The sequence below is a fragment of the Trematomus bernacchii genome, unplaced genomic scaffold, assembly GCF_902827165.1.
Source record: "Trematomus bernacchii unplaced genomic scaffold, fTreBer1.1, whole genome shotgun sequence".
Classification (NCBI taxonomy): Eukaryota; Metazoa; Chordata; class Actinopteri; order Perciformes; family Nototheniidae; genus Trematomus; species Trematomus bernacchii.
The window spans coordinates 7262892-7551249 of record NW_022987477.1 but is presented as its reverse complement, the minus strand read 5'-3'; the positions used below and the strand labels follow the sequence as shown (position 1 = coordinate 7551249).

Sequence of the window (288358 nt, the reverse complement as noted above, 5' to 3'; positions counted from 1 at the left end):
ACTCCTTTGGTAGTTTAATAAGTTATTGATTTCCATCAAGTTTCCAGCTGTAGGTGTTAGTAATGAGTAAATAGACTGTGGTGCAGATGACCTGCAGTGGTCTGCTCTAAAGTGAAGGAAGTAATATCGGAACAATTTTCAAGAGGTACCAAAATATATTTTTTCTACATTAAAATGGCGACAGTGAGAGATATTATTAAACATGAGATGATTATATTCCGTAAAAATTAAGTAGAAATACCTTAAAATCCCAAAGTACCTTAAAATGTATATCTCTGGGGTATACATTATTAATTATACATTAATAAGGCAATACGTTGAAATTAGAAGCTATTTTGGGAGAAAGTTGCACCAAAATAATTAATTAAAGTTAAATATTATAATACTCATTATCTAAAAAGGGCCGTTCTGCAAAGAAATGTAAATGTACTTTAAGCACATTTTGAGCACTTTGGTAGAATTTTGAATGCAGGACTTTCCCTTGTAACAGTATTTCTACACTTGATGCCACTTACTATCTCAAGACTTCTCCCACACACTTGAAATCTGAACATAAGAAGGTCAAATTCAGACTTGATAACGAGAATATTAATACACCAACATGTCATGATTGCAGAATAAATCAAAACAGGTTACCTAACTGGCGAGTACAAGCCTGAACTTGAGGAAACCTCCTTTCCCGAGCATTTGCCTGAGGTTTTTCTCAGTGAAGAATGTGTCTCTGCATGTAAGGATTAGGACTGAGGACCCTGCCAACAGCAGAGTGTTACAGGAGGGATCAAGAACAAATGAGTAATGAAATGACTGACTCATTGAGACTGGTCTGAGATGCGAGACATGGCATGTGCTCTTTCTAAGGCTGCTCTTGTTAAAGTCTCATCTCAGTCAGAGCGTGACAAAATCATTTCCTGACATGTTTTTAATTGTTGGCTCCTCCTTGTCAAGCACGTCACCCAAGCAATTAGGCTTCTGTCATCCATGTCTAATAAAATGGAGATTTCACTGCTGCATAATTGTGGCAGCAGCACAGAGACGTCTGCACACGTTTTACAAGTGGCTTTGCAGTAACCAACGGGAAAGAGACTATTAAAATGTATGCTGTCTTTTGCAGTGATAGATAATAGAGGTTAAACATGAGTATAATAACCCTACATGCAGCTAATGAGGATTTATGTCACATAATCACATGGTACAGTCTGTTTTCAAAGCACAAGATGATTCAATGTACCAAACAAAAGGAGTGGTTGCTGATATATTTATGAATTTATTGTCTTCATTACATCTCCTCCTCTTGCTCCGGAGCCCCACAGAAAAACCGTTATAAAGAAAATGATTGTAATTCAAGGCCACATAAGCAAGGAACCATATCCCCACGAGCAAATACAAAACAGAGTTGGTAACAGGATTGCAACACCAAAGTGAAAGCATGTCTGCCAAGTCTACACATTCAAAGACCACAAACATCAAAGGGATTTTTTTACAGGCAGTCAAGGGTTTCAGTGTTCGTAGAGAAAAAAACAAACAGGACTGTTGAGGAAAGATGGATTTTTCCAAATGAGCACAGTATGGTTTTGTGTGTTCAGAAAGCAATGGGAAAGCTTATCATTGTGATTACATGTGATCCATTCACAGTACAGAAATGTTGAAGCTTTGAAGGTTACTGAGAAAAAAAAGTTTGGCAAGGCCAAAGAGCATAACATCACAGAGTAATGGTCTCTGACTTTTTTTTCTGTAGCATTACTTAATATTCATCCCATGTTTAGTCCCTGCTCAATTCACTGCTCGCTGAACTCTCTCAAGACAAAGGCCTAGAAAGATTATGGATATCTGATTGACCACGACAGGAAATGGAAACTGTTTGCATTTCCTCCAGGCCTTTTAGACAGACAGCACAACAATAGCACACCGGCCAAGCCTCCGTTATGGCATTTTGCAGATTATTATGAGTAGCTGATGGGGGTGTTTTGGAAATTGCTTTGACTAGAAATGTGTCAAGGCTGACAGGTTTTCTTTTTTTTCCAGTTTGATCCCTGTTAAGCACTTTCCTCTGATCTAATTCAATAAATGCTAAAGGGAGTTATAATAATCTTATTCATACCCGATCCTTTGGGATATGTGTCTTTGGAATCCATAAATACTTCTAACTTTCTTCCTTATACATATTATATCTTCTGAGGTTCACATATCTTCAGACGTTGTATATATCCGAAGCTAATTGTGTAAAGTTAAGTTAGCTTTGGAAATGCACTGTATCCCACATACAATCAAAAGAGTCCCTGCGCAAGTGCTAAACCACAAAGCTATCATGACATCTTTGAGCTTCAAATAAAATCCCTCTAGTGATGAAAATACAATCCATGTCATTCATAAATATATATTAAAGCAATACTGTATTTTTCTCTGCCTAGTAAAAGAGTTTATACATTGCAACATTTTGTAGTTTTAAAGGGAAACGGCACACAAAGATCAGATATTAAATTCCTGACAGCCAAATGAGTCTTTGGAAATGATCTCCCAAAGCCACAAATAAGAAGACTGTCAATAAATATGAATCTTACTTCTTAATGAGCTTCATAATGAATTTGTTCCAAACCAGCAAAAATCTTTTGATCCACGCCCAAAATAAATGTAATCACAGATATGGATTATGTGCAAACATCTCTGACATCACAGATTAGGGAATCTCATCTCTTACTAAAACAAACATTAAATAATATTTACTGTGAAACTGAGCTGTTGTAAAATAAAAAGGTATGCTAAAATCCAACTCTGCGTGTAAGACAGCAAAGGTCTTAAGTCTCACTCAATAAAAGAGTGCTACGTGAGTGTGAAGGGCTCCTAAGGGTAAAATAAAAACACAAGCTCCCTTCCACTTATTTTAATGTAAAATATTCCTCCCTCGCAAAAATGTGTTGCCATGGTCTGAACAATACCCAAACAAACACAACAAACTGAAAAAAAGACAGAAATGCTACGCAGTTTCTCCTCAACTTGTAACAGCTTTTTCAAATGTAAAGTCAGTGCAAAAAGATGTTTTTTTACAGAACTCAATAGCAGCTACAGTAAACAAGACAGCTCAATATCAGCTAACCAGCAGCAGCAAGTTAATTTGCAAACCTGGTGTAACCCAGCCTCCTCATCACAGTCCCACACACATCTTCTATGAGTCTCATGTCCTTCCGAGGCATATTCTGTCTCCACATGTTTATGTTGGCTGGTGAAATGTCCCCCTCATAAATGAGATTGTAAAGGTTCGTGGAGGTGGTGAAGATAAGCTGGTTGAGGGCTGCGGGTGACACGGGCACCCCCAGAAATGTGTGTATGCTCTCCGCCGTCTCCTGCGGGAAGTTGACCACGTCCTCAAACCTCACTTGGAGGAAGGACTCCTCGGGGAGGCTCTCGCTGACTCTCAGCAGCGCTGCGGTGTGAGCCAGCCACAGATGAGCCAGTATCAGGATGGGGTTTGTCTCAGAACGGGACAGGAGCCTCTGGATTATTTTAAACTCTGGCGCAGAAGATGGGCACCTGTCACTCACAGCATCCTCCTTGAATATCAAGGAAAGGTGCTGAGGGATGTTTTTAAGAGAGTAAAGGCTGGGTTTGCTGTTATAAACCATGAGATAAATCCATGCTCGAGGGTCTCTCACCAAGTAGATTGTCCTCAAGGAAGGTCCCACCACCTCTTGAATGAAAGGCAGTTTAAGCGCCCAGCTCCCGCTCCGCATGTTGAGGACCACTCGGGCGTTAGGGTACTCCGCAACATGGCGTCTCATCTCCCTAACATACTCTGCATCTCTGTCCAGACTTGCTCTCAGCTTGCCCTTTAGCTCAGACGCTGGCTCTCTCCTCCTAAATCTTTTCTTTCTGTCCATTGAGGGGCCACCTCTCTGGGGCTGTTTGACCCTATTGCCCTCTACCAGCTGTATATTCTGCAAGTGCAGCTTAGTGTTGTGGACCAGCGAATGCAGCCAGCCCTGAATAATCTTGAACCGTCCGTGCGTAGCGTCTGACCTTGACCACTCACAGGCGTCGACTAAAGAGTCAAACTCAAACTCTGTCTCAGGAATATCCAGGTGCTCGGTGGGAACTCTTATGTAAACAAAGTCTGAGCTGTTGTAGAAAAGGTGCTTGAGTATTTCTGACCCCGATCCGGGAAGGGTTGTTATGACAACGGTGGGTAGGGGGAGCCGGTGCAGCTCGTACAGTGCGATTTGTTTGTTTACTTCACTTTTGGCGCCCGCACCTTTCCATTTAACCCCACAGAGAAGCTGATCGCAGCTGTTAGACACAAACAGCAGCTCGGCTATCCACAGAATGAGCACAGAGAGGAGGGCGTAACGCATCAGCCTGCTGAAGCAGACATAAAACTTTCTCTGTATAGTCAAAAATCCTATGGCCACACAGAGAACAACCCCTGCTATTACATTGACTGTGAACCCAAAGTCAAATAGCTGATTATCAGTGCTGATTTGTTTAGGTATAAGTTGAGTCCCAAGGCCATATCGAGTGATTTGATTTATATCCTCAACTTTACAGTGACCTCCAAATCCTAGATAAGTCTTCCTAGCCCCTATGTCTTTGTAGTTTGTAGCAATGGACACTATCGTCTCTGTGTTATTTAAGGTTAAAGAAAGTCTCACGCCATTGTTGCTATTATCCACAAATTTACAGCTAGACACTTTGACATATGGCCCGTGTAACACGTAAGCTACTCTGCTGACAGTGCCTGTCATTGGAAAAGTGACATTGACATACTGAGTCCACCTTTTTTTAAACTCAGCTGCCTGCTCTGCCTCTTGTATCCTGGTTTCAGGGCTGTGACCCTGGCTGTCGAACCAGAACATTTTATAATGAGCGTCCCACACATCCATCATGGCGCCATTATATCTGTCCATGAATTTGAAAGGAACGTATTTAAAGTCAATGTCAAGATTGTGGAAAAAAGCACTGAGGGACTTTACAGGTGAATCACTCCACTTTTCTACGTGATCAAGCACCAGCAGAGTCTGAGAGTTTAGCAAAACTAAAGCTCTGTACACACTCTTCAGTCTCATAGCAGGGGAATAAGCCAACGCCGCTTCCCCACTTACAAACATGGTGTCTCTGTGTGAGGACGCGACAATCACCTCTCCTCTGGCATCACCCACCCCCTCATCAGTCCAGCGCAGCCACTTGGCGCACTCCCCCAACTGACCCTCCCACGGACTGTTACATTGGCTGGTAGGAGATGGACTGAACACCAAAACATTGTTAAGGTAGCTGTACTTTGGACCATAAAGTGCTTCCGAAACAAATACTTGTCCATTAGGAGCAAAAGTGAAAGAGTTCTGATCAGGGTGCTCGTGACCTGGGTTAAAGCTGTTCCAGCCCTCTACCCAAGAGTAAGGCTTGTCATGGACAATGTCATAGACTGCACGGCCACCCAGCTTGCTAGACTTAAAGGAGACAAAAGTGTTACCCTGGCCATTTGGTAGCCCTGCTCCGTAGGTAACCACGCCCCAGTTTGAGAAAATATGCATCTTAGCTTTTCCAAAGTCATGTGGAGGCTGTGGAGTGAGGTGGGAGTTGTACCAGATGTATTCTGTGTGAAGTGTAGCCCAGCGCTGGGCAGACGACTGCCCCATGGGACCATCCTTGGGTCGGTGCTTTCTAATCTGCTGAGCCAGCCAGTTACCCGTCCCGTTCTTCATGACAAATGAGTCGAGGAAAACAAGCTGGCTCTCCGGCCCATAAAACCAGTTGTAGTTGGAGTCTGCGATGCCAACTGTTCTCTGAAACCCCGGCAGGAGAGTGGCGTAATAAAACCAAAAGTGTTCCCGCAGCCAGTTGTTCTGCATGTTGTCAATGTCGAAATGTTTCTGAGCTAAGAAGACATACTGTGTGATGGACTTGGCTGTGTAGCTCCCATAGGCTACTCCCTCATCCAGAGACCCATCAACAACATGGTTAAGGAGAAACATAGTTTTCTCCATGTAGTTCACTGCAACTTGTTTCCAGATCATTGACTCTGGGTAGTCATGTGATCCAACCACTATTGCACCAATCAGGACAGCCAATATGTTTGTGGTTTGATGATTTTGGAGGTACTGTTTCCCCCACCCCCTGTGCTTTGACACCTCAAGCAGTTCCTCTGTCTCTGATCGAATTTTCTTAAGGTAAACATCCCTCCGCCGCTCATCCAGGTAAGAGTAAACAAAGTCATAAGCAGTAGCAAACCCAGTGAGAGAGTGCGCAGTGGGGACCTCATCGTTGGGGGCACTGGTTACCTTCCAGTCCGGGTATTCAGCCATCCTGTCCATAAACTTGATAAGAAACTGCAGGGCAGCAGAGTCCTCCGGGCACAGCAGGCAGTAGAGAGCCAGGGGAGGCAGGTTGTTCCCATAAATCTCATTCCACTTGCTTGTAAACTCCGCATGTTTCGCAGGGGGCATGTAATAGGGGACATTAGACAACATTGTGAGCGCAGCCGCTCGGATGACTTTAAATATTTGACTGTGGGTGGTGGAGGACCTTTGCCTCAAGTGCAACACATCCACTTGGTTAAAATATAGGTTGGGATGGGAATCAGACGACTTGAGTTTCCACTGCTCAGTCGCTCTGGCTTCTGTGAGCTTGACCTGCAGCAAGTGATCTGTAAAAATGTCTCTGTCTGTGGCATTGAAGACCCCCGAGAAAGCTGTCCCCACTGTGAACAGTGGAAGTAAAAAAACGGAGTATACAACCCAGTTCACTGCCATGTTGCCAGGCATGTTTGAATACATTTTACTGCATTTAAAACTAAGGGAATTTATTTAATTTTTCTTGATAAAAGCATTGTTAAAATTACCCATAACTCTAGTCGTTTTTTTTTGTATAAGTCCAGGATTTGTTGGAGGAAAAAGAGTTTGAAGAATATATATTTTAAAAGTCAAATGGTGCAATATCGTAGTCCAATGAATAATATTCAAAAAGAAAAGAGGAAAAAAACTTCAGTGCAAAAAGAAACACTAACCACATCCACTTGCAACAATCTTCCAACAGTTTGCAAGGCAAACAAAAACATCAGATTGATTGTACAGAAATATCTGTCGATAATAAGCTATTTGTGGTCTGTTTTGAATTTAAATCCAAGAGAAAAAGTCCTGCAGGTTTGCCTCCGTCTTCATAGTAATAAGTGTGCTCGTAAAGATCTCTCCTTCTCGCGTGCGCCAGAAGCTCATATTGATCTCCTCCCCAAAACATTTCCTCTCTGACAAACATCAGTCAGCCCCAGTCTGTGTCCGGTCCAATCACAGACACCCAAAGGCTCCGTGTGCAGCCCGACCGAGCCGCAACATCCACGGACAGGAACCTCAGGAAACCACGCATCTCCGCGGATATCATGGCTTGGTGTCCCCCCGCTGCGGAGACTCCAACCTGGCTGCTGCTTAAAATTGCAAATCCTGATCGGGAAACTGATCCGTTTGCATTGTCAAATCCGTCACTGTCCTCTTTTTCTTTTAAAGCTCCACGTTTCCTATATTGGCCGATTAGTATAGTGAAGTCCGAGGAGAGGAAAGTTGTCGTCACTCCTCAAGTATTCAAAGAATGAGGCATTTTTTGGGTTGTCCGCAGGAAACAGTAAATCAGCCTCCCGAATGATGAGCGATCCAGATGTAAATGTGTTTGTCGGGTTGTGCATGTATCCGATGCCGATTGAGACACACATCTCACGTGTGGAGCTGTGTATGTGTGTGAGATCTCCGGACGCGTCTCCGTTGTGTGTCTCCCCCGACTGTTCAACACAGTCAGTTTAATTGTTTTTTCCTGCACTGGATGGAAAATTACCACTGTACAAACTGTAGAGGGAGCCGTGGCTTCAGAAGCCCAGCCTCATCGCTCATGAGAGAGAGAGAGAGAGAGAGAGAGAGAGAGAGAGAGAGAGAGAGAGAGAGAGAGAGAGAGAGAGAGGGAGAGAGGAGAAGAGAAGATATTAGAGTAGGCTAGAGAATGAGAGAGAGAGAGAGAGAGAGAGAGAGAGAGTGGGAAGGCTGAATATCCATTTCATCAAGTCTCACTCTCTCTCTCTCTGACTCAGTATAATGTGATGTTACTAATTATGTTAAATCCATGCTAAAAGCAGGAGGTTAGAGAAGCCAAATCACACAAGAGGGGATAAAACACTCTTTTTGGATTTATAATAAAAGATATGCATTGCACTTAATAGACACACGTTTGTTTTTGACTTTTTGATAAATAGGCTACAATGAAGAGAAGTAGCTTGAGATCATGGGAAATACACTCAAATGTAAATGAGAGAATATATTTAACTCTATATGTTGATGATGGAAGGATTGGTTTCAAGAATTGTCAAACTATTTATTTAATTGTACTTGAATTTGGCTGTTTCCCTATGCTTCAGGTCTTTATGCTGAACTAGCCGGCTGCTAGTTTTAGCTTGATGGCTGAATATTAAGTCATATTTATTTAAATTGACTCTCAGTGAGAAAGCAAAAGTTTGAATCCCAAACTGTTGAACAAGTCCATTATTCTGATATTTTTTCTTAATTGGAATCATTTAACATTTTGATAAGCTTAGGCTAGTTGTTTCCTCCCTGCTTGCAGCCTTTATGCTAAGCTAACTAGCTGCTGGCCTTATAATAAACAGAACAAATAAGCAGGGTATAAGAAACTGGTACTTAAAAATAAAACTCATTATAACTTTCGCTAAGAGTGACTATGATTAGCCTTGACATTTACACCAGCCTTTGTGTGGAAATAACATGAACTTATATTATAAAGATAATAACCATTACAGTCTAGATCCCCTTTTTAAATTTAAAATGACTTTATTTGCATAAAATGTTTCTTTACACAGTTTTATCTTCAGTCTCAGTTGCATGTCTTTGTACCAGATTTCCTGAGGCAACCGAAGAGGCATTCAATAACCTCAAAAGCATCTCCCCTTAGAGAAATGTGTGACATTTGACTGTCCTAACACTAGGCACTGCGCTCTCATTGATCACCTCATTCTGTGTGTGTTAGGTTTCTGCGCGGCATCTTCATTTAATGATGGATCATGTTCTCTATACCCGGTTCACATGTGTCTTCTGCAGCATGCCATCCCTCAGGCAACACTGTTGCATGATGGTTTTTTTTACTTCCCTCAGCTCAAAAGCAAACCCTAGAGGCACACAGTTGGCCTTATCAGGATGGCTGCAGAAAACACGAACAGTAATCTCTCTTAGGACAAACAGTCCATATGGAGAGGAGATGCACTGCTAAACAGCTGTCTTGATTTAAACAGTGAGGATAATCTTGAGCTCACATCAGTCAAATAACTTCATAATCATAAAGATTCTACTTTGTGAATCAAAAGGATGCTTAAAACTCTGTAAACAACCAACAGATTTTAATGACATACTATCATAAAAAAGAACTGATTAGACTTCTCAACAGATTTTGTTTTTAATGTGGCTTCCCTGCATCAACTGTCCACCCTGCAGAGGAACACATCAGGACCAACATGCCAATTATAAATACTTATAATTATCTCATCTGATTCATAAATAATGTCTGCTAAGGTTATCATATACTTTACTTAACTTATTAAAAAGAGTTGAGTTTCACTGTACTAGCCATCATGAGTAGTGGTCATCCCGCCTCATCTACACGCAGACTCCTAAGAGTGCCCAAATTATGATGATGTGATAGCAGCAAGATGTAAACCTAAATCCATGCTTGAATTTCCTTTATGACAGCTAGTGATAAGTGATGCAGTGTCTTATGCTATGTCCACATAAAGCTTAGCCACGTAAAATGTCGCTCAGTTGTTGTTGAAATGTTCCTCACATGCTCGTTTAAGAAGTTGTTTTTAAAAAGCACTGAAAACTGGCATATATTTTTTAGACGTAACCTAAAAAGGGTGAAATAAAAACCTATGATTGGTCATGAGAGTGCTGAAAAAAGCTAAGGCAGCTGAGTGCATTACTTTTGTATATTTTATCTGAAAACTGAGCCACTATCATCGTTGGAGATAAAATGACTGTTAGGATTCTGCGGCCTATGAGTTTTAACCACATTGTGCTTTCAGGCCAGAACTTACTCAGTTACACTGAGGCTGGGAATTCTTTGGCAGCAGCAGCTTGAGAACCTAAAACTATTGCCTCGTCCAAACGTGTGAACTTAGAAAAATATATCCCTATTTAATGTCTTTCTGCCATCTTTTCATGTGTTTGACTTCAGCTACTTCAACACTTAGAGATCGTGTTACATATTGCCAGGAATCAGAGCAATCCTCTGATGTAAATGTAATGTAAGTAAGTGCATGGATTTGTTTACAGCGATTTCAACCCTTACTGGCAAGAACTGTTTACCCCAAAGTCCTTATAGAACTTCTGCTGTTTCATTTATACAGGAATTTATAAAATATGTTTTTTTTAGGAAACGCAATCAAGTGCATTAGGATTTATTAAATAGAAACTGGTTTATTTTCAAGCATTTTCTGATTTAGGTCATCAACCTTGCCTTATAAGATATTATCTGATATGAAGGAAACAGTGTAACTATCTCTTTTGCTAAAAGTCTGATTATTTCAAAGAATTAATCTTGTTTAAAACCTCAAAATAGGAACTTTTTATTCGTTTGAGTGCGCTCCCCTCTGCTCTCAGCTCTACCAGACTTGCACTTCCATTAACTGCCCATCTGTTCCACCTCCATGTTTCTCAGCAGAGTACTTCTGACTAATTTGATCTTCATTTTGTTGCCTCCACTTGCGTTATGTCCTGTCGTCACTCGAAAATTGCTTCTCCAAATGGGCTCTGAGCGAGAGGAATGTTTTCCTGTTGCTCACCCGACATCCTTTGAAGTTTTACTCCAAAACTAACAGGAATAACTCCTTATCGCCACAATGCTGCATGTCGATTCCACCCTGTCAGACTTCCATTGCGGAGAAGGAGTTCAACAGAGCGTCCTAATTAGAGGAGGCCTCTGTTGGTGGTGGAAGTGATGGAATGATGTCAACCCGAGTAAACCGACACTCTAATCACTCTCACCCGCAGCTGTTAGGGTCTCGGGTCGGGCGGGAGGTCCTCGAGTTGTTCCTTGTCGCTGGTTGCCTAGCGCTATTCCAAGCACATCTGATCAGAGGAGATAAACAGTAGATTGCCAAGAACGTGTCCAACATGGATCCTGAATGCACCACTGATTGACAGGTGGCACCTAGTGTCTCTGCGCCTTGTGTAGCAGCTCTCCTGCTGTTTACACTGTCTGTTTGAAGCTTTGCAAATCTCGGCTTTGCTTGTTGAGAAAAAACAGAATCTCCAGGCATACATATTGAAAGGAGAGTCGTGTGCTGACAGCGAATGCCCTTATCAAAAAATAAGCCATGCTGGGAGCAAAGGGTGGTGCGATCCAGGCCCCTTGAAAGACTCCCCTTTTTCTTTCCCTGCAGAGAATTTCAATTCCCCCCCCCCCCCAAAAGGGTCTCAGGTTGCTCGGCAGGCCTGTGTCCTGCATCCGGCCCTCTGGGTAAAGGCACAGGGAAAATTGGCTCCAACTGTTCAGGTTTCAAAGATGGTTTCTGTGAAGCCGTCTGTCAATCACAGCAGTCTCCTCCAAACAGAGCATGCGGCTCCAGTATTCTCAAGGTACCTTCAGTAGTCCCTTAAAACCATTACATTGTCTATAGAACAGGAAATACTATACCTGATGAGAATGGTAATACTTCATAATGTTCACACACAAAGATGGAAAACATTCCTACAATAAAAACAATCGTGTAAGCTCTGTTTATCACACCATGATATCAGACCTCTGCAAGCAGTTCTCAGTTCTTCAGCGCCTCATTTACAGTGTTTTTGATCACAACTGAAGATGATCACATTCCAAGGCTATTAATGCGAGTAGCCTGAAAGCATAACAGTATTAAACTCAATGTTGTTGTTTTTTCCTTCATTGTAAAAAAAGGCTGTGCCAGAATACTGTTTTTTCTTAAGATTTTAAAGCATACTGCAAGAAAATGTTTCTGCATTGTTCATTGAATTGTTATTTGGCATGTGTTGTGAACAACTGCACTGCGTTACCTTTCAGTGGCGTTTGCATCTGTCTGATGTCCCTAATACCTGCTGCTTAATGTGGACTGACATCTGTTGTCGTTTCCGTTTGCTGAAGTGTTCGAATCATCGCTCACCCCGTTCATTTCAGTTTGCGTGTTTTTTTTGGTGCGCACACTGTTCTGTCTTTGCAGCTTGTACATCACCTGTGACATTTGCATTTTGTTTCTCCATAGCATCTGTAGAATGGAAAGAACACACAGCAGCTGACATTGAGCGGCAGCTGAGGACATCAGACGGATGCAAATAGTAGGTACTCATGTTTTTTCAACCTCACATTCATCTGCTATAGCACAAAGGATGTTTTATATTTCCAGTTTCCTTTAACTCATCCTCAGAGTTCTTTAGTTGACCTTGTAGTACAGTGAAGTGCTTGGATTTTTTTATAAAAAAACAGACAAAAACTCAAACAAATTTACAAAGCTCATAGTGGGGATCATGACCTGTGCAGACTACCACACAGTTTCTGAAAACTCAGCAAAAAAATACATTTCATCACAAAAAGGAAATATCCAGTTTAAATTACTTAAATACTTTTAGAGTTTTGGCCGTTGTTCATATAGGTAATACAAAATGTTGTAAGCATATTAACAAATGCAGTAGGCCTATATGTATGTCCTTCATTGGAATGTATCATTATTACCACCTAATACTCCATATTTTCAAACACTGCTTTACATTTGCATGATGTCACTGCCAACGAGTAACCAAACAGGAAACAGGAAACAGGAAATTAGGCTGACCTTTGTCAAGAGGGTCAAGAAAAGGGTGTCAATGATTGTCAGTAGCATCCATGTTTGTTTTACTTCCCTATAATGTCACTGACCAAAGCTCAAATCCTCAGATTGTTTTGGTTTGGTTTTGTGATTAGCATTTAATCTTTCTGTCTTGTTCTATTTTTGGTGTTTGTATTTGTTGAACTGGGTGTTGAGCTTGACATTTTGAAGGTAAAATGAATTTGAAATGTGTTAAATGAATAACACAGCAGCCAGACAATGAGACAGTCGGTAGGTTAAAGGGTCATTAGGGCCATTAGTAATCATACACTACATTTTATATTTCATTTACGTGCACTTGCTCTGTTGTAGGAGAACAAGTAATAAGGTATAACTGGTTTAGAACTGTTCTCTCACCGCTAATGTTTCTTGCCCCATGTAATTCTATTGAAAATAGGTTACACGTAGGTTGTTATAAACCAGAATAAGCATTTAAACATAGACGGTATTCAGATTTAGGACACTGAGCAATGGTTCTTAAGGATAATAATATGATTTTAATAAAAAATCAGTTGCAAGCGAAAGATTTAATGTCTCTGTGAGTAACATTGAGGACCAACTGATCTTAGTTCTGCTGCACAGCGCCCATGAAACATTTACAAACACAAGCCTTGTTGATACAGTACCTGTTCAAGTCCTTGGAGGTGTACAATACAAGTTCTGAAACATGTCATGAATATTTCAGGATGCTAATTCCAGCCTCCCAAAAGGATCATTTGAATTTAAAAAAGGCACGCTTTTATGAGAGGTGACAGGAAGATTGTAAAATCTATTTAAAAAACAGCGTGAACCACACATAGAGCCAATTGAAGCTCACAATAGTGCCTGGCAGCGCTGCGGTCACAACACAATGCCTCCTCTGCTGGAATTGATTTGGTCCTGTTTCCCCACTTGCTGATACAGCTATGCAGATATTGGTTTGTGTAACACGACACGGTTACTCTGTACAGAAGCGAATAAACAGCTCTCAAAACTAATTCCGATCCCAAAGAGTGACATATGGTTTTCTCAGAGGGTGCCAAAGTCAACATCACACTGTGGCTGATACACCGTTTACTGCCATTGCTGTGGTTAAGCTCTATGCATGGTGAGAACTCAAAGGGTATAAGGACCCCACCCCCAACTCGTTTTTTCGCAACTTCCATAGAGTCTGCGGTTTAATCTGAACCTGAAAGTCGTCGTTTCGCAGTGAACATATCAAAGAGTCTGGGAGAGGATGTGTATTCTCAAAGGTGCACATTATTCAAATGTGCAGAACTTGCCTCTCATAGTTTTAAACCTCTTCAGCTTGTGCGGCTGACTTGTTGACGTGAGGCAGGGGAAAAGGAGATGAGTTTCTCGTGTCACTCACACCAGTATCCAGTGGGAAACTGCAGTGTCTCTGAAAAGGGACTAAAAGATGAGACATAGAGAGAGCAGAGCAAACTGCGCCTGCTTCACTTCATGCAATGTTTTGGCAGGAGAAAACAGACCTCTTCCACAGCCTGCAACCCTAGCCCCATTCCCCCAGCTCTGTCTGTGATGTACGCAGACTAGTGTATGAGGGTTTTACATAAATTCATGAGACTATTTGGCCCTAATTAAAATCCATAAACAAGCGCAAGAGCAAGTTCATCTGCAGTTCAGAGCAAAATGTCTCATTGATTTCCTGTGTTCTTGTAATAGCCAAGGAATTCTGAATGGTGGCCTTTCGGGCCAAATTCATTGGCTTGCAAATAATCTTCCCCTGAGGAAAATCCTTCACTAAATGGAAAGTCATGGTACAAAGGTTTCATCTCTCAAACTGTCTTTCTTGTGTCTTACCTTTTTGCTGTTATTGTGTTTAGAGAAATAACTTTACTTAGGGCTATTGCATATTTTCTCCTTTTGGCCAGCACGACTATGGATAGCGATTGGTCCAGATTGAAATATCTCAACTATTGGATTGATTGCCATGACATTTTCCATCATAATGGCTTTGCTGGTTGTATGACATTTATTCTAGCTATACCACAAGTTTGATATTTCTGGATTTTAGTGACATTTCATCAACTATTATATGGATTGCCATAACATTTAGCAGAGATAGACATGATCCCCTGAGGAATAAACCGCAACTTTTGTGATCCCGACTGTTGATCTAATGCCACAATAAGGTCATAGTTTTCATTGCCCAAGGGATGTATTTTGATGAATTAGCAATTAATTTTGTACAGACATTTATTGTGTCCAAAATTCATTTCAAGCTACTGAATGGATTTGTATGACATTTGTTTCAGACATTCATGGTCCCCTCAGAATGTTACGTAGTAAATCTGGCGATTCATTAACTCTAATGGCAAGTTTACTTTTGTAGTATAATTAAACTTTATATCACCAATTGGGTCTCTGGTTGGTAAGAGAAAACGCATTAAAATCCATCGACCAGTCTCCATCTGTCCTTTGAGGTTTGCAGCATGTCCTTATTGTTGGACTGCCATCATTTCCTCCCTGGCAAACCGAATGGAGCTCGGAGGCCTGGCCTGAAGAAGCAGCTCTGCAGACCGCAGACATTCTGACTTCAAAGGGAGTCTGCATTAGGAGTGACCATATTCCCCTGCATAACTCTCTGGTTTCCTGCTTTGTTTAGGTTGCAAGTTTGACTCACAGGCAACGTGAAGTTCTTCTTCAAGTGATACTCCTGACTTACTTTAAATGCATTGGATTCAGTCGATGGGAGTCACTTCTACAGCCAAATCATGAAATTATGAAAACCTGAAATGTAATTACGCACAGTAAGCAGTCCTGTCTTGCAATTTGTAGGAGAAAATCTAAACTTTTCTAAAGTTTAAAATGGCTTAGGCAAGACCAGTAGGGAATACAATAAATGATAAGGACAGTGGATTCCCTGTTAAGATGTGTCTGCAGCTTACTGAGGATGTTGAGATTAAAACACACTTTGATGAAAAATGGAATTATGAACACAGGCTGTCCTCACTGAAGGATGCCTCACCAGAAAAAGGGCTGCCTTGCTGAGCCTTGAAGTAAATCCCTTGACATCTCCTGATGTGATTTCTAATTAATTCTGAAGTTTCTAACAAAAACTAAGAAACTTTTCCCTCACAGGGAACATACTTTGACTTTTAAGGGCATGTCTTCATTCAGTAGCAATGTCACATAATCAATTTAATAGCATCAGGGTTTACACACCTAAGACAAGTTTATGTCATTTCCTGTAAACGGCTAAACATCAGATAAAATGCCGGTTTGCCAAAACGGTGTATGATCAAGTAATCTGATTACAAAAATGTGTCAACAAACCAGTGATTTGTAATGCCAATGCCTTCAGTAGCTTGTCTTGCCAATGCCTTCTCTTGCAGCAGAGCCAGTATAACAAATCATTTCTGTAATATTTTGGAGAGGTAATCAAAGAATGATGGCATATGCTGAAAAATGCTTCCTCAAATCATACTCAGACAAATGTAAAAATGTTCAATATTTGTCAGTTTTGGTCCTAAAAAGATACGGCCAAATCCTGATTTATTGACTAAATAACTGATTAAAGCAGTGGTTCTCAAACTTTTTCTGTCAGGCCCTTTGGAGAAAAAAAAAAAGTTGCCCCCCCCAACACAAATAGTCACGTAATGGGCCAAGTCTGTGTGGTCAAAAAAATAAATACATAATACAATTGTGCAATCCCTTTGCTAGAACAATAAGTTATAATACTTTGCCACTTTGCAATCTGTGCAAAAAAATGAAAAGAAAGAAAATGCTGATATTTGGCAAAAATGTGTTTCTTCACAGCATTAGTGGCTGCAATGAGCCTGTTTTGCACTGCACATTTCTTCAAAACGGGGTTGCAGGCTCAGTGGCGGCGCCAGAGATTTATTTTGGGGGTGCTGTGGGGTAGCTTGACGTTTCATAGAGGGTGCTCAAACATGTAGGGTTTCCCATTAATGTACCGGGCGCTACAGTGGAATTTTCTACTGCAACAATGAAATACACAGTACACCCGCGACAGTTATAATGAAGGCTCGATAATCAGCTCACGGCATATAGGTGTAAGCAGGGGTAAAGTGCTATTTTTATAGGTGGTGTGTGGACCTCACATCCTCTAGGGCAGTGCTTCTCAAACTTTTTTCAGTAATGTACCCCCTTTGAAATATTTTCTCAGCCAAGTACCCCCTGACCGACCCCAAACATTTTTGATAGAAAAAGCCTATATAAATAATTACAATATAGTGATGTTCCATCAGTGTGTGATTTATTAACTTCATGCATGAATTACAACAAACTAAGGATATTTTCATCTTTATGCATGAAAAAAAAGAATACAAGGAGTTTTTCAATTGAAGTAATATATGTTTAACAAACCAGTGAACAAAATGATATATTATGAAAAACTACATTTGACATGTTTATATGAGGACCCCCTTGGTGGTTCTAGGAATATTTTCCTCTAACCATTTTGTTTTGTTTATCTCACGTACCCCCTGCAGTACCCCAACATACCCCTAGGGGTCCGCGTACCCCCATTTGAGAATCACTGCTCTAGGGGTGTCCGGGGGCATCTCTCAACACCCATTTGAAACAGAACTGTAAACAGATTTACTATTTCTTTATGGATATTTTACAAATCACTCCCCTTTTAAACTTTATTATTTTTTTACTGTCATATAGTATTTTTCATACCTGTTTTTCATTTATTCTCTTATTTTTTTATAACTACTGTATAATGATCATAATGAAGGTGTGCCTCGGAAATAATTGTTTACATTAATCGTGAGCAAACCGTTTGAGGCCCACTGAGATAACTTAGACTAAAGTTAACTATCTAAACCAGGGGTCGGCAACCCCTGGCACACGTGCCAGCATTGGCACGTAGCACCGTAACCAGTGGCACACTAGGAATAAGTGGAATAAGTGTGCAAAATATTTAAATTGTATTTTCGGATCCTGAACGAGACCGCCGCCAGAGCGCGTCTCCCCGTTACCTGCAGAAGGAAGCCATGCACGCAGCGCAGCCCCGCTCTCTTTAACTCCAGGTGACTTTCTGCCGCTTTCCTCCGTGCAGGGCTGATCGTTTCACCACAGAGGAAAGCACTTCACAATTTGCAGTACCCATAAGGAGCTTTACAAATGCCGCAGTTTTTGCGTGGCTGTGTCTTTAGTTGAAAGCCCAGTGGCGATCTGCTCATTGAAATAATATGCTACAAAGGGGCGGACTGGCCTTATTATTATGCCGTTTAAACCAATTATTTAAATGTGTTTGTTAAATTCGGTATCATGTAAGTTGCGCTGACAGGTCCACACACTGCTTCCCCGCAGCGAGGCCCCGCCGCCCTCCTGTTGATAGTTCACGAGCGTCAAGCTCCTCAAACCCCCCCCCCCGTTGATAATTCTCGATCGTTGGCACGCTGATCACAATTTTTTTTTTTATTGGCACATCATATCAAAAAGGTTGCCGACCCCTGATCTAAACACTCAGAGAGTCCTTTAGTTCACTGAGCCTCTCTGTCTGACAGGTGGAGGAGAGGACTCTCCTCCACCTTGTTGTGGAAAAAGTTCCTTATATCCGTTAGCGTAGCTCGCTAGCACCAGAAGCTAACAACAACGATCTCCGGTACCAGTGCGCTCTCTCTCTCTCGCTCACACACAAAATGGCTCGTTCCACACACACACAGAGCCGGGCTTGAATGAAACACAGAGACCCAGTACTTGTACTGTATCATATTATTTTTGAATCAATAATTTTCCAAATTATGATTCTTTTTTTCATAACCATTTTTCCTCCTGGTCTCTCCCTGTCATGCCTCTGCACCCCCCACTTTGAGAAACACTGGATTAAAGGAACATTTCATTGGGAACCTCAAGTATTGCCTTTTTGACAACAAAATTGTCATTCCCCAAGATATTTCCTACCATAGTACTATCGAGTCAAAAGTGACATTTCTAATTTGTTGAATTTGTAAGTGGTGAGGAGTGAGGAGTGTCCACTCCATTGCCTCTTGTGAATAACCTCAATGCAGCAAGGTAAGGAGACAGCCTCTAGCTGATTGGCTTAGCTAAGCCGTAAGACTGGAAACAATAGTCTGAATCCATCCGAAGCATCATAACAACAAGAACAGTGACTTCCTGCACTCTTAACTTGTAACGTATGCACTTCACGCCAAACTAACCTTCTCATCTCATTCTTGCCAATAGGCAAATAAGCGTACTTCCCACAATCTCTTTACTATTCCTCCAATCATATGCCAACCAGAGAACATATCTTACCAGCATCATTATTAAAGTCATATAATGCAAACTCAAAGTCAAGAGCAGGATAAGACTGGTGGACACTTTTAAAAAGACTAATTTCTTCCAAAAGGAAGAAAATGGGGGAAATAAAAGGTAAGCACATTCAGTACAGATTAGCAAAGGACTTTTCCCTTTAGTCATCTTAATTATTGTTCATTTGCATGAGCAACCCTCCATGTAATTAGAGAATGATGTTACCATTTTTGCACACTTGTATCTCTCTCTAGACAAATAAACAGTGGTGTCTAATTGGGTTCTGCATAAAAAAGCATAGCAATGTGATTAAAATGTCCCACCAAGCAAACAGTCCCTGGTCCCATTTCAAACAGAGAGTGTTGTTGTTAGGTTAATATCAGCCAGTGCTTATCACTTACTTATCATTTTATGTAAATGTGGCAGCAGCATTGCGACAGCCTTTTTAACAGGGCGTGCAAGAGACATTTACATGTGTTATAATAGCTGTGTGATTCAGGCAGGCTGCAGGAGGTGAGCGAATCCAACCGTCCTACAGGCTGTCAGGCTGCTCAACTCTCCACAAGGAAGAAATCACATCATGGCCTGCTTGGATTGATTAGCTTCAGGCTCCTGCCTCATGATTGGCAGCTTCAATTCTGCACCACTCAGCAGAGCAACATAGTATCGTGTCAAAGTGCTCCAATGATTTGAGTTCTACAGACCACAGTGAGGACAGGGAAAGTTGGAAAACATTTTTAAAGATATGTCTTCTCGTTGGTAGATTACTATTGGTCAAAACTGTGGCTACAGCGCTGATGACAATGTTAAGTAAGGTAGAACTACACTTCTAAGACAAAACATTGCAGGATATTGCTAATAAAACATACAATATGAAATACAAAATGTTGTTCTGCTTTGTGCGGCTGGGCCATGCAGAAATGCAGTTGGTTGCATTAACATGGAAATTCCAAGCATTGCAGACAATTTAAATACTTGCATCGCTGCATTTCATGATCTGAAAGTGTCACATAGGTTTCATGAATGACTTCTTAAATGATTCTGCATCCATAAACTGTATTCAAAAGACTTGAGAAAAAGTTTCTTTAAAAATATGCAGGAGTTATTCAATAAACAGACACATGTCACTCAGTTCAAACTGACTCACCGTTTGTATTTCTCCAGGGTCATGTTACCTGCATTACAATATTGTGTAACCAAATGATGGTTACCACATTCTGTTTGGATCTATCCACTAATGTGTATTCATTATGATCAAGTCGTTCTTGCTCCTGAAAAAGACCTTGCCCTCTTTGTATGCTCAGAGAACTCTTCAATTCATTCTGCACACATTCCAACAGCTCTAAATGTACATGGTTCTTGCTCAAAGAAATCTGGTGTGTTTGTGTTTTTGCAAGCTCATGGGGCGTTTAGGTTAAGGTCAGGTCTTGACTATTGATTGATAACCAAATAATATTGGTGTATATGTTTTTATCATGTCTTAACAATGTCTATAAAAAACATAGGGAACTTATGTCAGTTTCTGGCTCATTTCAGATCCACAGAATACAGGTGAGTTAAATAGTTTAATTGATAACCAAGGCTAAAACAATGTCCACTGAACGATTGTCAGGAGGATTTCCCATGACAGTGAGGATTAACTTCTCATCGACTGGAAATACAAGTTTTTGGCATATTGTTAGCCGAATGCTAATGTTGGCATGCTTACATGCTCAAATTGGTAACGCCAATATATTGATGTTTTGCAAGTATATTGTTAAGGATGTTCTCATCTTAGTTAGCATGCTATTAATTTAGCATTAGACACAAAGTAGGGCTGATGGAAATGTCATTAGTTTTTCCAAAGGTAGTTAGTACGTCTAAACTAAATTATTTAACAAATAAAAATGTGGCCCGATTTATTTATTTAATCGTTTATTTAGCAGGGACAATGCACATCAATGAACACTTCGAACAATCAAATGTGTCAAGCGTAAATATGCCAGATTTAGCTTTGAGCTAATTTCCCTCCGTAGTCCCTCACATAAAACATTTAAGAAAATGACATTTTACAAACATAGCAAAATCAAATACATGATATGCAAAAAGTGCAAAAGAGCAAGAGCAGCATATACAAGTATTTATCACATGGTAATACAATATAGCAGCAACGACATAAAGTGCAAAAGAGGATACAAGAGATGCATAAAGTGCGAGAGAAGATACCCCTGTATTTAAAGTGCAGTTAGCGGTGATTGCGCAGATGTTTGTTTCTGAACCATTCTCTATTGAGAGTGGGACAATCCCGTATCTTACTCTGATGATGGATCTAGAGTAAAGGTTAAGCGATTATAATTGTTACAATTTATGTATGAGGGGAGGATGTTTATATCAATTTGTTGCAATCCATTGAGGCTCATAAGTGATCATTGTGGGAACATTAATGTCAAAATACTAAATGTTCTGCAGCCAACATTGCCATCCTTATACAGAGCCTCACTGCTAAAAGGGATTAACAAATTAGTTTAATTAAAAATATCAATACTGTCTTAAAAACTGCAGAGTGAGAGTAATTTCCATTGCCATATGTATTGATTGCATTTAACATCAATTAACACTATTTGTTGTGTTTGGCAGTTCAACTCACTTAGCATTTATAGAATGCTTGGCCCAGCATATCTGTTGGCTTTGTTTATTCATTAGGCTGCTCTATAGCATAGAGGTCACACCTCCTGCTTGATCAGGCTGTCCTTCTGCCCTCTTTACAGCTGATTTGGTTAATCAACATCAATTAGCGCAGCTTAGAGCGGCCTGCAGGGAGAGCCCAGTAAATGCTCTCTTCACTATATATCTGGATGACTAGGCGCTAATATATACGAGGATAAAAGCACTTTCCTGTTCTGCCTCAAATCCCCCATTACCAAATCGGATGTCACGGGGACATGGCCGCTCATACATTAAGGATATCTGGGTAGTTCTGTAACGATGGCATTTGTCTGAAGGCAGTGTCATTTATCCCAGCAAAAACGACTTCTAGCCAAAGATCAGTTGAAGAAAAAGCATGCTTTTCTCATTTCTGCATTTTCACATTCTTGGATAAATGGCACCAGCGGTAAGCATTTGCATGGTTAGACAGAGAAGGCCCATTCATCTTAATCAGGACTAATATCGCCATCAGGGAGATAGAGGGGCAGAGCTATCTATCACATTCTTCCCTGGTTTTCTTGGGGCCAAAAATTACTTTCGATCAATCTCCAGAAGCAGATAAGTCTACCGCAGAGACCCCGGGCTTCATCACTTCAAAGGAGGGCATTTTTGGGGGGGAGCTGCCAGGTCAAATTCCATCTGGGATGAGCTATTAGCTACTCGGGACCACACATTCCGCACTGAATGAAAATGATTGCTGTTGGTAATGTTTCCCAAAACATCAGAATTGCTATTTTCTCCTATTTATTCTGCAGATTGCTCTCCTAACCTTACACTATTGATTTCAAATACCCTGAGATTCTGCACTGCTGGGTCTAACCCGACATTGATGTAAGCATTTTAACACATCAAAGTATAATGATGTAAAGAAAAGTCCATTGCCTATACTTCAGGCATCAGAATAAGTGGTTGAGTGCTGGAGCCAACACATCTACGTTCGAGCTGTTCATATTTCCCCTTTCAATCACAGCACTTTCATTTAGCTGGTAACTTAATAGCACTCCGAAAGCAATTAATTTGACAGTGATTTGAAACTTCTATGGTGTCAAATTGTTCCCTCATTATTAATCATCATTTGGATGCAAATTCATTTTATAACTAAATTAAAACCCACCCATGTTGTGAGTGACAATCTTTTTGAGAGTGCCTAAAAAGCATTTCATTACGGAGGATGTGAATGTGCTGTCAACTGCTGTCGGATGTGAGTGCTATGCCTCACAGGATATGACAGATTTTATGGTTTCATAAATGTATATTTTCAGAGAAGAGGTACAAGCAAACCGGCAAACACATTTCCCAATCAATCGGTGCGGGGAGCGCAGCAGAGCAGATGGCATATGTCAACAAAGCGACGCTCCACTGTCCAGGAAAAGTGGCAGAGACCAAGACAGGAGATCAAGCGTTGCGCTTGACACAGCAGAGTGGCTCAGCAAACCCCGGGCCACAGCACCCAGCTCTCCGGAGCCTCTCATCCCTCGTCACAATCAATCCACCGCAGACCAACCGTAATCCTATTTGTTCAAATAAATAATGAAATAGTTGCAGCCCCACACGGAGGCACGCAGGGGGTGGTAATTGCTGCGTTTCAGGCTGGATCAGATGGGCTCTGTGGGAGGCTGACGTGGCTCCACTGTGACCTTGTGTGTGTTTGTAATTTTCCACAAGCTTAGTGGATATGCAGGAGCCCCTCAGTGTGCACAGGAATCCAAGCACCTAGGGACTCTGCCAAGGCCATCTCAGGCAATGCTTTGGTAAGATGGAGCCTTTCTCATGATAAAAAAAAAAGAAGGAACACTATATGACAGGAAAGATGACATGTCAGCCATTAGGCAGGTGCAAGACTGTAGAGTGAGTGACTGTTATGTCCTTTGCTGTGCACTGACGCACTGCAATGTGTCTTGTTCAATTTGGTTACGTGTGCTGCCTCAGTGCATTACAAGGGCTTGTGAGGGGGCTCAAAACAAAGGATTTTTAAAGCTCTATCCTCCAATTGAACTTGGGCTTCACACTTAGGCAGATTAACCTGTAATTCCAGACCTCTGAGTTTTACAATTAATGTTTATCCTACCCTGACAGGCTGTGTTTGCCCTCATAATCCCATTATCCCTGAAAAATATTCTACTATCTGGCATGTTTCCAAAGTCGTCCACACCAGTAAAGCTTTGGGTCACGCTTTGTTCATCCCAACAGCAATCTGTGCTGTTCAGCATCGGCGATACATCCAGTTGCAAGGTGAAATGTTGCAGTGAGGTAGCTTTTCCCTATTGGGCCAAATGGCTGGTCATTTGCTGAAGTTATGGCCCGTTGTTGTCAGTAAGGTGTGATTGCAGTGACTCTTATGGCCCATCTCTCTATATTGTTCAGACGTTAGGCAGAGTCAGCAAAGGGTCAAGTCACCAAATGTTGCTAGAGAATGAATGAGACTGATCTTTTGCCATAGCTTTCATTTAATGAACATATCAGCCTCCCAGTTCTTTATAGCAAGACGAGTCTACAGCTGCATGAGAACAGTGTGTGAACAGATAGTGTCTATTTACTGTGTGCCCACATTAATATAAATATAAAATATAATTATTTAACATTGAGAAATACAGACTTATTTGTTTTCTCTGACAGTTAGAAAGATCAATAGCACCCATATATCCATGCAGACAATATGAAGCTAGTGCCAGCAGAGGGTTAGCATAGCTTAGCAAAGAAACTGGATACTGGGTGGAGACTGCTACCCTGGCCATGCTGCAGATCACCAAATGTAACCATCCCCACACCACAAAGTGTAAAATAATGTGCTGTACTATCTCTTGGACAGGTAGTGACTTCCAACAGTCTTCTCTAGACTTTGAGGCTGCCAGGAAACCAATACAGACCCAAGCAAGTATAACTTGATACACTTCGGTTTGTGTTCCAGGAAAAAAACAAGAAAAACATGCTAATTACAAAGCTTAAAAGTTCCTAGTAGGCAGATTTAGTTCAATTTGGACAGATCCAGGCTAACCCTGTCCATGTTTTATGCTAAGGTGAGATACAATATTCTTGCTATATATTTACTCGCATGAAGTATCTATATTGTTTTTATTTATGAGTCCTCCTGAGACCCAACCAATTGACCAATGTCTTCTGTAATGGACATTTTGTTCACAAGCATCTCCTTTTAATCTTTTGAGCTGCTCTATCAATCCCTGCTGCACTGTGCAGAAGACATCATGGGCTGTCGAGTGGTATGTCATTGGTTAAAATTGCATTCTGGGAAGTTGCCCTTTTCCTCCATAATGGCCAACATACCAACAGCACCATTTTATATAATGAGGAGGGGTATGTCAAATATTGCTGATCTATTGTTATTTTGACTATGAAAATCATACATGATCTTGTTTATTAACATGTTAAGAATTATATAATTAGTAGATTGGACATCAGGACCATCTTCACTGACTTAAGGGACTTAAGCTCTGAATGGGATGAATATTAAGATGTAAAGAAACTGAAATCTAACTGCCATTCATCAGAACAAAGTCGGTGTCAGAAACACAACAGGTAGTGCTAACCAAATATAAATGAGCAATATGAGAATACAGGGTCGAACATTTTCAGAAAACTAAATACTGAAGCTAAATGATCGAGCCAAGAGAGCCTCTGTTCAAGGTGAAGCTTGCACCCAAACAAATTTCACCAAGTACAGTTATCGTTTGTGGGAAAAATAATTTCATGAAATTGCCTTTTGTTATGTTTTAGCTTGAGGCACTCTACTCTTGAGAGAACACGATACAGAGGAGCAATTTCTTGTCATGGTTTTATTGGACTTCTAATTCCATCATTCAGGCAGGAAAGTGCATTGCAATTGGAAGATAAAAGAGAAACTTGGGCAAAGATAAAACTGCAATTTTGGTACAATTCAAGCCACTCTTTGAGCTGTTGACTTGAGAATCAATAAACCACCAGCGGTTTTGATGTCTTGTCATAAAGTAGAACCTTGGATCGACAATTCAAGAGTTCTCAAATCCTTGCCGTTCTAAACCTGTAATTGTGGATTAATTTCTGCCATTTACTTCACATTCGGTGTCAAAGCTTGGTTCTCCACTATAATCAATCTTTCATTGCTTTACCAATGTTTCGCTGGTTTTCAAGGCCCCACATCTCCACCAGCCCGGCAGCTAAAATAGCAAAGCTCAATGCAAGTCGATCCGACAGAGAAACTAAATGTAAGCTGTCACATACTGTAGAATAATGGTGGTTTTACTGCAAGAACTTTTTCTACACAATTGGTCTAAAGCATTTGTTTGGTGCCAGCTACAAGTAATTGTTGTTTGAAAAGAAGTTTTCTCATAACAGCTGTGAAAGAAATTTCATCCACTGTCATCATCCCATGCCATTAGTGAGGCTATTTGATCAGTTCTGAAGCAGACTGCCGACATGGATGCCAGCCAAGCTGCAAATCACACTCACACCACTGAGTGAAGGAAAATGATGTGCAGACACATGTACAACAAAGTGTCCAAGGCTACACCGCAGCACAGAAAGGACTGTGTGGTTTATTTAACCATGCAGTGCTTGAAGAGCTTCACGGTTCAGTCACTGGCAATGACCTATGGGGTGCAGTGGCAGCTCAATGTGCAGAGCTGTGTGCACGCTGCAAGGCACAAGATAAGATCCAGGCTAAGGCCTTTTGGAAGGAAATGGTCAAAAGCTAAGAAAAGCCCTGGATTTTACAATTTGTGGTCACTGTGCAATTTCATTGACCCGGTCTTCTGTACATTTTTTAACAACAATCTGAAAACCATCTCATTGAAGAATTGCTATGAGCACTTCGGCATGAGCTGTTACTGTTTGCATTTCATGTGACCAAAGTTTTAGGTGCCAAAATACATTTTGCGTCTACACAGAAACTCCTCTCCAAACTGTTGTCAATCCAGCTGCGCGAGAGTGCCCTCAGAGAGTCGTGCTCATTTCAATATTTATTGAAACGTTATCAAAACCACTCAGAGCGACTCACAGCAATCAATGCTGTTTAGGCTCCGTGCTGCAGGGGCAGGTCCCCCCGCTCTCGCTACTATTGTTTGTCTTCATGCCATTCACGCTCATCGCTCTAAAGGGAAGATGGAGTCACACCTCCGTAATTCCTGCCCCAAAGGAATGGCTCAGCTTAGATTGCAATGCTGGCTGAGAACAATGCATTTAATTGACAGAGCGTATATTTTGCACATGAGAAGCGCAGGAGCATGTTAAAGGGCAGGGAACACTATGATGCACAGAAGGCCTCCTCTGCAGGGTTCCTTTATTTCTACAATGTAAGAATTTGCTAAATCTTTCAATTTTCAAAGCTGTAACTACTTGCTATGAAACAGTTGGCCTGAAGAAGATCCTCTGGCAAATCTAATGATAACTGTTCCTGTTCTGAAGCTTACAACGTACCTGACAGGTACCAACAAACGGTTACTCTGTGAGCAATAAAGAGAAACAAGGGCTAATAAATGATAAATGAAACAGTAATCCACTGGGTGACAGTATTCATGTGAAGAGGAAACAAAAAACACTTAGTCCCTGTTTGGCACCGTCAGCACTGAGACTTAAATTGAAGTTTGTCACGATGAACAGTGCTTTATGCTCCCAGCTAAAGATGTGCTCTCGCTGCACTCAGGGCAACAAGAGGGAATGGATTTGGCTTTTGGGCTAAGTGGTTTGAAAGGGGGTGTATTAAAGAATCATGAGATAAACAACTTACAAACTCAAAACCTGTAGTCAAATCTCAATTATCCTCCCTTTGCATCATGCTGACTGGTTTTGTTACATTTTTAGCTTACATCGATATATATATATATATATATATATATATATATACACCAATGTAAATCTTTTTAGCTATTAAACATGTATTACTAAGGTCGCTGAAGAAGTTAAACGCATATAGCACAAAATACGGCTAAGCCTTTTGGAAAAAATCATATATATCAACTTTTTTTACAAAATACATCAATATTGATTTTGCGACAATGTTGTAGGATTGACTATACGTGCATCCAGAAATATTTACAAAATCATATCAATTAAAAAAAATAAGATAGGAATGATTGGTTATTGGTTAGCTAGACAGCTCTGTTGTGATTGATTAACCACTTAGAAATGTCCCGCCCCTAAGACAATCACGTGCAATGTGTTGAAGCGCTAAACATTGGCGTGAGTGCTACGTGGTGATATCACTATGTTACGGAAGTAAACAACGTCGTCCAATCGAGGCATTCAAGGCAAGGGGGGAGTGTGTGGGAGAGAAACTCCCTCAAGAGGGAACTTTATTTGAGCCTTTGCGGAACATTTACATGCACAAAAACTATATAACGCACTACTGGGAAGGAAAAAACGCAAAGAGCATAAAAGGCTGCCTATGACAATATCTCGCCTCATCACACTGATATAAGATATCCACAGTAATGTTATCTATATTTTGCCAAACCCTAAAAAAAATTAATATATTTTTCCACAGAACCCATTTTTGCTGAAGGAACTTGCTAGCTTTTGTTCTCTGTATTGACAAACTCAAGGTTTTGTGTTGTGACGCTTTCAATGTGTGTTCGCATTTGCATGTTAGACAGAGATCGGCTGTTTTGAAATATTTTATATAGCGACACTAGTCAATATATTCAAGGTCACAAATAATTTTTTGGTAGGGATCTTTAAGGATTACAACCTGGAAGGATGAATGTTGGAACTTAAGGTTTTTTAAAGAGAAAATCTAGCCTTAGATATGTACAGTCTATCTAAAACAGTAAGGAAGCATCTGTGAGCCTAAAGAGAAGATTGTTCTCTCTTTTGTAGCTTTAACTTAAAAGACTGGCTATATTGTATTGTGTTCTATTGGCACTGCTGTTGGTGATGAAATGTGTATGTCTGTCCCTGTTCTCCGACAGATTCCTCAGTATGATTGTTGAATATACTGTGGGTTCAGAATTGTGAGAATACTCACATATCTTTCTCTTTGTAAAAGATACGAAGAGAAAGGAGATTTTTCACTGAGTTTAAAAAGGCATTTAATACAAAATTCCCCTTTAATTGTTTTGGAAATAAATAAATGGTGTGTAGAAAAAGAGGGTTCTTTATATTTAAAGGACAAATGCAGTGTATCCATCTGGTTCTTCACCTGTTCTCTCATCTTCCTGCCAAAATACAGATTCTTCTGGATGTGAGCCAAGCATAATGGGTGACCTAGCATAGCAGTATCTCAGCAGTACATCAAGTGAAGGTTTTTTCATTATCTGTCCTTCATATTTCTTAACACTTACAGATTTTTTTCCCCCAGCACAGTGTATAATACATGTACTGCAGAGGTCAGGCTAGAAGTATATCACAGCATCCCACATATTCACCACGGAAAGACAGCCGATGTATGAGCAAGCCGGGGATCTCTCAGGACACTGAGCAGATGGCGAAACCACAGTGTCAGCACTTTCCCCCCGGCAACCTGAGAAACTCACTATGGCCAAATGAAACAGGAGACAGAGCAGACACCTTCAAACTCTATTTATATAGCTTTCTGCAGAAATGCTTCTGCTTCACGAGGAGAGTTTGAAACAAAAACGCATCCGAAGTAGATTCCCCCAAAAACATTAGGCTATCCAAAATAAATTCTAACATTGTAAAGCAAGAACAAAAACATCCAGACAACATACAACAGCCAGTTAGCTTAGCACATATTCAATTATTTGTTTGAAATCTGCACGAAAAATCGAGTAAAAAAGTGAAGTTGACGTGTTATAACTAGGGCTGTCAAGTTAACGCGTTAATAACAATGTTTTTTTAACGCCACTAATTATTTTAACGTGCGATTAACGCATGTGTATTTGTCCTCGGCCCGCCCCGTAGTTTCAGAGCCCAAAGGCTTGACGTTGTTGTTGTTGTTGTTAGTTGGATGGTGGGAGATTATAGCGAGAGATATGGATACAAAAAAAGGTGTTTTAAACAGCAAGCCAAGCACACAGCTGATGCCGACAGCCCCGCTCCTGCCGCTCGCTTGCGGCAGACCACGCTTGAAAGTTTGCCGGGGAGAGGCCTGGACAACAACAGCGATAGCTAAATGGGTGGCTACAGCTTAACATTGTGGAGGACGAGGGGCTGCGTTAGATAATTTGGATCCCATCCAACGTGTCGACTGCACATCCAACCCAGTCTCACGGCATTTCGTGTTATAGTCACGAAATTAATCTATTGATTCGTGTTCACCAACACGATTTTCCCATTTTTTAAAAGCAATGTAAATAATAACAAATTAGAAGGAAAATCAGATAAAAAAAAATACAGATTTCAGTATTCTGACACAGAACGATTTTAGAAGCAATGTATTTCTATTGGTAGTATGTTTCGTGCCTGCACCAAATAATAACAAATTAGAAGGAAAAAGAGATGACAAAAAATACAGATGTCAGTATTCTGAGGCTCTGAGCCACATTTCTTTTCCTCGCGGACGGCAAAAAAACTCAGACATTATACAATTTAAAATAAAAGGGATAGGGTTAGGCTTAGGGTAAGATATTGAGTAAGAAAATGTGTTTATGAACCACACAGCTTCCGGTCTTCCAAGACAAAACCGGACAAAAAGACGTGGTGCAGGCACGAAACATACTACCAATAGAAATACATTGCTTTTAAAATCGTTCTGTGTGACACGAAAAAAATGCGAAAATCGTGTTGGTGAACACGAATCAATAGATTAAATTAATTTCGTGACTATAACACGAAATGGCGTGAGACTGGGTTGGCACATCACAGCACATTATTTTTACCCTAGGTGGGAACTTCAGTCTCATGTTTTGACTGTTATGAAGACAGAGGAGCGGCATTTCGCCGACAACTGTAAACAGGCTTGTCTGTTTGAGCAACTGGCTCAGTGCAAAGAAGTAGACAGGGTTGGGAGAGAGTGTAATGGCGCATTTCCATTGCAGGGCCTCGCTCGGCTTAGTACGGTATAGTTAGGCCTTGTTAGGCCTTGTTAGGACTGGCTCACTTTATGCTGCGTTTCCATTACAGTTTAGTAGCTGGTGCAGTAACTATAGTAACGCAGTGTAGGCGGAGCCGTGATGTCATCTTCAATGCGAACCACAGAAAAACAACATCAGCCGTTAGCTGTTAGCACTCAAGCTCACAGCTCCTCATATCTGTTCAGAAACTAGACAAAAGTTAAACAAGTACAAACCACAGACTGTCTGTGTCATGGCGAATACAGTCGCTGGTTTATTTATGTCTGTATAGGCCGTTGTGAGTGTGGACGGTCGGAGCATATACTGCGTTAGCTTAGCCGATCTCCATTTAGAAAACACGCATTTTAAAACGTTTTTCGTCTGCCGTCTGTCTGCAGACTTGTCAAAGCATTAATTCATGGTTTTTACTAACAGGTATCAGTATGTTGTTACTTCGGCATCATTTTGAAACGTGTATTACAATTAAATCACGGTAAAATATGTTTATTTTGTTGTAGTTGTAGCCAGGGCCGTATCCAGGATTTCCTAAATACCGAGGTCCAAACATGCTAGGGGGGTTCGGGGGTATAGATTTTGGGGATTGTCATGATCTAGTTAGGTGCTTTTTAAGTCCTGTGGGGGGTCACAAATTGGATAATATATTGATTTCAAACCATGTCAGTGGGCTGCAGCATATATTATTTTTGAAAGTGTAATGCATAAGAATCAGTTGTTACTATTAATGATCTGGACATCCAGAAGAGGCAAAAATGATCACACAACATTGTCAACATTCATTTTTCATGTCTCTCTCCTTTCCATAACCTGCACCCTCTCTTCCATCTTCTTTAGTCTCTCTATCTTCTTCCTGTTCATTACTCTCTCTGTCCTCTACTCTTTCTCTTTGTTCAATCTCTCCCTCGTTGTTAACTTTTTGCTCCTCCTCACTTGTCTCTCCTGCCAGTGTAAGTCAGCAATTTAGTTCATTTCACTTGTTTGTTTGCATTTTTTTTTTAATTTAAATCTGTTTTGTTTGATTCTCAAAAGAGAACAAAGATGTAAGCAAATTGTGTTTTATACAATTGTATGTTATGACATAACTGCAATAGATGTATGTTGTTTTAAAATGATGCCTATTGTCTATATTGTAAATTAAGACTATTGTTATAGATAAATAGATAGATAGATAGATGGATAGATGAATAGATGATAGATGGATAGATGGATGGGGTTATTAAGCCTACATTTTTTTTGTGTGACTGTACCTCCAGTTCCTCCCTGACTTCCATCACTTTCTCTCTTTCTCTTTCTCTCTGCCTGTCCTGTCTCTTCCTTACCAAAGCTGAGCTTCGACTGACATAGTCTTTTCATTATATCTGAGTCAGTGTAAAAATAAAACAATATAATGTTATATCTTCAATGTTTTACTCAAATTGAAATGAAAGAAAAGCATTACAACATTTGTTAAAAGGTAATCCTTCTGACATTGGATGAATGTAATTAACTTTAGCTCTCTAGCTAGTTTATTCACGCAATTTAAACCAAAGTATATCCTATAGCTGCAATATAAGTTAGTGTGCATGTTGTCGGACGTCCACTGACTAACGTAGAGCGTTCACACAGGATCTGCTGGTCCTATGATGTCCTGTGAGGAACAGAAACACAAGCAGCCGCTGTACTCAGATCTCTAGATACCTCATCACTCCTCCGCTGCTCCGATACAAGTCCGGGCTGCGGTGGTTTGTTGATACGATACATGTCGCCTTCTTCCGTTTGCTTTGATCGAGGCTACGTAGTTATGCAACGCCCCCATCGTCAGTAAATGGAAGTACTACAAATAACCCCGTTTAGTGCAATTATTTCAAAAGTTTTGTTATATACAGTACACAGCTCGAAAAAAATTACCGAGGTCCGGACCTCGGTGACCTCAATGGTGGATACGGCCCTGGTTGTAGCCCCCTTGCCAGTGATTCTCTCTCTAGTTTAGCATACTCAGCCCGACTCAGCCTGGTTGTTGGCCCGCCAAGAACCTCGATTTTATGGGGCCAGAAAAACTGTGAAATAGTACCCGCTAGCCGGTACTACGCCAAGTGGAAACGCAACCGCGCTGTAGTGGAAATGCGCCATTAGAGAGAGAGAGGTTCCAGGTTGTGGTATTGAAAATATTCAGGAGAATATATTTTGTCATTGTTCAGAGGTTGTTGTGTTGAGAATATTCAGGAGAATATTTGTCATTGTTCCAATGATAATAAAAAAACATTTGCATAAAGCATATTTGTCCACTCATATGTTGATAAGAGTATTCAAAACTTGAAAAATATTCCTCTAAGGTACATTTAGAACAGATACAAAATGTGCGATTAATTTGCGATTAAAGGTGGGGTATGTAATTTATTTCAGAAACACTTTTTGTTATATTCCATGGAACGCTCTTAACATCCCGATAGCAATGAATATATTAAATGCTTTGACAATAAATACATTAAAAAAAAAAATCTGTGGAAGCTGGAGCGCTGTAAAAAGCATGACCAATCATTTTAGCCGGCCCAGCTAAAATAACTGGATGGCCTACCTGCCTGTCAGCCTTCCATCTGTGCACAAACTTATCTCGTGCCCTCATTGGTCATGTGCGTGTTTGTGTGTGTTGGAGGAGGGGCTCTGTAAGGAAGTGGCAGATTTCTTCCGGTTGTGTATTTTCAAATTCTAGCGCACTCGAGCTGGTTTCTCCAAAATTACCTACCCCACCTTTAACTATGGACATCATGCGATTAATCGCGATTAAATATTTTAATCGACTGACAGCCCTAGTTATAACCAAGGTAAAATGTAACACTGTTAACTTCACACTTTATTTGTTTGCACGGATTACCAAAAATGTGAATTAGTGAGCTTTAGATGTGCTATTAAAGGTCCCATGTCATGGCCATTTCTACTGATCATAATTCCATTGTTGAGGTATACTAAAATACATTTATATTGTGCAATTTTCCAAACTCACATTGGTTTCTCATACAGCATCTCTGTATAGTATGTGTATTCACTCTCTGTCCTAAATGGCTTGCTGGAGCTCCTGCCCCCCCCCTCCCTGTGAGCCCAGTGGCCGTCTGCGAGACAGCGAGACACCGCGGAACTCAGCCTGGGCACACACACACACCCGCAGCCTGGCTGGGGGTTTGTGTGTGTGCCCAGGCTGAGTTCCGCGGTGTCTCGCTGTCTCGCCGACCCCACACCAGTGAGCCAGCTCACAGTATCCCGCTCCTCGCAGCAGCGAGCTTCGCAACGTCCCGCCGAGTGTGTGTGTGTGAGGAAGTCCGCGGATTGGTCCAAATGTAACGGCTCCGCGGACGTAACGGCTCCGATTTGGACCAATCTGCGGAGCCGTTACGTCACTATACCCGAAATACGTCACTATTCCCAAGAAGTAAACAATGGAAAAAGAAATCTCCAACGAGGCGTTCTGGGGCAGCATATTCAATTCAATCTTTATTTCAGACTCAAGGTCCATATCACATACAAAATGACAAGACACAAATCAATAAATAAGATTAAAAAGCTAAACTAAAAACTAAAAAACAAACGGATGAAAAACATCAAATCAGTCCAATTACAGCTAGCCACACATATATGCTCACTGTCTGTGGAGGCTATAGCGCCAATGTCTCCAAATCATGGAAGAGAACCGAGTAGAACTCTTCACAGGGTTAATTAAAATCGAGATAACATGATTGTCAGATTCTTCTAGGCGACACATGAATTTGTACATTACATGTCTACCTCTTAAGCCCTGAGCCTGTTTTTCAGGTCTCAGGCTCGAAAATGACATTCCCAGAACAAATGACCATATCTTCCCTTCTAAAAGGGTTAAATTAATAATCTTTATTCTCAAAGTAATGATAAACCTGTGAGTTGGATGTAGAAAAGACAGAATCAATCTAGATATTTTTTATTTTAAAGAAAATTCAGATTTTACATAGTAAAAAACTGTAAATTATAGTGTCCGTCCAAAGATTCTTTTTTACTTAGTGAAAACTACCCTTGGATGATGGGTTAGTAGACTAAAAGCTTTAGGAATCCAAAGTACAACATATAATAAGTACCCTGTATCAAGATTGATGCAAAACAAGTGAAATTTGACCTTTTTAGAGAGATTTAGCCAAAAAACCCCACTTCTGAGGTCATTTGGGTGGATTTGACCTATCTCTGGCCCCCCTTGCTCGATTTTGATGAATGAAATCTCTTTATAACCGCTAGAGCCAATGGAATCGAGGGAAAGTTATATACACACCAAAACGTTAACAAATAAGGAGTGAGAGTGACGAGTTGCCAAAACCGGAAGCTGCATACACTCTGGTGGCTACCATTAGCAGCTAACTTTTCCGCTCCGATTTTTACATAAAAAATGGAATTATGGATTATAAATAATTTCTTCAAAGGCACAGGTACATTATCAACCTATGGATCAACAGTTGTAGCATTTTTTTTTTCGTTTTTAATGCCATTGAACACGTCTTTTGACCTAATTGACAGCTACGGTGAGACGATCTGCCGTAAAAGCTCCGTAAAGGTACGTGTTGTGATGTCTGTGTTTGCTTCCCCTGTCGCAAGTTCGGATCGCTCAGTGATGATACTATACCTAAATAATCAGTGGAGTCTCAGCTTTAATCGGCTATATTGTATGTGCAGCTACGATAAGTAATAAGGGTATCTTTATCTTGAATTGTGTGCCACAGTGCGTTAGAATTTTTTCGCTCAGGGGTCATTTAGACGCTTCTTATGAGACTTGTGTTTTGTTTTGGTTCATATCTTCAGTTAGCTGAGATTCTTCCCGTTAATCTGGTGCTACACATTAATAGTTTCATAAATGTTAAGAAGCCCTGAGACATTATCTCGAAAAAAAAACGGTGGTAGGGGTCCAATGGGGGGACCGCCGTGCTTAAGAGGTTAAAAGGGCTTGACGGGCTACCCCCAAGTTAACAAACAGCTGGCTGGCACTGTGCCATCTTGGTACCCTCACCAGCAACCGTAAAGCATCATTGTATGTAACTTTTAGTTTTTGCATGCTTCTAGCCTTGTAGTTACTCCACAGGTGAGCCGTGTACAATGGTGTGCAGAAAGCTTTAAAAAGTGATACCTTGACATCTACAGAGCACTTGTTTAATTTCCGCATTAATATGTTTGCCTGGGCATACAGTTTGCAGCGTTGTCTATGGAAGTCTTTGTCATCTGTGAGATCATCAGAGATATAATGACCAAGGTACTTAATCTCACTGCACAAAAGAAGAATGTTGCTACTGAGAATAAAATTAGGAAATACAGCCTTTTTATCCTCTTTACTTCGCACAATCAGCATAGAGAGGTATTTTCTGTGTTAGAGTTTTACTCGCTACAGGGTGTACTTTGAGGGTTTGTGACTGCAGACCGTTTACATGCATAAAAGGCTACATAACACACAAGGGGACGGGTAATAACCAGAAAAGCATGACATGGGACCTTTAAGTAAATTGTGTTGCTTTTGGACAAAGCCAGGCTGGCTGTGTAGTTTTTGTATGCTAAACTAAGCTAACCGGTGCTCGATCCGGCTACAGAAATAGATCAATATTTCCACCTAAATTGCGACAATGAAGCAAAATAAAATCATGTAAAAAAATAAAATACTGCATTTCCCAAAATGTAAACTGCAATATCAGGTATAATTTATTTTTTAGTCAAAGGTTTTACTACACCACACATTTAAAAAAAAATAAATAAAAAGTACCATTACATGTAATCGCAGCTTCTACACGAAACGCTGTTATCTATAAACCCATAATGTATGAGGGATGGAGTTACAATGCATGATATGTGGCGGACCAGTCAATGGTAGAACAGCGTTTAGGGAGGGATTGTCCTCTCGCCAGTGCATCGATTGTCTCCCATTCTAATTCCATCCTGTCTCCAGTGTCCCGGAGAAAGGTGGCCAGGCTGTCCAGATCCATCACATGCAGTAAATGTATTGTTGGACGTGAAACAATTGTTTATTGTTTTTCAGCTCAACTTGCCTTCTGATGAAGTTCATTGATCTCTAAAGCAATCCATGGTCCCTGGATCCACATCATTTGTTCCTCTGTTGAAATGATTAGTTTGATCTTAAGGCTGGCCATCAGCTGTAATTACTGAGATGGGATTTCAACTGTCAGCATGATAAATGGCCGTTTGACTTTATTTGTCTTGGTCTGCCATTGGCTTGCAGAGCTACCAGTCACTGAGGTATTCTATTTCCTTTACTCAGCGTCACATAAACAGAAACATATTGAATACCTCTTCCATCACTTTAAACAGAAAATCTTTCGATAATAACAGAGATAATTGTCAGAGCAAAAAGACCCTCGGTGGGGGAAATGGCTGGACGAGTCAACCTCTTGTTATTCCGAGAAGACCTTTTTATTTGTTTTTGTGCCGCTGTCAGAAACTTAGTTTACCTAACTTTCCCTCTCTTGTCCCCCACAAACAACACCTGAGACACACTTTTTTTAATTTTGCTACAAATCATCAGTCTGGGTTGCAGTGGGAATTCACAAGGGGCCAGATGCTTGCAGGTGCATATCTCTGGAGGTGTTTTTGTGAATCGATAAATACTGCCTGGCCCTGGGTGGCCTTAGCCCTCAGCCTGAGAAAGAATAAATTGTGTTTCCAGACTCCCCATGTTGCCTGCTAGAATAAGAAGGAACACAATGCTTACAATAACCGTCAATCCCATAAACAAGAACTGAATACATTTATTTTTTTGTAATGTAGATATTGTCTAAATTAAAAGGACTGCAGTGAGTGAGATTTCACTGATGGGGATGTTTTCTTAACAGCACACAAACCCTCGTATGCACCTTTAAAAGAAACCTACCCATTAGCTGGTAAATAAGATGTGGAACATTGTGTCTTTCTGAATGCAGCTACACTTTAAAATGCATTTCCTCCCCAACAAATCCCAAATTCTTGTTTAACATTCATTTGCCGGTGCAGAGCCAGACAGTGGCGAACAAAAAAGCCTCAGAATCTCAAGTTGTCAAAACCATAATAGAAGCTTTTTTTCTGCCCAGCTCCTCAGAGCCTTTCATATCTCCGTGGCAGTGCTCTTTCCAGATCAATTATTCCCACTAAAATAAGTAAGAGGAGGCTATGAAATATTAAAGCAGAGGCTGAGCAGAGGTTGAAAGCCTCCCTAACGCGGGGGTGTTGTATCTGTTTTATTTTTCATGACGATGGAGGGACTGTGGCGAGGAGGAGGCGCGGCAGTCGCTTGGGGCCGCTTCAGTTGTAGCTAATTTTGTCAGCGGGCCGCGGTCCAACCAGAAGAAGATCCAGAGTTTAAAGTGGTCACATCTAACAGCCGGGCTCTTCGTACCGTTACCTATTAACCACAGAACGACTGTTTATTATTTAATGCTGCTGCAGCCTCAAACTGGGTCCTCCAACATACAAAATGAGATGTGAGACAGTCACATGTTTACTCTGCGTGCCTCACAACATTGTTAGTGTTTTCTCGCCTTTCATCTTCGTACTTGAGCTAAGCGCCAGAAGGCAGGAGCGCAGCGTCTCACTAAATAGAGAGCTTTGTTTGCCTGATTGAAATTCAGATCTAACTTCCAAAGCAGTCTGGCACTGAGCTTGACAAATATATCATTTTAAAACATTTTATTTGGCAGGCCACCATGTTAAATGAAGACAGATTTAACCTGCAACGTATTTTAAAACTTATATTTCTGCCTCAAGCCCACGCACGGTGACATAACGCCTGTGGCACTAAGTTCAGCCTGTTTATAACATTGTTTTAAGTGTTGCATGAAATAATCATGAGCCTATTTTCTGTTACTGTTTGAATGTACAATGCCTCCACAGGTCATCGTTTTCCCAGCTTCCATGTTTTAACATCCTTTTTATTCTCCTCTGTTCCCATCCCCTCTGCATTATGGAAATGTGGTATCAGCTCTAACTGACAAAGACTCACATGCTTAGTACAATGTGTGAGTGTGAGTGTGAGTGTGAGTGTCTGTGCGTGCGTGAAAGGGGGCCGCAGTGACTAGGCACATCTCAGTGATGCAGCTTCAAAGCGTATTGTTATCACTGTATGCAAACTGAGCATCAGTCTGTTGGAGATCAAACAGTTCATTTGTCACTCTGAAGCTGACGTTGAGCGCACGGGATTTTTATTCATCAAATCCACGGAGCACTTTTCAAACGGCGCGGTTCACCGACTCCCTGGAAATGCTTTTATTGTAATTCAACAATGATGTAAATTCAACTCCTTTGTCTTTATTATAAATAATACATGTTTCAAAGTAGTGGCTAGAATCATATGCCCCGAGGTGAGATAAGGTTGTGCGGTACACAGGTGGAAAGCTAATGCCGGTATTGGGTCAGGCCTCATTTTTCATGGGGTTTAATATGTTGATCGTGTCTAAGATGTAGCTAGACATAATAAAAAAAAAGCCAGCTCACTCAAGAATATTTCCTCCCTTACCTTTTATCCTTTTTAGCCATGCTGATGGTTTGGGGGATTCTTGCTCTGGTTTTCAGATGTCCATCTTGACTTCTGCAGGACACAAATACAAAAGAAGTGAATGCTTACATTTGAAATATTACTCCTAAGAAGAAAATAGTCCCTCTGAGAATGGACGATAGCAAAGTATGTGGAAAATCCAAAGTAATGGGAACACATTTGCTGTTGGATGTATTACATGTAAAACAGTAGAAGGAACTATATGTTTCTGTTTGGTCGCATTGACTGTGTAAAAATACTTAGCGTGTGTATAATGCAGAATGAAATGTGCTTATTCCTTCCCCCATAAACCAGATTACCATATAGCATCTCAGCAAGGATCTGGAATACATTTCAACATGGATTTCATGTGCTTATGCTCCAATGATCTGCCACTATGATCAGATTACCCAAGACACATTTATGCACATGTACTGATACTCAGGCCCGTACCCAAGATTTCGTAAATAAGCTCGGGGGCAGGCAGCCCAAAAGATGTTGTGCACACAAAAGCATTTTACTCTGGGCTCAGCAGGTGAAAAACTAAAGAGGGGCTTCCACAGGTGGCAGACCAGGTGTTGGTGCTGCCGGATTTGGCAACCCCACTATAACTTTGTCCAGGGTGGTCGTACTCCCACCAAAATCACACTGGTGTTTGCTGTTCACCTGTAGTTTGTGCACACAAAAGCATTTTACTCTGGGCTCGGCATATATCCATATATATATTTTTTTAATTATTATTTGCCTTTATATAACATAACATCATTACTTGCATAACACGAAATGAACTTAATGTAAAGTATTTATTTCACCTTCCCTTATTAATATACATCCATGGGTACAAGTCCGGACTGCGGCTGTTTGTTGATAATTTTATGTTGTCTTCTTCCGTTTGCTTTAATGTAGGCTACTTAGTTGTGCAGCGCCCCCACTGCCAGTAAATGGAAGTACTACAAAGAACCCTGTTAATTATGTGCAGTTATTTCACGAGTTTTATTATATACACCTCGAATGAATTACCGAGGTCCGGAACTCGGTGACCTCAATGGTGGGTACGGCCATGCTGGTACTTGCTTTGCCCATTTCACCAAACAAAACATTAGCAGTTTATATTAAAATGACTTATAAAATAAAACCTAGCATTTGTAGACAAACAAGTGCCTCACAGATTGTGGCCTGTTTTAAACCCAAGTTCAACGCTGCAAATCTTAGTTCTCTCAGCTTTATTGAAAAATTAATTTGCTGTTATTTCCAGCGCAGTGACTGTAGCAGCGAGCTGTAAACAAACACCCCAGAGAAAGCTTGGAGTAGTATGACATGCAGATCCAGAGCTGGAGTCAGCCCCATGAAGGAAACAAGGCAATAGCTGTTGCAGTGTGTGAATTACACCGGCAGCACATGAATATTTAAAGTGTGATCAGGAGAGACCTCCATTATGTGAGCTACTGAGCTGTAATGTCACGGCTGATTATGAACACAGGAACGGTTCACGTGCTGCATTTGAGCCGACAAAATAAATAAATCGCCTTGTGCTGTGAACGCAAACAGGTAGCTGTCAATTCATGCACGACTGCTCGTGTTCAGCTCTCTCCAAACATAAACATGCCCATACGGGGGAGAAAAAAAACTGGGTTTGTAAAGCATGTTGGAAAATGGTTTCTGAAAACCCCAAAATGTGATTTGCTCTTTTCTCCAATCCACAATAACAGTATCCATAGTCAAGCCTTGTGTCACAGAGTGCAGTGTGTCAGAAGCCGTGCCACTTCCTTTATATCTCTGCTAATCTCAGGGGATCTGCTGCAAATTAGAATTTAAAATTGATGAATTATGGTTTCCATCTACACCCTGAGTTCCTCTGCCCCCAAATCAATTTCACTGACGTTTCCCCCACAGTGAGAAAGGACTTTTTGTCAAATGACTTCATGAGAAAAATGATAGCCATAAATTTAAAGTCAACTCCAGCTGTTATGATTTATCGCCGTCCTTTTGTTAATATACCACCGAGCCCCGTCATATCAAAGGCCACTGTAGGTCAGCCAATAGGAACGCTCGTTATTCTGGTTGTTTCCTAAGTCCAGTATGAAATTAGTTTGACATTATAATGGTCAAGAAAAGTCAACAGCTTCCGTGATAATTACAAGTTGTGAGGATACGTCCTTGGTGAACCTGGTTGTTAAAAAATGATATTCACCACACACATATATTCAGAATTTTCATAATAGCGGTCTTGACTCCGGGGTTTGTGAAAACCCACAATTATATCATCTGTTTGTCCGTTTCCTAGGAGTAAAACACTGAGGTTCACAGTGAAAAATATTTTCAAGACAATTGCGGAGCATGCCAAGCTTTGGTCCTAAAAATGGCTTTTTATATTAATTTGTATTCTTAAGTTAACGGATAATTTCATTATGACACATTCAGCTATGTTCAGTCAATATCTCATGCAGGAATAGTGTCCATGGGCTAACTAGCATTATACGAGGGCAGGTAGAAATATGGTAAGTCCTAAGTGGTATCTTTATTATCCTTTTTTTATATTATTAGAAGTTTGTCATGTGACTGAAGAATAAACTGATAGCCACTTTAAAATGTTGGTAAAAACCTTACATTTCCTTTGTTACATCATGGACAACTTAAACTGCATTGTAACTGCAATATGACTGGATTTTCAGCCTTTGCCATATGTATGTTAGTATTGTATTTCATTTAAAAAAATTGCTTTTTATTATATCTTACTTTATTATATTCTAGTTGTTAGTGCTTGCCGTTAGGAAATGTCATTCTCATGCTTTTCTTAGCTCAATCCAAGCACATTATTACATTTGTGTTTGAATTGTGCTGTACAGTATAAATAAAGCTGCCTGTCAATTTAATTGACGTAGTAAGACTTTAAAGATTGTTATGCTTCCTTTGCAACCACTTGCAGAGAAAGCGTTTGGTAATAAATCACAATTTATTGAAAGCAATATGCATCTGCACCAGAAAGACCCATTACATATATTACTACACAATTCTAGTAACTTTTTCGACCGTCTGACAATTCTTCTCATAAATTTAAACCTGAACTGCCTACATTAAGAGAAGAGAAGCCTACCTAAAAGATCAAGTGGTTCACAGATTATGTATGACTAAATTGGGGGCCATATTGTGCTCATTTTAAGGTTAATATTTGCATTTTGTGCTTCTATTGTGATATCTTTACATGCTTTAATATTCAAAATGGTCTTTATTTTGTCGTAAACCAGAGCCCAGTCTGATCTGATTGGTTAGCTGGCTGGCTGGCTCTGTTTTTATTGGTCAATCCCTTTGAGATGTGTTGGAAACGACCCTTAGCATATTGAGTACACTGTATGGGAGTGCTAGCCAATAGAAGTGCGAGTGTAACATAGTGACCCCAAAAGTATAATAATGCCTCTTTTAGTTACATTTTGACATCAAAGGTGTCCATTAGATTTGAGATAAAAAAGACTGTGGAATGTGTGTTGACCCACAGAAATCATGTGTTTTGGGGGGTGAACTTGAGGTTGTTCCCAACACAGATAAGACCCACAGACGGTCACACCGTGGCAAAGACGTTCTGAGGTAACTCAAAAATGCGTAATCAGGAAAAAGGTGGTAATTCTGTGTCTGCATGGGAAGAGTAGGTTCTGCCGTGTTTATTTATAGCCTCAGAGACCTGAGGCGATTGGGAGAGAGTGCACTCACGGCAAAATACGGTCTTCATCTTAAAAATGTAAATCTTCACCACTGATGTAGAAAAGAATAGAACAGAGAAGAACGGACAAGAAAAATGTTTAAGCTGCTGCAGTGTTTATTTGTTCTATTTCCATGTTTTATGAGATGTGATATTCAAAACAAAGTATTATTATTATCGTCCATAGCTTTGTAAGAGGATGACACATATCGAGGGTTATACTGAATTCTGTTTGAGTCACCAACAGAACACACAAAGGATATACAGGAACATCATTACGGAAAACATCCAACACATGAGGCCAATATCGGTTTCACTAATGCAATTTGTAAGCACTGCTTTCATGAATATGGTTTGGCATGTTTGGCAAATGATTGTCATTCCGCAGCTGCAGATACATTTGCAATTCCTACAGGACTCTTCCACACTCATTCAAGCAAGAGGAAATTAACTCGTGATTGTAATCATAGTGTTGGGAATTTGGTGAAACATTCCCTCCATACTCAGGTTGCAGGCATGACAATCTATCCTATTGTGTCTGTATCACAAATACGGGCAATATGAATAAAGATAATAACCAATATGAATTCTCAGGTCATTACCCTGCTTTATTAACTTTGTTTATAGACTTAAAGAGCACATGCTTCAGCCTAGAACTCGCACATTAAGAACTCAGCAGCTGCAATAGTTACTTAATATATGTATGCTTATTGATTTAAATGCCACCTCCAAGGAAACTCAATGACATTTAAGTAAATAACTGAAATTGATTAACTGTTTATTTCATAGTATTAAAACTTGGTTGCAGCTTGACGCCCACCTGACCACAAGCTGCGTTGGATGGATGCTTGAGGGTCAATAAAGATTGTCCCAAACAAATGTAATGTTTTTCATTTCTTCTCTTCAGTGCTCTGAGTTTAGTGCACTGGAGTGATGATGCTTATCAGTGCTGTCTGTTACACATGATGGAGTTTAAAATGTATGTTTGTGTACGTGCAGCCGATGGTGATGTGACTTACATTTATCTTACAATCTTTGTTTCCTGGACTGACCTGAGAGAGAGAAGATAAAATATTGTTAAAGTGGTATACTCCTTACATTGGTTAGTTTAGCCCTGAACGTCTAAAAGATGAATGAATTCCAATGACAAATTCCAACCAGGATAAAATGAGGGGTTTTGCTACACATCTTGGGGCTATAACAACATTTATTTTTGTTATTTCCCATTTTGTGTAGCCCTTAATCAGAAAACTCATATACGCCCAAATTAAGAGAAAAAATGGAAACAACAAACGATAACGACACCCCCTACCTTCGACCCTCACTGAGAAAAAGTTTTTTTAAAAACTCATTAAGGAGTTCAAATCAGCAAAAACAAAGTGAAAACAATTAGCAAGCTATTCCATGGTGGGCTTTTATTTCAGCAGTTAAGCCGCATGCTCCTCTTATTGCTTACAAGGCTATGAGGGGATATCATCGAGATTGGGTTTAACATGGGGGTTCCAATTGTGCTCTTGTCATTAGAAACACTCAAGACGCTTCATCCTGGCACACGCTGCAGTCAGACTGAGCCAGAAGCAACGGCGAGAAGCCTAATTGAACTCTATGTGATTCCCTCTCAAGGGCTATTCTCAGTGCTCATTATCTTACCCTTGTCCCCGTAAAGATCAGATGACTTCGCGTTGACTTTGAACCTCCCTCTCCAAACAGGTCACTCGAGCTGCCTTTGTCCTTTCATCTTCCCTTCGGCTTTTATAAATAAGCTGTTCTGTGTTTCTCTCCGGAGGCGTAGTTGCATCACCTCAGACAGCTGCCAGCAGTGGCTCTACTTAGAACCGAGTGGATCCAGACAACTCGCCGCTAATCACTTTTGTCGTGTGCAGTCTATGCAAACAGACAGAAAACATATACATAACAATGTGAAAGACTTTTCAGCATACTATTATTTTCCCCATCCTAACCACCATTTTTACTAGCTGTGTTCAACTTCCTGTCACTGAAAATCACCTCAACTCCTGTGCCAAGAAAGCTGACTCTTTACGTTGAAGCCACTGAAAAAACATTCTTTTTTTAACACAAACACCCAACAGCCATGATCAAACAATCTGTTGCGGCTGGAATCATCATTTACTACGCCTTCAGCGTTACTTGCTCATCTCTGTTTACTGAACATCAGCAAGGGATCTCAGTGGTTGACGTTGACCTCCCTGTAGATGGCTATATCCATGCAATACAAAGCCTCATTCAAACACCGTCTGAGCTGGTGAGATTGATAGAGCATCATTTCGTTGCACTGATACAGTCATTCTTCAATATACATTTTCAGGCATAAATTGTCATGGACCAAAATAAAAGCTCCACATCAGGGCTTTGAGTGGTTCCATATCCAAATGGCATTTGAAACGAAATGCTGTGATCATTAAGCTGCAAAAAAAGTGGCATTTAGAGAGAACAAAGGGCAATGGCTACTTCAGTGCAGGGACTTTGAATCCATGTTCTCCCGGTGTCTTTTGCCAGACAAGCATCACCACAAGTGACTGCTTGCAGAAGTACAAATATTATTTGTAGATATACTGTTATTGTTATCACTGCGTATCAAAAGCAAAGGCAGAATCATGCAATGACTTGATGGCCAAGTGCATGTCCCTTGTGCATTACAATAAAACAAGGAATTAATAAAAGTGCTTGTGTGTGCGCAACGCTGTACATTTATCAACACTACACAACTTTACAGCTTATTTACTCTCTGTAACTATCGGCAACAGTCTCTCTCTGACACTTAACCACACTCTTGTTACGGCCACACATGTTGTTAGTGTCATACCAATTAAATAAACTCATATTTGCATTGCTGCAGAATAAGCAGATGGATACTAATGTTTTAAAGGTGAATAAAGCTGCCTCAGTCTGCTTCTCTGCTGCAGATTTGTTTTCTCAAGTTCAAGTTTTGCAAACATGAAAGGAGGTATGCTGTTTTTTGTTATTTAAGACATTTCATTTCATCCCAAGTCCATGGCAAGATAATTGGAACCAGTCACAGGTGGTTGCAAACCCCTTTTATGGTTGTTTGATTTAGAAAAAAAACGTTGCAATCAGAGTAACTTTGAAAACCTTTGGTTGCTTCATGTGGTAGACCAAAGAAATACTCGCATGAATCATTTTTGGAAGACAGAGACAACCTTCCCCGACTGAGTGTGTGTACTACTATGAGTGTGCCTCACTGCCTGTGCCAAGCGGGATACTGTAGACTGCAGCATCCTGTGACCTTGAACATAAATAAGGCCAGTTATTTTTCACTTATTGAAGAACATGGGTTATTTGTTAAAAGTCTATATTCCTTTTAACACCGTGATCGTGGTTGCCCTTTAGTAGCGTCTACGGCTCCACAGTGAAAGGCTTCATATCTTCTGCTACACCCTTCTCGTCCTGTGTAAGACATCAGTGCAAACCCAGCACTGGTCCCTGAGCTTTGAAGTTCGTTTGAAAAGGTACTTCAAAGGCAGCTGGAGTACGGATTCATGGATGACACACCACGATTAGTAACGCAGCGTTGCATACACTTTCACTTTAATTGTTGTGATGGATAAATAACAGTAATTAGACTATACTACTAACAGCATCTATACAGTAGAGGTTCAGTGTTACACAGACGTCAGAAAGTAATTTCACATTCTGAGGATACACGACTGAATTGAACGCCAATTTTCTTTAAATGTTCCCACTCACGATATAGAAGAGGCCTCACACCATCTGCTGCAAACTCCAACAACATGTCACTCACCTGTCAGCTCTGTCAGCTATGTCAACACACACACACAGATAAAAGAAGGTAATTAACTGCTCAGCTTCACAATCGTCTGACAGGCAATTACACAGTTTAAACATATATGAACACGCACTCCAAAGCGGACCGTGTATCTTTGATTATAAAATCAAAGAATTAGTTTTTAATGGATCAGGATGGATTTTGACGCTGCGTTTGTCTGCTGGGAAAGTGAGTCTAATTATGGATGTTTCTGGATTTATATTTGAGTTTATAGAAATGGGAGAGATTTTTGCAGCTGACCTTTCCCCGCTGCAGATACTGGCCTCAAGACGTCACAGTAATAAACACTTAAGAATTAAAGAAAACGGCTATAATCAACACCTAATGTTATCGCAGTGACAAACTTGTAGAAAATATTCGCCCAAATCTGCAGCACCACTGGGCTTTATATTAAGAAGTATTTCTGCAGTTTCCTGGGTGTAGCAGAAAATCAACTTGAGAAAAATATATATATATAATAATTGTGAAAATATCGTAGTTAAAGAGATAAATAAGAGGCCAAATTGGTGTCATATTGATATTTAATCAGTAAGCTGCCCATCAACCTAGCTTGTAAAACTTCTTGCAATTGAGAGTGAAGCAAGCAGAACGGTTAGAAAGTGTGGCAAAAACAATAAATAAACCATTGTCATAAATAGTTCACTGACTCACTTTTGAGTTACTTCATGTCTATGTAATAAACTGTTAGATTGGTCAATAATTATAATTAGTTAGGGTTAGGGGGGAGTAAGCTACGTTTAATGGTTAAACGATTACAAATAGTCAGCTTAAAGTTTTTGAACAAATGTGGAACGATTGAAACGTTCAGCTCTTGCCACTCAAACAATGATAAATAATATTGGTATATACTGTAAAACAACATCCAGATTATAATCCACACATACAATAATATGACATTTTGGTGTCAATGAAGGGAACCTGAGATCAGCAGATAGGAGTTTAAACCTAAGAAGGTTGGGAACCACTAGTCATCCCATTGATACCAAATTTAAAACCTGAATGGCAAATAGGATTAGGTGAGAGTTTTCAATGAGTTTTATTCATCTGAGATTCATTTCAAATTGCTTTTTGCAGTGAAGTCTAAACTGAATGACATTGTTCAGGGGATGAAAAATAGTAGAGTGGCAGATGTGAACATCATGAATGCACCTTTGAAATCTGACACAGATTGAAAGGGAATTTATGGTTATTTTTCATTTTAATACCAGTCTTAATCCAGTATATTTCTTAAAGCCCATCAGATACAGATTTGTCCTGGTTACTGAGATCATCATCTACCAGCTGGCACCTACCAACCGCAGTGATTCATTAAAAATAAAATAAAAACTACATGCACTTCACTTTAAGGTTATCCAACACTCTCCACTTCTTTTGAAAGCCTCTCTTTCAAGGTGTACTTTGCATTTTAAAGTGAGGCTTAAGGAGAGATAAAGAAAATGACTCACTGTGTGGGTTCCCAAAACTTCTATGTTGACTTTTGTGGAAAATCTAAATAAACCAAACAAAAGAAAATACATGGATGCTACATCTCCAAAGGCTACAAACTGTACTTTGATCCGATTTAAATAAAGGCTACCCTCAACAAAACGGCCTCTAATTAGTGAGTGTTTGAATCTGAAATGAGAAGACTCGTGGGACTCTGGTGGAGGTCTGACAGAGATGCAGCTGAAAGTCATTTTCTTCATTTCCTAGTGCTCCCCGAAAACTCAGACAAACCAGAATCGAGCGAATTTGACGCTGGATTAAATCATGCATTTAAAGTTTGGGAACACAGAAAGGCCTCGAGTCAATGTGTTATTTCTAAGAGTTTATCTGCAGCAGTTCCAAATGGCAGACACTTATTAAAACGTATAATCTGCTTTCATCAAAAACACTTCGCCAATGTGTTATAGGCGAAAATTTAAAATACCTGGCACAGTCTTTCATCAACACTTCGCTCTCAGATAAAAACACCCTGGCAGACTGCCATGTCTCTGTTGAATCATCACAGTTATAGCTAGGAAGTGCATGGAGGGGGGGGGGGGGGTGAGCACACAGATATGTCTTGCAGTCTTTTTTCTCTAGAGGCCAACACCAGCCCTGCAATTCTCACCTCTCAGATGTTCGGCTTACCTTGACATTTCCAACTAATGACACTGACAGGGCTTTGGAATTTTTTCAGGGCTTTGTACGTGTGCGTGCCATTTCCATGATTGAACTAATAACGGATTCTTGGATGTAATCGTGCAGGTCGCCTCGCTGTTTCTGTGCAAGTATTCTCAGCAGAATGACTTTGTGTCTCCAGTGTTTTCAACAAGGACTTTTTTATTTTCAATTATTTGTATTTCTTGAACCATCTGCAGCGTATTTTCATTCAGTTATTACATTTCTATACAGTAGTTTGTTTTTAATTGCCACTGGTGGAGTCCGTCATTACTAATTACATATAGATGCATGAGGGATTCACATGAAACTACGCATGCATCTACTTTGATTTGACTATTCGTAGGTTATTGATGGACATCTCCCTGTGTATTGATTCCTCTCTACAGTGGAAATACAATTAAGTTCCTGCTAATGCAACCTGCTGCGCCTTTACGTTAGAAAACCATCAAAAAGAAACAGAGGTTAATCCATGCTTGTGTTCATTAAATAAGTCTAAAATATAAGACAATTTTCATTTTCTCCACTTAACGTGAGCAGATCTTTATTTCAGAAGAGTCACAGTGAGATGTTAAATTAAGAGCTGCTGGTGATATTTTTTTCTATTCATTTTCGCAACATCATCAGGGTAAAAATCTCATTTTACTACCATGTTGTTGTGTGGACGAAATCTCAAATGAGTTTGACAAATACTATATTTCCTTTTTCCTGACATGATTTAGAACATCAGGGCTCTTCCATCATCTATATTGTAAACGTGTTGCTTTAGCCAGCAGGTGGTTAGCTTAGCTTAGCATTAAGGAGATGCTGGGTCTGTCCAAAGGTAAATTTATAAGGCAGTCCTACACATATAATGTGGTAATAAGGATTTAGTGGATCTGGTATTATTTTACATTACAACAGAGCAAGACTAGCTGTTTCAGTCCATTTCCAGTCATAATGCTAAGCTCAGCTAACTTTGTTATGGCTTCAAAGAAAGACAAGATGTTTAAGACTCTAAGACTATTCCTTAAAAGTATTATTACTTAATGTCTTCAATACTTTGCAAATTCAAAATTGAGACAGTTCAATCACTTATTCTGCAATTCAGACCATTTATAGGCCATTTTGCTAAAATGAAACGAGTCATTTATGACGTTATTCGATGATGTAGTCATCATATCCAGCTGCATTCAGTGCTTTCATCTCAATACATGTGTAATGTAAAACACAGTAGCTATAAAAGTTGTGATCCAAGCAGCGTGGTGAAGTGTTTTCTCATTTGCACTCTCTCCTGTGGTTATTCTCCATAGAGAACATGACGCCTGTAAATGTGTCATCTGAACAGCGGGAGATAACTGCTGTGCTTTCTTGGTTTTCAAGCTTCTGAAGCCCTACCTTTGATTTTCCTCTGCTCTCAGCTTTGCATTGATACCATCTGGCAGGAATAGAGAGCCAGTGAGCTGGGGGAGAGCGGAGGGGAGGGGAATTGTGGAGTGCCTCCGCTGTCTGATTAATCTTGCTAATCAGTGATGAGGGGTTAGAAGTCCATTAACCTGTTCCGAAACGCCATAGACTGCCACACAGAGCACGAGGTACAGATGGGGGGAAAGTAAAAAAAACTGGAGGCAAAGTGGAGAGCTAAACACCTGACTCGGAGAGCTGCCAAAATATGGATGCTGCACACATTCCTCCCTCCCACCATCCCTAGATGTTAGGAAATCTGCCTCAGAGGGGTCAGCTGTGTCCACAAAGCAGGGAAACAAGGATAATCACGTGTTTGGCTGACATGTGGGCTAACATTAGCATCTGAGGTGGTTGGTGTTTCTATTTAAATCATAATGAGCTGAGAGACTACAGAGGCAGCACAATGATAGTGGTGTCTAGGTTTTCTCTCGTCAGACGCTGTAATAGCCGCAGGCTTGAACACTATTGAACCAACAATTCCAATGTACAGGCATCCTCATTATTTCCAGTAAATATGCTCAAATGAATTGAATTGTCTGCCCATTCTTTATTTGTCTCTCTTTGTTTACTCCGTGATTACAGTTGAGGTCAAGGCAATGATTTAGCCAAAGGCCATTTGCAGCTGATTCAAGTATAATGAGGAAAAGTATTCTAGAAAGCATTTAAAAACCAATGTGTCTTTCTTTTTATACAATTTTAGTGTGAAGGAAAATGCATGGTGATCAAGCGCCCTTGTGTTTTCATTTTCAATCGTTTTCTCTTTAACACGTCTCTTTTTTGTTAGCGCTACAGCCTGAAAAACCCCAAAATGGAAGCAGCTCTTTGTTTATACCCTAAAAACAACACTGCTGAGCGTATAGAGAACAAGGGAGGTTGCCTTTAGATGGCCATAGATTTCTTTCGTGGGGAATATTAGATTTTTTGTGTGGCGATTTAAGGAAAAGGTAGACTGGCAGTCGGTATCTAATGCAACTTTAAATCAGACATCTCATGTCACTAAATGTGGATTATGACACATCAAAAAATAGTCCCCTAAAGCAGAAATCCATCTTCAAACCCAGTGGTATCGTTGAAATATGAAAGTGCTCAATATTTGTGAACAATTCGTCCCACAGCAAGGAATCAGTTTACCACGGTTTCTTACAGCCTTCAAGCAATAAAACTCATCCAGAGAAAACGAAGTGGAGATTCTTCTGCAGCAAGGTTCACCAAGTGACTCTGCCCTCAGCTCTGTAGTTTCCCCCTTGGGGAGAATTGATTTGTTTGTGTTCACAAATCCAAATTGGGGACAGGAAGGTTACATACTGTAAAGGCACTAGCATCCTGACTAATAGTCTCAGTCTGTTTGTCTTTATGCTCCATTCAAATATACAGACTGCACAACGATTATTCAGCAAGCCTGTTACAATAAAGTGAAAAGTGACTGGGCTTCAAAGATATTGCAAACATATTCTATCTTGATATGTCATTTTATATCTTGATGACACATATCACAGTATAGAATGTTTCAAGTAATTCATTATATAAATACTCAATATGAAATAACAACATGGCAAATACTAGCATTATATACACGTCTGAACTTCATACTTAAATTAATACTCAGATACTCATTTAATTAGTTTAAATGTGTTTTGAGTAATATTATAAAAAAGGTACATTTAATTAATGTGAAGATATACACTTATACAGTATGCATGCACACAACTACAGAGTTCTCAGAAATAAAACAATAGTTTGATTTATTTTAGACATATTTAGGCTAGCATTTGTTTGTTATCATCACTTTATTCCAACTCTAACTATACTGTCCACTGCTAAAGGGCGCTCCCTTGAGACACAAGGCCTGTAACCAAGCAACTGTGGTCTGATCATGGCCTTGCCAACGACACGCCACAAAGAGAAGCATAAGCAGAAAAAAAATAGAACTGGCGAGAGAACCACGTCTCCCATGCAAGATAGTAAACATTCCCTTTTGTTTTCGGTGTTTAGAGGCAAACAAAGTGTTTGGTGTGCCAGAAATATCAGCCATTAAAGATGTTATGATGGGTTGCCACTACAACATCCCACTAACAGAAGAAATGAAATGTGCAGAGCTATATCAGCGTAATCATTGACCTTAAAGAAGAAATACAACATGGGGAGAGTCTATTAAACAAAATTAGGACTTAACATGAGTCCTCATATCTTACGTTATTCACTTTAGTTAAAGCAAAGGAGAGCTTGTCTGGAAAGCAGTGAAGCAATCTTCAGTGGAAATGGTTTTTGGAGATGAACAAACGGTGACGCAAATCATTTTTGACATTCAAAATCGCCTTTCGACGAAGCAAAAACACTGCAAATTACACAAGAGCCATTAACAGTTCATTCCAAGAGCACAAGGAGTTATTGAAATTGGTGTCTTTGCATAACACTACAAAGGGCAACCATGTGTTTAACACTGTTGGAAGTGTTGGAACAGAGCAGGAAAGGGTCAACGAGCTGTTCAGTTGTCGTCAACGGCGCACTTCAATGCCAGAGAGTTGAAGTGATAATCTAGCATAAAAAAACTTTGTTCTAGAAGCCATCCCTAAAATGAGCATGTTGTAGCCATATTGCATTGATGCCATGGAAGTAATGCCAAATTCATTCACCTATTCTACAACAGAGTGTGTTGCAATGTGCTTTACCGCAAACCAAACATATCTACAAGTACAAATAAAGTAACCTGAACCAGGACAAGATTACCATCTCTTTTAAACAGGGGAATAGGTCTCTTACTCGCAGAAAGTTTGATATGAGCTGCAGTAAGATCTTGGAGAGGTTTTTTTTGCTGTGCACTGAAATTCCAGTATTCGTTGAGGGCAGCAGTTGATGCGATGCAAGTTACAGCACTAAGAAGATTTTCATTTTGGAGACAACTACGAGAGTCTCGCTTTTCACTTTCAATGGCAAGCATGTTTAGGAGCACTTACATCTGCGAGAGCAGCTTCTCAATAATGGAGCACATCAAGTCAAAGGCTGACAGATGAAACTCGGTTCCAGCTCGATTGGAGGAACAGAAATTGACACAAGTTTGACGCCAACAGGAGAGGCCACAAGTACCTCATTAGGAAACACTTTTACTGTGGGAGAGAGTCAATGGCATTTGAGAAAAATGAATGAGACATGAATAAAATGCAATTTGTTGTGGATTTTTGATAAAAATGTAAAAGTATGTTTTCCTGGTAAATGTTCATCACGCTGGAATATGGTTTTGTGTTAACTTAATATAATGAAAATCGTATTGCAATACAACGTTCCTTTAATTTTGTAAAAAACTGAAATGTTGGTTTAATAAAACTTAGATTACCTGTATATAAAGTAGAAGCTATAATTGGCTAATTAAGGGATGGGGTTACATGGTATCTTGCTATAGAAATAAATAGGTCATCAAAGCTACCTATCTTTCTGCATTTAGACAATAACATTATGTTGTGCATTTGTTTGGTACATTGCCCTTATTACACAAAGTAAATGGAAGAATCTGTGTGGAAGATGCAAAAGAGGACATTAGTCTAGTTGAAAATGTTTTTAACTTGACCATAAATGTGTGCTTATCTTAGAAAATGATGGGAGCAATGTGTCATTAACAGCACTGACATCAGAAACAAGGTCTAAAGGAACATGACTAGAAGAAACCGTGTTCCTGGCAGGTGTTCAGCCTTGTTAGCCAGCACAACAAAAGCTATAAGCATCTGTACAATCAGCTAATATTTGTAGCGAATGCAATAGGATTCTAGGCTCTTTCGGGACAGTCCCAACCACATGGGAGGGAGCAGCAGATGCTTCCTTAGAAAAGTTACGGGAAGCAGCTTCCTAAACCAAAACAGCCAGTCAATCATCATCTTGTAAAGTACAGTTTGAAAACACTTAAGATAAAGCATAGCTCAAACCTTTGTGTCTTTTATGAGTCTCCAACCGTAAGCATACCGTAACTATAGTTTATTTGCCACATCTACAATTAGCAAGATAGCGAACAAGCTAGCTGTTGTTTCGAGAAGGACAAGCAACAAGTACCAGGTTAATTGCTTTTCTGCTAGTCAAATTCCACCGGGAAAAAAAGTATTTTCTATTGTTCTGTCTCAGTGACAAAATCACTCCAGAGTTCAAATTTGTGCACATAAACAAATACAAATAACATGATCAATGATAATAAACCTAGTATATTAAGGTATTTTTGGATCTGTGTCAAATGTTTACTGGTAGTAATAAGTGAATAATACAGTAAATGCTCTGATCTAACTGGCTTGCTTAATTCATTAAAATGATAACTGCAATAGCTGGCCTTGTAATTTGGAGTAACTTCATTGTTTAGGGTTACAGGAACAGCTGGGGTTAATGGCCTAGTTATTGTTTATTCATCCCTGTGGGGGAGTTTGTCCTCTTCCATTTAACCCATCCAAAGGGGCAATGTGTGGCCGCAGCGCAGCGCCACGGGACACACTCCACTTCTGAGCAAAGTGCTTCGTTCAAGGGCAACTTTGGTAGCATTTATAATAGCTACAGCAGCATCTTTTAATTCAAAAATAAATAGAAAACAGAGGCATGCAATCTCAACACAGCGTTGGATTTAGATTTCAATTCAGATTTTTTTTTCATTCACTCAAGTACAGCGGAACCTAATTTAATTTAATACCCAGATTTCAGTGTGCTTTGCTTTGTGTTTGTATGGAGTGTGCTCTGGTTCTGTGAATCCAGAGTTTTCCCATAGCTGTGAAAGTGAGATGCTATCAGGCGGCTCTGTAAGCAAACTCTTTTTCTGTTCTTTTGATAAGAAACAAAACATCCTACAACACAAACAGGCTTTATATCGGTGCAGATGAAGAGAGGCTTTCCAGTGACTCATTTGTACATACTGCTATGAATAGAATACCCTGGCTGTGAACTTCCCAATCTTTCTCCATGTAACAAAGGACTCACTGTGCAAAGATATATATATTAATTAAAGGGCATAAAGATCTTACTTCTGGTCGGGGGTTCTGTTTAGACTAATCACTTAGTGCAGCAGAACACGTTGGTTATAAATGCCAAGGCTGTTTTAAAAAGAGGTTTTTATCTTTCCCCTGCAGATCTGAGGAGTCCCAGATTACTGTATTTGTCCAGACAGTGGCTGTACAGGATACTTTGATCTGAAATGGCTAACTTTAATTCTAATGCAACTGGGATTTCGTTTTATCATATTTCCAATGTTTTAATGACCTTTTAATCCATTTGTTCTAACCACATGCTTTGATCACTCCCTGAGTTTTTTACCTTTCATATTGTCCCTTTTATCAATCCGCTAATCATGGCCCAAAAAGCACAAAGTAAACTTGAAAAAGCCCACAGTGGGAGTGCCTAAAGGCAGCCCAACAGCACTAACATAACAAAAACCTGTCACAAACCCAACATGGTCAATATATCACTCAATGCACTGTGTTTCTGCTCCAACCCCGATAGGATGCAGGCCAGGAAATCTGGGCTGTGACGAAGGGGACTGAACATTGGATCTGTTATTTATCACTATACCCGTAAAACATGGAGGCAGACCAGGGAGGATAGGGAGGGTAGGGAGGACGGAGGGTGGGAGTAGTCATGTTAGGAAGAAGCCCATATCTCCATTGGAGTGATTGATGGGGATGAGGAATCGGTTCTGTCATGGTGCAATTACAGCAGTCGGACAGGATGTGTTTGAAGGACGGAGCAGGAGAGTACACACTGGGAGGATGAAGTGATTCATCCTGGAGGAAAAACTCAGCAAAACAAATGATGTTACCGTCTTGACCTTGTAACGGTGACACAATATCATCTCTCTTGTTAATTTTAAATGATTCCCTGCCTGAGGGTGTTTTTTTTTCCATGCGGCAGATTTCTTCATTCAAATTTGTCAAAATGGTCATGGCCTCACTGCAGGATGGGGTTAGGTCTGATAGCTTGGCCATTTTTGCTACGGTTAGATCCTCCATGGCAGGTTATAAGCTGGGCGTGTAGCACTAATTAACAGGAGGTGCAGCTCTAATATCTAAGCATTGTGGGTAGCATGAGTGGGGACCAAGAGCAGGACAGAGCAGTTATTAACCGCAATCAGCAAAAGCACTGCAGAAGACCTCTAGCAACTAAACATTACAAAGAAAAATGCATTTTAAATGTTTATCATCTTGACAAATGTGTTATGAGTAGAGTTAAATGCTAACATGAGCATACTAACATCTTAAATGACAGTGTTAGCATGCCAATATTTGAAAGGGAATGTTCGCCATGTTAACCATGTTAGTTAAGCGTGTTAGCATGCTAACATCTGCTACGAATTACTACTTAACATAAAGCACAAAGGAAAAAATCTACATCTCCCTACAATCTCTTCTCATCTTGGAAGGCTTTCATTCTGAGACAATGCCAATGTATATAATACTTTTGGCTCAGGGGTTTAGAAGAAAAAAATGTAGCTTTCATGAAATGTAATGTAAAAGCTTTCCTAATTTGATTAGGTCATATTGAGTTATATTTTCTACATGAGTTGGCAAAAATGTAGCATTAAATAGGATTTGCTACTTTCATTACTAAGCCTGAAGTTTCCAACTGTCCTAATACTTTATAGACTCGCTGCTGATGGGATCAGCGGTGGCCAAAGGGACAGCTGACCTGCCGGATGGAAGAGTCCACTCAGCAGTTCTGAATGGATAACACAGCCCCCCGAGTGATTTGGGCAACTTGTGGTGGATTTACAACATCCTGCCTTGCCTTCAAATCCACTCAATACCTGCCATTTCTTTATTTTTTTCTTATCTTTCTTCCCTCCATCCTGTATCCTCCATGTGCCACAAATAAATCCCTCTATCCAGTACTTCTTCTCTGCTGGAAGTTTGTTGTCTAAATATGAGGATCAACATCTCTTTTACTGCCTCAGCATGGACTAGATAAACAATCTTTGTCTGTGGAAACATGACGAATGATAAATGAATGAATATCGATCTTAATAAAGATCCACACCCCTGCTTCAATTAGCTCTGAAAGCTTGTGATATTTCACAGCATATTAGCATCTGTCACTAGTGTCACATCAGTGACATTTTAGAGGATTATCTAAATTGGCCAACACACGAGGGAAGCATTCATTTCATCAAGCACTGAATTTATTATATGACGGATGTATTGCCTTCTTTGGTGAAAACATCAGCCATATCATCAGACACACACACATGCTTTGTGCGGCCTGATATGCTAAGTTGTAATCAAATTGAGTAAATCTGGATAAGACACGCTGAAGCACTTTGTGTTATCTTGAGTGGAACAACCTTCAGTGACCTCTTGTCAGGGAAAGCTCTTTAAATGTGCATTAGTTAGAATATTAAGACAGATAATGATCTTTCAGATAGCTCCAGGGAGCACAATCTTTAGGACAAATGTAACACTGATGTTTATTGTTTCTAAAAATCATGAAAATATCCGTTGCATAGTTTTACATTTGTAATTATTTAAGAAAGGGTATTTTAAAAAGGAGCAAGATGATAAGAATGCAAACATAAAACTAATGATTTGGATATTGCTTTCTCATTGTTGTGCAGGTTAGTTGTACACGCTAACATTTGGAAGTGTTGCTGGTATTTAAAGCCCGTTTGCTTACCTGTGTGACTTATGGTAAAAAGGACTAATACGTTTAATTGGTAGTTGGATTAAAGGTTATTTTGGTTGAAAAACAGATTAATTTGAGTCCCTCAAAAACACAGACGACAGCCTACTTGTATCCACATCTCTTGTTAATGTCATCTTAGCTCACCTTTGTATATTTTATTTTGTTAATAATGGTGTGCTCAGCTGCCAGTCTTCATTATTTGCCTGTGTTGTTTTACTGTTGCTTATTGGCCAATTGTCAGTAAGAGTACACAGTTATAGTAATTGCGAGAAGACAATGTATGATTTTATATATTTTTTTAAAGTTATGACATATTAGTTTCTCCAATTTAGCAATAGTTTTAGTCTAAGAAATGAACACTGTTACAGACTCATACTATCGTTATCTTGTCCATAAGGCAGACATTGTTTATGCAGAAACCGTACACTTGTCAAACTCTCAGGAGGAACAGTCATTTGCATGAGTAATGCTTTTGACAGCTCCTTGAACAAGACACACAATAGCGTGTTACTGAACACCTGCACATATCACGCAGTATATTACTGTCAATTATGATTTACAGCGAGAAATATTGGTTAAATGAGGATTGATTTGAAAATCCTTAGGTTAGAATGGAATAAATTGGGTTTTTGTAACACAGCTAAATTAAACAAAGCATTCATTTTGGAAATAATGTCTTTTTACGTTATCACCGATACCTATAAATCTAAACGAGAGAAGCCCTGAATTGTGATTCCGGCCAAGCATGGAATAAGCCAACATGTTCTGTATTCATTCTTTTTAGACAGCAATCTTCTTTCTGTTTGAAAGACAGTTATTTCTCAGCCGTGTGGCTCAATAGACTTGGGCATTAATATGCAATGCTCTTTTAACTTTCATTATTAACCTCTGAGCACAACCAGTATGTGGATGACACACAACAAAGAAAAGAAACCCCATCGCCCATGTTGAGCTTGGGCGACAAAATTCAATAGTGAGCTTAGGAAATGAAAAGAGGAGTTTGATAAGAGAAATGACTGGGAATGATTCTTTCCCTTATTGTGAGCCGTCTCTATGAAAGGCCACGAGAGTCTGTCACGAGTGATTCTGTTTTCATAGAGTGGTCTAATCCAGGCTCTCCATGCTGTCGGCTCTGATGCCTCTCATTGTGTCCCTTGCCTATCTTATTATCTACAGCATTACAAGTGGCCAGAACCACATCACCTCATTGTTACGGCCATAATACATTTTGGCCATGATCTGAGCTTTTCAGAACCATGACTATGAACTACTTTGAATGAGTTCACCACAAAGTCCACAGAGGGCTGTAATGACATTCATAACCTTCCATGTCCCCTACAGCAGCCACTGATGGTGTATTTCCCTTCTGGTCGCAGTATTAAAAGAACTCGGCTCAGTTAGAAACTGTGTGTGGTACACTTTGATTTATGCTGCTGAATGGAAAGACGCTTGCTCATCACTTACAGTACATTGATTGTGATTGAATTACCGCAAGAGCTAGGCTATCTTCCTTTTCAGTTAAACTTAAACTAAAGTGGACCTATCATGCTATATTTGAATAATATATTGTAGGGTCATACCTAGGGATGGGTATCGTTAAGGTTTTAACGGTACTACTACTTTTATCGATACCGCTTATCGGTCCGGTCTTTTAACGGTACTCTTATCGGTTCTTTTAGAGAAAAATTAGGTAAACTAACTATATGTTGTATGTCAAGGAACAACGGATGGAAATTAGCTCAAAGCTAAAATCCGGCATATTTCCACTTGAAGCATTATTTGTCTAAAGTATTCATTAATGTGCATTGTCCCTATTCAAATAAACAATTAAATGAAAATTAACAAATTGTGAACAAAACTAACATCGCTTTTTATTTAAATGAAATACATAATATTTCACATCAACAGAAACAACAACGTTTTAACAAATCATATTAAATAATCTGATGACAGAACTGTGAACAGAATGGCTGAAACTTTAACAAACTAAATAACTCAGTTCCCTCTAATCATTAACCCATGTTTGAATCATTGAGTTAGCTCCGTGTGTTGCTGCTAGCATACATAATATACCTGACGTGGAAACGTTACTCGTGGATGGGGCTACAGAGCTACTAGAGAGACAGTCGAACCCGGTGCATTTCTCCGTCTGAACGTGGTGCACTTTTGCAAGATGTTTAGACAAATTGCTCGCGTTACCGCCCTGACATGCTAAACTCTTATTGCACTTTAGGCAACGAGCGAGACAGGTAAAGTTTAACCACACCTCGGAGCGCGTTCTCTCCGCCATCTCCTCCGTGTGTGTGTGTGTGTGTTGCTGCATGTAGCAGCTGCATGTGTGTAAACTGCCCCGCCCCCTCGCACACAGGCGGGGGAGAGAGATCTCTCGTCTGGATTGGAGAGATCGAAAATACTAAAAATGATGCATTTTGCAGTCTTTTTGCGTATTAGAAACGGAGTTGGCGACACTAAAACTGCAATATAATGTTTGTGTAGCAATAATACACATGACATATTTTTTAGATGTCTCCAGTACCGATAAAAAGGCCGATAACGTCGGAGCTTAACGGTACCACGGTCTTTAATAATTCAGCCCCGGGGCCCGTTTAATACCGGGGCTCGGTACCCATCCCTAGTCATACCTATATAAAACATGTCTGTGAAGTTTTTTTTTCAAAATACCAAACAGATCATGCATTTTAGCCATGCCTCATTTCGCTCTATTTGCTCTTTTCCAGCCCTGTTTTTGCAAGGGCTGATTCTGTGAGAAGTCTTCTTCGCTGCTTTTGTGGCAGACTACAGCGCCACTTACAGGCCTGGCATATGTACTACAGCGTCTCCAGCGCTTTCGAGCGGCAATGGCCGTGGCCGTGGCCCAACCCCCCATTGCCCTGATAGGTGGAGAGTTGCCCATATAGGCGGAGCTCCGCGTTTCTGACGTCAGAACAATTTCAAATCTGTATCAGCTCCGTTGCAGCCCGTTTTTAGAGATTTGGGTATGGAGGAAAAGAGAGAGGGTTGTGTTTTCTGACACTTGGTGAGTTCCCTGACACACCGGGGACACATATTCATGTATAAAAGACGTACAAAAGTGCATTTTGCATGATAGGAGCCCTTAAAATGAAGACTCCACTTTTTTGTCTAAGGAAATAAAAGACTTTAAGGACGCTGTGATTATTGGGTAGATTTAACAGGATAATAACATTTTTGGACATATATTTCTGGAAACAGCATCTAGCAGCAAGCCTTCATGTGCGCATTAATGGCAATAGTTGACTTGAGTTGGCATTGCCAGGAGACGCCGTGTCCAGTTTTTTCTCGTTTGTGCGTAATTTAAGCTGTGCGTTTCTTTATACCACTTAACTTGTGGGAGGACACTTTGTGATGCTGTTTTCCACTAGGAGTGGAAGCTAGCAAACTAAACTGGTTACAACTAAGACACTTTTTATGTTAATTAAACACCTGGTGAGTGTTGTGTTCCGCTCATATTATAGAAGAGAACTAATGATGTAAGTGGGACTGGGATGAGGCTTAATGTCACCCCCCTTGCTGGCTGCCTGTGTGTTGCCGTTATAGTGTGATAACAGTACAGTCATCGTCAGGTGGAACCAAATGTCCTTGCCCTTTGGAGGAGTCTAATGTGTCGCTGTCACCGGTGAAAAAATAAATATGAACCTAAATGATATGTTTACTTTCTATGCTGTGGGTAAAAGCATTGATGCCTCTGTACATCTATATGCAGATGATACTGTTGTGTACTGTTGTGCTAGCACTGTTGCCCATGCATTTGAACGTCTGCAGTCTGCTTTTGACACTTTTCAGTCACATCTGTTCCACCTTAGGTTGGTGTTAAACTCAGATAAGACAAAAGTCATGTTGTTTTCCAATAAGAAAAGGTTACCAACTGTTCTTCCCTGCATCATGTCTGCACAGCATAACCCCATTGAAGCTGTTAACACCTACAGATACTTAGGCATCACTATAGATGAAAATCTCTGCTTCAAACAGCATATTGACAATCTCTTAAGGAAATTGAAATTAAAACTGGGATTCTTTTTTAGAAATAAGGCCTGCTTCTCCACAAGTGCGAGGAAACGGCTTGTAGCTGCCACATTTTTGCCGCTCTTGGACTACGGGGATGTTGTGTACATGAACGCCTCAGCTCACTCACTTCATCTGCTGGACGCTGTCTACCATGGGGCTCTGAGGTTCATAACAAACTGTAAACCCCTCACACACCATTGCACGCTGTACTCTTTAGTCAACTGGACATCATTATCAATGCGCAGATCACTGCACTGGTACAAATTCATCTATACCGCTATGCTTGGACTGCTGCCCCTCTACATATCCACTTACATATCACACAAACAGTACAGCTATAGCCTACGATCTCAACATTACATCACTCTGTCCGTCCCCTCAGTTCGCACGGTGCTTGGAAAAAAAGCCATATCATACTCTGCCCCCTCGACCTGGAACACACTTCAGCAGGAACTTAAGCTGACCAGTTTGATACCCATCACGGATTTTAAACTAATTTTAAAAAAACTGGAGAAATCATCTGTGGGTGTTTGCACCTGCTTTAACTGACTGCTGTGTGGATTTCGGTGACTGTTGTATTTTGTTGTTGCCTCTGTGTTTGGTGTCCTGTCTGTCTGTAACTTTGTGTGGTAGTGTTACCACTGACAGGTCTCTCTTGGAAATGAGACCTTGTGTCTCAATGAGATTTTAAACCTGTATAAATAAAGGCTAAATAAATAAAATGCTTATTTCTGGCAATAAAAAAAGAGGAACACTTTATATGCTGATTTCTAATCAAACATACATTTAACTTTCAGTCCAACTTTAAATAAAGAGTGACAGACTGAGTAATGACAGGTGAGAAACATGAGGCGAGAAGCTTGTTAATTGTTGTAAAATAGCAAAAGAAAACCAACTGTGTCAATCATTATTTCGAAAAATTCCAAAATCCTATCCTTCTCACGTCTTATTCCTCACACACCCTAGTTCGGAGTCGGTCTCGTTGTCATAACAACCTTGTTATTCAGGCTGATGAGCGCTGAGCGCACAATAGGCTCTGCATCAGTGGCAGCTAAAACATCACTCTGCAATCAGCCTGATCGCAGTATGAGCCTCTTATCAGGCTGCGTGCACCGACAGGGCCCGAAGCGCAATCAGATCCAACTCATGAAGGAACGAGTCCCGACGCTGACTGCCACTTTTAATTTGATTGGGCAAACAGTGAATTAATGGAGGCTCGCTGGGAATTCGACCAGTTTGGGACGGCGAGCATGAGAAAACCTCAAGCAATTGCATTATTAATGATGCCTTTGCCCCTTAAAGGCAGTCATTAGAGCACTTAATCATAAAATATTGGTCCTTGGATACCCAGTAAGTCCTGCTGCGTTACAACAAAATGTGCTTCCTCGTGCACTTCATTGTAGCGCATGCATCTTTCATAGTATCGGACCTACAATGTTGCCATTTTTGTCTGCATAGCTTTTAATTATTGAAATGTCAAGTATTTATTTAGTACCAATTTTATATTTAGGCTGTATGACAGACATCTCAATGTGTCATTTCATTTCCAAGTGCAATGAAGCTCTACTGTGTGCAATACAACATCTGAAAAAAAGAGGAAAGTATGATGCTGCAACATTTTAAGGAAATCAAAGTTATTTCAAACTGCCTTTTTATCAAAAGACCTAAACGCTCAGTTGTCCTTTAAAGTTTCACAGCACAGAGCTCAGATGTTGTCAAGAGCTACAGAACCTTTGAATTTAAACTATTTTTCTCCTCGGGGTAAAAAACATAATCTCTTTTAAATGGATGTAGAATATCTCCTAGCTTCTGTGAAGGGAAGAGATGTTTGAGGCATCTATTTCATTAAAGTTTGGAGAACTTTTGAAACAGCAATTGTTCCTACCAATTAACGGGCCCATCACAGAAGTTGCACTTAGTTGTGAGGATGTGATACGGCTGTGAAATCATTTGTGAAGATACCTTTGGCTGTCAGATTCAACTGTAATGGGAATTCAGTTCATTATGCATATCGACAAAATATATGACCATTTTACACATCCAATGTGATAATTGTTTCGACTTCCTGCTTCCTGTTACTGCTGTGACTTTATGGTTGGATTCAGACTCTGAATCTTAATTAAACCCTTCCCTCTTGTGAGAGGAGCACCATGTTTAGCTGCATATTCATCATGCAGTGCATTGTGGTTGATTGATCATATCAAAAGGAACTTCCTTTGCAATCTTCTCCAGAACTTCCTGATTGGTAAAACAGCTCCGAGAGTCATGGATGAGTTTGTCTTTGTTGCCTTGCAGCTGCTCTCAGAGGAAGATTTTAGTTTGCATTCTGTACACTATTGACACATTCATGTTCACATTTCAGCCTCAGGAAAATGTTTAGATATAAAATCCAGGCTGTATTCTAAAATAAGAATATAGTTGTCTTATCAGTGGCAAACCTACACTCAAGCTATGATGACATGATAACATCACATTTTCAGTTTATTCATTTGAAAGTCAAAATAAAAATGTCTACACCCATGAGAAGTGGGAAAAAATAACATCATAAATGAAAATTGTCCCATTAAAGCAAACCAGTCAAACTCCCATTTACAGACATGTGTTGCTCTACTACCGCCTCATCCTTGTATTTCTGCGTCCTTTGATCACAACTCACTATTTTGTGTGCAGTTCATTAAATAGTGACTTTCCCGTCAACAGTAACTGACATGTTTCAAGGAAATACCAGCCCAAAATCCCCATCAAATGCAGCTGTGGCTTCTCGCCACCCACACATGTGGGGTAACATTGTGATTGACATCTCCAATTAGTTTGAAGCGCTGAGTTCAGCTAGTTTGCAAAGTACCAACAGTTGTTACAATCAGCTTTAATGTGCTTACAGTTTGAACACATGACCAATGTATCAGAATTATAGCAGTTTTGTGGTCATTAGAATGACCAAACTTTTACCAAATGCTTTCGTTGGCTACACTGTGTATTCGGTGATAGAGTGCCTTTGAATTTACCATACTTGTTTTTCCTAAATATTTTCACAAGTTATTAAATCAAATAAAGAGAGTAGAGTTTGGTTCATGACATGCCACCTTTGGAACTAGACTTCCAGTTTTATGCAAAATCCTGGATTTATGTTTAAGGAAAATAGGGCAGCTGATATATATCAAGGATATTAATGCAGGAAAGATATTTTTAGTGGAAACAGGGTGAATGAATCAGCAGCCTCCAGCCTGGCAGGAATCCAAAATCGGAGGATTAATTGCTGCAGTGTGTGATTCAGCACCTGCAGGTAACTCATCTACAATTTTAGCACGCACCTGTAGTATGCAAGTGTCTGCTATTAGGCAAAAGAAACGGTGCTAACCTGGTTTCATGTGTGCTACATTAATGACAAATTAACCGGCTTGGTTTCTGACATTTCTGCTAGTATCAACTATTTTCTTTGTAGAATTTAAAGTAGTGGTGTATCAAAGAAAGAGCTATTGATCACAAGGTTGGCAGCTGTAAATGTGAATACTGTCTTCTGTGAGGCTATACAATTCAAATTGCAATTCCTTTAAACTGATGCAACAGAATATAATGAAATATTTGTGGTGTGATTTTTTTGCAAAGATCTGTACCACACAGAGATGTTTTCTTAAATCTGGAGAATGCTCATTTGTAGACCAATACGTATGAGCATAACCTTCATTTCAATATTCAATTCAATTCAAGTTTCAAAGGCTTATTGTCATAACAGATACACAACTAGTATAGTATGTAATGTAGGAAAAAACTTAGATCGCAGGTTCCTCAACAGTGCAACTTACAAGACATAAAAAACTAAATATAAAAACAACAATAAAAAAAGGTGTTAAATAGTCTTATGGCCTGTGGGATGAAACTGTCCCTGAGTCTGGTGTTTTTTTTCCTGATGCTGCGTTACCGCCTGCCAGACGGCATAATACTTATTTAATTCATAATGGTTTTTGCCTTTAACAAATAGTGTGCCTCGTGCCATTGGATATTACAATAGAACAAAAAAAAGCTAAATATCTTCATTCAGCCTTTGATTTTCTTTTTTAGTGCAACATGGTAAAAATCTAAATCTGTTTACCATTCTTTTGCTTTGGGGCCCACCCACTAAGAGGACCCAGCGCCCACACACAAAGAACCAAACAAAAACACGCTATTTACCTAATTAATGTGCACTTGTTTCATTGCAGTTGTCATTCTTCTTGTGCTCGTTTCCCTGGTCTCCTTTTTTTCATCCCTTCTGTGTTTCACCAATGGGTGGGCTTTGAACAAACACAGCGAAGCAGAGAAACAGCATTCGCTACAGTCCGCTTCCCCCCCCCTTATCCCTAAAGCAGTCAACCCAAGGGAAGCCCTGCACATGGTGACTCAAGATAATAGATTGTGTTATGGCTAGATGCACGCGCTGTAACTAATAATTTGCCCACCAAAAAGTAACATCCTCGAGGCAGGCTCTAATGCAGCATAATGCTACACCAACATACCCCAATATGACACACTCTGAAGGATGTTTTTAGCACAGAAATCATTAAAATTAGACACACAAGTATGTGTAGTGTAAAAAAGAAATGCATCTCATTTCTTTCTGCTGACTGGCTGCTTTTAAAAGCTATACAGGGCAATATATCCTTGTCGTTCAGTGTTTGTACGACATGTCTAAATATAACAACTCCCTTGCTTCATGGGCTCCAAGCAAGCATTAGACCAAACCTCTGAGGTAAGTAACAATCAAGGAGATAGTTTCCACCAAATTGCATGGCACTATAGTAACGCAGCCAACTTCTGTGGCCCTCTTTTCACATAGTTCGCAGTGTGACACCGAAAAACACAACGGGTAAGAAAAATAGCCTGGGTGCAGTGGATGAAAATGCCACTTAAGTAGCACAAAAGCCCCAATATTCTCAGTGCAATGTCAAAAGAATAGAGACCTCGGTGAGATGTTTTGAGACAGGAAAAATAAAAGCTGTAGATGGTATGTTCGAGAAGAAAAATAGGAAAGAAGGCACCTTTTCTCGGAACCACGGAAATCACAAACAACTTTCAACAATCTATTTGCAAGAGGATTTGTCTTTTTGACATTCAAAAACAGCTTAATTGCAACACAATGCATGTACCTTCTGTATTGTTTTACTTCTTCAGTACATGGATTACACCTGAAGGCACAAACAGAGGTTCCTGCCCCCTTGCCTTCCCTTTTAGCCTTGGCTCTGCCGACAATGTTTCAATCGTGAGTAATGCTTTCACTGGGTCACTCACTGAAGGCCACTCAATCACTCCTTCAATCTCCGTGTTGTCCATGACAAATACATGTGTTCCTGCCAAGCCTTTTCTTAAACAAATTAATGTGTTTTCTGCAGTACACCAGCACACCGGACTTGTTTTGTTTTTTGCTGAACAAAGCAAACCACCTTACTGTTTGTCACTTCAGGGGTGTACTGTATATCTCACTCCTCTGGCAATAGGTATTTTTCAGGAAGACGGATTGATACATCAGTTGCCTACTCTCTGCTCGCTGCACTACAAATAACCTGCTTCCATCTATTCATTGTCTGCCTTGTGCACTTGTACCAAGAACTGTTTCTGTTAAATGTGTTATCTGGCATTTTTCTTCTTAATATTACACTGACAAAAGCACACTAATGTTGGTAGTCATAAGCATGCCAAAGATGCACAAGCAGTATTTCAATTTCAGCTAACTACAACTACTTCACTGAAGACTTTAATTACATATTTTTGGAAACTCTTATTGCTTTTTGCAGTAAGTAAAATTGTGAAAGACAATGAATGGAACCAGGGGGAAACAGATTACCTGGTTCTGTCCAAAGGGAACATGATCACATCCCATTTTAAGACTGTTCATGGCAGTTTAAGAACTATTTGCTAATTGCTTTGTTACTGGATCTCTAGTGTCCAATAAGTCATTTGAAGCTATTGTCAGGGTTCGTACGGTCATTGAAAACCTGGAAAAGTCATGGAAATTCAAACTGCAAATTCCAGGCCCTGGAAAAGTTATGGAAAACAATATTTTTCCCAAAGTTTTGGAAATGTAACTAAAGTTGCGTCAAATATAATTTACATTTGATCTAATCGCCGAAATAATCTGCGGCCGCGAGCTGTTATGTGCCATCATGACGCACATGGTGTTATTTTTTAATATATGAAGCCCGAGCTGTGTGCTCGAGTCTTCCTGCCTGTCGGCTGAACTCTGCTGCTCCGCGATGAGGGTCTAACTACAGCAGCTACATTACCTACGGTGCGTTCGTTAACAGTAACTGTGCGGTCCGGAGTCACTGTGGCACAGACTGGACCACTGGTAAACAGCTGTTAGAGTGGGCCGTTCAGGTGTTCAGAGCAGAGCTCCCTGTCGGAGCGGCAGAGCGTGATGTGAACTGAAACGTTTTTCTGTCGCAATATTATTTAAGGAATCGTTGAGCTAGCTAACTAGCATACATTGTCACTATCTGCTAACGTTAGCTTTAGCCTTCATTTTCTAATAGTTTTTTTCATAGGCTATAAACAGAGGTTGTATAAGTATAGATATTGTACTAGAGAAAAAGTAGAAGTACTCAGATCTTGTACTTGAGTAAAAGTAGAAGTACTCAGATCTTGTACTTGAGTAAAAGTAGAAGTACTCAGATATTGTACTAGAGAAAAAGTAGAAGTACTCAGATATTGTACTGGAGTAAAATTAGAAGTACCAGAGTGTAGGAATACTCCGTTACAGTAAAAGTCCTGCATTCAAAATGTTCCTCAAGTAAAAGTAGAAAAGTATTATCATCAAAATATAGTTAAAGTAGCGACAGTAAAAGTTGTGATTGTGCGGATTGGTCCATTTCAGAATAACATATATATGATATGTTTTATAATGATTGATCATTAAAGTGTTATCAAAGCTGGTAAAGGTGCAGCTAGTTTGAATGACTTTGTATACTGCAGGGTCGCTTGTGAATTTACTCCAGGTGGAACTAAAGTCTTGATTATATTTCTCAACAAAGTAGCAAAACATTGAAATACTTAAGTAAAGTCAAAAGTATGTTAACATTTTACCCAAGTATAGTAAGGCAAGGCAAGGCAAAGCAAGTTTATTTATATAGCACCTTTCAACACAAGGCAATTCAAAGTGCTTTACAAAAATGGAAGACATTATGAAAATGGCATTTAAAATCAGTCATTAAAAAGAAAAGATAATAAAAGAAACATTAAAAGAAAAAATACATGGATAAAAGTTAAAAGTTACAGTGCAGTTTAAGATGTGAATAGTTCAATTAAAAGCAGCAGCAAAAAGAAAAGTCTTCAGCCTGGATTTAAAAGTAGTAAGAGTTGCAGCGGACCTGCAGGTTTCTGGGAGTTTGTTCCAGATATTTGGAGCATAATAACTGAATGCTGCTTTACCATGTTTAGTTCTGACTCTGGGGACAGAAAGCTGACCAGTCCCTGAAGACCTGAGAGTTCTGGATGGTTCATAATTTAGCAGTAGGTCAGACGTGTATTTTGGGCCTAAACCATTCAAAGCTTTATAAACCAGCAACAATATTTTTGAAATCTATTCTTTGACACACAGGAAGCCAGTGTAAGGACTTCAGAACAGGAGTGATGTGATCCACTTTCTTAGTGTTAGTGAGGACTCGAGCAGCGGCGTTCTGAATTAGCTGCAGCTTTCTAATCGATTTTGTAGTGAGACCTGTAAAGACACCATTGCAGTAGTCGAGTCTACTGAAGATGAAAGCATGGACAAGTTTTTCCAAATCCTGCTGTGACATTAGTCTTTTAATCCTAGATATGTTCTTTAGGTGATAGTAGGCTGATTTAGTAACTGTTTTAATGCGACTGTTGAAACTCAGGTCAGAGTCCATGACTACACCTAGATTTCTGTCTTTATCTGTTGTTTTGAACATTGCAGACTGAAGCTCAGCGCTAACTTTTATACGTTCTGCCGTGGCTCCAAAAACCATTACCTCAGTTTTATCTTTGTTTAATTGGAGAAAGTTCTGACACATCCAGTCATTGATTTGTTCAATGCACTTACTCAGTGTTTGAATTGGAGCATAATCTCCTGGTGAAATTGTTACGTAAATTTGTGTGTCATCCGCATAGCTATGGTAACTTATTTTGTTGTTTTTCATTATCTGAGCCAGTGGTAGCATGTAGATGTTAAAGAGAAGAGGCCCCAAGATGGAGCCTTGAGGTACCCCACATGTCATATTTGTCAACTCAGATGTGTATTTACCTATAGAAACAAAGTTTTTTCTGTCCTTTAAGTAGGACTCAAACCAATTTAGAACTGTTGCCGAAAGTCCCACCCAGTTTTCTAGTCGGTCTAGTAATATGTTGTGGTCAACAGTGTCAAACGCAGCACTGAGATCTAATAATACTAACACTGAAGTTCTGCCACTGTCTGTGTTTAAGTGGATGTCATTGAAGACCTTTACAAGAGCAGTCTCAGTGCTGTGGTTTGGACGAAATCCTGACTGGAACACATCCAAACAGTTATTTAAATGCAAGAAGTTACTCAACTGTTGAAATACAACTTTGTCAATGATTTTACCTAGAAATGGCAGGTTTGATATTGGCCTGTAATTGTTCATTACTGAAGCATCTAGATTATTCTTTTTTAAGAGCGGTTTAATGACTGCAGTTTTCAGGGCCTCTGGAAAAATACCTGAGTGAAGAGATGTGTTTACTATATGAAGTAGATCTGAGGCCATGCAAGGAAAAACATCTTTGAAAAATCCTGTTGGAATAATATCAAGGCAGCAGGAGGAGGATTTCAGAAGTTGAATAATGTCCTCTAAGTTTTTACCATTAATCTGATGGAATTGTGTCATGGTGTTTGAATTGATATTAGGTGGACATAGGGACAACACATTTGCTGTACCTGATGCAGAGGCACTGACTGCTTGTCTAATTTTCTGAATTTTGTCAGTGAAGAAGGAGGCAAAATCATTGAAATTCAGAGGCTACTGACACTGGGGGGTTAGTAAGTCTGTCGACTGTAGCAAACAAGGCACGTGCGTTGTTTTTGTTTTTGGTAATGATGTCAGAGAAGAAAGACTGTCGTGCGTTTTTCAATTCCAAATTATAAAGGCCAAGTCTCTCTTTATAGATAGTACTTGAGTTTATGAACTTGGTTACTTTACACCGCTGGCTATAAAGATAGAAAGACTAAGCTTTGCACAGAGGCATGAAAATATATTTTCAGTGCTGCCAAAATTATAAACTGACTGCTACACAATTAAAATAAATGCTTTTATATATTTATATTAGATGTGACTCTTTAGCGTTTCTGTTATTATTAACACTGCTGCTTTAGTTGTTCTGATTGCTAAAATCCTCTGTTATTCCGAATTTTAAAGCCGATATTCCGTGGAGTGGGGGGGGGGGGTCACCTTTTTCATACCTGATGAGTTTGCATCCCTGACTACAGTTGCTTTAGCGTGTAGAAGCTAGTAAGCCTACTATTTGATTTGTTTTAGATAGGCACAACATGTTTCATATGCTTGCTGACCTTATTTTCCTGTTCCATGTTAAAATAAACCATTTTCAGTTTTTCGGTCATGGAAAGTTAGGTAAAGATCATGGAGAAGTCATTGAAAAGTAATTGAAAATCATTGGTGAAAAAGTGTATGAACCCTGTATTGTAATAAACGAACCGTCTCGTGCATTTCTACAGCAAATATGATTTTGATACACTACAGTATAAGACGAGAATGTATTTATTAAATGTTAATAAACCATGGAGATTGTGAGAAGGACACCATTTCTAACAGGAAGTGGTGTGTTGAAGTAGTTTACCAACATTAGGCTCTATTCTGTTTTCCACTGCACCTGAATTATCAAAGACTTCTCTTTAAAAGCTATAAAAAATGGCATAGTGGAATTTATAAATTAGATGCACCATTGCCTTTTCATATATCAAATAGACCTTGAAATTGTATTTCCAGTGAGAGATGTTATTGATAATATAGAGCCTTTGATTGTGTTTAGGTGGGAAAGGAGGATTGCGGCTTAATGTAGTAAAAACAATCTCCATCACTGTGTCCTCTCAAGCTGTTCCTAAAAGGCCCATCTGTGTTGCAGCACTTCAAAGGTTCTGCAGGTTTATTCTCATAGAGAGGTAGAAGGTTTTATTTGTGAAATGCGTACAGAAGTGCAGTTTCACTCAAGACAAAAACATTAAGCTCCCGGTTTCAGTTTGAGGAATTCACACAGATTTAATAAGGTGGTTTATGTTGTTTCTGCTATGGCATAATGACGGTGTTGCGATAGGGTTAAAATTTGAAAAAAAGCTTCAATGCATGAAGGAACAATGAATCAGTGACGTCAATGTGTTTTGTTTCCAATAAGTGTATAATCCAAACCCCAGCTTTGACACTTTAGTATCTCTATACTTTGTATTCCCGTGAAATGTATACATACATTTATTGTCCCCTAAGATGAATACAACTTTGGTGATACACAAACTTTTTCTGTAGCACCACCATGAGGTTTTTTCGTCATGAGTTGAAATACCTTCAACAAATGGAGTGCTGGGATATTCGCAAGAGATGTAATTCAGCTTCAAACACTGTCGTCTGGCGTAATCTTTTATTTTTCCCAAATGTATGGTTCATGACTAATGGTCCGGCTAGCAACCAAGATAAGATCACAAGCTAATGTGTTAGCTCATTAGCTGGGAAAGGTTAATTTTCCCTCTTCAATAACTTTACATTGAACAATATGGTTTGCAATTGTGAACAAAATGCCAGGGGCAAGTACACAGAACAGTAGAGAGAAAACAAAGAGAAACGCCGGGAGCCATTGTGATTTATAACTAGTGAGTTAGAGCACTAGCTAAATCAGAACAACAACGTGTAGCCCTGCCAGAAGTCCTTACATTACCAGGTTGGTGTGTGCTTCTACTCCTTTTATAATTTCTAGCAGTTAACAAAGAGCATCTGCATATAGCTGCCATCATGCCACCAGTCTAAAGAAAGACAAATAAAAATGGCATCAAAGGCATCATTGTTAGAATGCCCTGATGTAGGCTACTACTGATTACAGGGGAGTTACACGCACTCTAGTTTGTAGTTGAAGGAGAAACATGGCATTGTTCTATTTTCATCCAGTTTTATCCTTTATTGCCAATTATCTTTTTATGTCAGAAGGAAGAAATATGATATAGGCAGAGCCGTGCCAACTACAAACCAAACACTTGATAAATGACTATGTTGATACCTTATGTCTAAGTATGCCAGGGTATTACAATTATTATTGTCAAGCTTATCTGTACTGCCTGTAATTTAAAGCTCCATGTCCACTCCAGTTTTCACGTTTTAATAGAAACCTCTTGGCGTAAAAAAGGCCAAGGCACAGGTAATAAATTGAAGTGTCAAAGAGAGCAGCATTACGAGAAATAGGTGAGTGTTTTGTTGATGCCTGGCAGCTTCAAGTAAAATAGCCATCGTTTAATAAATGACTTGTTCCCTTTTTCTTTTCTTTTTTAACTGGCAGCAATCTGTCTGGCTCTTGGCGTCTTCCTCTCCATCCGATAATGAGGTGCCTCCAAACTCGCCCAGGGGCTTTTTTGTAGCTGCTCTGCCAAATTAGCACTTCTGAACAACTTTTAATTATACTCTCTGGTATGGAAATACACCAGTGGTTGTCTAACAGCATTGGCAGGGCAGGAAACAGTTGGAAAAATAGCTATGTTATGAGATATACAATGGGTTAATTATAGCAAAGTGCTTATGTGGACATTTCCTCATTTATCTTTCAGGTGTATTATTGTTTAAAAGGTGCATGATTTACATTTCTAAACAAGTGGATGCTTGTGTTTTCCCCTGCCAATCTAGCTCTCGATATTGGATGGTTATTAACAGAACATTAGTGGAGTCAATGATAAATAGCATATCAATAGATAAAGAATGACTGATGATAGTCATTAAAGGTTCTTGACAAGGCTTTGTCATTAGGAGATCTCTCCTATTGATTTTAGAGAGGTCGCTGAATATTAATTATGCCAACGATGATTAACACATACTGCCAAGCATAATAAAATTGGAATTATAAGTATGTTAGGGAGATTAAATGAAATGGCAGCAACTGGTAAGGAACACCCAGTGTCAAGGTTTAGGGTGTATAGAAATTAATGATTACCTTTAAGGTTGATGGAGATATTGCATACTGAAATACGTTTTTTATGCCTTTACAGAAAAGATTTTCCGCCTCAGCCCACACCTGAAAATGATCATGTCTGTCAGTCACATGCGTTTGGCTGTTAAGAGTGCACTGCCCATATGGTGCATTATAGACATTTGAGCGTGAACACTGCGGTCATAAACCCATGGATCATAAAACTTAAGATTCCCCTTAAATTGAGGCTGTGATTTAATTAAGACGCAAAACCGCAGTACGCGTTAGAACAAAGGAAATTGCTGCTGACTCCAGCGATTCCAGACACTTTTACCGCAGTTGCACTACATTGCCGTTTGTTGTTAAAGTCTGTAATTATATTTAACATTCGGGGAAATGTTAGGCTGAGTGGGTGTTGTTAAGCAACAGTGGGAGGAACAGGGCACGCTTTGAGAGCAGCTTGAGTTGCAGGAATTTCACCTTATTTGCCGTTTCCTTGGCGAGAAAACACATGCTAAAATTAGCATTCCATTGCCACTGGAATGCATGTATCCAGACTCTGGATTCTTTATAAGAATAAAAAGGTCATACAGCTATTTAAATGTGATTGTTGTTTTGTAAAGAAAGTACTATGACCTGTTTTAAATTCTACAATTTTGAATAAACCATTATTTCACTGATATATCATCACCAATGTGTGATTAAGAAAAACCTCTTGTGCAACGACATGTTTTTCTCTTCTCATTCATTCATTTCAGTCCTAATGTGATTTAAAGCTTAGTATAAACCCCTCGTATACCCAGTTTACTTCAAAACTGTATTGGTGGGATGGGTCAGTCTGCTTAGAGGAGCTACTAACTAGGGATGGGAATTTGAAAGCAAATGTATATTCGACCCCCCAAAAAACGGTTAACCGGTTAACCGAAATGTACATATCTTATAAAAAAAAAATTGGGTCAAAAAAATATTTCTAACATTTTTTTTCCCACATTTTTTTTTCAATAACTTTTGGAAATAAATAAATACATGTTCAAATAAGTAAAGAAACCAAGTCGAATTTGTCAAATGTATTGAACTGGTGATCACAGTTTGACAGCTATAGGCCTACAGCTTTCATGTGCGGAGGCGATTCACAATCAGGCCAGCTGTAGAGAAGACCCTCTCAGCTGGAACGGAGGTTGCGGGTATAGCAAGGTATAGTATGTATATAAGTTTAATTTGGCATAGTTTGCACTCTACACTGCACCTGGTCAAAATATTTCCACACATTACTCCTTTTTGACCCCATGTCTGTTGTGTAGGACTCTTCTTAGAGTGTAAATAATTACCGGACTATGACTGGTAAAATATGTTGAATACCGGCAAAACTAAATCTCTCCTGTCAAAATGTCTATGTACTTTGCTGCCACACACGGTTGCCAAGCAGCGCTTATTTTGTTTAGGCTGGCCACTCATGTGTCGCGAGTGTTGACAGGGGGCGGGGGAGCACGCTCATGAACTAGCGCCGGAACCTCGCAACGGCTGCGGAGCGCATTTGCGCCGCATTTGGGCATAAGATGAGGTTTGAGTCTGCGTGATCTGCGTGTAGGCAGGGACAGCAGGCATATCATTAGCTAGAACTAGCTAGATCTGATGGATTTGGACAAACGCGAGTGAAGTACCTGACGCGAGAGAGATCAGCACCTGCAGCTCAGCCCGCTGTGAGGGACCGGTGAGCGGAGCAAAACACACCTTTAGACGTCACCTAACACATTTAGCTATGGCACTGTTGTATACATTGAATTATTAAATTTGATAATATGTAATCAACTTAGGCATCCCTCCCAAAAAAATATATATATATATATATATTCATAAAAATATTCATAACTCATATTCGAATACCTGAATATTTATTCGAATACCTGAATAATTTCGAATATTCGATTAATCGTTCCCATCCCTACTACTAACCCATCCATGACAACTATATCCAAAATAAATAATGAAGTCACCTATTATGCAAAATCCACTTGTTCATGTCTTTTATGCATAAATATGTGTCCCCTCTGTGTAAAGAGATTCTGAAAGTTTCAGGAAAAAATATTAGCTCACTTTTTGTCCTGATGCATTTATATAAAAACATGTCTGAAAATGAGCTGAACAGATTTTGGCCACTTTATGATGTCATAACGATTTTTTGGCTTGTGTAACCATTAGCCAATCACCAACCAAGGTATAAAAAAAGGCATCACCTGAACGTGAATATCACCGGTACCAAAAGAAAAATGACTGAAGTGCAAACCCAACTCCCACTAGCATTTAAGCCTCCACCACTCGCAAAAAGTTCAGTGCCATGTTAGCAAAGCGCTACCTGGCTGTATCTGACTGCTACCTCTGTCCCTAGCGAGAAGGTGTTCTCCACAGCATGAGACATTGTTAGTGCCAGCAGATCTGTTAAGTAAATTTTTCTTAAAGCTCCCATGTCATGCTTTTCCGGTTATTACCCGTCCCCTTGTGTGTTATGAAGGTTTTTATGCATGTAAACGGTGTGCAGAGTCAAAACCCTCAAAGTACACCCTGTAGCGAGTAAAACTCTAACACAGAAAATACCTCCCCAAAACGCCTCGTTGGAGATACGTCACTGCCCATTTGATTCTTCCGGGTACCGCCTGATGTCATGCGGTACCCGGAACGAAATGGACCAATCCCGAAGAGCTATGGCCACACCAGCAGCGGCGTGTTCCTCCTCCAGAGGTTCGAAGAACCGGCATTTCACAGACGAAAGCTTCCAAAACATTGCCCAGTTTGAGGCCGGATATGCACAGCTTGTTTGGACCGTTTGGAGCAGGGGAAGATCCGGGTATACAACCTGTAAGTTTGCATTGTTATTTGTGTATTTATCAAACAAGACTGTTTAAATGTGTAAACTGTGTTGGACTGCTAAGCCATTGACACAGTGCTAACTGTGCTAACTAAGTTGCTAGAGTTTCCATATATCAACTCTAATATCAGCAGATGGCCTTGCATACATGTATCTCATAGCAGGAGAATGTCTGCATTCACACACAAAATACCTATTGACAGTATACTGCCGTGCGGTCAGTCGCGAAACGTAATTCCATTATAGCTGGCGTAGCGTGTGTGCAACCGATCTAACACACGGAGCTAGAGCTAGATTTAATCGGAAAAACATTTTTGTGATGCTACGTTGCTAGCGTTTAAATATATCAACTACAATGTCAGCAGATGGCCTTACATGTTTGTCATGGCAGGAGAATGTCTGCAGTCACACACACGGAATACTCATACAGTATACTCCGGTTTACCGTACATTGTGACCGTACATATACTGCATGTAGCTAACGAGGCTAGCTGTATGCTAGCGCAAAACAATGTATTCATGCAAGTTACATTGTATGGTAGCAGAATACCCGTATACGATTGCAATTATAAACACGTTATTGCTAGCCTAATATGAACCACTAGCTTTTGTTCATAGTAGTTTTATTACACTGCATTATAGTTGCCTTTCCTCCAAGCTAACGTTCATATCGTGTTAGCTACCAAGGTAAACAAAGCTAGGTTAGCATATTAGCAGGCAAGCTGTTCATTACACAACTACTACTAACTAATCTAAAACAACTAAGTTTCTCTAATATTTTGTGATTTGCATTTGATTTCGTCCAGCCAGATCCTGGCGGACAATCCATGACGGGGACGGGACGTGCTAAAAGGCACCGCACCGCACCGGCTGTGCGCAGGCAAGAGGAGGAGGAATGGATGATATACCGTGTGTATATATGTATATTTATGTTCATTTTGTACATTTCTAAAAATAAAGTTTAATGGAAATACTTAGTAGGCCTATCCTTTCTTCCCTGAATTCATATATTAGCAAACCATGATTTGATTTCTCATCAAACAGTAGTAGTTTATTACAGGTAAAAATAACTTACTCTTTGTTATGTTGGCTCGTAGGCCACAACGGAAAGGCAAGGAGACATACACGAGTTTACAAAACCACGGCACATTTATTGTGGTAAATGCAGAGATAGGTGGTCGAGGGGAGAGGGTCGCTCAGTTCGTCCTTCTGCAGCCGCTTTGGAGAGAGACTCCGGGCCGCTGGGATTAATAGCACCGGCTACGGAAGTGTCCGTGATCGCGCTGATTACCCTCTTCAGCTCCACCCCACCGTAAGCCCTGCAACACACCTGCACAAAGGCCCTGGGGCCGTCACACTCTTCTATAACAACAGTTGTAGGTTCAGTTCGGTTAGTTAGTATAAAATATCAGCTGTACCGACGCCTGGAACACTGATGTTCCCCGAAAAAAGCGGGCGGAGCCTCTCTGGTGGTTGACTAATCAGAACAGAGTGGCCGAGCTGACCAATCGGAGCACACTAGGCTCACAGGGAGGGGGGGGGCAAGAGCTCCAACGAGTCGTTTAGTGGAGAAAGTGAATACTGCTGAATACACATGCTTGACAGAGATGCTGTATGCGAAACCAATGTGAGTTTGGAAAATTGCACAGTATAAATCTATTTTAGTATACCTCAACAATGTAATTATGATCAGTGGAAATGGCCATGACATGGGCCCTTTAAAAGAAACATAAAAATACAATGACAAGCAAGCAAGTCCTAATGTCAAACTAGTACAGTACAGTTCAAGTACAGATTATTTCAGTTCATCGAAATGCTGCACCTTAATGTTTATTTTATTATATTTTGTATTTATGAGTGAATATTCACAGTTTAACAATAATTAAAAACCAAAAGTGTTATGTTTTGTGAGTACTAGTACAGTAAAGTTCAAATACAGATTATTTCAGTTCATCGAAATGCTGCACCTTAAAGGTAGGGTAGGTAAGTTTGAGAATACACTTGTTATATTCCATGGAATGCTCTTAACATCCCGATAGCAATGAATATCTTAAGTGCTTTGACAAAAAATCCATAAAAAAAAATGTCATCTGTGGAAGCCGTAGTACTGTAAAAAGTACGACCAATCATTTTAGCCGGCCCGGCTAAAATAACTGGATGGCCTACCTGCCTGTCAGCCTTCCATCTGTGCACAAACTTATCTCGTGCCCTCATTGGTCATGTGCGCGTTCGTGTGTGTTGGAGGAGGGGCTCTATAAGGAAGTGGCAGATTTTCTCCGGTTGTGTATTTTCAAATTCTAGCGATCTCGAGCCGGTTTCTCAAACTTACCTACCCCACCTTTAATGTTTATTTTATTATGTATTTATTTGAGTGAATACATTATTCACAGTTTAATAATAATTAAAACCCCAAAAAAATATTTTATGTTTTGTGATCGTTTTTTCTGCTGTACCGAAAGCGTACCGAACCGTGACCTAAAAACCGAGGTACGTACCGAACCGAAATGTTTGTGAACCGTTACACCCCTACCTCCTAGAGCACCATTGTGTTCTTTTTAACCAAATATCTCTCAGAGGGGCGTGGGGAGTGGCTCCTTATTTTCATCTAAAGTAACAGACAGAGAATCAGCACTTTTGAAACAGGGTTGAAACAGAGGGGATTATGGGATGCCACAATGCATGATCTGTTTGGTATTTTGAGCCAAACACTTCAGAGACATGTGTGTATATATCCGAGACCTATAATATATTGATGAAAAAAAGTATAATAGGGGACCTTTAAGTTTAATATTGTAACAGTAAATGGAACTTTCAGAAAAAGTATTGAGTAGCTGAAACTTTACAGAATCAAAATGGAAACTGTCTCTCTTTCTACCTTTATGGAAAGTTACACTATTCTCTTATCGGCCTCAGTATGCAGAACTATATCTAACAGTGGGAAGCATCCTCCCTCCTCAAAGATCAAACAGGATGCTTCCATTCCTCTATTCTTCCTTCTGTCAGAAGGGCAGAGCCTGCCTCTACGCCTCTTTATCTCCCCCCGCAGCCACCCAGACGAGGCGATGGGCTGTGTCTGTTGACAAATGCTTCACTTGTTACAGATAACAGAAACATGTAAACAGGAAATGGCCAGTGGGCACGCCATTCAAATATTTGAACACTTCGATTCCTTCACTGTGATATATTAGCGTTATCCAGTCAACAAGGAATAAAACAAAAAATTCAACTTTAAAAATCAATTACTAATTAAGTGTTTTATCTAGTAAAATACTTCAATAATATATCCTTGGGGTTTTGAACTGTTGGTCATTCAAAACAGGAAAGTTGAAAATGAGCTTTTGAAAGTGTGATGAACATCTGTCATTATCTTCTGAATTTAAACAATTATGTAATTTAAAGAAAATAAGGAACAAAAAGAAAAAGCAACCATACTGTATGTCAGCGCAGTCATTGTATCTAGATTGTTTTTTTCATTTTGTATTAATCGGGATAAATATAAATAAACAATATTCCAATATGCTAGTTTCAAATGCATCCAGGAAGCATTCGAGACAGAATAAAAGAGTGTGGTGAGAAGACGCACACTAGTCAGGCAGATGTTGAAAAAGTGTAACTGCTTCCATTTCTCCCAGACACATATGTAATCTTTACTCCACCCCCCCACCCCCCAAGTGTAATTACATCTGATGGCGGTCTACACAGAGTTTCTCCCATCTGTCCCCTGTGGTGTCTGCAGCTGAAGTTACTATGAAAGGAAGCTTATAGTGTGTTCCAAGCTACATGGATTACAGGAAAATAAGGTTGCTTCAGCAATTTCAACACATACAATCATGCAGGAGGTAGTTGTTATGAATAAGGTGAATAAAATGATGACAATGTTTTATAAAACAACTTTAAATACATATGTTTTGCTTTTAACCCATGAATGCAATATGTGCATTTGTTTCTTGATAGCTGTAGGTTTGCAAGCTATATTTCTTAACTGCATTATTTTTTATTATCACAAACCTCTGGACAGGAGTATTACAATGAGTTGCAGGTAGCCCAGAAACATTAAGACGGATTACAGTGATCTGGTACATAAAAACACGGCCATACAAACAGGGCAGACTTACATTACGTCTCATACACCTTCAAAGTGGGGTAAATCTATATTAACTTGTCCCCATGAGTCGCACACTAGGATTAATTCAGGGATTTCAGTCATGAGTGAAATGTAAATAAGCTCTTTGCTATTCCATTAGAAAATCCCCTGGGTAGCCTTTACATTTCAAACAGATATGTTGCTTTGTGTGTTAGTCACGGGCAATACTATGTCATGTGATTATAGGAAAGGTGGCCGCAGCACCGTCTGCCATTTATTGATGCATTACATGAGAAACAAATTAATGGCATTGTTCCAGTAAAAAGCTCGGGAGCACATTGGGTTGTTAATGGAGATTATGATTGTAGGATGAATGCAAGCATAAGAATGACGGCAGCAAAGCATATTAAAGGGCCCATGTCATGCTTTTCCGGTTACCCATCCCCTTGTGTGTTATGAAGGTTTTTATGCATGTAAACGGTCTGCAGAGTCAAAAACCCTCAAAGTACACCCTGTAGAGAGTACAACTCTAACACAGTCTATGCTGCGCCAAAACGCCTCGTTGGAGATTTCTCATTTTCCATTGTTTACTTCCTGGGTACTGTGACGTGTGAACACCCAGAGGCCACACCCTCTGCCAGCATTTCACGAAACAAAGCTTCACAAACCTTTCAGCGATTCATGCCGGATATGTACAGCGTAGGGCACTGAAGAACGATGCTGTTCCTACTTTGTTTGGACCAGCGGGAGATTCGGGTACACAACCTGTAAGTATTCATTGTTGTTTGTGTATTTATGATGTTTAAAACAAACAAGGTATCTACCACGACTGTTTAAATGGGTAAACGTTTTTCGGGCTGCTAAGCCATTGACACAGTGCTAACTGGGCTAACTAAGTTGCTAGCGTTTCCATATATCAACTCCAATGTCAGCAGATGGCCTTACATGTATCTCATAGCAGGAGAATGTCTGCATTCACACACAAAATACTCAGACAGTATACTCCGGGTGATTTACCGTACGGTCAGTCGCGAAACTTAATTGCATTATAGTTGGCGTTCCTAGCGTGTATGCTACCGAGCTAAAAAAGAAGGCTACCAAGAGCTAGACATGAGTTTGCTAGGGAAAACATAGTTTTCATGCCAGCTACAATGAATGACCGAACGTAGCAGACTACCCGTATAAGATTGCAATTGTAAACATGTTCTTGCTAGCCTAATATGAACCACTAGCTGTTGTTCATAGTAGGTTGGCATATTACACTGAACAACTAGCAAACGTAGATTAGCATATTAATCTAGCTGGTAAGCTAACGAACCTAAAACAACTAAGTTTCTCTAATATTTTTGTCATTTGCATTTGATTTCGTGCAGCCAGATCAGGAAACTCCTGGCGAATCCGGCGGACAACACATGACGGGATGACCACTCTGATGCCTCGTCCTAAAAAGCCCCAGCACCAGCTTACAAAGCTGCGATAGGCAAGATGCCGAAAACGCCTATAAGGGGAGGAATGGATGATATACCGTGTATATATGTATATTTACACATGTTCATTTTGTACATTTCTAAAAATAAAGTTTGATGGAAATACTTACAGTAGTAGCCTTTCTTCCCTGAATTATTTGCTCCTATAACATATCATTCATATATAGCAAACCATGATTTGATTTTTCATCAAACACAGTAGTAGTTTATTACAGGTAACAATAACTTACTCTTCTTCCGTTCTACGCCTCAAAGGTCCATAATCGAATCTGTACATGTTATGGAGGTTCTGCAGGGTGTATGGGTTGAGACAGTTTGGCTCTAGTCCTGGGTGGTGTACCATGCACATAATAGGTGCTGGGACTTGGTTCATTCGTGTTACAACCTATAGGAAGGTAAGATATTTGTAACATAACACGTTTAGCAATTAAACCAACTATGGCAAGGTTTACAAAATAAACATTCAATTACTGAGGAAGAAATAAAAGGGCATATAATAGTCTATTGACTTGACAAATATGTATGGTGTATATCTTGGCATATAATGTTGTGTGCTACTGTTGGTGTTTTCAGCTAGCTGGCTACATAATGTTGTAACTGTCAGCTAGGCTATCTTTCTAATTTCTTTGCAACAGACGTTTTCCACTTCGGTAGGCATCATGGCGCAGTTTCCACAAGTGCACCTAAATAACAACAGTTGTAGGTACAGTTCGGTTAGTTAGCGGACAAATTTGTTACTGTGATGTAGATAAATGATGCATTTCTAACATCTGAAATGTAAGAGCGATACTAAATAAAAACTTTCCACTGTGAAACCGTCTGCTCTAGTCTAGTTTGGGACGGTGGATCAGGTCTATCACGTTGGTCTGTCTCACTTTCAGGATTGGACTCCGGTTCAAGCATATACGGCTGTACCGACGCCATTGTAAAACTGATGTTCCGCTCAGAGCCGAAAAAAGCACTGTGTTAGACATGGGCGGAGCCTCTCTGGTGATTGACTAATCAGAACAGAGTGGCCGAGCTGACCAATCGGAGCACACTGGGCTCACAGGGAGGGGGGGGGGGCAGGAGCTCCAACAAGCCGTTTAGGACAGAGTGAATACCGGTGAATACACATACTTTACAGAGATGCTGTATGAGAAACCAATGTGAGTTTGGAAAATTGCACAGTATAAATCTATTTTAGTATACCTCAACAATGGAATTATGATAAGTAGAAATGGCCATGACATGGGCCTTCATTTAACCTTCATTAGTGGGTTTACGAGGGCTGGTCATTCCAAAAGCAGTAATTACTGAGGACATAGCAATGATTAATGGCTTCGGCGGAAGCGTCAGCCAATCGAGTCATATGCCAGTACAAGCTCTAGCCAATCAAACCGCGTGCTTGTGTGTCCGGGGCGGGAGATTCATGTGATTGGTTGTTGGTCGAGTTTCAGCCACCCCCGCCGGCAAGCTTCAACGCACGCCGCTGTGTGGACGGGCCGTAACAGAGATACAAGAAAAGTGAATATTGGAGTTGCTTACATTAGGTGGACAAAACGCAACTTAAATTAATACAATTGTAGCGGTATACACAATAAATCTATCCCTATCTATAGTAGGTTAAATTGCATATATATATATATATATATATATATATATATATATATATATATATATATATATATATATATATATATATATATATATATATATATATATATATATATATATATATATATATATATATATATATATATATATATATATATATATGCAATTTAACCTACTATAGATAGGGATAGATTTATTGTGTATATATATGTATATATATATATATATATATATATATATATATATATATATATATATATATATATATATATAACATACATACATACATACATACATATATATATATATAGAGATAGAGATAGAGATAGAGATAGCTGTCTAAGGTTTGGTGCTTATGCTAACCTTTCACCCTTACCATTTACCTTCGACTTAGTAAAATATGAAGACAGAGTTGGTATCTGTTGACGTACAGTAAGCAGATCATTGTGTTTTTTGCCCTCTTGTTGTCTCTGCACATACATTTCATTCATTCCCAACACAGGAAAGTGAGTGATGTAAATCTGAATAAATGCACCCACTGCAGAAAGAATGAAGCTTAATGTCACATCGCATTCAGATATGCGGGCAAAATGCTTGTGAATGTAATTTCCCTGTGATGCAATAGCGATGAAACATCGCCAGTCGTGGCAGTGGTGGGTGGTTGACAGTTATGTCCATATTGACGTATGGCGCCATTAAGAACAAAAGCTCCACTCTGCGAGAAGAGGCACGACAACAGTATCGCCACAGATCTGACAGGAGCACACATCTTTCTAGTGTCATCTCCGACCTTTATATCTCTTAGCTCAAGATAGATGCATTTGTATGCCTGGCTTCAGGCTCTAATAGTCCATTGATTCATTTGCAATATGGCCCACAGTCAGCCAGGTCTCTGATTATTTATTTTCCTCTCCCAAACACTCTCCCCTCTCTCTCTCTCATCTGTCTTATTAAAATGCAATGGCAAACAAAACCCCAGTCTCCTTCTATCTGATGGCAAACAGAAAAACAATTTTAAGGGATTCGCGACGGTTTATAACCCATGGCTCCAAGAGGAGAAAACACTCAGAGGTCTAAGATGAGATAGACCTCCAAATCAATCACTACCGCCAGAGGATTCCTCACATTGATGCTGGTGCTGATTGACAGAACTCAATTCTTTTTCAGTGACTGTCAAATAGAGCTAAACTTGACCACCTGCTTAGGTAGTCGAGCATTTATACCACACTGAGGTGAAGTTTAAGGCTGTCTACAATACAAATGTGAGGGGGAAGAACATCGTTTCCATATAGAAGTCTGTGCATACAAACTTCTGCGGAATATGTGCCCATTTAAGTGTTTTAATTCCAGTAATAACATACCAGCATCCTCTTTATTTGTCATATGGAATCATTTTCAACCAAGGTCATTTTTGCTTTTTCGTGGAATTTAACTTATTTATATACGCCTGGCATGTAATCAGAAATTCTTAAACATAGATGGCTTTTCCAGACTGTACTCCTGCAGCTGGTGGTAAAGTTTGGCCTCCTTACATTTTAAGGGGGATATAGCTGACCACAATGTTTGGGGCACGCCCTGGCAGTCCTGAAATGACAGAGGAGGGATACGTGTGTTCCTAATGCCCATCTATCAGTGAGGGAGCTCACTGGAGGGAGCTAAAGTCAACTTAATTGAAACCTTTAATTCTGCAGACAGGAAGAGTTAGAATGGATGTGGCAGCACTGGCTTGAAAGTCTGCCCTTTATATAAAGTCAGGAGAGATGTAAGGAGGAGAGGAACTTCATCATGTAGCTTCGGGGACACTAGCTGTAAAGAAGAACAAAGTCAATATTTGGAATAATTCAGGCAGAAAAATTAAGTCCAAGTTGATTAGGACTTTTCATTAATCGAGTGTTTGTTGAAGTTTTTTATTTTCTACCAAACAATTTAAAGCCTAAATACACGGGTGCTTGGCAAAACGTTCCAAAATCCCTTTAATAAACCTGTGGCTTATTTAACACAGCTTAACTTACAAATGTAAATCATATTAACTTTTTAAAACATTGCATAAGAACAAATAACTCACTTAAAGCATATTATATTCCACAAACATTTTATAAATTGGTAAGAAGAAGTTTCTGTTCTGATTTTATGTAAAGCGTCTTTGAGCATTAAGGAGAGCGCTACAAATTATTATTATAATTATTAGAAGTACATTTCTCTTGCAGGTTTAGGGTTCATAATTTGAAGATGATTGAAAAGGGCAGTATTTGACAAAATAACAATTTGACCTTATAATGGCACTTAAGGAAATGTCATTAGATCAAATGTATTACAATTCATCCTCTGGGGACCACGAATATTTATACCTAATTTTACAACAATCTGTTGAATAATATTTAAGATATTGTAATAACAGCAAACTACAAATTTAATTTCAGAGTGGCGCAAAACTCAGGAGATCATCACAGACCTTTTAATTCATCCTCTGGGTAGCATGGAAGTGCTGGATGAACGTCAGACAATGCTATCCATACCGCCATTATGGTTAAAAATAGGTTGTTTGAGGAATAGCAGGGTCGCAAGGGGCCCACGGTTTAATACGGATGGGTCTCTTAATGTGTATTCATATGTGTATTATTGTTAAAGCCCTCCCTTCCACTGAGAATATCCCTTTTTTGTTGTTTATGTGCAAAACCAGAAGTGCTGGAACTATATTGTTTGTATTTCCACATTTAATTAAGGACAATTTCACTTAAGCTTTAAACAGTAACGACTACTGCAACATTATCACCACAACAGTGCATGTTGTGTTGATAACGCTGCTTTGTAATATGTTCCCAAATGTATTGCAACCAGCAGAATTGCTTTGCAAAAGTAGGTTTTATGGGGGGGGAGGGGGAGGGGGTTGCATGCCAGGCATTTCATCCACATGTAATACTTCCAGGCTGCGCATCAACAAAATAATAAACTAAAATAGATCACCATTTCTACAAAGAAGCATCTGATGTTTTGAAATGCAGATGGTTGCTGTTGGCAACAAAGCAATAGATACTGCAGAAAAGCTTTTTGAAGGTGGTTTACTTCTCTGTTAGGAGTATTATGTATAATTGTTAAGCATAGCAAATGAAATGCTGGTTTTTGCATTACATTCTTTTGTCTTTTGATTAATATTGAAATATGTTGATAAAACTAATACAATACATCCTTTGAAACACTTCACTGCACTCATCCCACAATTTAACTGTTAGCATAATCTGCTCATACTCACTGACTAGTAATAACCCTGTCAAATAAACCTGACATGATGCTTTACTGGATGATATTCTGCAGTGTGTAAAGGACAGGGGCAAAGTAATACATGTATTCCAATAGGCCATGCATAGGATTTGTGTGTGTGTGTTGTCTATGACCCCTGTGAGAGAATCGGTTAATTGCCGTCCCTATGAACACGTCAGAGATGGTTAAGTTGGCCGAACACGCCCACAGCAGAATCTTCCCCTGAGGCTAGCAGTGAATTACAAGAGAAAAAACAACAATAACAAGCTGTGGGTGAGACCGGAGAACTTGTATGCTGCACATGCGTTTAATTACTTATTCCAAGGCTGCCAACATGTCTCCTTTCATAAACAAGGTCAATAGGGTCAAAGCATACAGAGATAAGCCTTTTGTCACACTGAATTTATGCAATTATACAGTATGTTTACTGCATGAGTTGAAGGTTCCCCCCCATGGGTTAACAGCTCACCACTATGGGGAAGACATTATTTACATACGTTATATCATTAAAATGGTGTCTGTCTGTATTGTAACTAATTAACTGTTTATACACCAGCCTTTACTTATGGGTCAACTTGAGGTATAGTTGACGACAACCAGTTAGTAAATGTTTATATATTGTTTATGTATGTTAAATAGTGGGGTTAAATTAAAGTGGTATTTACATGTGTTAACACGGTAAAGAACCTACAATAAGTACTCCATATTACCAAATACACACACACATTAAAATAAATATACCATTTGACCATGTCCTTCCTTTTATCTGAACCGACGCCCCAAACATCATAAACAAATGTCGAAATATCACTGAACGTAACTGTTGGAAATCTATGTTAAAGATTAAATATGTTTAATAATGGTTGGTTAAGGTTTAAATTGGTTAACAATAACGGCTTGGTGAAGGTTATGGAAATATAGTGATATGGGTTCAAACTTAAATCGTCCTAGATACGATAATGAACATGGTAACGGTTCGGGCAGCTAACCATTCTCTGTCTGTCGGAAATGTAAAAGTTACACTCATCTCTTGTGTTAAAGGAGCATATCTTTACCATTCATCAATCCATCCAAGGTTATTACCTGTATGAACTTTGTCACTCTAAAAACGATATATCTTCCTCTTATGTAGTCATCATAATCACTACTATCACTGGAGAGTTTTGTAGGCTTGTACTATTGCAGTATACCAGGTTATTAAGAAATCCAGAAGTATGATTTACATTATTGTCATAATACAGTATCAATACCACACCTCTTTCTGTGATGTGGTATTGATGTGATGTACTGCAAAAAGAAAAGGCTCACTTAAGGTGGACTAGCGTTCAAGGTTAAGCAGCTTCACTTACTGACAAGCTGGAGAGGTTCAAAGGCCTGCAACCCAGTACTGAAACGACTAAGAACAGCAAATCAACAGCGCCATAGTTATCCAAGTTAGTTAAGTATGGGTTTTCAGAGCAGAAATTATATACAATACGTACAGAATATATACCATTCTTCGCATACCACCGTTTCAGTAAGAGGCCCTACTGTGTATCACAGGAACCATAAACTGGTACCAAATTCAAGGCGTGGTTAGCTTAAATTGTATTTCTGAATGTTCAGTGGTTCGGTCTACAGGTAATAAAAAGCATGGACACAAACTAAATGAAAAAAAGAAATCCTGAAATATAAAATCACCTGCAGTCCAAAGCTGAAAGTAGCTGTAGCATTTTGTTATCAGTCTGGTTGCCAGACTGAATTACCGCTCCCCCTCAGAGGCATGCCGCCTCAGGCAAATTAGGTCTCCAGGACGGTGTTATGGAACACAATAGACACAATACATCCATCACTGTAGGCGCCTACTCCATATCCAAATTGCAATAGTGCAGCCACAGCAAGAGACACCTGTTGCTAAGGCCACTGTCCTACCTTGCAGAGAGCTTACATGAAAGTATTTGAGAAACAAAGTAAAAGTACCAACAGGAAGAACCACATCCAACTGGGGCTTACTGGGACATCCGGCTCCCAACGGATTCTTCACCGCCACCGGCATATTATCTCTTAATAAATTCTCTCGTGTCCAACAACAGGGGTTAAGACTCCTCAGGCTTTTCTGAGCGTGTGTCTGCACACGTAAAAGGAGGCTTTAACACTGTGGATAATTTATTGTGAACAGTTTAAAAAAAGAGAGGGCAGTACATTTAGAGGACAGTATAGTCTATAGCCATTTATCAAAAGCTACACCTGACTGCTCTGCCAGACCTTCCATTAACATTAGCCTCTAGCGCAATCCTGTCAAGCATCTTGTTGGATTTTAAGCCTTACAATTGTTTAGGTTGTGGAGCCCTGCTGAGGGTTATAATTACTTAGGCATCATCTCCACACGAGGTAAATGGGAAATAACTGAAGGTTAAATGTGGTTTCACATGTCTGTGCTTCAGCTAAAAAGTAGGAGATAATAGTATGCCAATATGAAGATTGTTTAGAAATAAATTATTCAACATCCTCAATTACTAATCACTTTCCAACAAGGCTGAGTGAATTCCAGTCACTCTACAGTATGTAACAAAAGACACTCTGGCCCTTTCATATGGAAATACCAGTGCCTTTCTCTGGGGATCATTTTGCTCTGCACCTCTGTTTTACATTATACACATATTTTGTGTGTATTTTAAGCTGTCCCCTACACTCAAATGACACCGCTTACTGTAATGACATCATGTGCAAACATAATCTAAAACACAGAGCCCTGCACATCCCTAATATAAACAATCTGGATGGAATCAAACCTATCAAACTGTTATCAGCTGCAACAAACACTATGTTGTTCCCAGCATTCATTAAAATGTTCCATATCAAGGAACTTACTGTCACAGATATCAAATTCATCCCCTGAAAAATGAAAGCTTTTGCTCACAGAATTAATTCGCTTCCAGTGGTGGATTATAACTTTGGATGGCTAAACTTTTCAGCAGTGAATTCCAACAAAATACTCAAATGAAACAATGTAGGGGATCTCAAAATATCGTTGTTTTATTGACATGATGCCCATGCTGTTGTAGAGACACAAGTCGCGGGGAAAGCTAGTTATTACATATCTGTGGTGTATGTCATTAAGTCTGATCATTTATATTTATTATTTATATTATATTCTGTGGGTTTATTTTGTGAAAGTCATGTAATAAACATGAAGTGAACTGAGTGAGTCTGACCTGCACGGCATATAGATCTGTGAAGTCAATTTAAAATAATGAGTTTCTGCATTTTCAAAAAGGCACCATATTTCTTCTGCAATTTTTAAATGTAGTTAATAAAAACTCTGTCCATCTGTCCTTGCAATACCAGTCTGTCTTGCAGCAGCTGTTGCAAAGCAATAACTCACACCCACACTGTATTAATTACAAAAAAGTGTATTAATAAGTTATTCAATTCCAAAACTTTTCTAAAGGCAACATGGAATGGGGTTAAAATAAATGTTAACAATACTGCAAAACACAACATCAATACTGGGAGAAAGCAATGTGCCCGTTATTCAGTCATGACACTATTTTGTTGTAACATAGGGTAATCAAACACAGTTGTATTTGGCTGTAATTTTCTTCGCAGTGTGTGCAAACATGATAGACGGGCTCCGAGCACACAAACCAGACGTATGAATCACATGTTGAAAAATGCATATTACCTTATTATAATGACTATATAGCTGAAACAGGCGTAATGTTTGTTATATTGCACATTTCAAAATAGTACGACTTCATGAATACTAATGCATGTGGAGGCTCAAGTGTGGGGAGAGATTTACAGCAGAGGAGGTGGAACATGCAGTGGTGTTGGCAGCAATATTTTATAAGTAGGTTTATGGACCAGCTATAATATCTAGATTGCCAGAAATACTGCAAGGATATATTTCACCCACCATGACATGCATAAATAAATAAATATGTTGAGAAATGTATTTACAAAAAACTCAAAATCAAATTGGTACATAAGAGAAATGTTCTCTGTGCACCGAAAAAAACACAAAAACACAACTCTCAGCAATCGCTCTGACATGCCCCTCTGTTAAAATGAGTTCCAATCATTGTCCTGCAAATACACTGCCTTGAGAATAACGCGTCTTAGTGAGAGTCTTTGACACTGACGTGAATTGAAAAGAGACCTTCCTTCCCTTCAGTCACATGACAGTGAAGATTAAAGTGCAATTAGAAGGAATTTAACTAGCAGCTTCCTATCCACACTATAGCTAGTCTAGAGTTGTGTTATTTTATCCAAAATAAATGTAACAATAAGTCCAGTCACTAACTCTGCCTTTTTTACTTGTGCCTTAAATTTGATAACACTTTTTATTTGACCACCACTTTGATTTATTCGCAAATACCTGCACTATAACACGCCTGTCAGCCTCAATAGCGCATTCAGTTTGGTGGCAATTTAAGAAATATTAATACGCAGAAAATTGGGGTTGTAAACATGGTCATCAAATTGATGCCTGTCAGCATGAGCACCAAAATCGATACTACTTTATATATACAGTCCAGGGTTTTGTCTAAACCAGGTAACGGGGGCGTTGGCGTGTGCCCTCATGCCAAAATGCCAATTTCCCCCGTAACATTTTAAAGTGATGCCAGAAAAAAATATTTCTGTTCGGCAAAAACTGTATAATTACTCCCAAAATAGGAAAATCGTGTCAAATAGACCTTCAGACGGCATAGACAGCTTTGTTTTTACAGAGCTCAAACGCCGCGTTGTTTACGTCTGCAGTTCTCGCGAGAATAGATCAAAGTCAAAGTCAACTTTATTGTCAATCTTCCAGTTTGTGTGTACAGACAGAGAGATCGAAATACCGTGGGATTGAAAAGATACATCTTATATTCTAGATCAACGCCCTCATACTATATTGTACCAACCAACTTAGCCCAATGCTACTAACCTATTCATGCTAAATCTATCAATGCAAAATGTCTCTTACTGAGAGCACATCTGGGTTAGCGAGTATAGACTTATTTATCACAACTGATATAAAATAAAGGTTTTTGAATACAGTTACAGTAAGTACCAGAATGTTGGGTATGAATGTATACAGTACACAACTCTTTAACTGTGTTTTTAGCATGGCTGTTACTTACACAGTACTGTACATGTTATGCCAATATTGGGTTAAAATGTAAGTGCTCTGTATATTTGTGAAACCTTCCTCTAAAAATACTTATTTTATCTAATTGCTCCTCACTCCATATTCCTTGGCACACGAAGTAACTCTTACTAAGTTTTACCATCATGAAAAGTATTCAGGTTTTCCCTCTGGTATTCTAGTATTGTGAATATATCACAAACTAACCGTGGGAATAAATATCAAATATTCTAAAGATGATAGTGGCACTGCTTCAGTAGAACTTTAAATTATAGCCACTTCCTGTCAGCTCCTGTTTGACAAGCACTTTGAAGTGTCACTTTTTCTTTCTAAAAGTCTGGTTTGCAGCACATGTCAGTTCAGACTTAATTGCAAGGGCCCGCAGGAAACCACAACACATTTCTGAGTCCTTTTTATGTGCGAGCTAGTGTTTCCGGTGAACCAAATAGGATAAAAATAATGTGTTTGGTACATTTGTTTACTAATGAATCTTTGATGGGAATTATATTTGCTGCACATAACTGTACACAGACACACTTTTCGCTGCAAAACACAGAGCTGGGGGGGGTTTCAGAGTGAGCATAAGAAAGGCCATTACAGACACATCACTGGGTCCCTCTCCTCTAATGCACAGTGATTCATCACATTGAGTAATATGATACTCATTTGCATATATGATGCTAATGTGGTGTTTGTTTATGGTAATGAGCCCTTGTAATTGGATTTGAATTCATTATACAAGAAACGGCCTATTGGTGGGAAAGATTGTTGCTGTATTTATGTCAGTGAAGGCATCAATCTTAATGTCATAGTATTTCTTGTGCAGAAAGGTGTCTCTTGTTTCCAGCGGGGCCCCGAACTAATCCGATTTCAGCAAATGCAATTCCTCTTTAAAGAGCTGTTTAGGGTTGTCAGTGACTCAGTTCAATCAAATTAAATTGTTCGGCTCTCACTTTAACCATCTCCCACTTTGTGTTGAAATGCATGCATCATTTGTATGTTCGTGAATCCTCCTGTGCTGCTCAATCGATGCAGCCACACAGCTTCCAGCAGCTGTTAGATGAATATCTCCCCCCCCCCCCCCTCGACACCACCGCTGAGAGTTTCAGGAACATAAATGCAAGACCACCAGTAGAGCCACATTGTGCCAAATAAAGGAAATCACTCTGTGTGCAGCTGCATAGTCACAAAAGAAAATTATATTTTGACATACTGGGAGAATCTTAATTGAGACGAGTTGCCAGTGATGGAGAGACAACATGGTGCAGTTTCATTTGAGAGTTTGAACAAGTGGATTCTCATTTGATTTCAAATACGTGATTCACATTTTTATTTGCAAACATATAATTAACAACTGTTTGAGAGTGCAGCTACTTTATTCCTTTATGTATTTAGAATAGAGCAATGAAAGTTTTAAAAGAAAGAGTTTGACGTATTGGAAATACTCTTATTTGATTTCCTGTTGAGCGCTATATGAGAAGATCATAACAATAGGAATGTTTTTTGATGCAGCACGAGTACAAAAGTAATTACATTTTGTATGGTATGCCCTGAAAGCCTTTCTGGAATTAACATCCTTTTGTGATCATTACTAGACATTTTTGAAAAAATATTTTGAAAGTGAAACCCAAAAATAGTACCGAAGTAATCTGCTTCATAATTCACAAACACCATTTGCCAGCCGTTTGCCAATTGTGACTTAAACTTAAAAAACCAACATGACCAGAAGTCGATTTCTAATAACTACACATTGCTGCAGTCATTGACTCTCGGGTTTGACAGCTACAGCGGACACAATCATTTGATTGTTAGTACATGTCTACTGAATGCTAACTGTATGCTCATAATCTCTGTTTCAGGTTTTTTAGAGAAAAATCCCTATAATTGTGGTTTTGGGATCTGATTTGTGACTCAAAAGCAGACAATCCTCTATTATGATGCCATCACCTTCCAATGTGTTATCATCCTTCCTTATCTGTTTATTTCAGTTTCATTATGTAAAAGTATCAGAAACATATCAGAAAGTCTATTTTCCGATATAGGGAGAATTTTCTCGCAACACATGTCAAGACTAAATTACAGCTGTATACCTGTTTGAAACAACTCAACATATGTTGTTTCAATGTGGGAATTAGCTCCTTTTTAAAAACCTTGTCACCTTACATGGTTTAGATTAGATCTCCTGAAGGCTTGCACACAAAAAGAGGCAAAGCTTTTATGCCCCTATTTCCCAGAGAACACAATGGTCTGAACTCCCATCCTCTTAAGAGTGAGCTGCAGCTTCAAGTGCAATATCAAACCAGCAGCTTTTGCTCCCAGCTCATGTTGCCATGGAGATAATGGTAGAATCCATAGTCTCTCCTTTGCCATGATGGTAATTCGGTTATTTAAGTGCGAGACCATATCAGTGATACAGCCGAGCCGCAGAGGCCGCGGAGAAACGGGTATTACATTGGAATGATAAATGTGTTCACTCACTACAGTCAGCGTGATTGAAAGACACAAAAAGAGTGAGGAAGTGCAAATGGAGGGACTTAAAAATAACAAATAAAAAACTCCATAAATCACGGTCATATCTTCTCATTTTTCGAAACCCATGCTACATTCATTGCAAGCACGAAACTGGCACTTCTTTCCCTCGAACATTAACGCTAGCTCCTGAAAGTATTGGAAATTGTGTGAAATTACGTTCTATGCTGTGAATCATTCATCATGTTAGAAGTGCCTGTGTTTCACTATATACATCCTTACCTTGAGCAAAGACCATGGAAATACATTAGTGAAGGGGCCATATGTTTATTATCTGGGGAGTTCCATTTTTTATATCAAACTCAAACGCATATCAGGAACAAATTACATGTTGTCCTAATGAGTATACAAAACAATCTAATTTTAGCCCAATTATAGCAAATTAACTATCTGCATGTAATTATAGTATCTTAATGAGAGCCATTATGATAAACACCAGCACAAACACATGCATAATACTCCCATAAAATCTGCATTCATTTTCAAATGTTTATTTTCAAATTCTCCATATCAGAGGCTACTGATAAGCGATGCTGTTAAAAATTCACACAATCAATGATATAACCTAATTCTAAAAAGAAATGTAAAAACTAAGCAATGAGAAGGAAGCAGTAAATGAAATGTATAAAACAGTCAATAACATAGGTTTCTCAAAACTTGTTAAAAACTGCAACCACGAGAGGTTCTAGAGCATACAGTCATAAATGAGCACAGACACCATTAGACTGATGGGTCCAGTTGAATGTGAGATGAGCAGCAGACAAAGCTGTGCATGCACACACACGACAGAGAAAGATGTGTTCTCATCAAATCCTAATGATTATAAAACTAAGTCAAATAAAGTGGGGTTAACAGAATAATTAAAAGATCTATTTTTATAACATTTATCAAATACAATTGACTTAAAATTCATTTTAACTTCTGTCTCACTGTGAGTCTGATGTGCATTGTTCTTATTATAATGAACTGTTCTGGCTGTGCATTCAGGCATAGCATGAGCTTGACGTAGTGATGTTCCATCCCCCATAAGAGCCCAGGGATGTTAACAGTTAAACTGCGTGTTCTCCTGGGCACTGTGCAGTATGGTATGTAGAGCCCCTGCGGAGCACCGTACAGTATGCTCAGAAAACAAGGAATGCTCATAAATGTTGCATCTGTGAACACAATTGTTCAATTTAAAATAAAGCTGCATCCCAAGTGTAAGAGCTTCTCCGCCATGTCTTTCTAACTTTACATTTGTACATACATGCTGTTTGAGGGAAGGCTCTGCTGTCTGTAAATCAAAAGCAGATTCCGAAAAGTATATTAATTATATTTATTCAAGTTATGAAGAACTGTTCATATTTTCAGTATTTTACAAGAATGAACTTGCTTATCATATATATAATAATGTAATAAACAAAATGTGTAAGTATAGAGCTTGAGTTAATGCACTACGTTGATTACACCAATGAGATTTACCTAATTCTACATAACTATTACAACGTAAACAGAATATATTGTTTCTTTAAATCAAACTGATACACAGTAAGCAATCCAAAGTATTCCACTAATAAATTCTTCACATTTCATATTCTTAATTAATCAAAACAAGCGTTCTAAGCCAACAACCACCCCTGCACAGCTCTTGCCAATGAGGCCATTTCATCTTCCTTCCCAAAAACCTTCTGGAGGATTCAACTATAAACTGTCTGCAAATCTTCCAGTCAATACTCAGACATTTAGCTGTTAAATCTCATTTTAGCTGTACAGTATTGTGGCTAGCGGCCAGATGGGCATTTCATATCCTTAAATTGAATTATAATAAATCAAGATATGACAGTAAATGGACTTAGATGTTATCATTAAGGAACGCTGCAACATATTCTGAGAAATAATTCCATTAAAGTGTAAGAGTCCTTGAGAAAGCCTGCCATGATATTTTCCATGACTGATATTATGGATCCAAATCTACAGTATGAATGACTGATTTCATTATGACCTCAATCTTTGGAGTGCGCTCTCTCACAAAGGCCAGTGAGGAGGCCTAAGGATGAAGCACACATGAGACTGTAGCAGCTCTGTAAAGGAAGCAGTGGTGGAAGTCTCCTGCTCCCATGGTGCACTTCAATCATACAGCCTGATAAAGAAAGCACTGGATGGAGCCTTATTGGAATTTTAAAACTGCAAGCTCCACAACCATAAACAAGGAGTATGCTACTTTTAGAGGTGGCATTGGAGACATATTGAGAGCCATTACTCCAGGGCCCACCGCTAACTGGCCGGCAGTCCGGTTTCTCCTCAATTATGCTCCACCCCTGGGAAATGTCGAAGAGCATTAAATTCCATGAAGCTTTAAAATATTCTTCTCGCATACATTATCACAGCATTCTTCCTTCAAAAGTTGAATGCGAGCATGTAGAATACAAATGCTTCACAGAAAACTTCCGCACTTTTCATACAAGGTGTAACATTGTGATAGCAAAGAGAAGTGAACAAAACGTGACAATCTCCATACGCAGCTGCCACCTCGACTGCGTGGGATTAATGAGAATTAAATAAATATAGTCGCTGTGTCGCTTGCAACCTCACCCCAAGGGACGTTATCAGTGTGACAGGCCTGGCTTCATGTTGCTCTGAAATGTCACACACACAGGCACCAGTGCTGTGGTCCATTCTTAATGATTCGAGACACCAATCAGGCTAGCTCAGTACCTGTCATCTTCATATTCTTCCTCTGGAAACACGCAATGGGCAGATGAGCGGATGGTTGCTCACAGAGGATAAAAGGAGAGAGTGGTAGTTTGAGAGCTGACATGAAACATCTAGGAAATCGCTGCCATCTCCGAGACACTCAGAGCAAGGAGGTGCGGATGCAAAGGCTGGCGCTGTCACGTTTATGGTCTGCTTCTTCCCTGTCAGGGTATACTTTAACAGCCCAATCTGTGCGGTTTTTAATGTATAAACAGGCAGCAAGATGTAGGACTGCTAATTTGGGAAGTGTGTGCCACGTCTGGGACAACACACCATCGTCTGTAATGAGAGCGGTCATAAATTGACTGAAACTAGGGGATGGAACGTGGGTTTCCGAGAGCTTTAAATCATTCCATTTTGTCAGGATTGAGGTGCATCCTGCCTCTCTTCCTCCTGCTCGTCTCTAATTCAGGCCCATTGAAGGAAGTGCTCTTGGTTGCTATTTCAGACACAGTGAGCAGAGAGACCGCGACAAGCCACTCTGGTTGAGTACCAGCTGGGGGGAATTATGTCATGTGAGTTTCGTCAAAGAGGAGAAATGACCAAATTGGAGCCTTAAATCTCCAAGCTTTCAGAGGCCATGTTCTTCACTCACACCCACATGATAACGTATGCTCCCAGAGGATGTGTAGAGTGGTGAGAGTGGTTGGAAATGAGATGGGCGAAACAGGGTGGCAGGATGACCTAGTGATTAGAGGCGCAATCAGAAACCCAAAAAAAGGGGCGCCCCACAGGGAGAAATTCAAGATTGCTGCCTGCCTTGACTCCTAATTGTTTACAGGTATTTTAATACAGGGAGTAACACTGGTCATTAAAGTTGTTAAAGGGTAAATCCAGCAATTGACTATCACACCATAACTATTAAGGGTTGTCAAGAGGTAGATTTAAAGACAAATGTTTAAAACTGATACAGAGGCTGATGTCGATGTTTTTGACAAATGACATAGAATAGGAAGCTACTGCCAGCATATGGTTAGCCTAGCTTAGCACAAAGATTGGAAGCATGGGGAAACAGCTTTCATGTCCCTATTCCAGAAGATTTAAAGTTTATTACATTTTTCCTTTTCAATATTTGTTTTTTTTTCTGTACAGAAACCAGAGGGTAAAAAGATAAATAGTGTTCTTTCAACAGGTAGTGCCTGGATACGGTTCCAGGTTCCTGCTGTGTGGACTGAGGCTGGAAAAAGGTGTCTTTGTATTATGGTCCTTGTTCTTGGAATGACCTTCAATCAAGCCTCAAACTGAGGCCACTAGCATGTTTTAAATTGAAGTTGTCTTTAGTCCTTACCACCAGCTGCTCTTGCAGTAATAAGTAGTGTACCTTTCTTACGGTCCTAATGTGCACAATGTAGTGACTGCTTTTTCGTCTTGTTTTCTTAGTTATGTTCTCTGTATTTTATATGTTTGTGTTATGTGTAACGTGCCTTCTTGGCCAGGTCAGCATTGTAAATGAGATTTTATCACAATGCTTTTGTATCTGGTTAAATAAAGGTTAAATTAAATAAAAAATAAAAAGTTGTGTGCGATTATATGTCTACATATCTACAAATGTTACATTTTATGATAGGATATGATAATACTTTTGTCTGCAATTTCGCTTGCATGGCAGCAGCTCCATTTGCAACATTAACAAGGACACATGTTTAAGACAAGAAACAAGGAAAAATCACTTTACAATCACTGGGGACAACATGTTCAAAACTCTTTAGCATGAACTTGACCTGGGATTGTAAAAAAACAGGCCCTTTTAAATCATATGTTTTAAACTGTAATAATTTCAGCAACAAACAAAAAGGAAGATTACCATACTTCAATTACTTCATGTATGTTGATGTCTAAAAGAAAGTACAGAATGGTGCTTTACAAAAAAGCCTCACAATGCCAGATCCAGGTACTGTCATGTAGCTGACCCTGATCTCTGCTCTCCCTGGAAGACAAAATGTCTGACTTTTCCTACAACAAGGAGTTCATCTGACAAGGCATATTTAGCTCAACTGATTCAGCTGTTTTTTAAACTTTAAGGAATACTAGAGCTTTACCTATAAGGACATTTATCCTAACTGATGTCATGATGCTATATGTGTCAGATTGACATTCAGATATTCCAATATTTCCCTGTTATTATCAGTGACAACGCCACATTTGTTTTCAAACTAAGCGCTCAGGAGAAATATATATATATATTTAGATAAAGCGAGCAATATCAGAAGCTTTGAACGTACGATATAAATATGCAGGATATTTTTGGAATCCTTCTGCCTCACATTCTCCTTTCAGGTGCCCTCAAACAAGAATGACTTGTGAAAGTCAAAGGTATTCTTTGACAGAAGTACAAGGTGCAATGTTCAATGTGCAAGATGGCAAATGTCAGACGTTTGTTTCTGAGAAAGGTAGCAGAATATCAGCGCTCATTTGCTGCTTTTCAGCTGCAGTATTTTTGGGCTGGTACTGAGGGAGCACCATGGCGCTGTTGGGATCGAATGAAGTCCCTTTTTAACGTGTATCGTGAAAAGCGCATTAGGCGACATTTTGTGATCACACACACCTGAGATGCAAAACACATGAGAGGCCTTGACAATCTTGACAACTTTCTTTCCTCAAGTTTAATTTCTACAACCATTTCAAATGTTTATCCCCTAAAAAAACACAACGTTTCTATGGTTGGTTGTCTAGAATAAATGCATAATGCATGAGTCTGCTCCAACAGTTCTGTAGTCTGCCTTTAGCAATGATATTCTCATCTGCAGTACCTGGCCACTAAAGCTGTAATCATAGGCAAGTATCACATTTTAAATTGTCACTATATTGTTAAGGCCTTTAAACTGCATTCATAAACAGTAATTAGTGTTCTTTGTTACACTATGTAAAGGTTTAATACTGACATGCTTGTTTACATACCACCAATTAGAGGCTGAGAATAAGAATGCATGAATTCTCTCCGTTACCGTGGACTTCTCACTAATCACACGGATCAAAGAACAAGACAGACATTTGTTCAAATTAGCAGTGAAGCTGCAGCACTGGGACAGCAGGGGAAACGGGGGAGTGTTTCTCTCTTATGCATTAATCACCGGCAAACTGTACACTGCAGATAACGTTTACCTTCTGGAAAATATGTTAAAGTGTTCTTTTACACACAAAAAAACAACCAGAGATTTTACATTTCATCTGCCTAAGGTGCGCGCATCAAATCTTTCTCCTTGCTGTACGTCTACCAGCAGAGGAACACAGGGGGAAATCTTCCTCTTGCAGTATACAAGCCTGGAAAGAGTTGACATTATACCTTTTTGTGTGAATGTGACGACTGCAATAAACATGCGAATGTAAAATACTTTCCGAGCGCAGAGAGAAAACTATTTTTTTCCGGTTACAGCTCGTTATTATTTCCATAGCTGCCTGAATGCTGTTGTCATCATGTCCTCGGGCACCGAAACCACAATTCAGCCTCTAATATACACTACAGTCGACCAGCTGGCCTCAAGATTGTTAAACTCACTTTTTCAGCCAAACAAGTCTGTGCCTTACTCTAATCCTCCTGGCCCCTTGTGTGTGCTCCTTGGCCTGAAAACTGGATATGTTATCATTTCTCTTCAGACCGCTGACTAGCTCTGGCGTCCAATTGGAGCTGGATCCCTGGGCCCTGCAGTGCTCCCAGTAATGCCACTAATGAGCATGAGGAGGCTTGGTAGCAGGGATCAATGTTCTCAGCTGTGAGTCAGAGGAGCGGCTGGCCTGTCTGACCGGCAGGTTGCTGCCCTGCATGCACCGCAGCCTGCTGACACCAGCACTGCCGAGGCTGTCTGGGTGATTGTGGGCCCATGGGTGTAGATGTTTCTATAATCACCTGTTATCTCTCTCAAAGCAGCACCTGAGCCACTGATACTGTGAACCACTGTACAAGAACTACAGCAGATTTCACATACAGCCTTCTGCAACAAGGAAACGATACTCTAGAACATATTCTGTCGCATTTGCTGCAGGCTAACTAAGGCTGTTTGTGAAGGAAAGTTTATAATGGATTATTGCAACTGCAACATATGTCCAGTACACACTTTACTTAAGCCACCTGTTGCTGTCACACCGGTCACCTGAAAGCTACAGTCATTTGCAGCTACTGCTGTTCATAAAGCACTACATAAGCCTGATCCAGGGATAGGGGAAATGGAGTAAATTAAATATTATAGATTTGGAAAGGCTCAGCTGTTTCAGGGAGCGCTCCAAGTGTCCGTGTAGCAACAGAGAGTATGCTGAGAGAACGAGTCCCCCAAAATATCTTAACATGAACTTGAATAGGTCACCAATATGACAGAAATGTCAATAAAACATTTGGCTATGTAACAAATGACATGCATCTTCCAAAAATATTTTCACAAACAAAAGTGTAAGTTTTGTTAAAGCCAGGATGTTCCCAACCTTTTTGGCTTGTAAAAGCAAACCTGCATCCAAGGATTCATTTTTCTTATGACATGTCATTTGAATACATTTGCTAGGCCTGTGGCAAAAAAGCAATAAAGAACTGCTAAGAGAAATATCCAAAAGAATAAATAAACATAATTAATTCTACAGCTGAAATGTTTTTGTACATTAACTGTGTGCTCTGTCTGACATGCTGCAATAGAGAAAATATGTTGTGTAACATTAGCTTGACAGCATCCAGCTGCTCCTCATATTCGTTTGCAAATCATTTCTTCAAACATCCATAAAGCATTAAATATGAAATCTTCATCAGTTGAGTTCTACTGACATTTTGACATTGAATCTAATAACCTTTATATGAAAAAGAAACATGGTTGATACAGCTTCCCCCATAGTTGCATCACTTGCTTTCCAGACAAAACAAATATCTCACTTTGAACACAGTTGGAAACCGTACATAAACAATTTGTCTCACCACAATGTAAAAACCGCCACTTGCATCAGGGCCAATTTGAGAATGGATTAAGGATTTTTAAGTGCCTCTCAAAAACAGATTGTGATTTCGCTGTGTAAAGCTGCTGAGTCATCGAGCGGTTCAAGCAGCTCACATAAGTGGGTGGATGTACGCTTCACGAGTGGATCCTCACGCGGAATAGAGAGCGCCGCAGAGTACAGCTTGAAACAGTGCGGAGCGATAATTGTGCTGTCAGGTCACCTTTGTTCACAACGTTTGTTTAATTGTGTAACATGTTGTGCTTTAACATTTCATGACTGTGTTGGTCAGATTGGTTACTCATCACCGCACAAAGATCATTAGGGGAATTACAAGAGTAGATACCAGATCTGAATACGCTCAAGCTGCTCCACTACAAAATGCCAAAAAAAAGCTGATTTTCAGACCCATAATTACTCATTAGTCATGTTATAGATAGAAAGCAGTACTCAAATATTTTACTCAAGTAAAAGATTTGCAACTTAAAACACAAAAGTAAAACTATTTAAAAAGTGTTCTCTTATAAATGAGAGTGTGGGTTAATTAAAATTAACCGAACCCTTATGTACAAAGCAGCAATTACATTCCTTTTCTATAGAGAGACATTTGCAGTCTGTGCAAACCATTATCAATTATAAAAATACAACAACCTTCCTTTGTGTAGTCTGACAAGAATAATTCAGAAACCTAGACAAACTCAAACAAAAGAGCAGAAACACCACGATGGATGCAACAAGCGTTATTAAACCAAATAAATGTAATATCTGCCAGTTTAAAAGCAGCATAAAGCATCACCATGGGAGACAACACAGAGATGCATAAACAACAAAACCCAGCAGAGGCTACGCCCCCAAACCATATTAAAGCAAAAAGAGAGCCTACACAGTGGTTACACACCACGTATTGTAACACACACAACTCTACATTTCAAGGTCACACGGTTGTTGACATTTCCTCTGTGCAGTGAGTTACAAAAATAAAAAAGGTACGAATGGTATACAAAACAGAACAGGGCTAATTTCAGTATCTCTGCAACATTACATAGACTTATTGACAGTCAACACAGTAACCTCTTCATATTCTGCTGTTAATGTAAAAAAATTAAATGTTTTAAACTATACCTTTTCTTACACATTGCACATGAACGCAACATCCTGAGTTTGTTTGACTTCGGTTACTTAGGGTGAACATGTGAGGGTTGTAATAAATCAGTGATAAAAGGTATATGCATCCTTTTTTTTTCCACCTTTGTTGACATATACAAATTATAATCTTAGCAATAAATCATAATGACCTTCTCCTTCTATTAATTGCACTGTGATGCATTTAAGTTGTTCACAAACTGCTAGCATGGCGCGACCGCATCCCTCACACACCCTTAAAACCTTGCCAGAGTAAACGTACAAAACAAAATGAAAAATTGTTCCCATGAGCTTGATAAATATGTGTGATGTTTCACTAGTTCACTATATAAAACCAAGACGACACTCCTATCTAAATGGGTTTAAAATGTCACAGCTATTCACTTCCTTTAGCCAGCTTTCCTAGACTTCTATCTAGCAGAAGTTTAAAAGGGCTGTAAAATATGGAACACCCTGGAAGCTCAACTTGGTTCTCCCCCATTTCCTTTCCATCCTCGCCTGTACCATCCGATAAAAGCAAAAAGAGAAGATGAAAACTATAGATGAGGTATAGACCAGTCCACATGAAACAATATGTATCTAGAAAGTTTCCTCCATGGTGGTAAACAGCCATGTTAGATGACCTTTCCCCATCCATTGATTCCCATCATTGGTTCAACCTTTGCAAGTGCTTTGGCCTGACCTACGCAGGCTCCGCAGGGAGGCACAACGCCACTGAGCCTCATGAAGCGGCCTGCTATCGATCAGCCCTCGCCTAAAAATAAAGCAAAAGCCTGTCTATGACAGAGACACAAGCAAAAAGCCCTTGTCTGCTAATCAATGGCAACCTACAATTTAGTGTCTTGAATCAATAAATCGTGCTTTCTTCCCATGATCTAATGATCTTTAGGATGTGTCCTTCTGTGACACTCTTGAGAAGTGTCGGGACATCATGTCAGGTGGGAAATTAGGTTTGTTTTTGCTGTATATGGAGGGAAAATGTCTTGTTGTTTTTAGCCCAAATATAAAGTGCTCATAGGCTGTGTAACTCTTTCTGCGCTTTATAACCCATTTTTAGACACATGCGACCTTTCCACGGAGGGTAACATTTAATAGGCACAGATAGATTTACAGTCGTGAGGTGTCAAGTGCCTACTGGTCATTCTTTCTTCATCTGCTCTTCACTACATTTCTTATTACATTACTTCTAGCTCTCCATTATTCCCTATCTTCCTATATCTCTTTCCTTCTCTCTGCATCTCACACAGCAGGAGTCAGGCTTGCTCAAGGCTATGCGCTATCTCCCCATATCTCTCTCTGGTGAATATTTTATCTTGCCTTTCAAGTATCATTTTCATACCAAAAGAGGCCTGTGTCCTGCAGTGGTTTTACCCGCACCCTTTACAGAGGAATATCTCTGTTTCAGACAGGCTGACAATCTGTTTGGACATTTCAGGAGAGCTTTACATCAGAGAATGCAGATCATGATTTTGAATTGTTATCAACAGGGGGCTCATGAAAAAGGCATGAAGCCAAACTGTGGTCATCTGGCATAGAGCCACAGATGACAAGCTTGAATTTAAATGCTCTTCATATTTGCTGCCGCCCTTTGTGGCCCTACAGATAAACTGCTACAGAGAAACTCATTATTTATTTCTCTGTTCCTTCTTTTCTCTGTCCATCTCTCTCTGAGCCATTGCCCAGAGTGACAGTGATTTAAGCTGTCAGACATTTCAAGGCCTAAATGTCCCGACTTAGTGACTCAGGATCAGTGGATCCCACTTGTTTGCATTTGACCAATTTATATCCCCAGGCTGCGCTTCCTGAATGCAGGATGGTAATAGTCCAATTCATTTTTTGCTGATAGCAAAAGGGTGAAATGGAAAAAGGGAGATTGAGAAATATGCCAACGTCAGTGATTATGGAATAATGGGTAAAGGGAAAGGAGAGGGACAAAATCTCAAGAGCAATCTATAGTGTATTCATGGAGTTATATTTAAATCAATATATGTGTTTATTCGCAAATGTTTTATTCATCGGGCACATTTTCTACGGAAGAGAGAATAAGCAATAACTTGCATTTCGCAATGCTCCAGTGTGAGCATTAATTCAGTTTGACACTATCCTGTGCATGTGTATTTGTGTAAGTGCTTGTTCCTGTTCATCCCACCATGAACACATGCTGGGATTGACTTGTGTCAGTATTGTATGGGAGGAAACGTCACATACCTGTGGCTTCTGATCAGTCAGAAGAGCTCATTGAGATCACAGAAGGATTCCCGGAACTTCAGCACGTATTCGGATTATCCATCAAACTTTAAATTGCATCTCCCCGGCATGACCTCTAAAGAGGAAGAGACAGAAAGCAAAAGAGACAAGAAGAGGGAAAGAGAAAGAAGAAAAGTCAGAAAGTGAGACGGCTGCAGTGACGGTGACAGAAGCAGTGACATAAATAAGATTTGGGTAGAAAAAAAAAGAGCTCAGCCATAAATCATTTAGTTTCCCACCACTCCAAGAACTGATAAATCACCCATTCAGTGATCTGTGCTATGTGCCTAGCCAAGACACGAGATCTGGGTTGGAATTCAGTAGAGACCAAATCTGGGTTAGCAACTGATTTAAAAATGCTGAGACCACTGGAAATGGGCCTTTGATAGAATCACATGTTCAGTATTAATGTCTGGCAAACTGGGGTACACACACTGTGTCCTAAAATTGGTCTTTGAGATTTTTATTCACTCAGTACAGCAGCAGGATACTCTGTGAAGGTGTGTCTCCTTATTAACAATTTGTAAAAGTGATAAGAATTTCAGAAAATTAACCAATTTCCTCCCTGTTTTATGACCTTATTAACACAAACAAAAGTTTTAAACTACATATTGTATATATTGGTGTGAATGAGACTATGCACAAATACATGTATTCATGGTGTTTGCAAAAGGCCATTCACAAGCAGATACATGATTAAACAGTCTAAAAAATGTTATATAAAACTCCAATAACAAGAAATGAAACTAGAGTTATTTGGGTTTAAGGAGGCTTATTCTGTCTGCCCCATAGACTGTTTAACAATCCATTGTACCAGTTTGTTCAGCAATTGGCATAACATTTGAAGAGTTATGAGATTACAAGGAAATACAATTGTGTTTTTGTCAGCATGCATTTGACTCAACCGAAATAAGAAAAAGACCTTAGACTTAACTTCTTGGGGGGGATAAAAATGATGGGCCTTAGCAACAACAACTAAGCATACAGACAAAACATTGACATACTACGACTATTTCCCAATACCGACAGATAAACACAGGTGGTCAGACTTGACATTTAACTGGTCACATACCTTCTCTCCTCGACTTGCTGTTATGCTGCTCCATTCCTCGTTTATGTTTGTTTTGGAAAAATGTACGTCATGTCATGCTGTTTATATATTTCGAAATTCTCTCAGAAAGATGCTTGACATCCTGAAAGCCTTTTCTTAACCGGGTAACGCTCCCTCAGAGTAACACACACCGTCAAACAGGCTTCTTCTCTGGCCATAGAATGTTGCTAACTAGCTAGCTAGCTAGCAATTACAGTTAGCCTTTTTTACCATTGAGAAATTACACCGCGGGGCAGGTGGGCACTGTGCACTTATGTGTTTAACGTATAATTCTTCTTTCCAATGTTTGTAGTAGAAATAATTACCCGTCATGGTGACTGCAGTTAGTCTTCTCTCTCAAAGAAACATAAACGCCGGTCAACTACGACACAATGACGCTAACAGTAGGCTAACTGGCTGACAGGTAATCAAATTTCAGCTGGGCTAATTGGCTTTACGCACGCGCGTTGTTGTTATGCCACGCACGAGGCACTTGACAACACAAGCAAGGTAAAGCGTAGTTGATTATACAGAACTATTGTATGAGCCTTGATAAATGACAGTAGCCACCAGTAAAGGTGTATGACAAGCATTAATCAAGATATATATTCATTTCTAAATTACTCAAAAAAACACTTAATCTGCACTTTTCCTGCTGGTGTCCATCTTGCACCAAAGTTGCCTTTTAAAGTACTTCCATCAAATGTAGCAAAAAGATGAAGCTTACTTATATCAAAATTAGCAGCAATACAGGTTACGCGGATAGTCCCCTTAGATAGTCTAATTAACTATTGCAAGTTATTGAATTATTTTAATTATTGATCGTGTTACATTCATTCCCCTTGTTTATTATTATTTGCAACTAATAATGTATTCAAAAAGCTGGTCATGTGTTGTTGTATTTAGCATTAAGTAACTATATAATGCCAACAAATATGAACATGGATGGTACAAATTACAATATTCACCTCTGAACAGGAGCCTAGTTGAATAAAGTAGCCAATATTTGAAAGAATGTACAAATCTTCAAAGTTGTTTTAAAGTAATCTTCATAAATGCTTAATAGCTCATAAAATATATACAAGGAACGACTTTAGTGATTTGGCCTACTTGCATGTCCTTTTTTAGAATCAAAGTCACATTTTTGATTTATTAAAAGCTTTAATTACTATAATATAAACTACAAAAATAAATCAGCGATAAGAAATAATGTTGCCAGGGTAATCTTTATAATGAACATCCCTAATAATTCCTGATTTATTGTCCATGCGCTGTACTGTAGTCATGGAGCCATCATCTTTAGTTTTGTCATGTGAATGGAGGTCTTCAGTCTCACCCTATCATGCAGTACGTGATAACTGCTGAGGCTGTGAAACCGTCAACAGTGGCTCCACATAGACACACAAATCTGCTAAAACCTGCTGCTTAACTTGACATAAATCCAATCCCTGGGCGGTTGTGTAACTATGAGCATACACTGAACTCATCAAGGCACCGGCGGGGATGCCAGCCCACGCCTGATGTTCCCTGGACACAGTGTGTGGAACCGGGCTGGACCTCTGATGACAGATGGGCGGTGAGATACCAGAGCCCTGCGTGGCAGACACTTTCCCCCACAGACATTGTGTGCTGACAGCGATGAGCCACCTATAAAGCACGGGGGAGGAGAAGAGGGAGGGACATGTGGAAAGAGTGATGGGTACAGTGCTAGGCAGTAGGCAGCGTGGCTTATGAATCACCCAAGGGTATCAGTCACATAAGTCAGAGACAGAAGCTCCGGATGAGAGAAACTGCCAGAGGAGAGGCGTATGATAATATCCAAATTGGTGCCATTTGCAATTTTGACCCCCATCTTATTATTCTAATCAAGTCTGACGCAATGTTGACGAATGTTACACTGTAATGCAACTTTGGTAAGGGATTGCATTGCTCAAAAAATCACAGGTGGAAAGAATATCCATCCAAATCTACTCAAAGCCTTAGGTGCCTGAGCTCCAGAGCACAGGGAAATCGTACTGAAGAGTGAAAGAATTTGAAAATGTATTATGCTGTTTAATAAAGATAAATACAGGGATAAACACAATGTCAAAGCTGAGGGCTTTTTTTTTAGGAACACTTTCTTTAATGTTGATTGTACACATTCGGTGACAGTACATATGTTCAATCAACTGGAGGAAGACATTTTAAAAAGGTAGAACAAATCAGACATATTAAAAAGATGTGCAAAAATAATCATGTTTGTAAGCTTCAGAATTGAGGATGTGGAGTACACAACGGGTGATATTGGTTTTGTTCCTTTTCTATTTTCTCTGTAATAAGAGGTTGAACATGTGTTTTGTTGTGGGGGAAATGTTGGCACAGAGGGTTGGTTCATGTGACTTATTGATGGATTAGTATTGAATAGGGTTGGGACTAGAGAAGCATGTTGCTGAATACTCTATTTGGGACATTACATGTTAATGTATGTTGCTTAATCAATGTCTGTTTCATTGTTATTTATAGCTTGTTTTGGTTTTCTTTATTTTTTAAAGCATTGAGGGTTATTCTGAATTTAAAAACACTATAGTGTTCTAGCATTAGGTGTGTGGTAATGTGTTTTACATTGAAGAAAATAAAGATAAAATACTCAAAGCTCCATTTTCTCAATGCTTTCATTAGTTGTTTTGTTATATTTCAACCATCTTGCTATCTTAGACTAATCTGCAAAATCAGTCAACCCCAAAGACTCCGAAGCTGCTTATTTTTAATGACTTGCCGCAACTTGCTGGTAATAATCTATATTGGAAAATAATTCAAAATACATAATGCTTTGTGATCACTTTCCCTGTAGCTGGCTGTCTGCCACAAATACACCATATAAATATAGAAAGGGCCAGGTATACATTTAATTTGTTTTTGTTATTTTCTATTCATTACAGCATGAGCATGGGCATCCTTTGAGATGTGTAATAAAAGTGTCCACTTGTCTCCAAACAATATACTTTAAGATGAAGAAGGAAAAAAGAGGAAGTGCAGTGCGCCCTAACTTTGCTTTTGTACCTAACACATTCCAAAGTGTCAGCATATTCGCAGTGTTAACTCTATCAGTGTGCTTTATTGCCACAATAGTCAGAACAGACATGCGATCGCCTCTCATTACACCCCTTGAATGATTTCACAGCTCATAGATTCATTTGGTCCAGTGAATAATGCCACAGTATGTGCAGTGGTGCCAGTAATATTCCTGCTGAGGCACACAATCCAACATTAGTGAAGTGGAGACAGAAGTCACTCCATTGCAATCCCCCGGATGAGTGTGTTTGTGAGATATGAACCGAGAATAAAGGGAGAGAGTGCTATCCTGCTATGATCACAGAAGTGTCAAGGCCACGACGTTGCCAATGATTCATTATTCACATAACAAGCCAACATGGAGGCCTCCTGATCATGGGCTGTTAAGGATTTTAGTGAGAGAGCCGGCGGTTAGAGAGCACTTGTTAGCCAAGACAACAACACTTCATTATCACAGGCAGAGACCACAGCCCAGACACTTGAGTATTTGACATCGGGAAAGCAGTCATCATCGTGTTTATCTCTCACAGGCAAAGTGTGATGTCTGCATTTCAGAATTCAGAGCAGCAGACATATTGGGGAGGATGTTTGACGAAGTGCCGGGCAGTTTACCACAGCTGCTGCTTCAAGTCTTTCCATCTTCAACATTTCCTCAGTTTTTGACAGGACGATGTCTAAAAAACAGACAACAGCTTCACGAGCTGTTCATCTTTGTCATCTGAGTTATGAGAAGCAGAATCTCAGCTCCGGAGCTGTGCAGAGAATATGAATATTCCCACTTCACTCTGAATGAAATCAGAGGCTTTCTAGGTTTCCATTCAAAATATTAAATAGGTAAGCTTCAATGAAAACTGTCACAATACATTCAATGTATGTTTCGGTACAATTCAAGATATGGGTTCACAACATGATTTTCTTGTAATTTTATTTTCAACAAAATGAGATTCAAGACAAATCATGGAAATCATATTTTTAAAGAAAATCTACAAAATGTCTTTTCTCTTATCTTAACATTATCAAATAGTCTTTTTTCTGAGGGTAATGTATGCAAAACAATACATATTTCCATATCTTTGTAAAAAATCTAGTTCAAGGTGAATGTACACTCAAATTAAAACAGAGTTATGAATAGAAATGTCATTTCTAATAATAGATTCACCTAAAAAGTACACACTGTCCCTTTCACAGTTTAAAGGAATTGTACAGTAATAATTTGGTAGACTTCAGAGATTTGGATACCACCTTATAAGTTTGCTAAATGTATATATAGTTGAACTGCTTTCACATCCATTACACTTTGATATTTTTTGCATCTTATTATCATCCCTCTTAATGTAGTTTTATCTGAATTTACTCAATTTCTACTGCTCATTCTGCTTCAGCTGCTCATTTATCTACTGTTTAAGCAAACTGCATCTTCTTCAGAAAATAGTCTAGTTTGTGTATTCATATCATCATTCTTTATAAATGTAGATTCATTATTTATAAATGCTTTAAAACTAACTAAATGCATTTATAAAACATGCCATCATTAAGTGAAGAGTGTCTGGTGGGTGAGTGCACACTGTTAATTTAACTTGCTTTGCCTTTTTAGCCAGTAATGAGGATTAATCCATCTGAGTTTGACTGCAGAGCATCAGGTCCGCACGGAAATTATTGATGAACATCAGAAATAGCAATAAGGAAGAAACAAGGTTAGTTCAAAGAGGCTATAGACAAACTTGTAATGTGGCAAATTTATCATCCACAGATTATAACTGATTCATAAAGCAGAACTGCCTGGTATGCGAGTGAATTGTTGATGTTACACTCGTTAGAATGGGATGATTGAAAGTTAAAAAAATCAAATCCACCTGATCAATTTCTAAAAATGTATAAACTACAAACAGTATAGTTCTCATGGAATCATAACCTGTTTTGCTTGTGCTGCTTTTCATTCTTAAATATACTATATATATAAAACATCCATAATGCAGCACCAGAACTGGTGTTTGCCAACAACATGAATAGTTTAACCCAGGTCATTGATTTTAACGTTACTTAAATACTGGGTTATTCACATGTCTGCCATTTAAAATGTAATTAGAAAGTGTTGATCAGTGTGGCTGTCCAATCTCTGATCCTCTCGAGATTCAGATTGTTTTCTAATCATTGTTTATTCACATCCAGAAATATGGTTTTCTGCCAGCATGCTAATAGGCAAAGGAAAGCAACTATTGAGATTCACTCTGATATCAGACACTGTTGACAGAAGCTACAAAAAACGAGGAGGGATGAATTAAAATGAAATAGAGCTGGTTTCTATCTGAGCATCATAATAAGCAGTGCTGGAGTTAAAAAAGAAACATGTTGTTTTCAAGCTGTGTGTGTGCTGTTGCCAGTCACAGGGGATAGTATGTTTTTTTAGAAAAATGGGGGTTGTACACAGTGCAAAGTGGACATGTCACTACAAACCAAAAAGAAGTCTCAGTTGCTCGCATCGGTTGGACCCATGTGAATAAAGAGGTTAAGGTGCCTTGTGATACCTGCGCAGACCATGAAAATTGACAATTTTGTTTGTGCCACAATCATTTTAGGAAGTCATAAATCATCTTTACAGTTATAGGTTCCTCTGCAACCTTCCATTTTCCATCCACACTGACTACATCAAACCATAAAACATGCCAGATATATTTAGATATTTTTAACAACAGCAAAACCTGAAACTGCTTAATCCCCACCTCCATGATTTAGGCGGCAAGCCACCTTTCTCCAACTTTCATGTACTTTATGTGAAGTTAAGCCTCTTTATTTTGCTCTACAATTTAGTATGTAATGTGTTGAATGTATGAATAATATGGAATCTAATTATGTTCACATGTCACTGAAATATCCAGGGGTGTGCAGTACTTATGTTCTGTAAGGATGAAGTGTGTTCACAAATTACTTCTTTTTTTTTTACCTCAATGATAATTTCAAGGGCTCCGTACATCAATTTTGAGTTTTGAATTAGAGTTCCAGGAGCTGATAAAATATGCGAGCCACTTTTGTAATTTCAGCTGGCAATGATGGAACACAGCATTACAACAAAAGCAGCTTCTCATTTCCAAAAGCTTTTGTTCAATTCTGTGTAAACTCAAAGACTGCAGTCTTTCAAAAAATGTTTGCAAATGTGGAGTGGTTAATTTACTGCAGTTGTCATGGTGAACCAAATACTGTGCTGTGCTATAATGGATCCGAGAATCTAACCAGCTGATTTTTATCAGCAGTAGCCCAGTAGTAAGGCTCAACCTCAAATACAATGAGAAAAATAGTATGAATAACCCCTGTGTCCTCTATTGCATTTGATGGAGAGGGGTAAGAATATCAAAGCAGAAAAATGTGTAATTTACAAAGAAAGATAAATGGACAAAGCAATAGAGCAGCGGCATCGGCATTCATCATTTCGGGAAAATTGTCATCTTAATTGTATTATGGTTTATTCCACGTATTCAACACAGAGATGTGCAACTAAGCAGTGACATGCTCAGAATTGTAGTTGTGTCTTTGTCTGAGAGATGAATAAAACATCAGTATAAAGCAGATTCCAAGAACATATAACTTGTTTAAGATGTAAAAGGTTTGCTTTATGGCTCTGTAAAATAGCAAATGGGTAGGCACCATGCTCTAACAAAAGGCACTGATTACTGCTATTAAAGGAAGTGTGGTTACTGTGGAGGTATGAGACAATGTGAGGCTTTTATTTAAGGTCACATGAGTGCATCTTTTCATCTGATTCTAAAGAATTTAATGTATAAAAAAAATTCTGAGACACATATTTGATGACGGCTGATATTACAGTTTACTTTTTATGTTGGCATCTGTTTCTCTTCCTGTCTCGTGCTGCTGTCAGGATAGGCTGATTGATACAAACTGGTGCAGCGGAGGACTCTCTAAAGCAGGGGTCTCCAACCTTTCTTCATCTGAGAGCTACTTTCAAAAAATGAAAGTGGCCAAGAGCTACTTGCATCACATCGCTTACATTTATTCACATAGCCCTCATCAGTTGAATTAAGCTATACTTTTGTACACGTGTGAAATTGCAATACCTAAAGCTTATCAAAAATAAGGTCCAAGAAAACGAAGATTTCTCACATATTATTATGGCCCACATAATAAGTACATCACTGAACATTCACATAAGTGTCCTTAATCACCACCTTACAAGCATTTCACTCTTTTGTTAGTGAGATGAATGGCACTGCATGCAGTCCACCATAGAGGTGTATGCTGGAGTCATAGATTAGAGTCATTTAAATGTTCATCAGTTGGTCTTGTTCTGTATTTAGATTTCATTCATGTCAGAAAAAGCTGCTTCACAAAGGTATGTACAGAACCAAATAAAGCAGACATTTTCAGTGCTGCTTGGTGAATGTTCTTATAGTTTTCTGGGTCTACAAGGCTCCAGAAATGTTGTGAGTTTTGCTGAGACTTAAGCTGAACATTATTTTGGAGATCTCCACAGGATTGACACTGAACAGTTGTTCAGCCATCTTTTTCTTCTTCTTCTTCGTCTTGACATTAAATTATAAACCATAATAAATTAATTGTATAGGTCTAGCCTCCCTATATCTGTGTGTGAAAATGGTTCCATCCTCAAAAACAAAAAACTAATACTTCTGCAGTCTAGCTGCAGCTTCTAGCTACAGTCTTCTGTTAAAAAAAGACACTGAATGTCTTGAATGCATCACACACAGGACTTGAGTCTGAAAACAGCAGGAGTATTTACAATAGCATTATAAAAACAAAAATAGTGCATGTGGGTGCACACTTACATTCTCTGTCTTACTGTTACATAAATCCCATGAATGTATGAGATTAAGTTAGCTTCATCATATCTCAATCAGTGATTAAGTGAATAATAAAGTTTCTATCGGGTCACTATCAGCCTGTCACTCATTATTTTCAGGGAGGGGGCGGGGTTTGGAGGAACGGAGAGGAGACGGTGATCGCGGAAGCTTTCCTCCTGCCTTCACAAACTTTACACAAGTATTTATCAACTGAAAATAGCAAGAGGACATTCATACTCTGCAATCCAAGACTTGATTAAATCCACCAAAAACCTGACATGACGATAACGAGTGTTTTTCAAAAAACACAAATCCCTCCCTGTGTGTCTCTGACGCGCAGCGACAGGGCCTGATTCAGAGCGGGTCATTCTGCTGTTAGTTCTGGACTGGTGTTGGTGGAGAAAGCAGACTGCTCCGTGTGTGTTGTCGCTGTGCTGCTGTCACGTCTGTTCCTTGATCTCTGCGTCACCGACCATTTGATATTCGTGTGACAGAAAAAATTCTAAAATAAAAAAACGTTATTGTCCAGCCGCGGCCGAAAAATCAATAAGCAACCTTACTACGCTATAATCAATAATCGAGCGGCGAGCTACTGAAAAGCTGCCCGCGAGCTACCGGTAGCTCGCGATCGACGTGTTGGAGAGCCCTGCTCTAAAGGCTACGCTAGCTGCCTTGCCGTGTTCTTGGCTCATGACAAATGCAGGCTCTAAGTGGCTGTGGCAGGCTGTGATCCTGCAGGACCTTTCATGTTGCGTATGAGCTTTACATTTTTTTCATTAACTCCAGGTGCGCCTCCCCATCTTTTCCCCTTCTGTCATCATTGGCAAGAGTTGCACTGCACGGCCCACTCTGAGCGGCGCGTTCACTTTCCGCTCTGTTTAAACCAAGTCCAGATAGGCGGAAATGCATGACAGACAATCTCTGCCCTACTTGCAGGCAGCTACACCACAGAGGCACGCACATCATACGGAAAGAAGACACATACTGTAGAAGGGGAAGACACAGAAGACAACCCTCTTTGGGAAAAACAGGGCTGAGGGCCAGTTCGGAATCTGTCCTTGATTAACCTCCGGGCCAGATCCTCCAGGGTGGTCTGAGGCAGCGTGGTGCTCTGAGAAGATTTATCTGGATGGTTGGTTGACAACTTCTGCACTGCTCATCCAGGCTGCCCGTGTCCCCATAGAGAGCACATGTCACTGTATTCACTTTCTGTTTGCAGCAGTTCTTCTGAGGAAGTTTGGAGGAGGTTCAGTTTGAGTTTGTTTGACATGTCACGTATTTTCATATTTAAACTATGCAAGTTATTGTTTGTTTATTTGGATAATTAGCTGCTCTGTCACTTTGAAAACAGAATGGCACTCCAAAATGCAATGGATTCTTCATTGGCCCATGCTAAACTAATTCAACGAGTATCATGGAAATCAGGCCACTAGTTTTTCCGTAATCCTATTGACAGACCAACCCAACTAAAGACATAATGGCGGATGTAAATCTACATAATAGCATAACAAACGCCACAAATCCCTGTTAAATAATGACAATACAACAATGGCTTCACTTCCACTGCTATTGACTTGACAAATCAGTATTACGTGATAGCCATATGATACACATTACACTTTCATGCCATAATTTAGCAGAATGAAAAAAAGTTAGAGGCAAATTTGTTTCACTTCATCACTATCAATTATCCTAAAACCACACAAAATAGTCATGTGTATCAAAACTAAAAAGCCAATATTGTGTTTAAAAAAAAACAGTGTTTGTTAGTTTGATAATTCTAATGAAAGGACAGTCATTAAGACACAGTTTATCTTTTGAATTTTATCTGGGCCATTTTGTCTTAATAAAATTTAATTAGCATCACTAGATCTGTAACAGATACATTCTGGATGCAACTTCTAAGGGTAAAAAGGTAGTATGGAAGGCAGAAAAAACCTAATAATTAGCGTGGACCAGTACATTATTGGCAAAACTCAACTAATCTAGTTCATTTTTCAGGACAAATGCTCTATTAGGAACAAGTTGTGGATAAACTAGATTCCCTGATACATTTTTGACTGAACGTGTGCCTAATTTGAAGTGGAGCATGTCAATTATATATAGCTGTCTCAGTGAATGCCTTATTGATTTCATAGAATTCCCCAAAAACTAAAGACTGTAGATTATTCTATTGTTGAGTGAAGCCTGACAGCATCAATATGTATTGTGTTGTATTTTGTTTTCTAATATTTACCCCACCGTTATCAGATAATAAAGACACTTTTTCAGTGTAGCCTCGTGCAGTGACAATATTTTCAGTGCAACAAGCCAAAAAAAGAACCTGTGTATTATTACAGCCCAGAAGGTTTCTATCAGATGAATTAACAGAAAGCCCAGAGGAGGCTCACTTGGTTCCTACAAACAGAAAAAGGCCTCAAGCCTCATTATTGCTTGTTATTAAATGTGTTCCTGGGCCATCTACTATCAACAAGAATGTATTTTAAGAGATTAATTTGAACCTCTGGGTCATTCTAAACCAACTAACTGCTCACAATGATGTTTTCCTAATTATGATTATTTCATGATTACATTACCGTGCTCCCTTGCCATAGCAAACACAACATGGTCTCCAGGCTATTGAGAAAGAGAGGTGACAGTGTCACTGAAAGCAATTAAAAAGCTATCAGAGGGAGCTGAAAAGAAAACATTTCCTATTAGATTGCAAAGTTAACCACTGGCCTGAGTCAAATGTGGCCAAAGGAGCACTAAGATGTTATTACTCTCTACAGGCGCTGTGCTGTTATTCCTCTGTGGTGCTGGATGCTAAAGTAGGCTCAGTAATGACCACAAACAGCACTTTGCACTGCTGTTGCGAAGAGTGGCTGTCTCTACTCGACTTGTCATTGTTCACATGGACCCTCAAACGCATCGGAGAAGTTTTAAATGCATTAACTTTCTTTAGTGGGGTGAAGGGTCGTGTCCAGAAAGGGTCAAGGGTGTGATTGTCCCTGCCTGGAGGCTGTTTGATCAAGGGTAAGTCCCTTCAAAATAAAGTCTTCACTGTACTTGTCTCTATAAAGTTTCTACTAATTAATAAATCATGCACCTGCCACACGTGCAGTCACTATAATCATTCGTCAGGCTAATTAATTGTTCCTATCAGAGGTGTGAAATGAATAGTTTGACATTTTGGGAAACAAGCTCATTTACATCCTTTCCAAGAGTTCCCTGAGAAGAGAAATAACATTCTCTGACTATTAGGTAGAAAACTGGAGCCAAGAGAGAATTAGCTTAGCTTTGTGTAAAGACTGCAAACAAAAGGTAATAATGAACCTGGCTCCGCTTAGCACCTATATTTAACATGTTGTAGGCTATTTTTGTTGAATGTACAAAGAATTTATTATTTTATGGTGGATTACTTCTGGAAATCACTGCTCCTGGCTAAGCACCACCTTCGGACCGAGTCAGGCGAACCAGGGGGGTATACTACGAATCTAGTTCAACATATCCTGGATATGTTTTGAGTTATCCGGTTGACTAAATCCAAAAAGAAACCGCTCTCGCTAAACGGTCCTACGACGCTGGCTATCAACTCGATCGCTCAAGCCAGCCGTGTCCTATCTAGTTACGTGCGCGTTCACATAAAAGGGGTGGTATTTGGAGTGTTCGACCAATCACAAACATGGACAAGCCGTGTACTGACAGCGCAGCGCGTCATATATTTCCTGAATGAAAAGTCAACTAATATTAGACAAATATGAAGACGTTAAACTTTAAACATCCATGACTTAAACACTTTATCCAGGATAAAAGCCACATAGTTGCAGCTACAAGGTGAATAGGCTACAGCTGGTAAAAGAAAAAGTGTTTGAATGCGTACATCAACAGGTTTATGATATGCCCCGTCTAAGACACGAGTGGATCTGACTTTAATTACATTTGACTCGAGTGTTTCGTCAACTTAATGTGTTGCTTAAAATAATACTTCTGCATACAGTATGTGACACTGTGAGTGTTGCACGCCAGATACGGCTCAAGTAGCTGACTCAGATAAGGAAATATATTATACATTATGATGATGTGATATAATGTGATATGAATGATAATGAGACACATCGACGTCTGCACTCACAGTGCCGCGGACTGTACTTAATGTTACTTTGATCCGGTTACTTATGTTGTGGCAGATATTTAAGTAAGCTTTCTTAACGCTAATGTTATAATAGTCAGATTGCTCTGAAGATGGGAGGGGATATTCTATTAATTTTCACATTCACACAGTCGGTGATTTTGGCCGGTCGTCTTTCCTGCAACGGCAGTTTAAACTGTATTTCCTTTCTCCTCCTGTCATATGAATTGATCGCTTTAAACTCCGCACACTGAGCTCTGATTGGTCAGCAGGCAGTGCTTTTATCCTGGAATCTATCCTGCTCCGGAGGATAGCCGTTCAGAATAAGTTATCTAGCCCGCTAAAAAGTGAACCAGCTTCGTAGGACCGGAAACCACTGAAGTTAGCTTGCTAAACGAAGATCTTGATTCGTAGTATACCCCCCAGGCTTAAAGCTAAGCTAAGTCAATCCTGGCTTTAGCTTTATGTTTAGCTAGCAGACATGAGACTGGCTGGTCTGCGAGACTGCGACAAATGTGATTATTTTTCAAAATGCTAAACCTTTTTCTCTAACTCTCTCCTTTTTCCTCTGTATTCACAGTAATAAGTATTACATCTTTCTTATTTCTTTCTTATTTGTTTAGATTTCTTTTTTTGGGAATATTTGGTCGACCGTGTAATGTGTGTGTTTAGCACAGAATCAATCTAGAACAAATCATGTACAAACAAGATAAGAAGACTGACGCTTAAACGCTGCAATTTATATAAAAGATCAACCGTATGGAGGATAATATCCAAAGCTAAACGGGCAATGAATAATTTAATACACCAGTGTGGGTCCAGCTCTAATTAAAACTAAAACAGAAGTCACGTATACCCTTTTAGCTACATGTTTATTAGATATAGTAGTCCATTAATATTTAAAGACCACCAATAAATTGAAATCATATCTCTCTCTCCACAACAAGCCACATTTGATTCTTGTCTCTATTGCAGTGATGTAAAGATGGTTTTATGATCAGGTAGTATATATATTCCATATAAACACGGCCCTCTCTTCTGAGCTTGTGACCCCGACCCATCAAAATGTTCTAGACATGCCCTGAAGGGATTAATGTGCAAAAGCTCTTAACTTAAATAAATCCCACTTTATTCACACAATCTCATGCTCAGCTCCTCATGCTCCAGTAGTATTCCCTGAGTTATCCCGTTTTCAGGGGTTAAAGGGATTCAGAGACCACAAGTTCTCCCTTTTCAAATGTGCTGCTTGAGCTGCAAAACAGTGTGTGTGCAATATAAGTATCGTTGAGTGTGGATAAGTGTTGTTACTGTCCGATCATTAAAACCCAGCTGGGAGTAGCCTAAGCTCTGGACCCAGCAGGCCAGTCACGTAACATCCCTAGATATCTGAGTGGAAGGACTAAGGATCAGATTAAACTCATGCTATGAAGGTTGTGACACACACCCTCATGTGTCGATGAACCCGTGGTTTACCTTGACTCTGAAAGCTGATTTTAAGCTCTTTGGGTAATAAGGTTGGAGAAGGGATCTAGCCCCTGGCAAGTGACGGCAACAGCAGCTGCGCTCAGGCTCATATCACCTCCTCCATAACAGTTACATCTGCAGGTACTGTAAGTCACCCTGACCCCCCCCGAGGAGACAGGTCCCTTCAGTAAATGATCACGACCCGGGCGACATCATTAGGCAGCAGCTGTGTGACAGCAGATTGATAAGCAGAAACACTCAACGGGGAAATGCTTACAGTGCTTTTAGAGGTGACAAGGATAATATGAGCCATGCACTTGTTATTCTCTGCGGAGCGTTGCATCATTTGTACGCTTCAGCTAAAAATCAAGATTTGTCACAAACCAAGATATGGAGTTTGGATGCGGCGCTGAGCTGCACTCGTCTTGAATTTGTATCATTTCTAATAGACCATTTACCATGCTTCACACTTGAACAGTGAGCAAAGTTTAGCATAGTTTATCAAGTGCAACTACGCATAGCAAATAATCAAAAATATTTAGGTTGAGTTTATACTCAGTAATGTTGTGAGTAATGTGAGCAACAGTTCATAATTCACATTTTTTAATAACATATATTGAAAGAATATTGTCATACTTACAGTAAAGGGCTTTAGCACATTTAATACCAATGGACCACTTACAATGGTTTAGCTTATTTGAAGCTAATTTACCAGCATCTTGCTAATTGGAATTTGTATCTTCATGGTTTATTGCACTTATTGTAAGTCGCTTTGGGTAAAAGCGTCAGCTAAATTAAATGTACTGTAGTGTTAAAGTACATTTTGTAATATCAGTGACTTTGAAACAGTGGCCATATTCTTCTGAGTCTAACTCTATGGATTTCCTATATTTAAGCCTAAGGCCTCCTTTGTCCTGATTGATTAGTTTAGTCACATGTGATTAAGAAACAAGGAAGTGTTATTGTTGTGTATTGACGAAGTGGGGATAACAGTGAAGTCCTGCTTGTGAAAGTTATCTGCTTACATCAAGCTGTTTCTTCTAAATATAAGTGATACAACCATATTGCATCTTCAAAGCCTGTTTTTAAAAGGACCATGAATTTGGACTAAAGATTTGTATATGCTGAGAAAAAGAATCAGAGTATACAAACACTTTAACGTGGTCATTACAAACGTTTTTTAAAGTTGTTTAGCACTGAAGTGCAGGTATTGACCATATGCTATGAAATGCCTGCTTCAATTATCACAGTTCTTTAGAATGTCAACAGAAGGATACACATAAAAATGTCCACTGCTTTGAATGGGAATGTCATTGTACTCTCTCTATTTCTGTAACTATGTTCCAGGAGAGAAAGGAAAGCAGTGTACAGTAGGGGGCTGCCATCAATAGATGTGATTGTATGCAGTGTGGCCATTTTGTGGTGACCTTTATCACCAGGGAGCACTAATGGAGAGTTTAGGTTTTCATAGGACAGTGTCAAAACTGAAATCATGATTGAAATTGTAATAAAAACTGTTTCCAAAATGTATGTTTTTTCTATTGAAAGAGTCAATATGTAATGTAGATTATCAGTGTGTAAATTGGACTCTGAATGTGTTGTTCTTATCTTCTTTTCAGCTGACAGTTACTATCCTCCTCTGTGTATATTTAAAATGTTTACACAGAAGTTGTGACAGCTTTGATGGGCTTCTTCCCACAGTCGATTTCACACAATCCAAAGGAAAAGTGTTGCAAAATGTCAGGTCATAACAACAGCTAGAACAACCATCAATCGCCTGACAAGCGGCTATTAAACCCGGTTGAACTGTTGATGTGAAGTCACATCACCAAAAATAGTCTGATGGAGCTATGAAATATTATAAATAACCGCTGAAGGGGAAAAAAAACACACACATAAAATATAGGCGTTTACTGTGGGGAGGTGACATCTGAAAAGGTCCAATTTACCGACATTGTTTGTGTAATTAGGCATTGAGGTATTTGTGGCAGCATACGGACTTTAGCAGCTGCAGTCATCTATCAGCCGTAATGCAAAAAATACTGCTTTTCTAACTGGATCAGCAAAGCCTTACAGAGGAAAAAGTGTGGGTTGGTTTCCATGGTGAGCAAAGCTAATAAGCCATTGTTGAGTGACACAAACGGAGCTCAGAATTCCCCTGAAAAACTCATGCTCCATCTCTCATTTTGCCTTGACCCTCCGCGCGACCCTCCACTATTAAACACCTGTATGATTACTATCTTGCCTTTATACATTTCGACATGAGACAGACGTCAGAACGAGAAGCGAGGTGTAATTGCCCTTGTCTAGTGCATGAGCTTGTTGCTTCTCCGATAGAAAAGAGACAGCAGGCCTCCTTCATTTGCCACGCAATGAAACTCATTCGCAGAATATATAGCGAGGTAATTGAGCGGTGAATTACTTTTTGCATCAGCACCACTCAATGACACTGATTCTGATGTAGTAATATATTATCTGCCCCTTTGCGGTAATTTATCCATTAAATGACATACAATGGAAAATGAACATTCTCCTGCTTTATCAGACCTGAAAAACAACCTATCAAATTTCACAAAAGCAACATTTTCTTTCCTCTCTCTCTCAAATTGTGTAAGGGTCAGGCCTTTTAGAAAGTACGCCGGGACTTGGTGATTTTCCATTATGTAAAGTCACGTATCTAAGTTTGACTTTTGAACGCTGTCATTCCCTAAAGAGAAGAAATAAATGAGTTTCACATCAAGTAAAGCAATCAGGCGCGGTTTAACCGGGATCTCCAAAAATGTGATTATATCTGCTATAATTGAGACACCTCTACCTAGGATTATACTGTCGATGGAGGGAAAACACATTTATATGTGTGATAATTGGAGATAGATGGAGAAATAGATCGTCTAAATGGAAGACGGGCAAAGAATATGTACATGAGATGGACAAAAGATAACAGTCGACCAGAAAAAAGAGGACAATCTTTATTTCAATCTTTCAAACCTGTAATAAAGTGTGACAATCTCAATTCCAACCCAAAGAGGAAGTTTGGCAGAGAATGGTAGGCAACTACAAAGACCAGAAGGCAAGGTGTGGGCATGGTTTCCTTTAGTGCAGTTTCACAGTAACAATACAGATAACTTCTGTATATTTAAAACAGGTGTGCTTAGGTTGAGGTTCCTAAGTTGATCAAGTTACAATATTTACTGAACTATAAAAGCACAATGAAATGAATAACAAATCGTGAAGTGTATTACTCAGCTACACTTTTTTTTTAAAGTGTAGCTGAGAATTGAAGATTACCTTTACACGATATTGATTTAAACAGCTTAAAACATGTATAACTAACCGCAAAAGATCATCTTAATTCAAAGTCTATTTAGGAGTTCAGTTGTGACTATAGGAGAAGCGATTGAAAGCTCAAGCTAAAGTTAAGATGTGGACTAAGAGTTAAGAATTATTTAGTCACACCACTGTTCCCAAGGTCAGTGATGAAGCTAATGCTCATTCATCACCATGTGTTAAAGTTCCCTTGAGGGAAAGCCTGTTGTATAAGCTGTCATTGCACATTTCAAACTTCTAATTACTCTGCTGCACTGTATGTTAAATATAATGAATTAATGTTTCATATGAATAATGTAAAACAAATGCAGAGCGAATAATAATCTGTCAAACCACTCTGGAGGAATAGTTTGACATTTTAGGAAGAACCCTTACTTGCCGATAACAATTTAATGTCTGTCTGATGGATATGCAAACAGAGCTAGCAGCTGATTAGCTTAGCCTAGCTTAGCAAAGAGACTGGAAACGGGGTGAAACAAATCTTTGACTGTGATTAAATATTTGAAAGAAAAAAAACTGCCAACCAGCTCACTAATGGACCTACTATATTGTTTGTTTAATCTGTATAATAACACTATTGTATAAAAATATTGTGGCTTTACTGGAGGTTAGCCAAGTTAAATTTGCAGGTGCAGTGACTTCCTGATAGGCTATTCCCTGTCAGTATCCAGGCAACAAGAAAACACACACCAATTTTACACAATAAACAAAAGAAATGTAATTTTAAAAAGTGAGTGATATTATCTTTTGAGAGAATCAAGGTAGCTGTTTTCCCTTAGTCATAGTGTTTGTGCTCAGCTACGCTATGCTAACCAGCTGCTAAAACTAGGTTCATATGTTTCCCTTCAGACACACGAGTGGCTTCAATTTTCCTATATAAAGCTTGGCAAAAAGTGAATAAGCAGAAATATTTTTAAAGCATTTTTATTTTTGCTAATGCACTAATCACAAGTGAGCTTTTAACAATTGATGAAAACGTGCTTTTGTCTCCATGGAAACCACTGTAAATCAAATCTTAAGATTGCAACCTGAGTTTCGTGTTAACTTAAGGTTTACCTTTAATATAGAATATAATGAAAGGTGTTCTCAGGTGCCCCAAAATCCAACTGGATGCACTCAACTGTGCATTTTTCAAAAAAATTGTATTACGCTGGGTGCACTTTTCATGAAATAAGCTTTCTACTAGAATCCAAGAGCAAGCTCTAACCTCTTCTTGATTCAAGCTACAACATACACTTTAGTCATGAGGGAACTAAAATAGGATTGAGATTGATTTCTGAGCCTTGAGAAAACTAACAATAGTGGGTTATGACTGACAAAAAGCAATGAAACTAAGAAGGAAGACAGGCTTAATATTTTGTACGCTCAGTGTACATCTCAGTGCATGAGGATTTAAACTTCAACCTGCCTACTGAATTCAATATAGCAGCCAGTGATGGAGGACAGATTGAAATAAGGAAACAGAGAGAGCCAGTCTATCTGAGCAATAGGAGTTGTTAAAAGCTGCAGGAACTACTGATGCATGTTATGACTGTCTGATGTACAGGTACAGACCTTCTACGCAAGGAATTCTGAGCAGGTTTCACGTTGAAAAAAATATCCATATGCCATATTCTAGTATAAGACAGACTGATAGCCATTACCACTCAAGGTTTTTTCATCAATTATTTTCATAAATAGACAGTAACAGGTAGCTGGCGTTTGAAATAAAGTGAATTGTTTGACTATCTCGGCACTTAGCACCCCTAGAAGTAGAAGAAGCAGAATAATTATTTTCAGGCAGTAACATACAAAAGAAAAAAGCACAGACTTATGGCAAATGTTCCTTCTTGGGCACTTTCTTTTTCTACACACTTTAATCTATCACTTTGGGTAGAAGGTAGGAAGCAAACAAAATCATTCTGTGTATTCAGTTTCAAGATGTATTCAAGAAATGGATTCTGAAAGAAAAAAACGTGAAAAAGGGACATAATAGGGGCATTTAAGTGGTAACAAAACAACATGGGAAAGGGTCAAACATCAAAGGATAAACCACCCTTTGGTCGATCGTAATAAATAAGTGGTTTGTTTGATTCACAGTCATTCCTTCTCTTGAACATTATGTTTTAAACTCCATCATTAAAAAGGCTTTTATTTTGAAACATGGCTTCTCTCAGCAGCTGGCCTTAAACACAGAACTGGAAGATGGGAGAACAGTCTGTGCTAGAGGGGCTTCGAGGGGAAGTGATATGAAAGACAAAGAAGCAGAACAGTAATACATCGATATGTCTTTGAGTTTCATGTCACCGCATTTGCCTAGGCCTCTCATCCTCTCTCCGGTGGGAGCCCCTGTGTTAATCGGTTTTCTTCTCTTCGGGATCCTTCTCCCCTGCATCGTCTTCTTCGTTCTCTTCGTCTTCGGGGCCCTCCAGCTCAGCGGTGCGTTGCCTCTCCTCGTCCTCCTCCTCCTCCTCCTCGTCCTCCTCCTCTTCATCAGTCAGGCCCTCCCTCTTGAGCGCATCCATGTCATCTGAGCCATCATCCGACTCGGCTGTGCAGATGCCGTAGCACATCAGGCTAATTACACCCAGCGGTAGGCCAAACAGGAAGCAGCCCAGCATCGGAGAGCTGCGGAACACCGACTGATGTAGGAGAGCAGGAGACAAAACATGAAAGGAAGACAATGAAAAGGGACGTGTGAGGGAGAATATGGAGACAAAAGGGAAAATAAATGGGGATGGGTTGAGGGAAATAATGGAGTAAATGAGGAAAGCACAGAAGAGAGAAAATATTAAAATGTTGCTGCACGATTAAATATATTTCAGAAGAAAAAACATCCAAGCTTGTTTACTTAAACCACTATGAGAATGGACTCTGCAATTTTCTTGAAACCCTTTACATTGCTTTGCTCCTGGAGGAAGTATTCAGATATTTTGAAAGTGAAAGGCTGCATGAAAAATGTTAGTTAACTAAAAGTATGCAAGTATAATCAAGCAAATTCACTACATTATATACTATATTAATGAGGCCTTATTATGCTTTTTGGCGTTTTCCCTTTCCTGTTGTGTGTTCTATATGTTTTGGTGCATGTAAATGGTCTGCAAAGGCTAAAATCCGCAACTCCCTCCAGAGGGAGTTTCTCTCCCACACACTCTGCCTGAAATGCATGGTGGAAATCCTTTGTTTAATCCTGTAATTATATAATAATAATAATCATAATTGTGACGTCTGTAACACACACACTTCTTTTGGCTTGCACTCTAACACATTGTATGTGAGGGAGGGGCATATCTAAGAGGTTGACCAATCACAACAGAGCAGGCCAGCTAACCAATCAGAGCACACTCGGCTCTGGTTTCAGACAGAGGGTGAAAGGAGTAGAGGCACAAAATATGTACCTGAAATGGAGTATAATTTTTCCTCTTTAAAAGTACTCAGACATTTTTCACTTAAAAGATCCAAATAGTTGCCAATACATTTTCTGACAATTGTGTCTCTTTCACAGTGCGTCTTCAGCATAAACGTGAAGTGAGTTATCAGGCTGTTTAATAAAAGGGTTACATGTCTCTAAACAGCCAGTGTTTACAAGAGTAAAGAGCCTAAGCTATTAGGGTAGAGTGAATTCAAAATCCTATTTAGAGATCCAAAAGTGTTTGTGAGAAAAATTGCAGGCAGCCTTTTATTGTTTCAGTGGAGACTGTGCATTTTTTATTCATTCATTTATTCATTCATTTGCATTCCGCCATTAAGCTTCGTGAGAGTGTTTAGAAGGCAGGTCACAAATAATTTGCAGAAACTCGGGCAGGCTTTAATATTTAAGCATTAATTATATTTCTGTCATGTATTTTCGCGATGTCTGTATTATGTTATACTGTTGTGTTCCGTCTTGTAATGTGCTGTCTTGTTTGCTTTTATTTTGTTTTACACTGATGACCATACTGAAGTGTGTTAACCTTTTATCTGTAATCCTTTGGTGTATTGTACAACACAAACATCTGTAGCTTTGTGTATATATGAGCTGCATATGTTGTGAATGACTGTTTTTCCTTCAGTAAGATAAAGTATTCTATATTTTTCCTCTTCACTTATAACCTGTAGACTCAATATCATTTAGTTTCTGGTAAATGAAAGTGTCACTGCATTAATCCCCAAGGATCAGATAGATGAAAATACAGTAAATGCTCCAAGAGCTCAATCACATCCATGTCTCCCTGAACCTGCATAGAAAATTTAACATTTCTGGCACACTCCACTACCGCGAAACACGATCCCCGCGGGCACAACAATGTCCGAGTCACTGAAGGACAACTTCCTCTTTAAATGATCTCGGTGACAAATGAGTCATTTGGCTTTAGTACAGCAGGATACATCAGAGACAATGTACCTAGAAGGGAGTATTCGGTCACAACTTCTGTCAGGCACCGAGCTGAGAAGAAGAGAAATATTCATGTTGCCTGCAGTCATTGCCACAGGAAGAGGGATGGTAATTGCCGGTGCCGTGTGATGCTAGATGAGGTAGAGATGGGTATGCTATGCTAACACAGCTGGCAATGAGTCATAGCGGCTAATGTGGCTGCTTCCTCATGCTCCTGTCAGACGTGCATTCAGATAGGCTCTCCGGGGACAAGGTGATAGCTGCTGCCTTTCTGCTTCGTATCATATCGAGACACTGTTAGCAAGGCTAGCCGTGCTGATGCATGCAGCTCATCACATTTAAGAAAGGAAGAAGAAAATAAACTCTTGTAGGTTTAAGACAAGCCCTCCGAATGTAGGTTACTTACTCTTGTGGAGCTGCTAATGAGAAACAAATAAAACCCTGAACACTTTGTTCTTATACAGCTCAGAATACATTTTTTTGTATAAAAACGTTCCACTGATATGAACTATGAAACCGGATCTGACAACTTAAAAGTTAAAACATTCAATAAAAACATTCTTCTCACTTCAAGGTCAACTTCTAGAAGTCGCTATACCTTCAATTTTCCACCTCTTCCGGAATAACATCTATAATTTTCCTTTAAGAGTTCTCCACATCCCTTTAAGGACAGCTTTATCTGTGGTTACAGTACAACACAGCTGTATTTACATTCCCATCACACCCGTGGTAGAAAGAAAAAAACACCAGTTGCCTTAAAAGAACCAAGTACTTAGAGTAAAAGTGGGAGGAGAAGCACGTTCAGCCTCCTGACCCTGTCTACTTGTCTTCACTCCACCTCATCTGTGTTTCCTGATTCTCTTTTTCCGTAATGTGTTTTCTGCCTACATTGCATATTCTGGGCCGTTCTCCCCGTCTTGTCCTCTGAATGTTGTTTTTCTTGGACGGGGAAAGAGCAGGGCTCCTGGGCATTTGCAATATACAGTATTTTACCTAAATTGGCAAACACTGACAAGGTGAGGCATGGTATGAAGCATATAAACAAGTACAAGGTGTTCAGTAGCATCGTAAAAATGAATGGTGTTTGGGTTGGGCAGCAGGTTACCGTAGTAAATCAAGATGGGAACAATAATATTAGGCTGATACTCATAGGAATACTTTTTTTTGGAATCAACAGTGGACCAATGACAATGTGTAATGTGAATTGTCATACAGACAAACCCTTAAAAAGATATCTCACCTGAATGTGTGGTTTGTCTTTAGTTTATGAGTGTTTTAGCATCTTTCAGCTCATTGTTTTGGCCACAAATTTCATTTCTTTGTTCACTATTATTGCTTTTTCTTCAGAACCTCAACTCCATATTTATGCAAATGTTGTTACGTCAAACAAATTGCCTTATTAGCTTCGTCTTAAACTTGATTTTTAGGCTTTATTGCACTGCTTCCAAGTGGCCTTAAAATGCAATTAATGGCAGTTTACCTATATGTATACCTTCTCTAATATCTACAGAAAATAAACTCGTAAAATAAAACTAAATATATCTGAAATATGTGAGTTTTAAAGATTTAATCGAGTCAAAAAAGGTCAACCTGAATTTGTGAAACTCATGATGCGGTATTCTGATGAGGAACATGTTTTTACCTATTTCGCAATTAGATAGATATATAGATATATACTTTATTCATCCAAAAATTAGGAAATGATTTTGTTCCAGCAGCATTGTAAAGGGTTACCCAAGTTAAAAAGATACAATAAGATAAATTGAGTACTCCGTAGTCTCACTAGGCTACAGGAATATATAGAAATATACTATCGTCACATAATGGCATTGGATTGAATATACATTATAATTGTGCAAAAGAATTATTGTGCAAATTGTTCTGGGTTGGTTTGGTTTAAATGAACCTAACCTAAATAACCAAATAATAATAGAAATATGATATGACACATTATTGTATTTCAGTGACATTGTGCTAGGGAAATGTTCTTCGTGTACTGTAGCTACTTAAAAGAAACTCAACAACTTACCATAATGGTGGATCTGGCATCGAAGGCCACACGTTTGATCCTCTGAATGAAGCCGTCACCTCCATTCGCCTGCAGGGAGACACACCATTTAATACAGACGGATGACGTACATTTCCCCTCTGTAGGACGAATAAAGGTATTCTGATTCTGATGAGTTACGGTGTATTATATGTTAAACAATTTGATAGAAGGAGTTAGGGACAATCCCTAATTAACAGAACAATTATCAATTTGTCAATTAAAACTTCTCAAAACTACTCGTGCAGTATGCTCCCAGTTATCCAGGACTTAATGGTCAGTAGTACATCCCAGACATTTAAAATATTGTTTAATTAGCCGCTTCTCTGCACAAATGACCAGCTTCTAGTTTACTCAGTCCAGCAGTTCTCTGTCTGAGCTCATTTGTGAGCAACAGCACCTGGGCAGCCAATGGGTGATCTGTCCCGGCGCTAATTCATCAAGATGGCCAATTAGTGAGCTCTGACTGAGCAGGACTGCTGTGAGCGCGTTGAAATGGGATGTTTTTTTTTCTTTCTCGTGGAAGCAGCTGTTGCACAGACCTATGTTTATGCCGTGCGAGGACTGCATAAGTAGTTTGAGAAGTTTTATCAAACATTTTTATGGCATTGTAGATGCTTTCTTATCGCAAAGGATAGAGAGCGGGAAACTGAAGCTTGCCTATGTACCACAAGAGCAGAAATCTGGGAAAAGGAGATGCTTTTTTTTTAGGAATTCCCTTAGAATCCCCATGGGAGATTTATGCAAATGTTCGGGACTCAACAGAAAGAAAATAAATCAACTTTTCGTGTTTCCCCAAGAAAGGATAAGACACCCATGAAATCTAGCTTTTACAATTTTTCTGTCCAGTGTCCATTACTTTGTGTATTTCTACATGAAGCACCAACAAGCCTCATGGTAGATTTTACAAGCATGACAGGAAGACACTGAAACTGTCCTTGGTTTCAACCGGACTGCAGAAACATGGAGGTTTCTGTGGCTGCTTTTTTCGGTGGGAGGAGGTTTGTTTTACCAAGCAAAAAATAGCCGGGGCAAACAGCTAGAGGTCCTGTCTATTTTTTCCAAGAAAGAATAGGACAAGACCTCTGGCTGTTTGGCTTATGGTTTAATGCATGTGGTGACTTCAGAGGAAAGAGATGACATTTTATTTCCAGATTAAAGAGTTATGGTGTAATCTCAGTGTTTGAAACAATTATTATAGATAATCCATTCAGGAAGGGCAGCAGTATGAAATATAAACATGGAAAAGGAGATTACAAAAAAATACCTCATCTGCTAGGACAATGGACTTAAAATGCAAGACAACATGCCTGATTAATGGAGACCACTGGTGTGATTACAATGGTACAACATGCAGGGAAGGGAGGGCAAGGGGCTACTCTGAGCTGAATGCATAAACAGAAAGCAGCGGAGGGGGGGGAGGGAAGAGGAGAAGATCTGGACCTGTGCAGAACCGTTCAAAACGCCGTTGATGAACTGGACCAGCTGCTCCATGGTCTCGATGGGCTCGCCGGGCAGGAAGTACTGCTCGTTGGATGTGTTGAGGATGATAACGGAGGGCACCGTCACCTCGCTGAGGAAAAACAGGAAACACAGCTTTTAATCTTCCTAACCCCGGCACCTTGGACTGCCATTATCAAAGTGCATCGTTGGATGGGAACAAATTGTGATTCCTTTCAAGAGGAAATTGCAACAGAGAGAATGAAATAGCAAGACAAACAAACCCTTTGTACTCAGAGCAACCTAACTTTTCCCATGAGCATTATTTCTAAGAGAGGAGGGGTTTTTTTCTGTCTGAGGAAAAAGGCGATGGCCTATTTTAGAGTGGCATTTCTTCTATCTTTTATGCATACAGTGCGCCACTCAGGGGCTTTATGGGTCTGTAACGGTCACAGTTAAAGAGACCTTTACAAATTGCTGCTGACAAGTGAATCGCTGGGAGTCCAGAGGAAAGCATCCATACTGAGACACATACAAGGCGTATACAGAGACACTGCACACTCCCCAGCCCACTTATTTCCACAAATCAGCAGAGGAATTACAAAACACAGTGCGATAGCGAACAAGGTCATATAAACAGGCAATCCCTCTTCCGGCGTCTCGCACAGCACCAAACCCTTGGCTTAGATAAGGTATCCCAATGCTTCGAACACACACATATACACACATACACGGTCCATCACGACACTGCCACCTCACACCCCTGCAGTGTTACTCAACCCGGCAACAAATTGCACACACACGCATTCATCACTGTCCCCATGCTGCGATCAGGAGTGCAAACACACGCCAATGCGGAAGAGTCATCAACGCCTCACTACCCTGTCCAGCTGAGAACTGCAATCTCATGTGCACACACACACACGTTATGAGGGCGCAGTACATCTGACATCCAGCCCACTCCAACAGATGGCACCCATTTAAAGTAAATATGGATTAGCCTATTCACCTAGGTGGAGACTGCTGGGGGTTTGCCACCCATAATGAAGGCTCATATACTGTACTGTATAGAATTATAGCTAGCAGTAAACACATATTTAAGTCATTTCCCTCGCCGCTGCCAAAACCAGCTGCCATACTGTATAATTAGGGGGATTTTTTTTTTCCATTATTATTATCGTTATAGAATTATAGGGATTTAATGCATGTTTGTTTTGATATTAAAAGAACAATTTTAAGGCAGTCACAATATCAGATTTTATTAACAACATTATTGTACTATGAATATATACATTTTTAGTGGTGTAGAGGGATTGTAACCATATTTGCACACTTTATTATTATTTATTTATATTTATTATACACTGGATTATTAACACAATATTATCATGCGTGTATAACTAACATGATATCATTTTTGGGTTATTTTCTTATCTATGTAGATAAGAAGCATAAACACTAAACATAGGAACACAAAACACAAACAATTGAAAGCTAATCCTGCTGAACAATATTAAAATCTGAATTCCAAACTATTTGTAGTCCAATCCTTTTGGGGTATTTTAATGTTGTTGTTTTTGAGACTCTGGCTCATTATCAGCAATTAATTAATGTTGTCTTCTCCACGTTTTTGTTTCTCTTTTTGTTACTGCAGGCATTTTCTGGGCTTTAATTATTGCAAGAGGACTTAATTAAAAAGCTCACCGTAAACAGAGATAATGATTATCACAGTGTGTCCAGAAAACATATATTTTGGATGCACTGAGACATACAATCTGGACCATCAATCTGCCACCTAAAAAAAAGAACAACTTTTTGATGAAATACTGCATATTTAAATCTGTAGACTAAATGTATTTATACTGCTGTTTGTGAGCTGAAACGTGCAATTGTCACACATTGCCAGTTGGTATTACAGTGGTCTTTGTATTCATTCACATTCTATGATTACAACTCTCCCCTTCACACAGACTTTTCAGTCACCTCACATCTCTTCAGGTTTTTTTTACAGCCCACAACGCATTCCATATAAGGGGTTAGTGATAATCCAACGTTTAGACAGATGCAGAGGCAGCCCTGGGCTTAGAGTGGTGCTCATGTTGTATATGTGTGGATTCATGAGTGTTTCCATGTGCCTCTGGTGAAAGCAGGGGCAGCCTCACGCCAGAAAGAGGGCTGCCAGAACACAGTAATCGCTGTGATGACAGAAAGAGGGATAAAAAGCCATCAGATTTATTTCCCTGGCCCTCCTAAGGGAGAGAATTAGTGGCCATCGACAGGCCAGGATTTTATTCCTCAAAGGAGGGCAATTAATCCCGCGCTACAGCAGCCAAATCCAGTCCTGGAGAGCCCGGCAAATACATATTGCATCAACTAATACAAAATTAGGAAAGCTAATCACCTCTTTTATTCTTACAATACAAAACGGTGCCTGTCTCATGTCAGCCGTGCACCAGGAGTCTGTTGTTGTAATATTTCCAACATGTCTCCTACTGTACTTACCGCCACTTTTAATTACACAGGACTTAAACAACCATGTCTGCTGTAATCTCCCTTATACAAACAATAAAATACTCAAATTAAAATAACATCCTGCAGCGGTCCATTACGCTCAGAGATTCTCACACACACACAACACACATAATTAGACACTGTACTTTAGTGGGTACAAAACAGACACGCTGACTACTACAGCCCTGTAACACTAGCGGAGTTCCGTCTAATTAAAAGTGTGTGATGTCAGCAGCAGCAGGCCCCCCCCCCCCCTCCTAGCCCGACACACCAACAGGCGGCTTGGCTCTGTATCATTAGTGCTGCCCTTTGACAAGTTATTAAGACACATGGCCGCTATAGATCTAATCCATGCATAGCCTTATCCGTAAATTCCTCATATATTCCTCCCACTATAATGTACTCGCACAGGCAGATTTGTGGGAAGCTTTTTTTCATATCATATGCGAGTGTGATGGTGGGGGGGGTGGGTTTATATTTCCAAGAGCACTAAAAAAAGAAATGACAGTTTGTGTAATTGACTTCTCCACAAGAGAGCATCTTTAATGGCAGAGGCTGGCATTACAAGTCAGTCCCGCGCTGCATAAGTAGCTGACAGAAGGTAATATGAGGTAGAGAAAAAGAGCAGGATAACATGAAAAGAGAGAGGTGGGCTGGATTTGAAACACTCACCCCATAATGAGGCTGTTAATGTAGTCGTTCCCATCCATGTGGCCAAACTGGAAGTCTCTGTAGAGGGAAGACAAAGCAGTGGAATGAGCAAATAGCAAAAACAACATACTGTACAACATACATATTTTCTCCTTCCTTTTTTTAAAGTATTTATTTTGATGTCATTTCTTTTTTATGTATTTTTTGCTTTTGGTACCCATTGTCATAAATGATAATACATATTGATATAACACAGCACAATTCCCAAAGCATTTTTCCCTTCCTTAGCGGACTCCATAAAAATAGGAACCTACACCCACAAATTTGACAGCACCTTGAATACAATCGCATGTTTCTGCTATGAAAATTTTTTCATATCCCCAAAGCTCCGTCCTGTGCTGTCTCCCGTTTCTCCTCATCTTTTCCCACCACAGAAAAGACTCAGGTGATTTATCTAAATGATAAGGCGGTAGGAGGAATTCAATTTGTATCTCATTGTGCTGCAGTATGTCTGAGCAGAGTGTATTGTGGGAAGACTAGGAAAGTGTGGGGGAGGGGGTTGCACAAGTCCAGGAAAAAGCCAGTGACTTCCACTGAATGACTGATTATAGGGTCTATATATATATATATATATATATATATATATATATATATATATATATATATATTATATTCGTATTGAATCATAGCTACATCTCGCGCTTTTGTCCCCCAGGGTGCTTCACAATGCCGCCTGCCCTTATATCAATGACACCATTATGAAGACTATATCATAACTCCAGTGAAAAGCAATATTACATCACTCTTTGTTAGGTTTAATATTGCTGACAATAGTGACTGGGAATAAAGCTCATCAAAAATATTCAACTTCTGGGACACACAAAATGTGAATTCCTCTATATTATCAATTCGAACAATATTTACAGATCCGTTTCCCATGAATGTCCATTTTCCCACTCCCACTCACATTTCTTGGCAAGGCTGTTGAGCAAACCAGCCAAGAAGGGTGAGTCAAATTACTGAGAAACGTTCATGTGAGAGGCGGCACGGAGCAAGAATGCACCAGAGTTGGAGATTTGTGCTAAATGTTCCCAATGGTAAATGCTTAAGTGTCTGCTACTCATTTTAACTCGATGGATTTTTACAACTGAATGTAATTTTTATTGACGTTATCGGACACGCCATGTGGTTCTCATGAAAAGAAGAGTGTTTTCTAAAGCCAGATTTACAGAATTTATATTCCAGGGAAAGTGGGTGTCATGGTAAACAGCATTATATTGCCAACATAGAGAAGGTTGTTTATAATACACAATGATGGTCTTCAAGGAAAACCATGTCATTTATCACCATGAAGTTCTAAGCTCTCAACACTATGTGTGAAAACTGTATCTTTTGAAAAACTATAATAAACACAAGGGTACAGGAAGAGAAATCAATCACATATACACAGATCACAACATACAATATTAAATATATTAAAGCAACTTTCTGTAATATATTTAGAAATCTTTCAAATGACTCAGATGGCCAGAGAGCACACTTTGCTGTTTAAAAAAAAAAAGCCTGGATAGGGTATTGGCTTGCATTGCTGGGTATTATTCATAATACTACCATGTGGGTAGTAGCTTTAAAATATTCTTATACCAATATATTTATTTATTTTGGCCAATCACAGCACAACAAAATGTGAATGCAACGTTGACCTTGTAAAGTTGATGAGAAACGTGTTAACGAAATGTTTAACAGCATAAACATTCCTTTAGCTTTTCTTTTGGCCTTCAAAGATATCAGGCTGTTTACTTGCAGGTAACATACTCTGGGTTTAGGGAGTTTGTATTGAATACAGCACAAAAACAGTAAAGTTGCCAAGCAGAAAGCCAAAACAAAATGCTGAAAGACACGTTGAAGCTCTGTAGCGTTGAGGAGAACTACAGAATGGAGTCCTGTGGATTCCATAAATATAACCTTTTAAAACATAAAAGGTAACGTGTGCTTTAAGATGTTCCAACTGCCTTGAACAGGTAAAAGCATGTGGAAAGGTTATGGACAGGAAGTCAAAGGTTAGCGTTTGTGAGAAACTCTCTGTTAACAAGGCTTCATCTTGTCCAGTCTTGTTGCATCAAATGTCACAAGTAAATGCCAACACAATAAGGAATGGTGCAGAATTCAAGAGCAACACACCCACTAACTGACTTTCCCACGAGTGTGATGTAGTCAAGTGCCTTTCCACACACACACTAGTTCTTGATTTGAATATATTGTTCTGTCAAAATGTTACCACGACATATGACTGCATCAAATGACGTCGACGCATTTAAACGTCAGTCAGCACCTGTGATCTGTTGACTTTATGATTTGCCGCCGCCCACCACCGGGGGCGTCGCTGAAGAACTTGTAATTACAAGTACCGTTTAGGTGTGTCAGAGCACTGCAGGCATCTCTGATCTCAGTAGGGATTCCGAAACTCAAAAGTCTTCCAAAAAAAAAACAGCACAGAGCTGCGTGGCGGATTCAATAGATGATAGGGAGCTGTGTAATTCAATCGGTCCTAATGGGAATGCCTGGAGAGAGAGAAACGCTTTGATCATGGCGGTTTGAGATATACCTCTTCAATGAAACGCAACAAAAACTCTCTGATGAAGCAATGACGGGGCACAGTGAGGAACTTAAACACAACATAATGATGAAGATGTGATACTTTTTCTTCTATTAATCCTTTAAAAGATGTCGCCTTTTGCCCCGCAGGGAGTGATAGGTATTTTAAAGAACATCGACTTTAGCCGATTCAAATTCAACATGTTTTCTTTACCAGCTGCCGACACTGAATCACAGCAGTTATTTCAGGAGCCTAAAGTTAAACATTTAAGTGTCTGTGCTTTTGCATCATCTCCATTTTCTACCGTCTGCCTTAGCAACCTTTACAGTCCACTAACAGCGAAAATGAGTAATACAGTTGCGAAATGACACATTTAAAGTGTATTTCTTCATTGTATTCAAAGCCTTGTTTAATTGGTTCCTCTCCGGTGAATGTACAGGTTGAACAAGGCGGAACTGTAACACAAAGGCTCATATCCAATTGTTATTGCACGATTGGAGACGGAGAAAACTGAAAATTATGCAGTTATACCAAGCGAGCTGAGTTTTTGACTGACAGCTGAAAAGAACACCTATATTTGGAAGCTGACATTTTGCATAATTACCTTTCTACTGAGACTCGAAGATAACAGGCATGCCCTAGCAAAGGCGTAAAGTTGCTTGTGAAAAGACAGGCGGTGCTCCCCAGTGAGTGCACCATCCGCGAATAAATGTAAGAATCTTATATTCATCTTTGACCTCATGGCGTATCCGTGCCTTACCTATTAAAATGTTCTCGGTATTCCTTCGCCACCCTCTGAATCAAGGTCTTTAATCTAAAAGCAAATGAGAAGAGAGAGAGAAAACACCGCATGAGTCGAGGTCTAACCTTTATTCTTCCTTCTTCAGACGGATGCCTGTAATTTGTGGAAAGATCCAAACAATAAACAGCAAGTCTTATCTTATACTTGAAGGAACTTGAACTAAAATGTTAACAGTGGAAGCAATTCATCTTGAGCCAAGCTTTTTAAAATGTCACTGTTCTTTGTACCTGCCACTATCCTCTGTGGGGTCCTTCTCATCGATGATTGCAATCGCCACCAATTTGCCTGTGGTGGAAGACAGGGATTACTAATCACACACACAAAAAGAAGGTGAGAAGACAATGGCAGGCAGATAAGAGGCTCTGGAGGAGAAAAATCTCCTCTACACCGAAGAGGAGAAAGACAGAGATCGCTTTATTCAATCACCACTTTAAGCTAGCTTAGGCTTTCTACTTGGTCGAACAAGTGGTCCATTTCTGGTGGAAGAGCTATTTCTGTGCCATTCAAAAATAAAAACGGACAAATAGGTTTACTATTATACAACTCAAAGGTGTGTTGACTCGTTTGACTTGGTTGTAAGCTAGATAACCCCTTGTTTCTCGGATGAGAGTACCAGCCTGCCCCCTGGTGGCCAGTAATGGGTGCCAGGCCTGAGGTTATGTAAAGGCATTGGACAACCTTGTATCATGACAACAAATAAAAAAACGTCACCTTGCAGATACTGATTGTGGTATGCATTGTGAAAAAGGAAGAGAAGCTAAAGCCACAGAAACAAACATTTAAACGTATAATGTGTTAGAGAGCTAAAGTAGGAGAATACTCTATGGGAAATATTCAAATCATCATATCATTCCTATAAAACTCGATTGCATTGCTCTGTGGCTATGAATACAGTAAAAAATTGTTTATATATGGTGTTTTTCTTTCAAGAGAATACAACCTGCAAAAATATGCATAATTTACTCTTTGTAGTGCTAGGTGCACAAAATGTTCTGTTGTTGTGGCTGCATCCTTTAAAAAATAGATCCCTTCTGCTATGCTGCTTAACTACAGAACCCAATGAGCCACATTCATTCCAACTGAATACATTGCCAACATCTAAGGTTTAAAATAAGGGCACTACTTTCTCATAATTTGATTGGCTTTCCTGGCTTTTTTTTAGTGATAAAACCATTTATAACACCCATAGGTTTTCAGTTTCTAAGACCTCTAGTGTATGAAGAATCATTTAAAACAGTTATTTTTAAAAGTTATTCCTGTAAAAGCTTGAAGAAATAGCCAATAGCACTCACACCCTTCACTGTGAAGTGTTGTAATCAAATTCACAAGACATCCCTCTAACAACTCGCCTGATCATATTTCTTTAAATGTGTTTAAAGTGTATTTATAGACCGGACCAGCAAATGTTCTAATTCATAGGTTTATGGAACGTGTTGTTTATCCAGCTAACTGAGTCGATTTGACTGTTGTGTGTTGTAATTCAGTGATGTTATGCAGAACATTTGATGATTTCGATACAAATCTTAAGAAGAATTGACACCAAAAGTCAAACTTTTATTCGTTTTTGGGGTAATCGTGACCCTCTTTCACTGTGGTTGTGTACATTACTTTAACAATGCTGTTAAATGGATGCTGTGTAGTGTCTTTTCCAAAGGGGTGGTTTGTTATCAGAGAAACTTTCCACTCTCTGCCCCTGAAAATCAGCCTTCTAATCTGCCTATACATCACAAAGAAAACAAAACGGTTGAATCTGTCAAATAGATTTCCAATAAGCCACTTATCCACGCCTGCCTTTTGTCCCTTAAATTCTGACTCATAAATAGATCTAAATGACAGCTTGAGAGTATTCATTGATTTCAGTCACACTGCCATTTAAACATAAGGACACAGACTTGTGTGGGACGATGCTTTAAAATGTCTCTCCTGCACGGCTAAATGAGCCCAAGGACATGAAACTTAACACTTGATTGAAAAGACTGGAACATCCTGCTCTGTTTTCACAAAGTCACTTTAATCTAAATGTTATTGAGGCTGAAGATACGGACTGTGTCATCTTTAATAAGCCACATCAGCAACAAATGTTCGAAAAATACAACCGCCCATACCGTGTCATTGCTCTCAGTCAACTGCACATAAAGAAGTAATATGCTGCAGCTAATATTAGAAAGCACCGCTTTTCTGTGCGCTGAGCATCAATTTACTGCCGTTTAAGAGACAGTTTGTATTTCACTCAAGCTTATATTTCCTGTGGGAGAGAAAGTGTATGCACATTTGAGCATTAGAGCAACACGGTCTAAACCTCAAAGTGATAGACTTTGCTATCATAGCCCCGGCACACAGTTAATGGTGATATTTTGTACAAAGAGCTTTTTACAGGAGCAAGTCAAGGGGGCTTTCACATCTAACCTGTTCAGATTGATTCATTTTGGGCTGTCGATCAAACTCTGGTGCTAACCAAACAACCAAAAGGTTATTCCTCCATCCGCATTCAAGTAATCTGTGGTGCGTAGTTTTTTGGAAAGCAAACTAATTTTTGTGATTTGATGATACCAGAAATTTGTTTTTGTCATGATTTTCAAATCTTAACTACTTTTGCTGATCATGAAACCTGTTGAATAGTGACATTATACATGATTGCATAAGTCCATGTATCATTTGGTAAATATGGTAACATGAATGCACGTAACCCGTTATTCTTACTGTTTATTCAAAGTCAAAAGAGGTTAAAACGGCTGTCTCTGTGTACTTTGTCAGTTCATCAAGTCCATTAAATAACATGTGACAGGGATCCCACTGTTACAAGACCAGAATCATTCATCTCTCTAACTGTCATTATTCCCGGCATGCAGTCTATTTGCAGTCTAATAACAATGATTTTTGTCACTTATAAAGTCATCATTGAGGGAAGGAAGCTTAATACTTGGGATTTTAGCCTTAAATAGCATTAAAGAGGCAGCGTGAGCAAAGCTGTGTGCTGATGGAGGACTATTGACTTTTGTTCAATAATTGTTGAGAGTAAAAAAGGGCAAAATAAAATGAATGAAGTTTCAAAATACAATAGAGCTGAAACCATCAGTTGCTTAAAAGGCGAAAGAAAAATCATTTACATTTTAGGAAAAAACATTTTCTAGCTTCTAAAATGAGAGCATTTCTTACATGTATTTGGGTTTTGAAGACATCGAATGAATTGATGAACAGTTTGTTTAACCCCTTACATTAAACTACACCTGTGTACATGACTAATATATGAATGTGTTACTTGAAGTCATAATAAGATTAAAGAAATGTGTGGAGTGAAGAACATATTATTGAGATTTGACGCATACCTGTTTCCCCGAGCTCATACAATGTAAAGCCGTCGATCTGAAGGTATCCTTGGAAGCGCTCCTTGTTAACCCAGGATGACAAACTAGCATCTTCGTACTCTGCAAAACAAAGAGGCGGAATCTTTCAGAAGCACAAAATTGACATTCAACACACAGCCTGTCAATATTAAAAGCACAGCACAGCAGCGTATTGATGCCATGGATTGTAAGAAGATCACAGTGTTTACCACCTGTACGCTCTCTGGGGAATAAAGAGTGGGACTCAAGGTCAGTTAAACAACAATCAGATGTTGTTTTGACAGGGAGCTGCTTCTGGGTTAAACAGGCTTTTTTGGTTCTGAAACAACCTATGGATTATGGATCAGATCCAGCTTATAGGGAATCAATCCAGACGTAAAGAACTAAATGTATCACTATGGATGTCAAGCCATATATGAAGGTACATTTAGTTCAGTAAGGATTCACAATATGCATTCATGTCCTATTTATCAAATAACCGGTCACAAAAATAGTCATTTTCATTCACACTAGCTGCCGTTTTTTTCTGCGACACTGGCTCACCTAACCTCATTTTTACAGCTATTAAGCCTTTCTATTTAATAAAAACAACACATTTGGTTTGTAAAGGATTCTCAAAGCGTAGGTACATTCATTTTGTGGATGCAGTTTTCGGCAGATTTTACACATGTGGTGTGAATGCATAATTCAACAGATGCATTAGGCAAATAGAAGAATAAAATAAAAAGGATCGTCTCCTGACTGTTAACCACATGTTTTTGCTAGCCTAACATCTGGAGGCAACATGCAAACAGGACCCTTCTGGCCCTCCTGGGTATAAATAGGGTGCAGCGAGGCCGTTTAAACCCTTTTTTCTTCGACTGAAAGAGGCTACAGGATGATTATAATTGATGTCAAACAAGGCAGGGACCTCATTATGACATGTTAATAAGTTATCATGACCTTTCTGCTACTATTACAGTAATTACAACAACAGGGATGACTTTAACACGGTTTCTTAAGCTGCAGGATAGGAGCACGAAGCCGAACATGACAACCCAAAACCTGAACACGCTTTTAAACCCCCCCGAGGTCGTAGCTTATACTAGAATCAAAATTTTAATGCATTGCAATCTATTCCTCAGTGCTGCTGCTGCTGTGCAAAGGCAGATTTATTGTAAAGCTGCTGAGTCAGTCAATCCGGTAGACATTCCAGAGAGTTCTTTCCACAGATGTTCTGGCTTTGTAGACAGCATGCAGCTGCAGCATTCCGAGGAGCGAGAGAGAGTGAGCTGAAGGCCCCATACTGGGATGGTACAGCCTGATGAAGCTCTACATCGACTGAATCTACTTCACCTTGAGGCAAATTAGAGCGGCTCTCGTCCTGGGTGCCAACCTCGCAATCACCATAGCGCTCTACAGGAGCCTGTCAGCCCAGAGTTCACACAGCGGGAGACTGGAGAGGAAGATGAGGGGCAGGAGGGGGAATAGCAACAGACAGTGGGTGGAGCGAGGATGATCCAGTGTCAGAGTTTTGAGCACGGGGGAAGAGGCAGCTCTGACACGTCTCGAGGATGGAGGTTAATGGCGCAGACGACCTCCAAGACAATGCAAATAGCGCAGAAACAAAAGCAGAGAAACGTGAAAGAGAGAGAGAGGAGGGAGGAAAATATCAAAGATAATTCAAACACGGGAGGGGACAGAGGATGAAAAGATTGATCAAAGAAAGCTTGGTGCTATTGTTGGACCACATGTCTCACTTTCCTACAATATACAAAAAGGATACCCGTAAAGACAAACAATGACAATTCTTTAACTCATTTCCCAAAAATGTAATATAATCACAACAAATAGCGACAGTGAGGGATGGGAACCATGTCTGGAAGAAGTGTCACTACGTACATCATTTCTTGATATGGAAGAAAGCTGGTTGTTTATCACATTCTCCAGCCTAGCGTGTCAGCATGCTAATTAACACAAAGTGCGGATGAGGCTGATAAGAATGTCATTAGTTTCGTGGGTATTGGGCCAGAAACTTAATTATTGGGCAGATTACAATTCTGACCAGATGATGGCGCAAAATGTAAATCAGGGGATCCACAAACTTACAGTTCATCCTCTGGGGACAATGAATGATTGTTAGGTTATGGAAATCCATCACATTTTTGTTGATAAATGTCACTGAAATTCAACAACAACATTTCAACCTCATGGTGAGTTAAGTCATTGCGATTCATCCTCTGGGGACCATGAATATTTGTAGAAAATGATGGACTAATAAACACACTGACCTGATAATGCAGTTAGAAAAATCAGTGGATCCACAAAGTTATTAGAGTTAATCATTTGGGACAATGAATGCTTGTACAACTTGCAATCCATCATGTGTTAGGATATTTCACCAACAACCAAAAGTGTCCGAATCTCAACCTCATTGGGAACTAAAGTATCAGTAAAGCCAATAAGATGTATCCTCTGGGGACCATTAATGTGTGTAGGCAGCCCCCCCCCCCTATATCTGCTTAGATATTTCACGAAAAGAACATTAAAAGATTGGATTAGTGGGGATGTGTGGAATATATGGTCGCACTTCAATTTGTCATCCACACCAACCTTGTTGACTTTGCCAATTCAAATAACCGCCCCATGTCATTGGTGTGTTATCACTTTTTTAAGTGTGATTTCATCTTGTCATCACAATTACAGACTGTTAATCCGCCTGTCATTTAAGTGCTATCAATAAATACATGCAAAGTAGTGCTACCACACAGCTGGCTGCGTGATGTGCCCATCCATATCAGGCGAGTCGAGGACAAACCATAACCCACTGAAACAGCTTAAGCCTGATGCTCAGCTTATGAGTATTAACTAATGTGTATCACACTCAGAAATGTTTGAAAAAAAACAACATTCCAGCTGTTTAGACTTAACATACATCCTAATTATATTTTCCTGTCTTCTCACAGCTCTAGCCCTGAAGGTATCACTGCACACACACACACACACACGATGATCAAAACACTTTTGGCCCTTGAAGCACAATAACAGCGCAGACCTGTACAGCAGTCTGAAACTGAGGACAGAGTTATTAAATATGTATGAGCTTCTGCGCTGTACTATATTTTAACTGCGCTCTTCAAAAAGGGATACTGCTGTTTGTGATGTGTACTAAACCAATCAAAGCTCAATGAAATGTCAAATATCCTTTTACACAAAGCGAGGGGCCGTGTTTGGACAGTGCCGTCTGCTCGGGCGGTGTCTCGTGCTTGAATAAACACAACAAGCCAGACCTGCACGATGAGAAGAGTAAATGTGCTCGGAATTTCTAATAAGTGTTTGGAATCTGAATCACAAAATGAATACAAAAACAAAGAGTATGGTATATTCTAAAGCATATGCAGGCATCTGTAGCTTGTAGATAAACAACACAGCTAGTGTGCAGCCTCACACTTCAATAAACATTACATCTGCCATTAAACAGTGAATGCCTATGCAAATGTTTAGCCAAATAGCATCCGATAAAAACAGCCTGACAGAACATCATGCAAACTGAGGGACATAAAACCCACATAAGGCGCCTCAGCCTCATTTATACCTTAATTTAACATCCAGTCAGGGCTTTCAGTGAAAGATCCTCTGACAAACACAGCTGGAGAGAAACCAAATGCCGAGGACTACTGCTGGAAAAAAAGAAGAGAAGAAGTAGACTACTTTCTCTACTGCAGAGTGGGGACATTTCTTTGTGTCATTGTAGGTAAGTGCTTAATGAGCTGTACTCATTATTTTCCATTCATTCTCACCTACAATAGCCAATAATCATTTGAAACTTTGTTCCTTCAACGGTTTCCCGAGGCTAAGAGGGGGAAGTAGAAATCTGCGGTGTGAGGAAGGACACGACCATGTCATCCTGCCACGCTGCTGGCCTTCTCAGTGCTTGATAAGCTTAATATGCCGTCGCCATGGCAATGCTAGACATTCGCCACATCCTCCGTATCAAGGTCCTGGAGGACTCAGCGGAGTGTGGAGTTTTTGTCATCAACGTCTACTGTGGCGAGCCTCTACTGCTGCGATTCTGGTGCCGGAAGCCCCCCTTCCGTAACGGTCAAGTGGAGCAGACGGAAGTGAACTCGCAGACGATGGAGGAGTTGAATTTTGTTCTGCGGGCGATGCACCGTGGACCGAATCTCCCCAACAGTCACTACTGGGGCCCATTTGTGCTGTCACTGTGTCTTGATGCTGTTACCTTCCGTTTCCAGCTCCCAGCCAGGGCCCACAGAAGCAGCAAAATACAAGACATCATGGAGGAATGTGGGGAAGTTACGTTGTTGCGCTGAGAAATTGGGCAAAGCCGCTCGTCTAAACCTCTCGTCACATATGATTTCTTGTAAAGACTTGATGGCTGCTTCAGTGATTCAGTCCCTGGATTTAAAAATGACTGTATATACACAATACCAGCTGATTTATTTGGGCTTAACTGCGGTCTCTCACGCCCCCATCCACCCCGGCGTGCTATGCATGTCCGCCCAAAGTCAAACCACCACAACACGACTGGCCTCACCGCACACACAATAGTGGGCAGTGCCCTGGGTGCTTTAAAATGGGCCAGGCACACCATAACTCAATGTGGTGAGGAAGATGAAAGACCAGCGGAAGAGTCTGGAAAACTAGAGGAACACAGCTAGAGAAAACAAGACTAGGACACACAGTATTCCCCACTAGCCCTTTAAACATTTTCTTGTACCTTTTTTCGTCTAATTAAACAAAACTGCAGCAGTGGATGAAGACAAGGTAACAAAATACTCACCATCATAGGAGAAGTAGGCTCCATCCTTGAATACTACAACCGCAGGAAGCTCTGGCAAAGTTACTGACTGAAAACACAAAAAGATATTCAAGTCAAAACCAAGTCCCATATATCATTTTTACTCTAGGAATGTATGTGCACCTGCAAAATGCTGAACAAGACCGTTTTGAAGCAAACGGTGAAACTTGTACTGTTTTGCATATTGCAGAGACCGCAAGGCTGGTATCCAAATGCAGTTGTGGGAGGATGACTAAAAGAGTTTGAATGATTTACTTTCATCTCTAAAAAGTAGCCATAACGTGTCAACTCAGAGTTTCAGTAACATATGATGGACAAAATATACAAGGGATTTCAGTTTTCTAAGTTAATTTAATAAAGGAATGCAAATTAAAAAGCGTTACCTCTGGGAAGACTTCCTCTGAAGCCGAGAAGAAGTAAGTGTAGACGATGAGCTCGGAGGCTACGTCGTTGTACTTCTCCTGCAACAGCAAACAAGGCTTTAAGCACAAAGCTTTGGATAAATTAGTGTTTAACAGTTGTACATGCCGTGTCCCTACAAGGAACAACACAAAAGCTATTGTTTGTTACAACAGCAGTTCTTCTTTCGTTCAATCAATACACAGTTTTAGCATTGAAGCTGGGTGCTTGGATGTAAATGGCACTTACTTTGAGGGGAGAGTCTCCACCGACATACACAAAGAGCACATCATGTCGTTTCATCATGTGCTCGAACATCTGCTTGCTGGGAAGTGCCCTCACGGCCGGGCTGTGGAGGGAAAAAGAACAAACGCAGATTAGTTCAGGACAAAAATGGCACACTGATGCGTTAACTCAAGCTAAAACTCCCAACAACTCTGTTCTTGATCCAAACTGCATTCAAACTGTAACTCTGCCCAGAGGAGACATCAATTGGAAACAAATGTGGTTAATTGGTAAATGAATGTCAAATTAAATGTTACAAACAATATATCCAGCAAAAAAGACACTGCAACGATTTGGACTTGATATTGAATATTCCTTTACATTTTGTAATCTACAAGAAGAAACTATTGGCCATGTTATTGTATGAGTGCGTGTGTTGTAGAATATTGTGGTATGATGTAGAATGTTTTATTATCAGAAAGACGTGACAAAAGGTTCAACTCTCAAACTTCAAGACATTCTTATGTACTTCAGGGCTAATAGAATGGATGCAGATGTTGTTTTTATTGTGCAGTTAAATTTATATTTAGGGAAATTTCATATCCATTCAAATAAATGGGCTGACTCCAAACCAAATTTTGTACATTTCTATCAAGAATTTTAAACATTAGGAATAAGAAGGCAATCAAAACTAATTTAAAAAATATTAAAAATTAATTAATGAATTAAAAAAACTCTGTTCTTGATCTCTGTGCTGGTGGCACCACCCAGTGGATATCTAGCAACTTGCAGCCCTGAAGTCAGAGCCAAGCTGGGGGGGGAAATATGTCAGGAACAGTCACAATAGCACAAACTGGGGCTTCAGAGTGGGAAACCCATTGAGCTATGAAGGAAATATGGCCTGCGTTGATAAGCTTGCTTGGATTGGTTCTTATTAGTGCAGCTTGGAAATAAAGACAGTTGTACTTATTTTACTTTGTATTTTGAATGTGAAAATTGAAGGCTTACCCTGCCACTCTGTTGGCAAACTCTACGATATCGTCTTTTGTCCTTGGCCCCTTGTAATTATAGGCCAGATCCCCCTTTAACCTTGAACAGAGACAGAAACAAAACACGAGTGAAAGGCTGAGCATTTCAATGAAAAAACATTCATTATTTTGGGCTGTCAAATTGCTGCTGGGTGAAGACACTGATCGAAACATTCATGTGAAATAGAATTAATTGGAAATCATTTGTATGAAATTGAATTTTGCATGGGATATTGGTTTGTCAGAAAAAACTCATTTAGTGTACAAGAGATAGAATGTTGCAAAAGAGGCAAACTAAATAATTTCATTCGTGAATGGAGAGAACATTTTGCGGCAACTATTTTGATGTTTGATGAAATAAATGTGTTGTTTGAATCAAGCAGAAATGACAAATATTAGCTAGTTCCAGCTCTAGTTTCTGTGCTTTACACACTCATGGCAACTTTTTTGGTACACCTTTCTAAAACTGGGTAGGAATGAAGCTGCTCTTTGCACCCAGAACAGCATTTCAACAAATTCAACACTGCAGATTGGCTGGCTGCACATTCATGCGGCAAAGTCTCCCTCTCCATCACATCCCAAAGGTGCTTTCTGTCCGATTGACTCCTAACAAATGAGGAACTAATGAGCTAATGAGGTGGCCACTGAGTGCATCGCTGTAAACAGAATATCTTTAGGTATTGGGCACCTGGTCCTTTTAAACCTTGTTTGTGGCATTTCCCCCCCCCCCCCCCCCCCCCCCCCCCCCCGATTATTTACTAAACAATTGATAAACAGAACAAAAATGTATCGATAGCTTAATCAATAATGAACAATCATGAGTGGCAGCTCTACTTCAGCCCATTAAAGACAGCACCTGTCTTCGGCTCAATTAAAGCCGAGCATTGCAATGCCAACCTGTCTCTTACAAGGTGCTCTAATGAAACAGCAAATCTTTAAAGAACAGCTTATTCATCACAAAAGGTCGAATTAATCTAAAGCCTCTCACCTCCCCTGAAAAACAACAACAAATGACTCCCTAATTGAGTTCCATCCAGAGAAACTGCTGGAGTAGAGCTCCTACAAAAAGCAGAATGCATTAAGGATTGCTAAGGTTGCATCAGCCCACAGGGCTTAATGAACTCAGGGGGTGGGGGGGGGGGGGACAGAACTCTAAATCAAGTCACCGAGGGAGGTATCGTGTTCTTCGACGGGTGTTTCATCACTTGCTTGGTTTAATGTTACGAACCCTGCCGTGATCCTGTGGCAGTTTCCCAAATGAGCTTGATTATATGAGCCCATTATGGCATGAGGATAAATGACTCGGTTTCAAATACATGGAGGAAATTCTTCATATGGGATGATCATTTCTCTCAAGTCAACATGAGTTCTGATGCTGAACAGCTGGCGTCTACCAAAATTCATTCATTTGAACATTTGAAAAATGACATTTCAGAAAACAAGTGGAAGGAAAATCAGTTGATATAGTGGAGTGGAAATAGTATCAAGCACTCCTGATTTCTTAATTAATACAAGATACACCTTAGTGATTTTAGAAAGACCTGAACAAGTTAGATAAAGGAGGCTCATTTCAATTTCAATTTGAACAATTTATCGCCCAAGAAAAATACAATCAACGCATTCAGGAGAGCCGTATCTAATGCAATTGAGCTCAAAAGGTGTGAACAGAGTCTGTCACTAGTAATGCCTTAAGGAAGCGGCAACAACACCTTGTTCCCGCCTGAATTAGACATCTAACGGCATCTCAAAAGGCCAAACCTCAAGGGAAAAAAAGACAACAAGCAAGTAAAACAATCCTTATAATAACACAATACAAACTTAAGCCACTTGTACAATATAGTATAATACAACAACAAATTGCACCCTCAAAAAATGCCCATGGATCAATGCCTCTATGACACAGGATTAACAAATACTAAACACTAGAGGCTCTACAGAGTAATCTGCATATTGTTTTAGACTTATAATCATACTGTGTCCAGAGCCTGCAGGTCTGTGCAAAATTCAATAAGCTCTTTAATCTTATATGGATTTATTTAAGCCTATTGAAAGCTGGGGTTAAGAAAATTAAGCTAATTGAAACAAAAAAAGGCTAAGTAAGCTTGGCTGTATGTTATTGTATATATGATTACACTAAACTTAGCTTTGAATCCATCTAAATAGTCAACTATGGCTTTGTTCAAAAAAAAGTTTAATTTAAATCAATGTTCTGATGCACAAAGCTTAGAGAGTCACTTACAGTTTTATCGTGGGGTAACCTCGAACACCGAACTCTGACGCCATTCCTGCAAAATAGAAAAAATATATAGCATCTCAAACGAAAATATATTATTATACTGAGAACCATCTTTCTCTTCAAAAGGTTTGGAAGTTATCCTGTTTTCATCTTCTCACGGGGTTGAAATAACTTCTCTAATTAAGATTCAGCGACTGAGTTGGATCAGGAAGTGGATGGAAAATTTGAATCTTCGGGATTTGAGCCCATTTGTTTGCCAATAACAAGATGAGTCAATTTATAGCACTCTCACGTAGCTACAGAAATGTTGGAGCCAAGCTAAACTAAGCTAATGGCTAAGTTAAAATGACATAAATAAATGAGGATTATATCAATGTCTCATAAGCATATTTCCCCAAAAACTGAACTATTCTTTTTAAAAGCCCCATAGATTATACAATTTCTTTTTCCATTTTTAATTTATTCTAGTCCTGTTTCAAATGTTAGTCTTTTGTCATATATAGTCAACCTTATCCTGTGTTTATTAGGCACTTAATGATACTGTTCGCTAGTGCTGCTCAATTAATCGTATTTTAATCTCAATTACGATTTTGGCTTGCAATGGTTATGAAAACAACATAATCGAAATAAAACGATTATTTATTTTATTTTTAAAAACATTATTGGTTTTTCAGTTGAATTATACTTAGAGTTCAGGGTAATCAACTGTTAAAAACATACTGTTCACATTTTCTTTCCCAATAAATGGATATTTTCAAAGTAAATGGATAATCGTTTTTAATAATCGTGATATCAATTATTGACCCAAATAATCGAGATTATGATATTTGCCATAATCGAGCAGCCCTACTGTTCACTTATTGACAGGTAATTAACACGAGTATCTATGGATTATTCCAGTCAGCACATTTTGATGCAATTTATCTTAAAGTGTACTCACAACATTAATATTTTCCTGCATGGGTTAGGGTTAACAATAATATTGACATATCATGGTAATGTCACTATGAAATGAAATCTTCTTTATGTTGGTTTAAAATAAGACCTGACCTGAGCTTTTAACATTCATCATCATGTTGTTGAACAACACTGTCAATTAGTTTGATCTATATCTGTCTCCAGCACATGAAATATTCACCTGGGGACTAACAGTCTCCTAGGGAAGACCTTGAGGTGCTTTATCGTCTACTCACCAGAGTAAGCCGTAGCATCCATCTTTCCCACGCGGACCGGCGATCCGGAGCTCTTCAGTTCTGCTCCCACATCGTACCACACCGGCTCCAGCTTTTTACAGTATCCACACCATGGGGCATAGAACTGAAAATAACAAATAGGAAGACAACTTTAAAATAATGTAAACATGTTATGTTATATCATGCAAACTATAACATCATCTATGTGGTAAATAACCAAATCTGCATTATATTCACATATGTATTTGTGTGCCTTATTGTGCCACTTAATTTTGATCCTGTGCGCTAGGCCAGCCAAGGTCTTTTTGAACAAACCCGCTTCCAATTAATCTAACACAAGGGATAATTCACATTGACCTTACTTTGTTTTTGTTTTGCTTTATATGACCTCGCAGTGATTTAAGAGCTTCCTAAGTGCTGTGTTGTTGCCCCTATTGTACTTTTAAAAACAATGATATTGAGTATGACCTCAAGAATAGATTAAATGGAATAAACGACAACACTGCAAACTTAAATAATGGTCACACTACTGCTAATAGAGACCAAATGAAGGGCTACCTAAGACCCGCAACAAATCATTTATTGGTGATAAGTTGTGCACATCATTTACTTATTGTCGTGGCAAATTATCATATAATCATTTAAAACATTATCAGTTTCTCTTAAGAATTTCCTCCACACTTATCATATCCTTAGAATTGTATAGTGCAAACTTGTCAACAGTTACTTATTTTACATATCCGGAACTTATTGAGTAACATTTTATTCATTTAGAGTGATGTTTATTTCCTCCTGGTAAATACAAGTCCAAATCTCTACTCTATGTTTAGCTCAGTTTTGGTCTACACCACCTCCTAGTAGTGTATCATTTGTTTATTTAGAATTTATTCTGATCTGTGGAGTCTGCTAATAAAAATGATAAGTATAATTTTGAGTTAATCACTGAAAACGACATAGTGGAGCTTTCAAAATATACATACAGTAAGTAACTTTCAGTAATTCAGGTTATATATTATATAACATTTGATCAGTTCAATGGAATGTCTTAATTCCCCAAAAAATATTTGAGTTGAATATATTCCATGACTGCTCAGTTCTGAACACAGTGTATGAGAAACAGTAACCATTTCACACAGTATTCAAAGGCATAAGGACTCACTCCTGCAACTCAAACTAGTAGTGAAGGCAGCTTTGAGTGCTCAAACTTGATTTGCTTGAATGGTAACATACACAAACTCTGATATAAAGCCCTCCGAGCCCCCTGGCTTTGCCCGGCATGCATGACTTCTCATTCTCTAATCACAAATCCAGAGGACAGTCTGCACCCCCCCTCCGGCCCCCGCCCGCCTACCCCGACTGCTGCCACTTCCGCAAGGGATGATCCCGGCAGCGTTGTGCTGGATATGAAGTAAAGCATAGCTGAATGGACCCAGACTGTCTGTCTGTGTGTGTGTGTGTGTGTGTGTGTGTGTGTGTGTGTGTGTGTGTGTGTGTGTGTGTGTGTGTGTGTGTGTGTCAGACTCACATCTACCAGCCAGACATCGCTCACTCTGGTGTCCTTAAATCTGTCCAAAAAGAAGAATAAATCAAAGTGACATAAAGTGAACTACATGCTATTTTCTGTAAACTCATATTATAAGGTGTGTGCTACATGTCAAACATACACATAATAAAGACCCAGTGGAAGAATTGATATTCAAACATGTGAATATGAGGGTCATTGTTCGTTAAAAGTAAAAGAAGACCCTTCAACTTCATAAAAGAGATTAAAAAAACACAAATACACAAGGGACAAAATCTCTACAGACATCCACAAGCATCCAATTAAAATGCAACTGGAAACCTGAGATGAAATCAAGATTACCCCCTTTAAATTGTAATTATGTAGCCCTTTGTTAACCCCTTCAAATATGGGTAAAATTGCATACAATCAAAAATGCACAAACTCCTCTAATAGAGAAGAAGTAAGCATCAAACGTAACTGTGATTTGCACCCACATGATGGCTATAGCACGTTATCATGTCACAGTAGCAGGAAGGTGAAATATAGGCAGAGGAGTGCATCACTTACGTGTCATCTAGATCTTCAACAAATGCAATCACCGCTGAAGCCAGAAAAGCCGCGATAACTGCAACATTGAGACATACATTAAATCACACAAACGACATGTCATATTAACGTAACAACATCTTTACAGTCTCTATTGTCCAGCCCACCAGCCTGAAACCTCATGACTGAAGCATCACCAGCTAAAGCTCGTCCCAGCTAACTGAGCATCATTTCCCCTTCGTTTCGACAACTGGAGCTTTAGAGGTTCTATTAACAGATGCAGTGGTTACATGTTTAATTTAGCGTTGAATGTAAATGAATAAAAAAGTGAACGTACCGCCACAAATTAGGGAAGCTTTCACTTCTGCCATTGCTTCGAGTGGAAACAGCAGCAAGCAGGAAATACAGCTGCTAAATGTAGCCGGACTGCGCATGTGCGGGGTTACGCAGGCTCACAACAGCTTCAGGACCTAACGGCTGCTTTTTATTTATTGTTTATTTAAAAATGATACACATAAAACTGGATCCGTGTATTTTGTTTACCATTGTTTTCCTGTTAGATGTTGTCAGAATCCGCACTCAACATGAAAGCCAAATAAAAATATCGTAATGTGCAAATAATAGTTGCTTCTTTTTTAAATTCACGTTATATTTATCAGGCAATTAAACTGCATTTAACTAAGGTTATGATACTGCCGGTAATAGCGAATACTCACCACAAGGTGGCGATCTAATAAAATGAATACAGGCAACAGTCCAACACTTCCTGTAGGCCAAAGTATCATAAAGTACTGCATTCAAAGTTATAATTGAAGTATTATCAGTAATGTGCTATTTATGTAGTATTACTCCTATATCCTTAATTTACAATACCTGGCCCCAGGTTTAGGAATTTGCAGCATGTAATTATAATAGGAAATAATAAATTACCAAATTTGATCAAATGAAAAGATAATATTTTCCAAGACTCATTGACATATTGTTGTGTATTATACTTCATAAGTTGATCATATGTTTTGAATATAAAATATGTATCTGTAACGTTACTGTCAGGTAGATTTTGTGAAATAATTCCCTCTAAAGTAGAAAATAAGCAAAAAATGGTGATACAGGTGCCTTGAAATGTAATAAAACACAGTATATCGAAAAATGGATTATCATCAAGATTGTTTGTGCAAAGTATCACATGAACTTTGATTTTATTGGAAACATATTTATTTTGACACATTTTGAGAATAATATTTTTTGAATTACTTTAAAGTTATAAACAATGTTACTACATAATCTTCATATTCCAAAGGATAGTTTTATCTTTATTGTATTCTTATATGCACGAACATATCTCACATCACACGAGCACATAAAAAAGAAATGACAAGGCATTGAATGGTTAGCTTCACAGAGTGTACTGGATTTTACAAAATAAATAAACATCTTGGTGTAATATTATTGGTATGATGGCCATGTTGATATGCTTCATAAATCGGCCGAGTACCGTAAGTCATAACATCACAGAGACTTCAGCAGAATTAGAAAGCATTAGTTCAGCCTGCAAAGGGTTTTAAGATAGACAGAGGTCTTGATAGATATTTTAACTTTAATATGAAATAATGCATCATTGAATAAACATCAAGCAGTTCTTGAAAAGAGAGAACATTGGTAACATTTATATCGGAGATTCCGGTTTATTTTTATTGTATCATATTAATCTACACCATTATGTGTGGTGGAACTTTTCAACAGACATTTTATATATCTAAAGAACATCCGCCAACTCAAAATGTCATTCTTGGGAAAAAGAGAGAACCAAAAAGAAGCGTGAAATAGTTTCCCCCCCGTGAGAAAGAGCTGTACTTTCTCATGGGGGGAATGGTGGTCATGACTGTGTTACTAAATAGACTCATGTGGAGGACCGTCCTGTTGAAGCCCTGTGTGCCAAGTTTGTGAGGGTTGAATGCTTTTTGTATTTAGAGGGGCAAGAGGGTGGACCCAAGCTGTTAGCCCACATTGTTAAGCCACAATGACTTCTGCACTGACAAAACAATGAATATAGATGGGCTTCCTTACAGCTAACCCTACACAAATATACACACTAATTTGCATTAAACACAAATAAAGCTCCACAGTTAAATAAAACATACAAAAAACATGATTTTGTATCAAGTGTTTGATCACTTGACACAACTTTTCTATCCAAAGCCTTAGTACAGCAAGGTTGTTTGTGTTCTTAAGATAAAGAAAGGACTTGTTCCTCCATTGCAGACCGAGCTGTAAACTCCCACATTCAGAAAGACTGCAGTCAGCTTTCCGACTGAACCCACACACGTCATCTTACAGAACGGTGCATATGACCACAAGTGACCTATGAAACAAAGCTTTCTTTGCCCCATGTCATCACTCATCACATGGCAACACCAGCAGTGACATGATTGAGTTGTCCACATAATGGCAACACTCATTCACCGCTCTGATACATATAATTATTTATTTATTAACATAAAATCAGCAACGTGACAAAACAATTTACAAACACACATTACAACTTATTATTCAGATAAACCTTCATAAAATAACCTCACAGAAATCCAAAAAGGCAGCCTTAAGTTGTCACTTTGGAAAGTTGTAACAAAAATATGACAATTAATATTATTTTATATTCCTTAATTTACCAGCACGTTTTTTTAATTAACAGAAATGCTTTAGTTAGACGAAATATGCACCTATGAATTATATTATTTTATCCTCTCAGGCCAAAGAACTCCATATAACAGCATCTGAACAGAAATCACATAATTCATTTTAAACTGGTATTTAATAAACGAAAAAAGTCCCTAAACGCTGTTGGCATAAACACATATCATACACAAAGCTTACTCCCACAAGAAAAACAAAACTGGTTAAAACTGAGAAAACACATCCGGGAGCAATTTAAATAAGACAATAGTCTCTGAAGATCAGTCACATATATCCTGGCAAAAAGATAAAACAACTGAGATAGAAAAACAAACTGCTGGTTGATTCAGCTACATTTTTAAGTAACAGCAAAGGGTCCAATACTGTACTTTTTTCTAAATGTGGTTGCTGTGTGGCGATGTCTGCTCAGGTTTCAGTCACACATTCCAAACCCCATACAATGATGTATTTGGGGAATCCTTTTGAAGTCGTCCAGCTGCACATTTTGAAACCTCTCCAGCTGTTAGCATCTGCCTCGGGACTGAAGGACCACCATTGTTGCTGCCACAGGTTGTGTTACAACACCTGAAGCCAGAATAAAGACAATCCTGTCATGTTTCTTCTTGACACACTGAATGAGGCACACTGGTGATGCTTAAAGCGGACAAAGTGGCATTTCTTCCAATATTTTTTCTGCCGACTCAAAAATCCGCTACGAGAAAGTCTACCGTTTGAAAGGATAAGCAGCATTCACTTGGAGCAGCTATGTGCAGCGTTGCATAGCCCAGGTTCCATTTAAGAGTACATATTCCTCAATGATCAGATGTCTATCAACAGGTAGTTCATTCCAGGATGTCTGTTTCAAATGGAACCAGATGGTAGTAGGAAAGGTTGGTGACATATGCTTCTGTGTCCTCATCACACAAATCTGCTTCCATCGACAAAAACTCTGTTCCATCCTCATACCTGGCAAAAAAATAAAAAGATGCGTTACTCCAATGATAAGAAACACTTCTAGGTTTATAAATAGGAATCAAAAGTGTGATGTATTGCCATTTTCTATTGCTGACATCAACCCTTAAAGATTTTATTTGCTAGTCAAGTAGGAATTTCAGATATTTAAGAGTTATGTAAGGCATTGTTTTTCATTGTGCACCAAGAGCAATCAGTTCCTCTTTTGCTTCCTACACACACACCCAGGGAAGGAAGAGGTGCACAGACACACTTCCTGTTGAGGCGGAGGGTCAGAGGTTGGGTCATATCCGAAGACTTCTACATTCACACTTACTAAACACTCAAGAGCCAACATGGAAACCTTTTTTTGTAAAAAACAAGCAGCTTGATTGATAGATTTAATGAATGTTTGAAATTAATGGAGCCAATATTAGAGAGTATTCTATGAAAAAGCCAATATGATAGGGACTGGACTGAGACACTGACAGAATATTAAAATATCTTAACACTCACGTATGTTCCACTGAGTCTGTGGATGAGGGTCTCTCTTTTTCTTCAGGGAGACTGTGATCAAACACAATGGTTTCTGTATTGGCCAGACAGAATCCATTGGACTGCATGATTTCTAAAAAGGCACAGAGTGTTGTTTGAGTTACATTAGGAATGTCAACAGGCGCTCCATCTTTTTTCCTAGAAGAAATACAAGATACCTGATATTGTGATTGGACTCTGAAAGCATGGCTGGATTCTGTGGACTTTGTCGTTCCTCAGCACCTGGTCCAGCGGCGATCGCTCAAAGAAAGTCAACATCACCTCTGACCTTGCATACTAGGGAGCCAGGATATTAGCATTTTAGCATACAGTTCACATCATTGAAAAAATGTAATACCATTGTTTTACATGTTGCAGTCAGTCAGAATGTATTATTCACCAAGACCAACCTTGCATGGCATGTTGATGGCATTCTTCAGTAGTCTTTCGACCTCATTCAATTTCTCCTCAATGTCGTTGGCCTCTTTGATTTTCACCAGCCCTAAAACAAATAAATAATATATTTAAAGTCTCCATTTTGAGGATTTCAAAACCAGTTTTCTCCATCCACCAGGGCATTTATATAATTCAACACAACAAATCTAGAATTAATCCAATCTTTGTGAAACTAAAAACCTTCAGAATTTGGTGTTATAATGTCAGTGTTCAGTATCAAAAGTATGGTCTTTTTGTGTCATGTTTTTTCCGACCCCCAAACATATTTCACTGCAGCATAAATAGATACAAAAAAATACTGTTTCGCTATCAAAATGTTAAGTGTTACTTTTTTCTGTGTGATGAAATACAGTAGGGCAGCTGCTTTGACCTTTATTGCCACCAGACGGTTCTCTTACCACTCAAAAAGCCAGACCAATGTCCAATGTTATCCCTAGTCTTGAAAAAGGTTGCCTCAAATGTGAGTGAAAAGGCAGTAGCCTGTTTAATGCAATAACTTGTAACAATGCCCCATGATATTTACCCATGAGGGTAAAAATAGACTTTTCATCATTGTCTTTTCAACATGGAAACAGTGCGTCACTGTAAAACTGTAGTGTTATTGCAAACATTCAGCAGACATATAACAGAGGAAAGTAATAACAGTGCTAGAGAAAAGAGCAACAATATAAACTATTCATCCTACATATCACTAGGAATGCAATTTAAGAAGCAGTAGGGAGTGTAAAATCAGCCCTTTAAGCAACTAAAGACTGCCGCCCATGTTAGCAGGCAGTCAGCAAAGCAACATTTTTACTGCCTTGCTGACAAAGGGATGTGGTGAGGAGAATAATGATGAAGACTGCAGCCACACTGATGAGTCTCTGTCTGATGTAAGTGGTACAGGAACATAGTCACACAGCGGTTAGTGTTACATGGAGGTTCTGAGTAAGAGAGCCTAAAGCATCACTGTGCACAGTCACCGTCTCATCCATCTATTATGGCCAGCAGTGATGACATCATACCCAGGGGGATGTGAAGAGTGATTGGGCAGTTAAATCATCACTAGGAACCAAGTGAGACTCCTACCCAGTCTGAGACTCAAACTGCCTCCGGATCATGTTCTTTTATCCTTTAAACCCCTTTGTCAGTTTTCTCTGTAAATGTGACAAATCAAACAAGTAAAGGGCTTATTATGGTGTTGTTCTGTCAAGATTGAGACATAACAGTAATTCAGTTTAAGGCGAATACAAACAAATATTTTCTTACTAATGCTTTTTGGATTTAAAAGATTATTTAATATGGTAAACATATTGAGCAGATCATTTGTTGGTTTATCCACATAATTTGAATTGGTGTAAGTAACTATAGTGCCATTAAATAAAGGCAATTGCACAGAAATTCAAACTGGACAGCATGGAAATGATCAGAAAACATTACATTAGTTGAATTCATGTTTTTACAGTGCATGCTATTTTGTGAAATGGTTGATTCTCGGGGGTTGATACAGATAATTAAAAGCAGTTAACATCTCAAACGGAAACAAAGCCTGGATGATAACATGACTGCAGGGACTTTAAACCACACCCAGTCTCATCAGCTGTTCCTTGTAAACAGATTGGAAAGTCTACGTCCTGCCGTTTAGGGCACTAATGTTTCCAATCAACTGCACATTATTTATTATGAAGGGCAGGCACACAGCACACCAGGGTGCAGATAGAAACAGGGAAGGGAGTGTTAGGGACTGATAACAATCATCACAAGTGCTCTCAATCCCCTAAAAAGCAGTTCTCTCATGGTTATAGTATAAAGGGAAGGCCAGAGGAGCTTGTCCCTTGTGTTGGACTCAGAAAATATTTAGCAGCCTATATGCCTTAGCAGCTGGTGCCTAAGATATATTTTACATTTAAAATTCATCACCAGTCACATATGAATTCATAAATACTACTGTAAGCATATATTTAAAAAAAAAGAGTGGATTCAGAAATGAAGTCTATAGCATTGTTAATATAATTAGGCAAAGCATGGTGTGTGCTATTATGCGACTGTTTCATGTGCAAAAGAGAAGTATGCAAGTTTGTTTTTGCCACAGCTTGGTGTTGGTTGCCCAATATTAAATGGTGCTAACCACAGTGGATCTGGTGTGTGTCGCTGCAACTTGGTGTTGTTCTTCTCTATAATTAGAAACAGCAAATTGACACATACCTGCTGCCATCAGAACAAGAAAAATTATCTTAAAACTGCTAAAAGACTTTAAAATGCTGAAAATCTGATATTAATCTTTACTTTGTCTTCCTAGACCAACCTTACTGTGTCTCTTCAGGTTGAAAATCTATTATTAAAGTGGAACGGTGAAAAACAGTGGTTTGTGTGATCTTGGAGAGGTTAATGTGGGTTACATCCATTAACTAAAGTGTAAGAAAAGGCACACAACCTGCAAAGGATACAAGCAGGAGGGCGTCCCAAAATGCAGCTAATCTTGACACCAAAATAGCAGCGCGCCACTGAACTGACAGTGACACCCCTCCTACTGTGCCTCTTCTCCCACTGTGGCAACAGACACAGGCAAAGGAAAAAACAACTCTAAAATCTAGGAAATGGTTTCATCTTTCCCCTCATTTTAATCCCTCTATTCCACCATTTTATATGTTCAACACAGAATGCAGCTCTGTTTTTTCCTGCTAAGTTCCCCAAGTGTATTTCCTCCAATTTCCTGTCAAATTGTCTATTTCCTGCATGCTTGGCTTTCTCCTTGCTACAGTGTCCTTCTTTCTTCGACTATTCATTCAGCCCCCAGTAGGTCTTATTGTTTATGGCCTTCAGTCTTAGTTATCTTATGTTTTGGAGATAAGCAGTCTTCATGTGCCTTGTGCAACAAGTTCATAACATGTATTGATAACAGTAACTACATAGAGAAATGTTGGTGTATGTCCCCGTCTCTTACTTTTTGTAATTGCACACTGTTATTTCTGTGACAGCATGCCGTGTTGATAAGCCACTTCACCTATTAGCTGAAATAACACAGTAGAAGTAGATGGAACATGACTGTCGAACACATTATCTAAGCAGTCATCAGATGTTGTAAGCACCAGCTATTTCACAGCTATCCTCTGCATGGATCTGATAAGCACAAGTCAGCAGCCGAACGTTTTATCATCTAACCGCTAACTCTCCGCTGTTTCGTCAACGTGTTATTTCTAGCGGCTTAGTCAACAGAGGACATCCAACCTCAAACATCCAATTTCAATGTGTCCAAAATGGCTACCTAGTGCACCATATTGACTGAAGGACATTTCATTTCAGCTTCCATATTCTGACAGTAAAATCAATGCTATTCTGCAACGACTAATTTCCAAAAAACTTTCACGAGTAATAACATCTAAACGTTAGTTCTTCACTTACTTTATCAACCAATATTCCACATTTAAGGGTTAAAGAAGAACATGTATACCATTCTTATTTGTTAAATTTAACTAGTCAGTAACTTACAACTTAAACGATTTTTGCAATGATTTTGATTAATCTCTACAACAATGTGTGACATGTAAAATAGATACATTGCAGTTTTAACGGTAGGGACTATTTTTATTTTAATACTTTTAAATTGTTCACTTTAGTGATGCTGTTGGACATACATATTTTGTTATGTACCGGCAGAGCCAGGATTGGTGTTTTACACATGTTTTCATTCTTTGTGCTAAGCTAGCTGGCTGTACATTCATTTTTAATTAACAGATATGAGCGCTGTATCTATATTCTCATCTAACCCCAAGTAGCAAGCAGATATATTTATTTCCAAAATTGTTATACTATAAACACACATTATATGGTCAGTTCCAACTATTCAATAACTATGTCAACAAGGAAGGACAAATATAGTGTCTATACTACAAAAAACATAATCCAATGCCCCAAAGATGTAACTCGGCGCTACTAAGCATCCAAGAGCAAACTATTCAATATTTACTATGAAGGGATTAGTGAACGAGTGTAAGAGGAAGTGATTTCGGACACAATAATATGATTCTTGGGTGGAATCTCTCTCACAAGGAATGTGAGCAATCACTTCCTGCCTGTGTTCACTCCGGGGTCACATGAAAGGTAAGTGTTATGGGGCCTTTGCAGTCCACAGGGACCAAATATGGGAAGTCCACTCCTCTCTCCCTCTCTCTCTCGTCATGACATCAGTCTGAGAGCTCTGCACGCCTGCCTTGTTGCTTAGACGCAGCACAGAAACATGAAAACATGAGCGGAGCCAGAAACTGGAGCAAAGTGGACTGAGAAAGGCCACAGTTACACTTTTTCACAGCTTTCAGTCCAAGTGGCAATTATAGGGGATGCAAATGAAATATTGAGAGGTAGGAATTAAAGAAAGGCCATTAGAGGAATTTTATTATCCCTGTGGCTTGCTATCCATCCATGAAATTGTAAAGCCAGCTTGAAGGAACACTGATGTCTCTTTCAGTGCTGATGTCACAACTCCATTTATCTTTTAGCTGTAAAGGGTAAAAAAAAAAAAAGAAGTTAAAAAAGTGAGTCAGTAAAATGTCTCTTCCCTAAATGCACTGCAGACTGCAGCAATAGAGCAGCTAGCTGTCAACAAGCTTCTCAGCTATTTCAGTGCGCGGGCAGGAAGTGGAGCGTTCCAGTCGCCACTAAAGGGATGTTTCCAAAATGTTTGTAGAGACTCAGTGCGTAGAGACAAAAGAAAAGTGCCAAGGAACGAGAAGAAGTCTGGAGCTCTGCCAAACCTGTTGGCAGTGCCACAGTGCTACAGTGTCAAATATCCAGACCCTTAGGGCCAGAGGTTTAGGCTAATTAAGCAAAAGACTGCCCTCTTAAAAAGCCCTGAAGCATTGCTGTAGAAGATGTCACAGCGCCTTTTCATAAATAAATACTTTTCGACCTGTCAATCAATTTATTTTTCATGGATGGTTAATGATTCTGAATGTTTTAACATGTTCAAAGCAATACAGCTTTTGCTGATTTTTGTTTGAAAACCAAATCAGCCATCTTAACTTAATATTTAATTACAAAAGCATTTTGACAAATATAAACTGAATGTTTCGATCACATTAGGGGGGGAAATGCAATTCTAAAGTGTCAACTCTTTCAAGACAGCCACAAAAACTGACACCTTTCAGCTGGGTATTTTAGCCCTGGTCATTTCTCTGTGAAGCTCAAAGTTCTCCCTGTGTGTGTTTGGGTTTACTCCCACAGCGAGATCTGTGATTGCCTTAGATCAATGCACAACTGAGGTTGGTTCCTAGGCGTCAGATAATAGCTGCTCAGACATCCCAGCAACATCCATTCTTCCTAAATAGTGGTCATGTGTCAGATGCAGAGAGCAAATATTAACATGGAAGTCAGTGTTGGTTCTTTTGATATTCTCCCATAGAACTTTTAAGCCACAAAGAAGTGAAAGCAGCCTTTTAGCTCATAAATATTGACATTAGATACATGCTCTCAGTTTGTTGGTTTTGTGGTTTCAGGGCTATGTGATCGGTCTCCTAATGTGACACCCAACAGTGGACTCTGTTAAATATTACCCTGTCCAAACAAAAGCATGTAAACCTAATCTATGATGCGCTTCATTTTGGATTAGCTCCAAACACTTATTGATCTTGTTGACAATGTTTTCCTGCTTTTTTTTGCTGCCCTAAACATATTATTGAAATAATCTTAGTTAATGTTTTAACTAAGATGATTTCATGAAATAATGTGAGATTTTTAGGTATGACGTCTCCCTTTCTTTACAATATATAGGGGCAAAAAAGTAATGTTGCCCTAAAATGAAAGTCAACTATATTATCATTCTGGTCATGGATTACAATTTCTTAAATCCATTAGGCACTTTGTTATTAGTTATTTTAGAGTTTCTTATTTCCAAGAAACTTAGAAGCACAATACTTAAAGTTGTGCTTTTGGATGATGTTTAGGAGCAATTCAGTTGTTACATTTCAAATATTATCCTAAAGATATAGGCACTGTCTTAAGTTTAATTTTTTTAGGATTTAAGTGATGAGCTATCAATCTGAAAATACCACCAATGATACTAAAAATCTTAATAGTTAAGTATTTAATAAAGCACAGCTGGCAAATAGTTGTGCATTCTGGCTTCTCAATTGTTAGTTGCTGCTAAAAAATTAAAAAGTGCAGAAATTGAGGGGGTCAAAGCCCTCTACTGCGCATTTGGCCCCCCAATTTAAGGGATACGCCCCTGATCAGAATTTAACCATTAAAAAGTAAACTAATGTCACATTATTTCTGATTCCATGTTACTGTATTAAATGCTCACTTCCTGCCATACAACTATCCCATTCCCATCAGACCAACCTTCTATGAGCGGAGACTTGGAGAGGTCTCTTATGTCCTCAGGAAAGGACTCCAGCAGTCTCCTAAACAGCCGCCCCAGATCGGAATAACTCCGATGCAAGTATAAAATGTTCCTGTCAGACCACTCCGTCCTTATCTCGAAGAACTCCTCTTCCTCTCCCCGCTGGCTGATGATCAGTCTGCGGATCCCGTTGACCCAACAGTCTCGGACAAACATGTTGACCAGCGACGTGCCTTCAAACACAGCCGATGCCATTCCTCAGACGTCAGTCCAGCATACTGGGGCGGGCCGGGGGACAGCACGCTGGGGGAAGAAGGATTCGATACAACAGAAGATTTGAAAAATAAAGAAATTCAGCCAAAGAAGAAGTAAAGACAACTCCGGTAACTTTTCGGTCTGCGCGCACTGACAGCTGTTGTGTTTACGCACAGTGGGAGGATGTGCTGCTCAGCCCATCACAGGCAAACGTGGCATGATCTGAAAACATAGACTTTTGTCATAGATACCGCCCCCACAAAATGGATTTGTCCATCGATCAGTTTGGCAAAATAAAGTCCAAAGAAGATCTCTCAAAGTATAAAGTGCTGCTCAGTGCTCCCTCCTCCAGTCTGCCGTTAGTTTCCTAAATCCAGAGCATGTCACTTCACTCTGTCTGGGTAAGCTTTTCTTTCAGTTTCCTCCCCTCTCCTTCCTCCCTCCCTTCCTCCTTCCTTGACAACAGGGTATTATCATGCAAAGAATGCAAAGGGCTGCAAAGACAACACTGTCAATCTCCTTATTCATGGAATAAATAGCTTATTAGGCCCTTTTCCTTTTCAGTTTTGTTTTTCTGGATTTGACGCCATTTGCCACGTCTTTCCACAAATCAGCAATCTTGAAATGATATGTTTGGAAAAGACCACAGGGAAATAACATCAACGCCTCAAATACAGCAGATTTTGGCCAATATAAACATTTGCCTTTGCAATATTTTCCATTTCTGATCATGTCAAAATACCATGTAGTTTAGCCAATAGCTACAGCAATGCATTTAGCATATTATTTGTCCTGGAAAAGATCTTCTCTGAATTGCTCCTTTGCGTTGCACTTTTTTCAGTAAGAGCTTTACAGGAAGTTGTGGCTAAGTCGACTAATGACGATTCAGCTGCAATTAACTGTACTGTCTGCAAACAGTTCTGGTAAATACAATTCATAAAATACAGTAGAGGAAAAAGCATTGTCATTGAAATTAATGCAAGCTGAAAAATACTTATTAGTGGACAGACACAAATGCATATAGGAAATCTCGGAACACTGAACATTGTAGCCTACTGTTGAGATCTGAAAAAGCTATTATTCTATAACGTGCACATAACATTTTATGAGACACAGCACAAGACTTGATGCTATAGTCTTGATCCATGCCTCCTTTGAGCTCGCAATTGCACCTTTGTGAGTTTTTCGGTCTTGTTATGGCAAATGTGAAGGCTTGAAAGATTGTGATGCAGCCAGTGAGGAAAGTATACATTTCCAATTTGCAAAACTGTCCAAAGAGCTGTCCTTCACATGCAACAGTTTCATATTCAGCTGTTCAATTCCTTGTTACGCTGCAGTGAGGGAAAATATGGCATGGTGATGCGGGAAAACAGGTGGCCACAGTAGGGAAAATCTATCAATTATAATGGAAATATTCTGAAAATGTAGACTTAGTAAGAAATTCCTGCATATGTTGTCTCAGTATTATACTGTACTTTTCAGTTTTATCAATAAGTTGTCAATAAATGTGAAGAAACTTTAAAGTGAGCTAGTAAAAGTGCAATTAAATAACATCACTTTTAAAGTCATTCATCCTAATAATATTCGAATAGCAACTTGTTGAATGTCGCCGTTTTATACTGGTTTGTGGTAATTAAAAATGTAGATAAATTGTACAAATAAATAAACTAATTCTTGCTTTGAGAATAATATCTGAGTAACATGTGTCACTTAAGCTATTCAAACAACCCTTTGGAAGAAGTTCTTAATCACATTTCCTAATTTAAATGACTTAAATATAAAAAAACATTAAGAAAGATGTGTTTGTTGCAGGTCAATGTTTGTTTGCAGAATGGAATCATATTACATAAAACTCCCTTTTCACTGTCCACACACTAACCCGTATCATTACGATAGCACAAATTATACAGTGGCAAGGAAATTACCATGATGCACTGTAATAATAAAGTATCTCTTGTTGAAATGTCATGTGGTGGTTGACATGTGAGATGCAGTTTTAGGAAAACTATTATTAAGGCTGGTTTTCCGCTGGTAGGGAAAAGACCAAACATTAAAAGATATTGAGGATCAAGTTTGGCTTTGAGTGATTTCTCCCTTAGTGGACAGTTTTGACAATTTTACTTTCAGAGAGGATAAAAAAGGGTAACAGAAATCTAGGCAGCCATTGGACCTTGTTAATGCTCAAACTTCTGTCTGCCATTTAATGTGGTTCTTTGGTACCACCTATTGAGGTAAATTGGACAAAAGAGAACTTTTAAAGTAAACTGACAAAAATAAAGCATCTACAAATATATACAACAAACAGCTTTGTTAGTAAAATGCTCACATCAGTATGCTTTTACTGCTTTTTAGCAGATATAGGACATGGTCAACATCTTAGTTTAGAGTTGCTTCTTAGGAATAGATAGAATTGTTGTTTAAAAAGCGGTTAAATAAAATGGCTAACCAGCCTTTTCAAAAGGCAGAATAAGGACAACTTTCTTAAGAAAGAAAGTGGCAATGGTAGACAATACAGAGAGTTACAATGGGAAACCTTCTCTAACAAATTCAAAACACTATTCACACAACTCACACAGAGACACACCAGCACACCGGTTTCACGCTGACATCCATGCAGACAGAGAGGGTTGCTGCAGCTTTCCTCAGCCCGGCATGCAGGCCCTGATTGGGGATTGGAAGCACCTGGAGGGAGACAATCAGTGGAAGAGGAAGAGAGAGAGACAAACACATAAACACACACACATCACAGCAGTTTTGCAGCAAGTTTATCATACCCAAAATGCTCAACAAAGTAAACATTTGCCCTGGTGGTGGAGATGGATGAAAAGTCAGGGGAATGCAGAAGATACACAGATTCATCCTCTGGGCACCATGAATATCTGCACCAAATCACACACAATCCACTGCTGTTGAGATATTTCAGTGTGAACCCAAGTGGTTAACTGACTATCCAACAGACAGCACATCCAAAACTATTATGTGTTAGATACAAACACTATTGTTCATTTTCTTTGGGTATGGAGATGTATGATGTATGCTGCACATTTCATTTTAAGTACAAATGATTTCAGAATGATTAAGTTACACAGAGAAACCGCCACAGTAAAAACCCTTCTCCCCCTCTGTAATAAGACGATCTGTCTGTTTTGAACCAGGCTTCAATATGTGGTGTAGCCACATTTACAGCATCAGCACATTCTGTTTCAATACCTCATTCCAGTGTGTTTCCTGTGAAAGATTAAACCTTAAATGGAAAAATAAAAAAGACTGTTACCCACTCATCCTTAAATGCTTTCTCTTGCAGAATTCTAGAACATGTGTCTCTTGTTGCAAGCTGAGGCTTTAACTGTGTGGTGGAAATAAAGAGAGCAAAAGGGAACTGTTGAGCGTTGGTTTCACGAGAAACTGATGAAAGTTTGTGTATTAAAAACATTACAGATTAAGGCTGCCTCTGCACTTTTAATTGACATATTTAGGATTAGAAATGGGTTTGGGTGTGAAATAAGACTGTATTTAGCAAAAGGATTTATTTAGGATTAAGAATTGTATATGATTAAATGGGGGAGTTATGGCATAATGGTTAGGAGTTTTAGTTGCAATTCAATGTACATTCAATTCACAAACCTGGACCCCCCTTGAAAATGTTATCAGTCTATTAAATAGCTGTTATCAGTTGTAATCTGTACCATTCTTATTCTTCAAACAAGGCAAAATGTGCTAATTTAACATCATTGTTATGTCACTTAAGGTAAAATGTGTATTTCTGAACTTGCTGTGAGGTCTATAGTACAGCCTATGTTTCTTGTTTATCTTGTAACCTACAGTAGGTGGTTGGCCTCCAATATAGTTAAATGCCATGTCATCACTGTAGTATTTTTCATTTTACACCCATGTTTAATTATGCAGTTGAGAGGAGGGAGATGAGGGCTTCTATAACTCCTACTACTTTGTCACTCCTTTAATCCAAAACTCCAAACAGCCACACCCTAGACCGGCAGTGAACTTTGTAGATTCCTAAATTAAAATCACCTGTGATGACAACAGAGAAAACATAGCCAGTTTCAAAGTCACTTTGCTCCGGTTGCTCACAAGCCATGCATAACGAGGAAGCAGGTTTATTCCTTTCCTTGGAGCAAGCATAAATTCCAAGCTCTGACAAGGCCATATGCTTTTGTCGTACTCCCAAACCTTTATCTTTGCACTTGTAAATCATATGGCATCCCCTGTTCTTTCAGATAATCAAACATCAGAGGCTCTTAAAGCAAACCTGTTTAGAAAGGAAGAGAGAAGTAATAAAAACATAAAAATGGACACATCTGTCACGGAACAAAGAACATCTGCGCTGATGGTAACAGGCGTTCCCTTTTCATTGAGAGGCATTGTGAGCTGTGGCAGAGCTTCACTCCGAGGAAGTCATTCTGAGCCATAACTCTGTCCTCGTCCACACCAGCAGACAAAACCTAATAAAGAGTGCAGGAGCTGGGGTTGGAGAACTGCCGGAGTGTTTTTAACAGGCTGTATAATGGACTGTGGTTGTCTTCACCAAGCATCTGTTGGACCTCGTGTTTTATGGTCTCATCCAATGTGTCTCCAGTGAAGCTTGGAGAGCAGAGGCCCCAAGAGTCAAGGCAGAGTGAACGTCTGCTCGCTTTATTTCCTCTCTATGGAGATCCAAGTTCCAGCTAGCAAAGTCATAAATCAGATCTGTGTGTGTGTGTGTGTGTGTGTGTGTGTGTGTGTGTGTGTGTGTGTGTGTGTGTGTGTGTGTGTGTGTGTATGTGTGTGTATGTGTGTGTGTGTGTGTGTGTGTGTGTGTGTGTGTGTGTGTGTGTGTGTGTGTGTGTGTTTGATCTTGTTCTTTGGTCATGCTAAACAATGCTTAACATGGCATTATGTGCAAAGGTATGTTTGTGAAAGCTAAACTTCACCCAGTCTTAATGCTAAGCTAAAGTGGAATTGATCTTGTAATTTGGTCCTTGAGCATATGTTCCAAAATGACATACTATTCCTTCAAGGTTCATAAATAATCGCTAGCAATCAGTAAGGAGGAAAACAAAAGTCCATATAGCAACAGACTAACATTCCCAAGCTTCATCTTTACAAACTGGTCACGTAACGTTATAAATCATAAAGTGTATGATACACAGTCAGGTCTACAGTGTCAGCAGCACACAGCAGTAAACACATACTGTATGTCCCTGATTTACTGTGCACACTGGGGCAGAGGTCTCAACTAATGGAATATTTAATGTATCCATGACCGACACTTTAATCTGCGTTGAGACCTCCAGCTTGCAACTTTATCGTATAAATCTGAGATACACTGTACAGCCCAGACTGTGAGTTACAGCATATAGACCCTCTGTGTATACACATAGACATGATCAAGCTTAACAAATATTTTCAGAAACTGCTTTAAAATTGGTATCCTAATCAAAGGAAACATTTTAAGTTTAACACTTTGTAGTCTAGCCTATAATCAAGATGTCGTTAAAACACATAATGATAACACCTGCAGGACTGTCGTCTGCCAGAAGCACTTGTCCCATCTCAGGATGTCAACATTAATGCTGTTTTATCTACACGCCTCCATTATTTTCACACAGCTGTGAATAAGCAACCACAGGTGCCTCACAATAACACAATTGACTGCTTCATATAAAGCTGTCAAGTGTGGATAATAACCCTCTCCTTGATGCTCCCGCATCCTTGAATGTCATGTGATTTCGCAGATCTCAGATAGACGTAACGGCTCGGTTCTCACAACTTTTGTGTGTCCGCATAGTGTGTTAGATCTGTAATATTATGTTTTAAATACAAATATTTATTTGTATTTATTCTTCATGTTTTACAGTATTTTTACCCCTATTGGTCATATATCACATTTTGTGGTTTTCCTTCCTGACTTTGCATGTGTTCGTCCATATCGTTCTGCTACGGTTCTAGCCTGAAGTCAAACTACTCTACAAGTTAAATTTAAGATTAGTGTTTTGTTTCCCCTTGAGACAATGCAGATAATTAATCATGGAGAGGATGCAATATTGCAATTGGAAAACGTTTTAATTCAACAACTCAATATATAGTTTTGAGGCCTACAATTAATGTTACATTAAAGTAAAATGTCAATACTCTTACTTGCCGATTAAGTCATATCACACTCAGGAAATATGCCATGAAATACAAAGACTATAGAGCTTATTGGTAAGAAAAAATGCAAGATAGTTTCCATGGAAATCAAACATAAATGCAAAATCTACAGTTACGTAAAGTTCTGATGTAAATAATACCTCCGAATGTATTCTTGTGTGGAAACTATATTTTCCAAATATCTGCTGTTACAATGCTTAGAAGAAGACACTATAGGGCACAGTGAGGGACACAACCCCCCCATGCACCCTACAGTACACCAGAGGCCCTCAAACCACATGATACACTAATTGACTTCCAGGGCCATCCTGTGGTACTAGCAAACAACCTCCCAGAGCAGCCTTTTTTGCAGGCTTTCTCTAAAAAAACTGCACCCAAGGCTGCTGGTGTAATTGTTCAGTCTGTACAATATGGCTTGCAGAGAAACTGTAAAGAATCAAGAGCTGAAACCTGTGTATTATAGGGTGTACTTTCTAATTATAATGCTTAACATCTCTTTTCATTTATCCTGTGAATGCGCATTTTTTTTGGCCAATGACATTTCGAACATGGATACATTTTTTTAACTAATTGCTAAAATTATCCAAGTTGGTTAATAATAAACACGTGAGAACAAACATATTGCACGCTTCATTATTACCAATGCCGATCAGGTTGACTTACTCCTGTACTTTTTGAACACACTTGATACTGTTTGGCAATTCATGTCATCTGTAAGCTTCTTTATTAAAAACTCCTGGAGTGTTAATGATGCCAATGATTTTTAAAACATGTATACTGGTGGCCTGACTTTTTAAGTTACACAGTCATGCACCCTGGTGGACAACAGGCACATTTCATTGGATTAATCCTAATTGTAGTTCACCGCCAGCACAATAGAGGGCACATTTGTATTTGTAGATCAATGTACTTTTGTGGACAAAATAACCAAAGAAGAAAAGGCCCCTCAACTGAGGAAAATGGCCGACGTTGAGATGGACATCGCGTCCACAATAATGAATAATGGCAACGAACACGTGTAAGTCATTTAATTTAATATAAGACGTTTGTGGTAATACGGTGCAAGTGTCGACCCCGTCTAACATCAAAGGGGAATTGTTCTGTACGTTTTAGCTGCGGGGGTTAACAGTAGCATCTTCACGTTGTTGCCGGGGCTAACGTTAGCTAAATCGCTCACCGACGACTAGCTAACGTTCTTAGCCAACCAGCTAATGTTCTTTAGCTCACCTAGCTTTACGTTTTGCTAAACGCATAACATATAGAAGTGTACCTCATCCGCGTCCTTGTTTATTTACGTCCACACTATGTTCCTATGAGACCTTATGCAACCAAACACTTGTGTTTGGTCCCATGCGCCTATCATGTAACGTAAGTTAGCATAGCTTGACGCTACCTGAGGATGAAGCTTGCTAGCTCTAACTTTGCTAGTAACGGTTAGCGTATCCGTGCTAATGAGAGAACACCGTCTTGGCGGTTGTCTTGGTGGGAAGAATGAAACAGTGAAGTGTGCATGGTTACACATGGTTTTGTCGCCTCCCTAATAAGCAGACATTTCTCAAAAAGTTGTGCCTATTCATATTAGCGTTTCTGCATAGTGTGTTTTGCCGTTTTTATCTTAATTCGGCACATTACGTAATCATGGTTTAAACTACTCGTCTAACTGGTGCTCACAGTGATCTCAAAACTTACCTCTGATGAGTTAGATGTTATTCTAAAAGGACTTTAAAGCTATACTTTATTTTGCAACATATTTGCGCCATTTCAGTCAATTTATGCTTGAAGACTGCAGCAGTTCCTGTGGTGTTTTGAGAAATGAATGCAATGTAAACAAAACAACTAATATGATAAGTATTTATTTAATCATATTTATTAAAGTGGACTTTCTGAAGAAGATTTTAAGGACACAAGTTAATTTCACCACAGTACCAACAGTTTCAGTGATACCAAAGACTGGTTGCCAATGGTTACCAGTGTTGGAGGAGAGACAACAAGATAAAGCCTTTGTACTACTAAGCTGTGCAAGTCTACATCTGGGGGTTATGTCATAATCACTTGATGCACTGATTATTATTTTCAATTCATTCATTCTGAATAGCTTGAAGTAGAAACTATCATTGTGAATCAGTTATGTCATGGCTGATGCATGATCCCGCTTAATAAGATCTGGATTATCTTTGGACCAGGTTTTTTTTATACAATTGTTGTCCGTTAATCCCGTCAATCGTCATGTTTTGATAGTCATTTTAGCAATACTATGTTTTTGTGTGTGCTCAATGTTCAAGATTGTTCTCCTATACAGAAAGCAAGATCTAGAGATCCAGGAAAAAAGTGGAAATGAGGACAGCGGAGATGTGTCTGAAGAAGAAGGAGAAGAAGAGGTAGGGGTGGACAAGAGCAAGACCTAAATATCCTCAGTGGTATGATGCCATGATTCTGATCAACATTCTACCTTCAATTTATTTTGAATTAATTTTTGAATTAAGCAATCTAACATTTTTTTCAGCAATGGGGCTTCAAGTCTGCACTTGAAAAAATATTATACCCATTTAACAACAAATAGTGTCAGTTATATGTTTGACCTTATGGACAAAGGGAGAAAAAGTATCAAACAACAGATAAATAATTCCCTTCGTTTAATTTCATTTTTAGTTTTCCCCTTAGTGAATTTTCATTTCTACGGGGTGAAGGCATCATTATGTCATAACATCATTGCATGCAAGCAAAAATACAAAATTTAAACAATACCCATATTTATTCTGTTTTGATTTGTTACTTTAACACTGTCTGACATTCAAGAGATAAGTGTTCAACCATATACCAATGAAGAGCAAAGATAATAGCTATGCTTATATAACAGATCTATACATTTAAATAATGGGATTATCTTAAACCTGAATAAAATGTCAAGCTGATATGTTGTCTCTTCCTAGGAGGAGGCAGAGACTAATGGTGAGAAGACTGAAGAGGCGTCCAAACATCACAGCAGCAGCAGCGGTAAACACAAGCGGAAAAAACACAAGCATCGCAGTAAGCACAAAAAACACAAGCATGTCTCTGATGAGGACAAGGACCGTAAACGCAAGCATCGTCACAAACACAGGAAACACAAGCGCAAAGAGGGTTCGTCTCCCGCTGCTGCTGCTGCTGCTGCTGCTGCTGCCGCTGCCGCCCTCGCCCTGTTTGCCTCCGGCCACAAAAAAATTGAATCCTCTCCCTCCTCTGGAAATCCAAGTCTGGATGACAGGGCCTTGCTGGAGGACTTGGAAAAACAGAGGGCCATGATCAAAGCTGAGCTGGACAGCCAGTTGATGGAGGGAAAGGTCCAGTCAGGCATGGGTCTGATCCTTCAGGGTTATAACTCTGGATCCGAAGAGGATGGAGAAGGCAGGATGAGAAATGGAGAACAGCGTCAAAGGGGCAGCTCAGGAAAAACTACATCTCCCAGAGGGGCAAAAGGTGGGAAATCTAGACGGGACTCAACAGAGGGTAGTAAGTCCGCCTCCAAGCGCCGTAGTCGGAGTAAGTCTGCTGACAGGCTAGGGCAGGTCAAGGAGCCAAAGCAGGAAAAGGTGACCAAAACCCCCAAGGACACAACTGGTAAAGACAGAGGCCGCGGCAGAAGCAGGTCAAAAGACAGAAAGCCTTCGGACAGCACTGATAGGTCCAAGGACAGAACAACGAAGTCCAACTCAGGCAGCCGCACTGATAAACGTTCCTCTCCACCGCGGGACGAGAGACCAAACCAGGAGAGAGCAAGAGGGCGGTCCAGATCACGAGAACGACCGGGTCGCTCAGACGCCGACAGGGACAAACGGCCCGCTAAGTCCCCATCCAAGGACGCTTCCTCTGGGAAAGAAAACCGCTCCCCTCACAGAAGAGGGCCCCACAGCCCTATGAAGAAACGCAGTGCTTCCCCTCGCCACAGAGAGGCCCACAATCCCGCAGCTACTGCCGCTGACAGGGCATCCAAACAGAGCCAGTCTCCTATCAGAACAAGGTCCCCCCCTCGGAGACCCCGCAGCCGCTCGCCAGACCCCAGGAGGAGGGAAGCTGACAGACAAGACTCACCGATGAGGTTGTTAAACAAGCTGTTTTAACTTTTATAACTTCTAATGGTAATATAGGTTGACTGACACACAGGAGTCAGTGTTACATGCCACACAAGTGGTTATTACAATGAATTCATTCAATCTTAAAGATGAACAGGGATCAAGTATTGGACAATAAAATCAGGAAAAAAAGGACTGTTTAAACATTTCTTTACTTTAAAAAATGTTTCCAGTCACATTCAAGATATAACGCATACAGATACAAATTTACAGAAAAAGAAAGTAAGGGCATGGAGTCCCTTGCCCACTCCATTGGCTCTGTGAAACGGTAAAAGTAATCAGAGTTATGAGGTGATGTATGTAAATGTAGAATGTGCGGTTGAGCTCATCTCTCCACTCCCTTGATGTTTTCAGGAAGCGCCCCCGGCCAGATGCTGGGCCAGGCAGAGATCGCTCACGAGAGAACAGCCCCAGAGGAGTCGCTCGGCGCAGGATGAGTCGCTCACCTCTAAGAAGAAGGTCCATGTCACCTAGACGACGCTCCCGCTCCTCCCCTCGCAGACGGAGCAGGTCTCCACTGGCACACAGGTGATTGCACTTTTTATTCACACTTCGATTCAGCTTTTGACATTTTCTCATTCTTTGATGCTTCTCTTTGGTGTTTTGCAGTGAGCATCAAAACTTTATTTACTAGTGTTATGGCAAGACCTTTGGCAAGTAACAAGGTAATAAACTATCACTCCTTCACATCCATGCCTTGCAGGCCAGGGGACAGGGACCGGTATGGAAGACCCAGACAGTACCGACGCTCAATGTCCCGCGACCGGGACAGGAGACGAAGACGCACCAGAGACGAAGACAAGTTCAAGGGCAGCCTGTCGGAGGGCATGAAGGTCGACCAGGAGTCCTCAGAGGGAGAAGTGTGAGTAAAACCGGATTGTTACCCTTCTGTATCTTTGTGATACTGTTTATATTCTAATTATATTAAGGTTTCATGTTTCATTTGAGTTCAAATGCCAAGTGAAAATGGAAGAAAAATATAGACTTGCATTTTGTGAATCATATATTCTATGAATCTGTGTTAAAAAAGTTTTAGTCAGTTTAAATGTCATGCAAAGTGATCTGATCATTTATAAATTCAAAAGTGTATTCGATACAGTGTTCCATGACTGCTACCTAGCTGACTAATATTGGATCACCTACATTGGCCCTGATAATGAAAAGATTGTGCATATCCATCATTCTGACCATTTTTGTTTGCAGTTTAGAGGACTTTGATGGAGAGGAGGTAGATGAAGAAGCTCTCATTGAACAGCGTCGCCAGCAGCGCTTGGCCATCGTCCAGGTCTGTTTACATTTGATTCATCCCTGCTGTTAAATAAGTCTTATAAATCAGTCTGATGTTGGTGAAAAAGTTGTAAATAAACACCCTTTTCAATGGACCGTGCTTACTGTGTTTGAGATGTATTCTAATGGTCGCTCAATGTTTACAGAAATACAAGGCTGGGAATGAGGACTCCAACATGGTGTCGGAGCCCTGCAGCCCTCAGAGCAGCACACGCAGCCGTTCCCCCTCCCCAGACGACATCTTGGAGCGAGTAGCTGCAGACGTCAAGGAGTACGAGCGGGAGAACCTGAACACCTTCGAGGCCAGCATCAAAGCCAAGCACAACCTCATCGCCCAGGAGAAAGACGGTAAGGTCTTGACACATGATTGTATCTGTCGGCAAACAAGGCCAACTGAATGAACAACTTCGCGGTTAACTGCAATTAAAAACTCTAAAACAATAAGGGGAGGTTGGTGGTGTATTGTACATTATCTACTGGATATATGCACAATAATGTATACGATTTATGTGTACGGTGGCATTGACAGGTCAATCTTCAGCACCTCATCCCCATTCAAGAACTTGTTCCTCCACACCTGCTAGCCAGAAGTATGATCACACTAGTTCTCCAGATGGCATCAATCATGTATGGCTTAAACTCTTTGGTAAAAATGGAATGAAGAATAGGTCAATCACAAAAGTACTCTGATACAGCCATCCGTGGCAGAATGGGGTTAGCTGGACCCTGGTAACTACAGTGTATTGCAATCTAATGCCTCACCCATCACTTATACCTTTTGAAATGTAGCTGCATTCATCACTGAAGTGCACAATCTTCTGAGAACATGGAGATCAGAACCCGGATCAGCTAAAAGCTCCATCAAGGACAGCAATCACTGTGAATAGTGTCCTCTCAGCTTTCTGGCTTTGATTTTTATCGTAAGCAAATGGCATTTTTTACAATGCCATTTCCCCAGTTCAATCATGGTCACTCCAGAAAGTCCAAATCACATTTTTGCTCTGCCTTTTAAATTCAGTGAACTAAAATGGGCATTGATGTTTGCACTTCCGAACACTTTTTCTGGCCTATTATACACGGTGATGACTTGGACTGACCAAAGAATGACGGTCTATACAAAACAGAAATGGCTCTATTTGTGTAAGAAATGCAGAGTTGTGTGATGCAGGGATTTTAATTTTGTTTCTTTCTGTCGTGTTCATTCAGTTGCTGGCTTGTAATCCAAAGCGTGGGTGTCTCTGCCACCTGCAGCATGTTTTGATCTCTGCAGAGTATGTGAATCAAATACATGTTCCAGATATTCTGTTTTACAACATGCTGGATGACTTGAAGCTCATCCTGTTGTTTTATTGTTTTTGTTCGTTTCAGGAGCAAACCCAAAGAAGCCTTCAGCGCCCGACATGTTTACAGAGTCAGATGACATGTTTGCTGCTGACTTTGATGTGAGTATTTTGTGTTAGGATTTAGGAAAATTAAAAGTCAAATTTTTAGCAGCACATCTGAGCTTTACTCTACTCTTCTGCTGTTTGTTATCTTTGTAATGTTCACTGGCTTTGTAGGAAATTGAGAGAATAACGTGATAATGGGAAACACTGGAAGAGTCTCAGCATCTGTTATGTGCCACTGACCTCATTCTTTGTGTTTCTGCAGAATGCCAGGATGAGAGCAGCAGGTGTAGGGAAGGACTTCAAAGAGAACCCCAACCTCAGGGACAACTGGACCGATGCTGAGGGTTACTACCGTGAGTGCTGCCTCCATGTACCTTAGCAACTTCATATAAACACTGCTTCCTTTCAAAGCCTGTCCATATAGCGGTTACAGTGCCTAAGGCGCATGCATCTTAATTTACTTTTTCAATCCTTATGCCTCACCTTATTTTTTGTTTGCTGTGATGGCCTTATAGGACAAAAAAAGTCCTCTTCACAAAACTCCCCATGGTGAAAAAATGTCTGAATCTATTAAAATAGTAAACAACAAACATTTGAACTAGGGCTGTGCGATTATGGCAAAAATCATAATCACGATTATTTTGGTCAATAATTGATATCACGATTATTAAATACGATTATTCATTGACTTTGAAAACATCCATTTATTGAACTTTAAAACAAATACAAATAATAATTTGAACAGTATCTTTTTAACTGTTGATTACCCTGAACGTATAATTAAACTGAAAAACCAATACAAAAATAAATTAAATAAATGATACATTTATATTTAAATAAATAATATCAAAATAATAAATACCAATAAACAAGATCAACAAATATTTTGGAGCGCACTTCAACAAGCTACTAAACATATGTAAATATGATAAATACAAATAAATTAGACTAAAATAAATTAGATCAAATATGTTGCAGTGCATGGTCACAACCAAGCAAAGCAAAATAATCGTTTTTTACGATTATGTTGTTTTCGTAATTGTGGCAGGCCAAAATCGTAATTGCGATTAAAATACGATTAATTGCACAGCCCTAATTTGAACACAGTGCACTAGGTTTGAAACCTGATCAAATGAAAGTATACTTTTATTCTGTAACATTGGATCAAAATGGTGGACATTTTTCTTGTTATGGCGTTTATATGTCATTATTTTTGCTACACTGTAGGGCTGAACGATTCATCGATTTTAAATCGAAATCGCGATTTGAAATGATCAAATCGCAAAGCCTGCGATTTTTTTTAGTTTAAACTTTTTTTTTTTCTTCTTGTGTGTCAGTCATCCACACCAATCAGAAGTGCTGTGCTCCACATGTACCAGTCATTGTTAACCAATCAGAAGTGGCCCATGATAGTAGGTGATAGACAGATTGATCCAATCACCTGCCAAGTATTTTTTGAAATACTTTTCCAAATGGCTTCCAATGGAGCATTCCTAGATGGTTTGGTGAAACAAACCATCCGAGTCAGGTCAGTAATGCTCCATCACATGTTTTACATCTATTACAGGGTGAATCTTTAACTGAAGCTTGACTTTAAAGCAACCCAACGGAAGTTTCATGTAAGTTTAGTTCTTTCACTCGTAGCTCGGGCTGCGGGGGTGCTAGAGACGGGAGCACGTTGATACGACCTTTCAAGCCGGAGATATGGCCGCATTTTACAATAAACCTTCGTTGGGTTGCTTAAAAACAAATATCGCTAATCGAATCGCAATTGCAATATCTGTCAGAAAAATCACAATTAGATTATTTCCCCAAATCGTGCAGACCTACTACAATTTGTTATATAGTTAATATAGGAGCTGAGGTTGAGCTTCCAAAATTCTAAGAAAGAAAAACAAGCCAAACATTTCCTTGGTGATGCACAGGTGTTCAGTGGAGAATCAGCCGTTCTGCTTTTAACCATTTTATGAATTGTCATCATTTAGGGGTGAATATTGGGGAGACACTTGACAAGCGCTACGATGTTTACGGCTACACCGGCCATGGAGTATTCAGCAACGTGATCAGAGCCAGGGACACTGCCAGGGCCGGCCAGGAGGTGGCAGTCAAGATCATCAGAAACAATGAGCTCATGTGAGTCATACCTTTTTTCTATATGACTAAAAACATTTCTATGAATGTAAAATATATACAAACTTGTTTATACGACAGAAATACAATACTCTTAACAACAATAATCCTATGGATGTTGATATAACATTTCTTTTTTGTTTTGCTTAACAGGCAGAAGACCGGGTTGAAGGAGTTAGAATTCCTCAAGAAGCTGAATGATGCGGATCCTGATGACAAGTTCCACTGCCTCCGCCTCTTCAGGCACTTCTACCACAAGCAGCATCTTTGTCTGGTATTTGAGCCTCTCAGGTACTGACAAAAGGAACACTTCACCTTTCTTCTCATTATTTGAGATCCATTGCTGTTTTTAGAATTTATGTGTTGCATTCACTTTTTCATTTCCTGTTCTATTCTCTTCTGCAGTATGAATTTGCGAGAGGTGTTGAAAAAATACGGTAAAGATGTTGGGCTCCACATCAAGGCCGTGCGCTCCTACAGCCAGCAGCTTTTCTTGGCCCTCAAGCTGCTCAAACGCTGCAACATACTTCATGCTGACATCAAGCCAGACAATATCCTGGTAGGGTGTAAACCCCATTCTTAAAAAATCTAATTTAAATCAGTTAAGAGAAAATTACATTATTTTACATGTACATTTTCCCCCCTTAAAGGTGAATGAGTCAAAGACCATTTTGAAGCTCTGTGATTTTGGTTCTGCATCACATGTCGCTGACAATGACATCACACCATACCTGGTCAGCAGATTCTACAGAGCTCCAGAAATCAGTGAGTTGCATTATTTTTGTACCTCACCATTAATGAGTTCCATTTTGATCTGGACCCAGCTCACAATTATTTTTCTCCATCTCAGTCATAGGAAAGCCGTACGACTATGGGATCGACATGTGGTCTGTTGGCTGCACTTTACATGAGCTTTACACTGGCAAAATCCTGTTTCCTGGATCCTCCAACAACCACATGATCAAACTAGCTATGGACCTCAAAGGCAAGATGCCCAACAAGGTAAAATTACGTCATATGACTTCACTTCCTTCAGTTATTGTTTCAGTTTCCTAGATGAAGTGTGTCGCGTTGCTGTTCCATGCAGTGTTCCAGAAGTTGGCTGATGCAATATCGTGCTTTTCTCTCCTCAGATGATCCGTAAAGGCTTGTTCAAAGACCAGCACTTCGATCAGAATTTAAACTTCCTGTACATTGAAGTAGACAAAGTGACAGAAAGGGTAAGGAGTTTCCTACATCTTTTCCAGCACATTTACAGCTGATGAAATACCATTTTTATTAGTTATAAAATGTTGTTTCATAAGCTGTTCAGGCCATACATTCAGATTGTGTTAAATATTGAAAATGACTTGACGTCTTTGTCATTTCTCTGCGCTATCAGGAGAAGGTGACGGTGATGAGCACCATCAACCAGACCAAAGACCTGCTGGTTGACATGATAGGACACCAGCGACTGCCCGAGGATCAGAGGAAGAAAGTGATGCTGCTGAAGGACATGCTGGATAGCACCCTAATGCTGGACCCAGCCAAACGCATCAGCATCAACCAGGCCCTGCAGCACCCCTTTATCCAGGAGAAAATCTGACACCTGAACGCCACACAGTCCCAGAGCAGACACAGAACCGACCACTAAAGCCCGCTCTGACAGAAACTCTGCAGCGAAGCAGCCAACCCACAGACCTTTATTCAGAATGTCATGGCTTTCTGTTGTTCTTCAACTCTATTTTGGTTATGGATACATCATTTTGTTTTATTGTAAATAGATTATTGAAATGGTAGCCATTCTTGAAGACATTGATTTTCGTGATATATCTTTGTAAACTTTTCCCCTCATACCCGGCAATGCAGTTATGGACTTTTCTTTTTTATTTAACTGGCATTGGAGTGACAGATGTTTAAAAAAAATATAATTCCTGTACATACTGTATGTCTATTGCATTAACAATCTCAAGCAGCAGACAGTTGAGTTTTGTTGTAGTTGCAGATGACTAAATGCATTGATTCTTTTTATAACAATTCTCATCGTGAGGCGATGCATGCTTTTGAATGTGCACCCTTTGTGCTCTAGATTTCTGTGGTGCAGGCCCGTAAATGCTCTGTATACAGCATCAGTGTCCCAATTGTGACAGCAACACCCCCCACCCCTAACCAAGTCTTTAGGCCTTGAGGTCTGAGCTGAAGGAATAGATGCATATTATGTACTCCTTGAACAAGAGTTTTCTTTTTTTTGTCAAAGCAGCTAGTTGTTGTTTTTCTGTTGCTGGACATTTCCATGTTTTTTACCTTCCTCCCCTTCCAGCACTCTGGCTAGGCCCTGGCTCTTAAGGCTCTCACATTCAAGTGCCTCCTGTATGAGCCTAGTGTGTTAAAACACCCAACATACGCTGGCAAATTGAAGCCACACCTGTGACCCTCCTCTCCCACTGTATATAGTCCATAGTTTCTGTCGGTTCATGTGTGATTGATTTTTTTTTTTTCATTAAGTGGTAATAAAAACAATCTTGTGATTTCAATAAAGAATAGTTGTGGGAACGCTGCTGATGGAGCACCTTCAGTATAAGACAACCTTTTAGTAATAAAATGTTTCCTATTGTATACAAACCCCCTTTCTTCATTTTATCCCTAATATGTTCCCACGATGTCCTGTACTTCCTGTTTATCATTAGTGCAATTCATAGAAAATGCCTAGAAGTGTTGGATAAGAAGCAAGACAGTTGAAAGTGTACTGATTGCTCAACTGGATGTTACCTGTCCAGAAAATGCCTTTTTATCCTTGTAGCTCGGTAAGTGCAGTATTATAAAAAAAGCCACTGAGTGAAATGATATTGCTGCAGCCTCAGAGCATCGGAAGTAAAAAATGGTCTCTTGTATCCTAGGTATCGCCATCTCTGCAGTGGAAAGTGTAAAGGTGCCCTTCATTTCCGTCACATGATTGCACTTCAGGTGAGCTGCTAAAAAGCATAATGGGAGACTCACTTAGAAAAGATTCCCTTTTTCCTCCATCTGAAAAGTTAGGTAATGGTGCAAGAGCTCTTTGCATGCACAAAGCCAATTGAAAGGACTTCTGATATGCGATGATGGGCTATGAGCCTGGAGATACATGTGAGCTGGTAACCACTAGTAGAGATGTCAGTGTAATAAACAGGAATACTAAAACCCACTGGCCTCTAATCTCAGCACAGAGACGAGGGCTTTAAATGTGAATATGTGACCAAATAAGGCATTTATAATCATATCAAATGTGAGTAAGGGATTAAAACACTGCATAGCTCAGCCCTTACGGTGCAGTTGTAATTTCTTGAAATGATCAGAAGAGGGCATCAGAAGCTCTAGATATTCTCCATCAGTGAAGTCACTGATGGAGAATGATCTTGAAACTTTTATTTGAAATGACTATCTTACCAAATGTAAAGTAACAACTGGCTTAATATGTATTTACTGTCTATTAATTTGCATGGCACGGTTATGTTTGGTGGATTAATTGGTAAATCAGCTTGAATGATAGTGACATAAGGAGTGTGTGCAGAAGTAGGTCTTCTGTTTGACATTACGTTACATTATCCTCTATGTTGGATTGTCGCCATTAAAAACAAAACCATTTATCAACCCAGTACATTTTATATGTGATTTAAACCAGCACAGGAAGAAGAAAAGAGACTTAAAATATAAGTTATTTTTAATTTCTTTTCTCATTTTTATTAAAACCATACAAACATTTGTAGTCAGTTATAAAAGAGCAAAGTGGCTCTTCTGGCGGAGCTCCGCTCTGAGCCAGATCTGTCTGGCCTCTACCCAGGGCCTGGGAATCCCTGCTTTCAAAGTCAATTCTTTATTGGCCCCAGGATATTTCCCATTTCCTCTGCTAAACCTACAGAAAGAGTATTGTATTTACACATTATATATAAAAGAGCACAACAAAATGTGAAAACTTAAAAAAACAAAATCAAAGAAAAGTAGAATGCATTTTGCAAATCTGAACTTTTCTGATAGTCTGACTTTTCATATATAAATGTTCTGTCGTTTTATATTTGTTCAGGTCTCACAAGACACTTTACATGTTTAATATTTTTTTATTTTTCACAATGGAAGATTGGCAGTGATCTTTCTCTTGATCGACAGGCAGATACTGTACGTATAAGGCACATATCTCAATGTAATTTCCTTCCCTCAAAGAAAATAATTTCTACTTCTTTGAAGAAGAAAAAACCACCAATGCACAGCTACAAAATGATAAAAGTACCAAAGAACAACAAAACAATTTGTACCTCATTGCTTTGACGTTGAATAAAGGGTAAACTACTCCATATTCTGTGTCCAGTCACATAGGACTGCAAGGCAATACTAACACTGTTGACAAATTCACTGCAATACTTGATGGCAGTACACATTCTGAATTTAAGAGCTTTGGAGAAAACAATACAGATGATTTCCTATCAAACAGAACACGTCACTTAACAGCATTTACTGTATCTTTACGAGAGGGAAATTCATGTGCTGTGGACCACTGTTGGTCATCAAGACAGATTAAAAACATGAAATAATCATATCTATTTATGTAAGCATACATAACGCACCAACGGGGACCTTTGATCATAAAGGAGAAAATGTCAATTTTCATATCAGCTCCAAACAACCGTGCAATCCAACGTCAACATTTGATTTTCACAAACACAATATAAAAACACTGTTATATACACTTGTGAGTACCTTACCAGACTAACTAAACCAAGCCATTTAGATATCAAGGGGACGACTATCTACAGTACCTTGAAGACTTGAATGTGTTCGTTACCATACTGCAGTTACTCTCCACAAAAACACCACTTGGTAAAACTTGGTAGAAGCACTGAAACATTTACAGATTCACAAAAATAACAAACAAAATAACAAATGTAAATACACCACTTATTAAAAACCTATGATATATGATACAAAGTTATCACCAGGGCCTGCTAAATAATGACCCATTTCTGACCTGCTGTAACCAGAATGGATTGAGCGGCTTTGTACCTGTGGGATCAGAACTGCAGATACTTGGCACATGGGCTAGTCTATAAACTTATATAGACAGTGTTCATGTTTTACCTTGAATACATGCATCTTTACTGATAGTGTATACAGCAAAACCAGTGACAATAAACCAAATACTGTTTAAAGGAGTGAACTTTTTCTCACCATCACATGGAAATACAAAGAGAAGAGCTTCCAAAAATAGCCTACATTCCAGAAAAGGAATATAACTATTTATCTATACATAATTTTGACACATCCCGTTTCTGTGTGGGATGACCTTTTTACAAAATAAATGGGTTTGGCAATTGCCTTTTCCAGAACACTTTAAGTACATATTAAAGTTCTCGTAATTGTCACTTTGGTCTAAATCTTCACATACACCAGAGTTTTTCTTTTTCTTTTACATTTTTCCTAAGGGAGGAGATAGCAAAGAGGGAGAAAGCAGCTACCGCATGATAGCCAGGAACTTGCTCTCCTCAGCCAGTGTGGTGAGCAGAGAGCTCATGTCTCCGATCGCCATGTTGTTCAGGCCGGGGGCCACACTGTGGAAGGTCGCAGATGCTCGAGGCGTGGTCAGGCGTGATGAGGTCCTGGACAGACCCTGGAAGATGGAGGGACTCAACACCCCTGAGACCAGGCTACCCTGGTCATAGCCATCCTCCAGCATGGCACCAAAGTCTAGACTTACGCCCTCATCTAATAAACCGGGCACATTGCCATCCACTGTGCTGGTCACCTGGTCTGCACCAGGGGAGAGCAGGCTTGCCGTGTTCTCGTTGCCAGCACCTTGTCCCACAGACTCAGCTATGGAGTCCAGCAAGCACTGCTCCTCCAGGATAGGGAACGCCTTAACATCTGGTGGTTCGTAAGAGAGGCATTCATCAAAGCCATGCTCTAAGTATCCATGGTCTGGGCCCTCTAGTTTCAGCCCAGATACCTGATGCGCAAGGGAACAGTGGTCCCCACTTTTCTGCAATTGTTGCTGTTCACCACAGTTCTCTGGGTTGAGGTACTGCTGGGTCCGCACTGAATTCCTGTAACCGATCGGTGGGCGAGGGACATGGACCTGTCGATTGTGATGAACAGCAGTTCCCTGGGAGAGGCTGGGGATGTTGTCCATAGAGGTCCTGCTAAGGATAAGGTTGTTCCCGATTTGGCAAGAGGTGGTGTGGTTCTGTTGGAAGTGGCTCTGCTTCTGAGGTCCATTGGAGGCCTGCTGTTTGAAGGCCTGCGGAAGAGGCGCGTCTACGATCTGTGAGAAGTTAGGCCTTCCAAAGGTGTTTGTAGAGTTGTGACTAGTACCTCTCATCTGCATGCAGGAGTTAGGTGATGTCTCAAGCTTAACCCCAGGGTTGACACAACAAGCATTTTGAGGCAGATTAGCCTGGGCACAACTGTTCGGGAAATCAAGGGGCGCTTGCTGCTGAACCACCATGTTTCCAAACCTGCCAAAAGGCGCAGATATTGTTCCATGGTCTGTGCCAGACCACCTTCCACACTGTGTTTGGTGGTTTTGTTCTCTCTGAGGAGACCTGTCAACACTGCCAGAGCTCACTTCATTCCACTGGATGGGAAGCTTACTCGGGCTCGTCCGCTCTGCTATGTGCTGGAGACTTTGGGATCCAGGAAAGGCCATATTCAACCCTGATGTCTGGATCAGTTCTACCTCCTCCATAGATGGATGGGAGACGTCCCTTTGGCCAGAAGCTAATTGGTCCTCAATGTGCATATAGGAGCCACCATCCACCTGAGCCTGGGAGTGAAGATACTGCACCAGGTCATCTGGCAGCATATCCTCATCCCCAAGTAACATGCCAGCCTGATCCTCCATGGCCAGTGCTTCTAAAGCTGCGTGTTCTGCGATGCTAGGAGTGTACGGTGAGTGCTGCAGGCCTCTCTGAAGGTTGCCCTCTGATCGCGTGTAGTTCTGTAGGCCAAAGCTGCGGGTTTCAGGGGTCGAATGATGGGACAAGGGCGGAAGAGGGTGGAGGTTGTTGAGGCTGTTGAAGCGTTGCACTGGTGGCAGATTGCAAACGTCGGGAGCCTGCGTCCGCACTGGGTCGCTGGCCCTCCGGTTCCCATTCAGTGGCCCCTCGCCAGGATAGAGGACTCTCCTCCTATGACCTGCATGTCCCATATACCCATTGGTGTACCCGTTGGTGCCATCACTGCAGCAATGTGGCCTGACTAGTGGCGGTAAAGGGTGGTTGCTACCACCATCATCCATCATGGCCATGCGCGTCTTCAAGCTCATGCGCTCCATGTTAGGAAGAGGCGTGGGAGGTGGGCCACCAGTGGCTGCTGCATACTTGGCTTTCAGGTGGTAGTGCTGTGCTGGTGTTAAAGTGAGCATACCCCTTGACCCCGCTACTCCTCCCATACCTACTCCTCCTATACCTCCACAGCCCGCACCTAGGTGCATCCCTCCACCCCCTCCTCCTGTCCCACCTCCATAGTGGCTCGCCTCGCTTGACCGGCGGGAGGCATCAGTGGAGATGGGGTCGTATGAGTCGGTGGAGCTGAGGTTGTGGAGGCGGCGGTGGTGGCCTGCAGCCATCGTACCCTCACTCTGGGAAGCCTGGCTGGAGCGTCGACTGGAGAAGCAGGGGGAGATACCTGAGGAGCGCCGACTGCTGCTCAGGTAGGCCGAACTGGTGGCGCTACCACTGCTGTCACGCCGGTCTCGGAGCAAATTGAGTACTGTTAGCTCTGTGCTGCTCAGCTCAGCATGAGCAGGTGGCTGAGGAGCAGACACCCCCCACTGCCTGCCCAGAAAGGATTCTGAGGGAGAAACACAGACAGAGAAAACGGAATGAGTAAAGGTTGGACTGCAGACAAGGATATTGTGTGTTGAAAGGGAGATTACAGGTTATGAGAGATTAAACACCAAATAAGTAAAGTGTGGATAGATCCCTTAAACAGATGTATGCATATAAACAGACAGCATTTGGCCATGAAACACTGTTACATGCTGGTTTCCCTGATATGATGTACGGGTTGATATGGCTCTGATACCATTTTCCAGCGGAACAGTACATTTTAGGCATTAGTTTTGCCTGAATGCTTCAACCGAGATGGGCAAGATGGAAGCCAGGATAAATGTTTTTCTTAAAGCATGATTTGTGGGTAAGAGTCATTTCTGTATACAGGCGCTTTTCAACTGTAAAAATCTCCACTTGAGCTCAATCACGTGTCGAAATAGGGATAATTCATGCTTAATTTGTGAGTGTTGTTGACTGTAGTTAAATAGTTTAAGAGCAGTAAGAAAATAAATTGTCATACCCACTTGTACCACAAATTGAAGGATTTTCAAACAAGACAAAACTTTGAAAGAAAGTTGAAAAAGTGAAACTTACCCTTCCCCAGGATGTTGGGTAGTGTGGAACCTTTTGGGGGCGGTGTAGGGGACAGGGTCCCCAGCCTGGGCAGCACTCCGTTCACCTGCTTCAGCCTCTCCATCTTGATGTGCTCCATCCAGCGCACGGGGCGGCCCACACTGCGTCTTGCCTGCAGGGTCAGCATGGCCGCTGTTGCCGTGGAGACTGTGGAGTCCATGATGGGGCTTGGCTCACCCTCACACTCCTCCTCAAAATCATCTTCGTGTTCTTCTCTCCCCTCGTCCTCCTCTAGCCCCTCCCCTGGCGAGCGTCCGGCGCTCACAGCAAGCTGGACTCCACTGCTGGGATAGGTGCTGACGGGGGACTGGTCACTGCTGCATGTAGACTGACCGCCAGGGCTTGGCTGAGACGTCTGATACAGGCCAGGGAAGAAGAGAAGATTGAGAGACAGGAGGAAAAGAAAGAGAAAGAGGTAAGTTTATCTCAGGACATGTATACAGTATCAATGTCACACAAAAAGATTAATGTAATCTTTTGACGGATGTATTCCCTATAAAATAGGAAAATGATCCTAAAAAATCACAGACCATTAGGAGAGACTTGCATAATCATTCCAGATTGAGCTGGTTGTCCAACCCTCAGCAACAAGAAGGGGGAAAAAAAGAGGTATTTGGAGGACAATGCTTTGTACATTATTGGGGCATAAGTAATGCCTCCCCCTGTGATCCAGTCAGGACCAACACAGACAAAAAGGAGAAAATCCTGTTTTGGGTTATTTTCAAAGGATAGGCAAATAGGATAAAGGCCTAATTAGGTTGTTTACTGAATTTTAGGAAGTATGTTGCACTGAGGAATAATGGAATTACTTTTTTCTGGCATCCAGCTTCAACATTGTTTAGAGGGCATTCGTCCTGTTAGCTGTTGAATGAAGTTGGCTGCCTATCAGAGCCCTGGGCAGTATGGGGCGTACTTTCAGTGCCCACAGAGTTCAGCCCAAAGCATTGGGCATTGCTCAGAAAAATGCATTGCCTTTGGTAAATAACATTGCCAATCTTCAGAGTGATGTAAAATGAGAAGAATCTGTTTTATATGAATGTGAAGGATGAGGGAGACCAACGTAATCACAATTTGACCATGTTTTGGGTGAAAGTCAAGCAGTTGTGATGGGATGAGAAAAGACGATAAACAGGGCGAAAACCACGATGAGCCACGATGGGAAAAAGTGAGACTCACACAGAATACTTTACAAATGCAATGTGAAGGGGATACCTATCTCACCTGATTACCCACTGTCCTTAGAAAGGGAGGTAGAGAAATGCCATAGCATTGGATAGGAAGAAAAATGTTACTCATTAGAAGACTTTAGTGTTAAATGTGCATGCCCCCAATCAAATGTTAAGTCACACAGTCACACTCAGTACTAGGCATTCAAATGTTCTATGTTAAAGTGAAGGAATAAGTTAATCAGAAAAGAATTAAAATAGGATAAGATAAAGGTTTTTCAGCACAATTAATAAAGAAAGTCTTACCATAGGCTTCTCTGTCTTGATAGACTTGACCTGCAGACATTCATCCTGTTTTGAGGTAGCATGGTTGTACTCCCTTTGGTCCGTGTAACCACCCATTTGCCCTGGCGACCGGCCCTGGCTGTTGCCCCCAGGCTCCCGGGGTGGTGGAGGACGCGGGTAATCTCCACGCTGTTTCTTGGTGACGTGCGCCTCCGGTCCGTGCACCGTCTTCACGTGCTTGCGTAAGGAGCTAGGATCCGTGTAGCGTTTGGTGCAGCCTGGGATTTTGCACACATATGGTTTCTAAAAATGAAAGGAGAAAGATGAGCTGTGAGAAACACGTTCATTCAGCAAAGTCAAAGGATCATAACTGGCCTGGATCACGTTTGTCAGTACCTCGTTTGAGTGTGTGCGATTCTGGTGTTTCGCCCGGTCTGAGGCATTGGAAAAGGCCTTGTTGCAGCCTTCGTGTTCACACACATACGGTTTCTCTCCGGTGTGCGAGCGTAAGTGAGTTTTAAGGTTTTCCAGACGGGAGTAGGCCTTGGCACAGCCCTCAAACTGCAGAAAAGAGAAACAAGGGGGCATCACTCATACAGCCTGAATCTTGTGTTACCAGGTAGCTTTTCAGAAAATAACGAAAGGTTTCTTACCGTGCACTTGTGGGGTTTTTCCCCAGTATGCCTGCGCATGTGGACCACCAGCATGTACTGCGCCTTGAAGGGCTTCTGCTCTCGAGAACATTCCTCCCACCGACACACAAACTCCTTCTTCTCCCCATGGATGTGGTCATTGTTGATGTGCTACAAAAGATGGTGAGATAAACTTTAACCAAACATCAATCATTGGATTATTATAAGCTCTATTAAGTGCAATGTCATTTTGCATTGAATTGATTCGTTGTTTAGCTTGAGGTGTTTTTGCTCTGCAGCAAATATGACATTTCCTTTTCTGTTTTCCATTTCATTTCTCTTAAAACCCTTTTCCATTATTTTCCATCAGTGTTAAAATCAGCACAAACACAGGGGGAAAAGTCAGTCTTGTGAGTCTCAGTGTCCAATCTGAACAGGATTTTCAAATAAAACCCTGTCACTTCACATCACAGTGGGCCCTCGCCCCTTCATGACAAGTGCTGACAGTTGTGCTGCCGTGGCAACTTCCAATCTGAAGGCTTAGGAAGGAGGGAGAGGTGGGAGGGAGGTGAGGAGATATCAAGGGGGAGAAATCAAAAGTTCAGTCAAGGCATCTGAAATGTTAGGGCTTTACAACTCCAGCCAAGCATTATATCTGTGAGCACCACCTTTCTCTTACTCCGTCCCCTCCTCTCTTCCTTTTTTTCAGTTTTTCTTCTTCTCTTCTTACTAACTGTCTCGTAAAACTGGGTAAGTGGTGGATGTTCCAAAGGAATGAAGGAGGTGAGGATGGGGGGGAAAGTCACGCAGACCCTCTGGGGACAAAGTCAACATCTGGCTGTTTTTCAGAGTCAACACTGTTGTAGCCTTTCAGGGAGCAATTTAAACCCAGGGATACAGACACAATATCCTGACCAAAGAAAATGGCATTATTACATTCCTGAGCAGCGGAGAAGAGCCTTTTTACCTTGGGGGTGAATGGAGAAGGACAGAGGGAAAAAGAAAAAATGGGGGGGGGATAAATAGAGACTTGACTTTGAATGCTCTAAATGTCTGGGGAAAACGCTTTCTTTGAGCACTTACTCGCAGAATTGCTATAAAACATGCAGGACCAAAGCAAAATAAAGAATCCAGGGTCAGTTCCCCTCTAGGCATGACAAGGCTCTGACAATGGCATCTTTGTTCCTCCCCTGCGCCCTTCCCACTGGCCAGATCATGACCCCACATATAACTATAACCATGACATCCACCAGAAACCGCCCTATTTCCAATCTTTCTTCAAGGCATTTTGACCCTAAGCATGCCACTGCACTCCCTTCCCAGTAATACTGAAGGGGGAGTATCGACAAATGAGTCAGCGCAGCAACAGCAGTGTGCGACAGCAAAAGCAAAGAGTAAAATGACACTAAAATATCTGCAAAGGACCTCCATTATTCTCGCTTGACACTTTTTAATTCTAAAGTGACAACACAAGACTAATTCCAGGGGAAATGATTGGGGACTGGATGACCACAGACATTAGTGAAGTTTCCCCAAGATTGATCTTCCTCCCCACCTCGGTCCGAGCCTCACAAAACCTTACTCGTCTTCTCTTTTTCTTCCTCTCTGTGAGGGAATCCCTGTGGCAAGCAATCGGTCTGTTGTGAGCAGCATTCAATATCCCCAGGCTGAGAGCGATGGGAGAGCGCCGTGGTGTTGGATCACGCGGGTGGTTGGAACAACACGAGCGCATGCACACACAGATGGATACACACTCGCACTCTGTTTGTACAAATGAAGGAGGTCGCTGACGGGTGTGATGCATGAGGCTCTGAGCTGACAGAGAGGGGGGGACAGACAGCACGGGGAGAGGGGCCGCCGAGAAACCTAATGGCATGATCTAATAGCAATTCTTATTGAATCAATAATCTCCATGCTGAGCAGACAGGCCGCGTTGGCCGGCTAAATCGACAAACAGGTGCTGATAGCAGCGGAGAGGCAGGTTATTCATCTTCCCCCTGCCAGCTTATCGGCCAACAACTGTACAAACGCCGCCAAGATGGATTTAGGAGGGAGTCGCACGACAGGGAGCGCCGGGGACACGGACACAGGGGACACTGAGGCCGTGTGACGTATGAGAGCCACACACACACACACACACACACAGGTGCAGGGACTGTTTTCTTGGTCCCGGTGCTTGGGTAGAAACATCCAAAAAAACACCAAAACAATTCCCACTTGGATTTTTTTGTCTTCAGAAAAGACTCAAAGTATATGGTTTAAAAATGTGTCATTCTATACTATTCTAAAAAACATGCATCCCTACAACTTTAATAATAGACTGTAACACACAGAATCCTATCTTTTTTTGTGTGCTATTTCTCAGCATTTGCCCATTTCAGTATCAATCTCCATGACTCCTTATCAAACTCTCTCTGGGACATAGCCCTCATGCATTAGAATGCAAGCGTGCATGAAAAGAGGGCCTGTTTACAAGGCAATTTCACTAAGCTGTGGGACCCGCAACACCGTTTAGCTTTATCAAACAGTGCCTAATAAATCATATGCTCTTTTGTGATGTCAGTTGCTGAAGTGCTTTGTGTAAAGAGAGGGAAAAAAAGAGCATGAAAAAGGCAAAGAAGGGAGGGAAGGAGGAGGGAGGAAGTAAAAGGGGGAGAAATTGAGGGAAGGAGGGAGGATGAGAGTAAGTGAGTGAGCGGGCAGGGGGCAGGGAGCTAGAATTGGCATGTGTAATTCAGCACAGTCTTTTCATCTTAGAGTAAGATATTCTTGACAGATAAGGGGCCTAATCCTTCTCCTGATCAAAAAAAATCTGCATTTTGCCAATTAAAAGCCTGCGCCAGCAGCCAGGGGGGGGGGGGGCTGCCTTCAGACTGCGCCCGCTTTTATCTCGCTTTAACACCGGGGAGGCGCACAGCAGCCGCCTCCACAAGGCTGCACACAGGCAGAGCCCGCTCCCCATCTGAGAACAAGGACATCGCATCGCCACCTATGTAGATGACCTGGAACAGAATGGTAGACTGTGGGGGGGGGGGGAAAGACCTGATGAGCTCTGAGAACACACACATGCAGACCACCATCAGACACCACTCATATAAAGTCTGAAACATCCCCAAACATCTGTATGATAGCAGGCCTACAGGAGAATCCACTAAAAGAAGAAAAACAAAGATCAAGTGTAATTCACCCTAGGTCAAATACATTTTAAAAAGGCAGGATATTCGCATAAATGTTTACTTTTAAAAAGAAGCTGAAGAATACTAAATTAAGATGATTCATCTTGCATAACACCACACTCAGTGTTTGCAAAATCCTTAAGTCTATAGCCACAATTTAGTTTTACAAAATGCTTTTCCTTACAGAGAAAAATATTGCTTACATATATTGTATTTGTACAAGGGAACTAAAACCGCAAAGCTCTGTTTTAGATTCCTCCATGTCAAAGTATTAGTAATAATAAAATAGTGTTGGGCAAGGCCATATTAGGGCATTATGAAGTGTTGGGTTGGCATCTCCGGCAACTAAACTGAGCCCCACTTCAAGAGAGACATTAAAGAAGCCACCAGGCCTTATCTTTAAAAGTACTCGCTTCAAGCGGTAAAGAGGGGAGGGACAGAAAATGAAAGAGAAAATGTGAGCGGGAGAGGTTCATGCCCAAAAATGGGGAAGCAAAATAATGTGTCGCTGATGCCGAGAGGGAGATGGAGAGGTATAGAGAGTTGAAATGTAATAAATGAAATAAATACAGCAAACTAAAATTGACACCCGCCTCGCTTTTGCTGACTGGGTAGGCCAGATAAGTGAGCTAAATTGCACAGATCTGATGTTTATCTTATCGGCTGCACCGAGAGTGCTTAAACGCAGATGATAAAGGAACGCCGTGGCGTGTCATGTTGAGAGCATGCTTGAGAGTGTAAAAATATGCATGGAGAGCGCGGCAGGAGTGCTTTTGAACAAGGTGGAGAGCAACAAGGGTGGTGGGAAGGCTTAATTCTAAAATTAGGCCAACCACAAAGGAAAGGGGATATTTGAATCAGTGCAGCAGTTACTTTAAATACTTTAAAAACATTTAACACAGCAGTCAAATCTTTAAAAACATTAGATATGTTAAAACTTTGTGCAAACGCTGGTGGTTCAATTAGTTTTAGTTTTTTTTATCATGTTTTTTTCCCCCGAAGCCATTTCAGAAGACAAGTACAAGGGGGAAGGGACGCTCCATTGTTTGGCTATATGGAAATCCCCCCACCCCCAAACCCCTCCCAGTGTGTGAGAAGAGACACTGTGGTCCAAATACTGTACTTATCCTATTACTGAGGGGGGTGGGGGTGTGGAGAGATAAGAGCGTTTTCTCTCGTCCGCTCTGCTGAATTAGAGGGCACGGATTCTGTAGGCGAAGACTTTTATTGGCATCTCTCTGCATATCTGCATGTGCATAGAAAATGAGAAATAAAATGCAATATCAGAAAGTCAAATGGAAAAAAAAAACAATTCTCAGATGGAGGAAATGGAAAACTAATAAGGATTTTGTAAGTGTCTGTCTACACGGGAATCTGATAATAAGGGCAGCTTGGCAAGGTTAGGCTGGATAGTATTTGTGGAGAGATGAGAGAACATTGTTTTGCTCAGATGGCCACCTGGTGTGACTACAGTAGGGGGAGCAAGCTTTTCCTCCATTAAGAAGCCATCCTCCCTTCCTCTCCCACCACCTTAACTCATCCCGCTCCCTGAAACAGGGGCAAGAAGTTGTCAAGATTCTCAACCTTTGAGCCGAGCCCTTCAAACACGGGAGGCAGCCCATTCCGCGCTGAGGATATCAATTATAGATAGGGGTTACCACCGCGGCTGAGGATTGCAATGTCAAGACGGCAAATAGACAGCTGTGGAGAGCTGAGGATCTTTCTATCAGATGTGTGCTGATGTGTGTTTCACATGTGTGTGCGTGCCTTGTTCACAGCATCATATTGGTTTATTTTCAACTCCAACTTCAGTCTGCCCCTGTGAGTGCTTCACAAGCCAAGGGAGAGTTGCAGAGCTAAGTAGAGGGGGTGGCGCGACCCATAATGTCATTAATATTTAGCTTAGCATTGAACCCTCTGGCGCACTGTGATGAGAGGTCATCCATTTCCTGGGCTGTGTGAGAGTTCTGATAACAGGCAGGAGGAAGGTCGGTCCAGTGTTGTACACAAAGCTCACATCCTGACTCTGGGAGGCTTAACCCGCCAAATCACTTAGCAACGTTCAGCTGTGAGATGTGCTCTCCAGCTTCTGAGTCCATTACCACAGTCCCTGGATCCAATCAGGAATCCGGCAGCAGTATCAGTCAATGCCTGCAGCACTGACTCTTTCTGTAGGGTGCTGCAGCACAGACGCACAGGCAGGGGTTGTGGCCTGATAGGAGGCATTGTGCACAAAAGCACAGCTGCAGTACATGTAGCTGAGATCCACTGAGCTTGAGGATAGAAACACTGAAAACTCTCACAGCGCAGAGACATTGTAGTTTTTTATTTTGAGCCAAACCGTGAATGCTTCATTTTCATTTGTTAACACCCTGTTATGTTTTCCTGAAAGAAACATTAGTCCCGGAGAACAACTGGGGCTAAGTGAACACTTCTCTGCCCACAGGAAGGGATGGATTATGATACAAAATATCTTTTAAACAGCACATTTACATTCTTTTAAATCAGCGCTACTCACTTGTACTAGCTGCTCCTGCGTGTCAAACTCGCGGCAACAGTTCTCCCAGTGGCAGTTTGTCTCATAAACCAGCTCTGGCTCCTGTTTGCTTTCATCCTTGTCCCCTTCCTCTTTCACCAGGGTCATCCCATCCGGATGGTCCTGAGGAAAAAAATATACAATATTTTAGTTCAACGACTAAGCACAGCGTTTTGTAAATACTGAAAAAACGACTGGAACTGCCTTCCTCCACCCAATATCAGTCCATCTCAATTTGTCATGAAAGTATATTTCTTTTATGGCCTTTCTGGTTTACATCTTAGGCCCAGCCAAAAATGATTTGGTCACAGGTCTCAGCCACAGTGCCCCTGTTAGTCTGGCCTTGTCTGGCTGCCGTGAAGAAAAGTGTGGAGAGGAAATGTAGCGCTGAAAGCCCCGCTCTGTGTTTGGGGGTTGTTATACGACAGGACTGGGGTAAGTATTTGAGGAATCTAACCCCCTTTTCCTGCTAGAGGTTGCTCTATTAGCCCAGACATATTTCACTGTCACAGTTAGGAGGCTGAGTGGAGCAGAGTCTGCACCCCAGGCTGAATCTGCTGCTGGCTGAATATCGACTCTAATAAGGTTTTTTTCCTGCAGATGCAAACATTAACTGTTATCACATTTCTCTTTCATTTCTCCAGGCACTTAAAATGTTGATTAAACAAAAACAATTTCCTTCTGGTCTCCCAGAGATCAATGAATTGTTTTTGCTTCGGAAACAGCGGGTGATCAGAGCAGAGTGGGAAACACCAAGAAACAGCCAAATGAAGGTAAATAAATTAAAACTGTGTCTGTAAGCGTGTGTATTGTTGCGGCAGATGACCGACTATTATGTGGGCGTCGTATTGTAGTGGAAAAATCTAAAAATAAAAACTTGGCTGGATGCTAGGATTTACCATCATAATTGTTTGCCAGAATGTGGATAGCTTTGTCAGATAGCTGAAGAGAATCCTATGGACCCAGTGAGTTCAAATATATGTTTATATTAATGATGGACAATCCTCACCTGTACGCTCAGGGCGCCTGGGCTCGGCATCTCTTCCTCTGGTTTCATTTTGGAGCGTTTGTGGTGCATTGGGTCCCCTGTGCTGCTCACTGCAGATTCACTTGTTGGTTTGATCTGTTAAAAGAAGAGATATTTCATCATGTTGAGGTTCCTATGACATGGATTTGACTGTATATATGATTCAATCGCGGCGTTTACTAATATTTCTTATGTTATTCTCTATAGAATAATAAAAAATGCATGTGCTGCTTATAAGTCGATTAATCATTGAGTTAATCAAGCAGAATAAAAACAACTGTGGTTAAACTGTAATGATTTCTGTATACTCGGTCTCAGGCAATAGCTTTTTACTTTGCAGATGAAAAACTATGCAATTGACTGTTTCACATTAGCTCCTATAATCACTGCAATTAAAACAAACTCATGGGCCAATTCAATGAGCCATTCACTGAGCCAATGGATGACCTGAGTTTGGCCCTGGCTTAAATTCACCCTTGGGGGAATTCTTGTTACATGCCAAGCTCACAAGAATAAAAGAACAAACAAGAAGGTCCTGTGTGCTTTTTTCCACAGGCCTCTCAGAGTTGTAGTGTTTCTGTCAGTCTCTGTACACTATCTTCGCTCAAATATATGAGATTCAGCATTGGCCCCGAAGCAATATTCTGTTCATTCAGGAGACGGAAAAGGCAATTTTGGTGTACCTAATTTGAATGAGGCCTCATTTGTGATAACACAAAATTCGAGGGATAGGAAGCAGCAGGGAGGACGCTAATAAACATTGAATATTTACTTCAAATGTGGGCCCGCACATAAAGTGAAGGTTGAGGATGGCGAGAAAGAGCCCCTTTGGATCCATCCATCCATGTCAATATTCCCTCTCTATATCCTTGTTCTCTCTCGAGTGATTAATGGAGTCAGCAGTGGGATTCTATGCTAACAAGCCCCTTGTTGTTTGCTGCAGGCACGTTCTGGGCTGTGAGCGGCAGTCTTAAAACAAGAGACAACACAAGTAGGAGGAAACTCCCAGGAGATGGGTGCGTGGAGGGGGGGTCCTGCCTGTACCATGTGAGCTTTTTTCGTTTCACTGAAATGTAGCTGGCATGTGACGCCGCTATCTATTACCCGTGATGATGAATCGCACAGGCGCCTGCTGCCGCTCTCACCTGTGAGGAGTCGTTGGAGAGGACTGAGCGCTCGCTCGCGCTGAGCCCTGGGGGGGGGATGCCGGGGATGGGCCTCTGGGTGGCGAAGGCCGGCGACGGGTGGATAAGAGGCGGGCTGTGGCCGAAAGCAGAGCCCACAAGCCCCGGCTGACGGCCCATCAGCTGCTGGTGCACGTGCAACGCCACCGGGGATGGAGGGTAGGCGAAGCTTAATGCCGGGCTGAGGGAGCAGAAAGGGAAACAAAACATAAAATAAACGACAACTTCAAAAATGAGGCAAAAAGACAGTGAATAAATGGATTGTTCTGGATAGCTTCTTCTCCCTGAGGACAATCTGACAGGAGATGGTGTGGTAATGCTGGAACCACGGGGCTGCAGGCAGAACCCTGCCAATGAATGTTCAGCTTGTTAACACACAGTGAATTATCATGTGGTCTGTGTAAGGCAGTATGTCATTCTTCCACTGGGCAAAATGATACAGATGATAAACAATCTGGAGTGTGTTGAATAGCCATGTAAATAAAGCCAAATTATTTGCCTTAACCTGAACTAACTTTGTTTATCCTCACAATCCCAGAAGCCACCTCTGGGGTGTGTGTAACCACAGGTGAACCAGCAGATAAATAGAACTGTGTCCGGCCTCCATTCATCCTGAGCCCTGACGCCTCGCTCTCACTGCGGCCCATATGTCTGCTGATCTTATTACGAGCCGAGTGGAAATCAATGGTCCGAGACACATTTGGGGGCCCATCCGCTTGTCATATCACTCATCAGTCTGTTGGCCCTGGCTATTTGGGTCCTGTCACTGGGACAGTGGCTGAGCGCGCAGCATGATTGATCAGCCTCTTCTTACAGATCGCTGATCAATGGCTGTGGGTGGGGCCATGGATCTTTTCTTTCCCCTTCTCTTTTCTTTTCTTTTGCTTCCCGTTGCTGGTACCGGGCCGTGATGTATGTGAGGTTTCCATGAGGTGTACCTGATGACTGACACCAGCCGCCGGGGAGGCAGGCTGACTGGCTGGCTGGGAGATCGTCACCCACATGGGGCATTGACATGGACGATAGGCTACACACACTTTAATTCACTCCACCACACACTTTCTTTCTCATTTCTAATATTATGTTGCCATGTGTGCTGCATGAAAAATACAAATCAATGATATTAGAAAACCATCTCCACCATCATTCCCCCAGGGAGGTGCTGCTGTCTGATCTATCATTGGCACATGTTGGTCCCCAAATGACCACCTTGAGAGAAGCACAGTCAATAAAAGCTCCTGAAAGACATCCTGACAGGATAAGTTGGTTTTTTCTAACTTTAAAGGGCTAATCTAGGGCTTTTGTATGAACTCCCATAACATATGGGGACTAATAATAGAATATTGAGAATCAGTACAACAAAAAGATGCCGTTTTAGCCTGGCTTGTTTGCAATATGCTAAAATACCCTGAGTTTTATTCAATAGTGTGGGTCAAGCTCTGGCATCACTAGATCCTACATTTCCCATAATGCAAATTGATTGTGTGTTATATTACATCCCCCAAGCTCTTACACTTTAAGTTTGTAATGCAGGCTTTATGTCAAAGTTAAAGCACAATCTGAAATAAATAATAACCAAAAAGGATATAAGAAATGAATAATTGACACAGGACCATTTTTCTTTCAGCTACCTGATGGCTCCCGCAGAGAGGTGACCGTAGGAGCCGCTGGTGGACGAGCTGGAGCGGGAGTTGTTGAGCATGGTGACGAGAGAGTTGGGGGAGTGGCGGATTCTCGTCTGCAGGTCGAAGCTGTGCTCAGAGAGGGGGGAGATGGGCAGGGGGCGCTTCCTGTTCGGCCGCGTTGGCAGCCTCGGGCTAGGGAATCGAGAATCTGCAGAGAGGAGGAGATCTGAGTAAGGTAAAGGAAAAAAAAATACAAGGTTAAATTGAACTTTACAACTGTGCTCCTTCATTCAAAGTTTCTCTGAGGAGCGTCAGATAAATTCATTGGTAACAATCCCCAAAACATTGGTTTGCTGCTTTATACGTTTGACTTCATCCTAACCTAATCTAACCCTAACAGATGACATTTCTGTCAATCATCACACAAAAGGATCATCTGAATGAGTGTTCAGCTGTCACTTGATGCACTGCTTGCATTTCATCCATGAGAAAACATGTCTTTTATGTTGGAGAAATGCTCCGACTGTGTATGGTAATATTTAATCAAGTCCAATTTGACTCGTTATTCAAATGCAATCAATGTTGACTGGAAATACTAAAAAGGGGTTTTGAAAAGGTAAAAGGCGGAAACAGCGCAACCATTCTCTCTGCACATACAATGAGCCACGGGTAGAGATTAAAACATGACTTTTGTTGTCTTTTCACATGGAGATGTCACAAACAAGACAGGGAAAAACAGAGGGAGATGGAAGGAGGGGGGGGGGGGAAGCGCTGAGGGGATGTCGTGCTTTGTGCATGAACTGACACAATGACTTTGTGACTCAAGACTTGGAAATAAAACATTTTGAGTTATTTTATAAAAGGCAAACAAAACCAGCTTACGCAGCCCCTATAACCCCCCTCCATATGTACGTCCCCCACAATCCATCCATCTCCCAAACGTAAATGCTCCATCTCTGGTTTGACACATCCAACGATTACAGAGGGCTCCATTCACATGGTAATCAGAGTGTGTGGATGTGAATGTGTGTGTGTGCGTGCCTCTGTGGTGGCGGCGGTGCTGTTCTGGCATACATAGGCCTGAGTTTCGACTACCGCATGAAGCTGTATGGAGTGCACGCCTCCTTTACATTGTCATTGTATGGAAAATCTCTTTTTATGTCTTAGTGAAGGGGGTGTTGTAGAGGAGGCATATGTGTACACATGAAAATCCCTGAGTGCTCACAATTGATAATACAATGTTAGTCATGACGCTGCACGACATGTCTGATTTTACACAGTTTAATTCAGCTTGAACAAAATAGATAGTCCTGCAAAAATATAATTTTGACTAAACTTGACATTTTTTAAACAAGCTAAATAAAGTGAATTATCCTTATTTCCCTACAAGTGAGGGAGCCGAAAAAGCAGGTCCACCATCCCACCACTGCAAAGCCTCATGGGAGTGGTGTTTATTAATGCACAGCCCAAATGATAAATCGGCCAACCGGGGAGACGGAGAGGGGAGCGTCCCGGCTCGTAGCAGGACTGTCCCTCTAATTTCCTCGTGATTTATGGACGGGATGGCTGGTTACGGGCTGCGTCATTAATTCTTGTGGCCAGGGAGGGTTCAGACACGCCGGACTGACAGCGTTGGAAATAAAAGCTGGCTCCAAAACTGGGGTTGAGCCCTCGCCGACACACTTTGGGGCCACCTGAGAGGGACACTATCACAGGGGAGGGCTGAAGTGAAGGGTGGATTTAAGACCGGACGGAATTTCTTTATGCGGAAAACGTACTATAGGAGGGGAACAATCATTCCTGTGAAATTAATATGACAGTAATCCTATTTCTCTACTTAAAGCTGATTTCAAATATAAAGATTATGTGTCACTTTTTGTTTATGGAAGTACATTTTGCTAAACAGATACAATTAGTCTTGGCAGCCTTTTATTACCGCTCCAGGAGTGTAATCAACAATTAAATGGTTTGTTTGTATCAAACAAAACATTCAGTGTTTAAAATGTTACTAAGAATGAACCTATTAATGAAAAAAACAGTGGATAAATAGCAAGGAAATTAAAATGAACTAATGAAAACCAGGAATAAAGACTTTGGTATTGTGATCTATGCGAGCTATGGCACTAATTAGGCAGCAGGAACAGAGACAATAGCCCATTAAAGCACAAATAGGCAGGACAGGCCCATTGTTTCATTAGCACCACTCTCTCTGACGGTAATTACACTGATGTGAAATAGACTAAAATAGCCGCAGTAACGTGGTAGCCCAGATTATCAGCGAAAGCCTCTTGATAGACTCTTTTCTTTGTATGTTTTTTTTCCTGAAATCCGACAAAGCTTTAAAGTGTTAATTTTTCCTCCGTTGGAACACACATTGTTGAAACATGATGAGTTATTACCAGCAATGATCACAGGCATTTTTTTTAAGTGAGGAGCATCGCATCTCCACTTAAATGTGGCCCTAATTGTTTTGTTTCAGTCTATTAATCTTAAAAAGTGACACAGAAGAAAGGATTTCTCCAGTGATGAATGGCGGGACATTCCAATTCCCACTTAATAGCAATTAATTTTCTGATACCCGCACAAGTTTGGCTAGTTTTAATTAGTTTGTTCTGAGGAATGGGGGAACTTCACCCCGGATTTCCATGAAAGCGGCGTCTGCCTGACTAAATACATTCTCATCAAAGGGAGAGGGGTGAGGCTGCCTGACCTTTCTAAGATTCAGTGTGCGTTTAATTTCCTATTTACACTTTAAAATAACTCATTAGCATAAGTCCTCTGCACACAGTCCTGAGCCCAGCACATTAAGACAATGGCTCATTTAAATCATGTCAAAGTCAAGTTGCAGGTTCCTCCTCGCTGTGGTTGAGCTGTAGCTTGATCTATAAATACCACAAAGAAGGTGTATCTTAAAGGTGCATTTCAGAAGTTGAATTCCCACTGGGGCCCCCCCTACTATAATGTGCTGTTATGAACTAAATAATTAAAGGTGTTATCTCAGGAGACATGTCTTTTTACCCGGGCCAAATCTGGTTCAACCATTTTTTAGATGTCTCAGTTAGCTCAAGCTGCTGTTTAAACATTATTTAAATAAACCCCTTGTGTAGTTAGGATATGCTCCAACGTAAATTCCAGTGATTAAGATAGTGTTACATTTAGTGTTGTTTAAAACCACAACACCTACAAATTGATCTGCATATTATTGCTTTATGGAATAAAGAATGAAACAATTACAGATAGCTGCCTGTTACACACACCTCTGTGTGTTCTCTCTCCTCTCCTCTTTCCTGATCTGTCCTGATTTGCACTCAGCCCTTTATTTCCTCAGGTGCTCCTCATCTGCCTTGATTACAAAGTCATGAGGAAGGCTGGGGGGGAAGTAGGATTTATGGAATATTGTTGAGAACTTAACAGTGGTCCTGGATCAGCTCAGCCTGATAAATGGACATTAAAGGTCCCCTAGTATACTGTTTTACTTCAATATATTGTAGGTCTCAGATATATACAAGTGTTTGGCTCGAAATACCAAACAGATCCTGCATTGTAGCATGCCATAAACCCCTCTGTTTCAGCCCTGTTTTAAAAGTGCTGATTCTCTGTCAGTGACTTTAGATGAAAATAAGGAGCCACTCCCCACGCCCCTCTGAGAGATATTTGGTTGAAAAGAACACAATGGTGCTCTAGGAGGAGATTCAGGTGATAAGGTGGGGGGGGTTACCTTGGTTGGTTATTGGCTAATGGTTACACAAGCCAAAAAATCGTTATGACATCATAAAGTGGCCAAAATCTGATCAGCTCATTTTCAGACAGGTTTTTATATAAATGGATCAGGACAAAAAGTGAGCAAATGTTTTTTCCTGAAACGTTCAGAGTCTCTTTACACAGAGGGGACACATGTTTATGTATAAAAGACATGAACAAGTGGATTTTGCATAATAGGGGACCTTTAACTTTTCTACTAGCCATGAAAAATGATTGCTGACTTACTTTCCACTGCCTGCAGGTACTCCATGTGCAGGGCGCTGGCGCTGGTGACGCCCGCTGTGGACGCCACCGAGGGGAGCAGGTCGGTGGCGTAAGGACTGCGGTGGCCGGCGAGCAGGGCCATCTGGTGGTAGTATTCTGCTGTGGTCATACCTGTGTGAGGGGCTGGAGCAGGAGAACAATCGGGTCAGAGAGGAGGAAAACAAGGTAGAAGACAGAGGTATGTGAAGAAAATATGGAGGAAAATGAATGAGGCAGTGATAAAAACACGACAAGGAGAGCACCTGCACCGCATTACAAACCTGCGTTCATTTACATGAGATGATAATCAGCTCAGCAAAACAGTAATGAGTACATTAGCAAACAGCATCAAGTTAAGCAAAACAGCTGCACAGGGAGCATCACCTGAAGTGGAGAGCCTCACTAGGGACCACTGGATGCTTGCTCAGAGATTACAGTGAGTGTGCATTAGTGTTTGATTGATGCAGAGCACAGCATAACCGATCGTCTTACAATACAATTCTTAAACAGCCTTCTTCTTTCTGTTCCTTGATCACTTGGAGAGAGAGTATATATATGTGTGTGGTAAGAGTATGTGGGCTGACACATCTTTTGCCAGCGATGGTGCTCGTGTGTTGTTCACATCAGGGCTGCAGCGTGCAGATATGCAACCTGCTCCTCCACTGTGCTCCCTTAAACTCTATAGAGAAAAACAAAAGGCCTAAATCTACCCGCACGTATCTGCATGCATAAAGATGCGGCAAACGATTCTGCCTCCACTTCTCTCTTCTCCTCAAAATGCCTCTCTTTTTCAAGTCAGTCCCTTAGTTATAGAGTGCTGTAAGTCCTTGAACCGTAGCCTAAAAATAAACATCTGGTGGTGGGCTTCCTTATGCAAATACTCTAAGAAAGAGAGAAGGAAAAGACTAACACTGTGGTTTTGGATGCAAATATAGAATCAGTTCAGACCCACAGAGTGCTTCAGCTCTTCTTTCCCCCCCAACTCAAGACATAAAGAGAAAATAAATAAAAAAACGCTGCATGTGGAGATTTCCTCTTAAGGCTGGCCTGTATGCCGGCAATATGCATCCATGATTGGTTGAATGGATGTAAGAAAAAAATCTAAATTAATTCGATCTGGGTATTATGTCTTCAGTGGAAGGGGGGAGTCTTTTAATTGTCTCTGCTGTTCCGCCTTAGCTTTGCTTTTGCATTCAACCATAATATGGTCCATTCAGTATCCAACATGCACAGAAAAGGGCTTTGCAGAATTTCTAAATCAGAAATGTTGGCATCTGAGATCGATCCTGGGGGCAAAAAGGGGGGGGGGGGGCAGGCTGTCGGTGTGGCACTCAGGCAGAGATGTGCCTCAGGACTGGGTGAGCCACCGGGTGCTCCTTCAGCATTACAATAGGATCAGGGGCAATACCTCTGAACCCCATCTCTCACATAGAAAAGAGGGAAGTATTGTGAAGGAGAAGCAGAATAAAAAGAAAGCAAATGTGTGGCAGCAAAAGGGTGGCACTAAATCCCACCCACTTTAAATCTCCATTAGACTCTGTTAATTAATTCATCATTATTCAAATGTTCATTTTTGCGGGGTAAGAAATGCATAGTGAAGAAGCAGGCTCTCGTAAGCGTGGTGATATACTAACAACACAAAAGCTGATGGGTTAATTAATCAGCGGGTTGATTAAAGGAGTAATTAGGTGCCTCATTCACAATTCACAGCGGAAAGAGGATCATGTGGTAGGTTGGAGAAACTATTTTTGATTGAAGCTAAGACTGGTGCACATTATATTGCGGTAATGGAAGATTGGAGGTTAGAGAGTTTGAGCTTAAGTCTATATTTCCTGATTGTTAGAGTGCAGGAGAGGGGATGAGTGAGACTCTTGGTGTTCACTTAGAGACAGCCTTTAAGCAGACCTGGATGAGAGGAAGTCGAGTGTGCTGGTGTAGAGGAAGTGCCCCGCTATCTGCCGTTTCAGAAATACACTTTAACACAAGGTGGGGAGCTAAAGTGGGGCTCTGCTGCTGAAGTGTGGAAGGGTTGATGGCTATAGACATGAGGGCCACAATCAGGCCATTTCAAGACCTTTAAGGTGAATGTAGATGTTTGGCAAAAAATCTCTCAAATACGATTCGTTTTTATTGTGGTTTCTTACATAATCCAAGATTCATATTTTTTTTCATTCTTGATTATTTTGTATTTGTCTGTTTTTGCAACTAACCACTAAATTATTCATTCTTAAATGTGCTCTAAGAAATAAGAAAATGCCGCTCAGAGTTCAATTTGATGTCTTAATATCATTAGTTTTTGTCTCACCAGCAGTCCATTATTTTAAAGAAAAGAAAATACAATAAAAATAAGCAAATCCTGACATTAGCAAAGCTGGAAATATGTGGGATTTCTTAAAATATTATACAAATATAATTTAACCAGTTCCTCTTATTTAAGCCCTACTAAATACTAAATTCATAGCATTTAGATTGCTAACAACAAGTTGCTAGCACAAAATTAAGTGAGTTTAAGTGTTTCCCTTTTTAACAGTTTTAAAATCTTATTTTCTATCAGTTTCTTTTTTTTATAAAGCCACTGGTTGTGTTGTCTGCTTTAATTGAAGTTCCCTCTTGAGATCTCAGGAAACAAGCGCTCCCTGTAGGACACCATAACACAACGCCCCCCAACCCTCAGCTTGAATCCCCCCCTCCCTCGGTGTGAGCGTTGTAACTGTACGTGACCCTGCCGCTCACTGATGCATCCTCCAGAGGTTCTCTGACATGACTCACAGATCAAAAGGATTAGCCTCATTCCAACCTGCACCCCCACCCACAAGGATGGAGCCACCCTCATATGAGTTCCAGCCACCTCCTCCCTCACTCAGATAGCATCGCACCAACCCCTGGGTCTTAATAGAGATGGATCTAGTTGCCTCTCACCTGACCTCTTCTGATCTCAAACAGGAATTAAACTGATACAGAGAATCGAGATTCCCACTAAAAGCAATCAAACGGCACAAATCAATTTCAACAATCATTTTTAAAGGTCTACTGAGGCTTTGATGCGTATTTCTGCTGTGCTGAGGTTGTGTGCAGTTGTGCATGTGAGTGCATATGCATCAAGCTTTGTGCGTCGGTGTGTGTTTCACTTTATTCACCATCTGCAGGGCTGAGGCCCCGGGTGGCTGACAGGACGGAGATGGAAGGGCTGCTGTGGAGCGAGCGGATGTAGTCCATGTATGGGTTAATGTAGGGGTGCGGAGGGTGAAAGGGCGACTCCGCCCCCACGGAGGGGTTCCGCTGGGGCGAGATCCGGATGAGGGAGATGTCGGAGAAAGCCGGACTGCCCGCCATCCCAGGAGGCCTGCGGAGACACAAGGGAAAGAAAATATATTTAAAGAACATGGATACATAAAGTGCTACCAACTCAAAATACAATTTACAGCAGTAAATGTGTGTGATTGCTGTGAACAATCATTCTGACTGCAGTTCAAGTGAAGTTTGATTGAAACTTATTAAGTCACCACATGTGGAATAATAAGATATTTTGATTTGATTAGGCTCTAATGTTGCCAACATTGTGTAAAATTAACATCAATAATCCAGTCGACTCCACAATTTCAACATCATGCTCATTTTATTAGTCTCAGACAATGTAGATTGTATTGCCGTGGGTGGACTGGCAGTGGCGAGGCCAGACAAATGGACTGTGACACTATCTCTCTCCCTCCATCGGCGAGGCAGAGAGGAGAGCGCTGCATTCCAACTGCTCCCTACGCAGACATTTCCTCAGATCAAAGGCAGCTTTCACCACTGTGTCTTAATCAGAGGGAAACGTTAGACCGAGCTCACCGCTGGCCAGCGCCAGACAAGCAACGCTACACCACTTTACTCAGATGGCTTCAAACTTGGCTTTGAGCAGAAACCGTGTACAGAATTGCACATGACGGATACAATGTTGAACAAAATCCATCAGCATGTCTCACACAAGATGCATAATCTTACTTCTTTAAATTGAAAATATGATCAGGCTATTCGGTTTCTAATCAAAAACCTTTACTGTGAAATGTCTCTATGGTATGAGATGTGAAATAAAGTTGAGAACAATCAAGAAAACTTCATAGGAGCCAAGTTTGAGATGAACTAATTTGTCTCCCTTCTTATAATTGGCTAGGAGGGCAAGGAAACTTCATAATGATGGCCTTCGCCACAAAGGCCTTCCCCTGAGGATGTGGAGAAATCCAGATATCAGCCAGACATTAACAGGCTAAGAGATTAGACTGAATTAGCCCCTCCACTTCTCTGTGGCTCCCCAGTGGACCAGTCTACTGTGACAAAAGACCCCAGGAGAAGGAGAGGATGAGCGAAGGAGGGAGGCCGAGAAAAAGTGGGGGTTTAAGAAGGAGGTGAGGAGAGATGGAAAAGGGTGGGAAAAGACGGGAGAAAAAGTGAGAGACCTGGCCCAGAGTTTGTCTCGCTGTGACCTTGAGCGAGGCCAGGGGAGTGGAACAGCCCAATTACGACCTCCGCTCCGTCCCCTGATCCCCTACCGGCCCCTCCGGCCCTTTACTCCGCAGCCCCCCTAATGAAGGAGCTCAGGCCAGGGCAAATAATGAGTACTGAGGAGCGGAAACAACACACACACACACACACACAAACTGGAGGACAGACAGATGTGTGCACAGGCATCCATTCACACGTAAAGACTTTGTCGCTGGGAACCTTTCTGTAATGAGCCCCAAGGTGCTGTGGGACGATTTTCTTTTACAAGTGTGTGTGACAACATGTCTCAGTGAGGCTGAACACAGGTGAACGTGGAAAAAGACTCTCACTCTCACAAGGGGAAGTCTCAGTGAAAGCCTCATTGTTAAAGTGTGCAAAGGTGAGTGATCGTATCTGACACTGCAAAACAATGGCCATGGAATATTTTTTTTAACCTCCATTTCTTTTCTGCACGTCTCCTGTCAAGAAGATTCATGAGGAATTGTTTTACTTCCTCCATAGCTAGCGAGTCATGCTGAGGGCAACGGTGCACCTCAAAACAGGTGTGTGTATGTGTGAGTGTGTTTATGATAAGCAAGTTATGTGCCCACACGCCACCATTACATGCCTCATTTATACAGTTCAACAACACAGCTGCAGTGACGCTCACTTTGATGTGGTTGACCATGCATCTCAAACACACATGTACACACTCAGAGCAGTTGAGGGAAATCACACACAGAAAGTCTTTGTCATTGATTTCAGAAACAACCTTTACTGTACATGGAATGATACATTTTCAAATTCTGCACTTGACACTTTTAAATACAAGTCAGTAGAATACATTTAAAAATCCTTAAAATAACAGATGTACAGGGGTTCATTTAATGGCGAAATATATGGGAAAAACATTTCTGTATCGCTGAAATGGTTGCATATTACATTTCAGACTTTTGCAATGTAGGAATAAGTCCCCAGAAGGGAAGGTAGAAAGGATTCATTACTTTTTTTTCTCTCCTGGCCCAACACACCCCTGTATGAGGAAATCCAGACACCCACTCTGGCTGCAATGACACTGATTAACCCTGTCATACGTTGGCTGCATCTCCCTACACTAACCCTGGCTAAATGCCTCTACTTGGCTTGTTTTTCCAATTAACTTAGCAAATCAGAACAGAGCCCTACTGGAAGGTCATTGGGAAAAAAACGAGGTGATCAGAAAACAAAAGGAAAGAGAGCACACGTGTGGGTTGGAGGGAAGACGGTGGCACAGAGGAAGAGGGATATTTCAGCCTGTTGAAAAGGAAAAGCAAAAGTGTGGAAAGACTTTTGAGCACAAACAGTAGTAGGGTGGAGGAGAAGGAGGGAGTGTGTGAAGATATGGACTACGAATTGGGAAGTAAAGGCGGACAGAAAAGACTGGATGGAGAAGGAGGAGAGAAAAAGAGGTCTCCAGGGGGGCAGAGCCAGGTGTGAGGGGATTTGAGGAGGACAGCAGAGAGATGGATGGGTTGGAGGAGCGCGGCGGGCCTCTGTTCTTGTGAGAGGAAAAGCAAAAGAGTGTCCGATCCTCGGCGTTCAGCTGCTCTCTGCAGGGCCGTGATCGTCTTAGCATCTGCCAGTATGCATTAATCAACATGACGAAAGGAAGTAATCTGACAACGTTCAGTGTGTGTGCAGGAATGTTCCCTCTGTGTGTGTGTGCTGAGTAGGTGTGCGCGCCAAAGAAGTGGCGTCTTAGTTACACCTGATTTAAGATTTACATCAAAGCTGTACCGCGGGCTTCTCTGCCTTACCAGAAGAAGAAAAAATGTTCCTTCACTCCTCTACTTCCCTTCGTAGGTTTATAATTCCTATAAACCCTAAAAAAAGAAGACATCCTGCAAACAGGGCACAGGGAAAGACTGAGCTCCTGACATATGGAAGCCATTTCCTTTCACGTGGCCTCGCTTAAAACCAGCCAGTGCCTCTTTAAGACATCGCATGTTTACACGGGGCGGTCTGTGGATTTTAAACTGTCGTCTTTTTTCACCGGATGAATACACACTTGCCAAGTGTAAATATGCCCCCAAATGATTTTGAGGTTTGTGGAGGGGTGTGTGTTCATGTAAACATGCCTTGAATCTTTGTTTGGAACAAGGTTATATCAACACTAATAATTATTTTGGTAAAAGCTGCAGTAGAAAGACACAGTTGCGGTGAAGGTTGATGACTTCACTGAGCACAGAAGGTATCATTGTGGTGCAGCAGTTAGACCTGGTGGTATATTGACACAGCAGTCTGCTAAAACAGGACCCGGCTTTGCAAAATACTTTTAGCTCAAGCATGAAATGGTTGCTCATGAAATAAAATCTAACATTTCTTGATGTGTGCTTCACAGAAGGGTACAGGAAATTAGTGGGTCTAAATCCAATTATGAATGGTCATACACCATAATCATTTCATTCACAGCTGTAGGAGAGGTCTAAATAGGAAAAACATGGGAAAACGAACCATGTCTTGAGAAATAGCTAGAGAAATAGCTGAGAAAGACAACAGAAATACTTCCTACATTGTTATCTTGGAATTGGCAAAAGAAAAAGAAAGAAATGGGACATTAGGTCCTAATTTTGGAAAACACTAAAATAGCCTCCTGCATATGATGTAGGTATGTAACATAGATGTGATTAATTACTTTGACTTGATACAAAAAAAAAATAAAAAAAATTAACAACCAGGTATATAGTGAAAATAATGAGCCTAACATTAGCTAATTTAGCCAAAAATAATATCTTGTAAACAAAAATGCAGATGGCTGCATTGGCAGGGGTACGTTTCACTGATCTGGAAAGTTAACATGGCAGAAGTTATTTAATATGTCATTATGTTATAAACTGTAGAAATGTAGCATTGGTTGCAAGGGTCCCTGTGATTTGTTTGTTTTCTCTGTTTTACAAAAAAGTCTCTGTCTTCCATGGATGGGAACCTCCATTCTATATATGTATTGGAGGTAACACCATCACAATTGTGTACACCATAAATCCTCAAAAAGATATGAAAAATAAAGGAAGAGGAAGTCCAAAACCACAGACTATGAAGACCCATTTGTCTTCACATGTTCCACCTCTAGCCACAAGAGGCTAAGCGAGGTGGGAACTGGGGTTTTGGAGGGAACTGGGATCAGTCAGGTGTCAGGTCCTCTCCTGACCCAGGCTGACAGCATCACAGAACAATCCCCCCGCCAACCTCAGCTCAATCTCACCACCTCATAGAAACCTGTGCCCCTTCCCCTCCAACCCACCCAGCCACAGAACAAGGCTGCCACCGCACTGAAAGCCTAAACCAGAGAGGAGGAAGAGAGGGGCTCCTGACAGCGGAAACAGAAGCACTTTAAAGCTCCAAACCCTTTCACTGAGATCAAAGGGCCACAGGAACAGAGCCAGCTGAGACCCAAGAAGAGAGGAAAGGGAGCTGAGACAAGGGGAGAGAGAAGACAGACAGACTGAGACACAAACACAAGAAGGTGGATATATATTCTAGGGTCCTAATATTCCAATAGGAAAGTTTTCATTAAGTTCTGCCAGTGAACCGTATTCCAATGACTTCATTTTTCCACATTAGTAATGACAATTACAGCAGCCGTTAAAAGTCATTTTAAATTCAGATCCAACCTGCCCTCAGTCCAACCACTGGCTTTTGCATCTGCACGATTTGGCAAATAAGAAATGAACATGTTGCCACAAAAGGTGGATACATTTAGTCTGTCACCCAATACAGGAGTTGGCATTGACATATTTGTCTGTTTCTATGATCAAATAGGCTTGTGAATTTGGTTTCAATGCTATGAGCACAATCTTGCTCCGAGGTTGGCTTACTCTCTTCTACTAAAGATTTCAATCCCATGATCTTCATCAGCATATGTGGTGGAACTGATACATTGTCCTTATCGTGACCACTTTTAGGACCTATCTTCTATGTGGCTATCGCATAGTCGAGCTTGACAGTTGGATTTATGGTTGACACAAGGGGTTACCATCAGTCCAGCCCCAGATACCTTCAGCTAAATATTTGATTTATAGTTCAGCGATGGATTTTAGCCATTGATAGCACCACGGTAAGACTAGATGGATGTGTTGGAGATTTAAATATATTCCATCATAACTGCGTCTACAGTCTTTCATTCACTCACAAGCTACAGTGGAAGGTCGGGGCTTGGTTTATTACTGATTATAGACTATTCTAGATCCTGACCCGCCAGATGGTTTGTTACACAATGTGAGAAGATGTCCTTGGAAACAGTGATCGTGGTGAGCATAGGGTTTTTAGTAGGATGACTTTGCTAGATGTTGTGTTCACTATCAACCATCTTGAGCACCATTAACTTGGTGCTGACCAAAGTTCCTGCGGTTGCCATATTAGCATAGCTACATCGGCTACGTGCTTAGAATCCGTAGCTAAGTCGTAATCCCTTTACATATAACTATTATCTATAAATGAAGCTTCAGTAATGTTTAATTAGCTAAAGGGTGGGAATAAGGATTTATTGTCTTGGCATTTCACTGTCTGCATCAACTTTGTGTAATTTACAAAAACATAAATTATGGAGTTATAAGATTTAAAGCTTTCTACGTCTTGGGGAAACCATCATAGCACATGACGGAACAGAAGTTACATTGATTTCATCTGTCAATCACTGGCTGCATATTTGCTTTTTTTTTTATAATTCCAGGAACTGAATTTGTATATTTAAGGAACTTGTAGTTTGTTGTCCATCTGATCTGAGTTTCCTGCTCTCTGATTTTCTGTTTTCACCATGCAGGGCAGAGCAGACCGCAGACATGCTCTGGCTCGGCATGGCACGGTGAGGTTGCCAGGCGTTCGGGGTAACTATGCCCCCCCGTAGCTGCCAGGGCTCCGTGTGACCCCCTGACATCAAAGGCCTGGGTGGGTTCAGGGAGGTTGGGATGGCTTTCTATTCATGGTCACATCAAGCAGGATTCCCTCTCGGTGGGTTACTTCTGGAGGCGTGCCAGACATTCCCATGCACTGCAGAGTCAGTTCTCACATATACACTCGTTGTCCAGTTGAATAACCACGAGTCTCCTTCAGTTTCTCCTCCTCCCCCTGGGTCTTTGACTCATACTCACATTGTGTACATATAAGCACACAGTACATCCCCGTAGGCACGTATCACTTCCACGCTGCCAGAGTGATAACATGTGTTTATCACAGGAGCCATTGAGTGTGACAAGCTTAAGTCATAACAAACGGGCCCAGGTGTCCAACAATCAGGTTATAACTGCCGCCTGAGTCACGAACCTGCTGAAGGTGCGTCACACATGAAAACACTTCTTCTTTTAGATCAAGGCTCCTTGGCAGTGCTTGCACTTCAACAAAGTCTTAGGATTATGCCTTATCAAAAACAACAGATCTTTTCACTGCCTTGCGCTGTTTCTAAATCACAGCCAAACGCATTCGCCGTTATGAAAAGTTTATGTTTGGCTTGGCCACGCAGCAGGAGTTTTCTTTTGTTCTTCTCAGGCTGGTTTGAAAACCATTTTTCCACACTGCAATTAAATGTAATTTTCAGCCATCAAGATAAGAATGTCTACCAAAACGAATCAACAGAGTGTATAGCGAGGGAATGAAAACATGAAAGTACAATTACACAAAATGAGGCTGCCTTTTTTCCTGTAATTTCAAGGGGGCTGGAATCAGGGAAGAAACGTGAGACCCAAAAAAAACATGTTCTTGTTCCTTTTGTTCCTTCTCCATTGCTTGATTTTGCCTTTTTTCAAACAGCGCGATAGTTTTGCATGGACCATTGTACCTTGAACTTTTTACTTGATTGCGTCTTTTTTGAAAGCGTGCACCGGTTGAATTACCGCTGCTCTCAGTCAGTGTTTTGAGTTCTTTTGGCATGCCCCGGGCTAGAGAGAAGACAGGACGGGACTCCTGGGTGTTGAAGTGTTAAACTTGTAAAAACAGGGAGGAAGCACATCTATCTTTCCTTTTCCTCTCAAGTAATGTCTCGATGGCCCCAATGCCTTTACACAAAAACTCAGCTGACGCCTGCAGCTAAAGAAGGTTCAGGTTCCACACCCCACCGCCTCCGTTACCCGACAAGTCTAGGTAATGAGCGTGTGCGTCTGCATGCCTACAGCCTATCTCAGGTGAGAATGAGTGTGGCCCAGGGCTGCGAGGAGCGGCCCGGGCCCCCCCCCCTCAATTCAACACGTCACGCTGGGCTGCTGAAATGAGCAACCGCACGGATGGGCCTGAGCAAATCACAAACAATACACAGCGCTACAAGACAGCAGAGACACACTGCTGGAGATGGTTAATCCTTCAGACAGAGATCTGAGGTAGAACAACAGAAAAAAGAAAAGGGGGGAGTGGGAGGGAGAGCTGCGACTCACAGGGAGAAAAACAGAAGCATCAGGTATAAGACACAAAATATATGTTTTCTTCTTGGCACTGAAAATCTCCTTTTCAGAATGAAATCCATCACGTTTTCCTAATACATACTTCTTGTAGAGAGAAAAAGCAGACCGAAGAAAGGCAAGTGCTGTTGGGAAAGTGAAAAGACACAGCCTACTTTATTCTGGCCATTTCATCCATCTTGTTGGACTAATAAAATGTCATGTGGATTTCCTCGATATTTAATCATGAAGGGGCTGAGTGCGTGGCGGTGCCAAGCTCAGGCTTGATGAAGCTTTGGGAGGCTTAAAACAGACCTGTGTACATTTTGGATTTACTCAAAGGAGGATGTTTTACAAAACTGATATGAATGAGAGGGAATTCTTAATTAGCCTGCTATGGGAAACTTTATTTTCCCTTTCTTCAGAAAGAAACAAATGTCCCATCTTTATTGTATATCATTGGATGAAATTTCATTCCTTAAAAGTTACTTTCACAGTGATGTAAAAAAAATGATGGACATGCAACAAAAAGTCTTGCTGCTTTCTCACATGTGTCGTGACCCTGCAGCTGCGTGCATGACTGCACAAATGTCTGGACACTAGTTGGGGGGGAGGACTCAGAAAACTGACCGCCTCTCAAAAAGAACGGAAATGTAAGCAACCGATTTCTTTTTGGCTCTCTCCATACAACATTATGAGCTGAAACTACCACACTATCAGATGTAATGGACGCCACATCTGATAAGAGAGATAACAAGAGGCTGAGAGAATGGAATCGCTTTATGTGATATGAATTAATTAGCATTGGTGGGGTGAGTGTAAAAAGAGTGAAATTCTCTGTGACTTAGAAGATAAACAAATTTTAAAAAAGGGAGGAGAGGAGGTGCGGGGAGGCAATGAACTCATTTCCTCTAACATTAAAACTGTAATTGCTCTAGCCGGACTAAGCATCTTAAACATGTGGGAATATTTTACATTGTTGCATTTAGGTTTCTTAAATCATATAGTGAAGGCTTGACTAGGAAAGATGGAGAGAGGGATGAAAGGAAAGGGAGGGACGGAGCGAGGGAGGATGGAAAATGAGGAAAGCTGGAGAGGATTTATGGCCCTGTTCCCCTGGTCTCGTTACTCGCTGTAACTGGCCCCCAGAGTGGGATCGCAGGGTCTGGAGCCCACAGCCCAGAGATCACAGTAATGGAAATTCCACATTTCTACACTGCTACAGCATGACGTCTGTAGGGTAAAGTAAAAAGCGAAAAACTGACTCCATTCAAAGGGTTGAGCTAAAATGGATAATTGTACATTAGGAGCAAAATATTTCCTTTCTGAAATAAGCAGTCCCACCCATTCACCTGAGGCTCGTTTTTAAAACTACTCCCGGTATTTGTGAAGAGAAGCAGACATCAGGACTGCCTGAGGTTGTGGAGACGATGTGAGGCGGCGGGCTGCCAGCGCTGGGTAATATCTTGACAGTCACTGCCTCTCTCTAGCTCCCCGCCAATGAGAGGAGGGTCTTTACAAAGCCAATTAAGAACCAGCACGGATCATAGAAGTGACATCCCGCCACACCCATCGACTAACTTACCACCAAAACCACTAAAGACTGAGCTTTTACTTATGAACGCTTTATGATTGTAATATATTTAACATAAATTAAATGTTGCTCAAGGTTAGTATTGCTGCCAATGCTTGGTTTTAGAGCTGAGAAAACAAGTCTATTAATTCATTCGAATTGATTGACTAAATTGACAGAATTAATCAGCAACTTCTTCTATTATCGATAAATTGTTTGTAATTTGTCAAGCTAAGTTGCAAAAGAAATGGCTGGTTCCCAGTTCTCCAGTTTGAAGATTTACAAATGTTCTTGTTGTATATTTTTGTAAAGGGACAATTATTTTTTCTATTTTTAAAAAGCATTATGAAAACGTCACCTTCGGCTCTGGGAAACGAAAGGGTATTTTTCACTATACAATTCTGACACTTTATGGACAGAATGATTAATCAAGTAAAATAATGGGCAGATTAAGTGATAAGGAAAACAATCACAGCCCAATTTAAAATGCATATTATAATTATTTTAACAATAATTGTGAAAACTATGAATTATTAAAGGCCTAAGATGAAAAATGGAGTATAAATAGTAAGAGGGTTACAATTTAAGAAAGAAATTGGAAAAGGAATATGTATTTAAATGTCTTATTACAAGAGGGAAATACAGGGTAAATAACTGCAATAAATAAATAAATAATAATAAATACAAAAACACACTAAAATAAATAAACTATTGCTCAAACACTGTCAAGAAAAATATGTATAACGTGTGTGTACATGTGTGAGCATGAATGCACAAGCACACACACACACACACACACACACACACACACACACACACACACACACACACACACACACACACACACACACACACACACACACACACACACACACACACACACACACACACACACACACACACAGACATTAGCGCGGAGCTGTTGGCACCTGCCTGTTATCTCTTCCCCTCAGACCTGGTTTTCCATTGTGCTCCATGGGAGAGCTACAAATTGAGATCTCAAACATGAAGAGGGGGCAAATGACTCGAGTATAGAAAATCAAATCCACTAATGTGTTACATGGGCAAATTCACAGGCCTCGTATGAGAGATTAATGTATTCCTTTTTTATCTAAATGTACCTTTCTAAAAGATATTTATAACGGGGCCTCAAATTAAATTAAACCAAAGGACTAACACCGCAGAAATGACAATGAACAGGAAGTATTTGTAGAAAAAATAATCAGATAGGATTTGTATGAATGGAAATGTTATGTAAGGAATCATTTGTAGATTATAAATACTATACATTTGCTTAAGTGTCTATGCCATTAATACAAAAGTAATGCATGTGATATTTAATAACTGGGAATACAAATAGACACACTGCGGCAGGGTCAGCCTCAGCGTAGGTAATCCTAGCCTGGTAAGTAGAGTTTTGGAGCATGTCGGAACAGATCTCCACGGGTAATGACTCAACCTTAAACCTTTACAGGCCTTGTCAAATCTCTGCAGTGCCAAACTCTTTTTTTTTCCATCCAACCTGCTGGATCCATCATTCTCAAAATACACAGGTGCCTTCAAAACACCCTGGTCCTGTGCCCAGGCTGTGTAGAAAAAAGTCTACACTCTCCATTTAGGCTTCTGAAACTGCTGTAATACAAAAAAATAGATATACTTTAACTTCAATCTGCCCACATTTCTGCTTAGGCATTTATCTCCTTTCTCTCTAAATCCTGAAATTGCCTCAGAAGAAAAAAGGGGAGATATTCTTTCCCCCTCTTCGCACATTTTCACAGAGTGGTGCACAACTTTCTTTCTTCCCTTTTTTTTCTCCAGTGAAAATTGAAGAGGCTTTATGTCAAATACGGCTAAAGCCAGCCTCTCCATATCAAACAACGCAGCGCGAAAATTACTGTGGCGATGATAAGGCTGCCAGATAAAGTGGGAGAGGAGAGCGAGGGGGGGAAAAACTGAAAGGAAGTGACTCTACTCAATTATACTGCAAAATTGGTATGACTGAATATTTTTCATTCAGGTGACTGATAGTATCAGTGAAACTGCAATGCAGATAAATAAAGGAGCCTTCTGTCAAGAATAAACACCATTAATCATGAAGCCAGCTACTGCGTGACCGCCTGTCCCCCCGACTTACTCCATAGAGAAAGTATTAAAGAGGGGGGAGGTTATGGGGCGGGAGTCGGGGGAGGGAGGGAGGCTGGAGGGAAACCAGTGACTGCACCAGAGAGAGGTGACCTATGAAGTCACACAGAATGGGTTTTGGACAGTTGGAGAGCAGGATGAAAAAGTGGCCTTGGTCTCTCTCCCCTGCTTTACTCTGACAGCAGCCATATCTGGACAGAAATGATCAGATACGATTATAAAATAATAATCAATCCTTAACATAATTTATGGCTTCACTTTACTTTCTGTTTAAGTCTAGACGGTATTCAAATGTGAATATTAATAGTGAATCGTAAAGCAGCATATGATTTTAATCCTTTTTCAAACAACAGTCATATCACAAATATATATATAGTTACAATTTCCAATTATGAGGTTGACAAAAATGCTAAAAAATGTTGTTGAAAGTATGGCTGAAACTTAAATATATACTAATAAATGAGGCCTTGAAAGTTCAATCATGAGCAGCCAATGATGAAGCACCCTTACAAAACATGTTTCCTCTGGCTTCTATAAAAGCTTTTGCATTGTGTTTTGCATTGTGTGTGTGTGTGTGTGTGTGTGTGTGTGTGTGTGTGTGTGTGTGTGTGTGTGTGTGTGTGTGTGTGTGTGTGTGTGTGTGTGTGTGTGTGTGTGTGTGTGTGTGTGTGTGTGTGTGTGTGTGTGTGTGTGTGTGTGTGTGTGTGTGTGTGTGTGTTGCAATGCTCGGCCTCGTCCCATCTGGAAAGAGGTGTTGAGATAAGACTGTGGTCTTTATGCTAAGCAACACTCCGCTCCTCTATTTCCAGATTGGGCGCTCTGACAACAGTTTATGTAAATAACAAAACAACAAGGCACATTTACAAAAAAAAGAAAACCTTCTTTCCGCCAGGCAGAGGACAGCAAGGGGAAGAGTTGGTGTACGGAAACAACGGAGAATGTTAGGTGCTTCCAGAAAATAAAATGTTTAACAAGGTGATTCACACATTTGAATGTTGGTGAAGCAACAGCTCACGCAGACTTTAAGTCCATTTAATCCTTCCTGATTCATGATTTCGGAGCAGAGGTTGTGCTGCGATGACAGAGACGTGCAGCAGCCCACCCCCCCCAATACCTCCAGAATACCTTCCAGTCAGCGCGCAGCTGAACAAACACGCTCCTGAATGAAATAACCACACAGGCTGGGAAACACTCCCTCACAGCCCCCCTCGCTGCTCTCTACCTCCACACTGGCAGAAAATGCACTCCATGACTTTATTCATGAGTCCCACTGAGAAGTTTTATTTCCAACTTAAACTTTTGTTTGGCATGTTTGAGATTCAGATTGTTGCATTTTTCAAAACGTTTTGTAATATTTCAGAACAGAAACAGTTTAAAAATGCAGTATATTAAAAAATGTGTTTGTGTGTAGACAGGATTAGAGACTTTGTATGTCGAAGTTATTTTAAACATTTTCTCAGAAGTTCGGATGCTTCAATTAAAAGTCTATTTAAGAACTTTCTAATATTGTATGTATTACTACAAGAATTTAAACATTAATCAACAAACGCCCAGGGCGTTATATTTGCTTTACAACTTAACAAACTCCTAAATAAACTCTGTCATTCTCACCAATTCTTTCTTAAATCCACATACGGTAACTGCGCAAAAGGTTGTGAGTCAATTGCTTATCCCTTAAGAATGTTTTGTTGTTTTAGTGGCCCCATTCACAGCACGAGGGCCTGGAGACTCCAGAGTACCCCGATGCTGATAATTGACTTGTGACGAATACCTCTGTTTGTTCTGAGCGGTCTCCTGGTGACCGAGAGCCGGCGCTGAGCCGCATGAGAGGGCTGTTTTGTTTTGCTGTGTACCGTGGTCAGGCAATAAAGCTGCTATGAAAGGAGCGGTCTCTTCTCTTGGCCCCGACCTCCCCCCAAACTCCCATTAAGCCAAACCAGCACAATGGTGGTGGCAGAGGGGACCAGAGCTCCCAGGGAGAGCCTGCTCTTCACCAATCAATGTGTTTATTTAAGCAGGAAGCATCTTCTCTGGAGCACGAGGGCCACGAGGTCAGTTGTTCCCATGCTAGGGTTGCAAAGGTAAAAGCACTGGCTTCAGGTCAGGAAAGACTTTCACTGGTCCTGGATCAGTATAGGACATTTGGTGTCTTAAGTTAGGATAAAAGAAGGAGCGTTGTGTTGTTAGTTGGCTTTGGTTTCATTTTAAACTGTGGCTGTTCAACATTTTTCCATGTGAATATATGAGTTCCTCAGTAAAGCAAGCACCCACAAGAAGGGACCCCCACCCCCCTCCAGACCCTAAGGCTTTAATATTGAATGGCACATTGGTACCTTCCCCACAAGAATTCATAAACTAAACGATTAGCCTCTGTCTGTAATTGCGCTCTCCCTTGCCTAATAGGGGAGGTGAGGTAAAGAAAGAAAAAACAAAGGACAGTTAATTTGTGATTTCCTCTGCTCATTTGAAGGCAAATTAAGTGTCAAACAGCTAATACGGTGCATATTTCATTTTATGAGCTTTTAATTTAATTCTTCCGCCTCATATCGCTGGAGCCCGTTAGGTGCTCTGCTAACACCGGCTCTCGCCTGAAAACAGGGACCATAAATAAACATGTTTCAATTAGGCCCTTCACAGTAATAGGATATGATTCTGTTCATTTGCCACATATGGATGGTGGATGTGTCATTGTGGCGGAGAGGAAACAAGCTGCTGGGCGTTCGCACTGTTTTTCTCCGGCCATGGACGCCCAGTGGTGGCTGGCTGGTGTGCGTGGCGGGGGGAGGCTGGCTGGATTGATGGAACTGCCGCGGGGCCAACCCAACTGTAATTACAGGCCGTAATGAGAGGCTGCATGGGGAAGTACTGCAATAATAGTCCCTGTGTACTTAGGCATATCTTTGAGAGGGCTAATAACGATTAATTCTGCTCACCGAGGAGAACTTGTCTTAAAACAATTCAATATTTCTCCATAAGCCGCCTCCTGTCCCCTCCATTTCCCTGCAGCGACAGCTATACGTTGACTGCCCCTATTTGCTCGAGCCGGCTACAAGCAACGTTGCTCAGCTGAATGCATCACTTTTAAATCCACAGTTATTCGGTCGTAAACTTGCACCAAGTCGAACCAGGAAGTGTAATTAACTCCAATTTGCCATCAGGTGGTTAGACCCAGCTGTAATACAGCAACTGATGAGTGCTGCTTCTCGCTGAGGAATTCAGCGCTGCTTTTTTAATCAAGAAAGCAATATTGTTGCTACCCTGCGCACAGACTCAAAAGTAGTTCTGCATTAAACCTGAGCAAGTTTGTTGATAACGTGTGTGACAGTCAGTACACGGATTTGAATAAGGCTGGCCACTAAACAGCTGTCTTATAATCATGACAAATAGTTTCCCTCAGCGTAGTGTGTCATATTAAACAGCTCTATGCTTAATGGCTTGGATAAATAGGCCATAAGTAGCATGGCAGAGCATGGCCGTGTTTTCAGTGACAGCAAACCAAGCGCACAGATAACGCCTGTCCGGACAGAGTGACTGAAGACGCCGGCGCTGCGTAACTTCTCCCCCTTAATTCAATTCCCTCCACCCCCCTTCTTCATTTCTTCCCTCCCCCTCCCTAACCTGTGCTCCAGATCGTACCAAAGCACTCCTGACGGATAACAAGCCAGGCTGTTTGTTCGAGCCTATGTTGCCGGCGCGTGTTCGCCCCATTATCTCTGCATAAGCTAAATGCTAAATTATATTTGCCATTTTGTTTGCAGTGACATGGGGCATCAATCACCTCCCTTTTTTATTTCCTCGCCTCTCCACCCCCCCTACCCTTTTTTTTCCCTCTGCTGCAGCCCCTGAGCAGGAGATGAGGGGTTGAGAGGTAGGGTGGGCCGGAGGTGGAGAGGCGGAGGGGGGGACATCAAAAATTCATTACGCTTAGTGGCACATCAGCAAGGGAGAGATATGACTCCTGAGGAAGAGAAGGGGGGAGTTGATAATGATGAAGAATATCAAACATAATGCGGCCCAAGTAGCTGCCCCATCCAATTTGTCCTCGTCACGCGGTGATCGCTTCCTCCGTGTCTGAGGGAAGGAAACAAGCACCGCAAGGACGATGAGGCATCTCCTTAAAATACTCTCTATTTGGACGGCAAGAATACAAATGATGGAGAGCGCAAAATAGACAGAAAGAGTGAAAGAGGGTGAGGAGGAAAAAGAGTAATGTGTGCATGGGTGGATGTAAGTAAAGGAATGCTTTGAAGTTCTCTGCTGACCCGGCCAAGAAGGACTCTAGGGAAATACGAGCTACCGTAATAAGACATATAAATACTTACCGCTCTCTCTTACGAGGCATGACACCATGTTTTACTCTACTTCATACTTGATAGCCTATACATGCATGTGATTGGCTGAGGCAGGGTGGTTAGCAGTATAGAGTTTGTGTCAGAAACCCATCTGTGTCTGCCGGAGATGGGTAGATGTCAACAGAGGCATTGCTTCCTTCTCTTGACAAGGTTTGATCACTGCTCTTATGAGGACCGCACGCTCCCGGGCTCCCCTCACCCTGCTCTCATTTCCGCGTCTCTGACACATGTTCATTTGCGTGTCTCTGACATGCGGATCATGTTGCTCACGTACAGGGCCGTGGCCTTTGATCCTGAAAGGCAAAGAGAGGCGCGCAGCACCCATGAGGAGGATGCTCCGCGCCCACAGGCGGAAGGAAGTTCAGGAGCTTGATTTGTATCGCCATTAGGAGAGTTCGGAGCTCACCAGAGATGTGTGTGATGCCGCTGAATCAAATGAGGTTCTCAGGTGGGATCGGCAGCATTGTGGTTGAGTGTGTGAGTGAGTGTTTGACCACTTTAAAGGACTTACACATGAAGAGGGGGCACAGGGGAAGGCTCGTAGATGTAACGTCCCTGCGTATGTCTGTCATCGATGGGCACAGGAGGATGGAAGGCAGGGAAGAACTGCGGGGAATCTGTAAAGAATGACAGAGAGAAAGGAAAAAAACATTTTAATTACACATTGCAAGATCCTTAGTTCCCCTAAAATATATTGTCATGTGAATGTACTCCTTCCTCTGCTAATCTTAATAGCAGCTATAATGAAAGGCAGTGGCTGATGGCTATCTTTCAGCAGACCCACCCAAATGAGACATCATTAAATGCACTCCAACATTTTCGCTGAGGAAGTTTTTGTCAATGTCTCGAGGCTGATATAACTCAAAATAAACAGCGATAAATAACCATAGGAGAAGCCGCCAAATTGCACGTTTCTCACCGTACCAAGCATAATGTGGTTTTGTACAAAGGATAAGTACAACCAATGAAATGTACAAAACAAGAACAAAAACACCCTTTTCTGTTTCAGTGTTTTGTCACAACTGACAGTGAGAATCGAGAGGCATCTTGTTTTCTTTCCCTCCAGATAAAACATTAAAACATTTGCATAATATGAGCTTCCAAGCCGTTCTCTATTTACCGCTGAAATTGAAAGTGTTGTTCTGCCTCTCGACTGAATCCACATGTACTGTACTCATTTTCTAACTTTTAGTGCAGTCCACACCATAATCAAAAAACTAAAGATTGAATTTCGTGTAACAACCGTGCATCCATTGTTGGACAAGTTGCAACGAGCAAACCATGAGTGGGAATTTTGCAGATATGCTGCCTACCTTAGGGTCGAGTTGTGAAACTTAAATGGGTTAAAACTTGTGCGGAAAGACAGAAAGAGCAAATGACTAACCCGCACGAAAGGGTCCACAAAGCAACAAATCACTCCTTTATTCACATGCTATACTAACACATCCCATTGCCAGAACACATGTCACTTTATTGCCTGTTACAGAGCCCCGTTGCCAAGTTGCGTATCACCACCCGGAGGCAAAGCATGTGTCAACATCTGCATACCTTCACGCAGCAAGTCTCTGAGGCTGCTAGCTATGTGTTTTTTTACTTGTAAACATTTGAACGTGTGTGCCAATAGGGCAGATGGCCAAACTGTGGGGTGCCCAACAGCTCTACGAGTGTTGCTCCATGCCAAACGCAGCTGCAGCGCCGGGCAAAGCAGCAGGTGTTGATCCCCCAGCACCTCTAAGGTCTGCTTACCTCATCACTCACTCATTCATTGGGCTGATCACTGCCAGCTCGGGCCAAAACAGCGACGATTAAGAAGGGATCAATGTGGTGTTGTTTGTAATCCTACAGCATTATATGCAAGTCTTCAAGAGGTACTTTGGAGATTTAGTATTGCACTTCCATAAAGTTGGGGGCAACAGAGATTAAAACAGAACTGTCAAGAGTGAAGCAGCGAAGATATCCTGACTTTCAGTCCCCAATGTGGTTCTCTAAGTTCAAAACGAGATACCCGGCTGATACTTGAAATTTTTTCGGAGGTTTTGGAAAGCTCTCTCCAAAGCCTAGGACAACACTATACAGCTGTTTTTCGCAGGTTAGATAGTACTCCTTGTGACGAGAAGACTTTGACATGTTGGTGGAGTGCCCCTTTAAATCTAAAACACTGCATAAAAAGAGCAAGGAGATGCCTTATTTTCCTTTCCTTATTCTTGTTTTTATTCCCCAGAAAAGCAGCTTCTTTTCTGCATATATCCCTAACTTGGCATAGTCCTGCCCTTTTATAGTGATCGTTTTTTTTTATAGTATTACGTACCCAAACATACTCTAACATATCCCTCAAAATAAGAGCACATTCTTAATGTTCTCAATAAGTAAAAAAGAAAACTTTGAGAATTCATTGGGGGGGTTTCATCCTGTTTTCACAATAGCGGAGATAAGTGGTAAAAGCCTCCTCCGTGCAGCTCTGGCAAGTATCTGACCACTCAGTCTCTGTCTGTTTGATAGTTTCCTCCTGATGACTCAGTATTGGCTTGGCTCACCTCGGCTGATTCCAGAGCTGCTGAAGGAGGGAGGAATGAGAGCTTTCTGGGAAAGAGGGATGGACGAGGGCAGAGTCTGCTTTGTTTACTCTTCACAACTCCGCTCAGAGGCTGTCGGCCCTTGGCTGTCAGAGTCGGAAATGAACCCTCAGGTTTACCGGCGTCTATGTTCTGGGTTCTGGGAGTAAAAGCTTTATGTTCTGTAATCTTACTGATCCTTGCTCACATTGCAGGAACTTTAAACAAACCTCTGTCCTGGTGGGTAATGAGGGATGACTGTAAAGATTACAAAGTGTGAAATCATTTGAAAGACTCCACCCCTTCACCCCTGCAACACACAACTACATTCCCACATCCGCCACTCCTCATTGAATTACCCAGATCCCCCTATGTTTATGTCTCTGGAGCTCCTCACTCAGCACAGCCCAGCGCCTAGACTGGATCCTTTTTTTTGTTGCTCCTTCATCACTCTTTCCTTCCCTCCTTCCCTCCCTTCTTTCGCTGAGGCCGCATGGCAAACCATCAAAGTTTATTTAAATCCAACTCTGAAGTTTACTTTACCATGGCCCTATCTAAATAGAGCCTGCCACCTCTTTTACGCCAGCGCAGCTCTCCATTAGCGTGGCAAACAGCCCTGTGTCACTGGAGGGAATGTGTATACAGTCTCAAAGAACAGAGGGCGAAGGAGAGAGGGGGGGGGGGACTCCATCCTGCAATCCATCTCCAGTGTTTCCTGTAGGGACTCTTTTCTGTTTACTCTGGGACTAAATTGCCCCTGCTCTTCTGGATGTTCAAGGGATATTCTAGTCTCTCTAATACAGAATACAGCTGGAGGGCACATAGGAAGCCAGCGCACGCGTCATCATTTTTACCTTCCCATTGCGGCCACACACCACAGCAGCACCAGCATTCCTCTGGAAAGTGTAATCATGGCGGTTAACTCCCGGTTGCATTGGGTAGACCACCATTTGCAAAGTAAAAGGGGTTTAAGAAACAATCTCAACCAATAAGACACTGAAGGTCAAGAACACTTGATATTACACTTTGCAAACTTTTTGGAGAATATAGAACATTTGTTTCTGGCTCTCCAACAATGTATCAGCTCTTCAGAACTCTTCTTGAACATTTTAATGACTCGAGCAGAAGTATTAATTTTTGGTTTTAATTTCCCCTTTTTTTATTCTTTGAGGAAAGGGGATGGAAGTCATTAAGACATGATTACAAATGGGTCTTAATGAAAGGGCAATTAGAGGCAAACTTTGACCAGGCTCATTAATTCTAATTCTACACAAACACACCGTGCTCAGGACCAAAAGCCAGCTTCCCCTTCATTACAGAGAGGATGGTAATTGCCTTGTCCTTTATTGGACACTTGAATAATTTCAAAAGGAGGGGGAGGACAAGGGGAGGATAAAAGCCTAAAGCACATCATTTGCAATATCCTTATTGGTTAATCTCCTTTCATAATGGCAGCTTTACCACAAAGGATCTTCACTGTGCTTTGGAACGCTTGTGATGTGATACTTTAGGAGGATTTGAGCTGTCACTCACAATCCTGATTTGGGTTTTGATAATACACAAACAATTTCTCATCTTCCTCTTTTGTTGTCAACTCAGCATTGTGAGTTTATTGTCTTGACTGCTAAACCTGGGCTCCTCCTCTCCTCTGGCGAGGGTTCAGTGACTCTAACAGAGTGTCACCCCGAAACGCTCTTCCATAAACACTGCACTTCTCATCGACGGTCCGCTGCGAGAGCACAAAGAGCCAGTGACAGATTGTCATAAGCGACTAAGGCGGAGTGAGAAAAGGGCTGCTGGGGCCTGCTCCAGAGGTTTGTGAATTGCTAATGTGGAACATATGAAGCCTGTGCCGGGGCTGTGACTGCCAGATTTCATTATGCCACCTCTCTCCCCGCTCATGATCTCACTGTTCAGGAACGCTCGTCTGCAGCGAGGCCCGCACTTATCCCAAAGCTCTGCAGCAATTCAACGAGCGTGCGATAGATGCTCCAGAATTTGTGTTGTTTGCAAGCGCATTTATGAGAAACTCAGGTTGTTCCTCTCTGGGAGTGAAAACAATAACACTTAAATGACTCATATGAAATCTGGATACTCTGAGTTTTTTTTTTTTACTGACTCCTGGAGGTTTCACATTGAGAAACTTTAAGTAGTGGTCTCCAACTATCATAGCCAAATTCAGATTTAGCATCAGCACACATTGTCCATGAGTTGTAAGCAGCTCTACTCAAATTGTGTACATTTTTTGTATATTTTTTATAGGCATGGTGATAACACTGGGGTTGTCCAATGTTTGGTGTGTGTGTGTGGATTGTGTTTCAGAGTGCCTGTAGCGGAGTGAAGGACGGGGTCGTCAGGGGAGATTTGGCACACCCGTGTCACCTGGCTCACCTGCATTTAAGAGGGCTGCATGCTTTGACCAGGCTTTGCCCTTTTGGTTACCATACCATGCCAGGGACACTTCAGCTTGCCACATTTCCACTACTTGTTGATGTTTATTTGAAATCAGTTTGGCCATAGCCATTTAATTTGGGTGACTTTTGAACTTCCTCTTGTTACAAGAACAGCCTAAAAACGTAGAAACATGTGTCATTTCTTTATCATCTTTTAACCTCTCAGATTCATATTTTCAACCAATAAGGGCTCACATCTATGTGATTAGAATATCTGATGTAGGCTTTGTAAAGTTAAGCAATTAGCTAAGCATTTTTCTCTCAAACAATGTCTTCTAGAATCAGGTTTTGATATCAGTCAGAGTTAAACACAGATCTAAGTGAGTATGATCATTTAGTATGTGTCTGTACTCAATGATCGTAAAAAGAAATGTCCGCCAAAATATGATACTGAACTTCCCAAAACTATCCGGATGTGAAGAGAAGTAGAACTTTAGACTTTCATTAGAAGTATTTTGGACGCCGGCTCTCTTGTGAAGCCAAATGTTCCCTCTGAACAAACCCTTCACACCCCGTCTCTCATCATGTTTGCTTACACTGAGACCTCAAGCTGTTTGGACATGTAAATAACACTTTCGGAGACTGTTTAGCTAAGCTCAATGGGAGTTGCTGTTGACTTTTGGAGCGTTTTGCTTTCATTACGGGTCCCAGATTGTTTCAGGTCTAATGGCCTAATTACCGCTGTATAAATTAGCCTAATGTTCTTGCTGTGCAGAGCTTTCTTTACTGTACGCGATGCTCGGGTGCTAGAACAGAGAATGCTTTCATTCAACAATGAGAAATAATAAGACGGGGGAAGAAAAAAGAAAGCAGAGAGGTTAAATAACAGACGAATGTGAAGTGTTGCCTTGCCAATCTCTCTGCCATTCATCATAAACGCAAGGCTGGCAGATCACACTCTGCCCTTCCTCTGTAAATCAATAGATTTTTTTTTCTTCTGCTGTGTTCTCTGTTTTCATTCTCTCTGTCTCTCTTGCTCAATTGCACTCAAACTCAAACACTTTTTGTGGGTAAATGTAATTAACATGGTGGAAAAGAAAAACAGAAGAAGAGAAAGTAAGTGGTTGAAAAAACCCGTCAGCTATGCTCCATAAACAGGCTCTTTCTTCAGCTATACATTCCAACGCTACTCACTGTCAGAAGTCATTTGTTTGTCTAGACTGAACAAGTCGGCAAATGCCCATCCTCTCTCTTTATGGTTCTACAAGTCTATACATATATGCACTGTGATTTTGTTTAAGCAGGTTATCTCTTTGTGTCAATATATGCAAAGTCAAGTTCAGGATCATTTTTCATTCTATTCAAACTCTCTTCTTACAGTACAGCATCCATTTTCAACCCCCCTCCCTCCTCCATAAGTCACACAAATACCTTAATGGAACTCCGGCATCTGCAAGACATTTACTAAGCCGAGTCAATCTTAACAAATTGCACGCTAGCAAGAGGACCTTTTCCCTGCTTCAGAGTGGAGCTAAGCACGCACACTGCTCTTCCAGGGGCCCCCAGCACCCTCCAGACCCCAGCTTGGCCCGTTTCCCCCCCCCCCCCTTCCCAACTCCCTGTATCCCAGTGTGGATCAGAGAGTGAAGGTTATTTCACGAGGCCTCTGCGGAGCGCCAATCTATCTCCTACATTTGGTGAATTTCTCCAGATTGGGATAAGCTGGGGAGCAGAACAAAGAGCTATGCGTTGGCCCTTCTCCCCAGCACCCCCTCTACCCTACCCCACCCTCCAGCCTCCTCTCCCCGACCCAGCTGGGAAGAGATTTACACTGCAGTTTAGTAGCTGGAACACTGTGCTACACCTTTTTCCCCCCTACTCTCTCTTTATCTCCCACATTGGTCTATCTCCTCCTCTCCAAACATTGATACCTCTCAGAGAGAAGGGAGTTGATTTAAACCTCAGGTTAACTCACCGGGACTTTGCTACATTTACTTTGCTTCAACTCCCCCCTGTGTGATTTACTCAAATACAAGGCTGCTTTAAGGTTCGATCTTTTTTGATATCTTTATTTAGGAATTGGGGTCAGAAAAAATGTGTTCTGACTCAAATCTTTTTAAGGACTTTAAATGCCTGCATCATAAATGTGTGATACATTAGTTGGATTTACCGTGACATCTATATACTGTATGAGCCAAGGCCATATCAGTGGCAGTGTTCATGATTGCCACAGCTGTAGGCTACCCAGTGACAGACTGACCCTCTATAGCCCTGTCTCACCGCCCCTCCCAATGCAGGTGATTCTGAAACTGCATGTGGCTGTGTGATAGTGACTGTGAGGCTAATATACCTGCATATAACAATAACACCCTGGGCTGGACACTGCTATTGAAAACTTCTCAATCTTGAATCATACTGAGAGGCCAGTGACCAAAACCCGGTCTTATTGTAATGTTAACAACAATTCCATGTAGCTATTGTTTTCAATTCATATCATGTGCTATGAATATCAAGTTGCAGAGACTTTAATCTTGGTTACGAGTGGTAATCCATCACAGTGAGCATTTTGTCACCTTTATTTTTTTTTGGTCCAAATGGTGTATTATCGCATGGTAATGTGGTTAAAAGAAAGGGCCAGTCTCAAAATTCCCCTCAGTGATGCAATCAAGGGCATGCCATTGTTCAGGGTGAACTGCCAAAGAGGCAACGCAATAGTTATATATGTTGCAAAAACATTTCAAATGTTGTATTTTTCATTTCTTCTCTTGCCGTTTGAGATCCTCAGACTTAGGAATACTTTGAGTATATAAATGGTTCTCAAGCGAGTTGTTTTTCCCTGCAAGGTAATTTTCACATGTGTTCAAATAAGTGGAAACCAGTGGCTGCCACGGAAGGTGGGAAATCAATCTATGAACATATTGTATCCTTTGGAAAATCATGCATACGTGATTTTACAAGCCCAACATCCAAAACCACTAGTGCAATCCTTTAATATGTTTTACATTCAAATGGTAATTCCCCCTGTACTGTAAGTCTATTCCTCTATTTCCACTGAAACCAATATAGCCATTAAACAACGTCTGTGTAGGCCTCTAGAGGTACGTGGCCATTATTTGGGCTAATGGAGGAAACTATGTGTCACAGAGCAAAGACAAAGCCCAGTGTCACAGCAATCAGACAAATGGCTGCTGGGCGCTGCAGGGCCAGACAGGGGTCGACGCTTCTGGACCAATTAGATCTTATAAGTGCAACAACAGCTGGAACTCTCTGATTCTCCCCCTTTCCCACTCTCTTGTGCTCTTTGCGTTGCTGTCACCTTACCCTCTCTTTCACCCTCTCTCACTCTTGCATCGTCGTCCTAATTCTTCCAGTTAATCCTGCTCGCTGTCGATCTCTTTTTATTTGCCTCTCTCATTATTCAAAGCGCATCCTCCTGATCTCTCCCCTTTGCCTCCTCGCAGCATCCCAAAAACAAGGACAAACTTGTAATCCATTTACTGCACCCCTGTCAACAGATTCCACCCAAATAATCCTGAAAGACTTACAACCAGGCCTAGGTACTGTCAAGGGAAGGGGAGCAAATAGGAGGCAGAATGCACAGGGGACAGCAGTGAGAGCCATGGAGAAAGAGGGAAGAGAGAGGGAAATGTACAAGGGAAGTGGAGCAGTGAGGACACAGACGGAGGGAACTTGTGTCACAGTGATTTGGGTCTTTGTCACGCAGGTGGCGCCCAGGGGTTCCCTCAGCCTGGGCACAGAGACAAACTGGGGCCCATGTAAACCTTAAAGAGGATTAACCCTGCCGGAGCGCTTTAATGAGACCTGAAAGTGGCGGGCACCGGAGAGCCCCACTGATTGAGCCGCGCTCCAGTCGGCTCCCAACGGTCCGCCGGCCCAGTGGCCCAGCAGCGCTGCTACAGCCCCGTGGCCTACAGCTGCCCGCTCACACTGAGCCACATCAAAGCAGCCTGTCTGGGAGAACCCCGAGACAGGAGGGGAGGCGGGTGGGCACGAGGGAGAGAGTGAGTGAAGGAGATGTGGGAGGAGGAGGGAGATGAGGGTGCCTGGATGGAGGAATCCCTTATCTCCTCCTGAGAGGATGCTGCTCTGTGGTGCGAGATTGTCTGGAGCTGCCACCTGTCCCAGGCATCTTTAAAGGCAACACTAAAGCCTGTGATGGGCCTGACCTCCTTGAGCTCCCATTCTTTTATGTCTCTCTTCATTTTATGCTTTGTTACACCCCCCCCCTCCTCCTTCTTCTTCTCCTCCACTTTCCTCTCTTATTCTTACCCCTCTGTCTCACATATACCCTCAGACTCAGCCTCTCTCTCTCTCTCTCTCTTTTCTCCAGTGATATCTTACATTTCACCAGGCTGCTGGAAACATTTTAATTACACTGTGTTCATCAGCCTCCTCTTCGTGTAGAACAATATATACTCGCGACCCTACAGAGACAAGAGCAAGATACGGGTTGTTGGCTGAAGGGATAAGGGTGCTTATCTTTGCCACTATGTGAGAGGAATGCAAATACAAAAAGGAGCGATGAGATTTGGATATACGAGAAGCAAACGGAGCACACAGAGGTGATTATCCTATTGGAGACTACAGGGTAACTTAAAGAGGAGAGAAAAAGCTCATGGAGCCCCATAAGCATTTTGTCTTGTTGTTTTTAGAACTTAATGTCATTGTTGGCTGATGTTGATTCTCCTTTTGAATGAACAAGATGCAGCAAATCTTCATTTGAATTCCCACAACATCAGCAAAGTGCTATTGTTCCTGTTTGCCTCTGTGGCTTCACCGATTAACCAAACTCATTTTAAAAGGAAGTAAAACACACTGACAGATGTTGTGACGATGATACCAAGAAATGCTGAGTGTTCTTCTTTGAACATTTTAAGTTCTCTGGAAATTCTTCTTAATTCTTCTTAGCCCCTTCACATTTAATCTTCTCATTGTTAATAAGAACTGGCATTATTCAGAGATATTCTGTTCACACGGATCAGCTTTGTGGCAAGAGCACCACATGACCCTAAGATGGTATGAAAGTGCATTCTCGCAGCACTTCAAACTCTGCTTAACCCCCGTAAATCATCATGCGCTACAAAGGGGCACATGCATGTGAGAATATGGCCTATCTTACAGCATGAGATGCCTCTAATAAGCTGTATAAAAGGGGATCATCTGATTATCCCTGGTGCGCTGGACCAAGGGGCCACAGCAGAGCGCGGGCCCATGTTGTTCTTTCTTGATGAAAGGAGGTGGGTGGAAGGGATCCCTCTCCATTGCCTGCAGTGTGCCCGAGGCTTCTCTGTGCCGGCACACCGCTGGGGGACTACATCATGCCACCACGCTCAAAAAGCCAATATTGAAACAATCACAAAGACAAACGCTTACCCTTGAAACAGGCACGTGTCTTCTCACCCTAGGCTCTCCTCTGTACTCCCCAGTTCTTCTGGGGGAGGCTGCTTGAACTTATATCCAAGCCAGCACTTGTCATGTTTTAACCAACAAGAGGCCAGAAAGTTTGTTCTTTCAGAGTGCTATGTTATAACTTTTTTCCACCTTCACACATGCTTTATAATTGCTCTTTTTTTATTCTATTTTCCACTCCCGCTCCATCAAGACATATGGAAAGGTCCCGTGCAGTCCATATGAACTGAAAGACCGAGCACTGTAATTAACTGTGGAGAGTAGAGAGGCCATTGTTGTGCGGATCACGTTCAGATTGGTGACAGCTAGCTCATTCAGTTCAGTGGTCAGCTGCATTTTGATATTGAGGCAGACAGACTGACGCCAGGGCAGCGGCTGGCGTGTTACGGCCCAGTAGACCTGAGATCAGCCCAGCACAGCAGTTTAGAGTTTAACCCCTGTGACTGGACACCCACCACCCCCACCACATCATAAAACCCCAGGACGGGTTTTTACGCCATGGCTCAGTGTTACTGCTAGCTTTCCCAGAACACAGGGCCACTATGATCCAGGTAGCAGTCACCTTTGGACAGGCTCAGAGAGCAGGGTTACTGAGAGACATGTAAAGGAATCCTCCAGCCAAGAGATCCATACTTTCACTGCCTTAAGCTTAGCAGGCATGGTTTCTGAGATCAGTCAAGGACAGCAAGGCTTTGGTGTGGGGATTAGGCCCTGGCAGCAAAATCTGCGCTTGATTTCTTTTAAGGAGCTAACCTAAAGACTATTGGACTAATAGGCAGCCATCACAGCCTGGATACACGTTTAAAAGGGTGTCTCTGCTACTATTAATGACCTACTGTATCACAAATATAGTAGTGCCACAAAACTTAGGTCACTTCCCCGCCAATATACTTTCTTTAAAGCTTGGCAAATGTACTTTCCTCCAGTTGCCATTGTTTCACTAAACATTCTCGGGGTGTTTCTGTGCAGTTTTATCATTTGCAAGAGAGCTATTGAAAAGAATGTGCTTTAAGTCCCTCCATGGATGTGTTTAGTCTGGCAAAGAAGGGCAAGTGTTTAAGAAAGAGACACTTTAATAAAGGAGAAGATCCCCTCGGAGGAAGCAGAGATGCTTTGCCAGCAAGTGGGCTCACTGTTGCTGCAAGACCACTGACCGGCTAATCAGCATACAATGTAAACAGATGTCGGCGCTGCGCATCCCATTCACACTTCTACACAATTAAGATCTTTAAAAAAACGACTTCTCCCTCATTAATCCACATCTCAATCCTTTCTTCTTATCCCACAGCAAAGCCCCATGTATTAGTGTTGTGGTAAGAAGGATGTGGACTCTTATCCAATGTTTGCCCAAGAAAAGCGGCTAAGACTCAGGCATCACCACAATTAGCTAATGCTAACAATAGGGGCGATGTTTCCTCAGTGCCTCTTCCTTTTTACACTGAAGTGGGTGTGTAAACACAGTCTTAGGCCATGGACGTATGAGGAGTGGGAGATCACAAGTCTGGGTGAATAGAAAAGATTTACCCGAGCACAGGCCCATGAAGATAAACCCCCCCCCCCCCTCTTGTTGTTCGACTCCTACGCCTCCCAGAGATTTGGGCAGCACGTTAACGACCCAGCGACCAGGTGTGGGGAGGCTGCAGGTGCCGTCGCATTTAGGCACATTAAGCACTGACACACACCCGCACTAAGAGTAATCGGATTTACCTGGCTGTCTGCTGCCTGGCGTCGCACACTATGCAAGCACAGCACAAAGGCTTAGGGCCCCCTCTCAATCACAAACACACACATGCACACACCTGGGATGAATTTAGGAGGTGACAAAGCCCTCATACAGAGGGACTACCGCTGGTGGAGTCACGGCTGTGTGTGTGTGCTTACATGTGTATGGAACCAGAAACCAGAACAGGAGCCAGTGGCTTTTTTACACCTTGTGGCGCAGGAGTGGCGACAGACGCTACAGGCTTCTGGTTCAAAGCAGCGGAGGGAGGGAGGGGAAGTGGAGGTTTTAAGGGGAACCCTTTGGTTGTGCTGACCCGAAGACCGCCGAAGCTCATGGGGATTGAGCTCTGGTACTGGGTTCAATCAGACAGAATGGGACCGCCGCCTTCAGGGACACCCCATGTCCTCAACACCTGGGGCCAGGAGGAGGTGTTTTACACAGCAATGCCCTCATCTTAGATCATAAGTCTTCCTGAACAGTCAAGATCAGAGAATTAAAATCAATGAAAAACACTAGAAACTGTTTTCATACACCTTTTACAAAGTAGAAATCTGTGGGGGTTTAGAAACCTTTGTTGGTGTTAGGGTTAGGGTTAGGGTTGAGGTTCTCAATAAAGCAATTAGGGTATGAACATTTTTTTGTGTGAAGTTATTGAATATCTACAGAAAAACATTTGTAACGTCATTATTGATTATTTGTATTTGGTATTATTTAAATTGATTCATCCCTAAAAATAATTTTTGACAACAAAAATATAGAAAATCATTTTTTTTCCAATGCCCATGTTCAATTTCTAGAGACCAAAGGGAAGTTTTTGAATTGCAATTACATCCAAAATGTCAAAGCTGCAAATTCTCCAATTTCTTAGAGCTGCATTTGGTCTTTTTGGTATTCAAATGATTGCAGTGAAATTGAAGTCTTTTTTTCTTTTCGGCCCCAACACTAGACTTTTATATAAAAATGTGGAAGAAGCAGTGCTTTAGTAGGATCAAATCTATGTTCATCATGCCTGCAGCTTCCCAGCAAGCATCACTGCGCTCTACTCCAGTGCCTTGTATGATTGCAAGTCTTCCAGCCTCTTGAGCCCCAATGCACAAAGAAAGCCTCTTGAAGCTCTACGGCCCTTTTGACTTTTCCTGCTGCTTTTGAACTCTCCATTTCAGACTGTGACTTTTCCACATGACCCCAAGCCACAGAGTGACCCCCCCCTTCTCCCCCACTCCACCCCACGGCTTCACTGGTCTGGAACATCCAGAGCTCCTTCACACATACCCACACACATACATAAAATGAGAAGTGGCAGTGTTGCTGAGTTAGGTCAGGATGTAATGGGCAGTAATGTTCTGCCCTCGAGGGCCCTGTCCACAGCACCATTGCCTGGTTTGGAGTAACCTTTCCCTTAAAGAGGCACCTTGGTGACTCTCGGGCAACCAAGCACGAGGGAGCAGTAGCTAATGAAGTGGCTGAATAAATAGAGTTACAGTATACGGTTGGGGTCCACTGCAATTTTCATTACTGCCACTGGATTAAAATCGCTCCGTCTCACTCTGTCTGCCCCAATTCAGAGCCAATTTAACCAAACTAAACAAGCTATCACATCAAATCCTTGTCTGCAGGCTAAGTCCTGGCTACAGTGGTCGCTGAATTAACCTCCTAATCAGCCTCTTACTCCCCAATCATCTATCTCCTGTTCTCTTTTTCCACATACACACACAGCTTCACTTTCATCTAACTCCTACTGTTATCCCACCTTTTTTTGAAAATTATCTTTATCCTGGTATCTCACTCAAGCCACAGCTTTCCCTACACCACAATCTCTCAGGCTCCATCTCTATTAGTCTCTCTTTCTGTCTCTCTCTCTCTCTCTCTCTCTCTCCATCTGTTCACTGCCTTTCTCTCACACAGTCTCTGAGTCCCAGAGAGAGAGAAAGAGGCAGAGTAGGGGGTGGTGAGGTTTGACGCGGCGCTGCTTTGGGGCTTTGAAGTGTGTGTTGATGAAGGAAAGCAGAGTACTGTGTTCAGACAGGCTCCTAATGAGGGAATTAAGAACCTACGCTGGCCGTTCCCCATACTAACTTCCCAGGCACAAAACAAGACAAGTGTGCGTGCATGTGTTCGCAAAGTGTGTGTGTATGTGGGCAAGAGTGAGCTCAAGAGAGGCTAATCTGTCAGACTAAATCAAGCAACTGGCAGTCCTGCCTCTCACCTACAGTAAAGAGACTAACTTGGCCTTGATGCTTTGGGGTGCTGCACACATGTCCTTGAGCTTTGTTGTTTCTTTACTTAACAAGTATTTTGTGACTTACGATAGTGTGGGTCTAGGTAGCCGTTGCGGGGGTCCATGGTGAACAGAGTGCCTCGGTACGGAAGGCCATGGTCAGTCAGGTGGGGCAGGGACCCATGCAGCTCCTTCTTGAGCAGGGAGGGGCGTTCTTCTGTGGAGGTGGAGGGCTCCTCGCTGATGGTCCTGTCGTGGCCCCCCCCTCTCGGTGCGTGGGAGCTGATGGCATTGCGTCTCTCACGGTGGTAATGCGGGCCTGAATGCTCGTCCTCTGCAAAGGGTAAAGAGAAAGAAAAAGAAGAATCTGATATTAAAAAAAGGAGAGAACAACTAGCTGTGAGAAAGATATTAAAAGTTGGACAAATATATGAGAATCTCTCTCTCTCTCTCCCTGGTTCATACACATTCACGTTCTGAACACCCATACCCATCGTGAGAAAGTCAATTCACGTAGAAAGCACGGGGTGGGGGGGCTGGAGATCAGCTTTGTACACGAAAATCCTACAGGGCATTATGGGTGTAATTCTGCCTGGTTCTACCAGATGTGGGAGTTCAGAGTCAGAGGGAGTACATGTATGGGCAAATGGACACCATGGATGAAAAAATCCCAAGCAATTTTTTTCGCACAGTTTTTTTAAAACTCTGTTCTCAAATTCAGCTTTGTTTAATCTTTCCATAAAGAAATGGATTCCCATGGAGGAGGCTACGCAGGCTTCCTGTCTGCATTCCAAGCTGCCCATTAACCAGCGTCATGGGTTTTATCAACCCCACCCTCCTTTATTCTCCTGTTTTCTCCTTCTCCCCACTCTCTCAGTTCTCAAAACGAAATCTGTCTTACTCTAAGGGTGAAATTAGGAGGAGTAGGGTCTCAGGAGAAAGATTCCTGGCATGCTGGGTAAAGAGGATAAATGTGGACTTAAGTTCAAGGGCTGAGCGTCACCAGAAAGGCATGACCCCTGACCCTTGGCCTGACCTATGAACTGACATGTATAAAGATCAGCTAGCCTCCTGACCTGGTATTAACCTTTTCTGTAGTACAATATAGACTTACTCAGAAACTGGCAGAGCATAGAACACAATAATGATGGCTAAAAATGGCTTGAATGCTTTTTACCTTTGAGGTTTCATGTGCAGATCAAGGCGCTTTACCAAATGCTGTCAAATCAGGAGAGGTCTGCTCTCTGTTTAGGCCCTGACTCATTTTTCATTTGCTTCTTTGAATGGCCTCAATGTTTAGCCCCGGTTACATGCAATCCACCATTGAAGGAGATGGTTTTCATTAGTTTAATCAAATGTTCCTTCCTGGGTTCATCGCGCTCACTAAGAATCTGGCAATATGCCGTTGTGTCTGTGCCAGAGGTTCTGTATTAGGGCTCCCCCACTATGCACTGCAACCCAACAGAATCCAACTGCCAATTAACAACAGAGGAGATTGCCAGATTAAAGAGCACTACCATAAGCACTGAAGAGGGCCGACTGCACCACTTCACAGAAGAAGAGAAGCCATCAGAAAGGGGGAGGTTAAGAGATAGAAGCAGGAAGACAGAATGAGATTGAGAGAGGCGAAGAAGAGTGAGCAGAAGGAGCAACCCACAGGTCCCTCTTTTATTCCCCTCACTCTCCCACATCCATTACCGGCGTTCGGCCTAGCCTTGCCTTAGCGCAGCACTGGCAGCAGATTCAAGGATTCTTAACGCGGAACTGACAGCCAGAGAGGCAAGCCACTCTCATCCTTAGGAAATGACAGTGTCAGTTATGATATAAGTATTTAATCCTATACTGCACAGCCAGTGATCTTATTAAGGGAATAATGGCACTTATACGGTTAAAGCTGGATTAATAGGTCTGCTCTTGCAAAGCGCAATATTAACATAAAGGGATTTCAGAATTCGGTTCATCTCCTGACTTGGATTGGAAGAGGTCGAGATTGTAAAGTATGCTGGGAGCAAGCACTGCTAAGGTTCGAGCCTGTCGATGTGTGTAGCACAGGCTTCCATTCTTTTGTAACTAGATGATTGGAAATTGACATTGAAGGGCAGTAAAAATGTTGTTCATATCCAGAAGCTCGCTCACATATATTTAATGTTTTGTAAAACGATTCATCACTGGGCTGTAAATAGCAGTTAGGCCACTGTGCACTACAATTGGCCTTTATCATCTTCTGCAAAACTCATGAAAAACTGCTCAAGACGCCTTTACGGTATGCATTCTATTTATTCTCTATTTCAATATGTCTTCCCTGTTGTTCCACCTTTCTTTCTTCACCTTCTCCAGTGACCCCCAGTGCTATTTAGATGTGTCTCTCTCCTGCAAGGGAGGTCAAGCGACTAATAGTTCAATCACAGCAGTGTCACAGTCCCACCATCCCCCTCCAGCCCACAGAGGGGGTTCATCATTCGACCATAAACCACCTTAAAGAGCTTTATTACTTGAATGTATAGAACCTTAAATGGTTAAACAAACAGTCAGCAGTCCAAGGGTCAATCGACCCCCTCGACCCCTTGGACCGGTAGAAGGAAACGGAACATCTGAAGGTTTATTTTCTCTACCTCTAGGTGGAAACTTGTTCTACTCTTACAGCATGTCAGGCTTGTCAAAAAGGGGCTAATGAAGACAGAGCAAACACAGGTAAACACACGCAACTTTGAAAAGTTCACCCATGCAACACTTCTCCAACTCTGACCATCGGCCCAAAAGACCCTTTCCCTTTCCCCCCCCCCCTCATTTTCCATTCCTCTTTTCTTCTCTTTTCCCATGGTTGCCGCATCCAGTCCACCACCAGTTTGCAGGTCTATTCAGCCCAATACAAAAGCAGCAGGCCGGTCCTCTGTGGACCAGAGGAAAGCATGCCTCTCAAAAAAACTGAAAAAAGAACTATCCCGCTCTCTCTCTATGGTGATTGAATTTCTTAACATCTTTTCAAAAAGCGCTTAAATGCCTGGAGGCGAGAGGAAGAAACAAGCTAATGGTGGATGGGGAGCACTGAACAAATTTCAGAGCCCTTTCCTGCTCGCGTTTGAGGTTGAAAGCAGGCTCCTGCCTTTCAAGTTTCAAAGTCCTCCTTCCTCCCGCAGTGTCACTGAAGGATTTGAAAAGAAGGTAATTGTGCTCACTGCCGTCCTGATCAGAGCACACGCCCCAGCTCTAGTATTTCAGGAGCTTTCTCTCCCACTATTATGGTACCTTGTGCTCCATTCCTGCATTCTTCCTCCCATACTACTCTTTCTCCTCTCTCTCTCTCTCTCTCTCTCTAAACCTCTACAAATGCACTCTCCCTTGCTCTCCCTCACTTGCTTTCTATCCTTTTTTCACCCCCAGCAAGCCACTCATTAAATCCTAAAGCCCAGGTTTTTCCCTTTTCCCCCTTGTCTGGGGTCTCTATTGTAAAACTGTGGTGCGAATACCTTCAGAGAAAACCCTAAGCATGGCCTTTAATATGGCGGCATAAAAGAGAGCCTGGATGCAATGACAAAATGAAATGTTAAAAGAGATAATGAGATATGGAGTGGGGCCATTTCCTCTAAGAGTTGGGCTCTGGCAAGGGGGGCTTAACTTAAGGGTGCCCAGTCTATTCAAAGACATGAGAAGTGAAACAAAACCCTGGTTGCTTGTTGTTTTTGAAGGTATTTTGAAGAGGCTGAGGTTAAAAACAAGGATTGCTGTCTCTTCACATGCCAACTGTCCTTGACTCTCAAGCATCTGAACTGCCCTCCGGCCTGCACTCAGTGAATCTGAGTCTCTAGAAAACTGGCACATGTAAGTTTCAGGGGTGCACAAAGAGCCATTGCAACTCTTTCCCCCATTGCAGCCATTCCTAAAAGCCTAAACATCAGAGGAGGTGTTGCTGTACCTCTGAGCCAAAGCCAGACATATGCTGTGTTCCACCTTGGAACTTCTCAAAGCCCTGTTGTCAGTGGCACAAACAGGTTTTGGCTGGGGAGCACATGGAGAGCGAACAAGGAGGAGAGGAGTGAAGGATATACAGTGAAATCACAAAACACTTCTTCAAAGCTCCTCTCCTCCTGTGCAATAATCTCTTGCTCCTTTTTTTCTTTCTCTTGCAAATCGACTCCAGGGAAGGACTCAAGACTCCCCAATTAACAATGAGAGGGGGAAGAAAAATTCCAGCAGCTGGCTACAGTTTAATAAGAGCACCTCTCCAAGCGGCTTAGGCTTATGTACCTGATTCACCGGGCCTGGCATTGGCGCTATAGACAGAGGGAATCATTCACGATTAGCGCAGGCTGAAAGACGAGGGAAAGAGAGAATGCTCAAACTCCAGCAACCCAACACAACAAGAGCATGGGGGATTACTGCAATTGTGTGAGGTATTTTTCTGATCAACTTTTGGGCGGAGAGCCTCAGTGCCACAAGGAGCTTGGTACCTTCCCACAACAGAGTTCAGTTCGGCATTATATGAAGGTTACCAAGTCCTAATGGAGCTTCCTGTGTCTGCCTAAACAGAGTGACATTCGATAAACTTCTTGACATACAAATATTTCAAATGTCAGAAGGCAGAATCAGGTCAGTACCCTGGTAACTGTGGGCAGGGTAGTTTGCAATCCCCAGTTCAAGTATTTGACAGAACTCCGGAGAACTTCATCATACATAAAGTTCTCTCCCTTTAAGTTTGCGCTAATGTTTGATTCTGTCTCTGCAGAGTGAATCCGTGGTGGTACATTATTTAGCTATCAGCTTGTGACTGATGTTTGGATGAATTGCAGAGAGAGGCATGGGCAGGTCAGGATGTTCCCTCTCCTGGTTAGCAGTCTATTGTCAGCAGCTGATTTCCCACACAGCGCCCGCAAATGCCCTCTTCAATATTCATCTAGGCAAATTCGACGACTCCCACATCTCAATTTGGCTCTCGGCAGCCTACGTCCCAACCCCCTGCTCCACAGCCCGCAGTTCCAGCCTGTTCTCTCCGCCGCCAGGGGTCCACTGGGACGCACCCAGAGCTCAGCATCTCACACCAACCAGCCTCCAGGCCCCGGGGCTGGGGAGGGGCAAATCAAAGCCTGCTTGGCGCCTTCCTTCTTCCCTGCGCTCACCTCAAATCAGCCTCACAGCGGGGTTGTATCATGCCAAGCCTCCGCCTGCCCCTAGCTACCCCGTATTCACCCATTAGGGGCACAGGCCCACCATAGAGCAGCCCGAAACCCCACTACCATTTCATCAGGGCCACATTGTGAGGGAGCAATGAGCATTGCAGTGAGAGAGTATAAAGCCCTGACTCTAAAATGCACGCTGATGCGTTTTTGATCATGGATAGTTATGGCTTTTAAGGTTTTTCACTCAAAGGGCACCTTGGCCTGCATTCTTTGAGGAGTCAAACACCAAGAGATGCATTTGATCAAGGCTTCAAAGCGGAAAAAAAAGGCCATTTAATGCTCTGATTGGCTTACAGACTGGATAAGCATTGCTTCAAATTGTCATGAGAGAGCTGTGATCAGCCCTAACCTGTTAGTTATGTATACTGTCCTCTCTAACAATATTCAAATGATTGTGTGCTAGGGCAGAACTATGTCCATTTGGGATAGTGGGACTTTTAGGGTGGATCTGGGCACAATGCCCACCAGACCAATGTGGGCCAGCTTTCCACTGGGCCTCAGCATTGGAATCCCACTTCTGACACTAGAGTGATCCGGACCAAGTCTGTGGCACTCAGATTAGGAACGGCTCGCCAAGAGAAATGGATATCCAGCCAAAGCAAAGAAACCCAGAGCCAACAGTTTGGCGAAAATAGAAAAAAGAATACAGTAATTTCAAGCATATCAAATTCGATCCAAAATGCCACTGTGGATGTTTCCCACCTTGCAGTATAAGATCATAGAGTTCTTTCACTTAACTTTTAAAAGTTCAAACTTTAGGGCCATGGCGTGTTTGCTCCCTAAATATTCTTGTATGTCAAATGTGTTTTTTCTTGTGTAAAAATGTGCATTCACACATTCTGGTGCATGTGTTTAATTGCATAACTGTGCACTGCATTGAGGCATAGAGGCCCCCATTAAGACATGTTAGCCTGCACTTACCAGGAGCTGGATAATTAGACACTTCAAAGGCACCTGCCCGCCATCCCATAGGGGGCAGGAATCACAGAGCCCCGCCCTGTTTAAAAGCATGTTAACTCCTATCTGAGGCTAGCAGGCTAATTTAACTCTTGACATTTGATATCTAAGGAATGAGAGGGATCAGCCATTTAGCTGGAACAGGATTACCCCCCCACACACCATCCCTCCTCGTCCTCCCCTTCCTCTCCCTCCCCTTCAACCCAAAAACCCCCTCTCCCAGTCGGGCCGGATTCATTAATTTTCCCGCTGCTAAGCACTTTATCAATGACTGGTGAACGTCTAAGTCCAGAGTGGACCCGCTCCCTCTCTCTTCTGTGGTGATTAGGCCTGTGGATGTTCAGATCTGTCCGTCTAATTCCCTGCCTGCTCTGTTGCTGCTCATCTATTCTCGCACCTGCTATGCAGCTCGGCAAAAGAACCATGTTTGAACAACACTTTAGACTATGGTCCATTTCCAGGTCATTTTCATAAAGGTCTTACTCTTACTATACAAAGTTATCACTCTTCTTATTTCCTTTTGCAACGAATAGCTTTGATGTGCTGTATTGGTGTCTTACATGTACTGTAACACACTCCCAACCAGGCTTACTTTATGGGTTTCCTTTCTCAGATTCAGCCATTTTCACACCGATCAAATTGCAATCTTAATTTACATCTGTCACAAATGCCTGAATATTGCGGTCCAAAATCGGCTTAGTGTTGGCACAGAACGATATGTTATAATAGCTGGTAAAGATGTCATCCATTGAAACCTGTATTCGTATTTGACCCCAGACAAATATATTCTAATACAGCAGGTAACCTTTGACATATCACTGGGAGAGAGGTGCTGGAAATTAATTTGCATCCATAACCCTACATTAGTCTCAGTCTAATGCCTTCTGCTGAATGTCTACATTACAGGTTGAATCAGGGGCTACACATGAGTGTGACGGATCTGGGTTAAATGAACAGCATGCATGGGCCTCTGATGCAGCAGCTGGTTATGCTTATAGTTTCTAACCCGTCACATTTGGACATAAGGTCTTTTTACCAGAGAGCATGACAATCAGAATTCCAAACTACAAGCCAAATGCCATAAAAATAACACAACTCAACTGACTCATTCACTCTGCTCCCACAATGAGGGGCTGTTCTGCACATACGTTAAGTCATCTAGTGCTAAAAAAGAAAGAAAAAAATGCTAATTAAATCTACATTCTGCCTTTACAGCTTGACACATTAATTATCTTAAATAACATTAGTTCATTTTTCCACCGTTTTTTCAACAAGACCTAAAAGGTGCCAAATCCCCCCACAAAGAACTCTTTATGAACCTTTCAATCAGCGTTTGACTCCCAAACATCCTATCATCATTACAGCTGACGGTTGGCTGCAAAATCCCAGACCTGACCCTCGCCCGCCCCCAGCGTGTGATATGAATGGGAGGGCCCGCTTAATAAACAGGGTGTAATTCACCCTTTTCCCCCTTTAAATACAGGTGAGACCTGGACCCCTTCATTACAGAGTCTGCAGCAGGCAGGGAAAGCTCTGCAGATTAGAGGATCTGCTGTGTTGGCCAAACAGACTTAACCACTGTCTGCTGGGAAGGGGCTGGAGGATGGAAGGGGAAAGGAAAAGGGCCCATGTTTTCTATGTGATCAGATAAGTGGGTCTGTGGTGCAATAAAGAGAACAATTCAGGGGGAAAGCACTATGTTTGAATATTATGGCCTATTGGCTGCAGCAATCATTGTATGTCACAGGTCAGATAAGCCAAAGCTCAACTCATTCACTAAGCCGACATGTGATAAAGAGAGTAGTTATTTGAGGAGTCCATAATTCTAAGCTTTGGATAAGCATGAAAAAGTGATTTATTTGTATTTGTATTAAAAGGTGGACTGTGCATAAGTACAAAAGACACATTGGTGATATTAAAATATCCACTGGTTAAGCATGGTTCTGTTTCCTGCACCACTTGTTTTGGGGAGGGGGCCGATGTTACCCTTTTTGTTCACTTTGAGCCCACTCTTGCTTGTTTCTCAAATTGTACCCAAGCTTTAGATGGATACCGCCACATAATGGTCCCATGCCTTTTTTATTTAGTCTGCAAAAGTGAACGTTGCTCTTTTAGCACATGCCCACATACTATGTCGCTTCCTAAAGAATCCTTACCTTCCTTACTCCATAGGTCTCTTTCGGTCTTTTGCTTTCCCCTCTCAGTAATGAGCTCTCCTCATGTATGACCTCTCCTGTCACTCCCGCCATACCAATCCTCCTTTCCCCGCTCCACTCTCGCCTCCTTCTCTAATCTCTGCATTACTTTGCCATTAATCCCACATTCCACACGAGGATGGCCTGTGTGGCTCAGATGACACATTGCCTTCATAATCTGGTGTTCAAATTGAATCAGTAGGATGGGAGGGGAAACTGTGTTTAAAATCATCATAGTAAAAGACTGTTTAAGCTAGGATTCACCTGTAGCATGTATTCCCTTCCCTCTCCATCCGTCATTACCCTTCCTTTTCCTCACTTCATCCCACCTTCTGTATCTCATTGGCACTTTATTCCCACTAATCTCTTGTTACTCACTCCTGGTTTCCAGATATCATCCCTCATTCTCCCAATTCCCATGTCTTTCGGAAATCTCCTCAATCTCCCCTCATCCCTTTCCCGCACATTCCCTCCCTCTCTTCCATCCACTACCTCCCTCCATCCATCCTTCTCTGCCTCCCTCTCCAGAGCCGCAGTGGGACTGTCGGACTTACGCAGCCCCATGCTGAGCTGCTCCAGAGCCAAGCCAGAACAAAGAGCCCATTGAGCCGCACAGAGACATAATGTGGGCCGCCTTTGACAGCACCGAAGATGAAGTCATGAGGTCGCCAAACAGTTAATAAGGGCAGCCCATCCTCCAGCTGCAAGTGTGTGTGTGTGTGTACAGCTTGGTGCCGTTGAGGAAAGTGAGAGAAAATGAGAGATTATGTGTCTGCATGCACACATTACTGAGTATCCACAGTATGCAACGCATGTGTACATATCTTAAAGCATGTCGATGGATAAAAAGCTTTTAAGAGCGTAATGAGATACTCCATGACACTCAAAAATGTGCTCAATCACTTCGTAAATACCACAGAGGAAAAACAAAACCTTCAGAGAATTGCACTTTTAGTTTTGGCTTCGCTCCAGCTGCGTTGAAGAACACACACCCCACCCCACCGGCGCCCCCCTTTCCTTATTGGAGTCTGTCTGGCGCAAAGTCTGACATGAGACACGTCTCCGCGGGACTGGAGCTGTCGCTGCGAGGCCCACACTCCGAACATCATTAGACTCACAGCTCCAGGTGAGATCAGGCAGGGTAAGAGAGACAGAGAGAGGTGCATGTGTATTTGTGTCTAGCTGCAAAAGCATGCATGTGGGAGATTAGGTTCAAGTATTAATCTCAATGCCTCTGAATGGACATGGCCTATTAAAATGCCTTTACGGGACCACTCGCTTGTCAAGAGTCCTCCAGGCTGAGTTGTGCTCAGGACAGAGGGAGGAGAAGGAGGAGGCAGGGAGGGAATGGTGAAAGACAGCTATGCAATTGATTAACATTAGAAGGACTTGCTCAAGTTCAAATTGCATGGCCCCTCTGCTCTAAGCTACAGACATTTGTTTCCCCGCAAGTAGAATGTTTCTTTCAAACCCTGTCTCTGCTACACATCTGAGTTCAATTCTCCGCATGCCCTCTCTCTGAAAATCAATTCCTCCTCCTCTCCTCTGCTCTTTCCTCCAGCTCTGCGAACAGACCAGGGCGAGGGGATTACACTGTCCCTCCCCAGATCCAAGCAAGACTACAAATGGTTCTTATCAACTGACACCCTCCTGCCATCCAGGAGGAAGAGGCAGAAAAACTGGCCTGGCCGCCCGAGCGCGGAAGTGTTTCTGGGCTGAGTTGGCCAATCGTGGCAAGTCTTTTCACACTTAAAGCCGGAGCTATTTACGAGAGCCCTGGGAGAAATGCGTACGCAGCACCGGAGGGTGGGAAGAATGGAGGGAAGAGAGCCGTTGCTTCTCAACCTCTGCTTCTAATCAATCACCAGAAATCACTGCCATGGTTTATGGCCTTTGATCCTATCTCCTCTTTCACACTGCGAGGGAGAGAGTCGGGGCGGGGAAAGGGGTGGGGGGGGGGCAGGGAGAAGGGAGAAGGGTGAGAGTCAAGGCCCAGAGGGTGTAGAGGTCAGGGGAGAGAGATTATGGAGTAGAGGGCCTGAAAGCATGTCTTGATTCAATCCAGTGAGTTTTGAGCAGTGATCTGAAAGTGACCTGAAATACACCAGCCATTTCCAGGAACAAATCAGTTTAGGCCTCAGACCAAAATTCTGCTACATTCAGATTCTGCATGTTTTTCGCAACTGGACTCGCACCAAAAACGTATTCATGTGATCTTAGGACAGTAAGTTCATATGCTGTGTCTCTGAAACTAATGACAGAAATGTTTTTATTGACCTTCGTAACTTCTTTAAAATGTAAATAGTGATTTATCATTTAACAGCTGCCACCATGCCAACTAAGAGAGACATTTACGAGGGGGAAGGCACACAAAAAGGCTTTATGGTACCTTTCCTTATTATGTTACACGTAATGTACATTATGTAGACTAATAATGCATAATTGTTTGGGTCTTAAAGTTACACCACACAAAGAAGCTAACATAGATTATTTACATTCATTTAAGATGAATCATCTTGTGTTGAGATACAGAAAGCAAAAGATCAGCTCAATAGTAGGACGTGTCCTTCTTTTATATAAACTCCAACCCTGGTGGCAACCCCACTAGTTGCTTCTTCTTTCCATTCAACAAGAATCCAACTGTGGTAAGGAGGCGTGAGCGGGTGAACAAAACAGAGAGGACGCGGAAAGAACACACCACAATAAATCCTCCTGGCAGGGTCAGGACACCCCCGCTTTGTTCCTCCTGGCAGGAGGGAGGCCACTGATGCCTACCGACAAATGGACAGAATGGTAGAATAATCAACTACTGTTTCCCCACTTTATGGGTTTATGAGTTTATGGGGCCCTTGGTCTCCCCTGCGCCTCCCTCTCAGAGAGGAGTGAGATCCAACAGGGCCGCAGTGCTGCTGGGATGCCGCAGGGCCGGGCTTTTCCATGTACCCCCCGATCCTCTCACACAGGGCAGGCTGATTTGTCTTTGTGAGGCCGCTGGTTAGCTCAGAGACTGTTCTCTGACCCGTATGACCTCTGACTCCAAGGCTATTCTGGCTCTCAGCGTGTCAGTGAAAATTATCTCAGGTTCACCAAAGGAGCCATTGTGATGGTCAGCATGAACTATCACAACGTATTAGAATTATAGATCTATGACTGAGATGTCAAATTGAGATTGCTTGAATAGTATCAATATAGTCAAACGTAAGGAAAATTAAATTGGCATGGGTCAGATTTTATTGGTCATCTCTATCTGTAATAATCCCAATGTACTCTTTAAGTTAATTGCCACAATCCGGGAATGGGACACAATCATAAACAAATATGTAATACACTCCCATGAGTCCATCACAGTTTACAGACTAGATACCATTTTCAACTTTGACTTGCAAAAGCATGACCCAAATTGTATCTAGAGGAGTACCTGGAGAGCGCTTTCACCAAGGCCAATTCCATATGAATGTAATATGTCTATTCAGATGTGCTAAAAACGTAATGGGCTCTTTTACTGCCCATGCTTCATACTTCCACCAAGTTTCATCAAATTTGGGCGAGTAGTTTTTCCTTAATCCTGCTGACAAACAGACAAACCAAAAAATTGCAAAAGATATCCTCCTTGTTAGAAGTGAACATTAGAATTTACTTCGAGGGCAAATGTTCAAGGTCCAAGCCATATGTCTTGCTACATCCACCAGTGGCAAACAAGTTGGAGGATCACTGACCAAAAAACCAAAGATGCAATTCCACTACAGCTAAATTCTGGAGGCATCTTCACAGCGTGCAAAAGTCTTCAGGCAGTGGCTTATATTCATCTTCCAGCAGTGAGGGAGCTGTGGAGCTCCAGCAGGCAGATTTGAGCATGCAGAAGTGTGCCAGACTAGGGAGGCCAGGCTGGGCAGGCCTGGGCCGGGCAGCTGAGGTTCCCCTCCGCCCTGAGTAGTAGCGAGGCTAAGCTAATCCTGCGCCTCAGGCCCCTGTGAGGTGGCTCTGCCAAAGCCTGTCCCCCTGCTGCTGTAGGAAATTGCCTTCAGTGCAGAGGTCCATGAAATGGCTATGGCTCAACAGTGAAGGCAAAGCAGATCCACAATGTGCACATGGGCCAGTGTGACTTTACAAACCCAAATCTACAGGTAGATTTTATATTCCATTTGTGTTTCTCTAAAACTCCATGATGTGCAATCATGAAAATGCTGTGGATAAACAAGTATTTTTCATTTCTGCTTATATAATAGGTTTTTATATATTTTATGTATTATTTATGTACCATACAGAGGTCTTTTGACACTAAAAGCCAGTTTTCCTGTGAGGGGTTGTGTGTCAGGCTCTATAACGCCTCCTCCATTGTGCTGTTTGACCCGTGGGCCAGCCAGAGCTCCCATGAGGTCCTTTATCCCTCCATCAGTCCTCTCTCATTAGCCCCCACAGGCAGAGCCCAGAGTAGGGTAACACAGAGGGGCCCCTGCTTCCTCCACTGGTCCCCATGAAATACATACAGCACAAATACAGATGACAGAGATCACCTTTTAGCAGCAGGGATGCACAAAGTGTTTTCCTTCAAATAACTACTTTTTTCTTCTTCTAAAACAGATATATTTCCTGCATTATTTGTAATATTTAAATCCTGAAGATGAACAAACTAAATCACTTGTATTGTCAGCCAGTGTCTGCGTGTTCCTGTTCATTTTGCTAATCATTTTTGTCTTCAGTTACACAAAATCAACTGGAATATTTGTTTTCTAGGGGGATAAAACGGGGATAAAGAGTGGAAAGCAGAGGTGGCAGCATGAGGAGGGGGGAGGAGGAGGGGATGAGGCAGGACACAGTGGAGAAACAGTTGATTATGAGTCCCATCAAGTGATCAATGATTTCATTAATAAGACGGATCACGCGGCTGTCATAGCTGTGACACGGGCTGAGGGATGATCCGCTCCCAATGCTCCATTTCCCCCAAGCCTCCCTCCCTCCCTCCCTGTCCTTCTGAAATTGCCTCCCTCTGCCAACGACAGGGGAACGCCAAGGAAAAAAGGGATGGAGCGGGGTGTTGACGGGGGTGGGGGTTTAGTCATGAGGGAGGGAGGGGATGGCGAGGGGCGAGGAGGGAGGAAGAAAAGTGAAAATCCATTTTGAAACCCATTTTCAATTAGGGGTCCACAAGCTGTTATCACAGGTGTCCCAGAATGGGGGCCCGTAAGTGAAAATGTCTCCTATCCGTTTCTGAAATGAAACCTTATCTGGGAGGCACAAAGACGGCGGGGACAGCGTATCTGTAAATTACTTTCCATCCCCGCTGTTAACGGGAACTTTATTTCTGTCAGATGACATTCCCCTCTATTTACTGTTGATCATTTAAATGGCTGCCTAAAAAGAAGGTGGCCTCATCTCCCCTCCTCTCTCTCTTTATCATTCTCCCTTCTCTTCCCATCAGGATTTTTTTTCACAGCACTTCTTTTTCTTCTCTCAACACTTTAGTCACGCTCTCTGTTTGCTTAGGGATTTCTCTCTAACCTACACGAAAGCCTATCATTTGTTGCCCTTTAAGGCTTAACTTGTTTGCCTCTGAGACCCTTGCTCTTGCCCTTTTAAGCATGCCCATTAAAAGGTCCCAACACTTCATAACCTGCTTAACAGAGTCTGTGTTCTGTTGTTCTGTTTCCAATTTTTCTCTTCTCATCCTATTACGTCCCGTTAACTCTCTCTTTCCTGAAATCAGCAGCACTCATACCTTAAAACTTTTTCCCTGTCTTTTCCCCTTTAACCAATCCTTTAGCCCCCACCCTGTTTTTTCTCCTTTTTTTTATTAGCAAATTATCCCATGACGACAGGATTTATTCAGCCAGGGAGCATGGACATCTTCTTTTTTTTTTTAGCCTGGGACCCAACAAAAGAATCAGGGGACTTTGTGGTCCACCTGCCTGCCGAATGATGAGGGTGGGAGGGGAGAGCAGCCCCCCGAACCCCTCCTAAAGAGCACCAATCACAGCATTGTTGTGGCACAGTCGGCTCTTTTGAGCTGTCAGTGCAAGAGGAGGGGGCACAAAGATGAATGGCACACAGGATGAAGCCACCATTTAGCCAACCATGTGGGAACGCTCTACTAGGACTCAATAATTACTCTGGGCCTGCTCAACTTAGACAACACTTACATACTAGGGCCAAGAGAGGAAGGCAGAGTTGAGGAAGAGAAGTCTGTAGTGGAAGTTTAGGGAAAGTTTTCGAGCGTAATCTGTTTCCAGACAAAAGCGCAGTTTGCTAATCCGAACACCAGCTTCAAATCTGATCAAAACTGAGCCCAATCACATAGGAAAGATTGCTTTGGAAAATAAATATCCACCACTCCACCTGCCATCCCTACTTTATTCAACTTTTCACAACTTATTACAGCATGCTGTTGCCTGGTGAAGCACAGGGTTTCCTACGTGCTGAGATCAGGGGCCGCTCCTCTGCTTGACTGGGGAAATATTTCGCCCGGGTCTTCCTAAGAAGAACCAGTCACTGGGGTTCCACAGCTGCTCACAATTACCTTTTGTTTGCATGGAGCGGTGGGGCAGGGGCTACGGGGGTTAAAGTTGAAGCGAGTGTAGGGTTACACCTGATAAGAGGTTATGAGTTCTAGGGGCGACTTGGGAATGTGCTGTAATTATAACAACACAAAGAATGTGTAAGCTATCGTCTGATTCCAAGAGAGAGATTGGGATCTAAAAGGGACCTTTCTCCGCAGATCAGTATCATCCCTCCCTTCGTCAAGTGAATTATGAGACTACTGTATTCAAGGGAGTGCAACTTTCTCTTCTGACGTGGCTCAGGAGACAAACCTTATGCTGTTCAAACCTGTAATTACCAGCACATTACGAAGAAAAATCCACAATCACAGTGCCAAATTACATCCATGCTTTTTCCACAACAAACTTCTTTTTTTCCCTCGCTGTCCCTTTAATTAATAAAAGTGTGCTGGCCATCTGGGAATGAGTAAGAGTGAGAGTTTTCCCAAGACGCTTACAGATGCATTACCTTACCCACTTCCTGTGATAACTCCCATATGGGGAGCAAGTCACAGCAACTTATTTACCCTTTCCTGCACTGTTTGTCTCCTCTTCACACTTGGGATGATCCCATTTGACGTCAGCATAGTTGAAGGGGGATGGGGTAAACTCCCCTTACCAGCTCCGGATACTAGTGCCAAACCTCCATACCCAAAAACCTCCAAATCCTCTCACTGCTAATGAGCACAGCTGCAGCTTAAGCCGCGGTGATCTCAACTCTGGTTTTGTTATGACTTCAGCTTGGTGCTCCGAGGCTTTCTAGCCAAACCAAAAAAAAATATTGCATCTAATATTCCTCATTCCAGCATCTGAATTAAGAATGAAAGGCTAAATGGAGGCAGGCTTGATGAACTGTAAGCTCCACACAGCTTTTAATAGCATGTGTTGAAGACATTGCTATGTAAACATGCCAGAGTTTTGCTACCAGCGAGAATTGAATGTGACTCACCACAAGAATAGGGGGAAAGTAAACATAAGTAACATGTGCAAGGGTTCATGCACGTCTAGATCATTACTCTGTTATGGAGGTAATGTTTTCAGCTTGTCTGTTTATTTGTTTTCTCTGTTTGTCTCTCACCCATTACATTTTGGAGCGGATCCAAATCACAAAGCTAATACATAAACAATGTTTTATTCATTTGGAGTTGGAAAGGTCCGCAAAAATGTGGGGAACACAACTCAAAGTTGGGAAAAATCTCTGAAACAGCTTTAAGTGTGTCTTATAAATGCTACGAGCAATAAGAAATATGAAAAATCTAAGTGACCATGTTGTTTCCACGATAAGACTGAAAGCAACACAACAAAGTGGGAAAATGAACCTATGGAATTGGGACCATTCAAGAAGCATGTGCTCGGACCAACGGCTTGGGCGAAAATCTGCGCTCTCTAGGTGCCAAATAGTTATTTTAGATTTTTGAGAGCCGTCAGTTTCAACTTAAAGTAATGGAACATAGGTACACAAACGTTCTTCAGTCCCCATGTAGGGTCTGTGGCCCCAAATAAAGTCCTCCAACTCATACGACCAAATAGGTCGATTGTTCAAGCCCTTATTACGACCTATAATCACGTTTTAAAGTTTTCGACCTCTAGTGCTCCCGTTGACTGCAAACGCTCCGGTGGGTCGTATATTCACAAATAACCCTCTCTGGAAAATCCTAAATTGTAGGATAGTTTGGCCGTTAAAATGCTTTTTGATTGGATTTCTAGCGAGAAGTGTATATTGTACTTTTAGAATCCACGTCCAGTGGATCTGTAGGATCTATAGTTTGATAGATATTACGAAGATGATTTGAGGTCTCGCCAGGAGAACGTGTATATACTACGTCTTTCCCCCTATTCATTTCTATTGACGGCAGCGTCCATGTAAGGTTAGCGTCAACCCTCACGGGGTGAAAACAGTATTTCCGGTCTCGAAGTTTTCATAATAAAACCGTATTCCCCTCACTGTCAAACGATTTTACAGTGATATCTGCCGTACTCATCCACTAAAACACATCAGTTTATCCTTGTTAATTACACGACATTAATTGGTTTAAATTGTCACTGCTTTTGTGTTTTTCCCATAAGTTTTCGATTCTGAGAGACACATTTCTTTTTTCAGAGGTTTTGATCGAACTACCCATAATCCTCAGCTATCGTTGAAGCTCGGTGATTGGATGTTTTAGCCGCAATGCACGTTGGGATATGGTGTTTATGCGATGTGAAATCCGAAAACATAATTTAAAAAGAAATAATAATACTTTATTCCGAGTGTGCTTGCTTTTTATCTTTGAAAGTCATCACATAACGGCATTGTAATACACGGTTCGGCTGCATTAAATATTACACATCTGCCGTAGTTCTTTATTTATAGAGCCCTGATTTGAAGACCTTTGGACAAACTGGAAGAAATGCCGCCAAAACTGAATATGTGACGTGGATCATAAATATATCAGCAATTAAACATCTTCAATTTCTCTTCACACAATACGTCTCCTTGCAGTATCAATAGTAATTCGGCTGACTTTTATATTTGATCCAATTGGTAGATAGGCTGTATTTACACCATAACGGTGCACAGCTGATAGAAAAGGAGTTGTAGTTTTTAAAGATATTACTGATTTTCTTTGAATTAAAGAATATACTGAGTTGAGAGAATAGTCAGGGATTTTGGGTGATGGGAGACACATCTATGGAATCAGAATTTCAATATCTTACCATTAAAGGTCCCATGTCATGGCCATTTCTACTGATCATAATTCCATTGTTGAGGTATACTAGAATAGATTTACATTGGTTTCTCATACAGCATCTCTGTATAGTATGTGTATTCACTCTCTGTCCTAAACGGCTTGTTGGAGCTCCTGCCCCCCCCCTCCCTAAGAGCCCACTGTGCTCTGATTGGTCAGCTCGCCCACTCTGTTCTGATGAGATCACCACCGTTACAGCGGAACATCAGTGATTATGTGTTACAATGGCGTTAGCAACCAGAAAATGACACCAGTAATGACAAACAGATGAGAATGTTGCGTGGGGTCTGGGTGCCGTGTTGGCGGGATGTTGTGAGTGTGAGCTGGGTTCATTTCCTGCTTGCTGCGTGGGGTCTGCGAGACAGCGAGACATCGCGAATGGACGCGAGAAGGTGGGGATGCTGAGGGGGCTGCAGCACCCCCATCTGCGAGGCTCCACTATTTTTTTGAATATGTTATATTTGATGAAACAATTTAAATATTAAGAATAGCCTATATACAAAATAGGGGGAAAGTAGAAGGTCAATGATAGAAATATAGAAGATACTGTAGTGCAGGGAGTCCAAAGATATTAATAGGAGGATGTGCAAAACAGACAAACTAATAAGGCTTTATTTAAACATTAAAGAATACTTTAAGGTCTTCTTTTGAATAAGAAAAGAACTTTGGGGGTATCCACAGATAAATATTAAGTCTGACAAAGTACTTAACCTCTAATATATTGCATAGTTTATTTTGGCACTTGACAATCACCTTCCCTGAATTTGACTCAGGTGTAACTAAAGTCTGCTTTAAGGGTTGTATATATTTCACATCATTAATCAGAATCTGCAAAGTAACTAAAAATAAATGTAGTGGAGTAAAAATACCAGGTTAACCTCTGAATTGTAGTGGAGTAGAATTACAAAGTAACAATAAATTGCATGTTGTACATGCTGGTGTAACAAAAATATTTCCCAACTTGGGATCAATAAAGTATATCTTATCTCAAGATGATCGATGGCTACTGCCATATTTGCAAAATTTGCCTCTGAACCTTGACAAGTGCATGTTTCAGGCTTATCAATGAACAACAGGAGGGGTCACAGACATAAGACCAGCTGTTAAATAAAGCTCTTCTGACCTTAGCTGTCATGTGGGTATATTAATGCTGCCCATTATGGACACAAGCAATTTTCACCCATTTATTAATTATATGTTTTATATGTGATAACACCAATGTGTTTCTCATCCCCTAAACCTCCAGGGATGTACACATTTTAATACTGGCAACTTCTAATTATGGGAAATACGAAAACGTCTTTTAAAACTACAATTCCCAGTAGAGACGTGCCATAGAACATGTTGCGAAACACAATTAGCCAGCATGTGTAGTTCTGGGGGGTGGGGGGTGGGGCTGGACCCGTTCGAGTCCAGTTTTGGATAGTCTGCCGTGGTTTCATTCCATTTCAAAGAGCTGTTTGACGCTCGGCGTAACCTTGGCGCACTGCCACTCCAACATCCAATCACAGAGCTTGAGGACTAATCACAGGGTTTGTCAAGCAAAGCGGATGTTGTAGTCCCAAACGATAGCTGAGGATTATGGGTAGTGTAGTGTCTTCGGCCATCCTAAACTCCGAAAAAACTATTTGTTTCTCTGAATCGAAGGTTAAAAACACAAAAGCATTGTACACAATTTAAACGAATCAATGTTGTGTAATTAACAAGGATACACTGATGTTTTTTAGTGGATGAGTACGGCAGATATCATCTGTCTCTAGTTCACAGATGTTTAGAAAACATCGGAACATGCCTGACAATTAATTACTGCAAGCCATTGTGACTTAAATCAACATTCAGATACAAATAGATTAAACTTATAATGGCATGTTACTACCTACAAGGTTAATTCAGATGAAAAAATGTTTAAAAAAATTACCAGCAAAACCCTTACTAAAAATACTTACTTAATATGACGGTGTTGCTGGGTTTTTAAGTTTAGAAGGTGTATTATACATTGTTTATTTTTTAAACTTTTTCAGGTGAAGAAACACCTGAAGATCGCCTGTGAAGTGATCGAATTTATATGTGCTCAATCCCCTATAATCATCACATTCACTCATGCTTTTTGGCTCCATTACGTTCCCATTACTCAACTGGTAAGCTGATCAATGGTCCAGCCTCTCCAAGAGTGGGTGTATTCCAAAGACCAAAATGATATGTACATTAACCAGAGCGGCTGAGTGTGCAGTTAGAGGTGACACGTACCGTTTGAGGTGGTGCTGGAGGCCACCGCCTTCTCGCTGATGTCATTGCGCGCTGATGAGCCCTTGGTCGCCACAATGGTCTCCACCCTCTTCTTCTTTTCAGCTGCTGAACTGGCCTGGGACTGGGTTTCCATGGCGATTGCTCATTCCTCAGCACCTCATGGAGACGGGATAACTGGTTGGAGAAGAAAATTATGTTAAAGGAAAATACATAATCTGTTTTATAAGCAAACCGATTGGTGCATTAAGTTTAAGAATCAAGTTTGTCTTGCTTGACTAAAGTTAAACATTTCAACAAAAGAAGCTTCAATAGAGACTTCAACACTGAGGACCTTGTGAGAAAATCTTCAGATCCAGTCCTCTCTTTTCATGATGCCCAAAGCAGACCACGGGTCAATCCACCAGCTCACCCTGATTTATTTTAACTCAAACCTGCTGGGCTCTGATGTGCTTGTCGGGAGTCAGATCTCCTCCTCCACTAACCGTGGTTAAATATCCAAATAAACACAATTTCGCTTACCTTATTTTAACTGTGTCACACTAAACTTTTGACTTCCTGTCAGAAAAAAACCTATATAAACATAGAAAGGCAGGACATCCTGACTAGGTTTTATATCTTAGAATAGAAGTAAAGGCAGCTTGTGGTTATACTGATAATCCTGCTATAGCAGTCTTTCCAGAGAGAAAGCAGAAACCTTAAGGGGATACCACAGAGAGAGAAACATTCACAATCCTGAAAAAACAAGGCTTGTTTGAAGGCCCTTTTGGGAATATCATGGTGCCGGGCAATTTTTCTTTCAAAGAATAAAGGTGGTTCAAGTTAATACTGTCTGTGGGTTTAGAAGGGGTTCAGCCAACAGTCTAGCAGACATGCTGCTCAGTTCAGCACCTCAGAGGCTGTCTACAAACTCAACTCAATCTAGGTCATGGAGGTCTCTGATTATGGAGACAACACAGTGATACACCGAAACCACTCATTTACACAAAGTACAGGACAGCTTCATTTTGGTGCAATACAAGGCCTTTACTTAGACTCCATAAATCATGCATAATTAGTGGAAATATTTAGTCTGACTAACATTTTCCTTTCCAATAAACACTAGTTAATTACCCAACTGTACTATTTAATTGTCCTCCAGCCTATAAACATGCATGGATACACAGGCCGGCAGTAAAGTAAGCTATCATGCAAACAGAGGAGTGCTGCTGAAAGTACAAGAGAAGGGAGGTGGGGGGGGGATTTTTTTACCAACTCCCCAAGGAGGGAAAGCGAGGGGGAAGTGGTGAGGGGAGTAAACTTCAGACAAACACTGTGAGCTTTGTTTGTTTTTTTTCCCAACCCCCTAAAAAACCAGAGTCTGTCATCCATTCTGACCCGACAACAACATCTGTAAGCAATTGCTGGCTTACAAAAAAAGAGAAGGGGAAAAAAACACAATGCAATTACTCCCTTACCAATCAAAACAGAATTAAACAAGAGCTCGTCCTCTAATCACTCCCACATGAATACATGTGTAGCCGTCATCCACAACCAAAGACATTTTTGTCCTACTTGCACAGATATCATCTCAAATCACTGCTGCATATGTTTGATAGAGGGAATGCTTTCATTTCTTCTCAGTATGAGTTAATCGTCGGAATATGTGCGGCGCATGTACGTCTGCTCATGCAATTGTGAGTTCCTACCACTATAACAGATCATAGGTGCCACTCATTCACTTTCATCAGCAGAAACTGAAACAAGAGCGTGATCAAACGAAACTTTTTGGTCTCCCTCTTCGAAACTGTCATTACATCACTCTAATGACTGAACTTGAGCAAAAGCAGTGAATGGGGAAAAAAGAACTGGGAGGGAACCTACTTTACCGCCCTTACTGAACAGCTCCCAACATGCTTTGCGTGTAGAGTGATCATACATGTATGTGTGTGTCTTCCTGTCGCCCCCAGGTGAGGTTGAAAGAGCCGAAAGTGCAGTGAATATGAGGGTCAGGATCGGGGTTTGTAGGGGAGGTGAAGAGAAAGGGAGGCATTCCTCTGGTCGGGCAAATACTCACAAGTCCGAGCCACTGAAGCGTGTCCGACCGGTCTTTTGTGTTCCACTAGGCAGGCCACAGTTCCAAAGCAGCAATTAAAAGCAGGACCTTTTCACCCATAATCCCTCTGACCTGTACGCCCACACCCAATCCTGCAGATGTTCCTGTCTTTCCTTACGCCTTTCGTGTTGCTCATTTTTGCCCCTCTCCAACTTCGAAAACACTCTATAACTTTGCAAAAACACTTCCTTCAGTCTTCGTTTGTATCAATCAACATCATTTTCCTGTGTTTGTCCTTGAGTAACTAATTTGAGTACAGAGACCCTAGTCTGAATGTCATTTTCTTTAAGCACCTCCACTAAAGAGCCACTAATGTACACAGCAGGGAAATTAGCATCTTTATCGAGAGTACCTGCATGAGTTGTGTGTCACAGAGGCCTGACACAAAAGAATTACAACGAGGTATTGGTTGCTGTTGTGACTCAAAATAAATGTTAATTTCATATTAATGTCTTTCCCATGAAATGGCTGTCCTACACCCAATTAGAGAAGCGAGAAAGAGGGTGTATCTGTATTTGTGCTAAACTGTAATCCTTCCTCACAGAAAGGGAGGCGATTAAACAGGTTTAAAATACCACAATTCAGACTGTTCCCCCAGAAAAAACATTCTTATTTTATAAGCACATTAAGCAAATCAATTTAACATAAATTATACGCCTTTGTGACAAAGGCACTGAGTTGAAAGTCAACTGCAAATTGTACACATCAAAGTGAAACACTAAAATAAACTTTTGCCTTTGATAGAAAAAAAATCAGTTTCTTTTTTTCTTTCTTCATGCAAGCTTAAATGACTGCTAACCCTATCAGAAATCACTGCCTTTTGTTATTTAAAGGCTCCATCTTCACAAGCTTAATTCTATGAAACTGCTTAAGGTGTACTTCCATCTGCACTGCATTCTGTCATTAGGATCACATTTGCAAATGCATGGCACACACGCACACACACTCAGAAACTGAGGGACATTTTTATACAAACTCTTGAAGTGTCTTCTTAGATTTGGCAACCCCCCCTCACAGACGGGGTACTGTATTTGTGTTCATTTCATTAGGGCGACTGTTCAGTGTCGAGGGCCCCCCGAGGGGGGAGACTGGCAGCGCCACAGCATTCATCATCATTACATCAGCGACCACCGAGATCTGCTATCTTAGGCTTATCAACACGGCACAAACGCACCGCAGCGCAGCGAGTTAGAGGGGAGGGGAGAGATGGGAGATGGAGACGATTGAGGGAGATTGTGAGCAAAAGTGGGATAAGAGGGGGAGAAAATGAATGGAGCAAGGGAGGAGCATGTGTGTATGTGTGTTCATGATTGTGTGCATGCATGTGTGTGTGCACCTCTCTGTGCCCCTGCATGCCTGCACATGTTTTCCTGTGTGTACAATGTGTGTTTTTGCACATTTCGCAGCTATGCCAACAACATTAAGGGCTCCTGCACAGCTGGAATAACTAAAACACTGAGGGGCAAAGGGGGAGGAGGAGTCGGAGCCCTATAGCAAGATTAGCTGAATCTAGCAATAAAACAGAATACGCTGGCTCAGGCTGCATGTGTTTGCATTGGATAAGGTCAGTGAGGGGATGAGGCCCCTGAAGGAGACAGTGGAAGTGCTTGCTGGTGGTTGGAGGACCTGTCTTGGGTTCAAAATCCCGACTGAGGAGGTGTTCCCGAACTCAATGGCTCTCAGAGGAAACCACATACTTAGGTTTCCATGCTGTGTTTAACGCTGCACTTAGGGCTTGCCCTTGGCCCTGGAAGGCAAAGGGGAAGGGGGGGATTGGGGATTTGGTGGTTGTGGCTCCCATTCACCAGTGAAACTTAACATTGTGCCCAGATGGCACTAAGTATGGCCTACAGCCGACGGGGACCAGCCCCTCAAGTAAGGGCCATTTAGCAGGAATTAGTCACACCCCGCCACACACACATATCAAATCCCTGATATGCAATGCAAACTGGTTTAGCGCTAGGCCTTCTCACCCTTTTGTAAACTGTGACATGTGACTGTGTCATTTACATGTTTCCATGTCATCCTACAATGAGTCCACCTTTTTACTGCTACACTAGGTTTTAAAAACGTATGGTTGATACTTCTTTTGAAATTATTTATTCATGATTTGAATCAGTAAATCATTTTATAAATGCTGCAGGGAAAAATGTAATTCATAGTTTATGTTTTTTCTGCATTACAAAATATACCTGTCTTTAATGTATCTTTACACCTAAGGTGCAGCATCTTAATTGCATTCCTTCAGATCTGGACTGCTATCACTATGCACTGCTCAATATTTGAATAGGGAAAGCTTGCTTGCGAATGAGGGGTGTTTGTATTTTGTCAAGGACAAACAGTGCAACAACACAGCCCATCAGTAGCTTTCAGCGGAGCTAATACGATTATCCTTGCATGAGTCTTGCTCCCTCAGACCCCTCCACTTGAGATGCTTTGGAGGGCTGGTGAGGGACCCTGTGTGTTGCACAGCAGAATGAGCTGAGTGCATCTTACATTCCTGGGTAACAAACCCAAACGATGTAATCGTAATGCTTACACGATGCTTCTTTTGCGCTCGCTACCCAGTAGATAAGGGGCAAATAAAGCATTCCCAACAATAGAAATCTTGAGCGTTTTCCCCACAGCCCCCTGCTTAATAGATTGTTTATTTATTTTGACTTTGCATTTGTTCGTGAGCCACTTGTGTCAGGGCAAGTGGGGCAGTGAGGAGTGAGACAATGGATATTGCAGGCAGCTTTGTTGCACTGGTGGCCCAGTTATGCGGTGTAGGTTTCCCCTGTTCTCCACTTTATTCATGTTTTTCCCATGCTAAAGCGTAGAGCCTTTGTTTGATCAGACACTTTCCCTGATTTTTGAGAAGAAGGAAAATATGCTTGTGCCGCCATTTACTGGAGCAAACAATGCAACCTATTACTTCAGCAAAATAACATGAAGGTTATAAAAATGCCTTTTTTCTATAAGCTAAAGTTTGTTGGCTTGAACTCACGGAGATTATGATTAGCATTAATACAAATATTGTCCACACTGTATCACTTTTCTTCTACATTTCTTCCGTTTATTACGAAATCAGTTGTTGAAGCAGCCACCATATACTGTAAAGCTAACGTTTCTGCTGGAGTGGCCGCTGCACATGGCACACTGTAAAGCAATAGAGAGTGAGTTCTGTATCCTGTCAGTGGGCCTCTCATCTCCAGTGAAAACAGTCTTGTGTTTGTGGAGGCATTCTTCATACAAGGCTTTAGAAAGCACTCCGCACGATGTCACAACCAGAGCGCCACAACGGCATCCTTCACAGCGAAAGAGTACATGTTACTGCGTTGTTTGAGAGCACAGTATTGTGTGAGAACAGGGAAGAAGGGACTGAGTTTGAGAGTGTGTGAGCTATACTGCATGGCGCTGTGTATTGGAGTTGGATGCACCAGGTGCTTTCTACGCCTCTCAGTATGCAAGTGCGATCACGGTGTGCAGAACATAAATAAGAGAGGGGACCCTGGGGAGGGGATGAGTGGAAGAAGAGAAATTCCTGTACTGATGAAAACCTCACACACAACTTCTCCTCACACGTGCACACAGAGAATGATCCAGCAGATGAATGGTCGCGTGTGAGTGTAGTGGCAGAGGGTATGGCTGTGACAATAGGTCACACTTAGACAAAGTTCAAAAAAGAGTGTTTGATGCAACTTTATAAGAGCAATCCTGAAATGTACTGCTACAGGTTATGGAGTCATTGTGAAACCGTCCGGCCTAGTACTTAAAAGTCACCTATTATACAAAATCCATATAAATGACATGAAAAAGTCAATACATAAATATGTGTCCCCTCTGTGTAAAGAGATTCTGAAAGTTTCAGGAAAAATGATTAGCTTCTTTTTGATCCATTAATATAAAAACCTGTCTGAAAATGAGCTGATCAGATTTTGGCCACTTTGTGATGTCATAATGTTTTTTTGGATTGTGTAACCATTAGCCAATAACCAACCAAGGTAACACCCCCCCCCCCCCCCCCCCCCCCCCCCTCACCTGAATCTCCTCCTAGAGCACCATTGTGGGTTTTTTAACCAAATATCTCTCAGAGGGCCGTGGGGAGTGGCTCCTTATTTTCATCTAAAGTAAAAGATGGAGAATCTGCACTTTTGAAACAGGGCTGAAACAGAGGGGATTATGGGATGCTGCAATGATCTGTTTGGTATTTCAGACAAACACTTCAGAGACATGTTTTGTATGTATCTGAGAGCTATAATTTATTGTTGAAAAACAGCATAATAGGGGACCTTTAAAGTGACCTTACCTACTCTTGATCTTTCCCTCCTGCTTTCTATCTCCTTTTGCTTCATTCCTTTGTGTCATTGGAATAAGTGTTGGAGCGGAGTGAGTCAGTGCTGTGATTAATGACGGGCCCTGGCGTCTCCGGGGCCGAGCGCTAACAACAGCCAGGGGGCAGCGCGATAATGCAGAATAATAAAGCCAGCAGACAAACAACCAGGCAACGCAAGGCCTATTAGCTAACCCCATCAGGACGGCTAAGTGAGAAATTAGCCCTTCCCCAGCTCCGACACAATTCATCAAGTGCTGCCCCTGAATCCCCCCTCTAGAAGTCATAATGTTTACTTAAAGACTGGCCTCGATGCCCCAGCGGCGAGCTTTATTGGCTCTTATTAATTCCCGCTCTGGCCCTCGCGGCCATGCCATTTAAACCGAATTAAAGGGGTGAAAATTGGATGAGATGAAGTTGTCTTGGTGTTTGGCTCTTGCATGATAAAGCCGGACCTAAAGAGAGGGAGACTTGGGAGGAGAAAAAAAATAAGAGGGGAGGGCAAACAAATCAGCATGTAAAGGAATGCTGAATGAAGCTGTCCTGAAATGTGCCGCAGTCAGTCAGAGGAATGTGGGAGAGAGGGGGAAAAGGAAGAGAAAAAGGGAGACATGGCATCGCTTTAATGCTAGACTTCCTGTGTGGATGGGAACTGATCCAAAAGGGTAACACTGGGTCACACATTCCACAGATGCAGAAACGAAATTATTATTGCTGTATCTAAGCATTCTCATCTTTCATCAGACCGGTTGAAAAAAATACTGTAAAATAAGGTCACTCTATCAGCACTCCAACCTTATTTCGACATGTCAGTGATGGACAGGAGTGAAAGGGGAGGGAGTACACTCGGCAGGAGAACATGCCTTTTAATGAGGTGGCTGTTCTGGTCATGTAATAACAGAACAATGAGTCATACTTCAACGATAATGAAATTGGTCAGTTTTCATCAACTTGGTGAAATAACAAATGATCTTGAGATTCATATCTATATAGGACACTGTTGATTATTTTTTATTGTTTTTGTGCTTTTTTTTTAAAGAAATGCCAAATATTTGCTGGTTCCAGCTTCCAAAAAATGAAAATGTCCAACTTTTCTTCTTTTTCATATCATATTAAACTGAATATATGAGTTTTTAACTATAAAACAGAAACAACCAGACATTAAAAGACATCAATATGGCTCTGAAAACCTATCATGGCCACTAATATCTGTTATTTTACACATGAATTGAGGTTATTGAGTAATGGTAAAAAGAAATGTCAATAGTTCAAATATTTTGCAGTTAAAAATGTTCCTCCCTCTTTGTTGTGTCAGTATTGCTTTCATCTGAAACCACAGCACTGAATGGGTTCACTGGCCCTTGTGCAGGCCTGTAAGTGGAGTATAGAAGTTGAGCTGTGTGTGTTGCATGCTTGGCGGCAGAGAGAGTGTGTTCTATAGAGCAGTATGGAGTGTACGGCAGCTGAGGTGTGAGATCAAAGACAGCTGAAGCTCACAGGGAGTCCCGGAGACTTCTAGCTCTCTGACGGCTCTCCCCACGGCAGCGTCGGGAGACAACTCTCTCCCTTCACTTTCATATCAGCCACAGAGCCCCCCCATCCCTCTGCATCAGCTTGTAGGCTCCACACACACACAGGAAGTCTCAGAGGAATTGTCAGTGCTGCAAAAACCTGTACCCCACCTACAGCAACAGTACACACACAGGCTGTTGCTCATCAGAAACACACAGCTGAATATCTTGAATTTTGAAAGGCTGAGTTGGGAGAAACTCATTCTCCCAGTGAGAGGATGTCACGCAACTCAAATACCAAGACGATATCGCACCACACAACACCGGAATGAGATGCCATAAACCTCACAGCGCTGCCAAGTGTTCAACAGAAAACTTCCCGTAAACTCCAAAGAGCACAGTCACAAAATGGCCCCCTGAAAATCCCCTGCATAAAGAGCGAGGAACAAGACTGTCATTAGACAGGCGGCCCCCTCAGGCCCCGCCGACTCTATCACGAGGAAGCCAAACATCTGGGTGTATTTACGCGTTTCAGCTGTTTGCAACCCCGCCTCGAATAAATCTGGGAGCTGTAACACCATTGCTTAGGACAGCTCCTAAACAAACATGCTCAACGCTCGCCGGCTCACTCACTCACTCCTCTCCGCACGCTCATGCACCCCGGATAATGCAGGCGAATACATTTGTGGAGGAGGAGGAGGAGGAGGCCTTAATTGGAGCGCTTGACGTGTGCCTGGGGTTAATTGGGAAGCATGGAGAGCAGCTGGCTCCACGGTGGAAGTTGAGACAGGGATAATAAGTTCACCCGTTGCAGGAAAGACAGTTAGTGATGAATCAGATCATAGGAACAGTGTATCATCCTCACATCTCCCCCTCCTCCAACCTGCTCTCCTGACAAGCAGAGACAACCTGGCTCCCAGCTACACAATCTGGCACCTATCACGCAGGACTGGCAGTCTTTGGGAAGAGATCACCCGGCGATGGTTCACACACGTTCATTCAGCTAATCACTCACACACACAATCATTCTTACCTCTAGGACACGGAACCTAGTTTATCAGTTCGCCGGTCGATGTATGTAAATCTCTCCAACAATGTGTGTACTAATGGCTTATTACCCCGCGTTAGCTGGTTTGCATTGATCTCTGCGCCAGAGGGAGACGGGGAAACTAGAGCAGTTCGCTGCTCATATGTACCGAGCAGGACTATAATCACATCCCAGCTTGTTTCAATAAAGGCAACATTAGCATAAACCATCTCAAACACACTAAAACCTTCACCCCCGCTCAGTCCGTGCAAGAAAAAAGAGGGAAAAAACTTTCCTGGATTACAGGGTAATCATGGCCATATGGGATGGGTCGGTATAACTTTGCGTGTCTGTATAGATTGTCTCCACAGATTATGACTTTCAAAACATTTTTTTCCAGAGGAGCAAATCTTCAGCCCGTATATATATAGAGAGAATAGAAAGTGCTTCTTGCAGGATACTAATGGCTGCAAAGGGTTTAGATATAACACCAAACTCAGTTCCTTGTGCTGGGAGGGTGGCGGAGGGAGCATTTGGGGGCTGAAGGAAGCCCAGGTAGAGTCATAGGCAGTAATGGGAGGAGACAGCGACTTAGAGCGCCACACAAAAGCCAGGCTTTATAAATAATTCCAAAAGCTAACAGGATCCCTTGTATGTGTGAATCTGTGAAATACATTCACACATGAATGCACACACCCGCAGACCCACACACACCCCGCCACCAGGGGGAATAGGTTATTCACACTCCTCCGCTGGGGCCGCTGTGAGTCTGACCTGCCTGGATTGGTAAAATTGGATGAATATGTTTCTTGCATAGATGATGCAAACTAAAAAAAAAAAAGTCCCGAAGAAAAACTAAAGGGTCTATTTGAGCAACACACACATTGACACACACTCCCTCACTCATAATGCAGGGCAGCAAAGCACACCGGAGACCTGTCTTGTAAATCTCTTTGTGAAAGCAGCTTTGGGGGGTAGACAGGGGCTTACACACTGAGCCCTGAGGTAGCGCTACAGACTCCACTCCCTCTAACCCCCCCATGGTCTTTCTCCCTCTCCCACACACATACTCTGCTCTCCTCTTCTCTCTTCCTCACTTTCCGTCTACCCCACATTTCCTCCTACTTTCTTGCCCTTCTCTCACCTTATCCATCGCTCCCTCCCACCCTCTATTCTTTTCCTCTCCCCTCTCTCCTCCCCTCTGTCCCAGCCCGGGCTCTAGAGCGCTGGTCCTTAGCCCTGCAGGCTCCCGTGGTGTTGCGGTGACTAATGTCCTGCCTTTCCTCAGACAATGAGTTTGAGACTGAGCCGGGAAAGTGTTGAGGAGGGAAAAAGACTCCAGCACCTTTTGACAAATGGAACCCTTCGCACAGCCGGGCCCACTGAGGGAGGCTTTACAATGTCGCGCTCCACGCTCCACGTCCTCCGAGGGACGGCTGCAACCCGCAAAGCCGCATCTGGGGGGATATAATGAATTCTTTGGGAAGTCTAACCTGGCTTTCTTCATGAATAAGATATATTTCCAAAGCATGTCGACCCCTCTTAATAAAAACACCAGTCTGGCAGGAATAGCGGAGGCCGTTTTAGGGCCCCATGTACACGTTAATATTTCTGTTTCCCTATACATTTTTCTCAGGCCTACTTCTCTCTGTCACTGCAAGGCAAGACCTGCATTTTCCCCTGTAAGGTGGAGGAGCCATGATGACAAACTGTCATTAAAAACGGCTGGAGTCCTTCTCTTTCAAGGAACTCAAACTCTTGGATGCTCCCTCCTCTTCCCAACACACCCTACCCCCCATGCAACCCTGAAAGGAACTGGGCTTTGTCTGAGGAGCAAAGGAGAGAGGAATCCCCCCCCCCCCCCCCCCCCCTTCAAGCCTACCTCCCCTTCCCAAACCCTGTTCCTCACTCCCTGCGGAGTATTGTTAAAACACAGCCCCCTCTCTTTCCGCGGCCCGGGCTCTTAAAACAGCGTGCTTTGCATGAGAAAAAACGATTAGTCTTCAAATGCTCCGCTGTCAAAGGAGGGCTCTTTCAGGTTGGGGCAGAAATGTGCTCAGATAGTAGAGTTCCCCCTTTTGTTTTTCTAAGATGAGGCATTATTAGAGCCAGGGTCGGTTAGCATTCATTGCTGAGAAGAACACACTAGAGGGGTTTTATAAGGGATGCCCCCCCCCACCCCCCTACTTTTTCCAACTTGCCCCAAGTCCGACGGAAATGAAGGAGCAGAGTGGGGGAAGAGGTACTCATCTAAACATGTTTGGAGAGGAGAGAGAATGTCCGGGCCTGGGCTTCTTTCAGGTATTAACCCTGGGATTTACATTTGACATTCAAACAATAGACCCCTCCTTGACCTCCACTCCAGGATGCAGCAATACTCAAAGATAACTCCCACTGAAAGACAACTACGAGCAGCATGGGATTGCAAACACATGGGGTGCACATTGTGAGCATTATAGCATGACAATGCATAACTTAATTAATGGTGTAAGGACAGGAGTTACTCAGTTAACTAAACAACCATTTTTTTTTTTTTTTTTTTAGTTCCAATAATGTCGAGAGAAAAAAAAGTGTGTGAGTAGACAGAGCCTGACTCATGGCTTCACACATCAAGAGCCAGGGGTAAGTGACAGATCATTGTTCACAGCAAGCGGCCAGTTCATCTGTCCCCCCATCAACACCCCGGCCCAGAAAGCACAGACCCCCTCACGGATGCCACAACCGGCTCCCGTCAAAGCTGACACAATGCCACATCTGCAATAACAGCCCCGCCGGCCCCGGGAAACTGTGTCTTTAGGCGTTCAACTTTACACGCAGCCCGCAAACAAATGGGCCCCAAACCAAAGCACTTCACCTCTTGCTGCTACACTTCACACTGCAGACTTAAAGACAGTTTTACGGCGGCTACAGCAAACAGAGGAGGGGATGAGCGGCGCCCACATGCAGGCGTGAGCTGTCCTGTTTCTCCTCAAGTGTGTGAGAAAAGAAAACGCAGCCGTTAACTGGCACACTCTGCATTCTCGCACACAAATCGGCATTTGTGCAATAAAATGTACCATGACCTTCACCTGGGCTTATGTTAAGCTGTCAAGTACAATTTGATCGATCGTAAATTCAAATCCCTCAATTCAAATGTGCTGTTTTCACTTTTTTGTTTGCCTTACTTTGGGAGGGTATAGTTGACCAGACTAACTGTCAGGTCCAGTTCGTTTTTCCAACAGGCCAGAGCAACGGAAAACAAAATACTCTCTCAGCCCCTGCTAAGGCAGCTTGAGCTCCCACTCGTTTTTCCTCCCTTTAGACACATTAAAAAAAAGTTAAAGCACCCACAAGAGAGGGGAAAAGAAAAAAAGACAAAATAGAAGCAAAACATGTACAGTATGTTTGTGTATAAGGGGGAGAAGAAGACTGAGCAGTTTGAATGAGCAGCATGTACATGCATGCAGTTGGAGTGCTATGAGGTGTATTAATGTTGTGTCAGTATGCTGTTTGCGAAATCCTCAAGTGTATTAAGATTCCTGTGTGTGTGTGTGTGTGTGTGTGTGTGTGTGTGTGTGTGTGTGTGTGTGTGTGTGTGTGTGTGTGTGTGTGTGTGTGTGTGTGTGTGTGTGTGTGTGTGTGTGTGTGTGTGTTTAATATACATATCTAAAATTACAGTGTGATATCTCACACCCTCTTCATAGCCACTTTCCCCACATGGCCTTATCCAAAGACATCACCCGGCTTGAAAGGTGCCTTTAGCAGGCTCCTTGAAGCAGGGAGCGGGGGTCCCGCTCTGGGACAATGATGGTTGAGGTGGAGGGGAGTCGGGGGAGCAGGAACACATAGCATATTAAATCTGCTGGCGGAGCTGGGTCGTCCGCGCGGAGAGCCAGAGAGCCAGATCTGAGGCATGCCCTGAAGGGATGGCTGGGCCTGGGGATTAGGAGGCCAAGGAGAAGCCGCTGCGCGCCCGAAGACCCCTTCTTGTCTCTGCTCGCACGCAAATGCATCCAGACGTTTTGACGCGTCTCAGGTTTGCCATCTCAGCCCAACTTTTCATAGCACTGCTCCGCGCCTCGCAAACCACACCAGCAAACACACACACACACACACACATTTCCACCCGCTCGCATGCAAAGCCTTTTTTTTCCCTCAATCACTACCTCTGTCTGACTTGTCCTCTTCCTTTTCTCACTGTGTCTGTTTCATTTGATGTCCACATATCAAAGTACCAAATCATCAAAGTGAGAGTTTTCTTTTGGGGGCCATCTACTCAACTACTCCAGTTACTTGCAAGGGAAGCAACAGCTAATCAAATTATACAGGGAATTGCTCCAAACTGGTCAGATGGTTTCACTGTATTTTTAAACGTAATAATTGTCAGTTTTTACACCTCAGAAAAACCTTTAAACAAGCAAACACTATAAACTGTAGTCCTCATTATCTTAAGGAAAATCAACTTCCACACATTACCCTCGTTTTAACAAAACATTTGCCACCTCTTTGAGGGCTTCAGTTTGCAGCATTAGCACAACAACAAAGCTCATTAGGGCTTCTGGCATAAAAACCAGATAACAGGTATTCTTCCTGCAGGGTGTAAAAGGCCTGAGGCAAGAACCCGCCTTTAGCTGCATGCAAGGCCCCTTAAAAATAGGAGAGGGCCATACCTCAAAAGCTAATAGCATGTCATCGCCCTGCATTAACATGACAGCCCTTATTCTGCCAGGTCGCCAGGTCACCGGCGTACCGGGCCAGTATCGCTATGCATAATTCTACTTAAAGAATTGCTTAAAGTTGAGATAAGAGAGCACGCTGCTGCTATCTGACGGACTGACTCCTGCAGAGGGAAACGCTATCCGCCTGTTCCTCCCGCATGGAGCTGAAGTGGCAGAGTGCGGCTATGATACATCTCTGCTGGCTACAGTAAGCGAGTGGCTCCGAGTTGTGCATCTCATTCCAGCAGATTAGCATCTTAAACACTGCTGCATTCATCACTGCTGCTGCATCACAATGAGACAATGTGCTTTTTTGGGGAAAGGTGCACCTGTTTGACATCAGTTAACCCCTTGGTAGTGTGTTTAGATCAAATGTAATAGTACAAAAAACTATTTTTAAGTTTTCTAATATGTTATTTATACATATTAATTATTGAATTGTGTTTTGCGGCTTTTAAATGATTAATATATATCACATCCTTTAAAAAAAATACTGACATAACTGACTGTGAGAACAGAAATTAAACAGTTATGTTCAATGTTTTTTATAACAGTGCAGGAAATTAAATACAAAAATGTCTCAGATTTACCTGTCATCACTCAATTTGAATTAATCTAATTTAATTTAAGGCTCATAGAAAATAAATCATATCCTATATATCTTTTATAAAATTACAATCAAATGCCATCCCAATCTTGGCCTCAAATATTATTTATATAAGCAATTATATTGTATATTAAAGCATCACTTTGATGAAAAAATTGTTAAGAGGCCACAAAAATCAAATAAAAACAATAGGGGATAATTGTAAAGCCATGATTGTTAAATCGCAATAAAGGAAATTACTTTGAACTGATTCTCATAATGTCATTTCAAAATAAAAATATTAAGCCTTAAATCTGTGCGAGGCCTGGTCCGTCTCCTTATTCTTTTCCATATTAACTGAGCTGAATCATTGACATGACAGTGATTTATTCCCTAATAAACTGCCTTGTTATTTTGTTATTATAAATAAAAATAGGGGACATATTGAATTACAGTTTATGTGACAGTCCCATTTTTATTTTATAAGACAAATGGAAACAAGACCTGCAAAAAAGCTTGCTCAATGCCAAAATCCACAGTAAGGATGAATGATGGAGCAACCTCATACAAATAACTAAATGGAGATTTTTATCTGTGTGAACTTGTGCTGTTAAACATCTTATTTGGTGTGTTCGCTCACTGTTCCGTCTCAAGGCAGCCAGACCTCCGTTAATAATTTGCCAAGTGTCAAAAAAAGGAGGATTTGAGCAGCACCGCATGGCTGAGCACCTCGGACCCTCGTCGTCTGTGTGAAACCCGAGAGCAGACAAGCAGATAAAATGTGGAACAGCTGGCGAGCACAGGAGGGAAAGTTTCAAACAAATATCCGCACATGTGGAGGCTTGGGGGCTCTCAAATGTTTTCATGTCCCGGACCCCCAAAAACCAAGACTGACTTCTGTAAGACATTTTTTCTCACCCTGCACAAATCCATGTGAGACTCTTTTTTTAAATATGTTTTTGTGTGTATTTTGCTGTAATGATAAAATGGACACACCTGTTATTGTAATAGCCCCTCTTATAAATGTTTAATTGTGATAAATCCAGTTAATTTTAAACCTTAACAGTCACTTTGCACCATTTCAAATGCTGCTTGGGGCCCCATAAAACTCCCCTCATGGACCCCTGCAGGGCCACAGACTCCCACTGTAATGGGCTTACATTTCTCTGAGCACATGTACATGCCTTCAAACACGCTATGATGTATCCTTACACGTTTTTTTCTTTTTTGAAGATGAAGGAATAACATGATAATACCAAAACGTCCTCATTCAAATCAAATGGCAAGATTTAATTTAACAGATGGTCTTCATATAAATTATTTGGCTGCAGTTTTTCCTTATAAAATATATCTTAATTTTTTGTGCAAATATTCCCTGTTTTAAAAAAAAAAAGGCCTACACTGACAAATTACATTTTGAAAATACTATGTAAACCAGTGATGAAGAAATATTTGGGGTTGTACAATTGTTATACAATTAAATATGTCTAAAAGTAAAAGGTCAGGTCGAGGCTTGGTTGGATTTTTTAAATAAAATAGTATCTGTGAGCATGTGCATGTAAGTGTTCCAATAAGTCAGCACACTCTAAGAGGATAAACCGAATCAATAACAGACACTGAAATATGATCACACATGCACATACATATGCATGCCTCCTTCCCCCTCCCCCCACCCGCGTTTCTTTAGGCAAAAGTCCAATAAAGTTTCATGTCTGCATAAGTTCACTTCAAAACTCCCGTCAGAATTACACGTGTTTTTTCTGTTTAACACATCAAAGATGCCCAAAAAAAACAAGTTTCATATTTCCAACAAACTTTATGCAACTTTTGGCTTGTTTTAAAAAAGCACATCTGTCCGTCGGATAGTTGTTAAGTGTGCCATCCGGGCTTTCCAACAACCAACACTTATTTCACAGAGCATAAATCACACACCCAGGCCAAGTGTAAAACAAGTATGTTCTGCTTTTTCTGGGGGTCGAAGCTTTTATAGCTGTTGTTTTTTAAAAGCTGGTGTTTCTTACCACTTTTTGTCAGTTAATCCACTTCATGTCTACATCTTAACTTGTATGAAATTCCATCTTTTTGAAATGTGAAACCTCTCCTGCTTCAACTCCCAAACTTTAAAAGTAGACAAATAAGCGCAACAATGAGTGTACAATGTTAAGAGATTACTTACTTTTTGGGGGGTTTCCCCTTGTAATTCTTGACTTTTTTATCTTCACAGGAAAAAAATGATTGGTCTTCTTTCTTCGGCTTGTTCTGTCGCTAACTTGCAGATGTGCCTTTGGAGTTGCCTGGGACTTTTCTTTACGCTGCAACTCCAACTCCGAAGCGCCGCTGCCAGACTTTTTCCTCTTCTTTCTCCTCCTTCTCACAGTTTGCTGTGTGCAAAAATCGCCCGACTAACACCATCAGCCTTCCGATAATATCTGCCGATAGCAGACCACAGATGTGCGTAAAAACAACATAAGCGTCAGAGAAGCGCATGGAGAGTTGTTATTACATTTAGTGCGCTTTTTCGAGGAGAAGAGAGGGCGAAGTGTGGGACTCCAGCTGCTCCTTCGCTCGCTTGACTCCTCCCTTCGGATTGCTCCCTCCTTTCCTCTCTGCCTCCCTCCTTTTTTATTTATTTTCTGTACCCCTTTTCTTTCCTTCTTTTTTCTTTCTTTAAGACAACATTTGTTTTATTGAAATCCTAGTAATTCCTGTTTTATAACTTGTGAAAAAAACACAATACTGAGTTTACCAAATACCTTTTTCTAATAGGCCATTGGAACACAAATCTATAACTTATACAATTTAAGAAAGGGAAAATAATTTCACAATACACTTACACTAGTTAGAAAGTTCTTTTATTTTCATGTTTTTTTTTCTTTTTGTCTGTCCATGTGACTTAATTATAAGTGTTTGAATGAGCCTGTAATGGAAAATATCAAGGGAATACCAGGACGCTGCTTTAAAAATGATTATTTCACCTTTTTAAACTACACTGCAGCTGTATTGTAACAGAAATTAGGGTTGCAAGTCATTTTACCCAAGTTTAAATAGCAGCAGTAATGATGTTGCCCTGTGTACATTCACATACTGTACATCCCTATAATTAAGCCTAATGGACGTATGACATCACATCAGCATAATGTTATCTTAAACATCCACAAATAAAATGTTTATTATTCAATTGCATTGATTAAACATAATTCATGCTTGACGTGACAACTGTGAAAAAAACAAAATTAAATTGCTGTTGAGAATCATAATGAAAGGCATAATCATTTTGATTTGTTTCGAATCACAGCCAGATGTATTATTGTTACTTGTGTTAATTAAACTGTAAGGTAAAAGTGATTATTCTACTGCTTTAATACAGGTTTTTTACACAGGCCTTTTTCTCAAGTATCCACCTTACATGCTCACAACTGTCAACTTATGAGAACTAAAAAAGGCTCCTGGGCTCAGCCTTCAGAGGGATACCTAATGCTGTGGAAAGCCCTCCTGTAGGGTTAGGTTATAATCAATATACATAATCAATATACAGGGAAATTATGTGGTAAGAGAGGTCTTTAGGGTGCTGTTTCAATCAATGAAGAGGTGGGAGTTTGGAGAGGAAAATCGCCGGTTAATCGTTTGACCAGGATTTGAATGTGTGTGTGGCCCAGGGGTCAAGCCCATCAAGACACAGTCAGTGTAATTATCCTGATAATGACAGAAAATTAGCTGCCACTGCAAATTAAGTTGTCTTTAATCTTAAGGAACTCTCTATTTTATCAAGTATGTTTTACAACTACTATTCTGATGCCTATTATGCAAATAAAACTGCATTGACTAATTACTGCCGTCATCAATCAGAGCCCTCTGTCACAACTGACAGAATGTTGATATTGATGAATACTTAAATGTTCGATTCTAATTTTGGATGTAAGCCTTTGAGTTTGCTATTTTAAATAACTCAAAAACTGCCACTATTAATCAATAAATCAACAAATATAGATGTGCTCTTTCCATATGTCAAAATAAAAGCACAAATGATTTTTATTTGATCATTTTAAATAGGAAGGTTATACGTTTTAAAACAAGTCAACACACACAGAAATGTTACACATGTACAATGAGAGAATATGTGATATCAATTAGTGTCAATAAAATAAAAATGCATGTGTCCGTGGCGACAGGAAGTCAGGCCAAGAGAGGAGACAGTCAAAGGTGCTCTGTAAGACACGGCTAATTCTCCTGTCAGTTTGTCAGGCGGTGCTCATCTGGCCTGGACTACACAGAGATAAAGTCCTTGTTATGAATCTCTCAAAGAGAATCCGAGGAACGTGGAGGTGGGGGAGAACATGAGGGTAAAGGAAGGGGGAGGGGGTGCACATGGGCATCAGTAGGGTTAGCGGCTCCCGAAAGTATTTCATCAAAGAGGGCCAGGATCCTGGGGATTGAGATTTTGCCTGGAGGCAAGTAACCAATGGTCTCCCAAGAACATATTCCAAAGTAAGGCTTGCAGAGCCAAAGCACACATCAAAAGCACCTCTGTAGCCAAAGCGATTCTGGAGGAGAAAAAAAAGGGGTTCGGGTCCCTTCTTGGCCCCCTGTAAGCCCCTGATCTCACCCCAATTAAGAAGGAACTACTGTTTGTTCCAGACCCTGAGATCTGCAGACAGGGAGGTGTACTCACCAAGGTAGGCACTCACAAACACAGACACACTCTCACACACACACATGATAACCAATCACAAGCATGCACACATATTGTCACAATTCCAAAAATAAATGCTGTGCACTGAAGATGTGTCTTGTGCCTATTTCTAAAAGAAATCACTAAATGACAGAGCATGTTTCAGCCATGATCTCACTGAAATAATATATATTGTCCACGTATGTTACACGAGTAACAGTAAATCAATACTTGGCAGAATGTTGTGTAGGCATTTGGAATTGTTCCTTTAATTCTGAGCCGCTGGACAGATGTCACTGTGAAACGGATACGGCAGAATAAGCATATTATATCCACACAGATGTGACTGCTGGAAATGCACTGGCTGCAGGAACAGAGGATCGACAGAGGCTCCTGTATCTGTCGCAGCAGAAAGGCAGCAGTTTAGGAAAGGGGGATATTTGAAGTGTCTTCAGGTGGTATTGAGGCACTTTACCTCTTTAAACATGGCTGCACCACAGGAACTACTCCATTGGAAGTAACAGTCTTGCATTCAAATTGCAACAAAAAGGAATTAGCAGGTGTTTCAGATGGAGAGGTGTTCATATTGCCACTGTGAGTGTTTATACTTATTGGATTGCTACATGGTGTAAGATTTTTTTATTTCACATACCTCGTTGAACATTTTATTCTAAATAAATCCAGCACATTTTATTATATGATCAAACTGAGCTTCTAAATTGATACACTGACTTGCTAAAGTCAGCTGTCAAGATTTTTAGGTATAGTATATTTTCATTTGAAATGTATTGTAGAAGCATTAAGTATCTCCAAAATGTAAATGTTTCAATATACTGATTTAGGAGAATTTCTCAAATCACAAAGGAACAAACATTTTGAAATAATTAAATTGATAGGCCACCTTATAACTGAACATATACTCTGTTAGTCCTCAAGTTGTATTACCTTCTTTATCTCTATCTAATAAAGGCCTTATAGGATTACTCAAAGTGTTTGCTTGCTCTTAATCTCAAGACTAAAAGGGAGCGTGTGCCATCCAATAAATGTCTACAGCCACCTGACACGGGGTCTGTTTGCCATGGAGCAGAGTTTAAGGAGCAAACAAACAAAGCACAAAGGAAAGCTTCAGTGACCTCTGCTCCGCTGTTATCCATCCCTAAGCTGTGTACATAGAGCGGAAACCATCTCCTTCTACCTCTGTGATGTTTCTCTTCCTGTCCTGTATGTACTGTACCTGCACACACTTGTACATTCAGGAGACTAAACACAGCCCTCCCCTCTTCTCCTCCCATCATCCCTTCTCCCCCCCCCCCCCCCCCCCCCCCCCCCCCCCTGCCGGAGGTATCGGGTGGCTTGAGTGGGCCCATTAGTGTGAATGACTGATAAGACTCTCAGCCCCCAATAACCAGAAAAGGATATTTGCAGTTATTTTGAATCCGTCAGAAATAATAAACGCCAAACTATATCCACTTGGGCTATTTAAGCAATTTCCCGTGATAACATCCCGTGGGGATTTCATGACGACATAATAAAACCACGACGCCTGCACCCCCTTATCAGGCCGAATTAAAAGGGAATAATGAAACAGAGAGGGGTTTGGTGCCTTGTGTGGTATGAATATGATTATCTAATGGACTCCAATGGAAAGGCATGTTAATTCCACTTTAACGCGAGACCTTTCCCAGACTATCTGCTGCCCCTGGCTCCTCCTAAGACCCCTCTTTCCTCCCCCCATCGACCCGTTTCACTGCCTTTTCTCCTCTTCCTTTAAGTTTAAATAATCGCTATGCTTTTTTCCACAGAAGTCATTATGCCGGCCGTCTATCTCTGTGTATGAACGTGAGCATTTGAGAGTGATAAATCCCCCCCCCCCTCGTGTTCCACTCTCTTTTCCGGTCTGATTGGAGTGTGTTGGCCTCTTAACTTTCAGACAAAAGCACTCTGGGCAATTATCAATATTCAGATTTTTTTTTTTCTTGCATGGAGATCATTGTTGCTTGAAGAATGTGGGTCACTCATGCAAACTCAAATCAAAGTTTCTGAGCTGCAAGTTGAAATCATGTTACATGGTGTGATACTGGGCTTAACAAGGCCTTTATATTCCAATGCTGGGCCAAAAAAGGCGCTTTAAAGGGCATTTTCCAGTGTTTGTTTATTTGTCTGTTAAACTAATACAATCTGGACATTTCCTTTTTTTATATATTCTCAAAGATAAATTATTTCTTATACATTGTGAGAGAGGCATTCTACATGTATATACTGTATCACCTGTTAAAGTATAGACCACTGAAAGCCGCAAACCTTTGTTTCAAGGGCAAACAATTACCCATCCAACACCAAATAAAGATTTAAGTCATGTGCAGGCTTTGCTGTCAAACTCACATCATGGTGTGTGTATTCTGCAATAGATGTTGACTGATTAAAAGTACCTTTTCTTTTGATCAACCGAAAAAAAGTCCCTGACTGATACAGGCCCCGACTGGGGGGTCATCATTAGCCCCATTAGGACCGATAAGACTCCTTGAGCCGCATAGACAAGTCCATTCTCATCTAGCAAAGCACAGAGCAGTATTGTGCATCAGCGCACACATCCTGAGAGCAGACTGAGCTCCCACAGGACACAGTTAAAAAAGAAAGCATCAATATTTCATCAAACTACTCTCTCTTTCTGGTCCAGATCAAAGCCTCGACTCCCACAGTCCTACAGGTAGAGATGGCTCTTTTGTTTTTGCTCCTCAGGTAGAGCAGCAGTCAGACTTTGCTCGCTTTTGGAAACCTTGCAACACTCAGCCAATCCATCTAACGGCCTCTCTTTTGGAAGCGGAGGTGAAAGGAAGGGTAGAGATCGTGAGGGTGAAAACATGTTCCAGAGATGTCCGGAGATTGAACTTTATGGCCTTGTAGTGCTGTATTATTTCCTGTTTTTCTTTCCCAGGTTGGCCCATAGTGAGACTCATGGTGGAAGCAAACCAAGGTGTTGTAATTTGTCTTTGGAAGACTGAAATAGTGTTGCAAACTTCATTCCTCCTGTCATGCATCATTGATATCACTTCTGTTTTAATATTTTCTGCCTTCTATGATCGGGCCTGTTTGAAGTTTAAAGGTCATGCCAGGGCTTTTTCCATACTTGTTCTGCTTTGTCTATTGGAAATTGTTAGACATGTATAATTATAAGTTTTAAATAGGTTAAATTGTTAAAGCTGTAATGGGCAACCAATTCATTGGCAGTGATTACAATTCTGAAACACAGTGACATATAAACAAGAAATAGATACAAAGTTTGAATGAAATAAGGTAGATGGACACAGATCTGACAAAATGGGTTAATATTTCCCTTTTATAACATAAATATATATGTGACATATATAAACGCCTGTCTCTACACGATGTGGAAAGGACATGGAAATGAGTTACTGTTAATGATATTATTATTATATTGAGTTAATATTACTGACTTTTCTTCGTATATTTATTTTTTATTTTGCTTGTGTATTGTGGAACCCTCTTTTGAATGTCAACTTGTAAACTGGTCATTAAAAGCCAATAAAATTACTCAGGCAAACAAAGAGCAGACACATGAGGGGAAATATAAACTTACCGGCCAAACCATTTTAACAACCTCAATTTAACAACCTTATTTCACAATGGGTGAAAACATTCCAATAATTAAAAATAAGTAGCTACAAATAAATACTACTCACTCAATATTAACAATGCAAAAAAAACTAAAAAATAATTGCAAAATGGACTGCAATAAAACTAAAGAAAAGTGATCTGTCCCAAAACCCCCCTCGCTGTGGCAGGCCTTTGGTGAAGTCCAAGGCCCAGGTGTTGGCAATTAGGCTGCTGATTGCACTACACCTTTTGAATGATGGAGGCCAGCCTGTCCCAAGACCACAACAAGGTAACTCTAAAGAGACAAAATAATACAAATGTGATTAATTTACATGAAGTGGATTATTTATTCATCTATTTATGCATGTCAGCCACAACATTCCATTACATACAAATATAAATATTGATAAATTAAATACTTAATTTACAATGCAACATTGGTTCACAGCAATTGTATCCTATTGCTAAATATATAACTGGAAATCAATAACTGCATAACACAGTTCATTGGAATCTATCTATTTGAACACAATGTTGTCTTGCTTGTCCCTGTAATTACTACCAAAAAAAAACGTTTTATCTGAATACTTCCTAGGAAATTCCTAGAATTAATAGAAATTACGCATTACTGAAAATGGTCCAACAATTGTTAATTCATCGTACTAAATCACTAAGCAGTGACAACATTCTAATGTTACTAAATGGGTCTGTTTTCCTTTTGAAGATTAAAGATAGCAGATGTCATGTATATTAAGACTTACATATTTTTGCAAATTAGGAAGGATCCCCATTACAATAACAGAACACCTTCGCTTTAAATCCACCTTGAAGTGTTAGTATGCTTGTACACAGCTTTGAGCTTGTCATATATATATATATATATATATTTGTGTGTTAATGTGTTTTCTACCCCTACATCAACAGGGATTTTCAGCTGTTCCTGAACTCACCGGCACCGCGCCTCTCCTCCTCTCATCATCAGCGTCAATCTGTGGCTGTCAGTGGGAGCCGGACAGTGACTAACGACACTCCCAGTCAGTCAAACACTTATCACCACACAGGTAACACACAGGCCTGGAAATGACTGACATGAAATGGAAACGTCTCTCATTCTGTGGGCCCGGGAGCTGAAGTGAAATATTAGCTGGGAGTGATGCTGGATGATAACAGGCTCCCTGTTTGGGCTGGAATTGTGGAGGTCCAAGTTCTATTACATTTCTTTTTACGCTTAGGAGTGGTATTAAGATCCTGTTTGTGTGATAGCTTTCCATTTCCTTTGACTGTTTACTTCACAATACGCTTCCGACTTACTAATGAGCCCCACTCTAACTGTCATGATGAGCTATTTGTGACTTGTTACAGAAGTAAATGGTGCTCAGCAACTCATTGTTGGTACATTAAGCCATCGTCCCTGAGGCTTTCTGTGGTCCACAGAACCACACAATGGGCCAGTTGAAACCAGAATGCAGCCCGCTCAATGTCAATAGGTCACATATGCTTACGATGTCTCTCCTATTACTCATAGACTCCACATGTCCTCCCTATATCCCTCTTTTTCTTCATCTCACACATCTTCCTCATGCACACACACTCACACAATTCCCCCTGTGCAGAAAGATGGATGGGATGTTCCCAAACCACAGGTGCTGTTCTACTTGTGAGTCTTTTGCATTCTTCACTTCAGTCCATTGTCGTTTTTCTTACTTTTTTTTCTGTTTTTCCCAGTGGTGATTACAATGGTACTTCAGCAGTAGGATAATGAGGTGGAATATTAGTACTACAGTATCCGATCAATCTGCCTGTCTATTAGCAGCTCTTTGGGAATGAGATACTTTTGCAAGAACAAGACAAACTTCATGAAGTTGAAGGTTAATGCCTAATGCTGCTTCCCAAGACAAGGCCTCACATCTAGACCGCCACTAGATGGGGTTAGTTTCATTTCAAACTTTAGCTATGGCTGGAAACTCACTGAATCTTGAAACGAAGTCTGCTGTGCACGCTACCCCACCTTGTGGTGGATTTTGTTAGTAGCCCCAGATAGGAGTACATTTCACATTGTACAGTACATTCTAACACATGTGTCTTGTATGATTTCCATCCATAGACTGTATATGCGCGGGGTTAAAAAAAATAACATTACAATACGAGGCAGAGATTCCCAAGCACCCAGGGGTAAAGTTACCAGGTATGTGGATTGTGGAATAGTATGGCTGATTTGACACAAAATTATTAGGATTTGTTTGTACTGTATTCATCCAGATATTTTTTATTTTAATCTCCTTTATACTTGAAACGGAATTTAAATGGAAATGCTGTACCTTTTTTACTTCAATTAGTGTAGTTATTTAATAGCTGTGGTTTCTTCTTCAGTCTCAGAGTTTATATTTAAAAAACTTAATTTAGATTAATGATGTGCCGTTTATTACAATGCTATTACAATGGTTCATTATTGCAGGTGCTGTGGCTTAGTTGGTCAAAGTGCCTTTCCAGTAAACAGGAGATCCTGGGTTCAAATCCCAGCAGCGCCTCATGTGAAAGAGAGCACAGTTTAACTGAATAACCTGAAGAGGCCTCTTTAGATGTGAGACAATACTGCTCTAGAAGTCTAGATAACCCAAACACTCTAATTCCTTGTTTTTCTATTTCAGATTGCACACACTTGTTTTAAACTATAGTATATCCAATGTTTATATTATTTTGTAAAAGTTGTAAGCTGGTCTTTTAAATAGTATTTTTACTTTTATGCCATGTCTGCTGTAGACATGCATGTATTAACTGTTTATGTTTATTTAAAAAAAATGTTAACCATCATTTTAACTCATGTGCATTGATATGGTGAGCGTCATAAAAACAATTGCTGATTTTGGGGATACAAATTGACTAACAGAGGTTATATAAACATTATTGATGAATGCATTGATCTGCAGGTCAGGAGGTGCTGATTGGCTCTGACAGCACATCACTGCTGCGGTGTGTTTCTGTAAATGTTGTGTGTCTCTGCAATTGTTTTCAGTAAGAAGGAAGATTTCTGAGCTCACTGGTTTTCAGATTTCCACTTCTTTTGGAGGGAAATACTGAAAGCCTTGTTGCTGTTGATCTTCCCCTACAATACAAATTCCACTCCTTGTTCTGTAGAATTTTTACCTTTTTCAAAAACCCACATGTATCCTATATTAAATATTGATGTACCTCTTTGTATTTTACCAAATCTGAGTGAGCAGAACTTCAGCTCCGACAACAATCACCTCTTCTTATTATTAAATGTTTAAAAGTGACTCAATAACTAGTGACTTTCTCACAGGACACACTTTTTATTGTATTTCCTACAAACACTTTGAATTGGTTGAAACAGACTGTGTAGCATAATCACAGCTCTGACGGCAAATCACAGAGACATACTGTAAGCAGAACATTAAATTACAACATTTATTTTTATTTCTTTGTTGCGTAATTTGGGAAAAAACCGGAAACACCCGGAGAAAACCCTGTCCCCTGAAAAAAACTAAAAGTTGACTTTTTAATTAAATGTTTTAGGTCAACAAATAACTGTATAAGGTTAGTTGACAACAATAATATCACATATAAATAAAAAAATATTAAAGTGGGGGAAAACCGGAAACACCCGGAGAAAAAACCCTGTACCCTAAGGGCTAATCCCCCTAAATAGTCCAAGTAGATGCAGGAGAGCGTCTGAAAGGCTTCAGGATTGCTCGGCCTACACGATGGAAGAACCTGCCGACGGCGTCTCTCTTCTTTGGTTGGTTCGTGAGGTAGTATTTGAAGATGGAGGCCACTACATCATCCACTGATTGTTCTCCAGTCACTGTAACAAGCACCATCGCTGCACCCTTCCACTGCTTGCACAGATCTTTGTAAACGACCTTGTCTATATTCTTGAAGGTTTCTGGGGTGATTTTGAAATCCTCTCCCTCCACTTTGGCCCATACTTTCTCAAAGAGTCTCTCTGCGACGGCCTTTGGTTCTCCAAGTGGGCTGTTCTCCTTTGATTTGTTGTAAATTCGTGAAACCAGCTTCATCACAAGTACCATGACAGACATTTTGAGTCTCTCTGCCTCTAGAGTTGTCTCCTTCACTGATTCTGCACTTGAGTCCGCAGCCATTGTGTCTGTTGGTGTCAGTAACTCAGGTGCATTCAACGCCTGCTCCACCCTGTCGCTGTGGCTGCCAGCCTGGTGGGTCATCCACCACCCGAACAGTCCAAAGAAGTACCACAGTTTCGATTTGATTTCTTGAAGCATGGCTTCACGTGGCGGGGCAACGAATATTCGTGTTACTCCTGGGGCAATCTCTGGTGCTATCATCCCCTTTGTGGTGTTATTGAGGAGGAGATCACTAAGCAGTTTTGTGAACATCAGGCTTTTTCCCTCTAAAAGGTTTTGTAGTTCTAAATACATCTCAACCTCATTGTCTTGTTCCTCGCACTCGTTCTTCAGCAGCTCCTCAACCTCCTCAACGAAGGACCTCATCGATTCCTCTGTATCAACGTGGGATTCGGGACAGAATCGTTCCTTCATCTCTGCCGCCATCCGATAAATGGACAGTTTGGCAAACTGTTTGGCAAAAAAGTGTTTGATCTTCGTGCCGACTCCTATCAAGCACAGTTTGGGCATATCTCCGGGCTCTAAAATGGGACTTTCAGAATCTCTAACATCCAGGCTATTAACCTCTTCAATGATGGACCTTACTATGTCTCCTGAAATACTTTTGATCCACTCGGAGGTGTCAGATTTAAGAACCTCAATCTCTGTGTCTTTCATATTATCCAGAAGAGGTTCTTCTATTCCGCAGAACTCTTTTATAATTATTCCCTGGACTGCTTCGGTTTCAATCACAAAACTTCCTTCTGACCCTCTTGAGAGTCCTGATGCTTTGTACAGAACAGATCTTTTGTTTAAAGCTTTGGACTGAACAGATCCAGCACATGAGGTTTGGATTGAGCCTGTGTCTGTGGTCTCAGGCTGCCAGCTCTTGTTGCTGGTAACTTCCTCCTCTAAACCGTCATCGGTCATCTCAATCAAGGCCACCTGGCTTTCTTTTCTTTCTGGCAATCGGGAAATGCCTCTCATCTCATCGTCACCAAATTCACACACTGCAAAACCAGCTCTGCCACAATCATTTTTACGGCATCGTCCGGTAATCCTTGATCCAGCAAATCCCATTGCTCCACACTCACCCGTTTGCAATGAAATATAACAATCACATCAATAGATAGATGGATATTTATTTATTATTTTTAGTATTTTTTTTTTATATTCTATATTGAGGCATTAAAGGCTTCTGGTGCACCCAATTGACTAAATCATTAACTGTTTATTTCGAAGCAATGAGAATTTAAGTAAGCATGGAAATGTAAAGTGCTGAGGCTAAAGTGTTTTGAAAACACACACAAAGTACTGCTAATGACCAACATAACTCATAATATTATATTTAAAGTTAAAGGTGGGGTAGGTAATTTTGGAGAAACCAGCTCGAGTGTGCTAGAATTTGAAAATACACAGCCGGAAAAAATCTGTCACTTCCTTACAGAGCCCCTCCTCCAACACACACGAACGTGCACATGACCAATGAGGGCACGAGATAAGTTTGTGCACAGATGGAAGGCTGACAGGCAGGTAGGCCATCTAGTTATTTTAGCCGGGCCGGCTAAAATGATTGGTTGTGCTTTTTACAGTATTACGGCTTCCACAGATGACATTTTTTAATGGATTTTTTTGTCAAAGCACTTAAGATATTCATTGCTATCGGGATGTTAAGAGCATTCCATGGAATATAACAAAAAGTGTATCTCGAGCCGGTTTCTCAAACGTACCTACCCCACCTTTAAACTGTGCATTAAATGTTCTCTGTTGTCAAAATATCCTCAATCATGCAGATTAAGGTTAAAAAATAGTGTTTACTTGTGGCATTATTGTCTAAAAGACTCCAAATGTATTTATAATATGCTTTAAAGAGAAAATGTTCTTTAAAGTGATCTGTTACCTGCAGACCTCAAGATGGCAGCAGAGCTCTTAAAAAGATTAAAATATGATGAAATATTATCTCTTTCATTGTTTAGACACGATATAAAAACATAAGTTAAACCTTTGGCCAGAGCTTGTTTTAAAACTCAGTTTTAGTTTAAAGAGGGAGATAATGTCTGTTCCTCTTCAAATGTTAATCAGGGTGACAGGGTCCAACCTGTATTGAGGACAGCAAATGATGTAAGAATACAAAAGAATCCAACCAAAACCAATACACAAAACATTTAATATACAGGTTGAATCCTGAAATAGAAAAACTCTTTCAAAACATAACAACTTAACTGTAGATAAACTTAAAAGTCCTCTTTAGACGTGATGTTATTCTTCTCAGGATAACCAAAGACTTTGACTATATTTATAAATGTACATTCATAAAAAGAGGTGAAAAGTCTCTCTTAAGTCTGACCTTAAATGTTCTTTATAGAGATCTCTAATATGCTTGTTTTAAGATTCTTTATTTAACTCCTTTACCTCCTGAGAATGAAAAGAGCTGTGGCTTAGTTGGTCAAAGATGCTGGGTTCTATAACCATGATCAGGCTGTAAATGACTACAGATTTGATATCATAAATATAAAAGATTTCTCAAATTGGGATCAATAAATTATATCTTATCTTATCTAAAGAGGATTTTAACAGAGTGGCTCAGTTAGTCTAAGCTAGATGGCAGCAGAGCTGTTAAATAAGATAAAAACGATGAAACTGATACACAGAACCTCTGTTAAGATCCTTTACTTCTCTCATGTAAAAGCTGCGTTCATTTACATCATGAGAAAACATATTTTTGACTCCTTACTCGAACAGCAACAAAGTCTATATTCTCTCTAATAATTAGCACTGCTGGGATTTGAACAGGAGTGTTTCAACGGCAGGCTATTTGTGTAAAGCTAAATGCACTTTTCAGTTTTAAAGGAGTTCAAGTCTAAAGATTCCCTGAGCCAGACATTCTCTAAGGCCAGTAGTGGAGATCTCTGAAGCAGGAATATTCAATGATAGGTTAACAAAATAATCTCAAGTTGAATTACAAATTGTATGAACACAGTTTTGGGGTCATCTTTGGCAGAATTATCTCAAATCTAAAGAGGCATCTTCAGGTTTTTCAGTTAAAGTCTGCAGTCTTTAACATGAGGCGCTGCTGGGATTTGAACCCAGGACCTCCTGTTTACTAGACAGGCGCTTTCACCAACTATTATTATTTAATTATTTTAATTATTATTATTATTATACATACTGTAGACACGGAAAGGCCTCAGTGGGCATGCCGTAAAGGGAATGTGTTGCTGAGCACATGCCATAAAGTAAGTGTTGTGATTATGTGTCTGCAAAATATGTATTTAATTTTACTTCAGTACTTGAGTAAATGTTCTATTCAAGCATCTTTCACCACTATATTTATTTCAACAATAAAAGTATTCTGACTTCACATAATATGCCTGAGGTTGTATCTAACCATCAAGATACCAAAAGGTTAGCAAAACTATAAAAGGTTATGAATTATTTGTCCGTCATTCAGTTTCTTTCACTTTCAATAATAAGGTTTAAATGTTATCTAGATGATTAACAAGGAAAAGTAAAAAGACATCATGTGTATATATATTCATATCAAGGATTCAATACAGTACGCAGTAAAACGTCAGACAAAATAGTTTGAGGCAATACAAAAGTAAAGTTCTGGAAACATTACTGCCTTAGTGAAGATTTATAAATTCATTGTTCAAATTGTAGTTTTACCAAATTGTATCATATCTCATCCAACTCCAAACACAGTATTACTTTCAATGTTAGTTTAAAAAAGAAGATACATTTGATTTTACAACAGGATATGTTTAATTTTTGCAGTTTCACATTTTAAATCTTAAGGGGAAGCACTTCTCCCTGATGCGCTCAGGATGAACTGATCTCTCCCATAGAAATCCTTTGTGAGGCCTCCGCTCTGCAGTTGTTATCGACTTGACTGATGGTTTCCTGTCGTGAGAGGAGCAATAAGCAGGAAAATGAAACAATGCGTCTGTGGTCTCACCTGGAATCAGTAGGTAGTCTGCAGTTGTATGGTGCCGACCTCAGTGACCACAATAACATGGGGGGTTTGTTTTTTACAGTCGATGTGCCAGACTGCGACTAACATGAACCTTGTGATGTTCCTCTCTTTTTCTTCCTCAATTTGTCTCCCCCCCCCCCCCCCTCATGTGCCAATAGTCATACAGTATCATTTGATAGAGGTTGTTTTTAAAATGTTCTCAAACTTTACAGCCTTACCGAATATGAGTCGTACTATTGAATATAGGATTAATATGGGGTAAGGTCTTGAAGATAACATAACGAGCCGTAATTCTAACTTTAAATCTCCGCATTGATGATTTTCTCTGCCAGTCAGATTCATTTCAGATTAAGCAGTTTATGTTTGGACGTGTCATGAAACTCTGATTTTGTGACACAGAGCTTATCAGAGAGGAATAAAAGGTAGTCGGTCATCAGCCCATTTTATTGGCCTTAGCTTTAGACGTTCTCAGTTTTTGGTGGCAAAGGTCAGACAAGTAATAACTTCTGCTGTGTGCATTTAATTGGAAGTATCTTGTGAGGCTTTTTACAAAAAATATATGTATTTAAGATTCAGTTAGCCTCTTTTAGAAACTAAAATAATGTGCTTCAAAAGATGCCGCTGAAAATGGAAAGTGTTTGAGGCAGTGACACCTGTCTGTCTGCCACCCTGTCTGTGCTACAGCCGTTGTGAGGCGATAGTGGGAAACATTCACTAGTCTGAATGGGCATCCGTTAGAAACCACTGAGAAACTGCCAAGTCAATGCCAGACAAGGTTCAGCAGTTAAGT

At 40.9% G+C, this 288358-nt stretch overlaps 5 protein-coding genes and 1 non-coding gene across 9 annotated transcripts; 2 read left to right on the top strand and 4 right to left on the bottom strand.

Moving 5' to 3' along the window:
• Window positions 1–1247: 1247 nt before the first annotated feature.
• LOC117498111 (dermatan-sulfate epimerase-like protein) lies at window positions 1248–7722 on the bottom strand. Its single transcript, XM_034150192.1, has one exon. It carries the CDS (start codon window positions 6759–6761, stop codon window positions 3105–3107), a length of 3657 nt encoding a protein of 1218 aa, XP_034006083.1. The 5' UTR covers window positions 6762–7722; the 3' UTR covers window positions 1248–3104.
• A 115833-nt stretch (window positions 7723–123555) lies between these two features.
• LOC117495682 (protein disulfide-isomerase TMX3-like) lies at window positions 123556–154044 on the bottom strand. Its single transcript, XM_034147122.1, has 16 exons — window positions 153948–154044; window positions 153632–153689; window positions 153086–153125; window positions 151561–151684; window positions 150371–150416; window positions 148112–148192; window positions 147128–147227; window positions 146863–146940; window positions 146462–146528; window positions 141661–141759; window positions 138562–138619; window positions 138293–138346; window positions 134958–135014; window positions 131778–131907; window positions 130317–130385; window positions 123556–126554 (listed from the first exon to the last, which is right to left on the bottom strand). The coding sequence occupies exons 1-16, from the start codon at window positions 154042–154044 to the stop codon at window positions 126267–126269; spliced, it is 1446 nt and encodes a 481-aa protein (XP_034003013.1). The 3' UTR covers window positions 123556–126266.
• Window positions 154045–155197: 1153 nt separating this feature from the next.
• On the bottom strand, window positions 155198–167473 carry pxdc1b (PX domain containing 1b). Of its 2 annotated transcripts, none has more exons than XM_034150290.1 (6): window positions 167368–167473; window positions 164540–164843; window positions 158179–158270; window positions 157948–158065; window positions 157751–157862; window positions 155198–157249 (listed from the first exon to the last, which is right to left on the bottom strand). In XM_034150290.1, exons 2-6 carry the CDS (start codon window positions 164793–164795, stop codon window positions 157126–157128), a joined length of 702 nt encoding a protein of 233 aa, XP_034006181.1. In that variant the 5' UTR covers window positions 164796–164843; window positions 167368–167473; the 3' UTR covers window positions 155198–157125. The 2 variants fall into 2 exon arrangements, with proteins under 2 accessions (XP_034006181.1, XP_034006187.1); XM_034150296.1 differs by lacking the exon at window positions 167368–167473 and adding an exon at window positions 164970–165180.
• A 4407-nt stretch (window positions 167474–171880) lies between these two features.
• Window positions 171881–182452, top strand: prpf4bb (pre-mRNA processing factor 4Bb). 2 transcript variants are annotated; one of them, XM_034150276.1, is made up of 16 exons: window positions 171881–171960; window positions 173242–173320; window positions 173873–175017; window positions 175406–175579; window positions 175755–175913; window positions 176255–176336; window positions 176485–176686; window positions 177707–177780; window positions 177989–178079; window positions 179712–179859; window positions 180010–180147; window positions 180262–180415; window positions 180507–180621; window positions 180707–180858; window positions 180990–181076; window positions 181238–182452. In XM_034150276.1, the coding sequence occupies exons 1-16, from the start codon at window positions 171902–171904 to the stop codon at window positions 181439–181441; spliced, it is 3063 nt and encodes a 1020-aa protein (XP_034006167.1). In that variant the 5' UTR covers window positions 171881–171901; the 3' UTR covers window positions 181442–182452. The 2 variants fall into 2 exon arrangements, with proteins under 2 accessions (XP_034006167.1, XP_034006171.1); XM_034150280.1 differs by lacking the exon at window positions 171881–171960 and having other exon boundaries at window positions 173281–173359.
• Window positions 182453–183514: 1062 nt separating this feature from the next.
• Window positions 183515–273756, bottom strand: gli3 (GLI family zinc finger 3). 2 transcript variants are annotated; one of them, XM_034150270.1, is made up of 15 exons: window positions 273385–273756; window positions 256981–257154; window positions 237234–237479; window positions 223341–223446; window positions 207038–207243; window positions 203883–204044; window positions 199902–200121; window positions 198232–198451; window positions 197069–197182; window positions 196042–196182; window positions 190369–190518; window positions 190112–190276; window positions 189737–190018; window positions 188226–188619; window positions 183515–187650 (listed from the first exon to the last, which is right to left on the bottom strand). In XM_034150270.1, the coding sequence occupies exons 2-15, from the start codon at window positions 257111–257113 to the stop codon at window positions 185315–185317; spliced, it is 4875 nt and encodes a 1624-aa protein (XP_034006161.1). In that variant the 5' UTR covers window positions 257114–257154; window positions 273385–273756; the 3' UTR covers window positions 183515–185314. The 2 variants fall into 2 exon arrangements, with proteins under 2 accessions (XP_034006161.1, XP_034006163.1); XM_034150272.1 differs by having other exon boundaries at window positions 199902–200103.
• An 8190-nt stretch (window positions 273757–281946) lies between these two features.
• On the top strand, window positions 281947–282020 carry trnat-agu. Its single transcript has one exon. It is a non-coding gene; the product is annotated as a tRNA-Thr (tRNA).
• Window positions 282021–288358: the final 6338 nt, after the last annotated feature.

What these genes read in the sequence shown, in the direction of transcription:
- LOC117498111 (XM_034150192.1), bottom strand. Translation starts at nt 6,761, where the DNA reads ATGTATTCAAACATGCCTGGCAACATGGCAGTGAACTGGGTTGTATAC.
- LOC117495682 (XM_034147122.1), bottom strand. Translation starts at nt 154,044, where the DNA reads ATGCGCAGTCCGGCTACATTTAGCAGCTGTATTTCCTGCTTGCTGCTG. An exon ending in AGCTTCCCTAATTTGTGGCG is followed by an intron (nt 153,690 to 153,947) that starts GTACGTTCACTT and finishes TCAATGTTGCAG; the next exon opens with TTATCGCGGCTTTTCTGGCT. An exon ending in GCGATGTCTGGCTGGTAGAT is followed by an intron (nt 151,685 to 153,085) that starts GTGAGTCTGACA and finishes TGTTATTTTCAG; the next exon opens with TTCTATGCCCCATGGTGTGG.
- pxdc1b (XM_034150290.1), bottom strand. Translation starts at nt 164,795, where the DNA reads ATGGCATCGGCTGTGTTTGAAGGCACGTCGCTGGTCAACATGTTTGTC. An exon ending in CAAGTCTCCGCTCATAGAAG is followed by an intron (nt 158,271 to 164,539) that starts GTTGGTCTGATG and finishes TATTTGTTTTAG; the next exon opens with GGCTGGTGAAAATCAAAGAG. An exon ending in GAGTCCAATCACAATATCAG is followed by an intron (nt 157,863 to 157,947) that starts GTATCTTGTATT and finishes GTGCCTTTTTAG; the next exon opens with AAATCATGCAGTCCAATGGA.
- prpf4bb (XM_034150276.1), top strand. Translation starts at nt 171,902, where the DNA reads ATGGCCGACGTTGAGATGGACATCGCGTCCACAATAATGAATAATGGC. An exon ending in CGATGCTGAGGGTTACTACC is followed by an intron (nt 178,080 to 179,711) that starts GTGAGTGCTGCC and finishes GTCATCATTTAG; the next exon opens with GGGTGAATATTGGGGAGACA. An exon ending in AAGGCAAGATGCCCAACAAG is followed by an intron (nt 180,859 to 180,989) that starts GTAAAATTACGT and finishes TTCTCTCCTCAG; the next exon opens with ATGATCCGTAAAGGCTTGTT.
- gli3 (XM_034150270.1), bottom strand. Translation starts at nt 257,113, where the DNA reads ATGGAAACCCAGTCCCAGGCCAGTTCAGCAGCTGAAAAGAAGAAGAGG. An exon ending in GTACCTGCAGGCAGTGGAAA is followed by an intron (nt 200,122 to 203,882) that starts GTAAGTCAGCAA and finishes TACCTTACTCAG; the next exon opens with ATCTCCTCCTCTCTGCAGAT. An exon ending in CGCAGGAGCAGCTAGTACAA is followed by an intron (nt 190,519 to 196,041) that starts GTGAGTAGCGCT and finishes CATCTTTTGTAG; the next exon opens with CACATCAACAATGACCACAT.